Source organism: Enoplosus armatus, chromosome 6 (assembly GCF_043641665.1).
Source record: "Enoplosus armatus isolate fEnoArm2 chromosome 6, fEnoArm2.hap1, whole genome shotgun sequence".
NCBI classification, from domain to species: domain Eukaryota; kingdom Metazoa; phylum Chordata; class Actinopteri; order Centrarchiformes; family Enoplosidae; genus Enoplosus; species Enoplosus armatus.
The window spans coordinates 12785797-13030119 of record NC_092185.1 but is presented as its reverse complement, the minus strand read 5'-3'; the positions used below and the strand labels follow the sequence as shown (position 1 = coordinate 13030119).

The 244323-nt window shown below is 40.5% G+C and overlaps 18 protein-coding genes and 1 pseudogene across 26 annotated transcripts; 9 read left to right on the top strand and 10 right to left on the bottom strand.

The window, feature by feature from the left end:
* Positions 1-4688: 4688 nt before the first annotated feature.
* LOC139286701 (neuroplastin-like) lies at positions 4689-16759 on the bottom strand. Its single transcript, XM_070907595.1, has 7 exons — positions 16669-16759; positions 9021-9189; positions 8810-8904; positions 7692-7825; positions 7228-7501; positions 5501-5522; positions 4689-4749 (listed from the first exon to the last, which is right to left on the bottom strand). Exons 1-7 carry the CDS (start codon positions 16757-16759, stop codon positions 4689-4691), a joined length of 846 nt encoding a protein of 281 aa, XP_070763696.1.
* A 5829-nt stretch (positions 16760-22588) lies between these two features.
* On the bottom strand, positions 22589-24181 carry LOC139286037 (UDP-glucuronosyltransferase 2A1 pseudogene; annotated as a pseudogene).
* Positions 24182-27741: 3560 nt separating this feature from the next.
* Positions 27742-36708, top strand: LOC139286038 (ubiquitin-conjugating enzyme E2 Q2-like). Of its 4 annotated transcripts, none has more exons than XM_070906695.1 (13): positions 27742-27915; positions 30334-30438; positions 30570-30670; positions 30776-30836; positions 30945-31094; positions 32285-32369; positions 32467-32527; positions 32630-32720; positions 32808-32866; positions 33636-33684; positions 33772-33867; positions 34047-34113; positions 34202-36708. In XM_070906695.1, exons 1-13 carry the CDS (start codon positions 27757-27759, stop codon positions 34231-34233), a joined length of 1116 nt encoding a protein of 371 aa, XP_070762796.1. In that variant the 5' UTR covers positions 27742-27756; the 3' UTR covers positions 34234-36708. The 4 variants fall into 4 exon arrangements, with proteins under 4 accessions (XP_070762796.1, XP_070762795.1, XP_070762794.1 ...); XM_070906694.1 differs by having other exon boundaries at positions 30570-30692; positions 30780-30836; XM_070906693.1 differs by having other exon boundaries at positions 30570-30692; positions 30780-30836; positions 30942-31094.
* Positions 36709-40748: 4040 nt separating this feature from the next.
* On the bottom strand, positions 40749-44980 carry scamp5a (secretory carrier membrane protein 5a). Its single transcript, XM_070907820.1, has 6 exons — positions 44924-44980; positions 44612-44731; positions 43386-43542; positions 43190-43291; positions 42073-42190; positions 40749-40937 (listed from the first exon to the last, which is right to left on the bottom strand). Exons 1-6 carry the CDS (start codon positions 44928-44930, stop codon positions 40749-40751), a joined length of 693 nt encoding a protein of 230 aa, XP_070763921.1. The 5' UTR covers positions 44931-44980.
* Positions 44981-47114: 2134 nt separating this feature from the next.
* Positions 47115-51833, top strand: parp16 (poly (ADP-ribose) polymerase family, member 16). The gene is made up of 7 exons (XM_070907802.1): positions 47115-47131; positions 48032-48228; positions 49018-49155; positions 49246-49452; positions 49590-49761; positions 49875-50019; positions 50817-51833. Exons 2-7 carry the CDS (start codon positions 48040-48042, stop codon positions 50950-50952), a joined length of 987 nt encoding a protein of 328 aa, XP_070763903.1. The 5' UTR covers positions 47115-47131; positions 48032-48039; the 3' UTR covers positions 50953-51833.
* Positions 51834-53974: 2141 nt separating this feature from the next.
* Positions 53975-55519, bottom strand: LOC139286030 (cysteine-rich motor neuron 1 protein). The gene is made up of 4 exons (XM_070906686.1): positions 55192-55519; positions 54419-54506; positions 54134-54329; positions 53975-54034 (listed from the first exon to the last, which is right to left on the bottom strand). Exons 1-4 carry the CDS (start codon positions 55517-55519, stop codon positions 53975-53977), a joined length of 672 nt encoding a protein of 223 aa, XP_070762787.1.
* A 1239-nt stretch (positions 55520-56758) lies between these two features.
* On the bottom strand, positions 56759-65299 carry ctdspl2a (CTD (carboxy-terminal domain, RNA polymerase II, polypeptide A) small phosphatase like 2a). 2 transcript variants are annotated; one of them, XM_070907547.1, is made up of 13 exons: positions 65144-65299; positions 63166-63401; positions 61984-62119; positions 61703-61849; positions 61378-61605; positions 60959-61052; positions 60340-60451; positions 60159-60245; positions 60007-60069; positions 59826-59905; positions 59003-59129; positions 58808-58903; positions 56759-57648 (listed from the first exon to the last, which is right to left on the bottom strand). In XM_070907547.1, exons 2-13 carry the CDS (start codon positions 63376-63378, stop codon positions 57583-57585), a joined length of 1449 nt encoding a protein of 482 aa, XP_070763648.1. In that variant the 5' UTR covers positions 63379-63401; positions 65144-65299; the 3' UTR covers positions 56759-57582. The 2 variants fall into 2 exon arrangements, with proteins under 2 accessions (XP_070763648.1, XP_070763649.1); XM_070907548.1 differs by having other exon boundaries at positions 63190-63401.
* A 1570-nt stretch (positions 65300-66869) lies between these two features.
* sqor (sulfide quinone oxidoreductase) lies at positions 66870-71826 on the bottom strand. Its single transcript, XM_070907649.1, has 10 exons — positions 71676-71826; positions 70788-70992; positions 70429-70599; positions 70201-70254; positions 69905-70099; positions 69592-69801; positions 69131-69314; positions 67884-67951; positions 67595-67773; positions 66870-67489 (listed from the first exon to the last, which is right to left on the bottom strand). The coding sequence occupies exons 2-10, from the start codon at positions 70983-70985 to the stop codon at positions 67432-67434; spliced, it is 1317 nt and encodes a 438-aa protein (XP_070763750.1). The 5' UTR covers positions 70986-70992; positions 71676-71826; the 3' UTR covers positions 66870-67431.
* Positions 71827-76763: 4937 nt separating this feature from the next.
* Positions 76764-88901, top strand: atp8b4 (ATPase phospholipid transporting 8B4). Its single transcript, XM_070907553.1, has 27 exons — positions 76764-76794; positions 78708-78766; positions 78860-78973; positions 79064-79162; positions 79247-79308; positions 79407-79479; positions 80064-80134; positions 80251-80330; positions 80422-80580; positions 80663-80751; positions 81110-81306; positions 81417-81625; positions 82087-82130; positions 82212-82377; positions 82472-82660; positions 82995-83110; positions 83282-83446; positions 83533-83644; positions 83721-83826; positions 84078-84219; positions 84639-84822; positions 85418-85641; positions 85741-85824; positions 86270-86515; positions 86613-86751; positions 86833-86963; positions 88596-88901. The coding sequence occupies exons 1-27, from the start codon at positions 76764-76766 to the stop codon at positions 88899-88901; spliced, it is 3597 nt and encodes a 1198-aa protein (XP_070763654.1).
* Positions 88902-90407: 1506 nt separating this feature from the next.
* galk2 (galactokinase 2) lies at positions 90408-95153 on the bottom strand. The gene is made up of 10 exons (XM_070907778.1): positions 95045-95153; positions 94844-94932; positions 94257-94380; positions 94040-94133; positions 93768-93914; positions 93463-93561; positions 93106-93258; positions 92214-92424; positions 91593-91794; positions 90408-90838 (listed from the first exon to the last, which is right to left on the bottom strand). Exons 1-10 carry the CDS (start codon positions 95092-95094, stop codon positions 90631-90633), a joined length of 1377 nt encoding a protein of 458 aa, XP_070763879.1. The 5' UTR covers positions 95095-95153; the 3' UTR covers positions 90408-90630.
* A 1792-nt stretch (positions 95154-96945) lies between these two features.
* Positions 96946-109105, top strand: cep152 (centrosomal protein 152). The gene is made up of 27 exons (XM_070907836.1): positions 96946-97032; positions 98611-98717; positions 98841-98901; positions 99001-99319; positions 99680-99844; positions 100674-100814; positions 101385-101524; positions 101673-101873; positions 102008-102155; positions 102317-102408; positions 102523-102686; positions 102847-103048; positions 103423-103527; positions 103611-103741; positions 103826-103954; positions 104034-104169; positions 104491-104676; positions 104763-105017; positions 105253-105384; positions 105483-106121; positions 106571-106646; positions 106751-106918; positions 107044-107128; positions 107572-107654; positions 107840-107996; positions 108084-108187; positions 108279-109105. The coding sequence occupies exons 1-27, from the start codon at positions 96946-96948 to the stop codon at positions 109103-109105; spliced, it is 5040 nt and encodes a 1679-aa protein (XP_070763937.1).
* A 1628-nt stretch (positions 109106-110733) lies between these two features.
* On the top strand, positions 110734-117553 carry LOC139286090 (long-chain fatty acid transport protein 2-like). Its single transcript, XM_070906766.1, has 10 exons — positions 110734-111193; positions 112736-112945; positions 113035-113190; positions 114398-114522; positions 114640-114834; positions 114934-115024; positions 115524-115722; positions 115788-115885; positions 117130-117260; positions 117377-117553. Exons 1-10 carry the CDS (start codon positions 110734-110736, stop codon positions 117551-117553), a joined length of 1842 nt encoding a protein of 613 aa, XP_070762867.1.
* Positions 117554-119828: 2275 nt separating this feature from the next.
* LOC139286027 (long-chain fatty acid transport protein 2) lies at positions 119829-126875 on the top strand. 2 transcript variants are annotated; one of them, XM_070906682.1, is made up of 10 exons: positions 119829-120342; positions 122161-122370; positions 123086-123244; positions 123329-123453; positions 123549-123743; positions 124391-124481; positions 124715-124913; positions 125430-125527; positions 125642-125772; positions 126451-126875. In XM_070906682.1, exons 1-10 carry the CDS (start codon positions 119865-119867, stop codon positions 126625-126627), a joined length of 1863 nt encoding a protein of 620 aa, XP_070762783.1. In that variant the 5' UTR covers positions 119829-119864; the 3' UTR covers positions 126628-126875. The 2 variants fall into 2 exon arrangements, with proteins under 2 accessions (XP_070762783.1, XP_070762784.1); XM_070906683.1 differs by lacking the exon at positions 123086-123244.
* A 1238-nt stretch (positions 126876-128113) lies between these two features.
* On the bottom strand, positions 128114-190496 carry tjp1b (tight junction protein 1b). The gene is made up of 31 exons (XM_070908152.1): positions 190061-190496; positions 189350-189461; positions 173750-173891; positions 147676-147732; positions 147031-147155; positions 146813-146915; positions 146266-146581; positions 145809-145915; positions 144952-145120; positions 144693-144837; positions 143436-143447; positions 141863-141996; positions 141136-141241; positions 140393-140543; positions 139626-139734; positions 139313-139532; positions 138866-139050; positions 138679-138774; positions 138495-138577; positions 138179-138389; positions 137969-138069; positions 137513-137863; positions 136937-137167; positions 134997-135854; positions 134455-134546; positions 133798-134013; positions 133548-133684; positions 132533-133004; positions 132135-132352; positions 131395-131538; positions 128114-129861 (listed from the first exon to the last, which is right to left on the bottom strand). Exons 1-31 carry the CDS (start codon positions 190494-190496, stop codon positions 129767-129769), a joined length of 5934 nt encoding a protein of 1977 aa, XP_070764253.1. The 3' UTR covers positions 128114-129766.
* A 6578-nt stretch (positions 190497-197074) lies between these two features.
* duox (dual oxidase) lies at positions 197075-209252 on the bottom strand. Of its 2 annotated transcripts, none has more exons than XM_070907615.1 (33): positions 209114-209252; positions 208935-209018; positions 208673-208837; positions 208268-208455; positions 207868-208069; positions 206580-206746; positions 206166-206229; positions 205749-205845; positions 205491-205581; positions 204682-204784; positions 204263-204435; positions 203999-204174; positions 203733-203851; positions 203484-203621; positions 203271-203384; positions 202675-202877; positions 202187-202372; positions 201710-201935; positions 201242-201335; positions 200976-201151; positions 200820-200889; positions 200637-200678; positions 200225-200403; positions 199838-200068; positions 199608-199707; positions 199466-199515; positions 199240-199367; positions 198986-199139; positions 198578-198810; positions 198319-198477; positions 198072-198227; positions 197281-197409; positions 197075-197197 (listed from the first exon to the last, which is right to left on the bottom strand). In XM_070907615.1, exons 1-33 carry the CDS (start codon positions 209178-209180, stop codon positions 197075-197077), a joined length of 4587 nt encoding a protein of 1528 aa, XP_070763716.1. In that variant the 5' UTR covers positions 209181-209252. The 2 variants fall into 2 exon arrangements, with proteins under 2 accessions (XP_070763716.1, XP_070763715.1); XM_070907614.1 differs by having other exon boundaries at positions 200637-200675; positions 209114-209180.
* Positions 209253-210218: 966 nt separating this feature from the next.
* Positions 210219-212297, top strand: duox2 (dual oxidase 2). The gene is made up of 7 exons (XM_070907026.1): positions 210219-210365; positions 210553-210610; positions 210703-210837; positions 211111-211318; positions 211429-211643; positions 211739-211929; positions 212286-212297. The coding sequence occupies exons 1-7, from the start codon at positions 210219-210221 to the stop codon at positions 212295-212297; spliced, it is 966 nt and encodes a 321-aa protein (XP_070763127.1).
* A 1351-nt stretch (positions 212298-213648) lies between these two features.
* On the bottom strand, positions 213649-219909 carry apba2a (amyloid beta (A4) precursor protein-binding, family A, member 2a). 2 transcript variants are annotated; one of them, XM_070907463.1, is made up of 11 exons: positions 218698-219909; positions 218368-218472; positions 218099-218138; positions 217854-217999; positions 217204-217290; positions 216932-217120; positions 216574-216753; positions 216224-216436; positions 215299-215418; positions 214998-215138; positions 213649-213720 (listed from the first exon to the last, which is right to left on the bottom strand). In XM_070907463.1, the coding sequence occupies exons 1-11, from the start codon at positions 219907-219909 to the stop codon at positions 213649-213651; spliced, it is 2505 nt and encodes an 834-aa protein (XP_070763564.1). The 2 variants fall into 2 exon arrangements, with proteins under 2 accessions (XP_070763564.1, XP_070763565.1); XM_070907464.1 differs by having other exon boundaries at positions 218368-218463; positions 218698-219708.
* Positions 219910-223152: 3243 nt separating this feature from the next.
* Positions 223153-228342, top strand: fan1 (FANCD2 and FANCI associated nuclease 1). The gene is made up of 13 exons (XM_070908030.1): positions 223153-224365; positions 224442-224582; positions 225298-225499; positions 225583-225816; positions 225896-226027; positions 226116-226224; positions 226324-226443; positions 226579-226743; positions 226832-226994; positions 227079-227182; positions 227263-227457; positions 227957-228085; positions 228205-228342. The coding sequence occupies exons 1-13, from the start codon at positions 223153-223155 to the stop codon at positions 228340-228342; spliced, it is 3045 nt and encodes a 1014-aa protein (XP_070764131.1).
* A 1314-nt stretch (positions 228343-229656) lies between these two features.
* On the top strand, positions 229657-241896 carry LOC139286659 (disintegrin and metalloproteinase domain-containing protein 10-like). 2 transcript variants are annotated; one of them, XM_070907545.1, is made up of 17 exons: positions 229657-229723; positions 231965-232115; positions 233853-233971; positions 234108-234266; positions 234806-234906; positions 235877-236026; positions 236988-237080; positions 237169-237352; positions 238028-238191; positions 238307-238490; positions 239221-239371; positions 239482-239665; positions 239775-239883; positions 240005-240225; positions 240325-240451; positions 241388-241412; positions 241509-241896. In XM_070907545.1, exons 1-17 carry the CDS (start codon positions 229657-229659, stop codon positions 241588-241590), a joined length of 2271 nt encoding a protein of 756 aa, XP_070763646.1. In that variant the 3' UTR covers positions 241591-241896. The 2 variants fall into 2 exon arrangements, with proteins under 2 accessions (XP_070763646.1, XP_070763645.1); XM_070907544.1 differs by having other exon boundaries at positions 234806-234939; positions 235892-236026.
* The last annotated feature ends 2427 nt before the right edge of the window (positions 241897-244323 follow it).

Below are 244323 nucleotides of genomic sequence, written 5' to 3'. Positions count from 1 at the left end.
AGGCAATATTCATTGAGACACCATAAAGACTATATCTTTCGGAGTATGTGTTACAATAACCCAGCTTTGTGTAAGAAAATACATGCATACAAGATAGAAATGTTGATGCATTCTCTTTTTTCTATTGTTCAGTGATTGTGATGGAGGTGCATCCTTGTAACTGACTGTGGATTATCACCAGGCGTGGGAAGTATATACTATATAAAGCTGTATCTGACACTTGTGTGGAAATTGCCTTGAGAAAGACCAAGTGTGGTCGCAACGTTGGTGATAAAATCCTTGCTGTTTAGTGTGGGGCCTCGTCTTTGGTGTGCGTTCACCAGGCAAAACTTTGGCTGAATTACACACAACGTGACATCCAGGGCAACTATTTCTGATCTTTAACAATATGTCTCAACACAACTAAATTTGGAAGAAGTAATGTGTGCTTAGCAACATGTAGAAAAAGGAATTATATCCAAACCAAATGTGATCATAGGTGGAGACAAAGAAAAAAAAAACGTAGAACACATCTGCACGCTCTGTACTTTACCCTAAAAATGATTTACATGATTGTTTGCAGTTTGATACCAGATTTGAAGACAGGCAGCTACTGATTCATGTTCACTGCAGCCAAGTGACATAACTTTGCCTCCTCATATCATATGGCTGATTTACACTCAATTGCCAGTTTGTTAGATACACATATACAACTAAAACCAATGCAGTCTAATACAACATTCAGTTTTTGGTGAAACTGTTGTAGAGAAGAGTTGATTCAACTGTATTGCACTAATATTTTGTCCGCCCCTTCAATGAGGCAGACTAAATATTAGTTTTAGCTAAGGGTACCAAATAAACTGGCAACTGAGTGTACATGTTACATGTTATGTTACACGTTATGCTAATTACTAGTTATTTTCCAATTTTCGTGCTGTCATGAAATGTTTTTTAACACCCTCATGGGACAATTCACATCATATCAAATGGGAAACTTACACTACAGCAGTTAAATGTGTAAAACGATCTTTTAAAGTAGACTCTGGTCACTGGTCATTTATGACTTTATGACTCAGATGACAACTTGAAACAGGAGGTAAGAAGTAGAACACGTCAAGGAAGACTACTGTGTGAATTCATTAAAAATAAAACCATAAACCTCTCCCACAAAGTTTAAATCTACAAACTAAATTATTAAATACAATCCACTGGCATGTTTAAGAACTAGTCCATCAGATTTATTTATACTTCACCTGACTGAGAGATTAATCCACACAGACAGAAGTACAAATCATTTTTGTCAAAAGATGTGTTCCGGTTTTGCTTTTTTTTTTCTCTCTCTCTCAGGGTTCACGGAGTCACAGATGTCTCTTTGCTCTAGAAATGGACTGTTTTTATTACTGTTTGAATCCCACTGACATATTAATCCAGGACACAGGATTACATCGTGGGAATCAGGTCCAGACAATTAAAGGACCAGTTTAAAAAAGGTAAGAAAAAACATGACAGTATTTCATTACTCTCCAGCTGGTAATAGTTATGGAAATGTTTCTGAAAGCCCAACAATGAGACGTGTCCACTGGTGCTGCCAGCCAGCACACACAATAAAATAGCGCCCCCCTTTGATGTGCTGCTGCAATTTCCCACATAATGTGTTGAATGTGCTGCCCACTACTGTTTGAGAATAACGCAGGAGAAAAATACACTCAGCTCCCAGTTTATTAGGTACACCTAGCTCAAACTACTACTTTGTTTAATGCAATACAATTTAACAGCAGCATAAAGTGCAGCCTCCAAACTAACCATCAAATGAAATCACCACCTCTCTAAATCAGTTTCAACAAAAATTTATAACCTTCACAAAGGTTGGGTTTATTGCAGGACTCTTGTATTAGACGTCAACACTATATGCAGTGCAGAGTCTTTGTAATACACCATAAAATGGCAAAACTGCACACAATCAGTAAGGAAAAATACTGTCACTGCTTGGAACAAAGGTTTAAAAATATTCTGACTTGCTCGTGGATCAGTTGTCATCAATAAATTGGGCTCATGTGCAGATAATACCTGCAGTAAAATCACACAAGATAGCTGTTTATTGTGTTGATGATTTGTAGATTTGCTCATCACTCCAGGATTTTAGAAATACTGAGGCCAAGAGTCCCAAGTCCCCCAGTGCAACAGCCTCACCCCCCCAATGAAACTTTGACTCACCACCAAAAACTCTTCTTTTTCCACATTTTGCATCTTCATTCTTGCATAATTATTAAAATGGTAATTCAAAATACATAATGTTCACATTTTATTTCCATACACAACTGTCCAAATGTCCACACAATACCAAGAACATGATTTTGGTGGAGAATCATGAAATCCATTTATTTTATATTCAGAATTTCTTAGGAAAATCCCTTGAGTTTGGTTCACAGTTATGAACAGCCACTGCGAGCATCCGGTCAGGGATGAAGGACACACTTGTAATCCTTTCAAATCTTTATTTCTCTATAAATAAATCACAGGAACTGAGTGTGGTCTATAATTAAAAGAAGCTCAGCAACATCACAGCGTAGTTTATCCTAAAACCCCACAGAGGACACTATGACCACAAACGGCCGTCATAACACTTTACTAATTACAAAATGGGGATGTCCATGCATTGCGATCCCCTTCTTTTGGTAATATAAAATGCTCTGAGAAGTTAAAGATTAAAGATAAGATTTAGCTTAACATGCATGGTGCACAGCTAGTGCCCTAACTATTTACATTTGGACAAACTTAAATTGCAATCAACAAATAAGGTAAATCTTCAAACTTATAATTATGCAAGGGCATTTTCAACATTTCACATTTTTGGTGTAAAACAGTCACATTTAAGAATTGGATTCTGAAAAAGTATCTCAATCAGGCTTAAAAACTCCCCACATGTAATTTGTCTGCAATTGTAAATTATTAACTCCTCCGAAGGTTTTTTTTTTTTTTTTTTTTTTTACTTTCCTATTAACAATCCTAACCAGAATTTAACCCTGGCGGCATGCTTTTCACATTTAATCTGGAGTTTTTACATCAAAAACATTGGAAAGAAAAAATGTGGACCGCATTGGCAGAGTAAAAATATGCTTAAATATAGTGCTATTCTCAAACTGATGGGCCTGGTTTTAGTGTATTTAGAGTATTTTGATATTTTATTTCATTAGTGTATTTGAGACAATTCTCATTGATCAAGAGAAGAAACCACAAAAATTCCTGCAACAAAACAATATTGTTTACAGAAGTCTTGTGTCTTAACTGATGCTTTTTCGTTGGTCAGACAGTTCTGGGATTTTTGTGCACCAAGTGAGGATTGTTTAAATCAAAGTTTGTTGGTTCTTGTTCCTCTGATGCAAAATTCATCATCATGTTGAACGTTTGTGCCGTGAGTCTCTCAAAACCTCACTAGATGGTGCTGTCCTCCACATGCTTGTATTTTTCTGCATTTGCATCATTAAATGGTTCAACCGAATGTTTAGTGTTCGGACAAAGAAACCACCTCTACAAACACACTTTACTTTTTGAGATATTTATTCTTAAAAATGAGTCGGGATCTTGCAATTGCTTCACACGTGTCAGTCATGTCTGACGTGGGCTTGTTTCTCCGCCTCCCATGTCAGCTGTAGAGAACTCATGCAGCTGTGTAGTATGCCATCAACGCTCTACGGTGATCCTACTAGTTTAAAGCTTTGTCACAGAGAAATCAAAAGCTGCAATGATTTTTCAATATATTGATATGGATAATAATTGCATAGGATAATAGCCATGCTGTACAATACACATAATTATAAAACAATATGTTAGAATGATTAGTACAGATCTCCTCCTAAAGTAGGTTTATACAAGGTTTTCATTATTCTCAACATTTAAGTGCATCATATAGTATGAATAGTCTTTATATTAATGGTGATCTGATACATAGTTATAGTGATTTAATACATACAGTGCATACATACAGTAAAGTCAACCTTAACCAAATTTAGAGGGACATTGCAAAGCCCTTAAAATGTAATAATAGATACTGTCTGATAAAATGGTAAACTTAGAAAATGGTATGCAGCTGAATGATAAAACTATACACAACTGTCATACTGGATTATGGTGGCATTTTCTTTTACATTGCAGAGTTTTGTTTTTCCTCTAGAACACACAGTATAGATTATCTACAAGAAGCCACTCTCAGAGAAAAGAACAACAAAAAAATGTGCCTTCACACAGAAGGTCAACATCTTGCATGCATTATTTTAGAAGTAGTAAAAATGTAAAATTAGCGGATTAAGAGGGGAAAAAAATCATAAACGTCAACAACTGCATGCAGCAACAATGGTTATAATGTTAACAATTCCCTAAAGGTTTGAGTGCCTCCTGACCTAAACCATAAAATCATAAGGCATGCCTCATTTAACTCCTCCACAAACATACTTTTAATGGCAGATAAATCCTATTAACAACTGGTATGTATTCCCTTCTTGTTTACCTTCATCTGGTCAATACATGTGTAATGAAACCTGCAAATGGAGAGAAATTTCAACTTGTTAGCCCAGTCTGAGAGTAGCCATATTTGGGCTGACAAGAGCTTTCAGTGATTGTTTCATATGTAATTTGTGACCACAGGCTTGTACTACATATTTATCATCAGGGACCTTCTTAATAATTGAATACTTACTCAGCAGACAGGCTGCTCAGTTTGTGTTCCTCTGGCGGAGGTTCTTCTCTTTGTGGTTGTTGGTTGAATTAGTTTTCCTTCAGCAAGAAGTGAAAAACGCAATCAGTTCACACCTCAAATGAAAGATGTGTATACTAGTGCTGAAACAAATGATTAGTTGATTGACAAAATGTACTTGATTCTAATTCTAATACCTATTAAATCATTGTAGACATTTATCAAATAAAAACAGTTTCCTTTTCTATTTCACGTCATAATAAATTACATACTTTTTGGTTGCCAATCAGAATAATTTCAAGTCTTCTTTTTGGGCTCTGCCAACTTGTGATAGAAATTTAGCATACATTTCTGACATTGTATAGACTAAATACTAATTCAATTTAACAAACAAAACAAGACAGCAGATTAAACAGGGCACTCTACTGATCTTCCACACAGTCCTTCTCAGCCTGTGAAAACAGTTGTGTAAAATGTCTTCTGTGGCTCTGAAGGGATCTTTCTAGAGTCTGACAATGACATGATATCATCTGGGTTATTGGCCTTTTTAAGTCTTAGAGCATCATATGCAAGGCTCCCCAAATCAGGACAGTTCAAATGGTCCTTAAAATGTCCTTACTTGACTTGAAAATATTTCCTTGTGATTTATATGAATGCAGCAAAGCACCATTACATGATGCTCCAAGTTATTTGTGACCCAGATTTGGGGGTGTACTGTGGACTGAGCTCTAAAAACAGTCAGGAGTGGAGACACCATGATATGCGACAACAAAACATACATCACCAAGCTAAACGAAGATAAGGTATTGAAGGTTAAAGGTTTATACTTACACTGGTCCAGCTGGGTCGTCATCTGAGGCAACAAGGGAAAATATGGAGAAATGAAGACCAAAAAATAAAATAAATCTCAAAGATGTGAAGTGTGGGGTTTGTTTCAGAAAGCATAAAGAATGGCAACATGTAACAGTAGCTGTGACTGACACATGGTGCACTTGGTCCTGAGGTTTTTTTTGAGAATTTCTACGTTTCAACTGTACAGTGATGTGATGTGATGTGATGTGTGCAGACCCTGTTATGGGATGAAGAAGTTGCCCAGTTGAAGTGACAGAATAGTAAACAACAGGCTGTCATGCTGCAGTAAAACCACCTCGAGACGTCACTCACAAACACCCAGAATGCAGTTCAATCCAGCATCACATTTGAAAACACATGAGCAAGTGAGCACAATTACATACAGGCAAATTTCAATCAAAAAAAAAGCAATACTGTTGTCATGCACAGACAGGCAGCGCTCACAAAGAGCAGCTGTTCACTCAAAGAGATTAGAGAGAAGCAGCTCCATCAAAACCAGGCCTCTACTGAAGTCATCGAAGCAGCGACAGTAGAAATCATTCATAAAAATATTTTCAATTCTTTACAGTGACTTGCATGCCATTTCACCGCTGCAGTAATTATGAGTTTGGTGCAAACAAAATAAAATCTTAAAAACGGAACATTTTGAACTGCACTTGACACTAATGAGGAAGCTCAACAGAACTGTGTACTGTGCTGTGAGCTGGAAGAAGATGAGGCTGAATGCTTATTGAAATTCATGAAGCATGCAAAGTCTCACACTTACCACAAACATGGTTTAGGTTATGCAATTTGGGAAAAGGAGGGGGGGCGGGAGACATTACAACAATCTGTTAAAATATTCAACATCCAAAGCCTGACCTAATTTAAAAGAAATGCAAGTTAAATATGAATTATTAACATTGTCATGCAAGAATTTGCTGCATGACTCACGCAATCTACATCCATTTTGTTAGACTGTGAGGATTCTCAAGGTGACTCAAACACTCCCGAATCCTGCAGCAGTCCATTTCTGACCATGTAACGTAATGACAATATGTTCCTGTTACTTTGTCACTGAGAGTGACTGACGGCTCTGAGCTCTGCATGTTGCATCTAATCAGCATGTGACCACATCAAAATTCAGTTTGAGGGGAAAAGGTCACCAAAATACCATTAATGCATAATTTATGATATAGCTAGTCTCTTGAAAATGAAGCACTCAGTAGTATTAGACAATCCCAGGATGGTATAGCTAAATGATGTGTCTCGTGGTTAAGCTTGCAGCAGCTTGGGGACGGCACAAGGTCCCTGGAAAGCCATTAATAATTGAAACTGTCCACATCTGAAACACTGCAGTATCATATTGCTCATGAATATTAAATGCATGAAATTGTCCTGACAAGGTGCGACCTGCTGCAACAGTGTCTGCCCATTGGGTCAACCTCACCAGACTGAATTATTGAATGCGGGCACAGCACAGGGTCAGGTGACTCTGTCTGAGTCTCTGGTGAAGGAATGACTCAAGCAGACACCAAAAAGAAAGTGTGCCTCCTTTCACAGTCGCCTCATTGCACAACACCACACTGACAGGGTTTTTGGATGCAAAAAAGACTTCACAGGAGAGATCGATGTCACAGCTGAACAATAAAACCAGTTTCTCTTCAGATATATTAAAAAACCGTAGGATAATAAAACAGTGCTAAGCACCACCGCTGGTGACTCACCGTCTTGTAAATCCTCTGGCTTCTTGCGCTTCTCATAAACAACGATGATGACGATCAGGATGATGATCTCGGCCAAAACCCCCAGGAGAGGCCATAAGGGGGCCAAGTGGCTGCGAACCCTCAGCACAGACTTCTCCTCACGGCTGCCGATCATGTTGGTGGCATTGCACTGGTACTCTCCTGGATCTAAACCGATGTCCAGGTTGACGATGTGGAGCTCGGTGTAGTTGTCTCTGCTGATGATGAAGAAGCGTCCGGTCGTGTTGTCAATTTCCTGTCGAGGGAGAAGAAAGAAATGTATTAAATAATGTTGATGGTTTGACAGTGTGACAGTGTCAACAAAAACGTAACATTATAACCTTCCTAAATGTAAAATTGTTGGTAGATCTGTTGTATTGGATTGCATTAGATTGTACAGGTGTGCCTAATAATGTGGCCAGGTAGTGTATATTCATATCACATACCCTATAAATGCCATTGTCGAACTTGCGCCAGGTCCAGACAGGGTGAGGATAGCCCACAGACTTGCAATAGAGTACAGCAAGCTGACCCTCATTCTTATTCTCACTACGCTTGTGGCCTGTAATCTCAGGAGCAGCTAAAACAAAATACAAACATAACAAAGATCAACTGTTATAATACATTCAAGAAATGAACAAACAAAGTGCTAACAGTGTTATACTGTAGGTGCAGTCATTAATAAATGTAGGTACAGTCGAGTGAGTTGCATGAAAAAAAAAGTTAATAATTTGTGCTTTTCATCTTTTGATTTTCAAGTAGAAAATTATAATAAACACTATTCCTTTTATTGTATATATCCTTTTAACATTAGTTAAGTAAGCAATGCTTATGGAAAACAGCTACATAAAAGAAGATGCTGCTTTACAGTGTTCAGATCATACAAATAATAAAAATCCCCATTATTTACTACTTTTCAAGCATGATGCATAAAGAACTTTCCAGAGCTAGGAAGATAAAGGAAAATGTAATTTCTGTTAAAACAGCTGCAGAGGGTAAATAATGCAGAAGTAGAGAAAGTAGAGAAATATAAAAGAAGGAAACTCACAATAAAAGAATAAAACTCAGATACAATGTTGTTGCTCAACTCATCCACAAAATGAAGGCAATCATATTTAATCATATAAGTTTTTTCGCCATGATCAGGGAGTACAACATTAAATCAAGTCTGGCTAACCTCTAATATGGCTCTAAATCTTTGTTCTGTCTGGATGAATAGAAATGCCCCATAAAATAAAAGCAAACATCCCAAAATCCAATTTGCCTCCATAGCGATGCGTGTGACAGCAGAAAAGGCTGACCAGATTTTACCGTTGAGACATAATCCCTCGCCATCAGACAAACAAGACACCATCTGCTGCCACTGAGCTGGGCATTGGTTGGATGGAGGTGTCAAGGGCGCCGGCTGCCCGTGAGCAGCCAGCAGAGCCGTTTGAAATCACAGGTCCTCACATGACAGGGCTGCGAGTGCTGAAGGCCACTCGGGCCATTTTTATTGGTGACATCTCTAATGTGGCCTTGAAAAGCCGACGGAGATGCCTGCAGCTCACAAATCAACACCTACATTTAACTTCAATTGTGGCATTGGCTGGAGGGGCCATCTCAAAGGTGTAGACACACATGTACACTCCGGCATCATCTCCTCTTGGTTTGTTCCGCCTGCGGAGCAGAAACACGCGTTACGTGAACCCACATCAGACTGCTAAACTCAATGTTTAACAGTCTCTGTCTCATACACACACAAAAGTTGCATAAGGTTTTGCCGTGACTCCCACCTGTACTCAGTGTTCCTATTTAGGGTGCGTGTTTCCGGGATCTCCTCCCCGTTCTTCATCCAGTAGCTCTCCTGGTGGACACTGTGGGCGCTGGTCAGGTTGCACTGCAGTGTGAAAGTGTCGCCTTCCACAGGAAGTGTGGTGTGTTCAGAGGCGATGATTGACGGCTCTGTAAGAGAAACAGAGATCAGCCACGACAGAAGTGATGCTTGCTAGGACTCGTGGGTGAGGGTGTGTTGGAAGATGTAAACAACAACGCACATAAGGTTCAGACAGACGCCTCAGCCAACCACACTTTATACAATACAGCACAGGAATAGTTACAAAGTGGGAGGAATTATTTCTGGCATTTAGGGGTTCCTTAAGTAGAAGATTTTCTGCACTGTTACAGTAGCTGAACGTGGAAGTGGGAGCACTTCCAAGGGCACGGCTGGACACGAAACCCTCTCGGCTGAATTCTCAGTACAAAAGATGACATACTGCATTAGAAGATATCTGTCTCTTTGATAAAAAGTTAAAGTTAGGAAGCCTGTGTACATAGAAATGTAAGTAGAGAAGTCAACTACAACACAAAATCCTCGCTTGGATTAGGCTTTTAAACAATGAAGACCTTAATTGGAGTGTCGTATTCTGCTTAATCCTGATTATATACATCTTGTTTGTACGTGTGGACACCGGTGATCCTCTCAATCTGAGTAGTCACAAACTGAAACAGTCATTTTGGCTAGCACATATTTACAGTACAGCGAGCATCGACCCAATACCTGAGATTTGGTACTGATTCCAAAACTTATTTTCTGGAACTATCTAATCAAAGAATTAAACAAGATTACTAATATGACCAGACATTTGATTCCAGCTTTTGGTACTTTTTGATACTACTTTATGCAACCAAAACATTTCAGTCAGCAACAAAAATTTGGCTTCAACACCTAAGTTCAGTACCTAAATTTTGGTTTCCATCAAGGTTCTGTGCATTTTAGATTCTGATACAGGATAGTTACGGGGGAAAAATGCATCTGTATCAAAAGAATTATACTTAGACTATACTTCATATAGCATAACACACTGATTGCTTGCTGCTGGTGGGCAAACAACAAACAAATTTAATCATTAATAAGAGTCAGAAATAACTGTTGTAATAAAACACATGGTTATGATCAAGGTCACACCATATATTGAACAACTTTGTGTGTGTAAGCATAATCATTCTGTAATATTTGACAGTTTAAAACAGAAATAAAACAGTCAATGACAGTGAGATTAATCAAAAGAAAAAATGAAATTGAATATGATGACATTCAGTTCAGGGAAATGAAGATGAGAGCTAAAGGGAGAGAAAAAAAGCAGAGAGGAAATGGAGACTGGGAGGATTGGCTCTACAGGGTATAGGCTGAAGGATGCAATGAAACGAGGGACGAGCACAATGTAAAATACTACTCAACTCTGCTGGTAAAAAAACATAAAGACTAGTTGGTGTTTTCCTTCATTTTCCAGGTCTGCAGGGGAGGATGGCACCTACGGAGGAAGCTAGCGGTCCTCTGGAGAGGTTCGAGGGAGGCTGAATCACACAGGGGCTGTTAAATTTGATCGCTAGCGGGGGGGTGGGGGGGGGTTTCCTCTACACTGACCACTCACTCTGCAGCACCGTTATAGTGGCCTGAGCACGGATCCAGGTAGTGGCTGGATTTTGGTGCAGGTCGTTGCGTCTTGGGTCATTACTGGCTCTGCACTCGTAGGTCCCAGCATCATCCAGCGTGAGACGAGAGACACCCAACACACTCACACCGTTGGCGCCGTAGGCTGTGCTGATGGACACTCGCCGCTTACGGGCACCGTCCCACAGCTGCCTGAAGGAGTCTGCTCGGTTGATCTCAGAGTACCACCACTGGATTTCTGGGGTGGGGTTTCCCACCACATCACAGTACAACTCAAAGGCGTCGCCCGTGAGCTTAGTCTCAGAAAGAGGTGATTTCACAAAGCCCGCTGGTGGTGGTGGTGGTGGTGGAGGTGAACGTTTATGGGGGCAGCCGGAGATAACCCCCAAAACAAGGAAAATAGGTGCAGGATGGAAAGGCAAGAAAATAACAGGGAACCAGAAAAGGAAAGACAAAAAGAAAACAAAGAAAATGTGAAATCATCAAAAAGACACTGACAGATAAATTATCTTAAAATGAAACAAAGGCTGGTTTAAGTAATAAAGGAAATAAAGAAATCAATTAATTGATTAATTGTTTGGTTGATAAAATGTCTGAAAATAATGCAAAATGTCCATCGCAATTTTCCAGAGCCCAAGTTGACATACTCACATTGCTTTATTTTGGCTGACCAACCGTCCAAAACCCAATGATATTCAATTTACTATCATAGAACAGGCAAATATTACAAAATGAAAAGGTGGAGACATAACATTTGGGGCATTTTTTGCTTTAAAAAAAAAATGATTATCAGATTATCAAAATAGCTTTTTTTCTGTCGATCAAGTTTCAGGTCCAATATACAACATAAAACCCCCAAACACAAAACCGTCTGTCAGGAACGATCACATACACATTTTTGGTAAGAGAGAGCGAGAGAGAGAGGCGACCTCAGATCTGCCTAAACCATTATTGCTGCTATTCCTGGGAAGCTTTAATTCAATTCGGCTGGGACATCCTTGCAGGGCTGCTCTCACTTGGTTTTGTCCAATTAATGATATCATATAAATTTGTGGCTGGCTCACACAGCGCTCACATCCAAAAGTCCTCTAAGTGACCTTGTCGTTTTCAGCACATCCTGTCTGTGTTCTTCTTCTGAAGCTACTAATGATGTTTTCATTATACCGACACTGGGCAAACTGGATTGTTAATTTCACGGAATTGAAATGTCTCCCTCTCTGAACTGAATACAATTGTGAAACCATTGATCATGGCTGCACAGAGAGGAGGAGGAGGAGGAGGAGGAGGAGGAGGACGGGGGGGCTGTAGTCATAAGCATAGTCTATAGGCACTGTGGAGAGCACATGAGATTGAGAGGAGATTTATAGAAGCTGTAGCTCTGGGTCTCTGGGGAGCGTGTGGGCGCATGGCGATAGACCCCCTCCGTTTCCATAGAAGCACTCTACGGCAACAAAGTAGGAAGAGGAAGAGGCAGCCAACCAGACCAGGCAAATCATCACAAGATAGATGATCGCGTGTTGCTGACATCATAACCCTGCTGTACCAGCACATTTACTGGAGGCACATATAGATTCCAACAAACACTCAGTTGCCAGTTTATTATTAGGTACATGTAGCTAAAACTAATGCAGTCTAATACAACAGCCCATCAAGCAGGAAATCATCATGAAGGTTATAATGTCCAGTTGTTTTAGAGAGATGTTGATTCAACAGTATGATCACTTTGGGAGGGTGGAGGCTGTTTGTTTGCTAGGTAACTGTTACAGGTGTCTACTATTTTGTCCACCCCATTTATATCAGCGAGGTTTGGCTAAAAACAGAACCGTCAGTTAGTATAATGCAATACAGTTCCACACAAGCACAAGCCACCTCTCAGAAACAGTTTCAACAAAGACTGAACATTACAACCGTCATGAAGGGAGGATTCACTGCAGCACTGTTGTATTACACTGCATTAGTGTTAGCTAGGTGGACCTAATAAAGTGGCAACTGAGTGTACACAAGTATAGTAAATAACGTGACTGGGGCTGAAAACTAAAACCGACATGCTCAGCTCTTAACATAGAACTGCAGAGAGACAGATTCTGCCACCTCGGGTCGTCTAGATGTGTCACAAGTGCTGACGTCACTCATGTCAAGTTGATGTTAGTTTAGTTTTGGCATGTGGTTATGTGCTCATGTGTGTGTGGGTGGGGGGGTATCTCAGAGCTAGAAAACGCTGCATTGTACTTTTTCAGTTTTGTTTCATGATCCCTTGAGATCATCTTGATTAATCTAAAGTGATCAACATATTTTTAACCTTTGAATGTGTCCGGCTGCAACCAACTAATTATTTTCATTATCAATTAATCTAACAGTTATTTTTTTTGATGGTCTAAAAATGTCAGAAAATTACTTACTTACACAATTACTTAAAGCCCAAGGTGCCCAAAATGTTTTGTCCCAGCCAAAATATATTTAATTTAGGGCCGCAACTAACGATTCTTTTTTTTGCTTTATGTCTTTATTTAAATTTTTTACAGCAGTATTGCCATCATTTATTCATCATTTATTTTTGTCTGCATTTGTTTCCAATTCCTTTTAAAGATTAAATGTTTGTAAAGCACTTGTTTATCTTGTTTGTTTTGTGCTTCTGTGTCCATGTTTTACATTGGATTGAATCGGTGTGCTTTTGTTTGTTTGTTTTCTTGTTTGAATAAATGTGTTATGTGTATATGAAAGAATAAAACCAAACAACTGTAAAACTGCCTCGTGTATGAATTGTGCTATATAAATACATTTGTCTGTGCCTTTTTACCTATAATCTATTACTCGAAAATAATGAAAAATGCCCATGACAGTTTCCCCATGGAGATATCTACAAATGTCTTGTTTTGTCCAGCCAACAGTCCAAAACTGAAAGAATATTCAATTTACGATGATATAAAAAACAGACAAAAGCAGTAAATCTTCACATTGTAAAAGCTAGAACCAGAGAATAGTTGGAGTTTGAGCTGATTAATTAATTTTCAGCTGATCTGCTAATCAATTAGTCACCTGATTGTTTCAGCTCTAAATGTGACTTTATGGTGTAGTGTAGCCTTACAGTCACATACTGTATTTAGCAAGATAGAGAGCTCTATCTGGAGAAAATCATCATTTATAAAAGGTGGTATAGTACTTCTCTCCAATCAGACACTGAGGACCAATCAAAATCTGCCTTTCAGCCACATCCTGTCAGTGACTGTAAACTAAGAAGATGTATTTAAACCAGAAAAAGGAAATAAAATCGTATGTTAATACCCTTATCACTCCATTTTTCATTATTACTGGAGGCTGACTTCAGTTTAAATTGATGCTAATTTGTGGTCCATTATTCAAACTGCAGATGTAACAGCTCTAACAGGCCATTAACAGTCATGAGTGTTTCCTTGCAGATGTTTTCTCTGTATCTTCCCATGAATCCATTCAAACCAGTGTAATATGAAGTCATTCTGGCCACTGTCCCAGTTAATGTACCAAACCTGTTGCAACACATATTGAGTAGCTAATTAATATTCTATCAGAACAGAAGTGAGTCCTGATGAACAGAGACAACGAGAGATTAGGGCAGAAAGCTTATATTGCATATATTTACATGCTGAATAGTATAACTAGAATATAATTACATATTGAAAATGGTTTTAACATTCTAATAATCAAAAGTTAATGATTTTCTGTGCTGATGTATCCAGAAAATAAAAGTGATTGTTTAAATGAGTATAAACATGATTTTAATCTAAAATACTAAGATTAATATACTGTGATGCCATCTAGTTTTAATGACTTCATATCTTGAATTAAAAAGCTCTACTGCTCTACAGAAACTGCATTTCTAACCGTTCTGGGATTTTGTTATTTTGCTTCCAGGGTATCAGGAAGCTGAGAGAGCTGAGCTATAAAGAAAGTCACTAACACTCCCCAGTTAGGACGCCTTTGATGTTAAATATGACAGAAATGCAAATTAGAAATGAAACAATTAGTCGATGAATTCTTTTAACAGAAAAATAATCAGCACCAATTTTGATAATTTTTATTAAGAAAAATGCCAAATATTCCCTGGTTCCAGCTTCTTGAATTGAGGAAAGAATCATCTGATATTGTATATATTTATGATGTATTATCATCTTTTAAATACTCCACTGACAGTATATGTCAAAACCTTCATTATTTGTATATTCACAATTTGCTGACAAATCTACAGTTTGTGCTAATAAGAGCCAAATCTGCAACTGAATTCAAAATATATTCTCATTCTCTGGATGGAATAACATACAAGTTTAATCTTTACATTGACAAATGGAACTAACCACAACTCCACACCTCACTGTCTGCGAATGTAAGGGGAATCATTTGTCTGCCAGGTTATTTGTCAGGATAACTGCACTCTGGCCTGTGTACTGATGAACAGCTCGACATCGCTGCTTCTACGCTAATATGAACCCACTCATTAATCGAGACCTTCGTTATCGGCAGTTTTTGTAGGAGAAATTACCAATAAAGTTGTTTGAATGATACTATTAAATAGCCTCTTTGGTAAAAGCCACTCTACTTTAGATGAAACACACATCCTCAGGGAACCTTACCAGGAATAGCTTTACATGTGCAACAGCCATTAGCGGATACAAATTAGCTCCTGTGATGGGGTTGGCTGCTGTGCGCGTTAATATCTTGCATTAACAAACTCAGCTGGACAAAGTATTAAGGAACCAATGGTATAATACATGCTAATAATATTTGGCATCTACAGTATGAACCATCCAGCCTCTCTGAAAATATCACACATTCTAGCAATCTGTCAGGTAAAAAGCCATTACATTTAACCAGCTTCATCCGCTGGAGAGCTGAGTGAAGGAGAGATGTTAGTTATGAGTGGGTGTTCGGCATAGGAGGAGATGTGTAATGCATTCCTACACATTGGGTAACTCCAGGGAAGAACAAGGCTGAATAAATTCTCACACATCGCTTGCAAAAGGGATACAAGCCACACTGCACACTTACAATACACACCCAGCTGAGACGGGTTTACACTGCTCTAAACTGATTTATGAGCAGAGGATCACTTGGACAAGTAGGAAACCGCGCTGAGAAATCAATGCCATTCTGCAGTGCAGTACATCTCAGCAAAGAGTTAACAGATTCACTGTTGCAAGAGGACATTAAAGCCATGGTTCCCAGTGCAGCATCTCTGCTCTAAAAATAGAAGCATGCAGCAAAATGGACTGATGCTATTTACAGAGCCTCACTTCTAAAAAGGTCCCACATCTAATTACATACATGTTGTGCTCTGTTACAAGGAGCTGGGCTGGTGCAGAGAATCACCTCACCCAGCAGGAGCTAGTGATACACTGCTGGATGCTAAATGCTGGATTCCTGAGCCATATCCTGACATACCTGAGCAGACCCAAGCGTGACAGCATGTTGATTGTCAGTGTGTGTGTGTGTGTGTGTGTGTGTGTGTGTGTGTGTGCTCATCTCTAAAGGAAAGCAGAGCAGATTTTAAACTTCAGTGTGACACCATTTCCCTATCCACCAAATGTCCAATGTAAAAAAAAGCAGAACTTGTCCTTGCTTGATTGAACGACTCATCTTTCGACTTTGTATTCAGCTCCACACTTCAAAGGACATTTTAGGGACGTCGCACAGGCCTCCGTGTGGCCCACTTCAGCCCAACGAATACAGACTGTAGCCTATAAATGATTTATTGACCCTTCGTTTCAGCCAAAAGCAGTGCTTCATTCGACTGAAATCGGTGTCTTTCAGTGTAACGTTAACGGATTATCTAATTAGACTCGGCTGCTGGAGAGATGTCCGTGATGGACAGCGTTCTTAAGAACAGAGACGTCTTGTAATGATTCATTGAAAATGCCCCAATGCAGAAATGCAGGCGACATCCCTCCCTAAAACCCGCATTTTCGCCATGATGAGAGATTACCGTCATGTATGTTCTGCTAGGAGAGCTCATTTCCTACCGTTCTGGGACGAGACGGACTGCAGCATCAGTGCTCCGAATATCGCCACCGAGAAGGACATGACTGCAGCTCTTCGTTTGCCAGGTATCATCTTCGGAGTCGGGAGATGGAAAATGCCGGTAGGCTCGCGCTAAGGTGACCTGAGCGGGGTATGATGATGCGGGGTGGATTCGCCGAGGCACCTCCAGACACTCCAACCGTGTCACGCACAGAGGGAAGTGTCGCTAGGTAGACTAGCGGGAGCCTTCAGCTCTACTGCTGGCTACCTGTGCAGCTCTCTGCTGTCAACCCGGTGCAGCAAGGGAACCACCTTTTTTAAACCACCCGTTTAATCTTACATCCCGCGAGATCTTGGAGGAGGAGCGCAGAGACAAGCGGACACATCTCACAACGTCCCGCCACAAAGTGGAGCAGAAATCAATTACATGAAAACAAAAGACAAAATGGACGCTATTATTTTCTTAGCCAGGTTTTTACCATAGACATTTAACAACGAAAACCACTTGTGAAAAATGTTACTAGCCAGATTTACCAGTGTTTAAGATAATGTTTCCTTAACGTCAATGTAGCTAAATACTGTTACTATGGTTACCTGCAATTTAATAGATCAATGATTTAGAACGGTGGTTAAACTTTAAACCCTTTTTAACGGACATCTGACCAGTGGCAACTAGGGTTTAAAGTGTGCCATGGGTCAAGCAGTTTTTCAAGCTGACTAAGCCCTGACCTCAACAGAACCTGGGGCTTTAAGTAGACTTTTAATCCTATTTCTCTTTGAACTAATATAGGGCAATGGCAGCCTCACACTTACAACATAGTGTAACCTTGTTCCTAAACTAAACGGAGCTAATAAAGGTAAATTAACAAGCTAGTTAGATAGCATAGGCTACGCATCCTGCTGTTCAAGTGGTGGAAGAAGTACTCAGAACTTTTACTTAAGTAAAAGTAGCAACACCACAGTGTAATAATACTCTGTTATTAGTCCTGCATTCAAAATCTTAATTAAGTAAAAGTATTGGCCTGAAAATATAATAAAAATAGGCCTACCAAAAGTGAAAGTACTCATTATGCAGAATGGTCCATTTCAGAATATGTAATGTATTGATCAATTATTAGTGCTGCATTAATGTGTACATCAATAATGTTGCAGCTGGTAAAGGCAAAACGAATTTCAGCTTCTTTACATAGGCCCCCTGCGGGTAGCCATAATAATACATGATAATTTATTAGATGATTAATTCATTAATTATCAGATTAATAATCTGAATCTGCAAAGTAACTAGTAATTAAAGTTGTCAAACAAATGTAGTGGAGTAAAAAGTACAATATTTACCTTGGCAATGTTTTGGAGTAAAAGTATAAAGTAGCATGAAATGAAAATACTCAAGTAAAGTACAAGTACCTCAAAATTGTACTTAAGTACAGTACTTGAGTAAATGTACTTAGTTACATTCCACCACTGCTTATATGTGTATATATGCTTATACTACTGCCTATGTAGATACTGTACTGGTCAGGCAATTTGTCACTGTTGACTGTCTCAGGTGGGGAACAATATGATGTCTCTAAAAGGTATTTGATATGCATCTGTCAGGATCTTTGGAAACACTGGAGCTTCCCACACATTTGGCAGTTTAACGATGTTGATGAACAGCTCTGTTCCACAAGTGGTTCCTGTCATTGAAATTGTTCATGTCGGACTCATCTGTGTGGGACTCGCAGGCTAGGAATTCAAAAAAAGGGAGACTAACTAACTAACTAACTAACTAACTAACCAAATCTCGGATAAAGCTTAAAATAGCATTTGATTGGCATTATCACATAGCACAACAGGGAGAAATAGGCCTCTGGCTTTTTCCTGTAGTCTCTTCTGGAGATTAGAACATTTAAGAAGTAAGTAAATCAAGTCTAACTTAAATCTTTCCAGTCAGACTCAAGGGAAAGAAATAATTGATAAGTCATTAATTTGTCGGTTTGGTATCTATGCAAGAACAAATGTGTGTTATGAAGAACTAAGTAAATGTTCAGCATATGCTTAAAGTCAAAATGAGAGATATACATTATTTTTCATTTAAAACGTGTCAAACCCTTTGACATGTAGTTGTAAGATACTTTTTAGAACAAAATTGCCAGAATTACTTTTTCACCTAACACACGTCGTAAGTCAACACAAAGCTTCCTGAAACCATTCTCAGTAAAATGTAGCAAGGCAGGATGGGGAACAGGACCTAAATGCAGACTAAGGCAGAACTGATGCAGGTAAAAGGTTTAATAAACAAAACCAGGGAGACAAAGACTTATAGAATACCAGGCAAGGGTCAAACATGGAATCTAATTAATTCAATCCATCAGTGTCCAAAATCAAATAATCCCATCATGTTTATAAATGAGAGATGCTTCACTTTATAAGAAACACTGAAGTTGTGTTTGGGCTCTATCAAAAACCCTCCTCATAAATATTTTCCTGATAGATGTTTTCTCTCGCTTTACACCTGCACATTTCTCTGTGTGTAGAATTCATCATGGCATCTCAAAGGATGATCTCAAGACTCAGGGATGAGCTTGGACATAGCCCTGCTGTGTCAAATGTGGTGTTTGCCTTCGTCCTGGCTGTTGTGGAGAAGATAGTGGAGGTGGAATTTGTTTGCCCTTGCAGTCCTGGATGGAACACCCTGTTTGCAGTCGCATTTTTTCTCATTCCTGCCTGCCTTCATAGCTTTTCTGCTGATGCTGTTGATCCATGGATACCCAGCAACCGGATGCCAGTCTATAAATGATCTTCCAAGATGCGTTTTACAGCTTTTTCCCTCCGTTGGTATCGCAGGTTCTCCTGTTCTTTGATGGCCAATACTTTGTCTGTGCGATGACATACTGGCCAGGCACATTTGTCTCTGTTGACAAAACATATCTGAAGTGGTGTACACCAACCAACATTCACACACACTGTTTATTTGGTCTCAGGTGAGAAAAGTATATTCTGTTTTGGCACAATGTCAGAAATTGATTTGTAGACCAGTTTCACTGTCATGTAAGCCATTGTGTTAATGATGATCTTGGTTCTGTGTCTAACTAAATTGACATGACGAGATGCCAAAGACGTGACGGAGAAGCACAGGAAAGGGCTATTCATTCTGAAATGATTGAACTTAATTAAATATTTGAATAATAAACATGCCTTGTTATGCATACAGAGACAGGAAGAGCATCTTCAAAAACACACATTATCAGAAAAACATGTTACTACATATTCATCTGTTAATTCTTCAATCTTCAGTCCAAATTTTCTCCCTAATTTGGTATTGCCAGCTGTTATATGCCACAGTTTCAACATCAAACAGCAGGCAGACAAGTGTCGTGGCTGGCAGGTGAATTGAGTTGGAGACCAAAACAGACATAGAAAGGGAGTAAATATTGGACAGGAGGCAAGAATCACAACTCCAATGGGATGATACTAATGTTGCTCTGTGTCTGTTGGATGTATAAGAAGGCAAGTGTTTGCTAACATGTTAACCATGACAAAGTGTATCTGTTGGCTGGCTTATTTTGGAGTTCTTCTGTCCTCTAGTGGCCAAACAATCAGCAGAAATACTGTTGTAAACATTCTGTCTTTAAACATCTCAGTTTTTCCCAATATGATTGCGACACATGCATGATTTAAATATCTATGCAATTGTTGTGTACATTGTTAAACAAATATAATGTTCAGTGTTTGTCAGTCTGCTTAAAAATAATTGAAGAATATGTTTCTTAAAAGCATTTATAGATTTTGTTATGTATTTTTTTATTATATGGTATGCTGGCTGCTTTTTACAACAAAACATGCAGAGTCACCATAAATATAAATTGTGAAAGTAATGCTTGCTCTGGCAACCTGTCTCATTGCAACACAAAATGTCAAGATAAAACTTCTTGTATTTCTATCTGGAATAAAACTAAATCCTTTCAACCTGCTTGTCTGTCATCATCTATGATAACTTTTTGTTAAAAGCAAACTTGACTACCATATTTATTTTTGCCACATAACCCTACAAGGTGGATTAACTTTTGCTTATATACCACAAGATGTCTTCATACAAAAACAAAAGGCAACACAGATTGAAAACACTGACCAGTTGACCACATGGTTTACTTGAAGGAACCAGTCTTCAAGAAAAATATTGTTCTGTTTCAACCTCAAGGTTGGTACAACTTACTTTTACTTTTATTCTTCTTGCACAAATAGCTGATTTATTCCAGGGTGTGTTTAATCTATAGTTTTATATTGTGCACTCTTTTGCCCCTGTGATACATATGGGTGATACATGTTGGGCCATTTTGTTTTGCTATGTGAATATTAGGTATGCTTCAATGTACAAGCAGGTCTGGTAGTGAAAGTCAGTGCAGTGCTTTTGTAATAAGCATATGCTTAAAGACAAAACAAGAGATACTTGTTTTTTCATTTGAGCCTGTCAGACTTTCTTCTTGTAACCAGTCTCAGTAAATGTTTTGGGCTGCATTGTTTTATAGGCCTGTTGCACATATTGGTCTTTTTGTCATTATTCTATATGCACGCTTCTCATATCTAAACATAAAATCTGGAGTAAAGTTTAATCATGTTAAACTGCTTGTCTGTTATATCCACTTTTTAAAAAGCTTATGCTGTTCACTTTTACTTTTGCAGTCTCCAAGCATGCTATGTTGATGTCGGGGTAAACAGAGGCTACAGGAAATGTCTTACCACAAACCCTGCAAGACACAGACATGATGTTGTAGTTTGTGCATTTGTCAGTGTGCATTTATCTAGTAGGACTATATCTCGTCACTATCTATAGTGCGCTCAAATGCCAGAATCAGATGCCTTTTTTGTAATTTAGTAGAGTAAAATACAATATGTTTTATTTAAAATGGTGAATCCCTGTTGGCTGAGTAAACTAGTGCAGCTCCCTGACAGCAGGTCAAGACTGATGGACCTGACTGTGATGTTTTTTTTCATCTTCAGTGTAAAATATACTAAACAATCAAGGCTGAAGAAGAATTTTCCAAATTCCATGTCGTGGTTGAAGTGTCTGGTCACAAGAATTTGAAATTGAGTAGATACCACCCCCCAGTTGTTTCTATGTTTCAGCTGCCAAAAGCATAATTTATAACCATTCATTCATAACCCAGTTAGACTGTTATACTCCTTAATTTCAGTTTTAATCCCCATGTAGCTTCATTTTAATACTCAGTTACTCATCTTGCATGCATGTTTTCAATGTCAAATTACTTTTCAGATTCCTGTGTTCAACTGGTTTGGCCCTATTGGATTGGGATGATATAAACAAGAAGACATAACAACTTGATGAGGACAAAAGTGTCAGAGGTTAACAAAAGGTAACGAAAGGAAACTTCCACCGTAGAAACAGGCGTGCAAAACAAGTACAAAAGAGAGAATATTTGAAAGAGTTTAATTTCCACAAAAGCAGTTCTTGTTTAGCCTGTACATAGATGATCTACTTATTGCAATATTTAGAAAAGGCACAATTTACTAATCTGGGAAAACATGGTTAAATACAGTAGACTGTTTTGTTTTCAAGGTATTCCATACAATTAATGTTTTGCTATTAAGTGAAATTAAATGAGAGAGGCATCATTATACAATCTGGCTTCAATTCATCACCTCACCATCTTTTTTCCCTGCCTTTTTATAGATCACGATTTTACGTACGCCTCTTTCAAGCTTTGTGCGTACGCAGTGGTTATAAATGAGACCCCAGGTGAGCGGCATCTCCCCATCGACCTGACTCCGCCCACCAGGCTCCTGGAGGGAGAGGCCTGCTCAGAGGGTCGTCACAAAATTTATTTTAAATCATCAACAGTATTGTGTTAGGTGACAAATACTTATTGCGCTTGAATATTTCCTAAACACACTCACTTTTCATTCTTCATTCATTCATTCAAGTCATTCATGTTTAACTTTTTTCCCAAGTCTCCACAGTAACCTTACAATTGAAATGCAGGTGAATGTCATTAGCAAAACAACTGTCAGCAAAGCAGCAATGACATCGACAGAGTTGTAAACAAACCAGGACATTTTGTTGGACTGTGTCTGCAGATGACGGGCTCCTTTATGTCTCATGACATATTCTATCCAAAACACTGCCTGGTCCAGTGGTTTCATTTGCTGATCTCTGTGCAGCCTTGAGAGCGTCTGCATGTTTTCCCTGTAAGAGGAGTTGTAAAGAGCTGTCATCAGGGCATCTGCAAAAATGTGTCTATCAAGCACGGCAATATCCACAATTACAGCTCCTCCCTTTGCTCTGATTCTGGAGAGGTTATCAGGCTGATCAAAGAATAAGGGAAGTCCAACTATAGGAACTCCATGGTAAATTGCTTCCTGAACCCCATTAGTGCCTCCGTGGGTCACAAAAACTCTAGTTTTGGGATGTCCTAAGAGGTCTTTCTGTGGCAGCCAGTTGACCATTAATGTGTTGTTGCCCAGGTTGGCTGGCCTTTGTCCCATATACCTCCATACAACCTTTTGAGGCAGCTGGGCAAAGGCTGCAGCAATCTCCTCAGCAATATCTTGAGGAAGCTTCCCGACTAAAGTTCCTAAGGTCATCATAATGACCCCATGATCTCCAGAACTCTGGACAAACTCCTCCAAGTCGGCAGGGAGCGGCTTTGGGAGCTTGCACTGAAATCCACCCATGTAGACAATATTTGGCATTGTAGGACGTGGAAATTCAAAAACAAAATCATTCCTCATGAGCCATATATCAGCATCCAGGAAAAACGTAGAGTAATCCACACCAGGACCAAAGTACTTCTTAATTACTGGTTTGTAATGAGGTTCTGTGATGTATGATAGTGTGTACATCCCAAGGATATAACTCAAAACATTCTTTACTCTTTGAGGAAAAGTCATCTTATCTGTCAACTCTGTTGCAGTGAAGGGAATGTATGACAACGGTGAGGGAGCAATAAGAAAATGAGCTTCGCCTTGAATGGTCCATCTTACATTGAAAACAATAGGAACTTGGAGCCGACGTGCCAGTATTGCTCCTCCGCCGATGCCAGGGTCAGTCAAAACCACGTCATATTTGGCTTCATGGAAAGTTCGCATCAGGTTTTCATCTTCAAACATCTGAACGACCATTTCACTCATTCCCTTATGGAACTGAGAGAACTGGTCTACAACCACCAGCTCCATCTGAATGCGATTCCAGATGCGAGACCACAAAGATGTGTGCTTACCCTGAAGCCGGACCTCCAGCTGTCGAGATAAAAAAATTTCAAAGTTTTCCTCAAATCCATTAGGGCTGGGAAGAGTGACAGAGGTGTAGAGAGGAGACTTTTCACTGATGTACCAGCTATCAGATGCCCGAACCACAGTGACCTTGTGGCCTTTGGCATGCAGTTCCTCTATAAGTATTTTCATGTTTACCCAATGGCTTCCATCCAATGGGAACACCAGGATTTTCCCCCCGGATGCACTGGATAGTTGACTCAACAGTAAAGCAAATGTGATCAGAGAGATATGAAGCACCTTCATGCTGACGTCCCTCAGAGACCTTGAAAATACACAAAACAAATCAATAAGAGATTACTGCCCGTATGGGTTGCATATGTTTTTGTGTTTACAGTACGAAGTGCACTTTTTACACCATTACATTATTTGACAGTGATAGTTACTGTTTACTTCAAATTTTACATAAAAATATATGTTACACTGGTAAAGTACAATGTATTGTTAAAGATTAACCCCCCTTGACACGTTTCAGATGTCCATGAGTTGTTATCAGTACCAGGTAAAACTCTCCAATATTTCACAAAAAGGCAAAGGTTAAAATAAAAAACATGAATACATATTTGCATGGCAGAACTTTTTTCTTCTTTCCTGCAACATCATCTCACGACCCCTCAGATTTATCTTGTGACCCTTTGGAGGGGCCCCAACCCCAAGGTTGGGAACCACTGGACTAAACAACCTAACTGTATTCAAAGTAGTTAAACAGTACAGTGCACTAAATAGTAAAACAAAACTGTAAAATACTACTTAAACATTGATGTATCAGAATTAACAATCTAATAATGTAATATTTCAGTCATAGTCATACATTTTATTGCAGAACAAGTACTTTTACTTTTGAAACTGTTGCACATTTTGCTAATAATACTTAAGATTTGGAATTAAGGACTTTTACTTGTAATGTAGTATTTTATTTTTAAATACTTTGTTTTATTGGTACTTAAGTAAAGGATATGAATACTTCATTCACTACTGTTGAGATGACACTGGACTGTAAACCTTACATTGGATCAGTAATCCAAATGAAAACAAAAGAGTCGCCCAAACACCAAAATTAAAAGCAGATTGAAATGTTTTTCACTGTAATTGTTTTAGACCATGTTTCAACAAAACACACATTCCATGGCTGTTTTGACTAACAGAGCTTTCTTTATTAACACTTACCCAGATCCACTGGTACAGGAAAGGTAATCCAACTTCAAAGTGTCACTTCAACTAAAGTATTAGGTATTCGATATTTTGTGGAAAGAAAGAGTGGTGAATGCACCTCCTAATCTGTCCTTCTCATGACTAGCCGCCATGTAGTTACATGTTTGTACAGCTCTGTTGTGTAATAAGGTGTGTTCTGCAGATAAGGGCCCTGTTGTAAAATGTGTGTACTGCTTGTGGTACTGCTGCGACTAGAGTTCGTGTTTAGTTGTAAGCAGAACATATTTATGTGTTGTGCCATCTAGTGTCAAGTCAGTGTATTTAACTTTAAAATGCTCCTGATTGTTTACCTGAACAGAGCAGTGATATTAACTAGCTGCTGCAGTGATGTCCTGAAATAATACTCAATTTTCCAAAAAGCACAGAGCCACACACTGCAAATAACATTATCCTATTTAGAAACCATCATATACATAACCTGCCAAATACTCATTACATAAAGATGGGAGAAAAAAACCCTAACCCACAGCACTCTAAAGGTTGCTGATTAATCAGAAGCTATCATCATTTTCATAGCAAACTCAAAGCATTTTGCATATTGCTGCTTTCAAAAGATACTCTAATCTGGTGTTTCCCAACCTTTTTGACTTGAAACCCCTTCAAACAAGATAAACATAATTTTGTGGGGTACAAATATATCATTTTGTGCTTTAATGTCCTGTTAATCATCTCATGACCCCTCAGATTTATCTTGGGACTTTGTTGGGGGGTCCTGAACACCAGGTTGAAAACCACTGCTCCAATCCAATCCTACTGTATATAAATGATGCAAACAAACTTTACAGTACTGTATCAATAAACACTGAGTTGAGTATTCACCATTGGCAGGTCAATTATACGCTTATATTCACTTTTAGATTCTGATGTGTTTAAACAAATATGTAAATATATTAGTGTTTGCACCTTGTGGAGTATATGCTAATTTTGTTCAGTTGTAATGACTTGAGTTTAGTATACTGTATAACATGGGACACCTGTGTTTTATAAAGAGGCCTGGGGGGGGGGGGGGGGGGGGGTAAAGGGGAACTTAAGGGGGTCTGCTATTGTTCGGGTTATTGTGTTCAAAGAATCAGCTTCCGCATAAGAAATAAATCAATAAATGTAAAGGTAAATTGAGACCTTATTAATAATGTTCCGTATAGGTTAGTTTTTTTTTTACTTAGTTTAGTTTATTTGTCATTGTAAAAGGAGGGCATTGAATCACACACAACTACAAAAGATGCTAAGGATGACACAATTAAGTCCAAGACTTATTTCCATCATGGTCCTTGATGCAAAGTGAACAAAGATGCAGGAGTTCAGGTTACCAGACGGCATACCCAACATAATAAATACCTATATCATCACCATGAAAATCACTGCAAGTCAAACAGCCAAACAATTGTGAAGATTTGCATACATACTTATATAACTAGATACTGCATTACACTGTGCAGCTGTGCAGTTGTTAATATCAAATCTGAAAGCTAAAAGAGCTTTAATTCTTACAAATGGAAAAACTTGCCTGGTAGTCAAACCATTTTATAAAGTAGCATTTAAGAAAGGCTTTTGATTATGCCTACTTTTTTATTTCACATGGCTGGATTAACCTGTTTAGACTTAGACTTAGACTTTTATTAATCCCACAGCGGGGAAATTTACACGTCACAGCAGCAAAGACAGAAAGGTGCAGAAACACACAGCAGACAGCACTGTGTCAATAAGAATTAGAAGTATTTTTTTTAAAAAGCAAAAACAATATACAAATAATAAATACAGATATAAAAAATATGGGAGACAAAAATAAATATATACACGGAAAAATATAATGGGGACCTTAGGGCAAATATTTGATGTTGGGCCCCTGTTGCCTGCAAGCACACTGCACCCAGAAACCAACAGGCAGTCCTATACTGGAGTACCACCCCCAGGTTTCTTTGTATGTCTGTTAGTATGTGGTAATTTGATGATACACTTTTATTTAGCCATAAAACAAAAAACCCTGTGACCACACTATAAAATCAAAGTTTAAAAGGTTTTAAAACTGGAGTTTGACACAAGGACCTCAAGGTTATGTATTAATGCAAGACCCAGTTGATATTGTACTGTTGTGCCGGAAATTCCCAAACTAATTTTCAATTCATCAAAATAACACAGTGAACGTGGGGCTTTTGGGCTCCCCAAAAGTCTGGGGATTGGTAGCCTTGCTTTTTTTTTCTCAAGGTTTTGTTTTGCTTGTATATGTTATATGTTTATTAAATACATATATCCTACGTTATTTAAAATGTTTTCATCTTGGGTGTGCAGAATGGGTGGGTGTATGTTTGTGAGCACAACTATGAAATTAGAGCCAAATAAAATCATGTCATAATAATAACAAAATAATGCAACAAAAATAGAATAAAATACAATTAAATACAATAAAGTAAAAATGTAAATGTAGGTAAAGTTGTGTAGTGTCATAGCTGTCAAATACTCCTGACAGTGAACATCATAAACCTCACCCTCCAGCCCTTTGTTGTTGTTCTCACGCTATCATGCGAGATCCGTAGACCCGACTCTACTGCGCGGTCACATCCCGCCCCGACTTCCCCTCTGCCAGCGGCCTGGTGGTTTGAGATGAGTAGAAGATGTCGGTTTCGGGGCTGAAGGCCGAATTGAAGTTTTTGGAGTCAATTTTTGACCCAAACCACGAACGATTCAGAATATTAGACTGGAAACCCGATGAACTCAGTTGCCAATTCAACGTAACAGGAGAGAAGCTGCTGATCATTCACTGCAACATCACGGTGAGTCCAGGCCAGCTCTGCGCACAAGCTAACCCAGCCACTGACTATCAACTGAAAGCGAATCATTCCGCGGAAGGTTTCGTGTTTACAAATTAATTAAGAATAAAGTGCCCGCTTTAATGTTCATGATGAGTTTAGCCATCAAGATACAAGTTGATTTAATAAAACAACATAGCACGAGTGTTAAATTCACTTTGAAAAAGTAAACGGGTAAACGTCGATTAGTAACGACGCTGCGGTAGCCTTCGCTAGCCTGTTAACTGAAAGTAACGTTGACGCTAGCTCGTCTTGTTAGCCAAAATAACTGCGTTACTGTTTGCAGTACTACCGTTGCTAACTTTGTAACTACTGAGCCTACGTATCTACTTTAATCTTAACGTTATTTATCTTAAACATAGGGCATATTTCGCAACACCACGTCTGTTTTTAATTATATTTCAAAGAATAGGTTTATCTGAACAGGCATAGCGCTGAATGTCCCTTTCACATCTTTAACGTTAAATAGAGGCGGTTTAATGGAATGTTGTTCCACTGTGTTTTCTGCCGTTTCAGTAAATAGACCGATCCCTCTGACGAACTTACTGGCATATATTAAAGCTGTGACGTTATTGGTCCCTTTAGCAGGACACTAAAATATGTAGACAGCGATATAATGTAGATATGAAGGAGTCTGTGCTGTAGTTTGTGTAACCAACTAATAATGTCAGTTTAGCTGTATATGTTTTTTAACGTAGATAACGTCAGATGGGCCTTTTTTATGCATTTCAACACCAACTCCTTGAAGCGGTGAATATACATTATCAGTTATGTAAATTATCTTTAAACTCGTGCAAAACACGTGATGTTATCACAAAGCGTAGGTGATGTCAACTGATAACTGAGGCTCACTCTTGTCATGGCGCGTATATTCGATGATTTCAGGTGGTACAGACCATCCTAACATCCTGACCTCATCCTCCTCTCTAAGCAACAAAATCCACACACACACACACAGTTCCACCTATGCTCGTTTTTGGGGAGACGGATCAGGCTTGTTAAAATGTTTTGATAGCCATGTCATGTTGAGATTCAGTCCGACTGCATCAATCTCAAAGAAACCAGAGTACATTTAGCATCACAAATTTTCCACTAGAACATGAGAAGTGGGTGAGGCAAAGGTGGTCCCACCTCTTAGTTTAGTCAATCCTGCCCCTGGTACCCCAAGCTGATTAGCTGTATTGTGTGTTCATCAGTGTTTCATTGGCTAAATCAGGTGGGTTCAGCCAATCAGTTAAAGGAAGATGTATGTTGAGATGGTAAATGCTAACACTGCCCTAGTTGTCTGTGGTGATGCACAGATTTGTTTCATTATGGCATGTACTTGTAAAGAACTAACAACCAGGTTGTATGGGACATGATCCAATGCAAGTATATTTTGAATTTGGCTTTATGATGGTTAGTGCTAGATTCCAGGAATGTATGGAGGTTGCAGGTATGTTGAATGGCAGCTGTTTGAATGTAAATGTCAGAGGCCTATGACTTGTTCATGCAATCATTGGGACGCGCACACACGTCCACATAATTTTGCATGTGCTAGGCAACAACAATCTGCACTAAAATGTTTTCTTATGCCTTGTTTATATCAGGATTACTGTAATGTAACAGTTTCTTGTAAAAAGCGGTGATTTTTCTGAAAGCTCCCCTATATATCTTACTTGGCGCTTAATAACACAGAAGTGTCTGAAAGCCAAACAAACATTCGCCTCACATCATTCCAGGTAATTAAACTCAAATTTAATGGATGTAGAGGTATATTGTCAATGTACAGTACTTTAAACCCTCACATGACTAACACCACAATCATACGACCATCTTGAGTTGTCCAATGACTTCTTTTGACCATGACCATTGCTGTATAAATATTTGTGGTACTTTCCTTTCTGGAAATTGGACATGGGATCCTTACCACTGAAAATTATTACCAATACATTACATACTGTACATGACTGTGCTATATCTTTTCCCCCCACTATACCATAATCTCCTGGGATGAAGAATTGGCCCTTTATAATTCAGAATGAGCTTTTGCATCTGCTGTCATGTAAACTGAAGTTCACACATGATTTAGCAAATGTATTATGGTCTAATTGAAGGTTCAGTGCAGCCACTTGTCGTCCAGTGCTGGAGATACTCTTGCTCTACAGCTAGTAACAGAAATATCATGTTGTTCAGTGGGTGGCTGTGTGGGCTAAGACATTTGGTCTGAAATCATTTATAGCTTCTGAATAAACTAACATTTTATATAGATGAAACTGCCCTGGGCAACATTTTGGTTCCATAAAAGCAGTGGTGTTCTCTGTTAAGTGTTAATATACAATCTGTAGACAATGAAGCCATTAACATACAAGCATGACTAAATTTCCATGTCTTCTGTTTCAGGAATCCTATCCCTCAACACCCCCTATATGGTTTGTTGACTCGGATGATCCTAGTCTGGCTGAAGTGTTGGAGCGCTTAGAGGATGTAAGAAAAGGCAGCACATTGGTAAGTTGGCTAATGTGGATCCAGCTTCACAGAGGCTTGTTTAAAATGATAATATCACAAAGGTTTAGTGTTGTTACAGTGGAAACTTGGTAGTGCTTATTGATATTTTATCTTGCTGATTTCACCTGCAGCTTCTCCAGCAGTTGAAACGCCTCATTTGTGATCTCTGTCGGCTTTACAACCTGCCACAACATCCAGATGTAGAAATGCTCGACCAGCCTCTACCTGCTGGCCCAATTACCCAAGAGCGAAAGGTACTCACCTAAAATAAAAGTCAAATTCAGTGTCTTTTTGTTGCGCTTGAAAACTCTGTCAGCTCACACTGTTTAACCACACTACAGCATGGGCCACCAGATGAGGTGACATCTGAGGAGGAAGAGGAGGAAGAAATGGGAGAGGTACCTGTGTGTATTCCAGACAGTGCAGCTGATTCATATTATTTATAGCTTAATGGTCCATTTCGTTTTACATCCTGTTTCTAAACATAATTAATACACTGGCAGCAGGACATTGACCTGGACCAAGACCTGGACCATTACGACATGAAAGAAGAGGAGCCAGCAGATGGAAAGAAGTCAGAAGATGATGGGATAGAAAAAGAAAATCTGGCTATCTTGGAGAAGATTCGTAAAAACCAGAGACAAGATCACTTGAATGTAAGTGCTCATTCACTTCATTTTTTTCTTTATTGAGTTTTGGCGACTATAATATGACTGATACTATACAGCTTTTCCCTGTAAATACTCTTTTGAATGTTAACAGCATTTCATTAAATGTGAATCCAGTATTGAATACACTCATTGAATCCAAATCCTTTCAAATACCTTATCAAATCTAATTAGATTTTACATTTGTATGTAACTGAAGTCATAGATAACTAAAACTCAAAGGCTCAATTTAGATCTGTGATCATGTTTTGTTTGCTGAGGAGGCTGAAACACGGTACTGTTTTAGCTTTAGATATGAAATGTAAATAAAATTCCTGCTTCATGGATCAAATGTTTTCAACATTGTTCTTTACCAATAAAAAGGGTGAGGGGAGACAAAAGGTTTGATAAGAGATTTGTTAGCTTTGGAGTTTAGTGAGTCTGGATATATTTTACTAACCAGGAGCCATTTGGCAAAATTGTGTATAGGAACCCAACCTTACTGCTGGATAGTTTCACAGCACTATAGGATTATACTATAGCCACTGGACATAAATTCTTCTGACAAATTACATTTTTTCAGTCAGTTGAGTTTCAGCCATGTTCAGATCAACAGCAGCACAGCGTCCAAAACGCAGACTCATCGTTCCTTTCACTGCTGACACAGTGTGGCTGCTGGTGCAGAGGGCTCCGGCAGAAATAAAAATGCTCGGGTGTCCAGCAGAAAGTTTAGTTGGCTCTCAACGTCCGCAGCGCAGTCCAACAGTATCAGGCAACACAGTGACTTCATCGGTGATGGAGATTATGCTAGCTGAGCTCTGAACATGTCATTTCTGCAACCACGAACAAAAACAGCCTGTAGTTGGTGAAATGATCCAAACTTAATGCAAACCTGAATTGATTCAAATTACTGAACATATAAAAAGCTATGTTTAGAGGCCTCTTAAAACATCTGGTATCGTCACTGCATGGGCCAACTTTATGATCAAAGGTTTGGAAAAGTTTAGTAATCCACTCAAGCAGAGCTGGTTGTCCTTTAAAGTGTTGAAAATGCTCAAATGTAGCTTGAAATGAACAGGACTTAACCTCAGGATCTGGATCTGGATCAGGATCACCTCTATAGTGTACTGACTGTATCTTCTTATTTGTCCTGGTGTCCTGCCATCTGTGTAATTCACCTTCTGTGATTTATGTTGCAGGGTGCAGTGTCAGGCTCTGTGCAAGCCTCAGACCGCCTAATGAAGGAACTCAGGGAGATCTACAGATCACAGAGTTACAAGACGGGTAATAACACATTTCCCTACAGTGGTGACTTTTATGGTTTTACCATCTCATCAGCAGACTGAAGCAAAGCTCTGTGTTTGTGTCACTTATTTCACAGGTATTTATTCAGTCGAACTAGTCGGTGACAGCCTTTATGAATGGCATGTCAAGTTAAGGACGTAAGTTCTCACATTCAGTTGCTTTTTGAACATTTCCAGGTTTGCAAATATTGTGTTATATTGTGTTTTCTGTTAGAGTTGACTTGTTCTTCTTTATTACAGGGTAGACCCAGATAGTCCGTTACATAGTGATTTGCAGGTCTTAAAAGAAAAGGAAGGAGTGGACTACATTCTGCTCAATTTCTCTTATAAAGTGAGTCCTGTGATAAGATTTGTAAATTGGTTTTGGGGGGGAAGAGTTTTCTCGAGACTCAAGTTTTTTTTTTCTTTCATATGACAGGATAATTTTCCTTTTGACCCACCTTTTGTACGGGTTGTCTCACCTGTGCTCTCCGGAGGGTGAGTGTGTAGTGATCTCCCCCTGCCCAGTTTGCATATGAAATGCCCTGAAGAAAGCATTCACTCACTGGGACTTGGTCCACATTTGTTGTGCGCACAGTTTTGAGATGGATTTTGAACTTTGTTGGGAGAGATTTACTCACAATATTAATTTGTCTCATCGTGGATGAAAATTGAAAAACACAAATGTGAAGTACTTCAAATGTTTCACATCATGTTGTGCTTGCAGCTGTTGCAGATGTGTTGATACTGTGATTTGCTTGCTTACAAAGCTGATCCTTTGATGAATCACTTTATGCTTTTAGGTGCAGGGTGGACTTTATTTTATGCTATGTTACTGCTGCGTAGTGTAGGCTATGTGGTTTGCTTATGACTGGCTGCAAATTATTGCCGAAAAGTAAACGAAACATCGCCATAAACCAGTGCAAATATGACTTTTTGGCATTTAATTAAATGCTTCAACACTGTGATACAATTCCATCATGCATCTCAAACCATACAGATTCTTTAAGGGTTCTGATTATTAAGAATAGGCATAAACAAATTTGCCTGGAAATTACTGTTTGAATTTCTTGGTACATACAAAAGTTGCATTCATAACACTCTAGATTCAAATTGCCTCTTTGTGAAAATCCAAATCTCTCCCACAAGGCAAATAAAGACGTGAAATCAATTTGAAGCACAACAAATTTGCAAAAAGTCAAGTGATATAATATTAAATATATAATATTTACTACTCATCCTTAATACTTTTATTTTTTCATTTCAGTTATGTTCTAGGAGGAGGAGCCTTGTGCATGGAACTTCTCACAAAACAGGCATGTAATGAGTATATTACATGTGACATAATGTTGCTCAACTTTAACAACAAAATTAATGTTGTGTGTTTTTTGTTTTTTTCTCAGGGCTGGAGCAGTGCCTATTCCATAGAGTCTGTCATTATGCAGATAAATGCAACTCTGGTGAAAGGAAAAGCCAGGGTGCAGTTTGGAGCCAATAAGGTAACTGATGTCTTTAGTCAGCATGTCGTTGGAGCACGTCTGAAGGCAAAACTGTTGCTAGCTGTTTTGAATGGCCACACTCGAGGGAGGGGTGCAAAGCCTGCTGTCAGAGGACAGGTATTGTTTATATCATTCCTACTGCATAGTGAGAAATTTCTGTGCATCTCTTTGTTTTGCAGAACCAGTACAATCTTGCCAGAGCACAGCAGTCGTACAAATCACTTGTGCAGATTCATGAAAAGAATGGTACGTAAATATTTGTAAATGGCTGGTGCGCAGTAGACACAGTGGTATGGATCCATTGGCAAAGGGGTTTCTCTTTCTGTTTTTACAGGCTGGTACACACCACCTAAAGAGGATGGATAAGGAGCTACTACCACTATGCACTGAGAACATGTCTTTGGGTCAAAGTATCTTGTTTTCTTTGGAATCTTTTCCCCCCTCTGACTTCACTGGGGATATATCATCTTTCTCGCGGAAACCATCTCGTTGGCTCATCTGACAAGTATTCCTTCGCCCCGCTCCAGGAGAGACTTTATTCTGATATCACTTGTCTTCTCCCCTCAATCTTTTAGTGAGGAGGATGATGTGAGGGTATCACTACTCCTGTTTTCTAAATATGCTCATTTGTCTTGAAAAAAAAACAAAAAACTTTTCTCCCTTTTAAATGTGGGGGAATGCTTTTTCTTTAGCTGCTTTGACAAAGTGGGCTTCACAAACAGTCAGTTGCCCCTCCTTTAAATGGGAATTTTAAAAGAAGATTGATACTGAAGCTCTAGAAGTGGCACCTCAGTGCACCGGTTTTTATTGACCGCAGTTTTTTTTTTGTTTCCCCTTCTTTTTCTTTTTGGAAATTAACTGGTACATAAATGCAAATATTGTTTTTAGAAATATTATTTGCAAATGTTTTTATTATTTGAGCATCCTAGACAATAAATGAGCCAATTTTCATATTTTGGAAGCTTATCTTTAAGTTGAGATGACCCACCACTCTGTATCTTTTAGCTCTTTTTAAAATGTGTGAAGAATATTGGGCCAAGCTGAATCAAAGTGCTACGATCTTGTTGAACTAACTGTCGGTGAACAAATCCACCAGTGGTTAATAATAAAACATGAAACATCTCAGAATCTGCATATTGCTAATCTTGGGATATATTTTCACCAGACAGTGATAAGATGAGCAGTATGGCATCACTTAACAGATTTAACGTTGAAGCTCTTTTTGCCTTAGTTCTGTTAACACATCGGCCCCGCAAGTGCTCAGTTTGGCTATTGGTCTTTCTATTGATTATAGCTGTAGAGGTTGATGGCTGGTTTGATGCAGAAAATGAAGCCCTGTGTGTGCAAAATGAACAGCATGTTGCACAGGAGCCTCGTCTTAACCGCTGTTATTGTTGTTACCACTTTGTTAAGCAGAGCAGTGCTGTGCTGTGCTGGGCTTTACAGAGGGATTGCATTAAGGGTGTCTGGATGTTTGTTTTTTTTCCCCATCCCTCTGCTCAGTTTGCAGCAAATTTGTATGTCACATCTTTCTGACTACAATGCATTGATTGTAGTGGTTTGCCCCTGCCCAGTTTAGATTTGAAACTGCTCCCCTGTTACATGACGTCACATGCAGCTGGATTCATCCCCTCTTTGAACATCCATCACTTGCAGGGCTTCCTTTGCCACAACAATATACCACAGACGTGTTTCTGTGTCGCTTTTGGTGTGCAACAAGAAGGATCATTTGTATTGATACGAACTGACCTGAGACTCTGTACCTTTTAACTTTGAGCATGCAATATACTGTAGTACGTCATCAGTACTGCTGTTCCCCGTACTACAGGACACACACTGTATCTATCAATCTGTTGGCTCTTTTGCAGTTTATTTGTTAACACTGTCTGCAAAAGTATGTTTGAATGGCAACTCAGGTAACAAACAATACTTAGGAGGGGAATCTGTACATGTTGGGTTTTTGGGTTATTTTCTTGGATTAATTAACGCTCTGTACCGCTGATGTTTAGGCTTAACTCACCCTGATCTGATGTCAAAAACAGAAAATGTAACGAGCTTCACGATAATGTGGCCCACATGTTTCTTTTAATTCACGCGATGTAAGAGGAGGGACATACAGAAAGATGCCATTTTAACAGGACTGCAGTAGCATGATGACCACCACATGTAATGGCTCATCAATACCCGCTGTTTTCCTCCCAAGTACTGAAGTAGATTTGATTTCAGTGTTTGATCTTTAAATATTCCTGATATAAGTATTTGCACAACTGGCAAAAAGGTGCCTGGAGAGGTCAAGTATAACAACAAACACGTTCTGAGCTAAATATTTTAAAATCAGGAAAAATGTTTTTGTCTCTCAGCACATTGCTCCACATCCTGTTGTTACATGTTTGATATAGCTGAGGGAGGAGGAGTTATCGGGTATCATTATCAAGAAGAACCTCTAAAGGGCCTGTGTTATCTGGCAAAAAAGTTGGACCATAAACTTTTTGAAGTTTTAAGTACAACCTCTGTCGCTACACAGCCGTTATCCACCTGTGTGATCGCCTCCCTCCAAAATGCCAAAACTCTGGTCAGAGGGGATATTGAGAGACGATTGAAGTTCGACACTCATGCCGTGGTGAATAGACTTGCACGCTTCTCTAACTGGACTGTGTGTTGAAAAGATTCATTTATCTCAGTCTATTCATTTACTGGCACCAACAAACAGATGATCAAGTCTGGCACCGTTGGCTCGCTTTGGTTTTATTTTATTTTTCATTTTCCATTTGAAGAAATTTTGACCATGTACAGTAATTTGTAAACTTGCATCAAGTTTATGAATAAAGAATTTTAAGATTATTGCTGTTTTACTGGTTTCCCTGTGTATTATTTGAGTGACTAGACTGCAAATATAGAGTTTTCACTGTAACTTAATGTATTGCAGATGTATTGGGCTGATATTGATATTTTATTAAATTAATAAAATGACTCACGGCTGGTAACTTTGTTAATTATAAAAGTGTTCTTCATGTAAAGTGAACATACAGCTGAATGGGCGATCAAAGACTTTCATTTAGTGTCTAATTTAAATGTTTCAGAGCCACAATGAAAATATGGGGAAGTGCTGAACGCTTAATAATATTTTAGCATGAAAGTTGGTGAATAGGAACTAGTTGCAGCTTAATTTTATTCATCACTTCATAAGATGTATGACACGATGGATGACGAAGCAAAAAACTTAATTGCCACAACAATGTAGATGAATTCTGTTACATTTACATCCTGCATTCAAAATCTTAAGTAAAACTTTGTGTATCAGCAAATTGTACATAATGTAATAAAAGTATGCATTATGATGAATGGTTCTTTTCCTTTCCAAAGATTCATGTGTGAGCAGCATTTGTGTTATAGATGGTCAACCCTTATTCCTATAAAGACAGTTCTAACAAGAAGGAATAGAGCAGGTTGTGGCAGCGCCTCAGAACTGTGCTTAAGTACAGAGCTTTTACTTCATTACATCTCACCACTGACAACAGTGAGGAGCATCAGCCCAAACCAGTCCTGAATCTGTTGAAGCAGAATTAGGAATACTTCACCAAATGTCCCCATTTTAGCGCTATGTCTGTCTCCAGCTCATGTAAAATAATTGAACTGGACACACAAAACCTCCTGCTGGGCTGATACATCAGAGGAAGAGTCTTAACTACAACATGCACAAATTTTATCACCTCTTATTTTCAAAAACGCAGATCATTCTGTCCTCACAATATTCAAGTGTTAAGAGTAGGAGTCACTGGTCAGAGTAGCTCACAAATTAATCATTAGAATTTGGTTGATGAAGCTTTTTAGGATAGACGGGTGAACAGGCTAGCTGTGTGTCGCTGTTCATGAAGACTGAGTATCTCCAAAATGTCAATTTCATGAAATAATAAATAAAATATAATCATGCTTTCTAATTTAAAAATAACATAATATTAAGATTCATGGTCGGAGGAATTCGGACTGGCGTGTGCATGCAAACTCATCAAATAACGAAACAGGATGCAACAAGAACTGTTTAATATCTATAAGGGTAAGACCAAATAATACAAAAGTAATACACAAAAATGTATTCCTCAATAACTTCACTCATGGAGACACAGCCTCCTCGAACACTTCACTCGCCTAGTTAGAGCATGTTTCTACTGAATGTGTTTATCCATGGCAAATATTTACCTCACTTCAAGTAATTATATATTTATATCTAGTTATGATATAGTACATGATAATACATATCAAACAACATACAGTACATGTGGGAACACGGGGGGGAGTTCATGGCAAATGGCTTTCAGAAGCTTTGATACAGCGACATAAAATGCAGAGTGTTAGCCGTCCAGTGCACCACAGTTCCTGCTACACGATAAACTATACAGCTGGAATTTCCATACTCACATTAACTGTGCTGTATGTACATATGGCGAAAAGTTTGGACGGATCCAAAATTCACCAGAGACCTTGATGACGCACGTTCATCTTTGTGCATACTTTACACTTAATTCATGGAACCGATCAGCTAAACTTTGTGCATTTGCTAAAGGATGAGCATGTGAATGGTACGATTTACAGGGTTATACTTCATAACTACTGTATGTGCATCTGCTGGTGAGAATGTTATGCAATTGTTAAATTTTACTAGTGGTGTCCAGCTTGAAAACAGGCCCATTTTTCAATTCATAACAGATTTATGTTATGTTTCATGACTATTCTTGTCTATTTTGGAAGCCTGCACATCAGGACCCCACTTGATCCTAATAATTCTACTGTTTAATATATTTATGTTAGTATTGCTCCACTGTGATTCACTGTGAACTTGAGTTTGCTCTGATGTCTACAGGTAACCTAGCGCAAACATTACTTAAGAAATAATTATAATTTAAAAAAAAACTCAAAATCTGTTACCCACAGCCATGGAAAGACACAACAAACATGTGCTTCAACCTCATCCATACATCATCCAAAACCGACAAAAACAAACACAGGGTGGTACAAAAAAAAACAACAACTGAAAAGCAAAACAACAAACAGCCTATTGAATACCACATCATCACAATCAGACAAGACGACTCACAGGTTTTTGAAATAACGAGCATTCAGATACGTATCTTCACATCTGTTTGGAGTCTAATACTGTGTTACTGTAATAACCATCTACTGAATCTTGAAGAAGTTTTTCAACGAAGACTTGAGTGACACGAGGCAAAGATCTTTTCACTGAAATCAACATGACACTGTCAGGCCTCACGAGGGCTACACACAAATACTCTCTCTTTCACCTCATAAAGAAATAAATGGCTTGAGTTTTCTTTTATATAAATATCATATTACACCTACTCATGGAATAACACCAATAGCCACGAAATGACACACTAAGGCCTGAAATCCAGAGCTTCAGAAACAAGTAAGTCATTTAAGCATTTACATGTAGGGGGGGTATGTGGGAGAATTTGCCAAAGGGGGGAAACATCCATCACTTCATACAATGCTATCACCACCTACAACAATGATTATTAATATTTACTGTTTGTCCAAACTGCAAGTGTTTTGGTTTTCTTTCACTTTTAACCTGTACAACGTTGACTTGGAATGTTTTATCCAATGAACTGCAATCCTAAATACTGCATGTGCTTCAGTTTAATATGTAATAATAATTCATTTCACTGAAATCAACCCGCTAAACACAGAACCAGTGTGTAATGACGAAGCCAAACACAACGAACGGTTGAATAATGGAGATTAAAAGGAGACAAAAGCCAGATACGTTGACACTCAAAGGGCTTTACAGGTAGAATTTAAAACCAGCTGTCACACCTTTCCTGAGAATGTGAAACAAATGTTGAATTAAAACTGAAGCAGAGCAACTTCATCAGTAAATAAAACAATCAGGTCACCAAAACATGAACTGTAAAAGGTTTTAAGGGATTTAAAAATTCTGATTTGTCCTCTAATTTTTACTACGTTAGAAACAAACCATTTGATTTTGATTAGATTTTTCAATGTTTTGAAATACTGATTCTCTTGTTGAGATTGTTGTTGTCTTTTTCAACAAAAAAGTACCAAAGTTTACATACAGAGTAAGAAAAAGACGTAGAATTTTTTGGCCAATATTAAAAGGATATTATGCTCCCAAATAAATTAGGTTTAATTATACCCTAAACGTAAAGGAGTAGTTTGACATTGTTTGCTTTCTTGTTGGAAATAGATGATTTCACGGCAGGAAAGCACATAAGCATATTTCCCAAAATTGTCAAACCATTCACTTACGTTTTTGGGACACTTTGTGTGTAACTGTGTGACTTGTCAGCCGAGAAGCAAACAACTGCAGTACATCAACGGAGGGCAAACATTTGGTGACCTTCAAGGCTAATGAAAGTAAACACTGTTAACAATGTAGCTACTACAGTACATTAAAAAACACATTAAAGGTCATTAAAAGATGATTTTAAAGTGTCACACTGGCAGAGGCAGAGAAGTCACTCTGTGCTGACCACAGGTGAACCTACCTGAATAAACCGATGAAGCTCAGGGTATTGGTTTTAGCTATATTATGTGTCTCTGCTGGAAAGCAACACACACATTGACCAGCTAAAATTGAGCAGCAAAGAGATTTAAAAAAAAAACAACAAACAACAGCTCTTTAATAACTGGCTGTTGATTTAAATGTGAACCGACTTAAATGATTAACTCCCACGTGTGTCAGAATTCAATAAACCTCCACCAAAAACATGACTTTTCTCTACATTGTTCTGTTTGAATTCAGCTTGTACAGTGTTATAATGAAGGGCACCTAATTCTGAATTGTGTTCTTAATTGATCCCTTTTTATCTCTCCCACACGGCAGCCTGGCCCCCTCCTCTGTCCTACATCGGGTCGTCGTAGTTGTAGGTGGGGGCCGCTGAGTACTGGTTCTGCTGCACGGCTCCCTGCGCGGCTCCCATGGCCGCCTGCTGAGCCGCCTGCTGGACGTGAGGGTTCTTCCAGGCCCCGGTGGCCCACTCCTCTTGGGCCTTACCCAGGCTGCCCCCACTGCCACGGTAGAAGTTATGGACCTGCAAAGTAATTCAAGATTAGCAAGTAATTAGCATTGTTACTGTGAATTAAAGAATTAAAGTCGAACTGAAATGAAAATATTTTTTTGCAAAGAAGAATAAACATTTTTGTTGGTGGCATGATTTTTTTGTGATGTGATTGATGCAGCATCTGTGTGGGCAGCCACTAAAAATAGTCCATTATATCACTTCAACTCCAACAGCCATATTGGCATGCATTGTTAACCATTGCTTAGTCCCATCTGTGATTTGAGCTCTCTAAACTTAGCTTGGTGATGCCATACATTATGCCTTGTTCATGTCATGGGAAAGATGGGAAAGATTCCCACGCTGAAGACTTCTGAGCATTCACATCATCAAGACGAGTTGGTCGTGTGAGTCTTTGGCTGATGTGAGGCCTCCATATTGGTTTGGTTTTCAGGCACCTCTGCATTATTAAGTGCCAAGTCAGATATATCAGAGCTTTCTGGAAAATCAGACTTACTAGCTACTAGCTGTAAGTTTTAACAGTCAGTTGGACCCATGAAAGAGAGGTAACGCTAACGCTAGCTAGATCCCCTCCTTTGTACAATGTGGTACAAGACGTGTGTGTGGGAGCTGCCAGTGACTCAGCAGGTGTTAAAATAACAAGAACAAAAAGTAAGTTAGCACTGATGCTCTTCTCATGGGAATCATTAGCAAGCTAGGTTAATTAGCTTTTACTTTCTGAGTTGAAGCTAGGTAGCCTAGTTTGCTGGCTTCCACTTTTCGAGTGAAATACACTTAACAGCACGATGCCTCTATAGCCACTGCTATGTGGACTTGTTGAAAGGAGGGGATAAATGTTTTGCATCAGGGTACGTAGGCTACAAGGTTACGACGTACTCCAGTCAGTAGCACGCGGCTCCTAGCAACACCGAACCTAAAATTTCAGTCGACCTCTTATCCTCTTCTGAAAAATGGAAAATAATGCAAAATAGTAGTGTAATAGTATGATAATACTATTGGTATCATTATAGTTTATATTTCCTTACACAAAAAGACTTTAAAGAGCCTTTTTTAACAAATTAAAACACACAAAAGGCTCATTTCTGCTTCTGGAGAAGAAGCTAAAACATGTCAGAGTTACTGGAAGAAGTAGAAATGTAAAGGTCACCTTCGTAAGGGCGATGAATGAGAGTACAGCCACTGCAGTAAACATGATGGTGGGAATCAGCATGACCACAGCTGAGCCAATGTTGGTGCTGAAGAAGGTGATGGTAGCCAGCCAGCCACTGATGGGAACAACAAAAGATTTAGTAACATCTCACACGTATAAGACAATGCGTCATGGTCATTATCCAGCAGCCCCATATTCACACATTCAAATTGTTTGAAAATATGTGTAATCATTAGTTTAAGGCAGAAGTTTTCCAACTGTGCGGCGTGCTTGCTGGTGCAATTAAGGTGCTTTAAAACCCCTCGGGCTCAATTACTGCACTTTGTGTCAAACAATCTAACTCCTCCACAGAGTCTGAACACTCAGATATGATAGAGAGATTCAGTGTGACTTACACCTCCAGAGGATTATCTCCAAATAACTCAGTATCAAAGTAATGTGATAGTTGTCTGTACATCCATGGGTACATTGCAGATAGAAACTGCTAATAGATAATTTGGCAAACTTTTAATGGTGCCAGTTTGCCAAAATGTGAACAAATACAGGCTTTGAGGGCGCACAGTTATCTCAGTATTGTCTTCAGGGGGGCCACAGTGTCAGACTTTGAAAACCCCTAGTTTAAGGTATTAAGGGACACTATTTGAGGGCTTTTCTAAAGGTAAAAGTCTGATAACTGTATATATTTATGTAGAGGTATGTAGAGGTTTTGTCTACATCCTATGTGAACCAGACTGACCTGGCAGACATCAGTAACCCTGTAGACTAACCTATTCTCACCTTTGCTGTGTGTAAATTGTAAAAGAAAACCTTCTGTTCTGTGCTGGATATGGTACAGTACACCGAGGTGAAGATAGATTATCAATATTTGTGATTCAAACACGTCATTTTCGGTACACATGGGTGACAAATTAAAGGAAAAAACACAAGGGGCCACTGGAGAACTGCTTTTATCCCTCCAATAGAGTTCCAGAGACTTGAAGAATCAATGCCGAGGAGCACTGACGCTCTTATGGTGGCTTGCTAAACAACTTTATGTTCATTTGTCACCCATCTGTATTTACGCTTCATATTAAACATTAGATATCTTTGATAGTAAACCGTTCAAAATCCTTACCACACTCCCCAACCTGGAATGCCTACAGTCTGGATAATACTGATCACCACCTGGGCCATGAAGACGAAGAAGAAAGCCATAAAGTTGAAAGAGCTGTCGGTCCTGCATGGAGAGGATAATAAGCGTCAGAAATGATGTAGCTTTCACTTTCTGCAGGTACAAATGTTGAGTATGTTTAGGAGGGGAACCAGCTCACTTGAAGGCCTTGTAGATGGGCCTGAACCAGCACACATAGGAGCAGGGGGTGAAGAGGATGAGCCACAGGAAGGCCATGCCGAAGTTGGTCGCTCCGCCACCTCCACACATCCACGCCAGACAGCCAATCAGATTAACAGCCAGTGTGGCACTATTCACTGTCAACATCACAGAGAAGCAGCAAGGATGACCAAAACATGATAGACTGAAGACAAAAACCTCTGTGGCAAATATCCCACAGGCTGCATTACTCATAATTCAGCTGGATTGAATCACTATGAATCACAGCACCAAATTTTCAGTTCTATATTAAAGCTACTTTAATGTAGACTGGAGCTACAGTTTATCCAACACACACAGCACTCAGTTTCTACTCTAAGTACCAAACATGAAGTGTGAACTAATCTACTCTGTCACCAGACTTACATTCTTGTTTTCAAATGGCAGAACCTACATGTGATAATGAAAAAGATACTCTGATGCTCATGTGAATGTTACAATTTGACACATTACTATTATGTACTATTATCATTGAGGGCTGCAACTAATGATTCTTCTCTTAATTGATTAATCTGCCAATTCTTTTCTTAATGAGCAGATGAGTCGTTTGGTCAATGTGTTGAGAAAAAATAGTGAAAAAAAGCTCATCACAGTTTCCCAGAGTCCGAGACGTCCTCAAATATTTTGTTTTGTCTAACCAGCAGACCAAAAGTCAAAGATATTCAATCTTCAATGATATGCAACAAAGAAAAGAAGAAAATCCTCCATTTTGCTTGAAAAATACCTGAAACAATTAATTGATAATCATTTTCGGCAGATCAACTTGATCAAAATCAATCCGATTTTAGATTTGTGAAGATTTTGTTACTCAAAACACAGAGCAAAATGCAAATTGTGTCAAACAAACTTAGACCCAATGTTTCAAATTTTTCATAAAAATGCACCAGAAAACGGAAAAACTATAAACTGGCTCTGTGCCAGACAGTGAAACCAGTCAATCTGGTCTCACAGCTACACTGGAGTCTCTATGATGTTTGACTTTCATAATATTTTGGGTAAAACAAAGTGACACAGCATGAAAAAACAGAGGTGGGGGACAAGTTAGCAGCTTACACCATGGTGCAAGCAACACACACACGCTGAGACTTGAGTTGTAGTAAAAGACATAATAATACTGTGGTGGAAGCCAACAGTCAACACACAAACGTTTACTGCGGACACACTCACAGATCCATAGGTAGTAGAGCCTCTTGCACATGGTGCGACGCTGGTCTGGGATCTCATTGAAGTCTTGGTAAAAGCATGGCTTGAGGGGGATGAATCGAGGCAGAGGAGGGAAGTTGTTTTCTAGGACACAAAGACACAGTTCAACGCAGCTGCCCACACACCCAATTCATAACGAAATCAAGTCAAGACAGCTGCATGCAGAACTACAATTTAGCCTTTATGAATGGTTTGATTTTGTATTTACAGCCAGCTTTGTGTATAGTCTCTAAAATCACATACATGCTGTGTAGTAGAAAAGAAAGGAAAGCTTACCTGCCATGATGACCGTTCAGTGTTTTCCTCCACTTGCAAAACAGGCACAGACTTCAATCTCAGCTGCCTTGAAAACCAAAACTGCAGAGAAAGAAACAGAGCTGTTTTATGAAGTGCAACATCACTCTCTCACACTGCTCTCCTTGAAGGCAACAGGCCACAATCCTCCATAGGCCTTCCTGTGGATGCATGTACACACTTCATTGGAATAAAAGACGTTAACCCCCCATATGGTTTGATAAGAGGTGACACCCAGCCCTTCCAGTGTATCCACCCATATCGGTGCATCATTGTCAGAGATAAACATGTTTTCTTGACCACATATTTCAGCTGTGTAATGCGCGCAGTGGGAAAGAGTGTGGCCTTGTCGCGATTCCTAAAATATATTCATAACCTATGGGCGCTATGTAAGCGTGTTACAGGCCTGTACAGAGTTTACAGATTGGACTAGATATAGTAGAGCTGTTTATTTAGCTCTTTAACCTGCCAATAGGCTATAATCAACCACCTTCCACATTATTTGACTGTGTCTGTAAACCACATTTCAATGCATGATGGTGGTGGATGTGGAGTACAGCTGTGAAGGGCACAAGATAAAGCAATCTCTGCCACAGACCGATCCGGGTTGATTTTATGCATCATGATCCTAAAACTGTCTTATAAATGTATTTCTTTCGGCGGATGGCAGTGATGCTGCAGCAGGGCACAGTGCATCGTGATCACAGGCGATGGAGAAGCGTCCTTCAGCCTGTGCGACACGGTGCATCGGTGCTTCTCCGAGCAGGTCAAGCCCAAAACTCCTCACGATAAACCAGCCAGGCTACAGATGTCGAGGTTTTACGGAAGCCAGAATCCGGTTTATTTTAATACATTAATTTCCCTCCTGCCCTAGATGGAGCGCAATGAATGAAAATGCCGCGATTAAAACGCCTTACCTCCCGTTTAGTCCGAGAATGTCGCTAGAATCCCTCCGTTCGTTTAAATAGCATCCTATGGATTAAAAGGCATTAAAACATATTGGAGGAAACAGTCGGATCTGGCGCTGTTCACAGAAATATGTTACGTTATTCCTCAAATGATGGGTTTGGGAGTAAGGGGTGGTCACGTGACGTAAGGTCTTTTCTTTACGCACATGCCCCCACTTTCCTCCTCTTCCTCCTCCCCCGCTGGTTTTACCCGCCCGGGCAGGACCAGGGCCGGGACAACAAAAAAAAGCGTGATTTGTTGCTGTCCTGAACCGACCAATCAGAAAGCTGAAATATTCCAACAAGCCCCGCCCCTCCCTGATGCTGTCCACAGTGCTGAAAATCAGAGGAGGCCTTACACCATATGATCTGATTGGCTGCCTGATAGCATATTAAATATACTACTATACAAATATCACAGCAAAAAAAATAAAAAGATGTATGACAGTCTAAGAATATCACAGCCCAGATGACAATTTTAAGGCAAGGCAAGTTTATTTGTGTAGCACATTTCATACACAAAGTTTTGGATTAAAAAAACAAAACAGAAAATACAGCAGAAATCATTGAAACACAAGCTAAAAGGATAAAAACAGAATTTATAAAAATGTAAGAGCAAGGTGGATAATGATTAGTGCTCAGTTCAAAAAGCAGTGAATAACATGAAAGTTTTAAATTATTAGTATTGTTATTGATAACAACTTTTGGGTGGCCAGATTGTGGGAACATCTCTCTCATTGGACTTGATGGCTTATTAGAAAGTGAAATTTGTGAGCATTTACTAATTTCCTGACTACCAAACACAACCTGGCAACCCAGAAGTTGCTCTTATTAATTGCGTGTATCTGATCTATAAAGTATTAGTAAATATCAATCTAATCTGTGCTGTTTTGTTTCTGCTGTAAAACTTAAATGGCCCTCTGGACATCATTCAAGTGTGATAAATGCGGCTTTCACTGTTCCTCGTGAATGTAAATACTTTGGTACTTCTAGTACATAATAGAGTGACGATGAAAAATGCATTGACGTTTTTGCCAAAGATAGTTGTGTGCTCTGCCTCTGTATTAATTTACTGACCCGGCTTTTGGGTATATACATTTCGGTCATGCGCGAAAATGTGGATAAGAAGAAGAGGAAAATGTTAATGATCCTAATTCCGTTATTTTTACAGAACTTGAACGCAGCAGTTCATCTAGCTAACGTTAGCTCTTCCTGCAGTGCTATGAGTTGAGCGAGACTAAAGGTAACGGCAAATAATGATATAAAACTAGTGTCTGTCAAGTGAAATATGTCTATGCGCCGCAGGGATTTTTCCTGATACATCCAGGATACCACAGTAGTCCGACAAGGATGTATTGGTCACCAGTAACGTTATTCGGCGATAGATATATTAGCAGCCCTTCACTTGTTGTAGCTCAGCTAATATTAGCTAACGTAGCTCTCTCGTACCCTCAGCTAATATTAGCTAACGTAGCTCTCTCGTACCCTCAGCTAATATTAGCTAACGTAGCTCTCTCGTACCCTCCTATGCTAGTTAAGAGGAACAACATTATGCTGCTAGCTAACCTAACACAGAAACTAAACAGTGACGTGAGTTATTTCCAGCAAAGTTGTCACATTAAAAGGCAGTACATGAGACTTTTGTCAGTGTCAGTTTTTGTTTTGATGTTGACTATAAAAGTTACACTATTGATAACAGTAACGTAGATTAGTGCCTAACCTGGCAGTAGCTTAAGTGTGTAACTGTTTGCTAAATTAGTAACGTTAGATGAGCTAGTCTAAGCCAGTTCCCTGACCTTAGGTGTAATGTAAAATGTCAAACAATGTCCTCCCTTCCAAGGAAGAGTAGATGAGAAGGGAGAAGACTTCATGCTGCCAAAATAGACATCCCACTCCTTCTCAAATTTTGGGCAATGATTAATATTTTTAATTCCAAAGACCAAGCGATGGATCAATTAACTGAGCAAATTATCAGCAGATTAATTAATAATGAAAACAGAAACATTTTCTGATGGGTGTACACAGTTTGGCACCACACATAGCATTTCTGTTAGCTGTCATAGGACTTGTTATGAGGTGTTTGCTGTGCTGTTAACGTTTGGCTTTGCTCACTTGTGTGCTGTCTTATCGCCTCTGTCTGCAGTGCTGGGAATGCAGCCACCGCTCCCACCTGAGGCGGTCAGAGAGCTGGTGTGCTCCTGTCTGCACAGAGACCCAGTCGCAGCAGACCTCCGCTGCAGCCTGTTTGTTGCTGCTGCACAGAACTACAAGAGGGACTCTTTGCTCAGACCTTTCCCTCCCAGATACATAAGCAGTGACAATAAGAACTTTGAGGAGCTGGTAATATACATAGAGACAGCCAAAAGCTTTTGAACACCCTCTATTGTAGCATTTATGCTTACATGTTAAGCACGTTTTTACTTTTGTTTAGAAAGAATGCAGTTCCACTCAGTAAGCATGGTGGTGGCATGATACACACACACTTGGTGGCAGTAATGTGCTGGTAGAGGTAGCAGTGTGTCAGTAAAAAAGGCGAAGAACAAGACTGCAAAACAATGATGCAGATCCAAAACATTAACATGACTTTGCAAATAGTTTAAAAGGTTTCAAATGTATAAACAGTACATTTTGGTGAGAAACATTAAAAGTACATTAAACAAAACTGGTTAGGAATCATATTAAGATTTAAAATCTTTGCAGTTTAGAACATACTTAAAACCAAAGATGTTTTTGGTGACTCATCAGTGTCAGACTCATCAGAAGTAATGAAAGACTGAATCTGCAGAATTTGAGGGTATTTGAAATGAGCATGTCTCTAACCTTTGATCAAAAATGCCACAACTAAAGGTGTTCAGAACATTTTGATTGCTAGTGAACATATACTGTATATTAGTGATTCATTTCTTGGTATCTGTGCGAGTGGTCATAAGACAGAATCACTTACATGGCCAAATGCAGTACAGAAATGTGTGGTGACCTTGATGCAGTGGCATAGATGCAGAGGTGATAAACACAGCCTCACACACAGTGAAAAAGAAGTATGTAGTATACATAGTGTACATACTATGGACAGGAGTGACTTTTCCTGTTGTGGCAATATGATCAAAAGAAGTTTGTTTTCCTCTCTAGTTGGCAGATGTGAACTCTTTGCCTGGTGTGAGAGAGTTGGTGAGACTACGACCCCGAGAGGGAAATCATCATCTGGCTCTCACACACTGGATCCTCTCCTCTAAGAGCTTTGCTGTGAAGACACTACAGAAAGATGAGGTACATCACTACAAGTATAAATACATAAACCACAGCGTCTTTTACTACTTACTTTTTTTGTTTACTGTGTGTTTCTTTGCTCTCTACCAGTATGCCAAACTTTGTAACCTGACAGAAAATGAAGGGGTTTCTGCACCTGTGCCGGATTTCCTGTTTGAGCTGGACTACTGCGACCAGATGAACGCCAGGTTTGAAAAGACGAGGGCAGGCAGAGACGTCTTCTATGCATTCCATGGGAGCCGCCTGGAGAACTTTCACTCTATCATTCACAACGGGCTGCACTGTCACCTCAACAAGGTTAGTTGTTAGTTATGTAATGTGATATATAAGACTTCATAGTGTTGTAGAGATTACTAAAGGATGAAGAGTAGAGTTTGAGATGAAGTCTGCCTGACACAAAAACTCCATCGGGTTTGTTTATTCGTTGTGTGCAGAACTCTGTGTTTGGAGAGGGGACCTACCTCACCAGTGACCTCAGCATGGCGGTCCTCTACAGTCCCCACAGCAGCGGCTGGCGAGAAAGTCTCCTGGGTCCACTGCTCAGCTGCGTTGCCTTGTGTGAAGTCATTGATCACCCAGACGTTAAGTGCCAGGTGAAGAAAAAAGGTGTGTGAACCGTGTGACATACTGGACGCACAGAATAACGCAAATTTCAAGTCCTGCGACACTGATGTTTAAATCGCTTCATATTAAAACCAGCCACTCATTTCCCTTTTCAGATTCTGAAATCATTGACCGTCAGCGCTCAAGAGCAAAGAACAGCGAAGGAGGCGAAGTACCGCAGAAGTACTTTGTAGTCACCAACAATCAGCTTTTGAGGGTCAAGTACCTGCTTGTTTACTCTCAGAGGAGGCACCTGTCCAGGTAGGAATCTCCTGGGTCAAAAGTATTTATTTACACACAAAATGTTTGTTTATGTGCTGTGACAACGTCCATGACACCTTTTCATATATACAAACCTCACTGGAGACGTGACAGGATGCCATTTTTTATGAACTGTACCTTGAAAAACATGCTCGTGCTGCCCACCAATACTAAAAGACTTAAAAGGCACCCAGTGACACAATGTGGGAAGGTTGTGAGAAATTTTATGCCAATGTCCTCTAAGCGTACAGGAGTGGTAGCCTTCTGACAACCAGTCAACAAACAAAACATAGGAAAGCTTATCGTAGTAGTATTGTAGTCGTATCGTAGTATCGTGGTCAGTGGTGACAGTGATATTTCCCTATGATATCATTTAAGAGAGCTACCGGGAATTGAATAAGAAAAAAGATGCATGAAAACACATCGTTCAGGAAATTAACTGCTTTGTCATGTGCCAGTATATTGGCAAGATGGAGAAATAACTGCCCAGTTGCAACTGAGTGTGTAAAGTACATAAAATGACAGGAATCAAAATGTCTGCCATATTTGTTGCTTTGCCTCTCTACAAATGAACAAATCTCAAAAAGGAATATAGAAGAGAAATAATTTCTCAGAAGCAAACCGAAATAGATGAATAAGTTAAATAACACAATATAATTATATAATTCTATAAGTCTGAAAGTCTTATTATATTTTATCTATACAAAACCCATCTTGTTTTTTCTGGGGGAATGAGATGAGTAAATTTAGGTGGTATTGGTTAACAAAAAGGTAATTTTTGTGCTTTTCTTCTTCAGACATTCCCGCAGCACCTCCTGGCTCCTCAGACACCATTTTGCCATCATGATGAGTCTCTATATTCTGCTGCTCATATTCATCGGTGCCTTTAACTCCTCCACCTTCGTTTCCTTTTGGAACAGACTGTTCAGGTGACAAGACAACGGGACAGACGGCCTGGATGTTTATTATCCACAGTGCCTTCCTGATCAGAGACTGACTGGAGGTCCGAGCAAAAATAAAGTTTTATGCACCTTTTTATACAATTTTCTCTCTACAATCATTCTTCTCTTCATTTATTCAAATAACCATAATTACTGTTATTGCAAAATAACATATCTCTTCAAATAGCAGCTATTGGGATCCTATTATGTATTAATTTAGTTTAAATTACCAATAAGACCATTCTGCATTTTAAAAATGTTATGCAATGTTTCATCTGTAATTTGTTTAGTAAACATCCTGTTTTGTAGATAAGCTCTGCTCTGTGTGGTTTTAAGTCTTACTAAGCAAAGGTTTCAAAGAAAACAAGTAGACGTTGACAAATCATTTTGTTTAGATAACACAGCGTGGAGTCGAGCATTGGGATGTCTTTTGTGTTCTGTTAGGTCTGAAAGGACTTCTAGCACATTAACTGATTGTATTGACTTGTTAGTGTCTGTGACGCCTGATTGGCCATCTGTTGAGCAGGCACTAATGACAATGTTCCCATTTAAATGCTTACTTTTTCATGGTATGACTTTGCATCACTCAGCTTTTAGGAAATGAATGTGTAGGGACGTTTTATAACTCATGATTTACTTTAAGGTATTGATTATAATGGTCAATGAAGGAAACAATATATGTGGCTGTTTTTGTTGTGCTGAAATACTGTATTTATTATTTAAATCACAGTAAGGCCACTGATAACCTCATTCATAATCATTTCGGACATGCTTTTATATCCTTATAGCAGTAAAGGAAGAAAGCTGTATATCCTCTCTACAGGGTCTTTGAATTTGTTACAATCTTTGACACTAATAAAATTGTACTTTTGATATTTGATTCAGATTGTTTCAAGGCTTTGAGTGAGGTTAGTTTGTTCTAAAGTTGACCTACAAATCTTAAAAAGTGTAGTGGTTGGCTTTAAGTGATTGTCAGGCTTGTTTAAGATCCTTACACATTATTCAGACATGCTGAGAATAATCATGTCAAAATCTCTACAGCTGCCTCCCAAACATCAGAATCTACTTGAAGGTCACTCCTTCATAATAATCTCTTGTACTTTTCTATTGTTCCTGTGTTTTGCATCGTATTCAAACTTTAACATGGGTTTCCTCTGACAGGGGCACATTTATTACAGCTGGCACGCAGACAGTCCTTTGTTATCCATTGTTTTTATCAGTAAAAAAAAAAAAAAGTGAGATGGCTATATGGGATTGATAACAGAGGCGGCCCGCTTTGGTGACGGATCCTGTCGTTCTAATAGACACCCGATATGCTGATGTGTTAGAGAAGCACAAGAAATGTACAAAAGGAAGAGAGATTGTATAGTTTTTTGTGGTTTGTCATACAACTTTGTAAGAGGATGAATGATTAACTGACATGATGGAGGTCTATATTTACACATTGTTGTAATTTCACATACAGGAAAGTTTGTGAAGGTTTAGCATTAGATATTATATATATTTTCTGGGAGGTCGATTATAGCCAGATTTTGAAACAATTGGAGCACATTGTATTGATGATTTCATAAATTTAAAATAGTGACAGCACAGGCACTGTTTCTTATTTGCTCATGTTTCCGCCGGCTCCTATTTGTCTCTAAGGGAGCTGCACAGTCCTCTCTCCTGTCTGATTAAACATCGGATATTATTTAGATACCACACTACTTTAGTGATGCAACTGACTGACAAGTTTAAAGAAGATGAAAGAAAATGCAGGCCTTTGCTTTGGTATAACAACCATTTCCTTCTTGCGAAATCCTTCAGATAAACTGCTGCTCCTCTTCAGAAACGGCTCACATTCGAAGGACACAGAACAAACTGTCCATTGTTGGTCCACACTTTATTCCCTTTCTGTACAAGCTTCATTATTGCTGCCTCATAAACCGTCTGTTATTCAATAACCATCAGCTGTCAGGGGGGCAGCGATGGCTGAGGGGAGTCAAGGCGCTTCACTTCTCCTGTGAACCAGAAAAACTCCCAAAATGGGAACAAGTCAAGCAGAAGAGACACGCTACTGGACTGATATGAGCTTTCATTTACTACATTGTTGTTCTCGTAGTGTTCCTCTTCATTTCCCTGCCTCCAGGTTTTCCTCTTAAAATCTTGTTTCTACATATTCTAGGTGTTCCAGGTGAGCTAAATGCTAACACATCCATGCAAACGTGCTCACACAGGATGTTAACATGCTGATGTTTCGCAGGTATAATGTTTACCTTATTCACCATTTTAGTTTAGTGTGTTAGCATACAAACACAAAGTACAGCTGAGGATGATGGGAATGTCATTAGCTTTGAATGTCTGCACTAAATTTCATGGTAATCCATCCAAGTTGTTGAGATATTTCAGTCTGGACTAAAAGTGATCAACTGATTGACCAGTATTGCCATCTCTGGAGCTGCTAGCATGGCTAAAAACTGTATCTGTGACTGTAACACTGCAGGTCATGTGCAGAGCATCATGTTCATTAATTACCATCATCTGTTCACTGCTGTTTGTGGGGCATTGTGGGATTATTTGAATCCTAATACATAGAGGGCAATAATTTTCAATACAGAATTCAAACATCTCTAGTGAAGAATAACAAATCATTTCAAGTGTTTTTATTGTTTACCCACAGGTAAACATAAGATACACAAAACATACAATAAACTATGTGAAAATAAATGCTAAAACCCACCACACAAGCTCACTGATAACAATGTACATCAAGCGACAGCATCTTATAAAACCTGGAATAGATCCGGCTGTTTGCTGCCAACCCGATCATCAATGGTTAAACATTGTTCCCACCAAATGAATAAAATCAAACAAAGCACAGTTTGACATGGAATTTTATTTCTCACAGTTTAAAATACATACAATTGTTACACAGGTTTGGTTTACATTGCATACAAGAGTTTATAGATAGCTGCCTTTTTGCATTTTGCTACATGAGCTAGTTTCCTCTGGGTTCCCTCTCTTCACAAAAAAGATTACTTCGATGTGTTTGGACAGGCCGGGACCAAACACAGAAAATGCCCCTCCGGATTTCTCTATAGAGAAAAAAAGAAAGACACTCGTTGGATTCATGTGTGAAGTGTTTTGAAGGAGTACAGTATAATGAAGCCTTCCGGCGCTTTTCTCCCACCTACCTGTAGGTTGGTGTGGCACACAGGACTGTGAGTCGCTGTCAGGTGATTGTGCACACACTTCCCAAAGTGGTGTAGACAGGAAGAATCAGAGGGGGTGCAGGTCTGAGGGCAGGACGGGGGCGTCAGCAGCAGACAGCTTGAACAGGAGGTGTGTTGGCAGGAGCCCTGGCACGCTGTCTTCTCCAGAGACACAAACCTACAGGGCAGGAAATTCAGATTTCTGTTAGAAATGCAGCACAAGAGGATATTAAGGGAAAAAAACATCTTTTTATTTCTTTCAGTCACCTGGCGGAGCAGATTTCAGAGGGGTTGGCCTGACAGTACTCCTTGGTGCACTCTGGGTGACAGCTCTCTGATTCCAAGGATTCAATCACTGCACAAGACATAAAACGTATCAAATTTAATGTTTACATATTTTCCCAAGTAGCAACAACGCATGAACATCTCTAATCTCGCACTACGCCTGATACCGTATCAATAACGGTGACAACTCTTTTCACCATGAGGAGATAAGAGGTGTAATTATGGCTTAACTGTTAGCAGAAACCTTTGAATCAAAGGAAGCCTTGAGCACATTTATTCTACTTTATACTTCTACTCCACCACATTTCAGGGGTAAACCTTGAACTGTGTACATTCATTTCACGGCTATAATTATTAGCTACTTTACAGATAAACTTTCACAAAACATGCGATCAGTTTTCAAAATATGATGCATTGCTATAACAACCAAACTGTGTATATAATAGTCAAAAGTAGATCCTTCTCGATCAGCTACAACTTCAAAATGCAGCTTATATTTGAATGAATCTGTACTAATAATACAATAAAAGATATAAATATAACACCGACAGGAGCAATTCTACTGCATGATGGGTACTTATTTTTAATACTTTAAGTGCATTTTACTTGTAATGGAGTATTAGTATGTTGTTTTTGACATTTCTTTAAAATTGGTGATTAATGTGTCAAGGAATTTGGCTCACTGTGGCCTATTATACTAATCAATGATAAAAGGTCATCCAGGGAACATTACCTGCTATAAATTATAATCTCACCTGCTTCACAGACCCCTCTGCGCTCTGCATCTGGTTTGTCAGCAGCTGCGTCCTGGTAAACGCACACCAGCCCCTCATCACACTTGCCCAGGTAGTCCCACATCCCTCCACAGGCCTCCCCCTCTGCTTTAGCACAGACTGGGCAGCAGCCGCACACACCTGTCGTGACGCCGCCTTTACACTGGAGCTTCAGCGCCCGCCGGGAGGAGCAGTGTATCTGCTCGCAGGGAGGGCAGTGAAGAGCCTGAAGCTGCTGAGCTGCTCCAGAGGCCACTTCCTCTGACCCCAACGCCCCCAACAAGGCACTCAGAAAGAAGAGCATCCACATCCTTGATCGTCCTAATGTCATCCTGAGGTGAGAACACCTGTCAGCACCTTTATATATACCTCGGCCTCGGGGATAACACAGCAGCAGGGCTTCATAGTTTATGAGCCATAACCTCCACCCCCTACCAACAGCCAATAGATGAGGGCAGGGGGGTTTCACTGGGTGGATTTAGTATAAATACACAGTTAATTATCCCCACGTCTTATCTTCACACTATCAACAGCGTGATTTTGTTTTGAAATAAGTCTTCACTCTGAACACACGTTAGATAAGTCTGATGAAGACTGGCCCCCTTTGTATTTGGAGTCACATGACCTCTGGAAGGGGTAATTCAGTGCACACCTACAATCAGGTAATGACCTATTTCTTGAAAGAACAAAAGGACTAAAACATCAGCGGGTTATCTGATCAGGACATTTCTGAATAAAAGCTCAAACAGCAGAGAAGGGGTTTCTGGCACAAGTTCGCCTACTTCCAAGGTGTCTGAAGTCTGGAGAGGTCAAAACTCTAGTTTGGGCTTGTGGCCTTCATCAGGGTCGTCATAAAAACACATTGCAAGGAACATTTAAATAAGGATGGTATGAAGCAGAAAAAAAACTTTTAAAAAGGTAAAATATATATATAAAACAACCTTTTTTTACCTTTTCTTTTGCTTCATACCTACCGACCTCTTCAGCCTTCGTTAGTTATCAATCCCACGTGCTTTTTTTTTTGCTTTTAGTGCTAAAAAGGTAAGAAGCATTTATGATATAGGTGGAACCCCTCAGAGAGATCCCCTGACAGAGTAGTTTTCTACCAGTAGCCAAAATTACCATATTTTCATCACCAAAAATGAAATAAATAAATATACCCATGATTATGTATTTAAATTATTAGTAGGAGGCTCTGAGTCGTATAAAAATGTATTTATTTTCAAGGAAACCATTAAGTAACACTGAATACAACAGGAGTGATCATTCAATAGTCAATAAAACTTGTGACTCCCACGTCATAAAGATCCCACATACAAGACATCTTGGAAAACAAGATTTCAAAGCAAAAATGTTGGCAATTTGCTGGTGCTACAATTTCTTTTTTTACCCCCACATAACAAATTGAGGTGATACACACCTGTGTAGAAAAGTGACAACATTTTACATCAACTTACAAAGGGCTGGATGTCAAAGTGCAAGATGCCTGAAACCCCCCACCCCCTCTCACCCCACCCCATCCCAAACCACCCCTCCTTAAAGAGGTCGACCGAGGTGCCAAAATCAGAAATGGACTCTCAAATACAAATCTCCAAAATTTTAATTAAGCCATTATGGCTTTGTATTCAGTTGAGACTCTATTCTAAGCTTACGTTACATAACTTTAAAACATCGTTTCAGAAACATTTTCCTCCCAAAGATACATTTTTAAAACTGCACCTTGTTACAGACAACTGCATGTAATGGAGTAAAGCATCACAGGAAACTGCAGGCATACAACAGAAAAGCAGCCGTTTATCAACAACTTCAAACAAAACACACTAACATTTTGTTGGTTTATAAAAGCAACCGAATCAAGAGTACATACTAAAATCTGAAGTGAAAATAAAATGACTTAAAAACCTTGAAGAAAAAAAATTATGTACATATATTTACAAGTAAATAGGTCGAATATTATACAGGTTTGACTGGCCGATCAAGGTCAGGCTGAAGCCACCAAAGGTCCATTTCATCCAACACTGCATGACATTCAGTTTTGTCAATCCAAAACAGTTCTTAAAAGACAAAATACCTTCCAGGAGGCCGTCTTCAAAGTCCCACTAAAAACGAAGAGAGCAAAAAGGGAAAAGTCTGCCGCAGCGAGCTGTTGTTCCGAGTCTGGTTGTATAAAAACATCCAGGGATTTTTGACTCAAATATAGCTTTCAATTTTTTTTTTGTTGCAAGATTTCAAAAATAATAATAATAATAATAATAATAATATTAATAATAATGGCAATGTTGTGTTTGCGAAGAGAAATCCATTGAATATTTCCTTCTGGGAGTCCCTTTGTTACGTTGATACCATCGTGAACTGAAAGAGAGCGCGAGGTCCTCAGTCTGGAGGAAGGAGGTCGTGCAAACGAAACTGTTGGCGGATGTGCGGTCTGACATCTTCATTCTGTGATAAAAGAGAGAGAACAGATGGAGTCGTTTCAAAAACTACTAGAAACTTCTAAATTCAGTGTTGATGATTAAGGCCTGTAGTCTCACAGCGATGGAACAGCGGCGTGGGTTATCCCAACAGTGACAGAGCTACTGATATCATCAATCATGAACTTTATCTGTAAAATTTCAGTTCACTGAGATTCATCTGTCTCCAGACAAACTGTTTGAGAGAGATCGTGATTCAATTTTATGGTCATTTTGGAGGCTGTAGTTTGCAGTGCTGTTGAATTGTAATGTGTTATGTTGAATCAGCACCTCTCTGAAACAGTTTCAACAAAGACTGAACATTATAACCTTCATGAAGGGAGGACTCGTTACAGGACTGTTTATTAGGACTGTATTAGTTAGGTGGATCTAATAAACTGGCAACTGAGTGTATTTACCTTCAGCTCCAGGCAGAAGATAATGTGTTTTATTAACCCTTTATCCGGCAAGGAACCATATATGGTAACTTCATTGATCTTGATTTTCAACATAAAAATTGAATATTTTTAAAAATGTCACAAAAGTAAAAAAGTCTTGTTGTGTCCTGCAATGACACTCTAGGGTTGAAATTTTGCATTTTGACACTCTAGGGTTGAAATTTTGTGTTGTAAGTATTTCAATGAGTGCCTGATAAAGGGTTAATCAGCAGGACTGCATAAGAAAATCAAAGCATGCAGCTGAGAAATGCCATGAACAAATACTGAAACATTTAAAAAACAAAACAATCTGGAGCCTCAGTTCACTTACTTACTTTATCATTTCAGGGCCTGTATAATATTACTATAATAGCCGTACAGCTACTTTACTACATTTCTGATAGGGTTCAGAAAGTCACAATGAGCTTCACGTACTTCTTTCTTGTGAGAGATGTTTTAAAAATGTTCCTATGATCTCCGTCATCAGTACTAAATATATACCTCGTGACTTTATCCACATTAATCTTTTAATTTATCATTGAGTAACATAAGTTCTGTTGCAGCTGCTCAACGCTGATCTGACCAATCAGCGACCAATCTTGAGACTCTCCACGAGGAAGAGTAGGTGGAATATACGTAACACACCACCAGCGGCGTTCGGCTGTTACTGGCAGTCCAACTAGACAGAGGCCAAAATGTCAAAATACATACCAGCTCCACAAGCTTCTCGAGGAAAGGAACCAGCTTTAGAAGCTCGTTGTCATTTCTATCCACAAACCAGCTCTCAATAGGGATCCCATTGGAAAGCTGAAAAAGACACAAAATCTATGCTCCAGTGTCTCTGTGACACAAACATTTAATTTTTTTAAGTGGTTTACTACTTTAGTTAGTGTAAAAAGGTTTTACCTGATAGGCAAAGGCTTGGGGTGAGTTGTCGATTATTATCGTCTTGGAAAGATCTCGTCCGAGAATGTTTAGGTCTTTAATGTAATTTCCTTGAACACACACACAGTGCTCACGAAACAGCCTGTGCCTAAAAACAACACACATAAAAGAATATTCCTCAGTTAAAATGTGCAATAATACAGCTTTTTAACAAGTACTAGGAACTGAAAACATAATCCTCCGCGGAGTGAAGCACAGATTGTCTAAAAACAGTGAGTATTAAATGTGGTGATAATCCTCATTCATTTGAAAAATAGCAGAATGAAATTTAGCAGAGGTTTTATGTGACAAGAAATTGTAATGACAGGGAAAACAAGACTTGTTCACCACTACATGCAGCCGACACGAGCATTAACCAGCTATGTGAATAGTGAATGTCAACTTTTTATTAGCATAACATGTTCTTCCTCTTCATTTGTTCCTTTGACAGAAGGAAGAGGAAGTTGTGTCTAACCAGACTATTGTACATATCGTATTTATGGCTGAAGATCTTGACACAATAAAGAAGTAGGAGGTGTGGAGGTCCAGATCACAAGGAGGATTAAACAACGACATCAATACATATGTTGATGCTTATGTAACTGTTGCTACGACAAGCAAACTTAATTAACTTGAAAACAGCACTATGGAGAAAAACTCCATTAGAAAACACACCAAGAGGAAGTAAAAACATCCTCATCACTACAGCTAGCTCAAGACACACATATCATAAAACAGGCAGAGTGTAAATCAAAACTACACTATTATTATGAAAGCAGCTTCAGAGTCTTGTGTTGCCACTGACCTGACCAACTGTTTTTTTGGATCCAGGATGTTGAGCAACTTGTCGGCGTAGACTTTCTTTGAAGCCGTGAAGAGAATAATCTGAAATTTTAATGGACAGCAATAAATGAGTAATATGTAAACATAGAGCGGTTCAAATTAAACAAATACTGGAGTCACTTGGACAGCAAAGGGTATCTCACCTCATACATTTGAGACATGCGCTCAAGAAACTCGCGGAAAAAGGGCCTCAACCGAACATACACCTTCAAATTAAAAATGAACAAACAGAAGAAATTCAAATCACAGCAGCAAAAGACCTTTCGATTAGGGAATGACACTTAACAGTTAGTACCTGGTATATTACATCTTGAAAGAGCACAGGGAATGTCAGGGCTGCATCTTCTAGCTCATTCAAACTACAGTGGACTAGAGTTTCGTCCTGAGAACAGAAAAAAAAAATCAGTTGGAAAAACCCATTAAAGTCAGTTTACTTTTAATATGAGATAAAGCACAAGAAGCCCTTCGCTGCTTACCAGATCCAAGACGAGAGAAAACTCTGGTGTGCTGCGTGTTTTCAAAGGTAACGCTGGTTTACGTGTTAACTGCTCTTCTGTCAGCGGAGGCACATGCTTGATGAAGAAGTACCTTAAAGCAGAGAAACCATAAAAAAGACCATCATTTAACAAAGCAAACAAGGGTTGGCTGAAGTGTGAATAGTCAGGAGTTTGCGTGTCTTTTCACCACTTAATAAAACAAAATGTCTTCTTCAATTTCTCCAAAAATACAATGTCACCTTCACGCTGTAAGTTCTGGCAGTTGAGAGAATGAATCAACTGAACTCTTATAAAATCTTTAGTCTAATGAAGCACCGCTGTGGTGTAAACACGGTGTCATCACAGAGGACTCAAACACAGGTGGATTGTCCTGTTTTTGCTGCCATCTAGTGGTCTAAAGTCTCACATTGCATCAAGCTCTGTCCACCCACCAACATGCAATGTCACCTTGGATGTGATTTCAAGACCAGAGCAACAATAGCCATTTATTTAAGTCTCCATTGACAGTTTGATATTTTAACTAACAGCTCTTTTTTTTAATGATCTTTTCATACATAAATAACTATGATTGTTAAAGTACTTATTTCGATCTACTTACGGATCAAAAACTTCCCAGTCCTCATCATATGAGGTTTCTGCAGGAGCTGGAGGTAACGCGTGTGGGTAACCACCGTCTGGCATACAACCAGGAACTGATGAAGACAGAGATGGCAAAGGAGTTTGAATGTTACTTCCTTGAGTAATAGAGAGCCGAAGTCATGACATCCACTAGCTTCTATTACTCAATGCAATTCAACATCTTCGTTGTCTGTCTTTCTGAAAAAAATCTATTACAGCCCCTGGTATTAGAAGCTGAAACCTTTGTGAATTTAAACAACGATTAATCTTTTAGCATGCGTTTACCCACAATGGTTGAAATATTGTCTGTCACATAAGGTATCCTCGATTATGTTTATGTTAAAAAAGTGTCCCACATAAAAAGCACGAGGCTGAGGCATAATATGAGAGTGGTCGTACCTGTTAACGGTGGCATGTCAGTTTCAGTGACAATTTCTCCTTCTTCTATGGTTGTATCAGAGGCAATCTGAAGCCTCTGTGGTAATATCGGGGCAGTGTGACACGGAGTGATGCCCTCTGTGGATGTGAGAGTGCTGCTTGGCATTTCTTCTGCCTGCTCGATGTCCAGCTGCTTCATGATTTCCTCTGCTTCCATCGCTTGACCGGGAGAGTCCGAACCAGGAGTGGCTGAATACATGCGACAAGAGCGGTCAGCAACTTTTATAATCAATCCTAAATATGACATATGTTTACACATAAATATCTATGGATTCTTTTGTTTTACCAGTTTTAGTTGCTGGTGAGAAAAAGTTGAAGACTGGAGAGAAGATGGTTCCGAGCAGGGTGGTGCGTGGTGGGCTGCTCGCTGCCTCGACGGGGGCCTCGAGTTTACCGTTTGGTTTCATGGGTTTACTGTTGCAGGTCATCGTGTCTAAAACAATACGACAACTCTTTAATAACAACCCAAAAACTATAGAATTCTGTATATCTGTATATGGTTTCTTTGTACCAATATGTAACTTGGAGAAGGCATATGATCAACATTTGTTACTGCATCTGTTGTACCTTTATTTGGACTTTTCCGGCAAACTCTGGAGACTGATTTGTTGGAAAGGCCTCTAGTCTGTGGCATTGAAGTAATTAGGTCGCTATCAGAATTACAATCGATACGACTCCTCTTGACGGGGATATCCTGCTCCACCTGAGAAAAATAAAAGCAAGGATAGAGAACCAGTCGTGGTTACAAATTGTTCACATTTCAACTTTTCTGTCAGTATAACAAATCTCCAATTTATAATAATAATAATAATAAGAAGAAGAAGAAGAAGAAGAAGAAGAAGAAGAAGAAATACAATTATTAGCATTGTAAAATAAGTTATGGCACCTTTTTTTAATAGCAGCAATTAAATCATGTTACCATTGTGTCTCAATCCACGTCTAAAAAGACATACATATTTTAGAAATTACGCATTTTTCTTCATTTTGTGTAAATACAAACATGGAAGTTGATGGTTGTGATTCGAACACTTGTTACAAAGAATTCCAATTTATACAAACTACTAATTGTGCTTGGTAATATGTACTGACAAAGCTAAATAAGTGATGATGACTGTAATGGTCATTAAGCTGTCATTGTATCACTACACTAAATAAAAACAGATTTAATTTTCCTCTGATAATAATTTAGTGAGTTTATAGAGTGCAGGCAAACAAGACATGTATTTAATTTGCTACACCCTTCACAATGTGACAGTAAGTGATGGTTTTTAATTGAGACTTCTGCCATGTTGAGATACATAAATGTTACTAGGTCTGACCTAATAAGATTGCCGTCAACACTTTTACATAAAGTGATTCAGGTGCTTAGTCAGACATGGGGCTGATAGATTAAATTGCTGATGAATAATGAGTTTTGTTTTTGACCTGCTCTACTTTTTTTCTGTTAAAAAAATAAATAAAATTCAGTCTGTGGTTTTACAGTTGGCAATTAACTGACCACTTACAGCAACTGCCAGAATGAAAATAGAGGAAGTTCACAGAAATGTATAAAAAGCTAGTAGGAAACAATGTTTGTTGTGTTGAGACTTTCTGTTAAGTATCTAAAAACACTCCTAGCTATTTATGTGTGAGTCACTGTTTCACATCATCAGCACAAAATGAAGCTGAGACACTGTTTCTGCATTAAGTAAGAGTGTGTTCAGTGTATTATTATGTTACAGCAGAAAAAAGAAAATTATAAAAGAGCACCTGTGAATCCTGATGTAAGCCCACCTTGACAGCATTTCCACGGATGAACTTCTTTATAGTGGAGAACAGGCCAGTTTCATTCTTCTGCATTTTGCCTCGACCTCTCGCGGGGGATGGCTCCACTTCACAGTGTTTCCGTTTGGCCTGGGACGGGTGGGTTCGACGGCCTAAATTCGGCTGCTGAGGAGCTTTACGCACTCTCAGCCTCATCATGCTCCAACGTCACATAGAAAAGTCTGACATGGGGGAAAAGAGTTAAGAAACATTGCTTTAATAATGAAAACAACACCTTACTTAGAGAAATATAAATATGGTTTTCTACAAAATCCTTGATTTCACTGAACAAAAAGACAAAAAAGAAGTTGTTACAACAGGTTGTCCAACTACCTTGCCTGAATAAAATAGTCTAAAACCTAAAAAAAAGGAATGATATGATCAAATAATAAGTAAACAATATTATTCATATGAACAAATATTTGATGCCAACTTACAGTAGTTGCCAGTTTTTGATACTTGCCACAGACAAATTTCAGTCAGTATCAAAAAGGTACTGATACACTTCCATATACATTTGTAATGCAGTGACTCACTGACAGCATAATGTAACTTGTAATAAATTCATTTTTCAAATACATGATGTGAGATTTGTACACTGCTATATTATTCACTATTGAAAATTGATGGTTTGAGACATTTTTTGCTTAATCACACTAGATAAAATAATTCTGGCAGCTAAATTACGGATAAGCTAATAAACAGCCATTCACTCTTAAATTATGAGCAGACTTTGAATACAGATCTGATGTTGTCTTATATTTTTATTTCCACCTCGGGACTCGTCTCCTGCAGAAGATGACCAAAGTGATCATCAACTATTTCTACTTCTCTTGACAACAAATACAACTACTACTACTACTACTACTAATAATAATAATAATAATAAATGATGTCAACTACTTTATAGTCAAAGATCAATTGTTTACCCAGTATATCTGGACATGTGAAATTATTATTGCAATGTATCATTTAGGGATTTTTAAATCTGGTGTAATACTCCTTTAAATATCATGTCAGTGAAAATCAATTTATATTCCCCCCTTTGGCGTCACTTGTCATTTTACAAGATTATAACCAAATGTCACAAGCTATAACTACCAAATGAGCGTCAGTCAGACCGTCCAGTAGAGTGGGCGGTGTACGTGATAAACATTACTGGTAATCGGAAATGCGAGGCCTATAATATGTTCAAATTCAGCTGGTGTTTAGTACAGACCCTTTCTGCATGTATATGTGGTCAATTATGCAGCCGCTGTATTATCTAAGTGTTGCTCAATCTGATCTGGTAGCATAACAGCATCGCTGACTATCGTTATGTAACATCGGACAGGCTGTATTAACACCAACGACGTCAGCTATCGCTAACGTTAGCCAGCTGCTGGTATTTAGCGTCAAAAGCCCCGCGTACAACCACCACTGGTTAGACGCTGGTGTCCCACATGTGGTAGGACAACACTATGAGTTTGTGTGGCCACAGCTGGCACCTGTCCGCTTAATATATTTGCTATAAATTGGAATGTATCCTAACGTAACTTAAACCAGATGCTGCCGATGGGTTCCGTGGCTATTTAACACAAGCGGCTACAGTTAGCTTTCAGGCTAACAAAATGCCAATGGCAGCGAAAGCAAGGCCATGACATTATTCACTCCAGCTCCCACAGCACGTCTCACAAGTATCCCTGTAAACATGTATGGGTTAAACGTGCAAACGATCAATAAATTCCTCGGTAAAAACAAAGCTATATGACAGCTAGCTACGCTCTGGCTAACGCGTCATTTTGTTCGCTTCCATGACTTCCAGCCATTAGACTACGCCCCCTTCGCAGGCTAACGTTAGCTGCTAGCTAGCAACAGTCAGGCTATCGGAGGGGGGGGGGGGGCAAACCTTTTTGTTTACATGTTGACGTTGTTTGTTACTTACTGATAATCTAGGGAGCGCTCCAAAATTTGCCGCAGCGTTGTCAGCTCTCGGCCGCGACCGTGGCGGCCTCCGGTAGAGGTCGGGCCGTGGTTGTTGCTGCCAGCTGTGTCTGTCGCTCGGTAGCTAGTCACTGATCAACCATGTCTGCGGACGCCATTTCCCGCCTCATCACAAACATAACGTTGGCTGTGCGCAGGAGAATGCGGCACACACACGTAGGGGAACCAACGTGGCGGAGAGCGGAATCAACAGGAAAATGGCTATGGTGTGAGCGCGCAGCTGGACTGAGGCTCACTAACACACTTTATCCCTGCTGGTATTGTTGTGTGACTACAAGAAAGCTACAAAGAATGTGCAAACTGGTGCATGTACAGTTATTTGTTAAACTGTGTGCCTTATCTGTTATCAGCCATCGTTTCAACATTACAGTGTTAAATGCAGCTTGCAGATAAGTTGAGAATGACAATGCATCGCAATACAATTTCTCTTCAGCTCAGTTTTTACTTCAACTGCAGCTCAAAAAGTTTTGGAAAAGTGGAAAGTTCTCAATTAGAGATTTAAGTCAATTGGTGAGCAGCATTGTGAAAATCAAACAGGGAATACAAACAAGCAAATATAGACGATGTGACTGGTAATGAGAACTTTTTGCTGGGGAAAGCTTGGGCTCTAGTTCTGGCTGTCCAAACTTGCCACAAGCATTGAAGAGAAACACTGTAGATTCAGCTACATTACCAAGAAAACTTTAACACTCATTCATTAAAATAAATTCTCAAGCAAGGTCCAAGCTCTCAGACCGCAGTAACTATGGGGAAACTATGGGGATTTTTCAGTAGTGGAAAGTAAAAGATTTGTGCAGTTAATGAGCCAGAACATGCAAAAACATGTAATTAATTTCCCAATAACTCTTTTCCCTACAGCCTCGTGGTAAAGTAAACATGGTCCACATTTACAGCAAATTTAGTAGGTTACACATTTCACATTTTAATGTGCACCATGTGGACTTTTGACTGATATGCATAAAGGGCACTGTCCACCTATTGCAGATTGAGCCCCACAGTGATAATATTAATCAGGGACCTCAGAAAAGTAATCAATGCTATACAAAAGTCACAGCAAAACTTAACATTCAATATTCCAGTAACACTATTGGATGTAAAATACCATACAGTGCAACAAGGTTGAAACTATACTGAGTATATATTTATGATTTTTCATCAACAATTTCAGTTTTTACTTCAATACCATAATTACAGCAGGTTTACTTGACAGTACATAGTCATTTTAATGATTAAAGAGTAATTAATCTTTTTAATACAATAATGAAGTTAGCACCAACTATATAAGATGTTTATAAGTCAGTTAAACTCTGACAGAAAAATAATCACCATGTCCAATACTCTATTTTGGACATTGGTTGTTAAATGTAAGAAAAGCACTTGTGATTAAGCATTCCCAAAGACAACCACTCATACAAAATGTTTGGTAGAACACATGATTACCAGACTACTGTGGAATAAAATACATTTTCAGACTGGATGGTTCAGCATTTAAGTACACACATAATATCTGACTTCCACCAACACACACACTAAAGAATATATTGTATACTGTGCTTAGTGACTACTGTCTACACAACACTCTTAATGACTGGTAGACAATGATTATAGCTGTAGACGTAGGCATCCCTCCAATATCCTGCAAAAGCAAATCATGTAATTGTACCAAAGCAATTTAAATCAGTTTATTGGATGTACGTGGGCAACATGGACTATATACTCTGCAGCAAGAAGCTGAATAAACTTTGGAAGAGCCTGGCTAACTTCAGTGAAACCCACTGGCTTATAAAAGTACACTGGTACACCTGGGGCTGCAAATCAAAGTTCTCCGCTCCTATGAAAAGCTCATTGCTGGTATAATGGGATTGATGAAAGCAGCAAGATCTTACATTCAATGTGCCACCAAAAGAACCAAAAGACTGATCTATACTCAGCTAAAACCTACATACAACTGCAGAGTTGAGTGTTAATTAGCGTTTTCTACACTGCAAATGACTCTCATTACAGGGAGTCATTTTATTCCATGGTAATATAAATGCACCACTTACAACTAAACCTATATGTTTAAATTTTAACAATAACTTGACCAAACTTGTTGTGATTAGTCTTGATGTCCAGGCCACATCTTATGTGTCCACTGCTTTGAGAATGATGGCTTTAATATGCCGCTTCTTTCCCTAAAAGTATGTGAAACAGAATGTAACTATTAACTTGCAAACTGACGGTGAGGTTTCATTTCATCCCAAGATGAAGGAGTTTCCTGTACGGTCCTGGTCCACCCCACAGGCCCCTGACGTAAGAAAAATAAAGAACATTAATAAAATGTGGTGAAAGATGTGGCGCGATTCCTCACTACCAACTACTAACGTGTTCTTCATTAACTATATATACATACTTTAGAAGCCCATGCCAATAGAGGTGAGGCATCACATCAGCTTTCATGTGGTACATGAGTCTTCTTTCTTTGGCTTGGTTGATGGGGAATGTTTCCAGTGGTTGTCCATTGTAGTCAAACTCTGCCAGAATTACTGTGTTGTAACTTGTAACCAACGGACATGAGGTGTAGCCATCATACTGTAAACAAGGAGATTACTGATGATGTATTTGCATATTTTTCAACAGAGGTACTTCGAACAGAGAAGTTATGATATTCCACAAATTATTGATGTTTATGTGCCACTTACCTTCTTATCTGGCTTCTCATTTTTCAGTATTTTGCTGATGGTTCTGTTCAAAATAGCCGACTGTGCAGCTGAGAATGAGAAAACAAATGGCAAACTAAGAATTAAGAAAACTAAAGCTGTGTCCCAAATCCATACTACACACTAATATATACAGTGTGTACTACACACTGATTGTCATTAAGTATGTACATGTAGTGGACTGTTTTAGTGTTTAGTATACCAAAAAAATCAAGAGGGTAACACAAAAATCTTGGAGCCGTACATATGCCACCTCAGTGGGCCTTCTTCCCCTTTTAACTGATCAACTGTCACGCTTGTACAGAAAGTCCACAGTCAGCCATTGCTCACCACTGAACCACCATGCTGCCTGCCTTGCTGTCACCTGATCCAAAGTTTATGCTCTTCATTGTAGCTACGATGTTGTCAGACTTGGGGTGCAGTCAGTTCCATGTTGACTTCCCTTGAATCGAGGGGAGATGCCCGGACCAAAATAAATAAAGTGAATTTGGTCTACATTCTGCCTAAATGCATTTTTTATATTAGGATACGTTTGTTATGGCAACATGTCTTTTTATTGGATGAGATAACTGTTTTATTTTATGTTTAACTGATGTATATAAGAAGTCTCATCACTAGGTGGCTCACTGAAGGAGAGCATCAAGGGAAGAAAAATGCACCATTGGCTCAACTTCCATCACTCCAAGCTCTACTTGGTCAATCTCAGCTGAAATGAAAATCACTGAGATACTTCCCTCTGCATCAAAGCAGATCTAAGGACAGACAGACGGATTGACTGACATTGTCAAACCTACAGCCACTCATGTGGCAAAAAACACCAACACCACCCACATTTAGCATTTAGCATGACATACCTTGCATGAATACACTAAATGTAAACATGATGGCATGATAAGGCTAAATTCTTTACTGCAGTCAGACTGCAGTTGTGCAGGAAGTGATGAATACTGGTTTATAATAAGAATGTCATCATCAATGATGCCAAGTTGCCAGGAACTTAAACACAAGGGTAAACTGAGATACTGATACAATGCGTCAGATACTACTGAGAAGTGTCCCTAAATAACAAGCTTCTTATAGTCTTGTTATGGTGCAATATACTTACTGACAAAGGTGCCTTTCAAATTACAAAAAGAGCAAGAAGTTAACAAGAGATAAAACTGTATGAATTGAGTGCTCTCCAGTATTGCGCTGATGCAATGTTCAAACTAATGACGCAATAAACTTACCGACAGCAGCGCCCGTTTTGGCTGTGGGCAGGCTCGTACAGTCTCCAATCCCAAACACATTTGGATACCTATTATGTTGGAGGTTTTCTTTGTTGACATCCAACCAGCCGGCCTCATCTGCCAGTGGACTGCCTTTAATCACCAAATTGGGTCCCATTGGAGGCGTGACATGAAGCATTTCATACTAATACAGAAAAACAGTAACGTTTAAGAGTTATTCACTGGAGTCTCTTTTCCTAATTTGACATATATTTAGATGCAAAGGGAGAAAAATGTCATAGTGTATTAGGTTGTTAACATACATAACATACAGGCACAACAAAAAAAACAACATAATTTTTTGAGGATTAAAAGAGGAAGAAAATATGTAGCACATGGTGGAAAGGGTTGTCCATTGTACAAAGCAGTCAAAACTATATTACTATGTAAAAGTTACTGTTGAGGTACAGTAACTCAGTTACCTCAAACACTTTGGTTTCGCCTGGTTTGTCAAGATTTTCAAACACTGCTTCTTGCTTGTCTGCTCGCACTTCAATCAGGTTGTGCCTCAGGTTCACTTGTAGGTCACGTTGTTTCACAATGTCCCACAACGACTCAGCATATTTCTTGATCCCAAAGAGCACAGGTAGCGATGTGTTGTATATTACGTTTGCCTTTGCCCTTTTTCCTGTCTTGGACAGAAACATACAAATATTTAATTTGGAAAACCACACTTGACAGTTTGCATATGTACTACATTAATAGTAGTTACATTAAACTCCAAAATTGAAGTACCTTTCTAAGAAAGGCATCTGATAGGTACATGATCTTCTGCGGAGCTCCAGCACATTTCACAGGAGTATTTGGGAAAGTGAACACAGCGTTGCCCTCTTTGAAATTCTGCAGTGCTTTCCAAGTTTTCTCCACAGTTTCGACAGAGTAGTTTGACCCAATCTTTGGATGTTCAAATCCTTCTGGCAGTCCTTTGATCTACATATAAGAAGAGTTTCCTGGGATGTAACTGAATGTATATACAACGACAAAAGTTTACTAGGTATAGGTAGAGTTGAATGAACAAAGCATTAATTCACCTTCTCATAATGGAGTTGTAAACCAAGAGCCACAATCAAGTACTCATAGGTGATCTGTAATGTGAAAGAAAGTCTAAGTCGGGCTAGATGCACAGAGATGGTCATAAAAATAATCTGCTTCATTTATAAACACTCAATGCTTGATGCCAAGTAGATGACACATTATTAAGCAATTTTATAACTTCAATATACACACTGTTAGATAACAGTTTCCTAAAGCAAACATACTTCAGCCCCATCGTCTGTGCGCACTGTATTTGAGTCTGGGTTTATTTCCTGAACTTTTGATTTCACCCACTTCACTCCAGATGGCATAACACTCGCTGTGGAACGACCTGATGAGGCTACAGTTTTTGCACCAGCACCAACCAGGGTCCATATTGGCTGATAGTAGTGCATCTGGAAAAATAGAAAAATTGTTAGACACCAGCTTCACATGACAGTGGAAAACAGAAAACAAGCACATATAAATTCACAGTTGAATGAATGAAAGACACCATTTTCCATCATTTGTAGTTTGCACTGTGTTCTAGTGATACACAAAGAGAAGTATTGCAAATAATAATCATAATCTACTGGGTCCTTGCCTCACTGGGCTCCACGACAGCCACATTCTCAGCTCCCACCATCCTCTTCATTCGTGCACTCATTGTAATGCCTCCACTTCCTCCTCCAAGCACAAGCATTTTGTAATGCTGTTTGGCAGAGACACGGCTGCTCGTGTGAAGATGAGAGATAAAAATGCCCGTGGCCTGACACTGCCTCAGACGACGCAGTGCAGCCATTCTGTGTCTGAACAATAAGGACAAGGCATTTTGGTTAGCAACAATTCAGTTACGCTGTCTGGGACTCAAAATCTGTCAACAACTATGCACTTTCCATTTTGCTGCTCCACATTTACATTTTGACCATCAAGAGGTAGAAAGTAAGCAGTGTTGCCTTTTACAGTAACTACTACTGTAACCTAAGTTCACTTATCTGAGTAGGTTTTAAACATCTTCATTTTTTTTAGCGAGAACAAAAAGATCATGGATTTGATTGTGGCTTTTCCTCCCACAGCTAGGGACCACCCCAGATTAATCGACCTGACAAAACACACACACACACACACACACACACTAGAATATTTGCAGGAGCGGTTTAACAGTTCTTTAAGGTGACTTGACGAGTTGTAGAGTAAAATTCAGTCTAAGGTCTTTAACTTGAGTGAGAGATTCTGACATTGTTTTCTGTCTATGCTCTAGTTTGACCGAAGTCAGCAGACAGCAGTAGCACAAATAACTAACACGTCATGATATAGCTGGGGTACTTTTATTTGAGGTGCTACTAATCGGAGCTGAACCGTCGCTGCTGCATGCTGCGTAATGAACGCACGGAGCCTCCATAACAATCATTCCTGTACATACGTAGACCTGATAAGAGATATACAGTTTAGCATTGTAACGTCGAAAAAGACAGACTTGTAAGTTTCTTACCTTGACCAGCACTACCGTTAACCTCCCGTTTTGCAGTCGATCTAGACACAATCCTTAGATGACCCAGGAGAATTCAGTCCGACCTGTTTTCACTCGCCAAGAAATGTAGGACCTGCGGAGCCTGCGTGAAGCGTTAACCCGATGTGAACCTGCAGTTGCCACCCATTAAGAGACGGATTGAACTACTCGTCCCGCCTCCTCCACCGCTCGGCCAATCAAACGCGATCTTTATTAACTGCCAGTTTAGCCTTCTAGCTTTAGCTTAAACTTCATATTAGCTAAACTTTATGTAATAACAGAGCTGATTCCGATAATCTTCGCAACGACGTCGGAAATTGATGTCCCCTAAGTGTTTTTGTCGTGTAAGGTCGTTGAAAAGTTATTATACTGTTCTGCTTTTCAAAAACAAGTTTGGATATGTCCGGACTTTAGGGTGGGCGTGTTTGGATGTAAATGGCCCCTTTCTGCAGCGCTGTCAGACGGCACGTAGTCATCCTGGAATAACATGTAAAGTATGTATACAAAATAAGTTTGAATTTGTTGTTGCTTCCCTTTGTCTCCAAGCTTAGCTAGTGGCGAAACGAACGGACACTGCAACTGCAAGTAGGAATATCCGATTTTGTTTTTTTACTTGAATGCAGCACTTTCTGTAAACAATGTACAACGTTATTTCCATAGAAACCATCGTGATTCCAGCATAAATAGAAAACTGCAAGATATTATGTCTGTGATTGTGATCATCAATCCACGAGGAAAAGTCTGCTCCCTAAATCATCAACTAATTACTACAGATCTTTATCATGGAAATGGTGACATATTCTAAAAACTTGTTGCAGGTATGAGATACATATGCCAATAAGTGCATATTATACCCATTCAGTATCTAGAAAACTAGAAAACATCTTCATCAGCATGACTTTGCTTGACTGTACTAATCAAACTGGTTTTACTGGTTCAGATGCTGTTTTTTTTCATATAGCCCAGTGTCCTGATAAACCTATAGAAATAGGTCCACAATGTAAAAAAAAAACTTGTGTTACAATTTCCCCACACATGATGCAGCATTATTGGAGAATGAGCCGCAGTGCCATAAAGAATAAACAGCCTTGTCCTTTGGAGCAGTTTAATCCCTTTGTAATGAGAACATCAGGTGGTTTGATATTCCCTACAGGCTCGGCCTCACCCTCTGCACACCTGTACTACCCAGTCAAGAAACACAAGTTCTGTTTTGAGCAGAACATTTACAAGTTATATTCTACATTGGTGCTGAAAAATAAAGATACATTATTTTCAGTATAAGGGGGTTAGGGGACCTATTATGCTAATTTCCAGCTCTATATCTGTGATTCCACTAGAGTAGCTTTGCATGATTCACAGTTCAAAAAAGTCCTGATTTATATAAACATAAACATAAACGTCTCCTCTGTGCCTGGAGCAGAGATACACACATCAGATAGACACAGCGGTTGGAAAAAGTTGGAAACGGAGCATTCAGAGAAGTCTGAAGCCTGAGCTTTTGGCTTTTGGCAATTCAGTTTACAACTTTTTAATGTATTACCTGGTGTAAATATGAGTGGAGTCTGGTTCTGCATGCCTGTTTTATAGAAGGACCACAACCATGGCACTGCTAATGGTGTGGCTGCAGGAAGCATAAACTGCCCAACCCTGTCTCCAAGGAATTATGTATATATTATTATAGGCTCCATGAAGGAAATTAAGACAGACTGGTATAATTGACTGTGTTGGTGTTTTCTAGAAACAAAATCACTGGTTATTAACCAACAGTCTACATTACCCATCTATTTACTTTACATAGATCATACATACATCCGAAATAACAGACAATAAAAAGCTTGTAGATACAAACCAAATCCAACAATAGTAATACAACAATGTGTTTACTGGGAAATTGAGGTGACAGAGATTATAGGTTGGCTAGGAGTTGAGCACTGAAAGTGTTGTGTTGTGTACTGCATTGACCTTTGTCCTTTCCCCTATTTTAAATGTGGAATTCACCAAGTGGATACCAGGGATCAGCTTACAAAGTTTATATCCACAACAGCATGTACATGTTCAGATAGAGACAAAGGGCATATCACAGTATGGTTCTGGGTAAAGTGTGAATACTAGATGATTAGATTTGCATTAACAACATTTTTATAATATATTGGATTGTATAAGTGTGCATTTCTGAATAAAATATACATTCAGCACATTTTCATCTGTAGATGAAATTTGCTGAATATAAAAGCCTGTGGTTGGCCTTTGATAGTCATGTAATAGTCACTGACCATCGATCATCTCTGGTTATTGCACATTATTCTCTCATTATGGAGCTGTTAATCACAAGCTAACATCAGATACCGATATGATATCCAGACATGGAGAGAGATATATCTATTTATTATTTGATTATTGCTAACAAAGTATATCTACCAGTTTATTAGGTACACCAAACTAAAACCAATGCAGTAAATTGCCATGGTGAGTTTTTCGTGAAACATTTGTTTCAACTTTATAGTCTTCTTTGGATGCTGTAGTTTGTGTTGCTGTTTAATTTTATTGCATACGAAGAGGTGTTTCTATGTTTCTAATATTTTGTCCACCCATTTTATGCCAACGAGGGCAGACTAAATGTTAGTTTTATCGAGGTGTACCTAATAAACTGGCAACCGAGTGTTTGTGCTGCCCTTATGTTCGATGTTTAATTATGATGATAAATACTTTATTATAAAAGCCTTAATAGCAATTAAGGCAACACTATATAAAGTGGCATCCTAGCTTATACTATCATCAGTCAATAATAGTGATCATTGATAAGTCCAATATTGGAATTTATTTCATTTTAGTCTTAAAAGGTGTGTGTTTGCTGTGAAATTTGTGTTTTTTTCTTTAAGAACAAGCCTGTATTTGTACTTTTTGTTCATTTTACCCTCATTTTACAGCTATGATGACAATACAAATGTCACATTATCAGATAAGTGAACAAAAATGAGCATGAAAAGATGACCTGCAAATTGTGACACTGACTATGTAATGACCAGGCACTACTACATGTTTACAATCTCAATAGTAATACAGGTAATATAAATATTAAATATCTCCAGCAAACTTGTCTGTTTGGGTTTTTTCACCTGCTTCCCTCCAGACTTCAGCTGCAACACAAACAGACCAACAGCACCAACCAGTCAGAAATACTGATAGCAAAGAATTAGATCAGTTTAAAGGCACCAGTTCATCTCTGCAGTGAGCCCCGGCTTTTAAAAGGACACCAACTGGGGGCGCTATAGTTTCAACTACAGTTTCAACTCAGATGGTGTGTTGTGTGGCATTGGAATTGAGAAAATAATATATGCAAAAAAAACAAAAAAATATATACGAAGAAACAATAAAAAGAAAAATATTTACCAATAATGTAACAACTTACACCAAAGGCCTGTGAAAAGACACAGTTTCCTCATTGTTTTTAATAACGTAACTGAATCAGAGACAGCAGGTCCGTGGTGCATCTGTGCACTGTGTTTTTGGGTCATTAGGGGGGCGATAAAGCAACAATACAGCTATGATACACCTGAGCCAGGAAACACACGGTCACAGCAATTATTTAGACCATGCTTTCAGAGTCCTAATTTAGTTATTATTATTATTATCATTATTTGTACATTTGACCTGTATTCCATCCCTTCAGTAGTCTATGGTTAAAGTGCTCCTCAGTAAAGCGTCATTAGAGCCAATTCACATCATCAACTGTCTGATTGTGTTTAAATGTAAAAAAAAAAATTCACACGGAGAGAGCACACGCGCATCTCTCTCTCTCTCTCTCTCTCTCTCTCTCTCTCTCTCTCTCTCTCTCTCTCTCACACACACACACACACACACACACACTCCCGCATCTCCCCGATGAAGGCTGCAGCTTCACCTCTATGCCGTCGCTCTCGGTGTGTGATCATCAGTTAGTTGGTTACTGTTTCTCCTCACATTTCTCTCTGAATAGCGTGATTGCCTATTGTTGCCTGCCTGCTCCATTTTAACAGCCTGCACCGTCTGCAGTCTTCTCCTTCTCCTTCTTCTTACTCACCGCAGCTGAGCAGGCTTTGGTGTTCATTTACATGAGTCCATCCATGTCTGGTGATTTTGTTTCATCCAGGAGGAGGATAATACTTATATTATTGAGATATATGATATTTACTGCGGATACATCTGCGGAATGTGGTCCTTGAAAATAAACTGAATAACAGGATACATGGAGACAACACAAGACTGCGCCTGTGACAAACTTGTGCAAGGTAAGAGACCACCATTTAGACTTTACACCAACATAAAGAAAGCCTCACATACACTGTAGTTCTTTGGAGAATTAAGAACTACATCAGCTTTGTGTTGCTCACCTGGGTTGTTATGCTAAGGAGACAGAGTTCACTGGGGATTTACCTGCTGCTGTTTACGCCTATAGTTTAATTAAAGTTGCTTCTCTGAACAGAAAAGAAACAAGACACCACTTTGCTTTGTGTGTTGCCTCAGATGTAACACTGAGGTACATTTATTGCACACACTTCACTCCCTGCGCTGCACTACCTACTGTCCCTCTGCACAATGCTCATCCCTGCACTTTTTAGTGTAGATGCTTCATGTTGGTTTCTTCCTGTGGTGGAGGAAGTATTCAGATCCTTAAATAAAAGTTACTATTAAAGGTATGTAAGTATTATCAGCAAAATGTACTTAAAAATCAAAAGTAAAAGTATAAAGAAGAATGGCTATTATTATTGATGCATTCATGTGTAAGTAGCATTTTGTTGTTGTACCTCATTTATCAGTTTTATTATATACAGTTGGATGTCTTAACAAAGCATCACATTTTATAGGTTCATCATGCAGCATGTTTTGTATGACTGGTAACTAAAACTATCAAATATATGTAGTGAATTAAAAAGTACAGTATTTCCCTCTGAATTGTGGTGGAGCGGAAGTATAGCATGGGAAAGTGAATTGTATTTTAAGTACAGTACTTGAGTAAACGTATTTATTACATTTCACCTCTGATTTCTTCACATTACTTTTAGGGCAACCCTCGGGACGTCCCCGGAGAAGATGGCATTCTGGAGGAGAAACACTCACATTGGTGGGATTTCTTTCTTCTTTCTTTTCTTTTTTCAAGATCTAGTTAACAATAGGAGAAAAGTTATTTTGTTGTGGAGGGTAACTGGTTGCAGGTTTGAGGTGTGTAAAGGAGACGTCCCGTGTTTAAGTATCTTCGTTTCTCTCAGGCAGCTATACAGGAGCTCCTCATCCTGTCCTGGTGCAGTGCACTGTTTTCGAGAGATAGAAATGAAACAGGAGCCTCTCTCTCTCTGAGCATGTGTGTTTTTCATGTGTGTGGTGTGCGTTTTTTGTGGCATCCTGTAATCAGTATCTGCCTCACACACAGAGGGAGGTGACCTTGTGCCCTGCAGGGACAGACTCAGATATTTCCATGTTTTTGAATGAGATTCAAGTGCATTTAAATTCCTTAACAATATATGTTTTAAACTTCTTGTACAGTTGTTGTGTTGTCATCTTTTTCTGAAGAAACATTTCCTCTAGCTCCTGAAAGTGATTATCTAAAAGCTTCCTGTATCGATGTTGGACCCAGGAGGAATATGGGATGAATAGAATAGAAAAAAAAATCTCCTTCAGAAATCATACAGAGATAATTTTGTGCTGTATTAGAAAAACATTTGCTTTTACACGTCTTCTAATGAAATGTTTAAGCAGACCAACGCCTTTGAACAAGAAAAGCCTTTCTTAATAATTAATTGTCGCGGTAACTGATAGCGGGACGAGGCCAGTCTGTTTGTGTGAGAAGGTCTATTCAGTTGCAGCTCTGTGAGTGTGTGTTATGCATAATTCACCACTGATTTAACCTCGTTTGGCAGCGTGCTCCTCCGGGTATCACTCTGTCTTTGATGAATGGTTTCATCGTCTTGCAGGTGACTGGTATTTATTATGTTGTTTGTTTCCTGCCGAGACCGAGCATGATAATCAACCTTAATGCATCACCTCCTTGACGTATATGAGCCATGAGATGAATGCCAAAGTTGTAAAGTCTTCAGTTCTTGGGTGTAAAAGGGGCAAGCTCAAACAGAGTCCACTGAAGTAGACTCACTCAAATCTTTTGAGGTTAGATCAACCATGTTTAGGTGACAGTCACAGTAGATTCATGTGCATTCATGTCCTATAAACAAAGGCTCAACCCCCATAATCACGTTGTAAGATAGGACAAGGTGACTGATACTGTGTGAAAGAAAGGTAGGGCAACAAAAGAGTAGAAGTGAGGATTTAGGAGGCAGAGAGGATCTAATGAAAGACACTATCAAGTTGCATGAGGGAAATGTAAAATCAAACGTTTTTGGAGTTTGACCCCGACTGTCCTAGGGGCAGGCAACCAAAATCAAAAGGGCAAAGCAGGCAGGCAAGAAGTCAGAAAAGGCAGGCAACGTCAGGCTGGACCAAGAAGACAAAAGGCTGGCACGATAGACGGTCAGCAACAAGAAAACAAAAGGGGAGGTGCAGCCGATATACTTAGGAGCTAATGAGGTAATTGGGAGTAGGTGTGCAGGTGGGTGTGGAGGTCAGGTGACAGTAAAATGTGGGAACATACTGAGGGCTCCTGCAGGACAGGAAAGGAATAGGTGGCACAAATCACTCTCTATTTACTATATAGTGCGCTATATTTACTGTCAGACATTTTTTTATGTCTGAATTATTAGCTTGAAATGTATGCACACTATAGTGCCATCAAAAATCCCACGATCCCACTTCTTTCTGCTAACAATCCCACAATGCAATACCCAATTTTACAGATGCGAAAATGACTGTTGTGTGACTCAACACACTATTGAGAGTCTTTTATGGAGGGAGTAGCAAATGAGTGATCAGGGGGGTGATTTTGGACACCACCTCTCTTACAGTCTATAATCAATAAATGATTGTTTTATTTATGTGTCATTTTATTAACTTGTCTCTGGATAACAAACTCGTGTTCTCTGTTTGTAGAGAAGGAACGCCATGTGAAAGCCAATGCGCAGGACTACAATGACAAGTTCTCATACACTGTAAGTAGACCTCAAAATGACATTAAGTTTGCTTTACTCATGAGCGTGGGCTGTATTATTTCAATTCGGTTTTCTACATGTTTGTTTCTTCAGGACAATCACATCAAAACCTCAAAGTACAACGTCTTCACCTTCCTGCCCATCAACTTGTTTGAGCAGTTCCAGAGGGTCGCTAATGCTTACTTCTTAGTGCTGTTGATACTGCAGGTAGAAGAAACTGTGAAGAAATGTCTGCTTTTATGAATGTAGATATTTGTTTGAAACTGAGCGAGCTAACCCACTTTTCTTTTCACATAGTTAATTCCACAGATTTCCTCTCTGTCCTGGTTCACAACCATCGTGCCTTTGGTGTTGGTGCTGGTAATCACGGCTGTCAAGGACGCCACAGATGACTATGTGAGTTCAACTTTTTACAGCTCTTCTGAACGCTCCTCTTTAGTCTTGCATGGTAAAATTGGTCCCCGTTTTTTTAAATTTCAGTTCCGACATAAGAGCGACCAGCAAGTCAACAACCGCCAGTCTCAGGTTCTCATCAGGGGGAGGTACTCACTTTCCTCTGTCTTTCTTATTTAGATAAGTACACATGGTATGTTCAAGGACATTTATGTGGTTTAACTATGTCTTGTTTGTAATTTCCAAGTTTGCAGAATGAGAAATGGATGAACGTTCGAGTGGGCGATATCATCAAACTAGAGAATGATCAGTTTGTTGCTGTGAGTAAACTGTGTTGTGAAGTATTCTGTAAATTGGATGGCTTTTTTTTGCTTCTTTCATTTTGTTGCAGCTTTTATTCAATGATGACTTTCATGTTTACATATAAGAGCGGTTAAGGTTAAAGGAAGAATGAGTATTTGTCGGTTTCGCCTTGCAATATTTGTGCTTTTTTGGCACTGTGTCCACCATTTTCGTAGCTTCCTCTTGGATGCGTGCTCACGATCTGGCACCTGGTCGCTATGTTTTTATAGTCCCGCCCTGTGAGCTGTTATTGGCTGGGGGCTACACACCCAGTGCCCAAAGGTTGACGCCCAGAAACGTCCCAAACACAGCAAAATAAGAAAATACAGGCAGAGGGAAGGGTCTCTGCAGATACAGACATAGTGGGTCATAAGTGATGATTGAGAGGGATTATTACATTGTTGTTTTTTTTTTGAGAATCCTACTCATTCTGCCTTTAACAATCAAAGGTTTCTTCTGGAAGATTCAGAGGCCGCCGAGTGCTCTTGCAGGTTCAGTGGTGCAGAGATTGATCTATTGCCTTTTCTCACCAGTGAGCGTTTCATATTGGTTTCACACACAGGCAGACATCCTCCTTCTCTGTAGTAGCGAGCCTTATGGACTGTGCTATATTGAGACTGCAGAGCTCGATGGGTAAGTGCCGCACTAGTTATGTAAAGTAAAACTAAAGAAATCTAAACCTGCGATCGAACACAGTAAATTGTGAGATTATGAAGACAGGTTAGTGTTTTCAATTTCTCCCCAACCAGAGAGACCAATCTGAAAGTCCGCCAGGCTTTGACCGTCACCTCAGATTTGGGAGATATTGCAAAACTGATGGACTTTGATGGTGAGATCATGCTTGACATATTTGTTTGTTTTTTACATTCCCCTGCAGTGATGACTGATGTTGGTGAGACTGCATTTGCTTTGATCCTCAGGAGAAGTCATTTGTGAGCCACCAAACAACAAGCTGGATAAATTCACAGGAACTTTATGCTGGAGAGACAATAAATACCCTCTGGATAATGAGAAAATGCTGCTGCGAGGTTGTGTACTCAGAAACACTGAGTGGTGCTTTGGAATGGTCATCTTTGCTGGTATGATTTCATTCTGCAGTCTGTATTTTTCTTTCTGTCTTCATCTCTGACCTGCTCATTGTTTTTCTCATCCCTCCAACAGGGTCGCAAACTAAACTGATGCAGAACTGTGGACGGACTACATTTAAGAGGACAAGTATTGACAAACTGATGAACACTTTGGTTTTGTGGGTAAGCTGTTAGTTGCTTTTACATGGTTACTGACATGTGCACTTCATATTTTACATTCCAGCAAAAGCTTTGATTAATAAACCAAAACAGTTTTGTGGGTGAGTCTCGTGCCTGCAAAATGTTTTTATTCATTCTGCTCATTGGGTGGAGCTGTGCTGTGACATCATAAGATAATCAGTAAGAATGAGGTGACCCGTCCTGTCCCGTTAGGTCCCATCCTAACGGGTGCAGTGTAGTCTGTATACACCCACACACACCTGTGTACCATCTTTAAATGACAGATGCTTGAAAACATAATATAGTTATGATATGATGGTATGGTATGATGAGATCTTTAAACTGATTATCTATATTTCAGATCTTTGCCTTCCTCGTTTGTATGGGAGTTATTTTGGCCATTGGAAACACTGTTTGGGAGAGCTGCATTGGCAAAAACTTCCAGGTATTCTTGCCGTGGGATGGGTTTCAGAGCAGTGCTGTTTTCTCTGGCTTCCTCACCTTCTGGTCCTACATCATCATCCTCAACACTGTTGTGCCCATCTCACTGTATGTCAGGTAAGGACCAAGCTACGGAGCTATTTCACTCTGAAAGTCATTCTTTCAATTTAGCAAATGATTTCCTGTTAAAAGTGATATTGCACAATAAAATGCAAACTTTCCTTCAGTGTGGAGGTTCTGCGGCTCGGTCACAGTTACTTCATTAACTGGGACCGGAGGATGTACCACAGTCAGACGGACACAGCGGCAGAAGCTCGCACCACCACCCTGACCGAGGAGCTGGGCCAGGTGGAGTTCATCTTCTCCGACAAGACAGGCACCCTCACCCAGAACATCATGGTCTTCAGCAAGTGCTCCATTAACGGACAGACGTATGGTATAGAGCTTTTTGAAACTCTGGCGAGACATACCCAATCATAGAAGATGAGTAATTGCTGTGACCTTATCTTTAAGTGCTGCAAACCCAAACAAAACAAGTGTGTGTAAGTGTGTTTGATCAGTTTTAGTGGACTGTTTTATGATAGCTAGATAATTCTCTGATCATTAAAATGCAGTTTTAGTGGTTTATTCATCATACCATGACATTCTATGATTATAACTCTGTGGGAAACACTTAATTCCTATAATCATGTTTTTTCACTTTGAAAATGGTCTGAAATATAGATTTCAGGGCAAAACATTTATTATCAGCAGTTTCACTCTACAAAATGGTGATAGTTTGAACATCCAAACACCCATATTGATCCCCAGCATAGAACTAATAACTTGTCACAGTGGCAGAGCCATATTTCTATAATGTTTCACAAGATATTTAAGTCATTACTTTTTCTCTCTCAGGTGACGTCGATAATGAATTTGACCAGAAGGTGGAAATTACTGAAGTAAGTGAGGCTAAACAAGCAGGAATTCAAACAGTACTAATATTAACATAATAACTATGTTGGTGGTCCGTGTGCCCTCAGAAATCAGCCTGTGTGGACTTTTCCTTCAACCCTCTCTGTGACCGAAGGTTTAAGTTTTACGATGGCAGCCTGGTTGAAGCCATCAAACTGGAGGATCCTGCAGTGCAGGAGTTCTTCAGACTGCTGGCTCTGTGCCACACTGTCATGCCGGAGGAGAAGAGTGAAGGTGAACTGTGCACACTTTCCAGTAGCACCAGTAATAACAGAAATAAATGGAATATATTGAAGTGGTTCTGACTGATGGTTCTGTTAACATGAAGGAAACTTGGTGTACCAGGCCCAGTCACCTGACGAGGGAGCGCTAGTCACTGCAGCGCGAAACTTTGGGTTTGTCTTCCGCGCCCGAACCCCCGAGACCATCACGCTGTGTGAGATGGGACAAGCTGTCACCTACCAGCTGCTGGCCATCCTGGACTTCAACAACGTGCGCAAGAGAATGAGTGTCATTGGTTAGGGCTTCACTTATAAAAGCAATGCTCCCTTTAGCTTACAAGTAGTCAACATGACATTATGTGCACATTAATATTGTAGAAAATGTCTACTTGAATCAAAATCAAAAGCAAGTCTGTTTCTCTACTGACTTCCTATTTAACATTTTTTATTAATACCTGTGACAACAAGTATTAAATCTTTATTTTCTAAGAATAGCATGAAATGAACAGTCTCTATGTACCTGCTTCTGTTTGCATTCTGTAGTCCATGTATTTGTTATATTTATGCAAGAAGGATTTGATCAAAAAAGTCCTGTTGTGTTCTCTTGCTGTGTTTTGTTGTGTTTTATAGTGAGAAATCCACAGGGCCAGATTAAACTATACTCCAAAGGAGCTGACACTATTATCTTTGACCGTCTGGAGCCATCCAACGAAGACCTCATGTACACTACCTCAGAACATCTCAGTGTAAGTGTTGGATAGCATTACTTGAAGAAGTGCACTATACACTTAAGTGCATTATGCATCTGTATTTATAGTCTCATAAAAATCAATAACCCAGACAAAGTTACCAAAAACTTCACCGTGCTTGTTGCTGTACTGTTATAAGTGTTTGTTTTTCAATAATTTTCTCTGCAGGAATTTGCCGGAGAAGGGCTTCGAACATTAGCTCTGGCCTACAAAGACCTCGATGAAGATTATTTTGAAGTCTGGACGAAGAAGCTTCTGTTCGCCAGCACTGTAATTGAGAACCGCGAGGATCAGCTGGGGGTTCTCTATGAGGAGATCGAGCAGGGCTTGAAGGTAACACTGACATTGCCTTTTGTTTACACCCTTGAGATGATCAAACTCATTCAGCCTCTGCAGACTGACTGCTGTCCTGGTTGAAGCTTTTAGGAGCCACAGCAATTGAGGACAAACTTCAGGAAGGAGTCCCAGAAACTATCGCCTGTTTAAATCTAGCTGACATCAAGATCTGGGTCCTCACAGGAGACAAACTAGGTAGCATAATTTACCCAAATGAAAAAACAAATATTGTGAAATGCTACAGAGCTGTAAACTGTGTAAAACATTTCAGAGACGGCGATGAACATCGGCTACTCCTGCAACATGCTGCGAGACGACATGAATGAGGTGTTTGTTATATCTGGCCACACACTGCTGGAGGTGCAGCAGCAGCTCAGGTGACACACTGTACATTTCCCTTTCACCTCCACTCACACAGCAGGTTGATATTCTCACAACAACTGTAAGTCCTAGAGGAAATCTGCTACGATACTGTGTTTATGGGCACATTTGTGGAAAATCTCGGTGTATAAAATCTTAAAGATTCAGTAATATTTCACCCAGTTTATGAACACATTTCTATCATTTAATACAAAGATTTTAGACACATACAGAAAATGTTTGTTTACTGGATTTCTTCTCTCCTCAGGAGTGCTAAAGAGCGCATTCTCGGCCTGAGTCGAGTTAGCAGCGCAGGAGATGTTGAGAAGACAGATATGTTTGCAGATGACTTGGTGTTTGAAGAAACCATTATTGCAGAGTATGCCTTAGTCATCAATGGACACAGTTTGGTAAGATACTTGGCCTTTACCTTTGTTGGAATGATAATTCCTTCCTCTGATGCACTGACGCCTGCAGGTTATATCTTGTTAAACGGTGGTTGTGTTTCTGTTTGCTGAGTCTGGCATCTCTGTACCTGCTGCTGACTGTGCCGAGTGTGTAATGAGCTGCTGTGCTGCTGAGGGCCTTCGGCTCTATTACAGGTTTTCATTAACATCCATTTCTTCACAGAGGAGCTGCTCCCTGGCCGTGCCTTGAGCGGTGTGCAGGACGCACAACAGCTCGTGGAAATGTTACATTGAGCAGTTGCTTGGTGTTGCCTCTGTGGGGGGTTGATGTTATAGGATGGTAATGATGAGGTTTAACAGGTGTGATGTGTGTGTGTGTGTGTGTGTGTGTGTGTGTGTGTGTGTGTGTGTTCTCCCTGCAGGCTCAAGCTCTGGAGCCACAGCTGGAGCACGTCTTGCTGGACCTGGCCTGTTTGTGTAAAACAGTCATCTGCTGCCGGGTCACTCCGATGCAGAAAGCCCAGGTGGTGGAGCTGGTGAAGAGGCACAAGAGGGCCGTCACCCTGGCCATTGGAGATGGAGCCAATGATGTCAGCATGATCAAGAGTAAGTCTTTTTCAAAGATCACCAGGTATTTCTTTTGTAGGAAAATCAGATACTTAGCTTACTGCTAAGCTCTGTCACTTGAATGTAATGGTAATACATACTTGTGTCGTCAGGCTTTGCTGTTGTTGTGACGGCAGCCAGGAATAGGACCCAAATTCAGACAAGCAAGGTGGATTTCAGTGAGTTATTGAATATAGAACACTTACAGGCAGGTACAGGTACGGGGTCAAGTTCTGGTTCTGGCTTTGGATGGATGGAAAATGTTAATTACAGGGAATAGGGAATGTGGCTGGAGAGTGACCGACTATGACAGTTGTGTCCTTTAGCAAGACACTAAAACCTCGATGAAGTGTTTTTCATTTTTCCACTAATATTCTGTTGTTGTCAACAGTCGTCTGTCTATTTCATGGTTTATGTCATGGAGTCTCTGTCAGGGTCAGATATGCTCCTCTGTAGCTAAACCCGGCCTTTCTGTGCAAGCAATAAGACAATTCCCAATCTATCAACCAATTTCAAAGTGACATTTGGATCACCGGTTGTGCCTTTTAATATTTATATTCAAAGGGCAGTGATCCACACTGTGTTTCTTCTGCAGCTGCTCACATCGGTGTTGGCATCAGCGGTCAGGAGGGGATGCAGGCTGTTCTGGCGTCAGATTACTCCTTCGCTCAGTTTCGGTACCTACAGCGGCTCTTGCTGGTGCACGGACGCTGGTCCTACTTCCGCATGTGTAATTTCCTGTGCTATTTCTTCTACAAGAACTTTGCCTTCACGCTGGTACACTTCTGGTACGGTTTCTTCTGTGGTTTCTCAGCTCAGGTAAGAAAACTGTAATATAGGCCTATTGTAAGGCCTGTATAGTTTATGCTTTTTGAGTTGGATTAATAATCTATGTATATAACTGTCCTCTTTCCACAGACTGTGTATGACCAGTGGTTCATTACCCTCTTCAATATAGTCTATACGTCTTTACCGGTCCTGGCAATGGGACTTTTTGATCAGGTAACACTGTTAAATATGTGGTGATAATAACTGAATCTTTTTAAAGAAACTCTTTATTTCTAAATTTGGACTAAAGTCCATTTACTTTTCCAGCAGTCTCCAATGGCAACCTCCTGAGCCATCTTATATTTTCCTTTTTGTTTTTCATTTCAAGATACTGTCAAGTCATACAGGTGAATATCTTATTACTGTAGACCTCTTTTACTGTGTCATGATTAATGTACTTCCCAAAGGTAGCTACAAAGCTAACCCTGCAGTAGGTACTACACTAGAACTAGACTAGAACCCCCTAACCTGATCGCCCCATATCAACATATGATACTGTATATTGTTCATCTATCATCAAACAACCATCAAACACTTCTCAATATGTCTCCCTATCCCTGCCATTATATATAATACTTAACTTATCATGTCGGACTCATGATATCTTTGTTTCCTGAAGGATGTCAATGACCAGAACAGCCTTCGCTACCCGAGTCTGTACAAACCCGGCCAGCAAAACCTCCTCTTCAACAAACGCCAGTTTTTCCTGTGCACGCTGCAGGGGATGTGCACATCATTCCTGCTCTTCTTCATTCCCTATGGAGCCTTCTCTGTCGTGGTGAAAGAGGACGGCTCCGACTTTTCCGACCAACAAGCATTTGCTGTCACCATAGCAACATCCTTGGTCATTGTCGTAAGTGTTCAGGTGAGAGTATAAGCAGAACAAAACAAACAAAAATAGCCCTGTAGACTAGAAAGATTAACACTATACTTATGTTTATGATACTTGTATGTGTTCCTAGATTGGACTTGACAAACACTACTGGACGGCTGTCCATCACCTCTTCATATGGGGCAGCCTCACAGTGTACTTTGCCATATTGTTTGCAATGCAAAGTGATGGCATGTTTGGCATCTTTCCAAGTAATTTCCCATTCATAGGTAAGTTTGGATGCATGTGAAAAAAAAATACTGATGCATGGAAATTAAGTACGAATAAATTTCGATTTTGTGTGTCCTCAGGCACGGCACGCAACTGCCTATCAGAGACGAGTGTGTGGTTGGTCATTCTGCTCACCACTGTGGTGTGTGTTATGCCCGGCTTAGCAGTCAGCTTCCTGAGAGCAGACCTCCTCCCAACTCTAACAGATAAGGTACAATAGCTGTGATGCATTTGCAGTGTTTGTGGAAGTGATGAACACTTCATTAACGTGTCTCCCATGGTTGTATTTCAGTGGTGGAAAGAAACTAAGTACATTCAGTCAAGTACAAGTTTGAGGTAGTTGTACTTTACTTGAGTGTTTCCATTTTATGCTACTTTATACTTCTACTCCACCACATTTCAGGAGGAAATATTGCTTGTTTTACTCCATATTTTACCTGAAAAAAGGTGATCATTTTATAATATCCTCCTGAGAACCAAGGGAAAAAAGTGTCTTACAATTTCTGTTTTTGTGTGATTTCCTATCTATTTGGGCCTAAAAAAAAAACAAAACATTTTTTTAATATATTTTTTATTTTAATAATAATCTAACATGATCATAAAATGTAATACATTAGCCTGAAACTAAATAAAACATACAAGTTAGTCGTGGCCCACAGAGCACGACGACTTTGCTGCTCCCTCTCTGCCTCTGACTCTCATCAGATTCTCCTGCATCTTCTTCCTCTCCTTCTTCATCATCATCTTCACCTATCACAGGCTGATACTCATCCTCCTCATCCTTTTCCTCATCTGAAAGCTCCAAATCTGAATCTCCCTCTACTATCCGGTATAGAATCCTCTCTGCTTCACTTCTTTCTCCTACAACAATGTGCAGTCATTAAATACATTAAAATGGTCCTGGTGTCCACTACAGTTGACATTCATTAAATGCCTGTTATTTCAAAACAGAAATAATGAAACTGTTTTCAGATGTAAAAATATTGTTCTTAACATGTTTATGAACAAGAATATATATAATTATCATGGTAAAAATAGCAATAGATAAAGAATATTTGACTTGCCTCTCCTCTTTCCATAAAATGTGGTTGTTGGTATGGCAACCATCTTGATAGAGGAAAAAAGTAAAGTTCCCAGCATGCAAACCCATCACATGACACATCACTGGAAAGCCCAGGATGTCCCCTACAGAATACTATAGGGCTTGGAAGGGTAACTCCAAATACTTAAGAAAGATACAGGTGAACAAAATGTCCATTATAAAGGACATAAATGAATGGGCCGGGTCTCAGGAGGATATACAATTTATAAAAAAAACACATTGTTAAAGATTAAACCAGCGGGTCCCAGTCCAAGACGCAAAGAGGTAAAACATTTCACAAATAAAGTAAAGATTAGAGAAAAGTCAAAATAGTGAATACAGATCTGTGTAGCAGAACATTATTTGTCCATGCCCCATTTATCATCTCATGACTCCTCAGATTTATCTTGAGACCCTTTGGAGGGGCCTGGGCCCTGGACTAAAACACCTAACTCTTTATAAAGTAGTTAAAACTAGCTCCACCTCGACCAGCTACAACAGTAAAATGCTATTTACACATTGAGGTTTCAGTATTAACAATCTAATAATGTCACATATAATAATATATCAGTCACAGGGGCAACTTTAAGCAGAACGAGTACTTTTACTTTTGATACTTTAAATACATTTTGCTGATAATACTTATAAATGCAAAACATTCACCTGTAATGGAGTATTCTTACATTGTGTTATTGGTGCTTTTACTAAGTAAAGTAAGTAAAGGATCTAAGTACTTCTTCCACCACTGCTGTATTTTAACAGGTTCGTCATCTGCAACAGTCCAGAAGGAGGGAAGGACCTCAGGAGCAGAACCTGAGGCGAGTACGCAGGACGAGTTCCCGCCGCTCCGCTTATGCCTTCTCCCACCAACAGGGCTACGGAGAGCTGATCACCTCAGGCAAAAACATGAGGACGAGCACGGTGTCTTCTGCTCGCTCCCCCGGAAGAACACCACACAGCTCCTCCTGGATAGAAAATATGTTGAGGAGAAAGAATGAAGTTTCTTGCGTCTCTGATGAAAGTGACAACAGAGCAAAACAGACTCCAGAACAACAGCACAAAGACTGAACTTGACCTCATATAAACTAAAAAAGACCATATGCATGGATACTACGGACCAAGCACAAGGAATGAGTGTCCTTCATTTGGGTGAATTTATGCTCAAATACAACAACACAGTCGTACCTCATTTTTTATTGTGAATCATATGGTGAATGTTAAAGGCCAATCAAACCATGATTATCTAGAGGAGCCATTTCCAAAAAAAGCCAACCGATTGAAAACAGATAGTGGAAAACGTTTTAATCTTTATCATGCAAGACAATTGTTTAATGTGCAAACTCAGCCTGGCAACAGCAGGTAGACAATATTATGAGTTGCCAAAGTTAAAGAAATATTTGAAGACCTGTGTTAACTGATACAATTTAAATTTAGATGGTTGGTGCATTTATTCGATGTTATTTTAATGGCATGTCCTTTTCTAGTTAAGAAAGGTTGGCACATTTCATAAATAAAAGTAGCACCCAGCACCAGTACAAAACGTTTATTAATAGACTTCCATCTGTAAAGCCTATGCACCAAAACTCTCCTCTCAACCTACTGTCCAAAGTGCTAAAATGTAATATGTGAATATAAATAAGTGTTTCTGTGAACACTGACGTAAAGCTGCTGAATATGACGACGAACACAACTTATTTTCTGATTTAAATACAGTTTACTGACTCCATATTTTGCCATATGGAACTTGTAAGATAATCCAACTTTTTATTTGATATTCAAAAGTTATTTGGCTTCAGTTTATTCAAAGAAATGTGTGAAACAGGAATGCAGGGCTTGAATCTGCTATCCTCAAAGAAAATCCTGGTTTATCTCTCACTTTAAACATTGTACAGCTGCTGTACAACATTTGAATGATTATTATCAAACTTCAAACATGATGTATGTTCCCAGTTGGTTCTTAGGTTGCGTCCCAAAATAAAAAGATGAATAAAACATAAAATACAGTGGAAATTAGACTTAAAAACATCAAGTATTTTAGCCAACAACAATTATATCCTCTCTGTCATCAACCATGTTTGTAGATATTTGACGAGAAAAGGAAAACAGGCTGGGTGAGGTATGATGAACAGATTTAAATGCAGAATGCTGCAGTTACATTCAGTGCAGTACAGTAGCATGTGCCTTAGACCACCAAGCCTCAACATCACTGCTCTCTAATGAAGTGAAAATTGATCCTGTGCGGCTCAATCCCCATGTGTGATCTTATAATCAGGACTTCCTCCCCTGGTTTCCCCGACTCACTGTAACAGCAACAAACACGTCTCAGTGTTGCTGTTCCAATCCTGAGTACTTACATGCACATATTCAATTCTTCTTCTTTAAAATCAGACTTTTTGCCCTTGTTAACTACATTATGTTCATGTATATAAAGAAAAGGATGGATGGATTTTGTACAACAGCACAAATTAAACCTGATTGTTATTTTATTTGTCATCTTTTCTTTTCAGAGGTGAACAATGAGACAGTGAATTAGCTTTACCAAATCATCATTTATTACAAAAACCTTCATGATCACAAAAACAAACATGTTTTAACTCAAAAAGAATATTCCCTTTGTCAGAAATAATTCACAACTTTTGACAATGTTTGGCCCCTTTTTTCCATAGAATCAATTATCATTATTCATTTGCAAGTGCCTTCTGCTTCAAGTGTAAGTGTAAAAAAATGAATTTATTTCCCTGCAGTAGTGTAATTGAAATTTAATGACAGCTGTATAAACAGACATGGATGATGCATTTCACTCCTCGAGAACAACCGCAGCCCCCCCCCCTGGCTTTGACACAAACAAACTCTGTTTTTCCATCGCTGCTCTGCGTGGATCAGGGAGGTAGTACTCCTCCTTCACTGCCTGTAAGAAAGACTCCACTTTCTCAGTGGGAACCATGGAGACAGCACAGCCGCCCCAACCTGCTCCCGTCAGCCGGGAGCCCACAGCCCCCGACTTCCTGTAACCAAGAGAAACAAGAAAGTCGGTATTTCAATACAATGTTCCAACACCAGCCTTCAACAGCCTCAATCATGTGATCAAACATTCAGGAAGAACGTGAACGTGTTGAAAACATGGAACAGATAAAAAAATGTGATCTTATCATGGTAACAATATTTCTGAATCCACTGTACACAGAACACAGCAGGGCTATATTTATTACTGCTAATGAATACACATATGTGTAATTTCAATCAATAAAGTATTTCTGATTCTGATAAATATATATCTATATATATCTATATATATATATATAACTAATTTTATACTAAACACTAAAAAAAACTTTATTTGTGAATGTGCTGTTGATGTACACTATTCTCCCATAATGCAATGCACAAAGGAAATTGAGTAAAAATGTACATTTAAACAGATTTCTCTTTGTTCAGTTTAATTGTGGCATTTTTAAAGTAGAGTATATGATTTCCTGTTGGTATAAAATGGTCTAGTATGTTGATTTATTGTATACCAACAGCAAAACATAGTATACTCTAAGCTGAGCATATAGTATTTACTCGGTTTCGGTTAGTATGCAGTATGGATGTGGGACACAACAAGTGAGCCAGCGTGCACGATACCAGGACCCTGAGACTGAAGCAGCTGAATGGAATTCAGCCAGAGAACTTGCCTGAAGTTGGTTGCTCTAAAAGATCCACTTTTGTATTGGTCAGATCTCTAAAACTGCATTGGCTGATATCTAATTGTATACTCACAGACAGATGTCCACCAGCTGATCCAGTTCAGGGCAGCTGCACTCATACAGGTCTCTGCAGCTTGCATGGCTCTGATTCATCAGGTCCCCAAGCAGCCGTATGGATTCGGCAGGTTCAGAGTCACACACGCTCTTAAAGTGCAGCACCCGCGCAGCCTCACCATACACATGCTTGGCTCGCTGATGCAACTTGAAATGCGTCACTGAGAGAGAGGAGAAGAGGCAGATGAGCCGTTTGTTAAGTCGTTCCTCTGGTCCTGCCAGACTTTCTGTGTGGTTGTGATGAGGTCCACATGGACCTGGGTTATACTAAACTATTTAAATATTATGCTGTTGTTGAACAAATGCCTTCATATCAGTATAATGCAAGTAATTTGTTGTTCTTCAGAGGTTTTTGAGAAAGAAAAGCATCAGTAATGGCTGGTTACTGTTCAATTTTCTCAGCCATAGCAGATGAATATGATTAATAAGTAAAAAAGTAGATAGATAGATAAATAGATAGATAGATAGAGCAACTAATCAATTATAAAATTCAATCTACTAATCAACTACTACAACTACTTGTTTCCACATGATGACACATGATAAAAACACGCAGATGTTGCTGTGTGCTGCTGCTCACCGTGCTGAGTGTTAGCGCTCAGCAGCTCTGTGGAAAACTGCTCGGAGGTGATGCCCAGCGCCTTGCAGATCTCCTCTTGGCTGTACGGCTCAGGATGCAACACCTCATCCACCAGAGCCAGCATCTCCTCTAGGGAGGCCTTCAGCTCCGTCTGAACGTGGACCAGCTTCATCAACCTGTTCGAGTCCAGACCCCGCTCCCGGGCCAGCATCTGAGTTCACACCCGCCGTATTTACAATGAAATACCCTCTCGTCACTCTATTGATATTTACATTTTTGCACAAGATCAAGGATTGTCAGCAAGGAAACAACACACTCTCCTGTTTCTAAGTGCGTTGCTTTCCTATGTGCTAAATCCTCAAAATAAATAGTAATTGTAATATTCAAAAAATTACAAAAATGCTTTAAGGCAGTGTTCTACTGAGCGTATTGACAAACGTGCTGCGACCCAACACAGACGAAGGTTATTTACTTAATTAAGTCCAATACTACGACAAGGGAAACAAGATATAATCTCAGTAAGCCTATGAGAAATATTCATTCATGCCAGATGGTGCCATGATACTCTATCTTATAACATTTCTGTCGCAGTATTCAGTTTTTGTGGTTCCTGCAGATCACTGGTTCTAAGCCTTTTTGGCTTGAGACCCCTTAAAACAAAGTGATGCCTACACAAGACTCCCATCATAGGATGTACATGCAAAATGAAGTGTATCTGTTCAGTTTGTCTGATTTGATTGATTATAAGAGGAGTGTTCAAGATATTGAGCATTTCACAACAGCAAACAAATCTAAATACAGAGGCATGGTAATGAACTTGTATCATAATAATGTTTTTTGTAAATTTTAAATACTTTGTCTGTTCCATAAATCACCCTTTGGATCAGCGAACCTTTGTGGCGATTCGACACTCCACCACACGGATGTTGAAGTGAGAAGAAGCAGCTTTGTTCATCTCCACACAGCAGTTGGAGATCACAAACACGGCCCCATCCGGCAGCTTGACATCAGTGGCTCGCAGAGGCTGGAACTCTATCAGCTTTGCCTGACAGACAATTCAAAAAATAAAACTCATAAAACAAGTGACAACTGTTGACTACATAGAAATTATGAAATAAACTATTACTCAAGCCACTACTTATACATTAAAGACATAAATTTATTCTTGCATTCTTCATGCAGAACAAATGACCCTGATCCACTCGTACCACTTGTTTGACTTTAATGTACTGAAGGGAAAGCTACATACAGTTCCTCTCTCTGCCAGGAATGAGATGGACTGGTCCATGCCCCCTCCCTCTGTGCCAATGTAGCGCTCACATTTGGCACATATCTCAGCCAGCGCCACCTAGAGGATACATACAGAGTATATGAGAAAATGACCAAATAGACCATTATAAAATGACAAATAATACAAATATTAACTACTGGCATTAAGGTGAAGCACATTATGGGTTAATTTTGAAGTCGGGACTCAGAAACAGAAAAATGTATATATGATTTTTTCCTCTGCGAATATGTATTGTATTTTGAAATGACAGTAAAGCATTTTACCTTGGAGAGGGACTTTTGATTTGCCTCCATTGTTACGAGCCCGGCACAACAAACTAAGGCACTAGAACTGGACAGACCCGAGCTCGGAGGAATGGTTCCATCTATGACGCATGACATCCCGGCTAAATGAGCAATCCCAAACTTCTCCTGTAATAAATGAACACAACAGGGAGGTTAAAAGGTTAAGTCCATAAATGTAACTAACATTATGTGGGGAAAGTATCACTTTCACTACAGTATTGCACACTAAACTAAAAAACCAAACATCTTACCTGAATACCTTTCACTCCACAGAGAAAATAATAATGCCACTTTGGATTCTCTCTGTCTATGGCAATGTCCTCTGAACACGACACAGTGAAATCCCTGCAAAGTGACAAGCTTTCTGAAAACAGATGATGATACTGCACATGCGTTTTAAGCTCCTGAATTCATTACACAAGCACAATGTAAGGATTCAACAATGATCATGGCGTGTTCAAGTCTTACTTGTACTGAGGATTTGTGTTGGCCAGTGTGATTGTCCCTGAAGTGTTCACCGAGACGGCTGCGAGGATATTCGGTTCAATAGCCATCGGAAGAACAGAATAGCCACAGTAATCGATGTGCTCTCCTGTTAAATGTGAGAGAATTGACAAAAAAAAGACATGTGATGAGACTAAATGATATAACTGACATGGGTTTAGCACTAGCATCATTATTTGTGGACTAAAGCTACAAATACCTGATATTCAATATCCTTAAGTTAGATTACTTTCCTTCTATTAAATTACACTTCTCACATTTTCTTTTCTTCTTAGGGGGGTGGTAAGTGCCTTGACTCACTTTCTAAACAGTACAGACATTAAAGAGGACTCTTTTATTAGCAGAAGCCATTCATTACTATCAGTACAAACATTTTTGAGCATTGACCAAATAATGAAAATGTGCAGATTTGAGGAACCTAACATTTGTTTTCATAATGTAACTTTGTTCTTTGAGGTCCATTATATCTAAGTAATAGAAGGATACATCAGCCCAGTATGCTATATTTGACAGTCCACTGATTAAGTCACTACTACATAAAATTAAATTACCTATTAGATTTACCCTTCCAGGTGCATATGCATAGAAGAGAGGGGATTCTCCATACTTTGATTCAAAAGTATTTTTCAAGTTTTGCAGCCTGAAAAAGATAGCAAATGAAGAAAAGAAGTGAGTGTCAGACAGAGTAGGCTACACATTTGTTTTTTCTTCCCTGTCTCACTGACAATCAGCATAATCTCACTGCTACTCACCTGTCATTGGCAGTGATCGCAGTCTTTAACTTGGGTGGGTTTGTGGCCATTTCTGCCTGCTGCAAATAAACTATGCGTGTACGTCTTGTTGTCAGACAGGAGAGCTGAAAGCTTTTGCAAAGCCTGGCCGCGATCAGCTGATTGTCACATGCGGATCCCGGATGCGAATCCGCTGAACTGGGGTCAGTTCTAAAATATGAGTCCAGCCCCGTTTGGAAATGGGAAGTTACTGTTTGCAACAAATGACCTGACTCTGAAACAGTTGAGGCTGCAGTGGTAAAAACACGGAAGTGTCTGTAGGACAGGAGGCGTGGTTCAACACGGTCCAACGTACGCAGCGGCGCGAAGGGCGTGATGGCGTCACAATAGACCTTTTCAATTTATAATTCAGGGTAGATATCAAATACATTATTTGATATTGAAGTCAAGAAGTGTTCCTGATGGATAATGGCGCAATCATACTTCACGGCAGGACGCTGCTGCCATGTCACTATTTTACCACAAGATGGAAACATAATATTAGATTTTTTTTAGTAACCCAGGTGTTGTTTCCAAGACAAGAGTAGTGTACAACATATATCTATATCACTTTTAGATACTTTAAAAAACCAAAGCAATGCAATATATGTCCCTCTTCTTAGATAGCACACAGAGGGTAATGCTTCTCTGATGACTTTTAAGGTTTAACCCATTAAGGGAGCATGGCCTATTTCATTCCACTTATTGGCTTGAGAAACACACAAAATGTTATATTTTTAACTGTAATTGTCAAACTACCGTGTGTGTACATCTGAAAATTGTATGGTCACAAATAAGGATTGTACAAAGTCTATGAGTGTATGTGATCAAGATCAATGCAGCAAAGGTTTTCTATAATAATATCAAAGACTTTTGGTAATAACCAGTTAAGGGCATGCTTGCACATTTCTTATTAATCGTTCTTTAAAGCAGTAGATCTCCTTTTATTTTGGTCGGTGGAAGTATGATTCATATCACTCGACGTGTTCTTTGAGGCTTGATCGTCTCTGCCTCGTTGCAAAAGAAACACGGCGACTACACTTCCCATAAGTCTAGAGAAGCTGTTACCATGGGAGCGTGGTTAGCTTCTCAGTTCCGGGGTTGGCAGCAAGAACAATGATATTTATGAAATATCCTCTATCGTGCATGTTTTGCTACAGAGAATGGTTATTAAACTACTATATGCGTCTGTTAGTGACATATTGTTAGTTATAGGGATATAAGATTCATGTGTAGTCAGTGTGTTTGTGTTCTGCCTATAAGACCCGCAGTGGTTTGGCGCTGCTAATGCGCGCGACTTTTCAAAGTGGGCGAGTCTGCGGCTCTTAAAGAGGACGTCCAGCCGGCTAGCCAGAGTTAGCTTTGTTCCTCGCAAAGTTTACTGCTTGACCAAATTACACGCAAACTGGCGTTAAACTTTTTTACGAATCTCCATCTTTGATCAGACGTCCTTGTCGTAGGTTTCTCCAAGCATGGCCAGGTCATTTTTGTCGCACTCGTTGTTGCTAAGGCAAGCTAACATGGCCAGGTTGCCTCTAGTTAGCTAGCGTCACTGCTTTGTAATGTAAACAGTAACTTAAAGTGGCCAGCAGTTAATAACGCCACCCAACTAAGCAAAGGAATAAGCAAACCACCAAAAGAAACGTCTGTCCCATTTATGCCAACAGGTAAGCTAACGTCAGTTTTGACTGGTTCATATCACTGCGGCAGTACACTTTTAGCTAACGTGTAACGTTGAAGTTAGCTAAGTTAACTTTGGCCATCCTATATTTAACACCAACATCCACCACAACAAGAACATTTCCTGGTTGTTTGTGATTTCTTCTCTTAAGTTTGTTTTTGCACCTATCCACAGAGCACCCTACACCAGCAGGCTCTGCATCATGTCTATTGATTTTGACAGTGCTGCTCTTCAAACCCAGCATGATGAAGAAGAATACGACCAGGAGGACTATGCAAGAGAGCAAGAGGTATAAGACACATCGCTAACTTACAGCAACGTTTCTTAATTGTACACATTTTCAAATATCAGTTAACGTGATCCAACATATCAGATGGCAGAATATACCCAAGGTATGGTTCAATTATGAAACATTAACCTGTGTTATGTATAGTGCTCTAGGCAGTAGTTGTCTCTACTAAAGTGGTAACACAGTTATTATCACCTTTTGCCCATTCATTATGAATATTGTCATGTTGATGTTTGAGCATTACATTTGTCGGGTGCCTATTTATTTTTCTGAGTTAGTGTTGTTGCTGTTTGGGGAAGCATTTGAGGTAGGCACTCTTTAAATTTCACAAGCACTGCCTGTTTCACAGTTAGACAGGCATGCTGTGTTATTACACACGCCTACGATCTGTTGCGCTATTAACCTGAGCTATTATTGGCTCAAGGAAAAGGCCTCCTTCCAGGTGTGTCACACTGAAACTAGCTCTGCCCTGTGGTTCTCCTACTTTCTTTTTATTTAGGTTATCTTGATTCTGTGCTTGAACCCACTTGTACTGAATAGAGCAAGGAGTATGTTTTTCCATTGGCCTGCAACACTCAGAAGAATTGGACATTAGAAGAATATTTATTTTGAGCATGTATTTTTTCTTTGGTATAGCTTGTGTATTATACGCAAGTTAGTCAAGTGGAAAAATGTTTGACACCAGTAATTGGAATGTTTCTGCTCCAGTTAACCTTGCTATATGTTTTGTCTAAACAATGGAGTTCTTTGGGAGCAAAACACGGCAATACCGCAGGGAGTCGACAACATGCCAGGCACATTTTGGATGTTTCAAACAGAAAGTCTTTCTTTGCAGAAAGATTAGGCTAGGAGGTTATCATGTGGCTTCATAGCTAAAGCAGAAGTGCCTCTTTTGTTAAATGTGTAAGTGGGATAATATGGGTCCTTCGGTTGTGGACACAGTGGAGGATTTGAGGAATATTCAGCGGTCCTTGTGGGAAGTAAGTCCAGCTGGCTGTGCTTGTTCTATCACATATGGCTGGTTGTAAAGTAAGCCTGGCCAATCTGTTACTGACACAGAGGAGGATTTACCTCGTCGTCATTAAGAGCTAAGATGTTTTGACAGAAAATGACTTTGTTGTTTGTGTGTTTTGTTTCTCAGTTTGATTTGTCTTGACCAAAAGAATAATTCTATTCTGTAAGTCTATTCTGTACAAATAGAGCTTTATTTTAATTATTGCAATTACCTTCATTACTGATTAATCTAAAAACCTAAAAGTTGAGTATCTTCACATTTAAGAAGCGTAAACCAGAGAATGTTTGGAAATTTTGCTCGATAAATGACTTAAATGATAATACAGGCTTAAAATGACTCATACAAGAACAAAGTGATTTATCAGCTACATTGATTCTTATTCCTCTCAAGACAATAGAAGTTTGGTTAACCCATTTTCAAAACTACAAACATACCTCCTGACACATTCCTCTCTCAGGCTGTCAGTGGTTGTTTCTCTGTTCTGTTTTTTCCTATCTGTGTTATTTTACAACTCTGTTGCGGAGCAACCTTGGTGACTCATTTACATGTGGTATTTTTCTCAGCTGCAGAAACTGCTCACAGACCTGCCCGATGACATGTTGGAGGACAGCAGAGACTCCTCCCTCGAGATGGAGTACTCTACCTGCAGCAATAAAAACACTGGCAACAGGTAAAACAGATATTGCAGTTGCCACATTAATAATCTCAGATTTGGAGAACTCTGGGTTTGATACAATCAGACATACCTAATTGCATTGTAATGTAATTATGCTTTTTTGCCCTCTTCACTCAGCCCACAGTCCACGTGGACCCAGCAATGGTCAGTTCGTCCAAGGCCGACCTCTCATGAACAGGTGGGTTGTTAGTTTGTTTTCACTGTTAGATTTTTGTCTTCTGAACTTCTAAAGGGAAAAAAATCATCAATCACTATTACTGTCAATGTCTCTCTGAAGAACTATGAAGTTGAATATGATCAACACTCTCATGATGAGTACGCTTATGAGGAAGAAACTGTTCAGATCAATGGACATCGGAGTCACCCACAAAGTCAACCTCTGCCTCACACCTGGAACCAGCAGTCACAGGATCACCAGTTAACCCAGGGTGATTATAAATACACCAGCGTAGGCACAGAGAAATCTACGGAGACCAATGATGAGTATCAGTCTAAACCATACCCTCAAGGAACTAATAACGCTGCAGTGTATAATGGAGGAGGAGGACGAAGAGACAACCAAAACTCCCGGGACCACAACAACGACAGAAACCATTTGCCATTTTCCAAACCAGTGAGTGGAGTTTTATCTTTGGTCTATTTTGTCTTTGCAGACTACCAAAATGTCCCAGCCCAGTTATTGATCATTCATTGCAGTGATTGTTGCTCTTGTCTCATAAAGGATCTCAGAGCTTATTAAATAGGCCTGCTATTTTATTTCAAATGCATTTCCTTGTGAATAATTTGAAATGAACATCTTGTTATCAGGCAGTCCACCAATTTACAGCATGTTGTACAATTTTATTGTGTGTTTGAGAAACAGATTGTAGTTTAATTGTGCAACTTGGTTTATTCTTCAGTTATTAAACACAATAATATTTTTCTTCCAAACATACAATGTTCCTTGTTTCTCGATCTTCAGGATTTAAAGTCTGGAGTCGGGGACAGAGTTGTGGACCAGTTCAAGGCAAGCTACAATCCTCACCATCCTGCCCATCAGCCAAAGATGTTTAACTCGCAGGTCGCTCACCAAGAAGGTCAACTTGACCATCTGCAAAGAGAATTCCTTGACTCGACACAACGTGAGTCTTACAGTCTTGATTCGATGCAGGATTAATAGCACAGGAACACAGTGACGTGTAAACCACAGTACTGTAATAGCTGAAAAGTGATTAGTCAATTTAGGAATCTCCTGAACTAGCTGAACAAATTTATCCACATGAATAATCTGAATCTGAAGTATTGATTTGTTGTTTACAAGAGCTGCTTTCAAAGTGCCATTGAGTAATACACTTAACTCTCATTCTGTGGACAATAGCACAAAAATGTGGTTATTTTGACTGAGAAAGGGGGATTAATTAAAAATAATGAGCTACATAGGTCCATGTGCCAGCTATATAAACTACAGATATCATAAGCCTCATTACATTGTTATTTCAGATCAGCAAAGTTTCAATTTATCATTGAGATTTAGCCTACAGACAACTAAATTATAATATGAAAGAAATTTACCTGAGCTAATAATCTGACAGGAAACATTAGTATTTTGTTTCTAAGGTAAGGTATTAAAACTTAAAATCTTTGTGTAGAAGTGACAACAATTAGCTTATTATGCCTATTATTATATGTCTGTGTCATGCACAGATGTATTCAACCAGACTGCAGGAAAATTGGAATTTTAATTGCCATTGGTATGTAGCTGTAATGGCCTTAATGCTCAATCTTTTTTGAATTATATCATCCATCAAAATGTAAAGACGGGGAGCCCTTGCTTTACCTAAAGTGGTCTAAAGTTATTGTATCACGTTCACCCTCTCAAATGACATTGCTGAAAATGAAAATGTCCTCACACTGTTTAAATAAGGTATAAGTGATTGATGTGTTAAAGATAAATTTTGTGCTGTGTTTCAGAAACTGCTGATAGGGAGCAGCTCGCCCAGCTGCAGATTTTAAACAAGGCTCAGCAGAGGCAAATAGAAGACTTGGAGCGAAAAATGGAGGATTCAAGGCGTAATATGAGATACCTCGAGCATCAGTTTGCAATTGTCAAAGGTATGTTTCACAGTTTTTGCTTTCAAAATGAGTGGTGGGAATTGCTGTTCACGTTATTGCAGTAATGTAAACTAATGGGATAAGACGGATTTTGTGATACTTAAAGGGTTGAAATGTAATTTTGTTGCATGTTATGATTTATTGTTCTCTTTTCTTACATATATTTAAAATCTAAAATTTAAGCTGTTGTGGAAACAAATCACTTGAACTTGGAATGAATAAATCACTAATTCTCGGCCACCTTGAAGAGTTATGAGGGATTCTTTCTTTTAAAGAATAGTTAGTCATTATGTCTGACCATTCTGTTTGAAACTTTCCAAATATGTTTTGCCGATTAAAAGCTGAACGGCTGGTTGTCTATCAATCTGAGCATTGATTGAGATTGATAGAAGGAAATAAAATAGGATATGTCTTCACTTACTTGTATATATGCCCCCTTGTGGCTGTTAAAATAGCTTGCACTATCTACAAAAACAGTGGGTCCTGTGCTTGCCTGGTGTGTCCTTGTTCTCTTGCTCGATGTGCTGCTCATGGGACAAAAATATATATATATTTTTTTATCATCAATAGATGAAAAGGATGGCCTAGCAGTAAGTCTGAAAGAATCGAGTCGATTGGTTGAAGAGGCCAAGGAGAGAGAGGTTCAAATGCACAACAAATTAAAGGCTATGGAGCAGCAAGTACAGGTCCTTACTGAGAGAGACCAGGAAGTAAGTTCTGTACTGACACACACCGCCGTGTGCCTCGCTGAAATGTTGTGTTTTTTGTTCTCAAACAGACCAACAGATCTTCATTGAAACCTTTGATATTAGATGGATTGTATTTTTAGTGTATACAGACATTTTATTTTGTTTGCAGAACAAGAAGAAGCAAAGGGTGGCAGAGGCTGCAGTGGACAGCATGAAGCAGCAGATGTTGGAGCTTTGTCGCTCCGACACGCTGTCCAGAACGCGGGAGCAGCATGACAGAGACCTTACCATCATGAAGGAGCAGCATGAGGCTGCACTGTTGACACTACAGCAGAAGCTAGACTCTACCTCCCAGGCTCTGAGTGAACAGGTCTGTAGTGTTACTGTAATGTTAATGTAACAACAAGCTATCCACAACACCTACTTTTGAATTCAATTGTTATGGTCAGTTGAAGTCCCTTGCAGACATGGTAAACTCCTGTGTTGTTGTTTTGTTGCTTCCAGATTGATGTTGATCAGAGGTTACGAGAGCAGGTGAAGCAGCTGGAGCGCCAGAGAGAAGAAGAGCAACTGGAGAGAGCCAGAGTCGTCAACGGCCTCACTCAGCGTCTGGAGGAGAGTCAGCAACAATGTGCCAAGCTGCTGCAGACAAGTGAGTGAGGGGGAGAAGGTGGACTGCAACCACGATTTTTATGTACTTGCTAAAAACTGAATTGAGAAGAAATCACAAAACATTAATGAGCAACTTTTTATTTTTGATTCGCTCAATTCCAAATCATCTTTTCTTCTCCGTTGCGGTTCTATTTTCTTCAGGTTCAGTGCAGGAGACAACTCAGATGCAAATCAAACTACAACAGGCTCAATCAGCCAAGGCACTGAGTGAAAACATGAACAAAGTCTTACAGGTTTGCCCTCTGATTCTTCTGCACCAGAATGGAACCTCTCTCAAAACGCTGTTACTCAAAAAAAAAAGATGCTTAAACTTGGCTGATTAAACTTTTTATCTTTTTATCCTAAAGGAGGATCTGGCTGACTTGAAAGAGCAGATCACTCTGTATGAATCTGCTGTGAAACATGGTGTTATTGCATTAGACCTGAGCAGTGACTGGGAGAACCAGCTGTCTGAATCCTGTGTGGATTTAGGATTAAAGAAAACCAACAGAAAAAATGGCATGCTTCACAGGTACACCATGATTCAGAGTCATTGTCATCATTACAATGAGTCTGCATTGTCAGTGTCCTTTTGCCTTTGTGCAAGTATATATTGTCAAACATTGCAATACTTCTACTTTATTATCACCACAATTCACATCAAAATCTAACTTTTCCTACTGTTTGGTCAGTACTGCCATGGCTCACCTGTCGGACTCCAAGCTGCCCAAAGATGAAGCTTTGCGGCTGCTGCGAGTGGAGATGCAGCGCTGCCTCAGTAGTCTGAAGGGGAAGCGGGGAAAGATCAGTCAGCTGCAGGAGGAGCTGCAGCTCTGTCAGGGTCGAGTGAACGAGCTGCAGACCCAGTTAGGTGAAGCCAAGCTCAGCTCTTCGGTGAGGACTCCCCCCTACGTGACCAGACGCTTTAATGTTGCACTGCAGAGCAAAGCATTTAACGCTGTACTGGTATACACTGTTTGATCGCTATTCAGATTTAGGTAGATTGACCAATTTGATTTCTAGCTGCTAAAAAGGGAAAACATGCAAATGGTTTAGCTAAGATAACAAACGTATTAAAATATATGGACCTGAAAGGATTAAAGTGTTATATTGTTGCATGTTTCTTGCCAACACTGTTCACTTGTGGTGGCATAAAGAGAAACAAATGACATCAAAGCTCTCATAAATGGATAAAACAATGCATAAATAAAAGGTAAGAGATTAAATGGCTCTAATGCAAACAGTGATCACTGCATCTGTGTTCACAGGTCAGAGAGACGAGCCAGATGAATCATCTCGACGTAACTGGAGAGTCTCAGAAAGAGTTGACGAGACTACAGGAAGACAAACGACACTTGCAGGAACAAGTGGAGGTTTGTTGTAGTTCATCGTCAAAATAATTGGGTTTTTAGATGATGAGATTAATGATAGAAGATGTGTTCTACCCAAACTCTAGGTGTTAGAAAAGAAGAATAAGGAGCTGAAACAGAGTGAGGAGAAAGTAAAGTCTGCCAACTTGGAGCTGTGCACCAAGATGAGAGAGATGATCCAGGAACTGGACCAAGAGAAGCAGGAGGCTGCAGAGAGGTATGGTATATTTAATGTTTTCTTTACCTTAAATTAATCATAGTGTGTGTATTCATATATACACGTTTCTGTTTCTTCATGGAGATCTGAGCGGATTCATCAGCAGTATAGGGACGATGTGGTAAACCGGATCAGAACAGAGCTCATGCTGGAGCACGATGGTCAGGTTGAACAGCTGACTGCACAGCACCAGCAGCAGGTCCAACAGTTACAGTAAGTTCTCTGCACCTGTCACAGAAGATTGCAGTTGTCCACCTACCTTTGCAGCTCATTTACAGTACTTACTTCACAGGACCCAGCTGTCTGAGGCAAATGACAAGATGTTGGCCGTGCAAGAGTGTTACATATCTGTCTGCAAGGAGAAGGACATGCTTGAAGAAAGCATACGCAACAGGGAGAAAGAGGAGGCTTTGATTAGAGACAAAGAGGTATACAAGATCCTAAAATGTATTTACAATATCAGAAATGGAAACATGGTTCTGGAGAAATTCACATAATTTAAAAGATCAAAATACATTATTGTAAGATAAATTATTTGGAATTTTTCTGTGTTTGTCAATATTAGTAAGTTAGCACTGACTGTGAATGTGTTGAATCATCTGGGATGCAAAGCATTTACAATTTATCTTTGACAATGTTTACTGTATTGCTACACGCTGTATTTCACAAATCTGTTTCTCAGTGATGAAGTATCCAACATAGAATACCAGTGCACTGAGAATGATGTATGACTTGGTCCTCGTTCCCAGCAAAACATGAGAGAGGAGAGTGGTACAGCTGTAGAGAAGCTGAGGGCTGAGCTTGAGGCTCAGCATCAGGCCTCAATAAATCAGCTCAAAGCTCTCTGGTCCAAAGAAAAGGAGACGGAGATCCAGCTGCAGGTGAACTCTCATGAAGCCTTGGCCAAGGCTGCTTGGAAGGAAGAACTACAAAAGGTAATCACCTTTTCCTGTAATCACTGCCCAACTCCTGAATGCCAATATGTTTGTCAGACCTGAATGTTTTCACTGCTTCTGTGCAGATGGAGGAGACCTGGGTTCAGAAGCTGGAGGAGGCTAGGAGAGAGAAACACATAGAGACTGCTGAGGCAACCTGTCAGGCAGATGAGACCAGGAGGGTGACTGTTACCGTTGAGGAGCTGAACTCCCAGCTCAGTGCCCAGAAACAGCAGCTGCAACTGGAAGCTGACAAAGTCAAACGCAAAGCTGTAGAGGAAGCCAGGAAACAAACCCAGAGAGAGCTACACGAGAAACACTTGGAGGACATGGCCAAACAGGTCAGCGGGGTTTTTTATGTAATACTTGTGCTAATTAGCCAAAGTGCTTGACTGAGTGGCACCAATTACAACCAATCCAATGCCACTAGATGTGCTATTAGCACACATTTTAGTAGCGCTCCATCTAAATTAAATGCCACACAACTCTTCTCCAACATACCATGATATCGGCTGTCTTGCCTTCATCGGGGGTTGACTAGATTTAGTAGTGGACATAACTGTTTTGGTGTTTCAGGTTGAAGGTTCAGTAACAAGGGCCTACAATCGCTGGATCGAGGATTTGACGTCATTACCAGAATACCAAGCCTCTCTCCAAACAGAGAGGGAGAAATGGGAAGAAGTACAAGAAAAACGGGCAGAACAACAGGTATGACAGGGTTTTATCTTTGTGAGATAACAAGTGCTGTCAACTGGCTTTTCTTTTCTGATGTAATATACATATATTCCTCAATTTAAATGTGTCAGGTGTCCCAGGCCCTGAGGGAGGCTGAGGAGCAGTGGCATAAGAAGCACAAGAACCAGCTGGAGGAGCAGAGGGTGGAGGAGCTCCAAGAGGAGGTGGCAGCCCTCCAGACTCAGCTGGAGCAAGTGAGGAGAGAGCAAGCTGCCCTGCTGAAGGCTGAGCTGGCAGGAGCTAGAGCAGCCTGGAACCGAGACAAACAACAGGAGATCTCTGTCACCCAGGTCCGCAGTGAGCAGGTGTACCAAACCAAGCTGCAAGAGCAGCGCAAAAAGCTGGAGCAGGCTTTGCAGCAGGCCAGAGAGGATGCAGACCTCCAGAAGAAGCAGCTGCTCCTGCAGATGGAGGTGAAGCTACAACAGAGCCTGAGGGCCCGAGAAGAGGAGTGGAGATGTCGGCATGAGGAGAAGGAACAGGCCCAGAGACAGCAGATGAGAGGTGAATTACTGGCAGAGCTTCAGACTGGTCTGGCAGAGGTCCAGGCACAACTTCTCAGGGATCCCAAACCAGATGAACAGGGCACTGAAGACACCAGGAGGACCAGCGGGGCCTCGTCAGAGGGTGCAATAACACATATCATCCAAACGTCCTGCAAAGAAATCGTCAACAGAGCAGTATCTCAAGCCAAGAAACAATGGAAGAAAGTGAGTTGTGATTGTATTATCTGTTATCTAAAGATGAAGGGATTTAATCTGTTTGTCATGTAGGAGGACTGTCAGTACACTATACTCTGAGATTAATTTACTGAGTCTGCAGAAGACAAAGGTTAGAGTGTTACACAAGAAGTACTCAAAGCAAAAAAAGGGAGGGGTAGTGTTTATAGCTGGGTACAGACACAGGGCAACAAATGGCAACAAAGGAAAAGGGGAAGCTGTCCTCACACTGAAATTAGCTTTTTACTAATGCAAGTGTGGCTCAGTGTGCAGCCAGCCTCTCCTTTTCCTTTATCACAAGAAGTACCGCCATGATTAAATGTTGTAGCTTTCAATTATGATTTGTCTGAATGTGCTGTTTTTATTATATTGTGTCTTTTATGTGGGACAATGTTTGTTTTGCTTTTCCCTTTTTTATGGTTTCCTTTGTTCCTCCACAGATAAGTGAGGAGAGACTGAGCCGTGTCTTAAAAGAAACACAGCTACAGCATGAAAGAGAAATTGACAAAATGCAAAGTATGTAATGTGCCCTTATCATCTCTTCGCTAAGCAGTGCCAAGTTATTATTATTAGAGTCTAGTCTAACAAGTTTACGTGACAATATTGTCCACCGTTTCCAGGCTCTTTGTCCCAGAGGAAGGAGCAGGCTTGTTGCAGGAAGGAGTGTACTGAGACTGTAAGTAAGCTGCAGAAGAAGAACCAGGAGCTGCAGAGACACTTGGAGAAAGCCTGTCGTCAACTTCAGCACAGCGTTCGAGAGCACAAAACTGCCATGCAGCATCTGAAAGGTATTTAATTAAATTTAAATGTTAAACATGTGCATTAAAATGTTGCTTTAAATGTCATTTAAACAGATTTATTCAACCTACTCCGTGTCTGTGCGTCTGTGTTGATGGTCTACTGTTTGTTGTAGCTGAGCATGAAAGCAGCTTACAAAAGGCAAAGGAGGAACATCTGCAGCAGCTAGAGGAAGTGAAGGGCGCCAAAGGATCCTCAGGGTTTGTGTCCAATTCAATGAAATATTGTTTCACTGGCTGTATTGTTGTTGTTATCAAATTCCCTCCCTTCTCTCTCCCATTCAAGTGTCAAAGATTTTGCTTAAGCGTCTTGCATTTGGGGCCTATTTCATTTTTCCATCCAATTACATTTTTTTGGGGACAAACGACTTCTCCCATTATCTTAAATATGCCAGTTTATCATCATCATTATGATGAAGCTCGAGCAGGACTTTAATTTTAAACTAAACACTCAGTTTGATAAAACGGTTATTTATAAGTAACAGACAGATTTTAACTCATAATGAGTGAATAAAACTGAAAAAGAATCTTCAATATCCAAATATTTGTATGGTATGGAAAATTATATCATAGTGATAACAGTAGTTAATGAATAATGACTTTCCATAAAATGATACCAACAAATTAATTATTCTTGCTTGCAGGAGTTCTGATCACCAACAACATCTTCAGCAAGGCCTCGAGGAGATGAAGCAGCAGTACCTGATGACTGTAGAAAAGATCAGAGGTTTGTAACGGTGCTGCTTTTTGATATACCTGTGGTCAGCCGGGCAGGAGCGACTGAGTTGCTGTCGGAGCCGTCCGTCTGCAGACGTGAATAAAACCACAAGAACTACTCCCTTGTTGCCAGTCTTCTGTTTTCCTGAAATTCCCACGACAAAAGCACAGATCACAAGTGTGTTTTTATGGCAGGAGACATGCTGCGTTACCTGCAGGAGAGTCGGGAGCGAGCAGCAGAGATGATCCGCATGGAGGTGCAGAGGGAGAGGCAGGACACTGCCAGAAAGATGCGGCGCTATTATCTGACCTGTCTGCAGGAGTTACTGGAGGACGGAGGAAAGACTACAGGGCAAGACGCCATAATTGTCCTAAACTTGTTTGCTTGCTTCATCATGGCTCCTCAGGCTAATTGTATTGATCTTCTTGTCTTCTGCAGTGCTGAAAAGAAAATAATGAATGCTGCAAGCAAGCTGGCGGCCATGGCTAAAGTGCTGGAGACGCCCATCAAAAGTAAATCTGGAAAGAACTACAGTTTACAAAGTGAGTCCTCTTGTACAGAACTGCTTTACTGTAGATTTTCTTTCTGTTTCAAAATATCAATGTTGTGTGAATTGGTGATTTTTATTGACAGCTTGTTTGATGGATGTGTCCACAGTTGACTGCCCTCCAGTTAGACATGCAGGTTTCATTAAGAACCCGTCGACACTAACTGAGCTTCCTGACATCCGACCAGAGGAGAGATCCCACAGGGAAATGATGTCTCCTGACTCAGAGCAGAGACCAACCGCTGCAGCAAGGACTAAACTTTTGAGTCACCAGGACATTTCTGCATCTGGGAAGGAGGAAGCCTCCGTAGATGCAGGGCCGAAACCCCAAACTGCTGCTCACACACACCTCCGCTCTTACAAACCTCCTCAACAGATGGCTTCTCCATCCCAGGCGGATGTTGCCAGCGTGTCTGTGAGGAGTAAAAGCAGGGAGCTGTACCTGCAGGGAGTTGACTCCAGCAAAGCAGGCAACCGCCTCCACTCAGAGCGCCAGAGCAAACCCTTCCTCATCCAGGAGGCTCCTGTCAGAGATGAGAAACGGACCGACTGGAGCATGACCAGTAGTGACTCTGACACGGGCTTCCAGGTTTGCACACTCTCCTCCTCAGGAAGGAAAGTAGAACCAGTGAAGCCGTTTTCTGTCTCTGCTGCATCAGCCAGTGACTTAGGAGAATTTGGTGGCCTCACTCCAGATGTTTCTGATGTCACTGTCTATAATGAAATTGCCAAGAAGACACCTCACACCCAGACCTTGAACTTCCACCATGCAAAGATGAGTACACACAGAGAGCCCACCCCTGGCTCTGAGGCCGAGAAGCAGCATGGAGTTTGTTCCAGGCTTCTGTTCTCTGAGCTGAGACAGCGTCAGCAGGACAGCGGCTTCGACAGTCCGTTCTACCAACAAAAGTGACAAAGTGAAGTAAGGGGACGAGCTCGACGATTCCAGTCAGCTTATCAAATAGTGCCTTTAACACAGCGTATAATGTTTACAAGATGTAGAACCTTTGCCTTCATAGTCGCTTGCAGTATGTTTGTGTGTTGCGTTAAAATTGTTAAAGCAATAGTGGGAATAAGATCGATACCACTGACGTCCTCATATCTGTACGGCAAGTATGAAGCTACAGCCAGCAGCCAGATAGCTTAGCATAAAGACAGAAAACACCTAGTCTGGCTCTGTCCAAAGGTAATAAAATCTACTTGTAAGCAGCACCTCTAAAGCTCACTACTTAAGACAGTATGTCTTGATTGCTTAATCCATACAAAAACTGAAGTGTAAAAACGACAAATAGTGGGTTTATGGGGGAGTTATGTGCTCAACTATTTCTAGGAGTATTGTTCACTTGTGGAGACGTCGATCACTGCTCCCAGACCAGACATAGTAAACAAACGAGATGTGACATTTGTTTACAGTTTTTTGGCCAGGAGATTATTTGAGAAGATTTAAACAAACGAGATATAACTTGTTGGGTCAGTGAGCTTCAGAGTTGCTGATAGGCGGATTGTGTTACCTTTGAACAGAGCCAGGCTAGCTGTTTCCCCCTGTTTCCAGTCTGTTTGCTAAATCGGCTGCTGGTGGGATATTTACCACATAGATATGAGAGTGGTATCAGTCTTTTCATTTAACTCTCGACTACAAAGCAGGTGAGCATATTTCCCCAAATTATCCAGAAAGAATTATATTTTTTAATGCATAGTTTGTTCCAGTGTAAAAGAAACACTGGTTACATTTTGCAACTCTCTGTCCTGGTCTAGATGGTCTCTCACCTCAGGCATAACTCTTGCTGAAACAGCAAGACGTTCAGAGTAAATATTTGCTTGTCTCTTCACATTTCAGTTTAGCTTTAAAAATGTAGCTGCCGGTCTTGGTTCTAACTCTCAGTGAGGCATGCAGCAGTATGATCTGGGTTGAAATAAGGACACCACTGCTTACTTATTTAAGTGATAATTACATCAAGGATAAGTGCAGTTCTGCCCTTTTTAACTGACTAACTAAGTGTGCTGGTAGTAAAGCTGCTGGTATCTGAGTACTAGATAAACTGCAGGCTGATACAAGCTCCTGTCACTCTCTGTTCTCTCTGATCAGTAGGATTCAGAGTCCGGTGTGTCTGTGTGTTGTACATTTTACATCACGGTAATGAGATATGCTGTGCAAAGATTATACATGTGTTTTTATATATTCATTTTTAATAAATCTTATCTTATTTACAAACTAAGAAGGAATAATTTGTTTGTTGTCTCTTCAGCAAAACATGGTGAAGCAAAATCTGAAAAAGTATCAGATTACTTTTAGTCGTGTCTAATGGCATGAGTGCAATCCTAGTTTCTTCTTCAACCCAACGTGTGAACAGTTTATATCCTGTAAATCATTTGGTTCTCTCTGACTGAGTTTGAAAACAGTTTCTAACCTTTGATATGTGTCTGCGCTCCTCCTCCTCACACGGGGACATGTTTTAGCCCCCACCTCTTTCTCATCAGCAGTCTATCTCGAGTTGACGCAGACTTTTACACGCTGGTGATTGATGTTCCTCACAGATAAACATGCTCGTCTGGATACTGTTTGCCGCTGCGACTTTTCTTGCACTTTTATTCCTCCACCCTCACTTTTTCCAGGATGTCCAACACATTCGCACTAAATTAAAATTAAGACGCCGTGTCCTAAAATACGCGCAGACTAATTACTCCATCGTGGACTGGTTCTCAGAGGCGGTGAAGGCGCAGCCGCACAAGCAGTTCATCCTTTATGAAGATGAGACTTTCAGCTACCAGGACGCCGATGACCTCAGTAACAAAGCTGCACGAGTTTTCCTGCAGAGTGGACGCGTTAAAGAAGGCGACACGGTCGCGCTGTTCCTCGGAAATGAGCCCATGTTCGTGTGGCTGTGGTTGGGTTTGGTGAAGATCGGATGTTCCGCTGCTTTTCTCAACTACAACATCAGATCCAAGTCTCTGCTGCACTGCTTCAGCTGCTGCGGAGCCACAGCTCTGGTCGCAGCTGAAGGTGAGCGCTCCAAGTGTTCACATCAGTCACTGCGCAATAACACCGTCACAAGGAGAAGTCTGGCTTTGGAAACTTTATACACTGCTCCAAAAAAATTAAAGGAACACTTTTTAGTCAGAGTATAGCATCAAGTTAATTAAACTTCTGGGATGTTGATCTGGTCAGGTACACTCCTGAACAAAATCTTAAGACCGGGGGGAAAATTACAAGAATTCGCATTTCGCACTGGTGGATCGTCAGCAGGTTGTAAGTAGAGCTTCAAAATGCAAAAAGAATTAACAGGAGCACGAGACAAAAAATAGAGAGTAGGCAATTTATTGAAAACTGCATTTAAACTCAAACAGGCCTCTACAGGCTAGACAACACCTCTGGGACATTATGTCACGGTCCATCCGACGCCGCCAGGTTGCACCTCAGTCTGTCCAGGAGCTCAGTGATGCTCTGGTCCAGATGTGGGAGAAGATACGTTGTCAGGCATGCTTACAAGCACGTGGGGGCAATACACAGTACTGAGTACCATTTTGAGTTGCTGCAATGGAATTTCAGCTAAACGGACTGGCCTGCCGCATCATTTTTTCACTTTGATTTTCGGGGTGTCTTTGAATTCAGCCCTCTGTAGGTTGATAATTTTAATTTACATCAAACGATGTGGCATCCTTTGGTTCCTAACACATTACACAGTCCATATCGGTGTAGATATCCAGCATGACTTTTTTCCCATTGAGATCTGATGTGTTTTCAAAGTGTTCCTTTAATGTTTTTGAGCAGTGGACAAAGAACAAATGGTACTGAAGTCTCGCAACTCAGTAACCACCGTTTACTCAAGCACTGTACTTTGTACCCCACTGCAGTATTTATTATAGTTTGCTAGCTACTTTTCAAATTAATATTTGATATGTAAGCTAAAACAAAAAATATGATTCATGGGTACTAGTGAAACTACCCAACAGTGTATAAAGTTGTTAAAATACTGCTTGTCAGTAATATTATCCAATATCGGACAAATGCAGCACTCTGAATATGACCATTTTGCATTACTGTACTTTTAGTGACATTTTGAATGCAGGAACTTGTTATGGAGTACTTTTACACTTCAGTAAATACCTCCATATCATTATGTGATTATTGTTACTAATTAAATTTAAAAAAACGAGCAGCATTTTAATGCTACAGCTGGTTGAGGTGGAACTGATTGAAGCCCAGTTATGTCGTGTTGGTAGTTTATAAGCTCGTCGTGTGTTTTCCGTGTAAAATCTAAGTCTGTAAAGTAAATTCTGCCCGTCAAATTAAAACAGCGGATTGAAAAGTTTCCCTCTGAAAGGACGAGTATGATAGAAAAACATTTACTGTTCTTAAATACCTTTTTGAGATGCTTTACTTGAGTATTTCCATATTTATGCTACGCTATACTAAATATTGTACTTTTTTTTCAATCAATTCAAATCATCAGTTACTGCCGTAGATAAGGATTAAAGTTTTCATTCTTAACCCTGTGAAGTCTTTCAGTTGTAGAGAACATTCATTTGTTTTTTTTATTCCCAGAGTTGCAGGATGCTGTGGAGGAGGTGCTGCCCAGTCTGTTGCAGCAGCAGGTCTCTGTTTTCTACCTGGCTGACAGATGCAGAACTGCAGATGTGGAGAGCTTCAAAGACAAAATGAGCCAGGCCTCCGCTGAGCCCATACCCAAGGACTTAAGGTCACATTTAACCTTGCAGAGTCCAGCGGTCTACATATACACATCAGGAACAACAGGTAAGCTGCTTCAGGTGTTCAAATGTTCATGATTGAACAGTAAAAGAAACACACTGTCATTACATGAACCTCTGGCTTCTCTTCAACAGGTCTCCCTAAAGCAGCATTGGTCACTCACTCCAAACTGTGGAACATCTGTCTGCTTCTGTGTCTATCAGGAGTGAACTCCACAGATGTGATTTATGTTAGCCTGCCTCTCTACCACAGCGCTGGCTTCCTTGGTGTCGTCGGAGCCATTGAAAGGGGTACGCGTGTGTTTATATTAGATAAACTGAGAGGCAAAAGTTTTAACAGCATCAGTGATTTTGTTAAGGGATGAGGCTGCTGTTATTCTGTAACCAAAAAAATGCATTTTATACGTCTGTCTCTCAATACTTTCCAGGCTCATTAATTTCTATAGAAAACATAATCTGTATAAAAGAAAAAACAAAAAAGCAAAAATGCACTTTTGTCCAAGTAATTTCCTTTAACAGCTGGACATTATAGTGTTTAGCAAAAAACACTCAATCAAAAAAGTAAATTATGCATTTCTTAGGGACTATTTTCATCTGTGGATTAATACACATTTGGTTCTCTGGCGCACTGATTTCCAACCAGGGATACTTTGCCATTTGCCAGAGGGTACTTGTAGGATTTCCACACTGCACTTAGCCCCAGGCTAAGGGAGCTGTTAGCCCCACACATTCCAAGTGGGCTAACCCCGACTTTAGTTTAGGGCTTGCTGGCCCTGCTCCAGAGCAGGGTTAGCCCCAAGTTTGCGGGGGTTATCCCCTGATTGGCTAACAGTATAAAGAATATGAGTGAGGCTGATCTTAAGTATATATATTGTAACAATAACAAATAAACCACCGGAAACCACAGGCTGACAGCACAGGACACGCCTCCACCAACCCGAGTGAGTGAAAACTAGTTAGCCAAACGTGATGGACAAATGGTTGAAACATGCAGCTTCAGGCCCTCCAGGTGGAAACAGTACGATTGCAAACTTGACCAAACCCACCAAAAAAACGGACCTTTCCAGGATCAGTGTGTCACTTTTATATGATTAATAGTGTTAAATAACATCCAGTTTATCTGTTCAGATTAAAGATTTGGAACATGATGAGTGTTGATGAAGAGAATGAAGGGGTACTTGAGCTCATTTCATAGGACTGTGGGTGGATGGAAGACATTAAAAGGTTGGAAACAACTGCTCTATCTATAGCACCATAGGATGGTGCAAGTGGCTCTTGTTTGTCGTAATGAAGGAACGTGTCAATCGGAGCAACAGTGTGTTTTCAGGAAACAATGGAGCTCTATGACACAGAGGAATATGGCTACACAGGCAATTTCTGTTAGTAGGATCAATTCATTGTTGGTTTTGGTCGTTTCGTGGATTTGTTTACAAAATATTGATTATCATCAACCTAATCCTTTAACATTGTTGTTTGTCATCTTGTTATCTTGTTGTAGGTATCACAGTGGCTTTGAGAAGGAAGTTTTCTGCATCTCAGTTCTGGGACGACTGCAGAAAATATAACGTCACAGTCATACAGTACATAGGTGAAATCATGCGTTACCTCTGCAACACACCAAAGGTATGTAACAGCATGTCACAGCACTAACATTAATGGTGCTATCACATTAAAGGTCACCAGAAATACAAAAACAACACAACAAAAGCGTATGTTTCTTCCGGTTTTCTTCCCCGTCAGAAACTGAATGACCAAAGCCACAAAGTGAGACTTGCGATAGGTAACGGGATCAGGGAAGACGTTTGGAGTGACTTCATAAGCAGGTTTGGAAATGTTCAGATCACAGAGTTTTATGGAGCAACAGAAGGGAATTTTTCTCTGGTGAATTACAGCGGCAAGATCGGAGCTGTTGGGCGAGACACCTTCATGTACAAGGTAACTGTTTCATTCCACATTATGAATGAAATTAAATGTAAATGCTGTAGAGCAATAAGCAATGTTCTGTCTGGCTTTTTTTTTTTTTTAATCTTGCAGTGGTATTTTCCCTATGCTGTGATCAAATACAGCGTAGATAAAGGACAGCCTTTGAGGGATTCTTCTGGTTTCTGCATAGAGGCTGCCAAAGGTGCGTTAGTACCAGGGCTGTGGGTACCATCACATCCTCTTTTTGTTTTTTTTCTGAAGTGCAGTTTACATTTTATAATTTAAACTTTTATAGACTCGCTGCCCTTTTAAATTTGGCAATTTATAGGCCAAAAAAATGATGAGAAATACATGGATAAATAAAACAAAATGAACAATTAACAGAATGTATCCCTGATGCAGAAAAGAATAATCTGAGAAGCTATCTTTAGATCACCATGTTGGAAACTCTGGGACACACAACCTGTTATTAAATTAATAAAGTTTTTTTGATCCAGGAGTGAAGGGGTTGCTTGGACTAATGGCATTAGTGTTTCTAAAATCCGTTTGTAGTTTTAGCGAAGTGTTTGATGATTCTGTGCATCACTTTAGTTTTCAAGACGCCGTGTGGTTGAACACACTGGTGCCAGAGTGAGGACAGGATCACCTTATCACCTCAAATACCCACAAAAATGACGTCTCCTGTATTTAACTTTCCGCAGGTGAGCCCGGACTCATGGTATGTGAAATATCAAGGAGTGCTCCGTTCTTTGGTTACTCAACCGACCTGCAGCAAACTGAGAAGAAGAAGCTGCACAATGTCTTCAAGAGAGGAGACGTGTACTTCAACACCGGCGACCTGCTACGCATCGATGAAGATCATTTCATCTACTTTCAGGATCGAGTCGGAGACACTTTCAGGTGAGTTCATCTGTTGTTTCAGCCAGCTAATTCAAAGTGAAGCATTTTTTTTAAATTGTTAATAGATGGAAAGGAGAGAACGTGGCTACAACTGAGGTGGCTGACGTCCTCACGCAGGTTGACTTCATTAAAGAAGCCAACGTGTATGGAGTTGAAGTGCCAGGTAATTTTCACTGTATATCTTCTCTTTGTTCTTCTTTTTTTGTCACAACTGGTAGACTAGGGCTGCAACCAACAGTTGCATTATTGAGTAATCTGCCAATTATTTTCCCGATTAAACATTTAATCTAAAGGTATAAAATGTCAGAATGTAAAATGCTGTCACAATGTCCTCAAGGCCAGTGTATTTTTGTCCAACATCCAAAGATATTCACTTAACAATAACATAAAAAGAAGCATATTCTCACATTTGAGAGGCTGGAAATAGGGAATGTTTTTTTGTTTTTTTTCAAAAATCAGTTGACAAATTGATTCAGAATCAGAAATACTTTATTGATCCCTGGGGGGAAATTCTACTACCAATTAATCGATTAATCAATTAATTGTTTCAGCTTTAAGATAAAACTTTGCTTTGGCCAGCTTTCAATATTTCAATAAAATACAGTCCTTGTTAGAAATACTTTAAATGTTGGCTTTAATTAATTCCTCTCACAGTATATTTGTCTTATAGCCTCAAATGGAAGAAGCTTGATTTTACATTACTTTTTCTCTGAGGCCCAGAGAAAGTAAACAAAAGGCCTAGTACAAGGTGCTAATACAAGGTGCAAATAATGTAAGTCTGGCATGAACTAAACAGCTTGCTCATGATTGTAGTCTGGATATGTTGCAAATCAAAGGTCATTACAGGGAAATAAAAGTTTAGATGGATACATTTACCATTAACCAGACACAGTGTTTGCCAGTAGTCCACCATGAGTTGAAGTACAACACAAATCGTACGATAAACAAAGGTGTCATGGAACTTGCCCCAGTTTCCCAGTTTTATTTGCATTTCGTCGGCCAGTTGAGATCATTGTCCGGGTCATAAACTTTGGCCGAAATATTCAACTTCACGAGTAGACGAGGCGTTCGTTCCCTGTGAGTCCAGACTGGGGCTGAGGGAGAGACATGTAGTTAATATTGTTGTTCGTCCCGATGATTTGACCTGTTAATTGCCTCCATGAACTATGTCACAGCAACTGCTGACCGTGTTAATGAAGATCCGAGCTAATTCGGCATACTTTTAATTTGCCAAATGTTAACAAACACACCCCCCAGCATAACTCACTGAATCCATGGCAACATTATACTCTCTGTTTACACCCCCCAAAGCCCGAACACATTTATTTGATCTATAATGTGTCACATCAGTAAACTGTCTTTTGATTCTGATCATTTGTGATTCAACTGTTCTTCAACTTTTTCCAGGTCAGGAGGGCAGAGCTGGAATGGCTGCCGTTACTTTAAGTGAAGGACAGAGATTTGACTCCGCATGTGTTTTTAAACACGTCAAAAGCTTCCTGCCGACCTACGCCAGGCCCCGTTTTATGAGGATTCAGGTACGTTTAACCCAGTGATCTTGTAGTTATCAAAAATTATCCTATTAAAAATGACTAAATATTAAAAATATAAGGCCCCCCCGCCTAATAATTAATTGTACTGTGATTGGTTACAGAGTTCCTTGGACGTTACAGGCACGTTCAAGCATTTGAAGGTGAAGCTGGTGGAGGAGGGCTTCGACCCAAATCAAATAACAGACCCACTCTACTTTCTGGATGAAAAGGACAAGAATTACGTCCCACTTACGCTGGACATATTCAATTCAGTCACATCTGGGAAGACCAAAATCTAAAGCGGCTTTAGATTAAAGTTAAAGTAAAAACTGTAACGCGTCACCCACCTGCGATGTTCAGCTCATTTGAGGGGTTGTTTTGTGATCAAGAGTTGTGATTTTACCCCTTTTACCTTTGTACATCTACTTCAGCAGTAATTTAATACAACACTCCCTAAATGGCTTTAATCCTCCTCCAGACAACATGTTGCACTGAGCTGTGAGATACAGTGGTCATATACTACTGTATCTCAGCACAAGTGCACTACACTTAGAGCAAGAAAGCTTTCAAGTTTTTCCAGTTGAGGAAACTGACAGCGACTTCTCGCTGAGTGTCACCCTATTGAGGCTTTTGTCAGCGTAGGAGCAGGAATCTCTGCCCTGTAAACAAAAGATTTCTTCTTGTACGGTTGTTGAATGGTTGTTGTTACGCCCCTCCCTCTCTTTAGAGCTGAAAATAACTTTTTCTATGATTTCTTCCTGATCAATATTGCGATTTAAATTGCTCTTATTTTCTATAAAGTAAACACTTTATTATTTTGCTTGTGTGTGATTTAGACTTTAGGGATGTGGTGACAGTCAATCCATCGCTTCAGTCCAGAATGAAATATCTCATCAACTATCGGATGGATTGGCAATTCTTTTTGTACAGACATTTATGATCCCCCGACTTTTCATCTAGCACCACCGACAGGTTAACATTTACTTCAGGGCGCGAGGTCAAGGAGGGCAAGGACATCTGCATGAGAAAGATGATTCATGAGGAGCATCACTAGCTGAATCTGTTTTTTAACAGATTTCCACACATGGGCCTCCTCCCACCACACTTCTCAACTAAAACCCTGCAACCATCCTCTGCTCCTAGTCACAAACACTTTATTACATTATGTAATGTGGCCAGAGGAAACATCTCAAAAACACTCATGAGTTAGTTATTTTATCACAATTTTGGTCATCAATTAATCAGTCAAGTCTTGTCTAAACAAGTCCTTGAGGGCAAGTGTCTTGAAATGTTGACCATTAAGGTGACATGGCCTTTTTGAACATTTTAATTTCAAATCAATGTCAATAATGTTTTTATCTAGCTGAGACCAAAGAAGTGGGCCTAATAAATAAATAGTCATGGTGTGTTGCTGTGCAACGCTAACCTGTTGCTGTGGTATCTCTTCAGTTCAGGGGTTTTACCAGGTCATAACTCCAGACAAATCAAGTCTCTGGGTATTTTTGTAAGTCTGACTTGTGTCCATCAATCCAAAGTACAGTCTGGGATTTGCCAATTTACTCTGTTTTATATAGTTTATATAGTTTTGAATTTAATATTTTTGGATTTAGGACCGCTGGTTGGACAAAACAAGCAAAGACATCGCGGTGGATTCTGTGAAACTGTTATGAGCATTTTTCACAATCTTCTGACATTTTGTAGACTTAACATTTAATTGATTTGCTTTTTTCAATTTCAAAAATGTACCTTTATATTTTTACATGTCTGTCAGATTATATGTTAAATCACCATCAAACCACGGCAAATTCCTTGTAATGTATGTTACTTGGGAATAAACAGTTTCTGATTCTGAAACTATTTCATTAACAATGACCACACAGTTAGACCAATAACTTCTCTGACAAAAACAAAAGCAAAATGTGCTTCAACATGGAAATATAAGATGTTTGTTATTTCTGACCAGAATAGTGTGTGTGTGTGTGTGTGTGTGTGTGTGTGTGTGTGTGTCACTTGTAGCTATGCCCCTCCCCATAAATCAGCAGACAAATACAGCTCAGTTTAGGGAGTGCACGCCCACCACTTGCTCAGATTGCAGATTTATGATGAGGGTTGCCATTTGCAGAGTTTCTGTAGCGGTTTATGACTTTTGGTATCAGTGCACATCAGTGGATTTCACTCTTCTTGTTGCTGTTGGCGCTTTATGTCTTTTTAAAAAGAACATTTAGCAGGAAACTAACTGCAGTGAAGCGTCACAACCTGGAGGTGTAGCAGGTTTAAATCAGTCCTTCTCCCTTCATGTTGTTTGTTTAATCACTTCTTCTCACAGTTGAAGATCTTGCGCAATGTGATCAGGTTGTGCAGCTCAACATGAGAGCAGCACAACGCGAGACTGACAGAAATGAGTGATAAAGTCAGTTCAGAGTGGATGTGGACATACCGGATCTGGCAACTCGAAAACATTCCGGAGGGAAGGAGGGGTCGGCGGGTCGGATCCGAGGCCCGCCCCGTGCTGTGGGGGTGAACTTTGTCACAAATATCAGAGAGGTTCGTTATTTCTACCTCCGCTGACTCCCAGTGGCAGATGCCGCCGGCGTAGTGCGCTCTGCAGAAATGTACATCTGGTTCACTGTTGTAGCCGGACTGGCGGCTCTGTCCGTTTTATTCCTCAGGACACCTTTCCCTCACTTGAGCGAGGACTGCACGTACATCCTGAGGAGCATTAAACTTGGCGTCAGGCTGCTCAGATACAAGAAACGCAAACCTTTTTACAGCATCCTGGACTGCTTCTTGGATGCGGCGAAGAGGCACCCCGGCAAGACCTTTCTGCACTTTGAAGGGCGAGAATATTCTTATGGCCAAGTGGATAAACAGAGCAACAAAGTGGCCAGAGCTCTGCAGGCTGAAGTCCGGCTCAAGGAGGGGGACGCGGTCGCCCTGTTTCTGGCCAACGAGCCCAGTTTCGTGTGGACTTGGCTCGGTTTGGCCAAGCTGGGCTGTCCGGCCGCCCTGCTCAACTTCAACATCAGGTCCAAGTCTCTGCTGCACTGTTTCTCCTGCTGCGGGGCCAAAGTCATCATCGCCTCTCCGGGTACAGTGGGTCCAGGTCCAGTGGGTTGTTAATAAGAGTAGAGGGTCTTCGGCTCTCTGGCCTGTTTGTCCTCCACCATTAAGTCAGTCCCAGACCACGCTTGTTGCTCAGTCAAGCGCAAAGTTCAAAATACAGTAATGAGGTTCTGGTACTTTTAGGATTTCCTTTTTGTGCAACTTCTAGTGGTGGAAAGTACGTTTACTCAAATAGTGTACCCATTTTGAGGTGCTTTACGTGAGTATTTCTATTTTATATTGTTTTATTCTTCTACTTCACCAGTTTCAGAGGGAAATATTGCACTAGTCAAATTGAGATTTTGCATAAACAACACATAGTTATAGATGAAACCAGTTGTTCCCGAACCATCAAAGAGACATTTAGTTAAAACAATCGATCAGCTGCAACATTAAAATGCTGCTTATTAACAATCTATTAATGTCACAGATAATAATCTATCAGTCACAGGGGCCAATTTTCTTTTAATTTCAATACATTAAGTAAATTTTGCTGATATTACTTCTGTACTTTTGCTTCAGTAGAATATCAAATAAGGACGTTTGACCTGAATGGGGGTATTTTACATTGTTTTATTGGTATTTTACTTAAGTTAAGGATGTGAATATGTATTCCACCACTGGATATGCTTTTGTTACTTCAATACATTCAGCTGACAGGTGTATTTACATTACAGGTAATGATTCTTTAGATATATAGGATTTACACACAAAGCATTTGATAAGCTAAGAACACATCAGGGCAGGAGTGACCCTGCTGGGGGGGGGGGCAGCAACCTGAACTTTTGCCCCAAATGTCACCCCGTTCCTCCCACCCTCTGTACATCTCTGTGTCACCTTCAGGTGGTCAGGTCAGCATACATTAGGAATATTCACCATGTTTACACAGCATGAACACAAATAATAAAGTGTTTGCAAGTAGATTTTGCCTCAGCCTGGACTCCAGGGCAGTTGCCTACTTTTGCCTGTTTGGTAATCCAGCCCTGGTTGTGGTAGATTAAACTTCCTAAGAGTATTAAAAGTAATTACTTAAATCATTAAAATGTTGCTGATAGGTTAATGCACCAATAATTAAACACTCTGAACAGGACTTTTCTTCATAATGACTCCTGATGTCCATGAAGAACTACTGTGGAGCTGCTACTGATCTTCCACCACGAGGTTACAACATAAACAAACAGAGCTACATGTTCATTTTCAGATCAATTATCAGGCCACGTGATGCTGGTAATTACAGGTTTGTGGAGTTAACAACTCTGACTTAATGAATAACTTTTGCAGCTGATTAAAGGCTGTTAATGATTAGTTTGTTTTAGTCTCCACTAGAAGTGAGTCGTATGGACAAGATCAACAGGATAGAAACTGAAATACATGTTTACTGCATTGATTGGACTTTTATGTTTATATGTAATATTGAATCACCACCCGCTCCTAATCTCCACAGGAGGAACCGAGACAGTGTGATTTTAAAGTAGTGAACATTTATATGAATATAGAACAGGAAATACAACCTCAGCAAATGTTATCAGGAACAAAGGTTTAATCCTTTTTTCTCTCTCACATGGTCTCAGTCTGTCCTGATGACTGAGTTAATTTGAGGCAGCATTACACTGTGAAAACTTGTGTTCTCTCGTTACGGTGCCAGAGTTTCACTGAGAAAAGCATACATTTGGTCTGACCTGCCTGCACCATGTGCTCATATCCCAGTGGGATCTGAGCTAACATGAGGCTTACGTGTGCTGCGTTGCGCAACAGAGCGCTCGGACATACTGTGTAGAGCTGAATGCTTCTCTGTATCTTGCAGAGCTGCAGGACGCTGTGGAGGAGGTTTTACCGACGCTGAGAGAGCAGGGTATCAGCGTGTACCTCCTGTCGGAGGCCTGCAGCGTCCAGGGCATCAACACTTTGTCTGACAAGATCTCCCAGGCCTCAGATCAGCCGCTGTCCCGGGACCTCAGAGCCAACGTCAACATCAGGAGCACGGCTCTGTACATCTACACGTCAGGCACCACAGGTACACCAGGAAGTCTGCACCGACAGCCATGGAAAGCACACTCCGCTGTTTATTAAGTGCACCAAGCTAAAACGAATACAACAGTCCTTCATGAAGGTTGAGTTTTTGTTGAAACAGTTTTAGAAAGGTTTTGACTCAACTTTATGATCATTTCTGAGGCTGCAGTTTGTGGTGCTGTTGAGTTGTATTGTGTTACAGTGAGATATGTTTCCTCTGCGTTTATACCAGTGAGGAAATCTGCTTAAAAGACTCATAGCTCTGTGAAGTGTTCATATATGTGAGATTTTCAGAGATGTTTTAACTGGCTTCTCTATTGTTGGACATTTGTACTGTGATAAATACCAGAGGAGAGGAGAGCAATATCTTTCCACAGACAAAGTTTGTATTTTGCTCTTTTCTGAGTTTTTCTGAGTTTTTCTGCTGTTGTGTTTTGAAACGGTGTAGATGAGGTGAAGGTGAGAGTGAGTCAAAAACAGTGAAGCTGCAGGGCGTAAAAAACACAACAATGAGCTGAATGACACTTAAAGCTGAGGGGGAACTGCGTAGTCGTGTGATAATTCCGTGTGGGACGTCCTACAAGCGACCCCCTTTCATATTACACATAATAATTTGATCCATTTTTCGTATAAAAGTTTCGATTAGAGCAGCTTTAAAGAAAATATGCAGAGAAAACTGGACCTGTTGTTTTCAAGATTTATTACTCTTTGACCTTAAGGTTTGCCTAAAGCAGCCGTTGTAACCCACGAGAGGGTTTGGGCCGCCTCCTTCATCCAGTCGATATGTGGAGTCACATCAGAGGACATCTTCTACGTCAATCTGCCTCTTTATCACAGCGCGGGCTTCCTCATCGGGATGGCTGGAGCCATCGAGAGAGGTAATAATCCTCTTCATTCTCTTAAGAAGGTGGTGTATAAGTTTACAGTAATATAAAGGCTGTCTTGTATGATGTTAAATGCAGGTATTACCATTTTTCTGAGGAGAAAGTTCTCTGCCTCTCAGTTCTGGGACGACTGCAGGAAGTACAATGTGACGGTGATGCAGTACATTGGTGAAACAATGCGCTACCTCTGCAACACGCCCAAGGTAAAAGGAACCCTGATCACCTTCTTGTTGTATTAATAAAGTTTTGTTCTGACAGAATGCGCATGTCTCTGTTTTGCCGATCTCACTCTTTGCAGAAAGACAATGAGAAGAACCACAGAGTGAGGATCGCCATCGGCAACGGGGTCCGAACAGACATTTGGTCGGAGTTTCTGGATCGCTTCGGGGACATTAAAGTCAGAGAGTTGTACGCTGCCACAGAGGGAAACATCGGCTTCATCAATTACACGTCCAAGATCGGTGCAGTGGGGCGAGTCAATGTAGTCCACAGGGTGAGTAGAGCAGCACTCCTCTAGGGAGGGCAAAGGTCAGTCTGTCAGCCCACCACTTTGGTCCAGACTGAAATATCTTTATCTAACTATTGGATGGATTGTCATGAAATTTGCTTCAGGCGTTCTTGGTTTCCAGAGGATGAATCCTAATGACTTTGGTGATCCTCTGACTTTTCCTGTTGTGCCACCATGAGGTTGACCTTTTTGCTTTTGAGTGAAATGTCTCAACAACCACTGGACGGATCACCATGACATTTGGTTCAGATATTCACGTTCCCTTCAAGATGAAAATATAATTATGTTGGTGATTCTTTAACTTTTTTTCTTGAGCGCCACCATCAGGTCCAAATATAAATTTGTCCAAATGCCCTCAAAACTAACTAACCATCAGCCTCAGCTGTACTTTGTGCTTTGTACTATCTAGCAAATGTTAACATGCTAATACAATCAACTAAGCTGGTGAACAATGCTAAACATCAGCTTGTTAGCACTGACATTGTGAGCATGTTAGCATGCTGGTGTCGGCATTTAGCTAAAAGCAGTGCTGAGTACAGCTCAGTCTCAGTCTTGTTAAACCAGCAAAGCTAAACTTAATTTACTTACAAATATATCTTTGAACTGATAATCTTTTCCTTTCTTCTCTCTAGTTTTTCTTCCCCTACACTTTGATCAAGTTTGACATTGAGAAGGAGGAGCCTGTCAGGAACTCTGAGGGTCTGTGCATCGAGGCAGCCAGAGGTGAGTCAGTATTACAGCTGTGCAACACCTGCATTTTCTTTTTCTCTTTCTGTGACGCAGCAGCAGTACTTCATCCGTTGTCTTTAGTGCTGAAACTATTAATCGACAACAGTGTTGAGAATCGCTTAATTGTTTGTCTTTTATAAATCATCTGTTTTATTTGTTGTACATTTTATATGATTGGGTTTTGGACTGTTGGTCGGACAAAACAAGCAACTCGTTTTTTTTGTCAGGTGAGACGGGACTTTTGGTGGGCAGGATTACTCAGAGGTCTCCCTTTGTCGGGTACGCCGGCAACAAGCAACAGACTGAGAAGAAGAGGCTTAGCGACGTGTTGAAAAAAGGCGACCTGTACTTCAACACTGGAGATTTGCTTCGGTTCGATGAAAACAACTTTGTGTACTTTCAGGATCGAGTTGGCGACACTTTCAGGCAAGTTGTCTCTCATTTTGTGTTGATCTGTCAGTTTTGTTGTTTCATTTAATGACTGAATCAATATTTTACACCTGTCATCAGAAACAGAAGAATATGTAAATGAGAACAACTAGTTTTACAATAGCGAGTTCAGCTTCATCACAAGGGTTCAGAGGTTCAACCCGCTGAGACTCTGATGCACAATTTTATCCTTTGCTTACCGTGAGAGAACTAAGACGAGTGTTTCAGCATGTATGGATCAGATTTAGATGGCAGACATACTCTAAATATTCATGGATGATGTATTGTAGCTGTGTAAAATGTAAAGCGTCAATTAATCTTATTGTTTTCACATTATAAAAGAGTTAAACGTCATAGTTTGTAACTTTAAATGGCTCTTAATCTATAAATCAGAAGCTCCGTTCTTTCCAAACACATCAACATATCGTCTCAGTTTTCTGTCTAAATGTGGTGCCGGTCAGTATGTTGTGATGGATGACATGTTTGTGTTTCTTTGCTTGTTTGTTGTAACAGATGGAAAGGTGAAAACGTTGCCACGTCGGAGGTTGCCGATATTCTCACGACGGCTCAGTGTATCTTGGAGGCAAACGTCTACGGTGTTCAAGTTGAAGGTAAAAACACTGATGTCAGAAATGTTAAACCACATTTGACAGATCTTATAGTCATGAAAAAATTGTATTCTTTTTAATATTTTCTACCTGTATTCAATTGAATTGTGTGATCAGGTCATGAGGGGCGGATCGGCATGGCAGCTGTCATTTTGAAAGAAGGAGAGGATTTTGACTGTTCAGACACCTACAAGCAGGTCGTCAACTACCTCCCAGCTTACGCAAGACCTCGATTTATCAGGATTCAGGTGAAAATAAATGATTATTGCTCCGCACTTCTGTGTTACTTCATGCACCTGCAGCCTTGTGGCACTTGTGGAACCAGTGTGCTCAGTTCAGATTTAATTCTAAACTCTGATCGTCATTTAATGCACTATTTTTAGAAAGATGGTCCTGTGTTGCAGGAATGCACCGATCCAGCATCTCGATACCAAAAGGTGTAGTTTGCACTGGGGATAACTTCAGTTATCACCGGGCACTCACAGCATTTAAGCTTTACAAGCAGTAGCAAGTGATTTATAGCATTTTTTTCGCCCTGCATTTTGTCTTTCAGGCAACACACACTCTGCCCTACCTTCTTGGTGCAGGTTGTTGGGGCTGTATGAGGCTTGTGAGGGAAACTACAGACACAGAAGCTATTTTCTAGTAGAGATAGAAATAAAATGTTATTTATTGAGTTTAAAAGTTCTCACTTTTTGTTATGCCTATTTATTTTTTGCCCCACTTCTGAAACCAAACCTACGGCCATGTTGATACAGACTCAGATTAAGTCAGGATGTCTGCTGACACTGATTACTGATCCGGTATCAGTCAACATGAGGCCATGAAGGATTGAGTCAGGTGCCTGCAAGTGACATTGGTGAAGAAACAAATGTGGAAAACGTGGCCAAAAATGATTTCTAAAATTCACAATCTGTGTTTTGCAGCCCTGCCTGGAGATGACGGGGACATTCAAGATGAAGAAAGTGAAGTTGGTGGAGGAGGGATTCGACCCAGCTCACATCAAAGATCCTTTATACTTTTTAGATCCTGAGAAAAAGATGTACGTCCCCCTGACGGAGGAGATCTACAGAGCAGTCGCTTCTAGGGAAATCAAACTCTAACACAGAAACTTACAGTATTCCACGTTGAACCAGATGACACGTTTGTTTACAAAGTAACAGCTCATTCATGGGCAGTTTTTAACAGTCAACTAATCTCAGGGACAGACTCTTTAAATTAACACAACTACTGTGCATCTCTACAGGTTTTATGAATGGATTCCACAATGCTGACAGTATGTGATATGCAGGTATGTCTTACTACCACTGTTGTACTTCTAACAATTAAACTCTGGTTACCCCCCCCCCCCCCCTCCCCCCCGACTCTCCTAATTTGTGATTGGCCAGATGAATGGTACCTTTTAAGTTTTTAAGCCAAAATGGACTTTAATCTTGATCTTTCTTTTGCATTTGACTGAAGTCACATATTATACTATCTGTTGGGTTCATCAGTGAACTTTTGCACACATGGTTTGTACAGCCAGTCTTATCAGCTCGTGTGTACTAAGAGCACAAACTCTGAGACGACAGCTTTAGCATAAGTGAGGGAGTGTTTGGGTGCCCTGTTTTTTTTATCTAGAAGCGTCCATAATGTGCTCCTGTAACAGCAGCTTTCTGCCTGCTGGGGTGAATGACACAACACAACCTCTGACATAAAATGATACTCATGTCACAAGCTCAGTCACGTGACAAACATGGCAAAAAAAAAAATCAGGGAAAACAGCTGATTTCACGAAAGTAAAGACATTTCTTGATGTGTGTGCAGAATTTGACAACAGAGGGCTGTTTTCACTTTGCTCATCTTAAATCTCAGTTAAATGAGCGTGAGTTTGTGAGGTCCAACGTGTAACTTGGGTGCGTGATGTGGAAACATATACTGAGAATTTACTTTCTGGTGAAGTAAGAGACATCTTGTATCCAGTTAAAACTTTCTAAATATTTATTATTATTATTATTATTAAATATTTTCATGTCCATAGGTTTTAAATGTGGAAGGAGAGGGCGTAGGATTTGATTTTAAGTAACTGAACTTTTTTTTTTGAAGTAGGATTGTTGTATTGTACACTGCATTACTTTTAGCTAGTTGTACCAAATAAACTGGCAACTGAGTGTGTGTCTTAAAGAATGTCTGGAGGGGATCTTTTAGAAAAAGGAACTTATTTATGATTTAATGAAGCCAGTGAAACTAGAGGTCAGATTAAGAAAAACAACATCAGAGTGCAGTTGTGGTTAGAAAACACTAACTCTGTTCATCTTTAGATGAAGACCGTCTACACTTGACTTACATTTAATTTGCAGAATAATCCACCCGACAGGTCCGTTCACCGATTTTACATGTGGAATAAGTTGTGAAGCAGCTGTGGCAGAAAACTTAAATCAGGCATTACGTCATACTGACAGTACAATCGGAAACTTCTCAACCCTCAAAGGAATCGCTGTTGGGGTGTGTCGATATGTAAAACATCTGGAAGTTCAGATCAACACAACACACCAATCCAAGGAGCAGTTACTTTAAAAATGAATTTATTTATTAATACAGTGGTATACTTAGAAATGTGTCGCAAAGGAATAAACAAAAGTTGAACGGAAGAAAAATCAAAATAAATAAAAAGAATGTCAGCCACACGGGAAAATAAACTAGTGTTGGGTTGAAGCAGTGTTATCATATCAAAAGAAAATAGTACTGATGTGCCATAATAAATTGTCTATTAGTACAAAAATACATTTCAGGGCACACAATACAGCATCCAGTATCACAAATAAAGGAAGGGACCACTCTTCACAGCAGACCCCCTCAAGTACATCTTTTAAAATCATTTAAACCAAGCACTTCTCTATTTTGTAAATAAGAATAAAAAGTTTTCTGACTGTTAAAAATGCCTTAAGTAGTGTTTGTATATGTTGGTAGAAAAGTCGGACTTATTACTGCTTATGTCAGTTCCAAGGCTCAGGGGTATAACCAGAATACAAACATAACCAATGTAACCGCTTTCTCTTTTTTAAACAAACGTTTTCTCTTTTATACAAAATAACAAAGATGTACAAAAGTTCATTTACAGAGAACCAAGGCCATATACTAGCAATATGTACAGCCACAATTTAAACATCTTCTAGCTTTTTGTATTTCCTCAGACTTCATATGCATAGCAGTAAAAGAAAGCATACCTTTTCATCAGCCTCAATTATTCTCGTGTGCTAAATCCAAGTTCACTGTTTATGAGAAAATGCAGAGACAACTTTTTCTTCCGTAGTGATCGCTATAACTGAAGGATCCGATGTTTTAAAGTTTCACTGAAAAGTTAATATGCAGATAAGGCATCACTGCTTGCAGTGTACGATGGGATTTTCATGTGTTGAACTTAGTAGTAGCAGGCTTCTGGACCTGAGTCATAGCACATGCATAGATCTCTAGACAGCAGGAGTTTGTAAAATCAAGTCAGTATATTTATCTACGGTAAAACATTGCTACAAAACATCAGTTTTAAAGAGAGAGCGCGCCCCGCCAGAACAAACGGGCGTCTCATACTAATACTTAACCGTCATTCTTCTTCATATTTTTTCATCTTTATGATGTCTACGTCTTCCTTCATGAGTCAGGCTCAGCATTTCTCAAGTCCTCAGAGATCCTTCATGAGTGAAACGCATGACCACAGAACTCACAAACAAAAGTTTTGCATATACCAACTTTGCTGTTTGTGAGTGGGGTTTTTTCCTTTTTTTCTTCTTTTTCTTTTTTTTTTCTTTTTTTTTTTACAGTAGGCAAAAAATCCCATTGCAATATTAAACGAGTTTCCAAAATTCTCCTTTTTCTTGCACAGCTCTGACCTTTTACAAAATTTGCTAAAAATGTCAAAATGAGATTATTCAGTCTGTGGCACTGGTCATGCATTCCAACTTCAGTTCCTTTGTTTAAATAACTTGTTTAATCTTTATTTTTTGCAAGCCTTGAAAGCACCGAAAAAAAAAATGAAGGAAAAAACAAGAGTACAGCCTTGGGGATGCTGGACTCCTCAGACTCTCCTTGTGTTTGTGTTTTTTTTTTCTTCTTTTTTTTCAAATTTTGGGCACAGTAAACAACGTGAGAGTATCAAGTACATACTTCATCAAGCATTGTGCACCCCGCCACGGTGGAGGGAGCACGGCAGGGGCAACTGAGGTCCCCCGTTTATCACATTCAGTAACAGGCCAGCTGTCGCCCTCTTCAGAAGTGGTCAATGAGCACAGACACACAGTTTGCACCCACCAGGTAGTTCGGGTCTCCGGGGAGAGATTTGTTCTGCCAGGTTTTGGGATCACCTGCAGGAAATAGAGACATGACGTCAGCTGCTGTAGCACATCCCTTCCTCTTTAAAATACAGAAAAACAAACAGTCGATCCTCAAAACAAAAACAGAGAAGTATCACAGATAAAATCAGTTTCAATAAGAACATGTACGCATGATGATTTAATGTGTAAATTAATTCCTGTTGCTCTCCACGACTTTATGTGATTAGTTAATGCTTAATGGGTCAGTAATTTAATGAATGTTTACTCCGTTACTTCATACATAAATGTATATGCCGCCAAATTAGCTAGTTACATAGAAAAGGACATTTCAGAGATGCATCTCATCTTTTTGGAAGCACAAAATATCAGTTCTCATAGAAACACGTCGTCGTTTTTGGTGGTCTGACGCAAACTCTTGATCTACACGTTGCTACATGACACAACAAACTTTGTTTGTGTTTATGAGGCTACATTAGCTGCTACTAGCATAACCACATGAATCTTTGACTAGACTGTGAGTGCTCGAGTTGCATTGTGGGTAAGGTTTCAGCAATATATCTCTGGTTCTGCTGCATCGATTTTGATCCTCTTTTTTTAAACAGTGTTATAGGAGCTCTATGAATATTGAGTATAATAAATAAGACAGATGATGTGTTTATCATTACTTCACACAAGATCACCACTACAGTATGTACGAGTTCTCTGGTCGACTTGTGTCCCCTCAAATAAAGTCATGTCATGATAATAATTTGCAAACGATGACTTACTTTTAGTGAATGGACACGTAAGTAATAAGTAAGTATAAACAGGTTCTGAATAGTTTCCAGCTCATTTGGTGGCATATAAATGAATGTATGAAGTAACTGTGAGTTTGTTAATATTCATTAATAGTGACATGATCATCATACATCATGTATTTGTTATGCATTATCTAAGCATGTGTTTTAGTATAAAATGCTACCTGATTATCTTGCCTCTTGACTTAATTCATAAAGACAATTGAACTCGTAACTGAGTGAAAATAAACTGCATGGCTTCTATAACACTATACTGTTCCAAATACTTTAAACAATCAGAATACATGTAAAAAGGTATTTAAGGCTACAACTAATGATTATTCTCATTTAAGATTAATCTGCTGATTATTGTCTCAATTAAGCTTTTGGGCTATAGAAGGTCAGAAAATACTGAAAAAATATGTTCCTTGGCCAAATGTGACGTCTTAAAAATGCTGTTTTAGTTCGATCAACAGTAAAAAAGAAAAGTAGCAACAATCGAGGGTTAGGTTATGTTACTAGATAACGTTTGGTATTTCTGCAAGAAAAGTGTTTTTCTTGGAGTGTTTTTTCATTATAAAGATTTGAATAAACAAGGCTCCGCAGTTCATATTAAGCATGAAAATAAGAAAACATAAATCTCCAAACAGCACATGCGTGAAGAAGAAGTGAGGGGAATATGGGAAACAGATGAGGTGATTGAAATGAGTCTGACACCAAGAAACTCTCCTCTCTAATCACCAAAGCCAGCCCACAGACCCCAAAGGACAGAGAGAGGACAGCGTACCCGACGAGGAGTCGGAGGATTTTAGAGCAAAAGACCAACCATCAGGGGTCATAGACGCACAGTGAGGTAAGCGCAGCTCCACCGGCTTCAGGAACTTGAGTCCATGAGGGCCACACATCACCAGCGGACTTAGCAGCGTTTCTCCTGCACAGATACACAACGAGATTTAAATTCCACAAATTGAACATGCAGGAATTAATTAGCACACAGGATTATCTATTACCCAATCAAGAGAGAGACTAAATGGAGTCTGTTGCCAGGCCTTAAATGTTAACTGACTTCCAAGATTAATTAAATTACCGCACTCCCCTGGTGCTAAATGTTAATTTAAAACAAATCCTCTAAATATAACTGCTGGCATGGATATTATTTTATTTTTAGATCAGATTTGATGTAATTTGTAACCGTCTTGTTCTAGCTTTTATATCCCTGGTTCATAAAGATATGTAGAGTGCTTTGCTTTTCTTTCATTGTGCAGCAACACCAATGTGAAGTTTAAACTGTAGTTAGTCATAAATGTATAAAATCTTAGATAATGTAGGCATCAAATATACAATAATCCAATAAAAGTTCAGCTTTGTAGCAATTAATTTATAAAATACACATATGCAGTTAAATTCCACATTAGCTCTACAACAAAAAAGTCACACTTGTTTACTGTGGCTAACTTCTTCTCTCTCTCAGATGTAGTGACTGTTTGTTCCTTGACATATTCAGGATGTAGAGAAACTCGGGCTGACCTTTCTCCTTGTCGAGGGGGGGCAGGATGCTGTTGTCCCGGCACACCTTGAAGTAAATCTCCTGCTCCACACTCTCGGGGATGGCACCCTGGGGGATGATGATGCTGACGCCCGTCTCAATGGAGCTCAGGACCCCTCCGTTACAGTTGAAGATCCCCCGGGCAGTGGCCACCACAGTGTGTCCTTCGTCCTCGTCGTCATCGTCCAGCGTGCTGGGGCTGAGGGACGGAAGCACAGAAGTCAATATCATCAGTCAAAACAGTGTCGGCAGAGAATAATGCACAGCAGAGGACACGAGAACAAACCCCCTGTGAACAAACAATTCTCTGTCTGTCTCACAGCAGCTCAGTAATTACCCTCAGAGAACTGCTGTTGGATGTGAAAATTTATGATCTTACCTTACAGGGATGGCCTTGGGGATGGCGTTGATGTTATTGTGCTGGTATTTGGGCCTGTTGTCCATAGTGCGTGTGAAGGTGTCCAGGCCACTGTCGTGATCCAGGGGCTGAGGTGACAGCTGAGGCTTCCCACCGCTGTTGCTCACCACACCGGGCTTACTGAGGAGGTCCGTCTTCACCTGTGTGTCGTTGGGCAGCAGGTTATGGTTGAACTTGGGGCTCTCAAACTTGCGCTCAAAGGGCCGGGCGGAGCTGGTGTACGGCTTGGGGACGTAGCGGTTATAGCTAGTTGGAGTGGGAGCGCCCAGCGTCTTTGGGGGTGCCGCATCGGTGCCGTTGACCGGGGATTTGTCGGGGAGGCCCCTCGGGGGCAGATAGCCACCTGGTGTAGGTTCATCCCTGCTGGCCGGCCTGAGAGCTGCCAGCTCGGGTTTAGGATTGGGGGAGCTCAATGGCTCGGGTATGGAGTTGGCTGGAAACATAAGTCGGATACAATCACTTAAAAACAGTCTTTGTCAAACTATTAAATCCTCACACTAAGTTTGGATAAGGCTTTTATTTTATTTACAATAAGCATAATAAAACAGTATCGTTAGACTGACAACATTATAGAAATTATGGTTGCAACTAACAATTATTTGCATTTTCAACAATTATTTTCTCAATTAATCGATTAATCATTTGGACTATAAAACATCATAAAATTGTACAAAATGTCCAATATCCTAAGATGACAAAACAAATGATTGTTTTGTCCGACTAACAGTCCCAAATGATATTCAGTTCAAAGTGATATAAAACAGAGAAAAGCAGCAAATCCTCACATTGAAGAAGCTGCTGGAAAAACTAAATGATTCATTAATTATCATATAATATACTTGTTCCAGCTTGTTAACTGTGAGAATTTGTGGCATTTATTTATTTTATATGATAGTAATAGTAGTAGTTTTGTGTTGACATAAGAAGCGACTTAAAGGCGTCACATTGGGCTTTAGAAAATTGACTGAGAGCTTACCGTCAATGGGGCTGAGCTTGGGCAGTGTGTTGGGTGGGATGGCCGACGCAGGGGGCCCATACTGTGAGGATGGGCTGATTTGGGGCAGGGGTTCATATCTTTTCTCCACTGGACTCACCTTCTCTACAGACTCAACTCTGCAGTAGGAAGACACAAACAATACAGTTCATAAAATACAGTTGCTGCGACTAAAGAGCTCAGGAATTTTGTACATCAGCCAACGGTGCTGGCATGAGGTGTGCTGTTATACCTGTTGTATGGGTAGGACAGCTGAGCTGGTTTGGGCAGATCATGGAAGCGGTTGATGCCAGGACTGGGTTGGCCCATGGCCTTGCTGTCGAAGCTACGGCGATCAAAGTAGGATAACTGCTTCCTGTAGTACTCCTCATCCTCATCTGGGTCATAGTGGTTGGAGCGCATTACATCGTCCAGGGGTTTAGTGTGGGGCTTCTGTGGCTCAGGAGCCCTGCAGAGAAAGCAAAAGGAAACAAGTAAAACAACAGCAGGGATTCAAACAGAAGAGACAGACAGTGGGATTGGCCCAAAGCCCGCAGGAAAACATTTGATGGAAGACATCTCATATATCCTGATTCTCATTTCAGTCTTGATGTTAGACACGCTAACATTTGAAGACGAGTCGATGACATGAAAACAATCTGGATGTCCAAGACAGGGTGAGGAGCTCAGGGCAGCACAGAGACGGGTGCTGACCTGCCGAACTGGTAGTTCTGGTTGACACTTTTGCGTGCCTTTTGTGGCTTTGCACACCACACCCGAGTCTGGCTTGCTGCGGAGCGGCTTGTGTCCACTAGGTGGAGCTCAAACAACAAATTAATTCCAAGACGCCTTTGCAAGGATCTCACCCACCTACTCTGCAGCCTACGGCGCTGTAATGAGGACTACGTACCTATAGGTGGACTTCTCCTGCTCCAGGTTGCTGAGAGAATTGGCTTTGAGGACTGGACCAGGTGCACTCGCAGGTTTAGGAACATCTGCAGGCTGAAAAGCAAAGCGAGGCCATCTCTTTAATGCTTCTTGCATCTGATCCAGATTTTCATTCACGTGAATGGATTGCATGCACACAGATACTGTGTCTAGTACTGTGCCTGACATTTCACAGGCCAGACGATTACAAAACAGACCATTTCACGAAAAACAAGCTTACAGTTTCGCAATTTCTTACCAGGCACTATCATTGTATATGCGAGTATGGTCCTAGTTAGTTTTAGTTCAGCTCATGTTTTTAATTATTTCATTTTCTTTTCTAGTATCTAGTTTGTGACTTGGCTGCAATTTCCCATTTGGAAAGTACTCTAACTACAGTATCTTTCTTTGTTGTGTTCAATGTTTATAACTGTGATGAAGTTATTTTAGAGTGTAAGATGTAGAGTTACGAGGTGCTTACGTTATTTTGTCTACCACCGCTGTACACCTCTGTGAGGAACTTACCCTGAGTGCAGACGACTCTCCTTCTTTAGCCCTGTCCATAGAAACAGACCGTTTATTCTCAAACATCTTGACTCTGTTAAGCACCGACTGCGGTTTCATGGCCGGGTCCTCATCCAGGTCTTCCCGGGGCGGGGGAGGAAGGGGTTTGGAGCCTGGAGTGATCGCTGGCTCACCTGGGGAGGATAGGGTCTCTGGTTTAGGAGGGGGAATTGTGGGTTCAGAGTTCACCATAGGCTCGTGTATTCCTGGCTTATAGCCCCGGTTTGGAGGCCCAGGAATGTAGGTGGGCCTCAGACCAGAGTCACTGTAATACTGCTTTGGGGCCTCCGGTGATCGAGGTGAATTAATGGGGAAGCCGTGAGGTTCTGCCTCATAAGGAGAGCGGGCATCATAGCCTGCTGGGGGCGGGGGTGGGGGCTCATCGTAACGAATGGGCCCAGGTTTACTGTGGCGGGGTCTGCCATCGTAGCCCAATGGTGGGGCCTCATCGTAGCGTGGCTGAGGGGGGCTGTAGTCCCTCCCTGGTGCATCCTCGTAGGGGGACCGGGGGCTATAGCCCATGGGTTGCTGGTGGCCTGGCTGGTACCCTGCGGGCTGGGAGGACGAGGTCTGCTGGTCATAGGGGGGCCACTGTTCGTTGTAATGAGGCACACGGTTGTCGTAGTGCAGGTGAGAGTCAGTGTTGTGAGGCTTTGGTTCTGTGTAGCCGCCTCCATCGTATCCGTAAGGCGGGTGGTCGTATTCGCGGTATGGCTGTTTGTCCTGATACGGCGGCTGGTGACTGTAGCTCATAGACTGCTTCAGGCCATGGTTGATTCGCACAGGGTCCTCCATATTGTACAGATCTTTCTTGTACATCTGTGAAGAAACAAGACTAAATGAATACTTCCATCACACAGTCATCATTTTGAGCTTTTAACAACCACCATGTTGAAGGACAGAAAGCAGTCGGGGAAAAAATGCTTTCCCAACACCAGATTAAGAATGACTTCAAGATTAAATTCAATACTGGGAAATAAACTGAAACCTTGAGGAATTGAACATGTCTATCATTAACCAAATCACTAAAAAATAAATCTGTTTAACCATTTAATTAAACAAACGTCAATTCAAAGTGCAATTACACAAGCAAACCTTTGTCCATTATCCAAAAACTGTTCTGAATGCCTGTTTGACAAGATGCCTCTCAAGAATGATAATTCATATGAACATAACTGGGTTTTACACATTAACACATTTTTATGAATAGTGAACTAACAGCAGCAATTTGCACATTTCTGAAAGGCCTCATTTCAAACATATGATGTGTAGCCTGTAGACAGCAAGTCTAGTTACAGTACTTCCTATGGAAGAAGGTTGATTTGTTGGCATCTACTCAGGACAAAACTACTGAACAGAAGACACAATGCAGTGTGCTGATGTAAGTTTGTTTTTCCATAGGGAGAATTGCTTGATGGAAATCATTACCAAGAGTACTGTCTGCAGGTTAGCTTTCATCATGCAACCAACATTCAGTTTGCGTCTAATGCAGCGTCAAACTACTGGCACTACAACAGACGACACATCTACCACTACGATGCCACTGAAAGTGCTACTATCGTTCATCTACAGAAGAGAGTTAAAGCTGAAAGGAACCCAAAAAACATTAGGAGCCATGCAAAGGAAGTAAGAGGCAACAGTTAGGGCTGGTTGTGGATGTCTTCACCCTGGTCAAAGACTCAGATGTACCAGTCCTGGTCTCCCAGCCCACTGTGGTACATGTGGACTAGTCTGTCGCACATTGTCTCTGGGAGCCAGAGGCACACAGTGGGCTCAGTGAGTCACACAGTGTGGGCATGTCATGCAGAGAGCGAGTGGAAAGCATGTGCGAGAAGACAGGCAGTTAAAACAGCAGGCTGGGGCCCAGGCCCGGTCCGAGTGGCTGGTGAAACAGCGGGTACCTTTGGTTCTGGACCAGGCGGTCCAGACGGGTGGGGTTCATGTGGTGGTGGTGGGGGCTGAATAAGCTCAGGGGCAGGGCTGGGGCTGCTAAGTGAGTCAGCCTGAGGAGCTGCGGCTGCAGCAGGCGGCTCCTCTAGGTGCATACCCTCTAGCTGTACAGGCTGCTCAACAGCAGGGGGCGCTACCACCGTCGGAGGCAACGAGGGCATGGGCAGAGCAGCCTCATCTTGCTGTGAAGTATTGTTAAGAGACATTTATAACACAGCCTGCCAAGGGCACACAAAGTACAGCTCACCCCAACACCATGATCTTCTTCCTTACACTGAATCAGTTTTACACCAGCCAGAGAATGCACTTGCAAAAATGTGGTTAGAATAGATAACATACCAGTAGCTTCTAAAACATATTTTTTACTGAGCAAAGGACATTTAATCTTAACAAAGGTCAGGCCAGGTCAACACTGAACACAAAGGAGCTATTCCTCTGCTCTGCAGTCATACGCTTTTAGCCATACATCCATCTTTGCCGGGCACAGCCTGAAGTAGCCTGCCTGCAAAGCTAGGTATGAACTTTACCTGTTGTGGAGCGGCCATCTTGAATCCAGCAGGGTCTATGCGACTGGCTGGGTCGGGCTGCACAGGGTGCTGGTATCCAGGGTAACCAGGGGTGTCCTGAATTACAGGTGGGTCTTCTCGCACAGGTTCGGAAGAGCGGGTGATGGCAGGCTCCGTGGGCAGACCCACCTCGTCGTTCAAAGTCTCGTCTAGTTCCTGGTCTGTGTACGCTCCACCCTCCGTGTCTGTGTCCTCATAATCAGAAGTGTGGCGGCTGTCCGTGCTATACATGGAGTATTCACTACCTGGCGCTGACAGGTAGGACAGACGGTCGTCGTGGATATCCAAGTCATCCTCTGTAGTGCCGTCCGCCTGAGCAGAGCAGAGATGTTATCATCTCAAGTGTCACTCAATCAGACTAACAGGACGCAAAAGATATGAAATGTAAAGACAAAACCTCACAGGCTCGTCTCTCACCTTGCCCTCTGACACCCACACCAACTGGTTCTGCTGTTGCTGGATTGTTTCTTTCAGAGCTCCGTACCAGCCGTCATTCATATTATTCAAGTTGATGGTGGCTAAGAGAGGATATTTCTGAGTCACAATCACTTGAACAAGAATAAAACATGTAAAAGAGACAATATACATTTTAAATGTACTGTGTTTTAACACTCTCTGCCCACTCACTGGTGAACAGGTGGTGATTATTCTTCCTCAGTTTGATGGCTCTCTCATAGAGCTTCCTGGCGCTCTTCCTGGACTCTGGACACAGTCTGGTCCTCATGTTCTTCACACCCTGCTTATTGTCGGGATTTAGGAAGACTACAATTGGATACCACTGAGCATAGTTCAGCCTGTCCACAGCGTTTGGGGTGATGTCCAGCACAGCATGTTTGTCCTTCATGGAGATAAAGAAAGGAGATATTAGGGATGAAAAATATATGTGACAAAATAATCTAAAAACCTACAGTTCATTTTATATGATAAAAGGAGGCATAATCACTCTGTCAATGATCTGCTTGATGGTGTGAAGACGAATGATTCCTGAACTACGCTGGTCTGTTCCTGCATCTCTCGGTTCACTCTCTGGAAAAGAAAAATGTAGAAAATATTTTTGTGTACTAACAGGTTTACTGTCAGTTGATGTTATCTTTAATATATGTGCCGTATAATGCAAACAAACATACTTGCAAGCTCAAAAAGATCTGGCTCTTCTCTGGCAAGTTTCTCTCGAGCAACGTCAGCAATGGGCCCGAATATTACCACAGGTCTCAGGAAACCAGCTGAACAAAAAATAAAAGCATTATCAGAGTCACAATGCAGCTTTAGTCACACATTGACATATAGGTTAGCAGACATGGTCAGATTCCTCACCCTCTCTCAGAACAACTCTTTCATAAGCTGGGAACTTTGTCTGGACTGGCTGGGAGGAGAGGTCCTCTCTGCTCTTCCTCAGGTTCCTCTTTGAGCTGCGAAGACCACGAAACCTCCAGAAGTCAGCCCTGTCGCCCCCTGCTGTTTTGGGGAGAGTGTATTGCACGCTGGAGAGCTGCTCCGCTCTGTTGACAAATGGCAGAAAGAAAGACAGTTCTTAATGTAACACAAGCTAATGGATGTGTCATAAACTTGGCACAGCTAACCTCAACACTGCCAATACCTAAGGACATTACATGGCAATGATAATCATAACAAATTTAATACAAATAGGGGACCTGACTGTCTACTGTTGTGACAAACATTTATCCAGCATGTCACTCTTTGGCATGAATGGTACATCAGTTTTCTCTAAGCAGTCACATATGTCCGTCAGGGTGCCGTCACCTGTTTTTGTTGGGAATGATGCCCCTCTCCACCTCTTGGTGGTTCTTGCCGATGCGAATAGCCAGCCAGGAACCCAGCTTGCCGTTGTAGAGGGTGTCCACCACACGGAACACCTCGCCCTTGTTAAAGCTCAACCCATACGGAGACTCCTTCTCATACTCAAAGTGTGTCCGGATGTAGAAGGAGTCACCAACATCCGACTCCACGATCCGCCGATACACTGAACAGGAAAAAGCAGAGAGTCAAAAACAACGGGCCAATACGATGAATAGAAATGAATCTCCTGTCTCATCTCCTTACTCACTTCACTTACCATCTTTCTTCTTCTGGGCCAGAATTGTGACCTCTTCACCCTTAGGAAGGTCCAGGAGAAACAGCACCGCCTCCTCTCGGATTATGTTTGCAAAATCTACATTATTTACCTGGAATTTGGGGAATACAGAGGTTATTGATCTATGCTTTCCACACAATAACTTCACTGTAGTCCAGGACTTTTCAGTTCAAGTTAAGGAGTAGGCTTCATTGGCCATAGTGTGCGTGACAGAAAGTGTATATCTCTATTTAAAATAAGGTTTACATAGCTCTTCCTGTTCTCAGTTTTGCCTGGGTAACTGCTTGTTTTACTGCATTGCAAGAGCTCAAGCCATTCCTCATTATACTTGGAGAAAGGCAGAGGAGGTACAAACAGAGAGATATATGGCTTTGAGGAAATGGGACAAACACAAACGAGAGGAAACACTGTTTTTTGTGTGTGCTCCCTCGGGGCCATTGCTAAGAGACCAGCCTGGAGGTACAGGAATTTTGGAGCAGCCGGTGTGTAGAACCATGAATAAAAAAAGGGAAAAGCTTTGAGGACGCATACCCCATAAAACATGGCTGTTTACAGACGCTATCAGGTACCCATTGTTAAAACAAGGAGAAGAAAAAAACGATCCTTTGTAACACAGAATAAGAGCTCCAGGTTTTGGACATATAACTTTTTGCAATCTCATTTTTACAACAACTTTTCAATCCAAAAACAGCCACTTGATTTCAGCTGTCAGGTTACACACTTGCTGTGTTAAAAATTAAGTATCTCACCCTGAGAATTTGGTCGCCCTCCTCCAGGCCCTCCTTAGCAGCTGGGCTATCCTCCAGCACTCCGGCTACGAAGATGCCCACGTCATTCCCCCCAGCCAGCCGCAGCCCCACGCTCTCCCCCTTCTTGAACTTCACCAGCTTCATGCTTGGCCTGATGACGGGGAATAAAAACAATAGTTGAGCAGATTTTCTTTGACATGACACCATTTGATGGCATTTCCCTCTTTCCAATGCAAACTTCACTTTATGAATAGTTCAGTGACTCTTGGATGCCAGCCAGGTTTCTCTTTTGTGAGGTTACAAACTGTTCTGTGGAAAAAGAAAGATACAGTCTAACAGAACATTTGAATACATTTCAATAATTTTGCTATAGATAAAAACAACCACAGTAAACTTTGTCTCACACACTAATAGTTGTGCATCCCATCATATTCAAAGCTGCTCATTCAACTTGCCAGCAAACCAGTACTTGCCATGAAATACACTTTTCTTAACAGCATTTACATTTTTTCCTTGTGGCAGCAAAAATGACCTGCTTTGTATAAATAACTGAGGGCAGGGTGAGCACAGGAGCATTTTGTAAACTGTTGACTGCTGTTCCAAGATGTGCTGTTGTTCTCTTTTTTATAAAATTATCTGAGAACTGTATGTATGTAGTAGTGAAAAGTCACATAGTAGTTTTTGTTATGTAGATTTTAAGATGACTTAATATTTGATGGTATGACATATACTCTTAATATTACCGTAGGATGCTATCGTCATGGGCAGCGCTTGGCACAGGGGCATCAGAGGGACTGACTGGCAGGTCTACATCTGGCTGTCCTGGCTGAGCATACACCGGCTTGGGCTCTGAACAAAAACACAAACAAACTCACGTTATTATTGCAGACAGAATGATGAACATGTAAAACGGTGTTGGACATTGTTTCAAAACAAAAGGAATACTGCCTCAAACACTGTCACAACTTAACAATACCACAGATACATATATGTTAAACTGTGAACAATTACACTAATGAAAAAACATAACTGTTCAAAACCACATACAGGCAAAGTATTATCACACACACACAAACTCAAGGCACACAGTGTCCTGAGCAGGGAGGTCAAACAGAAAGGCAGCACAGTGCTGCAGGCTGGGGAGGAACGTCAGACTCAATCAACTCATACAGTTTATTTTCACTTGGCTCCAGGCAAACTCAGCCAGGCTCAGCAGGCGTCTGGATCTAACTTTTGGTAGTTGTGCTTTTAAAAAGGGCAAAAATGACTGGTTCAAACAAGATTTCATTTAATGTTGTACCGCTTACGATGGACAGGGAAACCCATGCTAACATGTTGTATTAACTCATGGGTTACAAGACATACAAGACACAACTAATATGTCTATATGTTAAATTCTGATTTATAAATAATTTGTCTTGCACGTACACACAGAGATCTGGTTTAATGGCAGATTGTTAGATCACTTACCTGGGAGTGGTGGGAGCTGCTTCTCCTCTCTAGCAATAGCTGACTCCTTCGGTTTAGGCAGAGGAACCTCTTCGGCTAGCTTCGCTGGCGTTGAAGCCGGCTTCGAGATGCGTTCGTCATCACGACTTCTGTGACTGCAGATAAAAATAGATGTTTTTGAACATTTATCTTTAGAAAGGGAATACATGAGATTATAAATAGAGTATTCTGGAGATGTATAGCTTGGAGGCAACCAGAGAGCTTTAAGGCTACAACATCTTGACTACACGCAACAATACCAAGGCCATACACCGCTCAATACAAAAACCTAGACTGTAGGAAATTTCCTTCTGACTGCAGTGGACATGTACTGGCTGAGAAAAGAAAAACAGGTGAAAAGAGCTGCTCGAGTCTGAGAATGCATCTTAGTCTTGAAGGTCACCACTTTGTCTTTCCTCTCTTTTGTGCTCTATTTTTAGAGCAGCTTATCTAAGGTGTCAGAGTGGATTCTGTCCTCTAGGTGAATTTCACTGTGTGGCTCTGGCTTTAGACCAGCAAAGGTTTGACTTCGATGCCAGTTTTAAAAACAGTAAGGCTGTGTCAACTGATACACAGTGACCCTGACCAATTACGAGTCAGATAATTGTAAGTGATGACAGAATTTCCCTGTGTTTAGATAAATGCTGACATTCCCAATGTGTTTCAAATGAGAAATCAGAAGGGAAGGGAACAGAAGTAAGCAGAGCAGTCTGTCCAGGGGCACGGCTCTTGGTCACATGGCTGCTCACTGGCACAACTTTACTGGCAAAATACTGCTTTATTCACAGGCTGAGTGACAAAAGGACCCTGTTTGAACTGGCTGCAGAGGAACAAACTTCTTTTTCAACCCATCCTGGAGGAGGCCCCACTTTTAACTGCCAACTTCCTGAACTGAGAAAAAAAGGTCACAGGTCACAGATCAGGTTCAGATAAACAATAACATCCTGTCCCAGCATCTCCTTCCTGTTAATTAAAATACTTCAATATATTGATTACTTAAGCCTTGCCTCGATGTGTTATAAGTACATTATTACATATTTTTGCTTTTGGACTCTTAAAAAGTGTGAATATTAAAAACACATTCAACAAAAATAAGAGCGCAAAATCACGCCAGACATCCACAGATATAAAGAGAGAAAGATCTGAGCGCAGCCACATGTAAAGGATTGTTGGTGAAGACCTTTTGTTCCTTTGTTGTCTGAGCCTTATTGTCCTCGTGCCAAACATGCAGTTTGCCCACCGAAACATTCAAGAGACACAGAGATCCTGTGACACTTTCACAGGACTGTGTCATCAAAACAAGACGTGTCACTGAATAATTGATGTTGTATAACGTCACTTGAGCATATTCCATTAGCTAATAATTTGCTGTTACGCAAAACACAGATTTTCCTGACAAAGTTCTCTATTGCAAAGATGACTGTGAGTGTGGAGTTATTAAGAGTCCTAACACCTAAAACTAGACCTACTTGTCTATTAATCTACATTAAATCTATTCATGATTTACTACCACTACTATCAGTAACTATTTACACTGGGTAATGGTCAAACTTACGGTATTCTCCAGCTGTTGAAGTATAAAGGGAATAAAAAAGGGCAGACAGATCTCATTAAAAGTGATACTCATAAGCATTGTTGCTTTTTGCTAATGCAGTTTTCCTGTGTTTGGCATACATCATTATGTTTAAGACCTTTTCTAGTTGCCACATTATATAATTTTGCAGTTTTTGAAACTGATGTATCAAAAATGCTTTGTTCAAAATGGCACACAGGACACACAGTAATTTAGGTTGACCACTGAACCTTTACAAAAACCAGAGCAGAGTTATGGCCCCTAATTTTGACACAGATTCGCTCTTTTGCAGCTTAACAGTTGACTTTTATTTTCCTCGGGTCAATAAGCAGAGTGAATGGGGAACAACTCTGGTGCTCTATTGAGTTTGAATGAAAAATTAATGAGGTACTTTCCAACAAGATTACAGTCAAAGAAGTGCTGAATTGGCTGATGGCTGGTATTAACCCAAACATAAAATCAAAAGGCCTTCACAACCAAACAAAACAAAACAAGCCTGTCTTTGACAGATAAAAACATAGACCTTATGACAAGATCAGTCTCATAACAGCTGTTTACACTGTTGTATTAATATGGGATTGCAACTAACGGTTAATTTAACTATTGATCACGATTATTTTTCAAATTCATTGTTTAGTCTAAAAAAAAACATCTGAAGATAGTAAATGGTGCCCATCACAATTTCTAGTTTACTATCGAATAAGACAACGAAAAGCAGTAAAACCTCACAATTGAGAAGCTGGAACTAGTGGATGTATTGCATCCATGCTTAAAAAAATTACTTAAACAATTAGTCAATTATTGAAACAGATGCCGATTATTTTTCTGTTGACTGAGTGATTGATTATTGTTTCAGCTCTTCGTTCATAACATGAAAAATAGTTCCCTTTCAATCACAAACATTAAGTGCTGGTAATCTGTAATAGTCTGGCCTTGTTGATATTGGTAACATCTTTGGTGGCAAGTGGTCACTGCTGGTGTTTCTGATCAGTTTGCAGTCAAACAACGTGGCCTCTCATAAGACGTCTATTTTCTCTTGGATTTATTTTTGTTGAAATCTGAATTATTGCAGGTACTGGATTGCTACCGTTTTATATCAACTGGAGAGAAAAAGCAGCAGGACTGAATTAATCTATATGAAAATGACACAGATTATAATTTTACAGGTATCCCCCTGGTGCACTTCTTTCATGACAGCTAAAAGCCTTTAACATAAATTTGTGAATGAACAGTCTTTACCTGCCATTGCTGATTTGTGGGGGTGAGTGTCTGGAGTGGTCTGAGGGTTCAGAGCGTCTGTCTGGAGAGCGGGAGCGGCTGCTACGATGTCTGTCATGCGATCGATTGGAATGGTCGGATGCCAGAGAATGGATATCTGAAATGTCTGATCAAACAAGAGCCACTGTTCAACGACTGCAGTCTGAAATACACACCGACAAGTCTGGCTTTTAAGCTGCGCCCCATTTTAGCTGGATCCAACACTTAACACCACCCTCACCGTCTCTGTCAGAGGCGTTGGCTGAAGCAATGCTGTCATCGAGGTCAGGGATGTTCAGCAGGGTCGCCCTGTCGTCCCTCTGAACAACCATTTTTAGCTTGCCCTTTGACCTTTCTATCAGCTTCTTGGCGTCTATCAAGGAGAGGTTCTCTGTCACTGTGCCATTGATCTGAGAGGATCAGAAAGAAAAAAGAAGCTATTAACGATGATATGGCAAAGAACAGCCAGAGAATTTCAATTAAAAATAAGAGAAATCAAATAAAGATGTCTTTGTGTCTCATTTTCATGCAATAAAATGGTCATATGAGAACTTAAGTTTAGGCTACAAATGCATTATCTTGAAAGGCACAAGATCAGATGCCAATTAACTGCAACACTGATTATGTGAAATCAATTTGTAAAGCTATGAGCGCTATGCACATCATTTTGACAATTCTTTCCTATGATCATTTGATTAACCTTTCATTTCTTAAGTGCTGGCATTCAAAGAAAGTAGGTGTGAGAAACAATTGATTCAGAATAGTCATAACAGTTCAAAAAGCACCTCTTCTGCAGATGGAGCTACTTTATATGTTCTTCCAAATGTGACAGAACTGAGCTACAAGCAGATGAACAGCTGTAAGTGCTGTTATGCATCGTTAGATAGTAGAAATATAGAGAGAAAACAAAGGGGTTAGTACAGCAGTACACAGAGTATAAATCAGTTCCTTCAATTCTTCTCTCCATCTCCATCAATATAAAAATGGAAAAAGAAAACAATGTTAGATTTACAATGGTTTCTTTCATGTTTAATATTGTATGATATTTACATATGAAATATTCACCAGGGTTCTTGCCTCCCTCTCCCTCACCCTCACCTTCAGTACAACATCCCCTTCCTGGATGTTGCCGTCCCTGGCTGCCAGGCTCTCAGGGGAAATGTCCTTAACAAAGATGTGGCTGGCCAGGCGCAGGCCATATTCTGCTTACAAAGTGAACGACAGCAACAAAAACGATGTTAGCACAGAGTTCACGTGACCACACCACACTTTGCTGTCAAGCCGTTGCTCCCGCTGGGATTAACAGTACTGATTAAAGAAGATTAATTGCTCTTTTACTTAGATTTACTTGAGTTAACTTGGATTTTGCTGTGGCTGGCAAGTTTTGTTTACTCTGGCAGTTGACCAATGCTGATTTGGAGGTCTTATTCTCTTCTAAAAGTCTGGCTGTCTGGTAGTAGCTGGGTAAATAAAATGGCAGGTGATTTCCTGGAAAACTACAGAAAGAAATTTTCTTTCTGCCCTCCTTTTTTATCCCCGACTTTGTGAGCCTCACCTTCATTTTTGCGGGATTTCACAAGTGTGACCTTGGCAGGACGTGGGGGCAGGTTGTGCGAGCGGTGGTCTGAGCGAGGGGAGAGACTCCTCTCCCGCGAGCCGCTGCGTTCACGTTCCCTGTCTCTTCGCCCACTGCTCCGCCCACTGCGCCTGCCCATGGCCCCGCCCACACCGCTGTAAGCGCCGCTGCGTCCGCTACGCGTCTCATATATCTCTTCATCATAGCTGTCCTCCTCCTCATCATGCTCCGACATAGTTTCCCTCTCCCCTAGGCGGCCCATGGGGACATGGACCTTCCTCTTCCGTCTGATTGTCTGGCCAAAGGAAATAAGATATTAGATCAGCCGGACAACCAATCAATCAGTTACAGTAAGATGAATCAATCAGTCCAATGTTCAGGTACATTTCTCCTACTAGTCAATTATGATACAAGAAGAAGAAATATCCAAATGCCATACATGCTTGTATACATATGACAACACATTGTACTACACAAAATACTCAAAATTTTCTGCAGGAATTCATAATGAGATGTTGACACTCACAATTTTGGCAATTTTCCCACTTTTACGAAGCTGCTGGACTGCGTACGCGTGCTCCACATTGTCCATGGAGACAGCATTGACCATAACGACTCTGTCATTTTCCCTAGAGAGGAGACAGAGATAACAGACATGCTGGAGTCTTTCTGTGGCAGGCAGGGGAATTCAGTACTAATAACCAGAAATCTGACCGGTCTGCCAATAATGGAACAAAATCTTACTGCAGTAGGCCTTCCGCTGGGCCTCCTTTCAGCACATCCGAGATGACAATGGAGGTCTCGCCGCTCTGAAAATGAGGGTTATCCCGACCTCCTGATATGGCTATCCCGAAGCCAAACCCTGGTGCCTGCACACAGAGACACATAGGGAACATAGAAACATTAGGATGTTGATTTAGCTGTCTGTGTGGACCAAAATATTCAACATAATATAAAAAGTGTGGATACATTTTTTAGGCTGCTTGTAAACCAAATCTACATTATTACAAACATATATTAGCCATTCATTGTTGCTTCTACTATCTATAAAATTAGTATTTTATCCACTGTCAGCAAGCACATAGACTAAAAGCTGTGGTGAGTTGGCTTCTTCATGCACAAACTGCAGGTTTTGTGTAGGTTATTTGGGCTCTGTCATGCAGAGGCAAAGCTCTGTGATGTTTAGTTTGTTCCACCTGAGACTGTGTACAGAGTGAGCACACACACCTACATGATGGGATCCTGAAAATAGGAGGGAAGAAAAATGCAGAGACGGGGGATGGAAGAAAAGACAGAAAAAACAGGCAGGGTAGAGAGATACAGGGACCAAGACAAGTTTCAACATAGAGAGATGTAAAGAGCATCTGAGGGAGGATAACAGATACCTACCCTGTGTAGTGTTACTGTGTGCTGTTCCCAAATGACAGTTTCCTCCATTGCTGCGCTCTGGAAGAGAGAGATACAGAACAGTGTGATTAACACAAGTTAATACAACAAGAGATCTAACAGAGTTCAGATCCAAAGAGGCAGAATAAGGCAGCAGGACATACAGTTTGGTCTCATGACAAAAAGGGACACAAATAGATTCAGTCAACAAGAAAGTCATGTGTCTTGCCAAAGTTTCCTTGGGTAAAACACCAAACCAAAGCCCTTGTTCAGAGTCATTTAACATCTTCGCTGCAGCTGCAGATACATTAATTTAACAGTTATCTGAAGCACAAATAAATATTTCTGCTGTCAAGAAAACTACAAAAAAATGCAAAAATAATTATTTAAATTGATAAAAGGTGAAAGTGTAAAATTGTCAGTGTTTAAGCCAATTTGCTCCTGAAACAGATACACAGCAAGTTTCCACCGGAAACTGTGAATTTAACCTTTATCTAAGTCTGCAGGACAGTCCATCACCATCTTTTTCAAGTAAATAATGTGGACGTTATCGGCACAGTCTAATTGCCTCTATAATGTATACAGTTGTGCTTCAAGGCACATCCGTACAACCAATGCTTCTGCAGTATACTTAACATTATCTTGAGTTGAGAAAATTGAGAAATTATTAATTAAACATTAGCCACCTGAGGGATTTTGGTTTTATTTTATGTACTGCAAATAAAGTATGTAAGGAATATACTAAAGCCTGCACAGTCAAACGCAGTAAACAAACTACTAAGAACAAAAGCATACACTGAAAACATTAAGTAAAAATGATAAACAGTGAACAGTGTGAAACCATACACATTTTGAAAAACAATAATAGTATTTAACTGAAGTCCATTTCCACTTCATCCCCTCTACTAAGAGTTTCTATTAAAAGAGGGAAGCAGTCCCAGTGTTTCTGGGCTCTTCACAGGCGAAATTTAATAAGAATGGAAGCTGTCACAGCCACTATACACATGGAGGGCTTCACCCAGCAGGTTATTGAGTTTGTTTCAAGTTTTACACTGTTGCCCATTTACAGTGACACAGATAGCACCGTGTTGTGCTTGGTTTTATTTGCAGTAGCCTTGCCAAACAGACCACACACACACACTATCAACATATTCTCCTTTATAGTAGATCCAAAGTATGAGGTCCCATGTTTATAGTGCGTTGAATTCAATTATATGATACAATGATTAAAAACCCTGCTAGATACACTGACGCCACACTGACAGTAAGTCTTTGAAATTAAAGCACACTCTCTGTCACATTAACAACCAGAGAGGATAAGATGAAGGTCGACTCCTTCAGCTGTTAGGTCAGCACTGTCCTCTACGCACCACTGCTCATTTCTTATCTTATCTCTCCTTCTATATCATTTCACCTCCGCCACAATCTCACGACACATTAGACATCCACAATCTCACGACACATTAGACATTCAATGAGTGCCTATAAAATACTATTAGGTCCATCCCTTTGGGGCAAATTACAACCCACATCACAGCACCTAATGCAATAAGCCCCATTTGTCATGTAAATTGATCCTAGCTGTGCGACCTTAATAGGTGAGACTATCACACATTTCCCTCCTGCTTTCCTTGTAATTTCTTTGACACCTCAAACACTTACAGTACGGCCACCTCTGCAGAGAACTCATTGAGAAGAGTGATCTCATGTTGCGGCACATTAAAGTGTGATGACAGATGGGAGGGAGATGAATCTTAGATTAAAAGCAGTATCAGTTCCAGTGCCTGGACCCTCAGCTGACATCATTGCCACCTTGTTGGCAGCTTCAAACCCAAAACACCTAGGAAGTGTCAGTCCGGCTTCATGTTTAAGATTAATATGCACCACATCAGCATGACAAGCTGCTAATGGTACGGCTATCAAGTACCCACGACTGATAATGACGCTTAAATCTTGGATGAGCCCCAGGCAAGATATTTAAAAATTACAATTTGAAAAGATATCTTTTAAGTTTTAAGGACACAATGTCTGTTTGTTGTGTTGTGTTGTTTTTATATGACAGAAAAACTGAGGTAATAATATAACAGACTGTCTGCTGCTGCTGTTTATTGTTTTACCACCCAGGCTTCCTTCAACACATCGTCCTTATGTCTGTCGTGACCTGTCGGCCAAGTGCCAAACGTTAGCTAGTGTCTGGGAATACAGGCAGCTGAATAAATCGCCACAAGTGGCCCCAGACTTTCTCGGCTTGGCAGCAACAGTCACAATCTCCTCAAGCTGCTTATGGTGGGACGCACACAAGGAGGGTGAACAAAAGTTTGAGCAGGGGAACTCCCCCTGGCCTTTTACATTGAATACACTGCACTTGAGAGAGGAAAAAAAAGACATCTGAATATTAACAAGACTGCTGAAAACAGGAGGCATGGATTCTCACTGGAAAGTTTGCTCTTTGGAGAGGAGGATTTATGCCGGTGTCTTCTTGATCAGCACTGTGGAAACGCTGATGCAAAGAACTCTGACATTTCGTCTAAATTTATAGATGGTTTGCCACTAAACTGCAAAGTTATAGGAGGTACTTGTTTCCAGTTGACATTCCTACTTTGAGAAATTCTTTATAGGCATTCACGCAGCACAACACAAACATGCACACACACAAGCGTATAATGTTTAGGCCCCGTGTTGCAGCGGGGTTGTGAGAAATGTGATTTTGTTGTCTGGAAAATATGATTAGAGAAAGCTTCCTATGTCTGATCCAATAAAATAAATCACCATAAAATTAATGGAATGTAAAATCCAAAATGGTGCAAAACAGGAGGAATCTAAAATGGAGCAAAAACTAAAAAGAGTTTAGGAGGGAAAAACAGATTTAGTAGGGTCCTGCAGTGTGCATCTCTCCCTCTCCCACCCTCCCTCTTTCCCCTCACACACACACACCTTTCACTTTGAAGGGATGTAATTTTGCTTTCTCCTCCTGCAGAGCTTGTTGCTCTGGTAACAGAGGGGGAACAGTGTGGTGTTGTTCAAGTGGCCTGACATTTTCAGGCCATGTCTGAAGGTTCCCCTCAACTGTGGGAGGTTTAATACAGACACAGCTAAATTAATTTAGAAACAAAAGTCTTTTTTACATTTTAAATTAGCACTATTTATTTGTTTCTACATGTATTGTATCTAAACACAGCCTGCACTAATGGTCTGACATTTCTCAAAAACAAACAAGTCACCTCAAAAGTGCCGTTCTTTGTAGGAATTAACTTTTAAGTAATAAGTTTGCAGAACAACAACAAAATACTATATGCACATAGCATTGTGTATTTAGTCTCACAACCAAACATCTCAGTGCCCTATTCAGAGCCAAAGACACTAATCTCAAAAGTCAAGTAAACATAAAAGAAAGAAAAGGGACCAGTGTCCCATCGCTTGAGTCGACTCTGCGCTGCTCCTGTACAGTTTGTACTAAAGTCGCATCAGCATCCAGTGACTGATGAGTTTTTGTGGCACTGTTGTGCACGCCCTTTATGGCCACAAACAACTGGTGCCAACAGAAGCTTCATGCCACAAGCCAGAGCCAGGGTTGGCAGCCGCTCCACAGCGGAGACACAACATGTCGGCTGGGTCATGCTTGGGGGATTACAACCAGGCAACTTGGGAGCCAGCACTATAACACAGATGGACTACAACACAGATGGATCACACAGCTGAGTGGAGAAAGGAGAGGAAGGCTGTGATCAAAATGGACCGTGTGGAGTCAATACACATTCACATATTCAATAAGCCCACTGTGTGTTTTATTCCCCTGCAGGATAAAGTATTAAAGCATGTCTCTCAAAGAAATACTCTACCATCAACCTTTCAAGCTAATAACTTCCATATGTAAATCAATTTAGGGATGCAACTAATGATTATCTTCTATTATTGTAGAGTAGAAGTGAGTACTCGATTAATCAATTAGTCGATTTAAATCGTTAAGTATTTTGATAATCGATTAATCATTTACTGCAAGAACTCACTGGTTCCACCCCAGTCCTGGTTGACCTCATCTAATGTATTGTTTTGTCCAACCAACAGTCCAAAACCCAAAGATATTCAGCTTACAATTATATAAAAACAATGAAAACCAGCAAATACTCACATTGGAAAACTGTAACCAGATCATTTTTGGTATCGTTGCCTAAAAAAACGGCTTAAACGATTATCAAAATAGTTGCAGATTGATTTTCTGTCAACTGACTAATCAAATAATTGACTAATTGTTGCAGCTCTAATTTTAAGACATGTCAGTGGGCTCTGAGAACTTGTAATTGGTCTTTACTTTTCTATTTACTTACATTCTATCGACCAAACAATTAATCGAGAAAATAATCGGTAGATTAATCAATAATAAATAATCATTAGGTGCACCCCTACATTACCCCCCTACATAAAATATCCTTCAAAATTTTCCAGAGCCCAAGTTTACATACTTGAATATCTTCTCCAACCAACAGTCCAAAAGCTAGTTGATTGACGATTAATCCTTTCAGCTCTAAATATTTGCAAGTTCAGTGACAAATATAGCCAACATTACTAGTATTTGAGGCAGACATTTGTAGCTAATAATAAAAAGCTATCTATAAGCCAGTGAAATAAAATGGTCAAAAACAAGTACTTGTGTGACCTGGCAGCACCATCTGAATCTATCAAAACTGAATATTAGCACATTTTGGCTACTGTTGGCAAGTCTAGCAGCCATTTTGGCAGAGTATCTGTCTTTCGACAGTTCTTTTCAATTCCAAATATCAATTTGGCTGGTGAAATAGTAAAAGGAGCTGATCTTTGGGGTTGCTTTGCAAAAGCCACGCCTCACATCTCTGCCCTCTTTCTTCCTGTTCCAGATTCTGTACTGTAGCTTCCACGAAACTAGAAAACCCGCTAACCTAACCCTCCTGAAATGTGAATTTCTTAACTGGTGTCGCCGACATGGAGCCAATATAGCAACTGCTTTGCTATATTAAAAGTAGTGATGCAGGCTCTATTAATCCATACATGGTGCAAAGTAAAAATCTGAACCTAAAAAAGTAGAAGAATATCTCTGTTTCAACTTGAAGACAAAAATCCTTAATATACAATGAGTCATCATGATACTAACCTTACACGACCCATGAAGAGGGAAGCTAAGACTGTGTTTCATTTAGTATTCACTTTGGAGTATCATTAAAATTAAAGAGTGCTGGCTCCCCAACTCTGTATTCAGCAGAAAAACACAATCATATTTCTTCCAAAGAAGGAACTGAGGCAATATGGTGGGGTGTTCAATTCTCTGACTAAGAGAATAGATTTTGTGCTGTAGTATGGTTTAGGGGTGAGGCAGAATCTTATTCAATTTTGACCGCTGTGGGACAAGAGTAGCTAAAAATAACTCTCATTAATTCTGCCGTTGTGATGCTGCAACATAGTGTTTTAAGGGAAACTTGCAGCATGAACACTGGAGAGCGTTTAATAACCTCTTGTTATATTAAATGCCACGAATTGACTGAAACAAATGATGCAATACAGCATAGAAAGTACATTCACTTTGTCTCTAGTGCCCATTTGTTGGATTTGTCTGTAAGGCCTGAGGAAAACAAAGAGAGGGAGATCATATTCACAAAGCCCTTACAGTGCCAGTGCAGTGAAAATGTGGCTATTTAAACAAGCATTACAATAAAGGATGCTTAATGTTGATGGTGGGATACTATGGATACTACTACTTTTGCTGATAATTTTGCTGATTAGCTGAAATAAAACCAACTAATTTACTTTTGTAAGAGTATCCTTATTTGGGACCTAAACAAGCTTCCACAGTCCAACTACAGATGGGTCTCCACATAATGAGAGCAGCAATAAAGATAAATTAGGCATGAGGGGAAACATCTCTCATTTTCCTTGCAGCCATTAAATCAAACCAGGATCGACACTGACACAAAGACTAGTATGCCAGCAATGAACAAATTGCTAAGTCCAAACAAGGATACTTTCAGAGCGCTGTGCAAGTTGCACTGCGGCCAAAGACAGAAAACAACAACAGGATCGCACTCCACTGTGGCTGCTGGCAGTGAAGCAGCAAACAAGTAGAATAAGATGATTGATCACTTCAGAAATTGAAACCGATGTGCTGGGGAGTGCTGACAACTGCTAAAACTCCCCTGCCTCCGAGAACATATTCAAATGCTAATGAGGGCCCATGCCATAGCACCAGTCAGGGGGTCCCATGAGAGATAAGTGACACTCTGCACATACAACATGGTTAGACACTGCACTGTGGCTCTCTAATGGGGGGAGATAGCGGCAGAGACGCAGCAATGCACAAGTGATAAGAAGGTCAAGAGATGAAAGCTATTAACTCTGATATCAAACTTAATTACCAACCATTACAGCCACGAAAGACACACACACCTGCATTATTTAAAGGCTACAGTAAAACAGACTTACACCTCATTTCCTTTGGTTTGTTGCTCAAGTATTCAGATACAACTGAATGCATAGAAGATCAGAGCTACTTACATCAGTTCATCCTGGTCTCTACAGAGGACACAGATAAAAAAGCATCTCCAACCTCCAGCTACTCCTCAGTAAATCCAGCAGGAGATTCCTGCAGACGCACATCAGCAGCCTCAGTGCATAACCGCACCAGTCAGTGCTGGGAGGGACTTACCCCCACCTTCCTTTCCTTTCTCTGTTCTTAGCTCTGGAAAAACTGAAATTACGACCACAGGTGAGGGGTTATGAAACACACCCTGCAGCTACACCCTAATGCTTCCTCTGCCCCGTACGGGTCTGTGTCCTCTCCCAACATCTTTCTTCAAAATGTATCCCGCCCTCCAAAGCTCTCCTTAGACGCTCGTGGGATCGAAGCAAATCCCCTCTGGCTTGGCAGCGATCTGTGTGGGATCTGCAGTTCCGCTACAGCATGGGACTCCTCTGTACTAGCGAAACATCCATCCGCAGTGTAAACTGCTGTATCGGACTTAACCCCTGAGGTGCCGTGCTGAACCAGAGCAGAATCCATCAATGCTCTTTGCATGTGGGACATTATTACGCCCTTCCTCCCCAGGTGTGCAGCATCGCATGCATACATTATGCTCATCCTATCAGTGACATCCCACAGAGGATTACTGACAATCAAACTGACAGTTAATCGCATGACATTATAATTTTATACTGCAGATAGAGACAACACAAACACAATCACCATTAAATCTCACCTCTGACATAAACTTTTGCTCAAATGAACATTGCTAATTAAGCAGATAAAAATAAAACCAAACAGAGGCTTGGAGACTTGCTGAGAGGAAAACAAACATCCCACATATAACAAGGAAGGACGCTTAGGAAATTCTGACATTTGAACAGATGCATAGTCAACACGATATGTTTAACAGACATCAGACAGATTTCATGATTCAATTTTAACTTTGCTAGACAGCTAAAATGTTACTAGCCTGTTATTTCATTTGCACATCTTTCAAAGTCGTTCAATAAGATCTATAAGACTATTTTATGGAAAAATTAACTCATAGCCTGAATTTAATATCCCCTCCAGGAAATAACCATAATTATACAGACTACAGCCCCCCATTATAATGGTGTTTTCAATGTGTGAACATGTAGGTCTATTAGATCATTAATAACAACTAAAATAGCATTATTCAGGAAGTCAAGACAGACAAACAAAACCAAGGACATTGTTTTATCCTGTGGAAAACATCTTAGTAGTTTGTATCCAATCAAGCAGCATTTAGAGGACACGGTAAGACAACCGGTCAGAACTGTTTATATTTGTTTTAGTGGAGGAATTGTTTTACCCCATTACTGTTAAGACTTATGTGTTTTCTACAGAGTAGCATCCTGCATGCATGGTTGCACAAACATGTCAATTCATCCTCAGGCAACTTCGAGCATCTGCAGTATGTGCCAACCACATCCACTGAGAAATTCCTTGTTGTCTATGAAAGACTGCAGAGTTGTTATTAAAGACTGAGGCTTCTCTTTACAGTGCAACTTTTGTTCCAGGTCACGACAAGGAGACAGGTGAGAGCACGGCGACAGAAACTACTGTACTCTACTATACTTCTACAATCAGACAAACGTAGCAACATTTCACTGTGCAGGCTACTTCATCCTATTGCATGGCATGATGGGAAGGTTACCTCAGGGTGCCTTAGTTTAACATTAAACTATAAACCATCTACTCAACCTCATGCACTTAAACATCCTTTACTGCCTGCAACAGACTGATTGTTCCTGACATTTATGAGATTGTTACTGCTCCAGATACTGCTTTATGCAAGGGCATCATTTGCATATTCTGTCTTTGTCCTGTTCTCTTTGAGCAGGTTAACCAGCAGTGACCACTAACATGGACGCACTGTGCATCCAGATAAAGTGGGTGACTCAGCTGAGAGTGGATTTACATGCCTTGTTACGGATTTGTTTGTGACTGTGAAAGACAAAATGCATCACACTGAAAATATACAACAAAATGCAATGAAGGGAAGGAAAAATTACACCAAAACCAGAAACAAACCATCCAGGTTTGCCAGCCTGTGACACGGTGAAATCACATTCTGACAAAAAGCATTCAAGGCTGAACAGAATACACAAGAATAGTTGCACATATACACAAATATTTAGCCCAGATTTGTCATCACAGTAGAATATGGATCTAACACCAAACCAAGGCCATGTGGGTCATGACATCCCACTTATCAGTCAGGATAATGATCGAGTTGGACAGGCTTGACAGACACTCAGTCACTGCTGGCAAAGGGGACAAGTTAAATTTACATCCCACAGAGCAGAGCCAGAGAGTGGTGACAGATTCCTCACATAGTTTGCTCTCTCCACTACCTTCTGCCTACCAGCCTCCAAATTAATTATTTCTACATCCACCAAAAGAGGCATGTAAAGAACTTGAGTTGCTAATTGCTACAAGTCAGCAGTTCAGCCACTACGTCTTCACTAAGACATAATACTACAGAACCCAGAGGTGTGATTACACTCTGCAAAATAAATAGTCATTCCTCCTTCTCTTTTCTTTTCCCTACACATTTTCTCACTTGACCACTTCAATTATCAAGCATATCTTCAGATAACTGGACTTACTATTCAAGCTTTAAAGCTAATTCTACAGTTGCACGCATTTTAATGTTTATCATGTAACGGTTTAATGTTTGGCAGCACTTAGCGGAGTAATGGCGCTGAAAAAACGTGGGCTAAAAGTTTCTCATACAAATAAACCACAGTTCTATGTCCAATAACTTGAAGTCTAAGGGGGGGGGGGGCTGATGTTTACAGCGCGATACAGCTGCAAAAAGACACTACAGATATTCTTTGATACGTTTTACCGGAAATTATATCTATACATTTGACTTATTTATATGTTTACGTTTCTTTAGTCTACATAAATATCTTATTTATAAAACATTTAGAAGTAAAACAATCAAAAAAGATGGAAAAAGACTAGACATGAAGTTACTGGAATGACAAAACATTCTGTGCAAGATGAGTCTCAAAGGCAGTCCATGTGACCAATGGACATAAAACACTGAATAAAATGTCTCTGTGAGGGCTTGAACACACAGGCACCTAACGAAACCTGTCAATGCTGCTGTACTTTTAACCACCTATGATTGGGTTTCAGCTCCCAAAATGGAGGAAGCCAGCAGGCAAACCTTACTTGATGTGCCAAACATTGAGGCTGACTGTCAACACTGTATTTAACAAGTGTTCAGATTAGATTTGAGTTTAGACAGTATGATAATTAGCTGTTATTACAACATTAGGTGTCATAATACTGATGCTGACATGAGTTGTGTACTTTCTGCCCAACAGTGTAGATTTGGAGACAGACACATCTTGCTTTGTCAAGGGCCCATATTGTATTGCTGGTTAATTTTCCTTTTGTCATAAGACATTACACAATCCAAGTCATGTTGTCTCTTTTAGCTCTGATTTTGGTCTCCACCCATTCCTGAAGAAAATGTTGATCATAGACATTTTAAGTAAAAATGTCTAATTCCTTGTTATTTCTTAAGAAAAGTATAAATTATACCGTAACATTTAAAATAACTCTAATTCAAACCTTTGATACTCGCTCTCAGTGCGTCTATTTTGGTGATCATAACCCGAGCCTGAGTGTGTTCTGAACACATGGACCAGGAAATCAGCTCCTGACCTCAATCATCCCAGTGGAAGTTATCAGTGCCCCACACAGAGCACACAAGAGGGCAGGAATGTGCTGATAAGCTGAGCCACTGACCTGCACCCCGCCTCCTCTCCGTCACAGTGATTGAAATGAGAACAGCAGAGCCAATGAAAAACAGTAATGATAAGGGACAGGTCTGGACTATAACAAAAAGGAGGTTCATGCTGAAATGTGATTGATGAGAGATTTTGCAAGCCTTTTCATCCTGATAATTTCACACCCCTTTCAAATAAGGATTTATGATGGACTTGATTTATAAAAGCAAGCTTCAGTATAACTGGAGCTATAATCATAATGTAAACGTGCCATTTGTTAACACAGAGACTTACTGTACAATGGGAACATGGACTTTAATGTCATATTTCTAAGACGTGTTTGCTAGAAAGTCTTAGCTTGGCCATGTATCAGAGCAATGACCTTTCAATGTCCACAGCACCCATCAATTGACTTTACAACTCATATTATCTCCAAAAAGTAGCCTAAAATTTAGGTAATATAAAATATGTAAAGGAGCAAAAGAAGATAGTTCATCAACTATTTAACGAACGTCTAACCCACAAAATGTAAATGATGATGTCCCTCGGTATGTTTAGTACAATCTACTTTTGAATTATATTTTGTCCATGGATACAGTTGGTTGTGAAGACATTATTACAGTATATGATCTCTATGAGGTTTATGTTAATATTTAAAATAACTCTCTTACAGAACCAGTTGCTTTATAATTCATCTTGTGCAAAAAGAGCCAAACTAAAGACCATGCAGAGTAGCAGAGTAGACATATAAAGGGAGGAGAGATTAAACTGGACTCCAAGGCAGAACAGAAAACCCTCCTAAATTGTAAAAAAAGGATTAGATCAATTAGCTCAAGAAGGGTGAAACCAGGAGTGTCAAAAGTCCATCTCAGTTTGAAGTCACACCTCTCAGTGGATGAAAATATCCCAATGATACTAATTATACAAAATAATCCATGGTGTAAGATATAGTACTTAAGGATAGTGCAGACTATCTCATTAAATAATTTTCCTTTTTAGTCTAGTGGCACCTCTAGGCTACCACTAACACTGAAACACGTGCTATCTTCACAGTCTCCCACCATTTTTTCGGCATTGTTTTCCAGCACCCTCTCTGTACACAGTTAGACCATTAATATCTCCAAAGAGAAACCTGAGGCCATCTACTTTGATCTCTTTTATAAAAATTAAATAAGCCATTTTGTTGGGCATTACCACATATGCAAACCTAAGGTTTAAAAATATAGAAAGTTCAGTTTCTCCAAGGTGCACCATGTATCAACACATCCTGTTAACAATATTACAGTAGGTATGTTATAACCAGCAACTTGATTAGCCCCCTACTCCAGAGTGTTTCTACAAATAAACACAACTACAAAACTGCAGTCAAATTTAACTTAAGTAGGCAAAATATCAGCTACATTTGTCCTTCTAAACCACGATGGCTCAGATGACTGCCGTTCCCATGACAGCTTAAGGGCACCATGATTTACAGGCCAACATGTATGGCTGCCCTTGAGCAGCTGGATGTTATCTTCGTCTCAGGCGACATGCTTGCCAGAAACATCCCCTGCACAACACTGCCATGTGAATTATTTAAAAAAACAGTGCAATGAAACATCAACGGCTGCCACAAATATCATCTGTATTGTGCCTCCTCCACTTCATTTGACAAATCTGTTGCCCGGCCCAGCTGCCATTTCATATAACATTACTAATCATGATGACATATTTAAGTCATAGACCCAAGCTCTTAGGGAGTCTGATACTGAGATATGCAGTAACAAAACATCGTACTTCTGCTGAAAGATATACCAATTATACATGTTATAGAAATGGAATCTTACTGTGTGCTTCAAGTAGACTTTTGGGATCTTCCTTTAAATTTAAAGCCTGTTAGCCATCATAGAAACGGAACAAATCAGAAAAAACTAAACTCTATGACAGGACAAACAAATCTACTTCATAATATTCCCAAAATAAGGGAATACAACCTTAATGTAGAGCTGGGTGATAGTGACAACATTAAGAACATATTTAATTAATTACCTGAAATTTTGGCCATTATTAGTGACGTGTACATACAATGTGTAATCTAAACCAAGAGATATGTTGGCCAACCAGTCTAAGGCCTTCTTTCTTTATTTCCCAATACTATCTACTTTTAAGTCTCTTTTAATATTTCTTATTTCCCAGCTCAAAACACTAATATTACACACCAGATAAACGACAGTGTAGTGTACTATGTTCAAACAAGATAACGTCATCTGTCCATTTACTATCTGTAGTTGTGACTAGTTTATAACAAATGTACACTGACAAAACAAATGATGACAATCTACAAAACGATACGGTACAACGTTTTCAATATTCAACAGGTGATGACTGGTGCTTTCAGTTCACGTTAGCAGCAGTTCATCCGTTGGTATGGAAATAACAATAGTGAGATAGTTGGCTTAGATGAGCTAAGCCAAACACCGACAGTAACCTAGACCACAGCAAGGCCCCCCCGCACAGTTGACATAACATTATTATGACACCTGGTTAAAATGTACAAACACCGGGACAGGCAAGCCGGTATTCCAGTGTCACCAAACTAAAGCCAGCTAACAAGCTAAAGTTAGCCAACTGCTACCTAGCTTCACCCAAGACCTAGCTACTTGGGTTTAACAAGCGGACCATCAAAACAAGATGAGCCACCGCATGACCTTCCCTTTAACTTAGAAAGCCAATGTCATATTTCTAGCTGCCGACCTCACGATACCACTCCTTCCTTGCCTCATGCAGTCTGACACTTAATGAATCTCGTGCCCCCTTTATACCCCTTGGTCAAATCAACCCCTAGCTGGCCGACATTTTGTTCCAGCAGCTAGGCTAGCTCATCCCAGCTAACGTTACCTGGACACTCCGCGCACTTGACATGGGAATAACCCGTCTGCTTGATGACAGCTCGACCGCAAGGCACTTTGTGACTCAATGTTATCGGTTATGCAAGCTCCACAAAAATGAGGGCAACTGACATCGTTATTCATGCTTTCAATTAGAAGATAACGTTAGCATGTTGGGCAACTAGCTACCCACTTAGCATAGCGCGTAGATGCAGTTTGCTAGCAGTGAGGTAAGTTACCTCGGCTTGCACCGTTATCGCTCGCTTGTACCCGCAGAGGGACACACATCCAGTCAGCTCCTGCGGCTAGAGCGAAACATACTCTCCCAAATAACGTACTCACTGATAAATCAAAAAACCCATTCACCTTCGCAATAGCAATGGTCCTCACGGAGTGCTTGTGAAAATCTTACAGAAAAGGAGTGGAAAGATCTTCCTGGTGTGGCTCCAGAGCAGCAGCCGCCGCACTGCAATGGCAGGCTGTGGATGAAGCCTTCCTTCTCCCCCCCTCTGCTCTCACACTTCGGCTGCCGTCACCGCCGCGGTGACAGTGACAGGTTCGCCTGGAAGAAACCATTCCGGTTTGTCCGCGGGGGGTGGGGGGGGAAGGATGCAGAGAGGCTGTCCACAGCAGCCGCAGCAGCAGCAGGAGCTATCCAGCAGCTATCCAGCAGCATTAAGCGCCATTCCAGCGTGAGAACAAACGGTCGTTGACGATGGTGAAAATACACCGATTAAGCTTCATCAGCTCCTGGTGAACAAAGCAGTGGCCACTATAAATGGAGGGATGGATGCGACTATTTTCAACCTGTCATCTATTTAAACCAAAAAATACTAATCCTTAAAAAATATCCAGAAGTCTTACTGCATTGTTATCCCAGAAAAGTCCCGATACATTAATATCATCCACAATGATGGCGCTCTAACTGCGGAATATCACCATTTTCAATATTAGACCATAACATTGTTATAGGAATATTACAACACTAGTAATTATATGATACTATTAGCTTTGACAAAATAATTCGACCCATCTAATTTCAATTTATGGATTGATGTCTGGAATCATATTGTAAAGAAGAAATAGATGTCTGTGGTGTGTTTGGCTACAATAAGGGAGTTTTCATTTGCCCATTTTTACCTCCACAAAAACACTTACAGGCAACTGCTTTTTTGTTGGTGTTGACTGGTGGATGAAAAAAGAATTCATTTAAGTCTAACAATATTCATATACAGTATTTGTCCATAAAAACTTAACAGAATAAAACTATTTGAGATAGCCTGGTACTGCAGCAAGGCAATGTGGCAAACACAACACTATAGTAAATAACTTCCTTTTCCAGGTAAGATGATTTCCCTATTGCGCCAACGGCGCAGTAGACTTCTACAGATAGACTGCAGTAGGCCTAGCAGACTTTTGTGCACACAAAGCATTGTAAGCTTAGCCTTTGCTGCATGTGACGTAAGGAGTTACATTTTATCTTTAAAGAGCTTTTAACAAGCATCCTGATCAAACAGAGAGCTAATAAATCAATGTGAGGATGAGAGCGCTATTGAGAGCTATGTTTGCAGTGAAAGTGAAGCTATCTGGCCCTCATGCAACTAAAGAGAGGGGTGTTTAAAAATGCTCTTTATATTATAATTCTAGCTTTATTTGTTGATGTAAATAGACTGTTTGCACAATACATTTCAACTTTTTAGTGTATGTAAATATTCAATAGAAATCTACAGTAGATATCCATATATATATATATATATCCAGATATACAGTAATTACCTATACACTCAGAACTTCACATCCAGATGCATATTATCTATATACCAATGTAAAAGAAAAAATGTGAGACAAGAACTTTCTCGTGTTAAGTAGGCCGTAATACTGATTTGACAGATTGTATTTTTTTTTTTTTAAATAGTGGCTTGATTGATTAGGCATCCTTTGAAACAAAAGGACTGGACAAGGACAAGATTGTTTAACCCTGATGCCGTTGTGTGTTTGTATCTGTGTGTATGTGCATAATCAGGAAAAACTGCAATTTATTTCAAAATGCAAAATGTGCTTTCGAGGATGAAAGCAGACCCTTAATGTGGAAGACATTCTACACTGATGTTATGTTGCTTTGAATGCAAAAGACGGTATGAAAAAAATCTAATTGGATATCACTTTTAACTACAGCAAACAGGGAAAGCTGAGGTAGGCTACTTAAGTAGTAATGACATGCTGCATAAAGCCATTTAAAATGCAGAGGATAGAACTAAAATCCACCCTACAGTCACGATGCTCAATACTCCTTCCCATGGGGTATACAGATTTAATCAATATACAGTAGAATGTAAATTGTGCACTGCACCAAACTCCACTCTTAAGACTCTATCGCATGCACTTTAGTTTTTGTGCTGGTTTTTCCATGAGTACCTAATTCTCTGCAGCACCTTCTGTTGTGCATTTTATCTCTTTGAGATTGTGTGACCGCTCTCGTCACCTCTACCTCTGGCACTAATGAGCGCAGGAGAAGATAGGGGCTGAATGTAATGCTGGAGGAGCACAGAGGTCCTGCAATGTTGCTGACGTAAGGAGACTTGCCGCAGATTCCATTGGAGGATTGAAAGGAGGAGGAGGGGGGAGGGCATCTTGAATGGAAGAATGCAAGTTGGACAAGGTCATAAGAATTAAATAAACAAGGGCAGTCATATGTATCCTGTGGAAAAACAAATTATGATGAATAGCAGTCGCAAATGAAGGAATAAGGAAACTCAGTAAATATATCTGTGACCTGCACGTCTACAGTTTCATTGAGTGTCCATTGATAGCTAAAACAGGCAAACCTTTGGTGATATATCAGGATAGTATGTCACTGAGCATGAACAATGGTTAAATGATGGCAGATGTCATCATTGGTTATCATCATGCATTACAGTATTAGCTAAAGTATTGAAGCAGAATAATTTAATCAAGCTATCAAACCCCTCTGGAAATGCATGAATGTAAACTTTTTTTTTTTACAGTGTGCATTTGATTAAATTGACTTTGATGTGAGCTTATGCTGCTCAATGCATCTCTGTTGAAGCCCTTGAAATACCCTCTGCTAATGCTACAACAGTGTTTGCATCACTGGTTCAAACAGCACAGAGGGAGCTTCACATGCCGTGCAACAGAATTATGCAGCCCCTCTCTCCCATCAGCACATTCAGACACACGGACGGGATCCAAACCAAGAGTATGACTGCAGGAACAAATCACGAGTGGAGAAGCAAATTAGAAATTCACAGCAGGTTGGCTTTTAGAGTGCACTGCCCCTGACGGTGAGTGAGTCACCTCTCAGCTGTACAGGTCAGGAAAACAGCCTACTAAGCAAAGGTTGGCGTGGCTATCTATGAGCTTTAATGACTGCAGCTATCAAATGACATGACAGACAGTTAAACATAGCACTGCAGCAGCGGAGGGAAATAAAAGCATTTTGCCCAATAGCAGTGTGAGAGAAAATGTGATATTATGTGACACCATGTTGCCAAAGCTGCAAGATGATACTCAAAACTTCTTATCTTGTTATCCAGTCTTTGGTTTTACAAATTGGAGTACATCAGTGTAATCTCGTAATGGAGTGAGCTGGCTATTGTACAGAGGCTTGTATTTCTGTGATTTCTGTGTTGTCCTCTGTCGGTATCACTGACCTCTATGAGAGAGCAGCACGCCGACTTGACAGCCAACCTCTTAATTCAGGACAGAAATTCCTTACACAAGGTTTCATAATGCCTCGCTATTATGTGGTGCAGCACATTCAGAGGTGAAGAAAGAGACAGGGGTCCATGATGTAGCAAGCATGCGATATCTTGTAAAGTCAGCAGTTAAAAAAGACACTTCTGAGAAGGTGCTTTATAGAAGACTGGAAGTGTGACCTCTGTGAAGCAGAGATGGAGATAAAGCAGTAAAATGCAGCTGAAACATGCAAGAGAGCTGCAGCCTCCTGATCTCCGTCCAGCTTATTAGCAGCTGATTTTACAGTATGTGATTGCACCACCTGTCCCACAAAAGAAGAAATGTCTCATATTTCATCTGGAGTATAACATTTAGACTCTGCATTAGAATACAGATATCAATTTTGATGATAATGCTGTGGCCGGCTTTGCTCTATGGTCTTTTGTTTACTCAGCTTTTATGTAACTGAAGCAATTAAACAACAGATTTTGCAGATGACTCATTTTGTTTTCTTTGCTTCCTTGTAGTACAAATAAAATAAAAAGTTTATATAATTTAATAACTGGCTGCCAGGAGGTGCATATTTGATGATTTTTGTGTTGCGCTGGCTGCAGTGGAAATGCTGCAATGAAATAACAAAATCACTATAAATGATCGAATTCAAAAATATCAGTCACTGAAAGGTGTTCACAGCATCCAAATCATTTTAGTCTCATAACTATGTGTGCTCACAATATACAGTATATTTGGAAAAATTGCAGTCAGTGCATGCATTCATGTACATTATTGCATTGTGTCCAAAATGTAATCCCAGTAAATACTCTATTGCACAAGAGTCTTATTTTTTAAAACACTCCCGCTGTAGAGGTAGGTATTCCATGAAAGCTCCAGGGAGTAAAATAAAAAAAAAGGAGGCAAACACCATCTGACACTGTGAACATACAGAATGTGATTGACAAAGCACAAATCTGGATTTACTGATTCATACATTTCAAAGCTAAAATCAGAATCCATGTACAGGGAGGAAATACATATTTTTTAAGATCCCCCAAATGAACCTCTAATCTCCATCTCATTTTTCCCACCAACAGCTGAGAGCTCAGACATATCAGGTGACATGAGATGACCTCACATCCCCGGCCCTGCGGATCATGTGACAACAGGCCACCAACATCCAAAATCCTCTCTGGATCAAACTGCAGCAACTACGGCATCATGTTCAGTTGCAAAGAAGCAATCGCCTAAAGTATGTTTATCCCAGGAGGGGAGCACTAATGCTAATAAAGATGAACAATTCCAATCAGTTAATGTGGATGCGTGTCTGACAGAGAGGTCTTCAGCAGCAAAATGGTGAGTTGAATTATTTTGCGTTTAAACACCAGTTCACAGATTACAGTGCTAACCATGAAGCTGAACTCCTTGGGGGGAATAAAAGCTTTTAAAGCTGAAGGATCCTGATCAATCCAATTGTGATTTCACGGACAGCTGGAAATGGACGATGGCAGATTAATTATCTATGTTAATTAACCAGAAATACTCTCGCCCAGGGAGACTCATTTATCTAATACCTACAATGTTCAAAAACACATCATATAAAATACTATTACAATCAGAGTGGAATCACCTTACACACAGTGTGTCCTGATGTGAACTACCAGTTAAATTATTAATGAAGTGGATGCTTTTTTTTATTACTATTTTCCATCAACCAAACCTTTAAATTAGTTTGGATTCATAAGAGTTTTTTTATTCATGGCTTTTTCCCAAGAGAGCAACCTCGTTCAGGATGGGAGTAAAGCAATTAGAGGCCTTGGTGGTGTGGGATCAGGTGCTCCCTTTGGACCAGACTGAAGGGGTATTGTGGAGGGCAGGTGATGGGGGCAACAGAGACAGGCGAGAAAAAGGGAGAAAAATCACCCAGGGGTAATTTACCGCACTGCGGAAAGAAACCAGACAATACTATAAATCTCCACCGCCTCTCAATTCAACTGGAAATTAATTTTATCACAACTACAGGTTGACTCATTGATAAATCCAATAAGGGAACAATATCAAACCACAATTACTTTCTTTTAACAGAGGACACACTGCAAGGTTTCCCCCTGTGCAATACATCAGATGTTGAACTGCACGTTTGCCTTCTTGACTTTACCGACCACATGAGCATCAATAGCCCTCACACTAACAACACTTCCCATTCCAGTGGCTGCACTGCCCGCTGTTTTTAATAATAAAATGTATTTTAGCAACGACTACAACATTTTCTGTCACCATATACAAAAGCAAAACATTCATCCAAACCCAACACCCCAACTGTACATCCAACCCCTCCTTTCTCTATTGCGTCAGCTATGCAAACATGGATGTTTCACTGTGTTCCTGTACATTTAGGTAGTAAAACTCTGCCCTCTGCAGGACTTCAGCTGAACACTACCTATCTGCTTCCAGCATGACTGTCTCGTGCCTTGCAAGAGGAAATCTATATGGAGAATTATTTATCGTGGCGTGAAAACAAGCGTGTGGAGAGTGAATCTGCGTGATTTCAACCCCTGCTGGCTGATGATGCACGCGTGAACTGATGGAGGGAGACACAAGAAGGAGCCGGGGTTGTTCACCCACGGGTCCGCCGTGATGGGATGCTCCTGAGTCTAAACAGCATATGGTGCCTCCCTGGGCATCAACACACATCCTACATGTCCAGCAACACAACAGGCTGCCTGATACACACACACACGCACTTCTAAATACACAAAATGTACACACACTTCTTCCCTTCATTCATTCTCAAACACAGCGTAGACATTTTGTCTTTATGTAGGACATGAGAATAAAATAAGCTTTTTATCTAAATGGTGCTCCGTTGTGTTGTAATCTGTTCAATCTCACAAGATTTTAACCAGTATTGTGTGATTTGACACTAATAGGCTTTCATTCATCCCAGTGCATGTTGCCTGATTTCAACTCTGTCACTGAATTATGGCATTATTGTTGCTGATAAGTCAATTAATCCATTAGTCAATCGACAGAGAATTAATCAGCTATTTTGTTGCAGAGAGACACTTTTCAAGCAAAAAAAGGCAAACATTTACCGGTGCCAGCTTCTTAAATGTGAGTATTTCCTGCTTTTCTTAGTTTTGTACCATTGTAATATGAATAACGTTTTGTCTTGAACTGTAATAATATAATCTGCTTTTTCTGTTACAATTCTTTTTTTTTTTTGATTAACTTTTCAAAGATTAAGATTAATGATAGATGAAACAATTCATTGAGAAAGTAATCACCAGATTAATGGATAATGGAAATAAGTTACAGCCCTAATAAATAATTCATAATTATTGAACCACACAGCTCTTCAACGATTCTCAGAGCATAAACAAGGATGTTTTCATGTTATGTTATATTAGAATTCAGATTCGAGGCATTAGACAGCGGCAGATAAACACAGTAAATCCCATATTTGCTGCCTGTAAAATCTAATTTTAGTTGCATCAGATAAATACAAAATATCTCCCCCAGAAAAACAGCATGTGTTCATCTCATGATAATCAATCAGCAGACAATGTAATCTACAGAGCGTCCGCAACCGTGAACATCAAACGCCGTGATTGATTAAGTTGTCTCAGGACAACCTTCCCAGTGTTTCATTCTTAATGCTTGGCTTCCCCACCAGAGCCACCATCTTGATTCCTACAAACATTACATCATCCTGCTGGTTGTCCTTCAGCTGACCCCACGCTCAAGTGCTCAAATGGGGGGAATAACATGAACATCAAGCCCTCCTTGAAAACAAGCCAAAATTATAATGGAAGCTTATTATTGTGGTATTAATAGATCCAGACTGTATTTTTGGAATGGAAAATATTGTATGTTTAGTGCTACATTTTCACTCATCGTCCGCTGCTGATGGTGCTTACTGTCCAGGTCTCTCCTCCTGTGATAAATCACGCAGGAAAGTCAATAGAGTTGTTGGGATTTATGTGGGTTTGAGTCTTCTCTCTTGAAATGATTTGTCGTAGATGAGGGACACGAGCCCGACCATAAAAACAATTCAGAAGCACGAGTCGTTTTCTTCAAATCTTCCACTGACAACCAAGGTCTCTGCTGTTTATAATCTTCACCCAGCATCCTTTAAGGATTGAACAAGACTGTTTTTTGATCCAATTGTGTTGCTGCGAAGTACAGGAAATCCACTTTAGGGCATCTTGGCTTATGGATATAAAATAAAACAGCTATCATGAAAGACATTTAATAATCACACATTATATAATTAATAAATGCATAATTGACGTAGTAATTATCCAGTTTTAAATCTTTTTTTGTTAAAATGCTTCAAAAACAAGCAGCGAAGGTGTTACAAATCACTGCTGCAGAGGCTGTAAAGTCAACATATTGCTACAAGATGTGTGACATGATGGTACTAGATACACACAGTGCCTACAGTGACCTGCCATATGTCCCATCAGAGGACACATAGGCAGACCTTGCTCCTGAGTCACAGCCTCCAGAAACACACTCAACATCTGCCATCCCCTCCATACAGGCTGTGGAATCACACATGCAACCTTCGCACGCATCGCACATGACCAGCTCCGCCTCAGTGTCACATACAAACTCCCTCCATCGCCTGCAACCATCCCCCAGTGCTTATCACCTATAGAACAAGAAAAATTCATCCATTCCACTCTGTTCTTACATAACAGACCTGTCTCACCTAGAGAAAATCAGCTGCTGACCCAATCACAGTGCCTCCCCTCATCCCCCCTCTCCTCCTTCCAATAATGCCTCCTACAGTGTTAGTCGTGATAAATCTCCTGCGCCCACCCCCCACTGCTCCTCCCTCCTTCCCTCCCTCTGTCTCTCTCCACAGCCCTTGTGGTGCATCTCACTCAGGTCCAGCTCCCTGCTCCCACCCTCGTGCACCTCCAAGCCTTCATCACACGGGAACAATCTCCCTCTAACAGGCCCTGAATATGCAGATTGGTTAATTCAGCTGCAGTTGCTCTCTCCGTAAATGCATCTGCAGCACTTTCCGAAGACTGAGCAGCGAATAAATGCTTACGCTGGGGCTTTTTTTTTTGGTGGTGGTTGAGGTGGGGGGGGGGGGGGGGGGGGGTGCCTCTGTCCACGGCAGACTGCAGCCAAGGATGGGATTTTAGAAGTGGGATGGGGCATGCAGAACTAATAAGAGATTAAGACTTTGACCAAGGCAGAGCTCAAGGCCCAGTTGGTGACTGATCCTGATCTGTTAAGGAGTAGCCTAATTAATTTAATTGCGCTTTTCATCTTGGCTTAGCTGCATCTGCTCCCGCTGATACACCCTCTGCAACTCACCTGGTTATAGCCTCTGCAGCAAACATTCCTTTAACATTTTCCAAAACCGCTGAGAGGGCAGGAAAAATACTGCATTAAAAACAACATCTTTTCCCAAAATCAAGGCACATGAAACACAAACAGCAACCTCAGTTTAGCATCCACGCTGCACCGGGGATACAGTGCAGGTGTTGTCGTGTGTAAAAGATGATTTTCCCATTGTCATGATGAAATATGATGCACATAAGAATAAGCTGCATATTCAGAATCATCTCAACATTGATCCATATAAAACGCACAAAGTAAAGACGACACATGCCCTGGAAAAGGTGCGAGTTTACTATTTCTTATCATTAATCCCTGAGGTTGTCTCTTTTAGAACAACAAATACAAGTCACTCGTGGTTGGACGCAAGAGATTAGGGGTATAAATAATAAAGAGAATAAGACTGTGTGTAATACTTGAACAGATGGACTAATGCTTCTCCCTAAAGCATTAAGAAAGACTGTAAATGCTGCCGCTTTGAAATGGGACGAGGTGTTGTTGATGAAGGCAGAAAAATAACTCCAGCTATACACAAAGGCATCGGTGCACAAAAGACTGTAGTTCCCCCCCTCTCCATCTCTGTTGTGCTTTCTGCAGCCTTAGCACTAAAATCTGATTCAAGCTTTCTGTGAACAAGTGCGATGCTTGCCAACACAAATGACAGCGAGAGTGGGCCAGGGGCCAAAGTCCTCCCCTGACTATCAAGAGAGAAAAGCAATCAAAAGAAGCAATCGATATAAACAAAGTCTTAACTACTATTGATTATTTAGCTCTACGCTGATGGGCAATGATAGTTATGGACCTAAATTCATACACTCAGTTGATTAATATCCTCAGTTTTCTGTTGAAACAGCCAATCAGGCGAGATTATTTGTCAGGAAACGACTGCAGATCATCCAACGGCTCGGAGGCAGCGTTGTGTCTGTTGTGACATTTTAGTAGGATGCAATGGAAACTGCTCCTCAGCTCAGCATCCTGCAGTCTCATCACTCACTGTAAGGCGGGCCGTTACTTCCATCAGCTGCATTTGAGTTTGGGCAAGTCAGCAAGTTTTCCTCTAGTACACACACAGCCTGTACAAAAGAAATATACCGTGGAAAGGCCTGGAGCCCCAAGCTGAGCTCTCAGTCTCTGGTGAGATAGTGGCCTCTTGAGCCGTTTGAAGCGTCCTCTGAGTGGCAGGCCATAAAGACAAACGACAGCAATGTGGTAAGTCACTCTCTATGACTTACAGAGCAGGAGAGGATGTGAGAATACAGCGACATCACACTGCCTTTTCCATTCAGATGAAAGCTTATGATTGCTGTGTTTGGCTTAAAATCAAGGCCACCACTAATCTGTCAATTACAGCCTAAAAGCATCCACCTCCAGCATATCACTGGCCAGGTTCACTAGATGGGACCTGAGCAGTGATTTTGTAATTACTTTTAAAAATGTAGGTCTTTTGTTCAATCAATCATGACAATTCATTTTTTGTAGTATAAGTAAGTATTGCCCAAATTCATGGCTTTAGGGACAGAAACGTCAGTCAGCAAGTTCACCACTTTGGATCAGACTGAAAGAAATGAGTCTGGTGATCCCCTGACTTCACCAGGGACCTCACCACCAGCAGGTCAACGTTTTTTGCCTTTTAGTGAAATACTGTATCTCAACAACTAGCAGATGTGTTGCCATGAAATTTGATAGAAGTATTTGATACTTTGTTGATTCCTTAACGTTTCTGCTAGTGCCACCATGAGGTTGCTTTTGAGTGAAATGTCTCAACAACCATTGGACAGATTGTTATGAAATTATATTCAGACAGTGATGCCACCCTCAGGATGAGTTATAATAACTTTGTCGATCTTCTGACTTTTTATCTAGAGCCATCATCAAGTCAAAAATTGCTGTCTTGTTGTCATTGTGAGCATGTCAGCGTGCAGCCTCACAGAGCCCCAAGCATGTCTGTAAACTCTTAGTCTCGTTAATAAATCAGCATGTCAGTGGCTTAAAGCCCTGCGACTGGGACACACAGCACCGCTAAGCTGAGAGGCGTTACTTACACAGGAGTTCAAGATAAATGTAACACATGTATCTTAGAGGAATTCAAAACTCTCACGTTCTCAAAAAAAAAATGCTGACCAAGACTTCAACCAGCTCGGTGGTTTTGTGATTTAATGAGATGGAGCGTTTGAGCTGAATTCACAGTCAGGTCATAGCTGAGCTGTCAACAGATATAATTCCCCTGAGGCTGAGGCCCTCTGGCAGTCTACTGTCTGGAAACAACACAGTACATGTGTGTATTACAGTTGTGTCTGCTTTGATTTATGCACATCAGAGCTCTGACTTAAAACACCGCTTTATGAATTAATATGCCTTTTACTTAAAAAAGGGTATTTGATGATAATTTAGTGTGACTATAAATAAAAGAAAGAGTTTCATCCTCAGCTTTGTGGAACATTTTGATGCATTTAAGGATTGAGACACCTGTTTTCTGAATATGAATGAAATGTGTGTGTGTGTGTGTGTGTGTGTGCGTGTGCGTGTGTCTATGAATGAAACAGCAACCTTGATGCTCAAACCACATTTCTTTTTAGAAATCAATGTAGTGAATCTTGAATCTGAACAGTTATCATTTTAATACATATGACTGATACTATTATCAAGTGTGGAAATGGCAGTTGTTACTCATGGCGGCTGATGAATGCAAAACTTCATCAGCCTCTTTACCTTTTTTCAATTAAAAACAGATTAGGAGATTAAATATCGAACTTTGATCAATGTGTTATCAGGAGTTAAATGTGGAAGTAAACACATTAATAAATGCATTAAAGGAATATTTTTTCACTTTATTGCTGAGCGTTATATGAGAAGATCGATACCACTGTCGTGTTTGCGTGGTCAATATGAAGCTACAGTCAGCAGCTGATTAGCATATCTTAGCACAAAGATGAGCACATTATATCTCATTTGCTTAAACCAAAGTGCAAAAACGACATGTTGTGGTTTTATGGGAGTTTTACATTTTTGGTTTTTGTGTATGGAATAAACAAATCAGCTGCGTCTTCATATTTAGTGCACAGACATGAGAGTGACAAGCATATTTGCCAAAATGTAGAACATTTCCTTTATCAAGGAAACATATTGACATGATACAGGAACAACTAGCAATGCAGACACCATGTTCATATGATCCAAATGTAGACCATATTTATGGAGTGTGGAGCAACAAAACCATTTGTCGAACTTCTTCAAAAACGTTGACAGCAACAGGAAGATGAATATAAACTGTAAATGTGAATTTGGGATCTGTTTCACCAAGTTTGGAACATGCAAACAGCAATTTGCAACATTATTTTCCTATGCCTTAAATTTTGACAAATGTCCCTAATCAAAGCAAACTCCATACTTGCAGCCCTGTAGGACTTTATTGGGACTAAAATATCTGCAATTTGTGCAATGTGACACCATTTGCGATCTGTGTGTCAGCAGTTCTCGCAAATCATTTGCTGCCAGTCCCAAACATGTTGCATCTCTTCCATAAGTGCTCTTTAATGGTTGTATTTTGTCATTGTGTGTTTTTTTCTCTCTCACTGCGTTGATGTTTTTTACCCAAGACAAATAGATCCTGATTTGCTTGGTGCAACCTTTTTTTGGCGTTCGTTGTGATGTAAGTTTTTTTTCACACACTGATCAAATACAGAGACAGAGACAGACTATTCATTGTCCTGCACAAAACCTGCGTAATTCCTACAAGACTCCTTCACAACTGAAACATATTCCTGAGGGACTTTTTTGAATCTGTCAGCACTATGGTCTGTCAGTCATAACCAAATCCATCTAATTGTTCATTGTTCATTTTGGTGTCTGTGGTTAGGTGATACATTAATGCATTGTGTTTGCCTTTGAGTCAGTGTACTTACATTGGAGTCAAGGAGATCAATGCTGTCCAGACTCTTGCTCCTGTGAATGCGGCCCTTGATGCGGCGGAGTGATGGTTTGCCCTGAATGGTGCTCACTGAGGAGGCTGCTGTGATGGAGCCAGCGGTCGGGCTGGGGTGTATCCTGAGGGTCAGCACGGAGTGAGCGGGAGGAGGAGGAGGAGGACAAAGAAAAACAACAGCACTACATCAGGGCAAGTAAGTACACATACAGCATGTTTGTATCACAGCAGGACCACAGTGCCACAGGCAGGACCGAAGAGGAGGAGGAAGAAGAACACAGTGGTCACGTTTCAGCTTTTCAAAAGGCCACAGTCCCCCGCTGGATGAAATGGCATTTAAAGAAATCTATAATTGGATTTAATGTCACAGGGGCCCTGTAGGGGAGCTGGTTCGAGCTCAGGAAGCACTGCAGCTTCAAACACAGAGGGCCTGTGCAGCTCTGTGGGCCACAGCAGCCAAACTGTAGCTGGGTCATGGTGAGATGTGGGTAGGAGGCACACTTGGCTGACCTATCACCAATACTCCCAGGAAATATTTTACCCTTCACAAATGACATACTTAAGCAGCGCTGTTGGAACCCTGCTGACCACATTGAAACCCTCCACCTCTCATTCCCTTTGTGTTTCCCATGTTCGTTGCTTAATTGCTGTGTAATGTGCTGTGTTTGCCACAAAATTAATTGTCCCCGTAGAGAAGAATAAAGCTGAACTGAACTGAGAATTTAGTTTATCAGTCCATTAGAGCAGAGTTACCTCTCCAGACCGCACATCTATCTACTATATAACTCTTTCTAATAAGGCACCCTTTATAAAGAGTTTACAGGTTTTAATTAACAGGTTTTAATTATCAATGGGTAAAAAATCAATTACTAATGTTTTGTAGATCAGTTATAAGCCATTCATAAGAGCGACTTTGGGGTTGCCAGGTTGTGAAAAATCTCTAAAAAATCTCTATCTTTTTATTTGGCAATAATGCAGCGATTAATGTTGTTAATCTACTAATTATTAATTAATTAATTTCTAATGAAGTACAGTTATAAATGTTAATAAGTTAATAAATTGATTTTGGCCGGGAGGTAAGTCGTCCTTTAGCTGATTAACTACAGAACTGTTTAGAAAGATAAAATAAGTTTCTTGTTGGAGGATGAGAAACCCCAGCTGGCAATCCAAGCATTATTCTTATTAATAGCTTATAACTGATGTATTAATACATGAGTTATTAACCAACAATAAAGCCATTAGTTACAACTTATAAGCCTTTTTATAAAGGGTGCCCTATCAGAAAGTGGTACCATTATGTCTTTTACATTACTAATTTGTAAAGCTGAAACAATTAATGGATTAATCAATTAGGCAATGGACAGAAAATGAATCGACTATTTTGATAATCGTAATTAATTAATCGTCATTTTTTCTAGCAAAAAGGCCAAAAATGTTTTGATTCTTGCTTTTCAGTTGATAAGGATTGTCTGTGTTTCTGAATTTGATATCATTGTAAACTGAATCTGAATCTTGAACTGAACAAAAAACAAAATAAGCGATATGACACCTTGGGCTTTGGAAAATTGTGACAAGCATTTTTCACTATATTCTGACATTTTGCTGTTACCCACTTCCTTGTTGCTTACAGAAAAAGGTGTTTTGTACAGTGCTCATACAGCACAGTGCAGCTCAAATTGGCGCTTTTGTCGCTGCTTCCTTCTCTTCTCTTCTCTCCAGTCCTTTCTCTCAGTGTCATGTAGGACAGTTGCTCTTAATGAGGATTTACCTAACACAATATTCAATGAGGAAAAATCCAGTCTACACAGTGTGGCTCAGGGACAGTAGATATCCATTAGCGTGCTCAGCAGCAGGCCCCGAGGAGCTCCCGAGGTTTGGAGAGTCAGCGAGGGAAATTACGAGAGAAAGGAACAAGAAATGATGGGGAAAGAAAACATCACCTTCCACTTTCTCTCTAGTTGCCCGAAGCAGTGTAAGGTGCTTACTGGCTGGAAAGGTAAAAGCATTCTGCAATACGTGCAGTCAATTACAAGCAACCTCAGATTGTCCTCATAAAGAATACAGCAAACATGACTAATGGGAAAAGCTGCTTGGATTGAATCACAGGGCCGGTGCAGTCCTGCGCATTCAGAGGCTCATTTCTTGGATGTTGATTCTGACATGGATTTCAGCCAAAACACTTCAGGCCACAAAGGCAGAATGTAACATAGTGCCAGCAACTGTGCCGACTCAGATATTATGTGCGGTGAATTTCACAACGCTTGTGTGATGAATTCTTCTTCTCCATCAAATATGCAGGTATAATGTGTTTCACTTGAGGTTTGAGTGAATATGTAAAACTGTGAGGCTGAATGTTAAGCTCTCCTTTTCACTTTATCATGGTTATAGGTACATTTTAAACTACATGGATGAACGGCATTTGGCACGTGACCCCTAATAATATTGCCAAAGTTATGGAAAGTCAAAAGGCCATTTACTGTTGTACTTTTTATGACACAATCTCATGAAGTAGGATATAATAATTTTAAAGAAATAGTAAAGACATTTTGGGAAATATGCTTTTTCAGCTTTCTTGCTGAGAGTTAGATTAGCAGATGGAAACCACTTTCATGTCTGTATGATAAATATGAAGCTGCCTTCATATTTAGCATACAGCCATGAAAGGTACAATTAGATTAGATTAGAAACAGGGAAACAGCTAGCCTGGCTATGAAAGGGCCCAACAGCACCTCTAAAGATCACTATCAGCATGTTGAATCTTATTTGTTTAATTCGTAAAAAAAACCCTAATCTAATTTGGTTTGACACGGGGTTATGTGCTGGACTATTTCTTGGCCTGGTACAGTGACATCTGAGAACTGAGAATACACTATTTTGATCAATAATGGGCTAAATAGACGCCTCAATCCTTTATTTGTTGTTTTACTAACACTTTAGCTAACAGGTCAGGTGCTTGATGTGTTGCAAGTTCACAGTACAATAAGTGTCTGCTTGACCCTGATATGGTGACTGCACTGGAGTCTTGGACCATTTGCAGTCTCTGTGAACAAAGAAAAATCCACTTGAAAAGAAAATGGAATAAGATCAATGCCAAAGAGCCTCGATGGCCCGCCCCGTCCACTACAGAGTGTGATATTGTAGCTCACAGATAAGGTAAGGTCAGGCAGATGCCTCATGCTACAATGAAAGAACGAGGGACACACACACATTAATCAGTTGCAGGACTTCATGCCATCCCTCAGTTCCCCCTCTCTCAGTCTGGCTGGAGGAGCCATCAGGTACGATTAGTTCGAGCAATAATAGTTACTGCTTAATCAGCAGGTCAATAGGCAATGTTACGCTTCATTCCTCCCATCTTGGCCACTGCTAATATAACACTTAACAAGGAGAGCAATCCTGAATGCAGTGTCTGATACACACACACACACACACACACACACACACACACACACACACACACACAGACACAATAAAACACATAAAGACACACACACACTGTAAAAAACACACAATCTAATTCAACATCAGTCCTAGACTACAAGAGTTATCTCTGCACTGTAATCACACTATCTGCCTGCTTCTGTTTGCTTTTTTGGAGAAAAGTTACAGGTTAAAAATAAGTGGAAACATTACATAAACACAATAGACTTGTTGTATTATCCCTGCAGGCCTGCAACAGAGTGTAAAGTTCATTAAGCCAGGTTAATGCTAATCTTTGGCTGTGTGCATATGGGAATGGGTTTTTAAGACTGCAGGCAAGAGGAACATCTGTTTGCAAAGACTAATCCTAATTTAGAGAGCCGCTGCTGCTGCTATTCAGCGGGGCTGTGCCTCCTCTAATTTTGGGAGGATGTGATGCACATGGCACACACACAGCCTCTGCTCGGTGGATGGTGTTAAGTGTTCAGGCAGAGCGGTGTGTAATCTCACCGCCACACGCTGTGAGATCAGCAGAACAGGAAGCAGCTCTGACCATTTGACCAGAAATGGGACAGAATTAGCGCTGCAATTATGTAAAGAGGAACCTTAAAAACAGGATACTTCAATGCCTGTATTCAAATGCAATGAAGCCTTTTCTTCAATGTGTCTTTCAGTAATGTCACATCCTGTGTGTGTGTGTAGAGCTGGCACATACGACATCATAATCTTCTTTATGGAGGCAACTCATTTGTCATTTTTTAATTAGTCTATGGCTTCGTTTATTGATCAATTTATTGTTTATTTCAGGAAGTAAAAAATAATGAGAAATGGTCATCACAAGTTACCAGAGAGATTTCTTCAAATTTAACACAATTTACAATGAAGAGAACATTTTGGAAGCTTTAACCCGAAAATGTTTGGTGTTTCTACTTCATAAGGATTAATCAATTATATCAACCATAACTGCCATTAATGAATTTTCAAGTAATAGTTTCAGCTCCAGTGGTGTGTATCTGGAGTATTTTATTTTTTTACATTTCCGAGTATGGATGCACAGTGTTAATGAGAATAGAGCAGTATTGATCTAAAAGGTCACTTTAATCAAGATATCAATATCATTGTGGAAAAAGGTTAAACCAATAGACCAACAAAATCCTGGCAAAGATGGGGGACAGTTTTTTTTCTCAGCACCAGGTGTAATGTAAGAATTACAACTCAAATGTAACTGTGTGAACTAGACAACCCGAGGCTTAGTTACACCACACGTTTATTATCATAAAAATCCTATTTTGTGCTTCATCTCTGATAACTATAAATAAACGTGATGTTTGCGTTTTAGATTTTAGAAAACTTCATGCAGATTCATCGACCTGAAACTCACTCATTTTGATGACAACGTTTTTCGTTGATAATGTCACTATGCTGCGTTTCAGTCAGGTGAGGATGCTGCACACTACACAACATTATACTGTATTTCATCAGATTCATTCGGTGACTCATAGGACAAAAAGATCTGCTCACACTTCTTGTTCTTCTTGTATTTTGTCACGTTTTCTCATATAATATAGCGTTGAGAAGAATGAGAAAGAAGCTGAATAACTATAAATCAAATTTACACACATTCTCTAAATGGTGTGTAGTAAATGTGGCAGCTTCAGCCACAAGGAAGGCAGTTTAATAGTACTACCACTAGTACTGTTACGGTTACTACTATTATTATATCACTAGAAACTACAGCTGTTGTTTTTACCACCACTACTGCTTTTACTGACGACATGAATTACAATAATGAAGATGAGAATGACAATAAGGATAAAGTGTACCATGAATATCAATTCCAGATACTGTATTTCATGTATCTTTAAGTATCAGCACGTATAGATACAGATAATATCGAGTTAATAATATATCAAACAAACTGTAGCGGTTCCAAGCCTCTATGTTGTTTTTCACTTTTATTTCTCAGTTCTCTTTTCCCGTTCTACCGATATAGAATGGATGCTCCAATTATTACAGGACAACACCTGTACTCGTGTACTGTTTACTGTCTTGAATTAGCCTTTATGATGTAGAGTTTAGAATGCATTTTTATATTACAGCCAGACATTCAGATGTTTTAGGTATTTTCCCTCCTTTCCTGGCAACCTTTGGTTTTCATTCATTATGGTTTCCATATATTACAGAATTAGTGATTTAGCACAAATACAAATTAGCGGACCCTTGAAATTTGGAATCACAGTGACTGTCAAGTCTGCAGTTTTTTTTTATGTCAAAGATTAATTAGAAAGAATAATTAAAAGTATGTGCAGTAAATGGAGAGAAAACAACCAGTAAACAGATGCAACCTGTGAACAGGGGTCACGAGCAGACATTGCACCGTTTTACAAGCCAAAAAGGTTGGGAACCACTGCTTTAAATCACATATAATGATACAAAAAAATACAAATTACGAGTCAGTCTGTGTTTACTGTGTACTGCTTTTCACTGGAAATGTAAGCTGTAAAAAATATTCAGTTGAACAAGGTCAGAGCTTGCTCTAGGAGTTACATAACTAGTTTAGCTTTTTGTAGCAGTGCACTGCTGTAGATGAGACAAGAAGATGCCTTCCAAAATTTACTTAAACATGGAGATGTAATTATCAAAACAACAAAGACAACAGAAGAAACATGAAAGGAATCCGTTGTCTCAATGAAATCCCTTATCTTCTCCGAGGAGGGCAATTAGGCTAATAAGAGGATGACTAAGGAATATGATTAGCCAAAGAGACCAAGAGATAAAAAAGCTGCACGTGATAAGCGTCTGACCCCGGATGAGGTTTCAGCAGCACTTTGACTTCGGTGACAAGAGATGGCAGTCATGTTCTTGTAAATGTTTGAATTAAAATAAAGTAAAAAGATCTGAGAACAGCTTATTACACCACATTACACCACGCTCAGAGATTTTCAGCATCAGTGTTTTGTCCTTGCTTCAGTCACAGAAATGGTTAAGGAAATGGTTCAGGTTGGCTTTAAGGAGGTGATGATAATAGTTAAGCCTGTCCCACACTGGAGCCACGCCAATGTAACTGCATTATGTGGGTAAATGATCCACACCGTACTATACATTTTGAAACACTCGCTATCAGAGTGCCATTGAGCCTATTGACTGCTAATTAACCAGCTTTGCTTTCAAACAAGATGGTAATCCGGCTGTAATTAGGGATACTATGTCACACACGTTGCAGCCTCGGCAGCAGGTCTGCTTACAGCGAGGAAAAGGAATGAAAGAGGAAAGACTTGTCTTAAAGTAAACAAATGAACAAGGCCGCAGGAGGAGAAAGAGAGAGAGAGAGAGAGTGAGAGGTGGTCACTGCAATATACTGTAGCATACAGGCACACAGAGTAATGAGGACACTGGATAGGTGGAGAGACAAGACACAAACACACATGCAGAGAGCAGAGTATGGGTGGAAAATGTTTAATAGACATGGCAATGAGAGCTGTACAGAGGCCTGGCTGCAGCACAGGAAATAAAATCAGGAGAGGGTCATGTTTCATGCTTCACATTTTATTAATTGGTCATGACACAGAAGTGGGGGTTTGAGGAGGAAGGGAGATGGTTTACCACATGGTTAGCTCGATGATGACATTTCCAGTGACAACAGCAGTGCAGTGAAGGCCACACGAGTACGTTAAAGCACATGAAGTTGGAGGCAAAGAAACAATGATGAGGCTATGACATCATCCCTACGCATTCAACTTTACAAACTGATGGGAGAGGAAGGACATAGCTGTAGAGCCACTGGACTTGGTGTCACACGCGCGCGCGCGCGCACGCACAAAGGCACGCACGCACGCACGCAAACTCCCAGCATGCGGAGTAGTTGCCTTACCTACTGTGTATCGACCACAGTGGGGTTTGTGATGATTGCAACATGGTGCAGACTGGCTGCAGTGGCTGAAAGCAATATTATGTCCTTTCGGAGAGTGAGCGGGCTCACGGTGGCTCCGTGACCCGCTCATCATTTGACGGGATGTGGGAGGCGACAGCTCGCGCTCATCGCAGCCTCCCTTTTTTTTTTTTTTTTCTCCCAACCTGCATCATCATCATCATCATCACCCTCATCATCATCATCATCATCATCCGCACCAAGATTCATACTCACCACATACGCTTCCTGGGTGGAAGACAATGTTCTTTGTTGGAGGCGGTCACCCCCAGAGCCAGCTGCATTACAGTAATGTATTTCTGGTAATTCACCATGGTACTGTCCACCGCTACTAAAAATCCAACCCAAAGAAAAGCACAGGTGATCATATATTTCTTTATTCCCTGGCATCCGCCTCCGCTGCGTCTTCCATGCTCAGCATCACAACGCCATTTCCAGCGCTGAAGGACTGACAGTGAAAACACTCCCCAAGGAGCTGAGCGAAAGGTGCCGTACCGCTGCGACCCATGTCTGCAATGACACTCTGACCGTGTTTTAGAGCTCGCACACAGATCGCCGATCCATTCGATTTGTAGTTTTTAGTTTGTGTGTGTGTTTTTCTTTTTTAAAATACGGTCAGGAATCGGACATCATCTCCTTCCTCCTGCCTCCTCCCTCCTATCCGGGGCTGGAAACACTCTCTTAAAAACGCTGCAGCGTCCAGGCGTCCGTGTGTGTGAGGTAGGGGAGAGAGTGTGTGTACAGTGTAGTCAGAGGGGAGCGACTGCGAGGGAGGGGAGGAGGGAGAGCAGAGGGAGGAGGGGGGAGGAGGGGGAGGAGGAGGAGGGGAGGGAGGCAAGGGACCATTCATTTGGAGGAGCTCAGTTGTAGCATCTGTTTAGGAAGTCTACAGTTTGTCTTTAATTACTTGTTAACAGTGGCTTATTTAGAAAGTCGAGTATCTTTGTGTTGCACAATATTTCTTGGGAGCAGTAACGACCCCCACCCAAATAACCACCACCTCCAAAAAAAGGAGTGAGGTGGTGGTTATTTTAGTGGGCACATCCTGTTCTACAATAGACCCGGCATGTAACACAGTGTAAGCGCAGGTGTAAACAATAAAAGGGATGATGGTTGAATTCCAATTAGCTGCTTCAGTTTGTAAAGCAGATTTTAACAAAAAATCCAGAAAGGAAGTGCTCCACTCCATTTCTCGTCTCTTCAGTGGAGCAGAAGCTTCAGTGGACGTTCAACGGCACAATCAAATGGGATCGTGTGTACGAGAAATGTCCATATGAACGGCGCCCTCTTGTGGTATTCGCGACCTCGTGAGTGGAAATTTTCTGAAAGCTCGCGTTCACGAGGCAGATGGTAAGTTATTGTAATTCTAGTCGTATAGAGCTTTTCTTCATCATTTTATAATATGTCTGAGGAAAATGCTGATATTCCAAACGGCCTCATGTTTTCATTATGCCTTTGCATTTCCTGCATTACGTTACCCGCTCGCTAGCTTGCTAAATCGTTCGGCTCGGTGGATGAGGAATCTTTTGGCGTCCATGTTGCTGTTGCCTAGCAGCGGTTACCATTTGAACCACAAGCTCACGAGTTCATGCGCTTCACGTGGGCTACGTCACGATTTATTTGCTAAGTCTGTTTCATTTATATATAAATATACAGTGAAAGTATTCTCTGTTGGATGTGCGAGCAAGGATGAAAATGATGCCGACATCACCAGTTTCACGTGTGCCCCTTTGCTTGGCTTGTGCTGGGAACTGTTGATTTTGTGATCCTAAAATACGAATTTAGAGTTGATTATGAAGTTTTATTGGTGATGCTGAACATATTTCACCCTATGTCAGAGAGAACAAAACAGTAGTTTATCTAGAGATAATTATTTAAATGTTTTGTATAGATCTTATATCTTTAGACAGTATTTATGACTTCAGTCTATGAGTAATTTAAAGTGACATATTTTGATGCTTGACATAGAAATATGTCTCTCAGATTATATGCTGACTTTGTGTTTGTTAAATTCATAGAGGTGCCGTACGCAGCAGCTCTGTCTCAGTGAACTGTGCCCACACCACCTGTCATCAGCAGCAAACAGAGGCTGGCTTGGGTTGTTTTTCGGTCAATAGACTGACACACTGGTGCTGTTATAAGCTTCAGAGTAAGTCGATTAGTCTAGACTTTGAAGTCTTAGAGGGGAGAGCCGCCTTCTCACCTGAGCAGAGAAGTGCACCTCTCACTCTCTCTAGACCAGACAGACTTAAACAAAGATGTTGAGCAGCACAAAGAGGTCTGTGGAGACCAGATAAATGGGGGCTGAGGATCTTATTTTTATCTGCCATGAGCAATAGAATACTACAATAGAGAAAATGGCTGTGATAAGCATTATGTGATAAAGGGATTAGCTGGTTTGTTAATTAGGAAAAACTCGGACTGAAGCACATGCTAAAAACGAACTTGAGCAATTGTTGTGTCCTACAGAAGATTTCCACCATACAGTTAAACAGGCAGAGCACGGCTCTGACACTGCCAGTGTCAGGGGAACGAATCCCTCTGTGGCCGATGTTGCTAAAAATGTATGCACCCACGACACTGTAGTGCTCTGGATGAAAGTATCCTCCACATGGTGTGCTAACCTACAATACTGGCAGAGTGAACCTCTCTATGGCAAGTGTAAGGTAAACATATAGAAGTGCATGTTTAAACACACTACAGTGTATGTAAAATAAAACATCTGGTTAAACTGGGAAGAGTTAAATCAATGATAAGCATCCCTACTTATAAAATAAACATCTACGTTTCTATAGCTTTAGGTATTTTATATATTACAACACTTACATCAAAGCCTAATATAATACACAGAGAATGAACATCAGGCCTTTTCTGAAATTTAAAACAGCTCTTTTTGTGGTTGCCAGTTAGTTACTTCTGGATGGCTGGAAGCAGAAAACCCTTCAGGGCATTAAAGGAACCTAAATTTATCTACTGCTCATATGTCCAAAAATGCTTCCATGCTGTACCTGCTGGTTAGAAAGGCTTCTAAACTAATCTGTGTACTGAAATAAAAATACTACACATTAAATACACTTGAAACAAGCGTTAATTCTACACAGGTCTCTGGGTTTGAAGCAGAATATGTATTAAGGAATCAGTACCGTTCAAAAATCATATAATTTCATGCAATGAGGCAAGGCTGCAGCTACCATTGCTGTTTTTTTCTGGGAATTTAGGGGGATTAGCAACCTTAAGTTTACACACTATAGTTAAAAACACACATTTTGCATATTTTTAGGATGATTCCAGTACATATACATTTGATTACTTTTGGGCCAACAAAAGAAATGAATAAAAGATTCAGTGTTACACCAGAATTTTATTCAAGTTGGGAAATCAAATGGTAACACTTTATTTTACAGGTACATAATTACCTAATAATTACCTTGAGGGAACAATGTAATTTGGTACTAATTAAAGGGAAAATAGAGACAATAGTAGACTTTATTTAAGTTAATTTACTATGTTGAGTTTCTTTTGGCCACTTGGTGGTGGCCAAGAAACAAATTGCAAACAAAACATTGACATCACATTTTAAGTTGATATGTTGATATAGTTTTTGGTCTCTTCCAACTCCTGAGGGAAATATCTGAGTCTTAAGCTGCTAAGTGCTCCACTATGTTCACAAGCTAGTCGCTAACTGTGTCTGTCTGCTGTTTGGTGTTGTGCAGGTAGTGTTCAGTGGGTTTTTAAAGCTTTTTCACTGAAAACAGCATCCTGCTGCTACTGAAAACGACGCAATGAGAGCGGTGAGAATGGGAGGGGAGCTGCAGATTCCGGTGATAATTCTCTGTACGTTCATCACTAACGTTGTTTTCACATTGTCACGTTGTTTTCACATTGTCACGTTGTTTTCACATCGTCACCTGATACATTGACATTATTTATAAAAAAAAAAAGCAATTAACCCCACTTAAAAAAAACTTGCTTAAAATATAATTAAACATAACTCAATATGTAACATCTGAAAAATCCAATGAAAGTTAGAAAATTTCTTTTTGGTGTTGGAGGGATGACCTCATGACCTCATTAGTTTTAAAATCCTGGCTCTGGTCCTGGCAATAAGAGGTAATAACAATTACAGATTAAGCCTAAATCAATGTCAGATATGAAGCATTATTTTGTAAGTAAGTATTTGTATTAAATTGTTTGTAATAATAAAATTGTTGGCACTAGCAGAAAATAGTTTAGTTAGCGTAATGGTACCTCACTGTAGGTTTAGATGATTCAGTTTTCTCACACAGAAAATGTCTACAGTGAGTCTCGGCTGCATGCCGGCAGTGACGTCGCTACATCCTGTTAGTAGCGTCTTGAATCCAGTCAACGCTCAACTAATATGCCGCTAATGGACTCATGAGAGCAGAGCTGCGCTTCAACAAACCTACCAGCAACGCACTCTGTCACCTCCCATTGACTAGGACGCCATTCAGATAGCTCTCACACTACAGATCATCATTATCAGGCATGTAAGACACAGCAGTCATTAGTGGATGGGGAAAGTGCTACGGACACACACACACACACACACACACACACACACACACACACACACATAGAGCAAGCCTCCCTCTCTCCTTCTCTCTCTCTTTCATAGACACCCACACACATTACAGGGAGCATGTATGGGAACCAGTAGTAGTGTGTCAGTGGGGAAGCGTTGAGACAGCAGTGGGTCAGTGGTTGTGCTGCAGTCTGAAGCCCACTGCATACCCATGCACACTCCACTGCAGCACTTTGATTTCACATTGGCATCCCCCCCTCTGCATCTCCACAGTAATGGCTCAGAGCAGCCTGCCCCATCATTACCCTTCTCACATGAGAACCCACTGCTGACATCTTTTATTGTACGGCGCACACACGCACACACACCGACACAAGCACGCTCACACGGAGACGCACAGGCACACGTGCGCGCTAATAACACACTAAAGTACTTTTCTTTCTTTTTTTTCCAGCAAGTAAATAGGACAGACAGGGCTGCCCTTCTTTCTTGTGTCCTTAGACTCTCTTGTCCACTTTATTCCGTACAGCAAAAATCAAAGCTGGTTTGTAGGACTCAGAGGCTGCTCCCAGAGGAGACAAACCTGGACGAAAGCCCTAAGAACCACTACCGCTGTAACACTGTGATTTATTACTTTTGCACCAAACAAAGAGGAGAAGTTCACAGAGAAAGTCCTCTTCACATGAATGCACTGCAGCAAGAAGAACAAGAGTAATGAAACACACGCACGCACGCACACACACAGTCACACCTCAGAGCTGTCGCAGTGCTTCCTCTATGTGCTGTGAGGTGAGTCATCAGCACAGAGAAGCATAACCTCACAGCTACAGCTAATCTCTCCTCCTCCTCCTCCTCCTCCTCCTCCTCTTCCTCCACCTCCTTCTCAACCTGCCAGCATCTCATTTTCTCCACTTATGGATGAAGGCACGGTGACTTACATCATCGCTGCAGCCTCACATATACATATAAGGCCACAGATTCAAACACATGGCCAACGCTTCCTCACACACACATATGCACACACACACACACACACATCCTCTGTGGGAGAAAGTGATATATCCTGCACTTAAAAAAAGCCAGTTTTCCAATCAATGTTTCTGCGTAATCATGCATTTAATGCATTTTATGCAATGCAATTTATATCAGCACTTTGATCATTTGAGAGTTCAGACTGCTCTAGAGGTTTTATATGCTGGTTTAAAAAAACTACAAGAGTCCTTTGAAAGGAACAAAGAAGTCAACAGCTTCTTAAAGTGGATGCAGTCAGCTTCACATCAGTTTCCGCGCTGCTCTTACAGTGATACACAGGTCCTTTGTGCCCTTTAAGACAGCGATGTGCCCAAATGTGATTAAATGCTGCATGTTCACTCTCAGTCAGCAGGATACTGACCAGAGGCGGACACGAAAAGCCAAACTAATAAACACAGTGTCTGTTTGAACCTGCACAGCTGACAATCAATCTGCTCTTCTGCTGTGGATCAGAGAAAGTGTGCAGATCAGGAGGGTAAGAAAACAAAACAAAACACACACGACTTCGTGCAGAGGTACAGTTCACGAAGAGGAAGATATTCCCAGGTTGTTTCCCCGTATATATATAACAAGCACGGCTGCAGACATGCTTCACTCTGTCACACGGAGACACATGCTGGCACACAAATTCTGAAGCCAAGCATCCATGACTCTAGGCACTTTCTGTCCTACTTCTCCTAAGAGTGAATAAACAAAAGATTATGCCGTTTTTATCTAGATATACATGCAGTCAACGTTGCCCATCACTTCATTCGCTCACTGTATCTGAATCAGCCTGTATTGACCGGTAACACACAAGCAGGAAATCAAAGGCACATCAAAAAAACACAAGCGGCAACAAAAACATCCTCCCTGAGTGATGCCTTTCCTAACACCAACAGATATATGTGAGAGACGTAAGAATCCAATGAGCTTCATCACATACAGCTGTACTCAAGAGTCTTATGTACAAATAAAGTATTTAACTCTGAAATGACATTTCAAGAGGACTTACATTGCCTTAGCGTACATCATCTCCTGTGGAAGCTCTGTGACCATTCTGGCTGTGTGTGCTGCTATGCTATGTTGTGTGTGTTGGGCTGTTTCTGTCAGCCTGTCTGTCTGTGTGTCTGTGTGTGTGTGTGTGTGTGTGTGTGTCAGTGCCCGGGGCCAGACCACTGGGATAGCTGTCTCCATGCTGACTTAGCTGTCATACATTAAAGAGGCCTTCTTAACGGTCTAGGGAGCATATCAGCTTGTCTGTCCCGTCACTTCAGGCATCACATCCAAGCAAACCGTCGCCCACTCTACCTCTCTCTCACACTCACACACACATATATACACACTATCAACTATTCCCTGTCCCTCCCATCCCTCCCCCCGCTGTGTTAGCTGGGCCAAGGGTACTCTCCAGGGGTCCACATACACCCAGAAAGACACCATCACTCAGTCATGATGCATTCACGGGGCCTGACACACAGTGACAAAAGCTGCCTCGCAGGACTCTGCACCAGTGTACCGAACTGCTCCGGTCGCTCTCACATACAAAACTCAGCAGACATCATTTTATGCTCTGCTTTTCTGTCCTCTCATTTATGTACGCAGTTAAGAATCACCATTTTAAGACATGAATATAGTGCTGAAATCACGATCATCTTGGCACAGATTCTTCTGTGGATCCATTCATCCAACACATATTTCCTCTTTTGTCGCTGAAATACATCCTTTCATTTCTCTATGTATTTATAAGGACAAGAGACATTCACACATTAATCAGCATTTCTGTAAATGTGCCAGTGTTAGCCAGCGAGCTAATTTGGCCAGATGTTCTAAAACCAATGCAGTGACGGGATAAGAAATACAAATATAAGACAATAAGACACCAGCATGATAACAAAAGCAACGCAATCAGCATGCACAATAGACAGTGCAGAAATCATGCAGAGCAACAGGAGGCAGCAAAACATCGATGCAATGATGCAACGACAACATCCATCATTCAAGACATGCAGCCATGCAAAGCAGCATAAAGCAGCACAAATGAGCAACCCTGTTACTGACCACATTTTGCACACATTAACCATGCAAAGCAATAAGACATAGATAAACTAGAATATACATCTTTTCAAAATCTCCCCTAGGTGCTCAGTTGTTATGGTTCTCCGCACATTTATTCATGTGTTTGCTTTAATCTTTAATTTCTTTTAATGTCGTCTGTCTGTATGTTTAAAACCTAAAATGATTAAAATAAGAGAGCAGAGACGGTGAAACTGCAGGGCAGACATACTGTAGATGCTTAAATAGCTCCATTCATAAGGAGCACAATCTGGTTTTCCAGATGCAATCAACCAACGTCAGAAGAATAATTTGCTATTTCTGTCGGCCCCAGGCCTTGTGATTGTCATCATAAGGATCTAAAACATTTGTAAAGACGCTTTAAAAAAAGAGTTTTTCTAAAAATTAAAGCGTATTTGTGCTGTTGACAAATCCTCAGCTCTCCAACGTATCATCATTTTAGACTCTAAGAAGCCTTAGATTTAACATCATCACCAAGATTAAGTTTATCTAATGTGGTTTGGAAACACCTTTACGGAACATCAAGTAATCCAGAAGAAATGAAAACACTCTCAGATGTGAGGCTCTTACGTAACATCAGTGATATGTAAAGTGGCTCTCACCTGGAGTCAAACACGGGGTCGGTGTACATGGGAGGGGAGCACACAGTTTGCCCTCCTTGACAGTTTGGGGGCACAGGGAGGCCCCCTTTCGTGTCCCGTCCTAGGGCACCATCTGTGGGAACAGATTAATATATTAGCCACTTTTTATGGCTCACTTAATTTAGCCTTCTTCTCCTCTGACTGGGTGAGTAAGCAGGAGGATTCACAAGTTCTTAATTGCGGGACATTAGCCACAGATAAAGCAGACACTCTCTGAGCTGTTTCTTGAGAGTACTCAGTTTTATGTAAATGTAAGTAAAGCATAGTGATTTGGAGTAGCGCAGCACAGACAAGGCTCTGCAGACTGCAGCCACGTTGAGGCCATATGTTGTCAGAGGCTAGTTAGGAACGCTGGCGGCTCAGTAATCCCCTCAGCCATCCAGATTTAAGAAGCTATTTTTGCTGGCTCTTAGTCAGTGGCGCTGGCTTACTGCAAAGCAGTTTTCTTCCCTTTATGTTGTTTTTTTGTTTTGCAATTTCAACACAAGATAAGTGAAAATACTGGACAAATAAGTGGGAAGCAGCGACAGATCGATGAGCTGTATCTCTGTCCTGTTCTTTGAAATGCACACTGAAACGTTTTCCAAAGAGAACATTAGCACAGGAACACACAGCCTTCTATGACCTTTAATTTTTGTGTTAATGTAATAAGTGGCTAATTAATGGCTGTACCTTCTACTTCCAACAGAAAGCAGGTTAGCAGGTGGGGACACACTTCCTCCAAAACAGAGCAGAATGAGCAGAATGCAGCAGGCCCCTTTGAGGACAGATGGTCCAAGAATATCTCCGTCCGTTTCTTGCTGGACTCCTGTCCCAGTATTTCTTTGTATTCCCCCAGTGAGAAAACCTTATCATACACCAGGTAGGGAAGTACGGTGTTGACATCCAGCTCGCTCAGGATCTTTTGTCTGTGCTGTTTGAGGATCTTAGCTGCCCATATCTTCTTCTTCCTGGTGCACGGCCTCCTGCCGGACCTCTGATGCTGCCTCTTCTGCTTCTTCACAAACCACTTCTTGGTGCCGCTGCCAAACATCTTCAAGTTGAGGAGACCCACCAAAACTTCTTCCACGGCTCTGTCAACACAGTTCCCAAAGGAGGGGAGGTGCATATTTCATGCCAGTGAAGCGACCATGCCACATAGTTCCTCGAGCCTCACTTTGTTGTTGTCTGAGTTGTTTATCTGGGGCAGGAAGAGACAATCTGGACAGTAGCTGATTTCTAGCTGGGTACTTACTAACACTAAGAAGATTACTTAGACTCTTAAGTACACCAATGCAAACTGCTCACCACTGTGCAAACATCCTCAACATATTTCACATTATTTTGCCTGTCTTGTTGGAGGATCAAACATTTGAGCTACTTAAGTTGTCATTTAATCACCACATGGCCCCTTTTAATTAAAAATGTGTCTAACTAGTTTCTCCTTTCTGTTAGTTCCTTGAAGATAATTTAGAACAAGCATGTCACAGACTCCACAGTTATTCTGGGTAATGCTGACTAGCCTGAAAGTCAGCAGGGAGTTACAAAAGAAGGCTTGAGACGTTCGAGTCCACTACCCATCTTGGAAAATCTGCATGATGTGAATGAAACACACTTTTAAGCTGCAACTGAGCAATGCGCTTCACCTCCAGCTGCTCCACTCAGCAGTCCACCGTTCAGCTCTCCAACAACTCACCTCCCTGGTTATTGCTGTGAATGTGACACCTGATTAAAGTAAGATTAAAACATTTTGTCATGGGCATTGACCCATTACATTGAGATGTCAGGCTTGCATTGAGGAGAAGCATTAACATATAATAGAATGGAACAAGGGCATTTAAAGGGGAGCTTAATGCATTGTGCTGAAAATCTATATAAAAAAAAGTAATGCAGCACAAACCAGCGTGACCTTGAATCACATTTTATCCAGCTGCTGTGTAAAAGGATGGAGGATGACCTACTCTTTACCAGAAGAGGGTGCCATTTGATCAGCGAGTGTCACATAAACAGTAAATTATGTGGTGATGGTTTTATAAATGTATCAGTTTACCAGTACAAACAGTCGGCCTCAGAGCCACAGACCGGTGTGTTTAAAAAGCACCTGAAAGAAGAGTGTTGTGGACAACGGAGGGAAGAAAACAAATCTCACAGCAAAATGAGCTGCAATCAATCCCTCAACAGAGAAATCCAACTGAACTGAGCAGGAAAGACAGATAATAACCTGTTAACTATTTTAATGACATATACATATGTTTAATGTATAAAACATGAAATAAACATACAGGGCATAACATGTTCACTGTTGATAATTATATTTCTTATATACACAGTGTTTTTCTTTATCCACATTTACAAATGTATTTACATGCTAATAAAGCCAATTGAAATCTGATTATTGAATACTGAAAATGGCGCCTCCGACAGTAAAGATTGCTACTGTGTTTACTTATTTCTTCTTCTGCTGAAAGTAACTCTGTTCAAGAGCTCCAAACAGAAACATTTCAATGTATTCAACAGAAAAATGTATCCTATGCGGTCATACAGTCATTAAAGCTGAATAATTCATGTGCACGCACAGTATTTTTTACTGTGTTCCTGAACATCCTTCAGTCTACTGCACAATGACGATGGATGCAGGTCTTTAAACTGTCTTTTTAGAAACCAATGTCCTCTTAATGTTTCCCCTGATGATATTTCCTTGCTGAGCTGCAATACTAAAAGAAACCTTTGTATTAAAATATTGTAACTTTGGGAAATACCCACTTGATTTGACTAACTCAGACTGAAGCGTTACATATTTGAGTGCCGAATTTTACAATTTGCATAAAAAGAGAGACTGTGGATCCCATCTGTTACTATGGAGTTGCTTTGTGAAGGTATCATTTCAGGGCCAGTCGGGACATGAGTAATGATTACTATTTAATATTATTCATGGTACAAATACTAAATAGTCTGTAATAGTGAGGATGGAAATTTACAGCATTTATAATCCACATTGCATCAGGTAAATTTCCTAAGACCTGCTGAACACAGAAGTTGAACTTGGCTCGGACTCATTTGCGGTCGCCTCCTTTCTATCAGTGAACCGCTATTATATTCACATTAACCAAATAAAAAAATAGTGTTTGTCCTCTGTGTCGATTTCAACCAAAGCTCCTTATCTCATTGCCCAATCATTACTTAATATTGCAGAGTACATTATTAAAGTGTGATGATATAAAAGATGAAAGATATCTTTCTTCTGTGTGAGCCTGTCTGGTTCAGTGCGTCACAGAGACAATGAGCCTGAAAGCTGTTCAACAGATTTGATTTGTCATTTGCTATGTACTTGTTTAATTCAACTAATTACTGCATATTCTCTATGGCAGTAATTATGAAAAACACATGAAAACCCTGCTAATCCTTATTGATCCAATATAATACTTTCCCCTGAATCAGTGTTTTAAATAGTTTTTCTACTGAGCAGCAGCCTAGAGTGTACTTTACTCCTCTCTGAACACTGTTAAGAGATTGAGTTTCAGTGAACCCTGACAAGCAGGTCACTCTCACTCCACACTGTTTATAAGGGACTAAATACAGCAAATCTCATCAATATTCCTCTCCAACATTTACGGACTAAGCAAATCAATAATGTAGCCAAACTGAATAAGGCTGTTCTGAACGTGAGATCTTTGTCAAATAAGTCTTTTATCATAAACAACCTTATTTCAGACAATAAGCTGGTCTTCTTTTTAACTGAGATCTGGCCAGGAACAAATTTTCTTATAGAGGCCTCAAAATGTAACTTAAACTTTTCTTTACAAGAGGGCAGAAGAGGGGGTGGCACGCTACCATTACTTCCTCTTTCCTTATTAATAAAGCACTGACATTTGGTAGTTGGTTCTCCTTTAAATATCATGCTGTTGCAAAGTGCAGTCCTGTATACTTCTCAGAGCTTTTATCAACAATAAGTTGCTATAAGACACTTATCAACCCCTCTCTCTCTAGAGACAAGCTGTTTTCTGGTTTGGTTCGGCATCTTCTGAGGAAAATACCAGTCTCTCTTCAAACTTCAAGCTAAAGTCCTGAGAACTTGGTTTATTTTCATGGACTTTCCTGGCTCCAAGTTCTAAACAGTTTACATCTCTACTTCATGTTCAGAGCCCTGTCAAACTTCTAGCGTAAATAAAATTACAAGAGGAATTATTAGAGGATCTTTGTGTCATACTAATCACCACAAATTGATTCATATACATAAAATAATTACTTCATACAGTGTGTTATGCGGCCACATTGCAAGGCAAAAGTGTTTATAGCTGTTCACAAAGGTGGGATGAAAAGCTGGCCGTCATAGAGAGGGGATAATGATGCATATTTCCTGACAGTCTCTCCTGTTATGGCATTCATGGTGTTGCACTTGTTTGTACCCCCAAAAAAGTGACTGAATAATAGTGAATAATATTTTTTGGAAAAACTAAAAAAAAACAGCATGAACAATTCAAAAGAACCAGAAAAAAAGGCAAAAAACTAACTGCTACTTAACTCTGACTAGTTAAGGCTAGCTGCAGAGATAGAGCCTTTAGCTACAGCTAGTTTACCCTCCTTTTCCTGTTTAAGAATTAAACTTTCTTTGAAATTGAGTTTGTTATATATTGAGCAAAGGTTAAAGGTTTTATCTACAGTTTGTGACAATAGTTAATCAGCATAAAAAGGCATAATATCAAGGTTGCACAACTTATATATCTGCTACACAGCAAAAAGCCTTCAAACTTCAAAGCTTTTTCTCAGCATTACTGTTTCTGTAGCTGCTTCCTTCAGAGATAAAATAAAGAAAAGGCTTATCAGTCGTCAGTAATAACTTCTAATATATCATTACTTCACGGTCAAGCTTGATACTTATTGTGTAAAGGAGGGTCTCCTATTTGCTCTCCCATTATGCAGCTGACAGTAAAAGTTGATCTCTTTCTGCTCCACAGTTGTGCTCTTATCAGTTTTCTCAATAATACTGGCACAAACTGTAGGTTCAGTTTGGTTTTATTCCTTGTAAGTTGAGTCATACAGTAATGTGAGCAATTTACTGACTTCATGACTCAACTTCTGTTTGACTTGCTTTAAGCAGCATGCCAGAACATTTGTTGCAGCAAATGCAGAAGTGTTGGCATGCAAGGGAAAGTGACGTAGATAATGAAGAGTTTTTAAATGTAATTTTTGTCTTACCAAACAGCTGTACAGCCAAGATAAAGGAAGGGAGGTAGATAAAAGGAATCGTACTGTATGTTGGAACAAAGGACACTGCTGGTGCTTCCATTGAACCACCTGAGCCACCAACCTGACTGAATCTTAACCTCATCTGTTTGTTATTGCAACAATCTGTTTCCAGATAAAAAAAGGAATATTAGATTAGATTTGATTGAACTGGATTAAATGAGATTATAATGACTGTTGGAAAACTGAGTCATTGCACAAAAGGATTGCAGATAAGAATGGAAAAAATGGAACATACCGAAGATAATACAAGAAATATTATCAAGTGTAAGATAAAGACATTTTTGTATGTTCTGCATAATAATTCAGATCGCTTGTGATTTTGAGTAATGATAATTTTACAATTGTTAGATCATTCATGCAATTTACAGTAAGCATGCACATAGTAAAAGGAAGTAAATGTATAATTCTGGTCTTCCCGTATGACTTAGAGGGAAATTCTAGTATTTTTAAACCTGGACCCTATTTTTACAAATTTTGGTGCCTAAATGAGGAATAGTTACCAAAGGTTTGGGAATTGGTCCAGCAAATAAATGAATTTAATTTCCCTTTAATGTTGCAAGTTTTTTAAGGAAGATTATTATAATAAAAAAGTACTATTGCATCACATAAGGTTTTCCTTCAAAAACCCCAAAGAAAAAAATTTTTCCCTGGCTTCTGTCAGCTGCACAATAAACTCTCCTGAACCAGATTCGAAGGTCCTTTTGATCACTGATCTCAATCCCTGACTTGAAACTTGAGTCCTGTCTGCATTCAGCCCAGGTTTTCAAGAAAAGCCAGCTTCAGTGTCAAGATGTATATCTTATCCAAGCCAAAAGGACTACTACAAGTTTGAAAATGAAATCAAATCTTGGGGTGACGAGTAAGAAAAAAGTGAGATTACCAGACCTCTGTTGCCCACTCCTTATCTCTGCTTCATTCTAGCTGCTCGAGGCTATATTGCTGAGGTGATCTTGGTCAAGGCCCATAACCCCCACCTGCTCAGTGGCCACTAGAACAGACTGGTCAAACTGGGCAGCTGCCAAATGTGCAAATGGAGCAGGGTGTTTGCGCAAGAGAACATTGCTCCCAGTGAAACTACCCTGAGTAAATAAAGGTAAAGAAAAACAGCATTTTTTATCAGCTTGCAGGCTGCTTCCGGTAATTACAACCACCATGATTGTTATTGCAGTCATAGAAATTTTGTTTAAGTTTTCCTTTTTGAAAACGGAAAAATTTCATGGTGCCTCTGAAACCACCAGTGGTTCAATGTCTTGCTCAAAGACACTTCAGAAGTACAGTGGAAGTTTTTGCCAGAGAACAAACGCACTTGAATCCATGTCCTTTGGCTAAAGTGCCGTCTTCCTCTTTGTGCCACTCGGACGAAATTTAACGAAAATATACATATTCAAAAATTAAAGTACTGTGGTCGAGTATTCTTGTTGCTTTTATCCTACTCAGGAAGTTTCACTTGGCAGCCATGATGTTGAACCAGTTCATTAAATATCTGCATACACCCTTCTCATGTTATCTTAAGTGTATATGATAAGCGCACACTTGTGTTGCCCATTTCTTTGGAGCTGTGTAGTAGCATAGCATTTGTGTGGACAGCACTCACTGAAAAGTGCAGTTTGTCACAGAATAATAGCCAAGATAAATACTATTAACTGATAAATAATAATAATTCATAAATTCATGTGGCACTGAGGCTAAATTTTTCTCCCTGTAGAAAATCAACATTTTTACTTGTTATTCTTCTCGTGGGTGGAGGAGCTGTCTGGCTTATCACTCAACCAACAAATCAGATTTAGGAGTTTGGATTAATTCAAGTGTAACTTTAGTGCAAAAGCTAAAAGCACCAGAAGGAGCCAACAGCAGAATTTAGAGAACTTCCACTGCACAAAACCCCACAGGTCCTTACATAATCCAACGTCCTACAACAACATGTAAGATTTGAAGCTACTGTTATATCTATGAGCTGAGTGTGTGTGTGTGTGTGTGTGTGTGTGTGTGTGTGTGTGTGTGTGTGTGTCACCTTACTATGTTTCTGGGTTTTAGGATGTTTCCTTCTGACATGACAGTGTTACAAATCTTTTGTAAAATGTTAATTTATTTGTTCCAGATATTTCACACAAAAGCAGAAATCAATGACATAAAATTAATCATATATCATGAATTCGAAAAGTAAAATGCCTAACACTGACAACTAAATCAAGTTACATCACATCAAATAAAAGCTCACATGATGATTAAAAATTATTTTATGATATGATATGAAATACAATGTCTCATCCTTGACTAACTGAAATTCATGTAACAATAATATTCATGATTAGAGAATAAAGATGTAAGTATTTTTCACTTCAAGACGTGAAATCAAAACTTCCTACATATATATTTCTAATTAACTTCTGCAGTAACTTCTCCAGCGTGAAGTGGCTCATCGTTTCTTCTGTAACCATGTAGTCCAGTGCTGAGGACAAGTTAGAAGTTCTCATAGTGATGTATAAAATGGGCCTGATCCCTCTTGTTCATCTGTTGGCAAGCCTTCTCAACGTTCTTGGTCAGTCCAGGTGGTCCACAGCTGAATACACCGATTTTACCCACCTACAGAAAAGAATACACAGTTTAAAGTTAAAATGATTAATTCATACAAACAAGAGGAAGCTGAAGTTGGATGAAACACTGACCTCGGGGTGAACTTCCTGCAGTGAGCTGAAGAAGGACACCAAGGGCGGACGGCCGAAATGGGTGACGGACCGCAGGCCAGTGAAGAGACTGCGGTTGCACACCTTCTGAAAGTGGCGCTCACACACGTACTGTCCACACATTACAAAGACAATGGTGAGGGATCATTAGCGGTTTTCATTGTTATTTTATATTAAAGGAACAGTTTGGGGAAATATGCTACTCGCTTTCTACCTGAGAGTTAAATGAGAAGACCAATAACAGTCTCATATCTGTATGCTAAATATGAAGCTGTAGCCGTTTAGCTTAGTTTGGCATGAAGACTAGACAAAGTGTAAAAATAACAATGAAAATAGTAGTGGTTTTATGGTGGGTTATTTATGCAACTATTTCTTAGCCGGGTGCAGTGACCACTTGAAGTCCTTTTGTCACTGTGAGGTTGCCAGGCAACCAGTTTTTGTACAAATTATAAGATGTAACATGTTCATTAGTGAGCTTTAGAGGTGCTGCTAGGCGGATTTTATTTCCTTTGAACAGAACCAGGCTAGTTGTTTCCCCGTTTCCAGTCTTTATGCTAAGCTAAGCTAACCAGCTGCTGGCTGTAGCTTCATATCTACTGTACAGATATGAGAGTGGTGTCAATCTTCTCAACTGACTCCCATCAAGAAAGCGAAAAAGCATATTTACTTACTATTCCTGTAATATACAAGGCACGTACTTAGGAATCAAGTCATGTTTGTTAATTATTTAGTAGCATTTTAGTGAACTCGGAAATGGCGACTGCAGATCTCACCAGCATGGTGGTGCGGAGGTCGAACTTTTCGGCCACCTGAGTGATGTAAGTGTGGACTGAAACCAGCTCCAGGGTGTCCATCTCCTCCACCTCCCTGATGATGTCTGACACCCACTCAAACTGACGCTGTGTTCGTGTCACCCAGATGAAGTACACCTTCAAGAGATAGTTTCTAGAGTGAGCTTCTTGGACAAATAAATAATGCTTCAGAGGGGGATTCAAGACAAAATGATGATTTTAGCAGCACCTTTTTACACTGAATCTTGGACTTGATGGAGGACTTGAACACCAGGTCTTTGAGGATGGAGGCAAATGGGGTGACTCCAATTCCTCCTCCCACCAGAACAGACACCTCAAAGTCAGTCCACTCCTGATGGCCCTCACCAAACGGGCCATCCAAGTACAGCTTAGGATGAAATGAAATATGAATATCAGTGTCATGACAGGACAAAGAATGGAGAAGCAGATGAAACAATTTAAACACAGACAATAATGCTTTAACCTGCCTTTGGATAGGCTCCGAGCTCCAGCAGGCTTTCTTCGGTGTACAGCTCTCGGAGCTGGCTGGTCCAGGGCCCCACAGCTCGGATGTGCAGGCTCAAGGTCTCCTCATGAGGGGCTGACGTCAGTGTGAATGGGTGGTACTCATCTGTGCCCAACATCAGGCATGCAATGCGCACCCACTGGCCTGAACGGTACATGAAGCCCTGTGGTCGCTTGAACTCCAGATGTGTCACACCTACAGGTAGGACAGCCGAGGGAAGTGTGTGAGAGTGGGCACAAACCTTCAGTGATTTCAGTCAGCATGATGGAAAAGTGCAATTTAAATAGCAAAGGGTTAAGACTAAAGAGACTAAAAACAAGGAGAGACATAGGATACTGAGATATTTAAAATACTCCATGGTGAGTGTCACCTGAAGGCAGCAGCTCAGCTCTGACCACTGGGATCTCCAACTTCTTCCTGCTCAAGCTGATAAGTTTGTCCAGCAGGAAGAGCAGTGCAGGTGGAATTAAGTAGATGTAGAAACGGGGCTCTTGGAGCAGGGCAAAACTGCCATGAACCACTGTCTGTTGAATGACAGCAAAAGCCAACATCACACTATTCGTAAAACTGCCTCCCATGAAATCATCAGCATTTGGAGTATTTCAAAGTCAGAAAAGTACTTACTAGAATGTACACGACAACGTAGAGGTAATGTGTGATCCAAAACGCACGAAAACTGATGCGACGGAAAAAGTGTGATGCAAAAACATACATGAATGCAAAAGTAAAAAGAAGCAAGACTCCAGTCATTCCTAGGAAAAGGACAAAGCAGAGCAATACACTGAATTACATTATATTATAACAAGCAGTCCATGTACCACTGAGGGTCTAAAATCAGATCTTATGATACCTGGAACAGTTTGAAAGAACCACCACGACCACTTCTGAGGAAGTTCAGACCTAAAATGAAAACACACAGTGAATCAGCTGACGTAACTCTCTGCAAAGTGTAGAAATACCTGCTAAAATCAGGCAGATATTTCAAACATTACCCGTTGTTGGATAAGACTTTGGGGAACAGACAAGACAGGATGCTGAGGTCGCTGATGGAGAAGATGTAGATGTTGACCACATGGCCCAAACTGTGAACAACTACAGTCAGAATAGAAATAGGAGTGAGCTCACACAAATAAAATGTAAACAGGTGAAGACATCAAAATTTAACTTTCCATCATTTCTCTCTGCTATCATTTCTGTAACACTTCTCCTCCGGTCTACCGACTTGCAAGGAGGATGGCAGTCATGGCCATGAAGCGATGGAAGTCGATGGCAGAGTCAAAGGGGATGTATCGGTTGAGGAAGGTCTCTCGGCACAGCGTGATGAGGTTGCGACACACCGTGAGGAGCATGTAGGGAAACAGAAGGGAGATGGCGGCCGCTGAGCCACGGGAGACGACGATGCCCACCACTGAAGTCTCAGGGATACCTGTAGATTCTGCTTGCAAACTGTAGTCTGAAAACAAGGTTTTTAGTCAGTTCTAGAGGGTCATTTCAGAAAAGGCCCACTCTCACACCAGAAAGGTATGATGCTAAAGGTAAAGAAGGACTATAATACATTAACCTGACATAGACAGGAAGGAGAACAAGGAGAAGAATGATTTCTACTTACAGTAACATCTTTCAAGCGCCACGCCAGCTGCGATGCCGTAAACGACAATGAAGCAGACGATGTGACGGCGATAATTCTCAATGAAGCGTTTGAACTGCTGGATCTTCTGCTGGACTGGGTTCCTTATGTACTGCTCACGCTTGGGCTTCACATAGACATTTGGAGTATTGACACCTAACCTGAAAATATTCAGATCCATTGGACTTTAATCAGTGTATACTCTTCATTTAGCTGTGGAAGAGGAAGTACCGTGAGACAACAACCGGAGCTACTGATTTGTTCAACTTCTCTATGGTGAAAATAAACCACTTTACAAAAAACAAAAGTCTGATCGGATGCTGATATGAGTTTCTTCCTTATCCTTCCTTCAGAAAGTCATTACAGGAGCAGAAAAATGGAACAAGGAACAAACCTTTTCCGTCTGCGTATCTCCTGTCCGTTTGTGTTGTTGCTGCTGCAAACAAAAAATTAACAAGATTGTAAGCTGTGAAACAATGATCATTAGGGATATATAAATTAAAAGGATTAAATGAAGAAGCTACAGTGGATCATCATCTGTGGTCTGGATGAGTGATTACAGCCCCTGTTCTCTCACCTGTTTGCTGGACAGATGAAGGACACTCTCTGGTCTCGACTCAGCCGCTTCTTCCCCTGTTTCTCCATCCCTGCACATGCAGCAGACGCACTAATTCATCAGACAAGGTCAGAGAAATAAGGATAAAAAAAGATCTTGGAAAAAACTTTCTCCAACCTTTGACATTGAGTTGAGCAAACTGCAGCTCCTTCTCGTGGTCCCGCAGGAGGAAATGGAAATCCTCCCACGTGATTTTCTCCTTGTCATCAAAACCTGCGGCCTGCATCATGGCCTTGATGCCGTCCTCTGCCTGGCTCTTTGACAGAGCTCCGTTGGAGATTTCAATGAAAGACCTGCAACACATCAAAAGGGGTGAGGATGAACCATCAGACAGAATAAAAGACTTCGTGCAGTCATAAAAAAAAAAGGAAAATTGATCAAACCTGAGCATCCTGGCAAATTCTTCTTTTGATAAGAAACCAGTTCCACCAATGTCGTTCATGGAGAACATCAATTTGGATTTCTCCTCAGGAGACCCTGATTAAACACACATATCATCAATGACATAACATAGGACCAGACTAATTACTGGTTTATGACCAGATCTATGTAACATCAGTCTATGAAACCTGCAATGAAACTTTCTTTTCTTGATTTCTTTATTGATTTTTTTAAGTGATTTCATGATGTCTTCTGTAAACGTATTTTCATTTGCAGCTGGAAAGCGAATATTAGCCATTATTAGTTTCAGTAGAAATTATCCCATGATGGTCTGAATGCTGTTTCAGAGGCTGTTTTACATTTTTTCAGCTTTTTCATTTGAGCATTTTTATATGTACATGTTCTGCAGTGCTTAGCTGAGAGCACTGCCAGATACAGCTATAGTCTTTTGGAGACACTTTGCATTTTACCTTTCATAAAGATAACCATCACATCAAGAAACTCTTGGAAGGAGAGGTAACCGTTTCCATCTTTATCAGCTAGTGTGAACATGGAGTCCACGAATAAGGAGTCAGACTTGAGGCCCAGAGCATCAGCAAACTCAGACGCTGCCAGCTCACACTGGAGAACCTCTCTGGCTTTCTTGCGGGAAACACCACTCATGTCCCCAGCGTCACACTTCTCTATTTCCAAGACCTGTGCACCAGAGGGACAGCGAGGGACAGTGTCATTATAGTGTCATTAGCAATATCACTGACGTTAACTGAGGTTACTTTGTGTCCATCATGGATGAGGTCACCATCAAGACCAACAATTTGTTCTTTCGGCTGGAGGACGGACCTAATTTGACCTCAAACAAGGCTTGACGACATTTTGTGGGCGAGCTTAAAGCTGCTGCCGCTGTAACAGAGCAGAGGATGAGGTAAACATCCAGAGGCTGACAGTACCTGAGAGAAAGCATGTCGAATGAAAGTTTCCACAATCTGAGCCCTCTGCTCTCTGGTTAAAGCCTCCTTCAGCAGTTCCTCCTCTCTCATCTCCTTCACTCTAATCTCCTGCCCGATGTCTGTCACCCCCAGGTGCAGATGCTTGACAAATGCTGCACGTTTGCTCTCGTCATCAAAAAACAGCACCTGGATGTGCAAACAGGGAGCGTGGGGGGGGTTTAACAGGATTGGAGGGAGATAAAAAGTGACGTAGATCAGGTACATTTGCAGAATCATGCTTGTATCAACAATTCGGTGAGGTGATAAATAAGAGTAGAAAAAACTTCAGTGCAAAACTGGATGTGCAAACAAACATTTGGTTGTAAATGCTTACACAGATGCAGCACTAGCAACATTTTTTTCCCTACAACTTGAATCAGACTGCAGCTGCTTTTTCAGATCAAGAGCCTAAAGGTGCAAACTGTCCCGTCACGTTTCCAGCTACTCACCAGGTCATACTCTTTTGATAATTTGAGCAGCAGAGCTTTGCGGTGACGGTCGCTAGAGAGAAAGACATCTAGGTTGTCCTGGTTGCCCAGGTTGATATGGCGCTGAGCGGACCCAGATCTGTCGAAGACCTGCAGCCTCCTCTTCTCGTCGACCTCCACACTGACAGGATGCAGAGGTTGTTTATGGCCCTGCCACTCAAAAGCTGGAGAGCAAAAGCAGAATGAGGTGAGGTGACAGGATCCTGGATGATGATGAGGACAAGTGTAAAATAACTGGAAATGCCAGTAGTAGAGAAAATAGCAAAAGGATTTTGGTTTGACTATCACCTGTGATCATGTAAACATCCACCTGTCCCATATTCACGCTTAAATTCAGACAATCAGCTCAGTTTTATAGTTGGTTGGCGGTGCATACGTGACACACATAGCACCTGCTGAAGGCCAGTAAATCATAGCTGCTGATAGTCAGCTGATGTTTGTTAACAACTGACATTGAATCAATTGTAAAATTTGCGTAGAGATATTGTGTTTTTACTAATGTTGGACAAAGCAAGTTAAGTATTTGAAGAATGTTTTTAATCCCAAGGATTTCATACCAGTGATTCCCACAGCTGGCTCGTCTGTTCTGTCACCAGCTTTTCTTCTTCTCTGGAACTTCTTGTACCTGTACTTGCGGAGAAACGCCACCATACAGGCCACTAGAAAACTGACTGTGAAGGCAAAATAATCAAAACTGATTATCGGTGCTGATGAGTGATCGCAGTGTTACTGCTGTGCAAAATGAGCAGATTTATGAGTATGATACTGACCAACAGGAAAGAGGAACAGAACAACGATGAATATCCCAAAGCCAGCTTTGCTCCCATCAAAGTAATTAAGTTTGGTGGCATTAGTGCAGGGATGAAGCATTGCTGCTTTCAGCTGTGTGGGTTGAGGACAAGGGTCACCTAAGGTAACAGAGAGACCGTTTTTTTTAATCCATTCTTTAAATATCAAATCACTGATTCCAAAGAAATCCTTGTTTGTTTATGAATCAAAGATAAGAGACACATTTTTACCCTCCTTCCAGAAGAACATATTGTTTTGTATATCAGTGGCTTCTGCACTTGTCACTGCAATAAGGACGTCATGAAAGGTCACGTTGCGGATTATCTGAATCTCCTCATCTGTGAACAAACTGGAAAACACCCCAAAGTACAGAACTGTAGTAAGATGAGTGGCACACATGTGAATGGTTTTATTATCATAAACAGTAATATGAGATAAATCACACAATACTGCGACAGCTATTTCTGTTCTGAAAGTCCCTCAGAGAGCAGCTTACCCATTCTGTTTGTTCTCGAACCAGAAGCGGTCTCCATTTCTGATGCGTTCAAACTGGTCCAGGATTATGGAGGAGAAAACTGGACCTGGACCATCGAGAGACTCCAGCAGTCCTCCAGGGAAGAGCTCCAGTTTTGAGATGTCTCTGTTATACAATTCTGCAACATCGTGGAGCAACTGAACACAAGACACACTTTAATTCACTAGACTTGTTTATGCAGTTCATGTTCGCTCATTCATTTTCTTAGGAGACTCCAGGTTTTACCTGTGGGTTGGTGCTGTTGAGCTCAGGATTTATGTCTTCAAATGTCTTGACAGGAGGCAGATCCAGAGCTTTTCTGACCTCAGTGTAAGTACGAAGGCCAAAGTCTCTTCCTCTTTGGACCGTCATGGCCACCAGATCTGTCCGGGTGAACCTTAGTGGTCCATACATGAAGTCTGTCAGGGTGCGAAAAAGACCAGAGCAGCAAATATTAGCTTATAACTCGAATAAGTGTTAATGAATCATATATAGAGTGATTTTATTGTAAAATGCCTGTTTTATAATTATGATTCCTTAACTTTTGTGTTACTTTATTTTCTCTTTTGACTGTTATGCACCACAACACCAAGGCGAATTCCTTGTATGTGAAAACCCACTTGAAAACTTTTTGATACAGACAGCGTATAAGAATGACTAAACACCTCTCAGATCCTCCACAACAATATTGTCTTCTCTCTCTGCAATCTGGGAGGCCATGCCCATGATGAGGTTGTCTACGTCCTGGCTAGTCTTCACATCGACTCTCTGGAAAAAAAATGACAAAAGCATTACTATATAATACACAGATTAAAACATAATATATCTACTCTCTCTAATAGGTGGCCATTCAAAATACACAAGCATACCTTAGTCTTAAAGTAGAGGCAATCTAAAGTAATTCTTTGGAGAGGTAATTTGTAGAGAAACTATCATCATCCATCACAGCATGTATCTGTATTCTTTTTAAATGATCCCTATTTAACAGAACATATATATATATAACAAATATTCATTAGGCAAGCACTAACTATACAATGAAACTAATACTGAGAATGTATTAGTTAATTATTTAATACTTGACAGCTATAAAAACACTCCCACAAAAACTTTGCTTTTCTCCACAGAAATACATGAAAAGTGATTTGTAATCAAAACACTTGCAGGAACATTTCTATAAATGTCCCATTTGTGTTCAGAGTCACACGCTGGTTCATTTTCCTGCCTCTGAAGCCACAAAGAGCCCGGGTCAAATCCTGCCACGTCATCTCTGCTGTTCCGCTTCTGTACTTCTGTCTCCATAAATAAACAAGTGTACTAACTGTGACACCGCCCGCACTTCTCATTATACTTCTACTTACAACAAGAAAGGGAATGAAAAAGAAAGTAAGCTGCATCTGTGGTTGAGTGTGGTGGAAAACCACATCCTTCCTTGAGCTGAAATTGAAAATGCAGAAGTGTGATCATGATGTACCTGACGTTTCCAAAAGCTGTTACAGAGACGCATCGCTGGTGATAAGCTGCCATCTATGTTGACAATCTTCTGAAAATGGCAGGTTCTGTTTCTGTAAGAAGATGGAGAGACAATACAGAGGGGTTTTTTCTAATAGTTAATACACACTCTATTTTAGATGGTGTCTGACACTGTTCATAGCAGCACTTGTTAATATTACATTCAACTAAACATAATGAGCTTTGATTTTTTGGTGCAGGGAGAAAAAAAGAATAGTACCTCATGTAAACACCAGGTGGGGCCATAGTGATGCCAAAGCGAATAGCAGCAGCCTCAAACTCAGGAGAGATCCCCGGATCAACAAACTTCTGATAACCTGTACACAGATAAATCAAAATATAATACAAAACAATAGAAGGAGAACCAAATAACTAATGAATAAACTACAAGCCAAATTAGAAACAATCCTCACACATGCAGACACCTTATATCATCATCTGACCATTGTCCCTTAAACTTTCTTCAGCTGCGGGTGCTTATTCAGCAGAAGAAGGAGACTCAGGGTAATGCTTTGCTGACGGAGCACATATTTGTCAAAAACCACCAGCGATAGCTCACCTCACCACGGCTTGTGGTCACCAGTGCATTACCTGTTCCCCTCCACTTGTACGCACACGCACTCTGGCTGAGTCTTACCTGGGTAAGGAGGAAGCCTTTTGTCTCCAAGATATCCAGGCAGCCATTCGTAGAGAGCAATATTCTGTGTGGGAGGGAAAAAAATGGGAGGATAAAAGTTATATCCTGCAAGCAGATCTTTTTTTTGAATGGTTTCTATAAATAAAAAACCTGATTTTATCATTTTGGATTTGATTTATATATTAAAAGTAAAATAAAGTAATTAACATGTGCGTAATGTTGTTCAGTTCTTGTAGAGGACAGACTCGACTAATCAAACAGGTGAGAGATGATGCATCGACCTTAAACTAAAACCATCAATTTCATCCATAAAATCACGACCACCTGGTGTTGATGCAACCTCGCGCTTTCCAGAGTGCAAATTAAATGAGCACCTGTGCAGCGAGAGGATTACATGGAGACTTTTCCTTCTACCTGGAATGTGGCCACAACGGTCTTCCTGGCGTTTTGAAACAGCTTTTCGTCTGCCCACTCTGGGTGTTCCTCATGCAGTTTGGAGGCTACATAATTGTGGTAGCGAAACCAGATAATCCCCTCTGCTGCCGTGAACATGTTCTCATTGGCCCAGGCATTTCCCAACTCTGGACACAGAAGATGGCACAAATGATAAGGAATTCTGCTATTCCATCATGTGAATTAACATCACTATAGCTACAACTCAAACAGAGAATATGCTCTATATATGTAATGTTTTTTATACAGAAAACTACCAAAAAACTCACAGATATTCTGCACATTAACTGTATAGTGTCACACTCATTGAGGAGGATCTCTGACCACTAATGAAGCGATAATTTGGCTGTTTGTTTTTAAGGACGTGACAACAGAGCGGTGACAACAGGGGAAGATCCTCCACCTCCTCCCCAGATAATAACTACACACCTTTAACAACACAAGGAACAAAACACTGGTTTCGTGACACCTCAACGGCATCCTCTGTGCTATAGAGAGAGGGATTTACTGTGGTGAGTGTGACAAGCCATTTACACAATAATTAAAGAGTCATAACGCACGTCAGGCAGGGCCTCACTTGACTCAGACTCACAGGCTGCAACTCTGCCCTGGGTGACATAACATTCGTTAGAATTTCTTGTTGTTTGTTTTCAGCAGCTTGCAGTATCTATTGGGTGGGTATTGCCACACACAGATACCAGATTGTTGAAAGGTATAGTTCAGCCAAACACACACTAAAACATATTCAATCTTATCGTGAGTGAAATCTATTCATCCAGATGTTTTGTTGTACGATTTGCTGAGATCCATTATGTGCAATCGCAACTAGTTTGTGATGCTCAAATACATCTGAAAAACTCAAAAGCAACACCAGTTTCCACATATAATGATAATGATAATGATAAAACTGCTGTTTTAAGGAGAAGCTGTGGATTATTGTGAACAACTAACATTACTGTTGAGTTTTGGGGCTTTAAAGGTCATTTATTAAATGTCACTGAGCTCCACTGCTTTGGGTTGAGCCCCAGCCAACATTTGGTCAATAAATCACACTTAACTATGTGGTTGGATGTACTGCACTCCAGGTAAGGAGGAATTTATGTTTGACTTTTGAGTGAACTGTCCCTTTAATCATGTGTCACACAGTAGGAATCAATTGTTGTAACTTACAGCTTCTCCATCTATAAAAGGCCCCTGATGATATAAACACCACAGTCTGATCTGAAGTATAAAGTACAAACTGTCTCACCATAAAGGCCATGGGGTCCATGATCTCCTGTAGAGGGGTCAGCGGCGCTCCACATGAAACTGCGTCCTGTTCCCTGATTGGGCATGTTCCACTCAGAGCCTGAAGTCAAGAGCCCTCCAGAGAAGCTTCTCAGGGAGTCAGACCAGGACGTGGAGGGGCCATAGATGGAGCTGCCATCCATCCACGCTGTCACCAAGTTCACCTGCATGTGTTGTATTTGTTTTTCTCAAATGATTGCACTTCAGGAGAGGGAAATGTAGGGTGACATAAATGTAAAGTTCCCTCCAGAACTGCCTGAACTGTTACGGTTTTTAACTTACCGTTCACATTTACTGGTTGTTTTCTGGAGGCTGCAGTTTGGCTTTAACATTATCAAACATGTAACTTCATATTGACAAACCTGTGTGCGAGGGTTACTGGGACTCTGGCCGGACTCTTTGTCCCACGGTCCTCTCTGGAAGGGCAGCAGGACCTTTCCGGTGGCAGTAGGGTCAAAGATAGGGTCACCTTTTGGGACTGGGATGTTCATGAACTCAGGTGGACACCCAGGAGTTCTTGAGTCAAAAACCTCAAAGGTCACATGATAACCTGAGAAGTAAAAATAATTGAAAATCATTATTACAAAAAACATTAACCTGGATTTTATTTTTTCGCTTTAAAAGCAACATCTGACTCAATATCATCTTTCATGATAATATTAAACTCTTACACCTGTGTTGCACCTGCATCCTCACAGCAAAAGCTCAGTTTAGGTCAGTTTGTATATAAGTTTGCTTCGATGCAACAGCATGCACTATGTATTTACCAAAGAACACAGAGAGCACGGTCTGGTTGCGTGTTGACCGCAGACCGGAGGGCCCTCGGGCCAGCAGGCCGCTCAGTCTGCGGGGGTTTGGCAGCTGCGGCTCCTGGATAGGTTGGTAGACTCCGTCCCGGTAATGCGCGGGCACGAGGCGCACAAGGTGAGAACCTGCGCGTGCACAAACACAGAGGGGTGAGCAGGTGTGTTGGCAGGCTCCGCTGCTGCTGCTGCTGCTGCTGCACACTTTGGCAACTCTGTGACTTACCGACCGCTCCGCGTCGGGGATATCCCAAACTGTTGTACCAGCCGTCAAAGCGCGGGACCTCCCAGGTTATCTGACAGCGCGAATCTGTTCAAGAGTTTAAAAAGCGTTTCTTACTTTAGATTTCTGCGTTAACTGAGTTGCGTGTCTCAGAGTATGAAGTGCAGCTGCTGTCTACTTACGCTCACTGACACAGAGCACCAAGCCAACCGCTGCACAGATACTCCAAACCCGTTTACGCAAATCCATTGATGCGAGAGATGCTCCTCAGCTCAGTCCGCAGCCAAGAGGACTGAAGGACTTCTGAAAAGACAAGGTGAAGGTAACTGGCTTTTTTACGATTGTATTTCTATCATATTTCCATGTAAAATACACTTTGTGGTTTAGCAGTGATTGGAAAGAAAAGCCAGGAAGTCTTAACTCTTCAACTACTTTATCTGCTTGAATGAACACAGTTTTGACACAGTTCCTCTTTGTAATGTATGTGGACAGCATACACCCAAAGACAATGTCCTGTTTCCTTTATCACTTTGCATTTGATAGGAGAAGATGAAATAGTTGAGTCTTACCCACAGTAGAGGCTGGAATGTAGTGCAGCAGTGGAGCAGGTGAGGGATGGTGCAGCACTAAAGCCTGCATGAGTTGCACAGCTTATCACAAAGTGCATGTGACTGGTGTGGCCCGAATGGGAATGGTCATCATCTCTGGATCACACCTCTTTTCCACAGCATTCCAGTCAATACATCCTCCCCCTCGGTGACACAAAGGGGGCCGGTGGTATAAAAGAAGTGTATATCCCCTCAACAGTCACACTTCACTCCCTTCCTCCTCTTCAGTCGTCATCTTTCAACTTCCAGGTAAGAAAGATCTGTTTGGATTTTTACCTTTTCTCTCTTGGTTTTATTTGAAACTTTTCTTCTCTTAGGTTCAACTGAATGCTTTAAAATCAGGATGGAGCCAAGTCAAGAGCACCTATTTACATTACACTGACTGAAGTGGATGTATAGAGTTGCATGCCTTTGTGCATGTATACAGATGCATTTATGTCTTTGCAGTAAAGATACACAGTGCCAGGGAATGTTAGCTGGTATTACATAAGTCAGACATGGTTGTGCTTAATCATGTGCCATGTTACACGGCAGCAATAATGCCCCATCCCTTATCTACTGTGAGGAACAAGAGCTGCTATCGCTGCATCTGGAGGAAACTGAGAACCTCCGCCACTAACACTGTCTTCTCTGTTACACTCGTCTAGTCTCTGCTGTGTCTGTAAGATCCGGAGCTAAGATGACTTTCTACGATGACATTTACCCATTCTACCCTCTACAAAGGACCTCCTTCATCTTCAGTGGCAGCTTGCTCACCATTATTCTGGTCTTCCTTGTGCTAGCAGTCGGTCTTCTTCTCATTCTGCCAGGGATACGAGGGAAGTCGGTGAGTGCAGCCCACAAGATAAACTATTACTCACTGCAATCATGTCACAAAACCTCATCGTCGTTGCTTTTAAAACTGAAAAATAACGAAATCGTATTTCAATGCTTTGATTTGATTGTGCTCACCTTTTTTTTATTCATATGCGCCTGAAATAATTTGGATTCTGCTCTTTCTCTCTTTCTGTCAGAGGCTGTTCTGGATGTTTAGAATAATCATCAGCTTGTTCATAGGTGTGGTGATAGTGGGTGAGTTTTGTATTCTTATCATTGCTGGTGAATAAATGACAGATTTACCTCTTCCTGCCACCATCATTCACCTTTGTGTCCTTTCTCTGCAGCGCTCAACTTTACCAGCGACTGGGCTGAGGGCAGAATGACCACTAATGCCACCTACAAGTCTTTCAGCAACGCGGTGGTTAATGCTGAGATCGGCCTACACGTTGGACTGTACGGCATTAATGTTACACTAAGGGGTGAGTCACTGTTGCTGCTGTTATGTGTAGATTTATTGTACAATATACTCGTGTACTGGTGGCTTTAATGTTTGAAGACGTTGGTTCAATAACTTGATCAGATATTCCTGCAAGTTCTGTGATAAAAAGTAAAAACTCCAGATTGTGGGAGTTAATATGTCAGTATTCTCGCTCTGCAGTTATATAAGTAATTTTTTATCTATGTTATATATGAATTTTAGGTGTATCTGTCATAGTGCATGTACATAAATGTGCCCCTCTTTCCTCTCTTAGGGAATCCTGTTGTACAGTTCAATGAGACCATCGACTACAATGAGATGTTCAGCTGGCATGGCACTATTGAAGAAAAGTACGAGGAAGCTCTGGAGAAAGGTTTACCTAATCCCATCCTGTACATCGCTGAGAAATTCACCCTGAGCAGCACGTGTGGACTCATCTTTCAGTACAGATACTCAGGACGTTACGCCTCTGCAACCCTCTGGTAACACAATAAACAACTGCTTACAGCTTGAAGATGTATTAATACACTTATTGATTCTGCAGACAGTTGTTAAAAGTATCAGAAATTAAAAAGTCTGCACACTTTCACAGGACGGCGTTCTGCTGCTGGATGCTCACCAATATCCTCTTCTCCATGCCGGTCATTCTGTACGCCGGGTACATGATGATGGCCACCGCTGCCTTCATCTTCTTCTCCATGGCCTCCTTCTCCACCATCATGAACGTGCCACAGTGTGTTTTCTCCATAGGAACTGACTCCTTTGAAACCGAGTACAGCCATTCCTTCTGGCTGGCTCTGGCTACAGGTAAAGATAAGAAGCTGCACATTTATTTCATATGTTTTGTACTTCAAAGCCTGCTGAAGGGAGGTGATTTCCACTAACGGAGAATGAATTTCCAGGTGTGCTGTGCACCCTCATTGGGATGCTGGTGGTGATATTAAACTTTATGATACCAGAGAAGATGAAAGAGGCTTTCAGTGTTGGCGTCGACAGCTATGAAGATGAGGACGTCTCTTATGGGGAGGGCTACCTGAATTCAGTTTTCCTTGATGGAGTGACGATTTCACCACTGACATCACAAGTCAAGGCGGTAAGTTGGTGACACTGAGAGGGACGTACCTCCTTTTGACACATCTAGCAATCATCAAAGTAACATTTTGCTGCTTGTAAATGGATTAGTCATTCATTCACAAATAGCAACAGTGCCTTATTCATCGTCCTTTTATCAATTTGTTGGGAAACTTGACTTTGACACAGTTCTACTTTGGGTATGTGACTAATGCAGTAGTAATGAGGGATACATGATTATAACGAAATTAACTTAACTTCTATCATGGCCACCACAGCATACATACATCCTGAATCCTGAGTGCTGCACTTTTATGTCTATATTATTCCTGCCTTTGCTGCTCGTTGACTGTGATCATCTCGTTTTCTGTGTTTCAGGAACATATATGAAGGTTTCCCTCAGCGAGCTTTTCCAGCCAATACTTGAAGATATTTTCGCTGAATGTGTTGCAGGTGCAGGAGTGTCTCATTTCACACCTGTTTCAATTATCTATGTGAGCCTGTCAAGTGTTATGTGTTATAAATGATTTAACTGTAAATAGTTGTATTTGTAAAGTTCACTGTCATGTTGCAGTAGTTGTAAGTACAAGATATAAAGTTATATGGGATCCATACAATATGTGTATATACACTGATCAATGTGGATTATAGGTCTGTCATTGTTCAACTCTTCCTTTCATTACAAACGACAGATGACACAAAATAATTGTTTGATATTGATCACTTTGATGTTTGATAGCCTCTTCAGGATTTCTTGCGATGCATGCACGTTGCCATGGAAACAACCTGTGTTTTAATTTGTGCATAGTTTATGAGCGGTGTCATCGGTTGAAGTATCCTTCTTTCGCGACTTCTGCGATCCAAATAAATGTGAAAACACGAGAGGAAGAATGAACACCAGACTGCTTGGATTACAGTACAACTGATTCATCTCTAATGCAGGCAAATGTGCTTTGTGTCTGTTTGTACGTACTTCTTTGCAGTAACACCTTAATAAAATACAAAAACAAAACCAACAACAAGCATTCAGCAGTGAGATTGTATTCTTAGTGTGTTATAACATTACATTCATTCAGCAATGTATATTTCGATACATTCTTGTACTGTACGCTCTGGTAAAGGTAATGATCACCCATACTGTATGTCTTTGAAAAGTAGGTGTGTCTTTGGCCTTCAGCATCACCATAATACACATTGTTTAGTGCCTTTGTACAGCATATTATTATCTTCTTTTAATACTTACTGGAATAGATTATCATGTCAGATTGAGAATGAATCCCTGGTCAGTAATTCTTCATAGTAACATGCATATACTGTAGGAGTAATATGGCCTTTCCAACCAAGTCCTTGAGTAATCCAAAGTATTTACAGTAAATGTACATTTTTAAACTCCATACACATTATAAAAATGACTAAATAAAAAATAAATGTACTAATTTATCTCTTCATAAGAAAATAATCATGACCTTAAAGCTACTTCTCTTCACACACCAGAAACTCACGAACAATACTACAGACAGAGTATTCACATTGTAAGGCCATTATGACAATGTAATTCAAGATAAAACCTGAAAATGAGAACTGGATGTTCTTTACAGCATTGCAACAAGAGGCCGAAAAAAATAAAATGATAGAAAAATAAATTCTCCTCGTCCCACTGAGCCACCTGTCCATCATCTGTCCGTCACCTCCACACAGCCAGACATGCAGAACTACAGTGGGGCTGATCCATGCAGGGTCTCTATATGTAGATAGGCGTCTCCTGTCCTGTCAGCAGTCTGAACATCACAGCGGGCATCGTCTTCATGTTGATCTGGCAGAGGGGCAGAGATGAGAGCAGCGGGGACGATTACACTGTCAACTCAATCACTTGAATCTGGGCCTAATTTACGCCCTTCTGTGCCACCAGAGAGACAGAAGAGACCCTGGATCCATTACTGACAAATAATAAGGTTTAATGGAGATATATACTGGGAGAAATTGGGGAATGACACAAATACAAAATCACAGTATGTTAACAGCTGGTGAAATGCCTAAGTAATGGTTGATAGAGAAAACTTACCTGGCCATAAAGTAAGCAATTTGTACAGCAGACTATTATAAACATATTCATTTCCTTGGGCTTGAATCTACAAATTAAAGGAATAGTTTGACATTTTGAGAAATACATTTATTCACTCTCTTGCTGAGAGTTAGATGAGAGGATTGACACCACTCCCATATTTATGTGATACATATGAAGCTACAGCAGGCAGCCAGTTAGCTTAGTTTAGCATAAAGACTGGAACAGCTAGCTCGGCTCTGTCCAAAGGTAACAAAGTTCACAAATTAACACATTCTGTCTTGTTTGTTTACGCCGTACAAAAACTGAGGGGTAAAGACAACACAATGTGTTTTTTGTGGGGGTTATGTGCTGGACTATTTGCAGACCCAGCGCAATAACTTCCTCCAGGAAGTCACTGCTCCTGGCAAAAAAATTGTCCAGTACATAAACCTCTTTAAAACCACAACTTGTAACTTGTAACCTTCACACATGGCCAGGCTAGCTGTTTCCAGCTTTTATGCTAAGCTAACCAGCTGCTGGTGGTAGCTTCATATTTACCAAACAAACATGCGAGTGGTATCAATCTTCTCATCTAACCCTCAGCAAGCGTGTTTCCCAGATGTCAAACTATTCTTACACAGCGTGCATTTTTGTGTAAATAAAGATGTGCACTTCAATTTCTAGATGTGAGCTAAAACATCCTAAAGTTGACAGTGTACATTGAATGGAATTAAAAATTCCTTAATCTAGTGTTTTCTTAAACAATCATCCCGCATCTGCTGCACTATTACACTTAATTTTATCTGCTTTGGCATAAAGATTTAAATATTTAACTGTGCCCTTTTTACCAAGGACTTTAATAGATTTAATTTATTGATTAAACGTGTGCTGTTGTCCTGTGTGTATCCAATAATCTTTCCTGGAACCAATCTACGTAAAACTGATCTAATCTGTACGTATATCTTTAAAAGGCCTGCATGGTACAGTGATTTGTGTGGGGCAGTAATCAGTGAAAATTGCCGTCTTGTGGCGCAAGGAGTTCTTACCTCACCCACTGAGACAGACAGGGTTTGAACAATCTTCTCGTGTGCCATGGCAACAACACTCTGACCATTTATTTCAATGATTCTGTGTCCAACGCGAACGCCACCTCGCTCAGCTATGCCACCTCGCATCAGACTGCAGATCTGAGGATGTAAAAAAGACACTTTATATGTAACTGCAAAGTATATAGCAAAACCCTCACTCTTTAAAAACAGCGGTGCTCTTCAGAAGTTGCCAAGCATTCATTCTGAGCCTCAACCTAAAGTTTAGTGTCATGCTTCATACTAACAAGAGCTTACTCACAATGCCATTCTGCACACTGAAACCAAGCTGGAACTTGAGATCCGGTCTCTTGATGAGGACAGTGGTGACAGGAGGGCAGCTCACAATACTCAGCTTTACCTTCACCTGATTCTTCAGACCCTGGACCATGTCCAAAAAGACAGAAAAACACATTAATGTTACAGTCCTTTTAAAGGATAAGTGGTGATATTTTTTTCTTATAGTCAACAAATCCCAAGAAAAGACCAAAAGCAACAATTAATGTATCCTACTAACAAGTATTACCTGTAGCCAAAGCCTAATAGCTTATTCACAGGCGTCCAAGAAAATATAAAAAAAATGGGAGCTGCAGTTTTGTTAGATTCAATCCCATATTCATCATCCTGCTAAATACTTACTAGTCTGCAGCTTAAAATAGCAACAAATGCACTGTTTACTCCTGTTTGAGTAGCGTTTGCTAACAACAAGGACATCATTTATCATCTAGCTTTCAAAATGAAAGTATATTTTTATTTTTTTAAATGTACATCTTCAGCAGGAACCAACGGGCTTGGGGCTGAGGGCCACAGACAGGCTGGGGTTAGGGTTAGATGATTAACTCACACATTTATTCATGCATCTGTTTTGTGTATACTCTTAAACCTTTTGAGGGTCATCAGATGACCAGAAAGCAGCAGGTCAGACCTACAGGTCACCAATCCATCACAGGTCTTACAGAGACACTCAAATCAATATCTGCTATTTAATTTAGAGTCGCCAGTTCAGCTGACCAGAATGTCTTTGCAGTGAGGCCAGAAACACACAAAGAAATGGAGATAAACTTTTTTGTTGTGATAGTGCCAACCACTAAGCCATTGTGCTATTCCCTGATTCAAAACCTTATGTAAGTGAAGACTGAGTGAACACTGAATATGTGAAAACTGGCAGTGCCTGATATGCTCTGTACCTTGATGATGCCCTGGCAGGTGGCAAGTGGCAGCCCCACCAGGCTCGTGTCATTGATGGACATAATCTGGTCCCCAACGCTGAGTTTTCCAGAGCGAGCTGCAGGGCCACTGTTCAGCATACTAGCCAGGATGACGGTGGGCAGAATGGAGCCCCAACCAGACTCCACGATCACCACACCGAGGCTCTCCCCTTTCTGCTTCTCCACATACAGCTGGAACGCAGAAAAAAGCACACTTTGAATTTCAGGGTTTAGAAGAGGTGTGAGATTCCGGTACAGCCATTTATGTTAAAGGGAATCCATCAATCATCATCCACAATTCACCTGCAGCCAAATAAGAAATATCGCACCTCTTTACAGTTGTCTGAGTTTGAGAAATGGACGAGGTCGTCGTGGTACATTTCCTGGGAGTTGATGATGTCACTGTATTGTTTCTGGCTCAAGTCGGTCGGGTTGATGCCATTGGCTCGCAGGAATTCCCTGTAAGCCACGCTAAACGCCTGACCGATGGACTGTGCAATGAGCTGCGCCTGTGGGAAGGGGAGCGTTTGGGGAAAACTACTCAGCAGAAAGGCTATCCCAATTGACAACAGCAAGGAGGTGAGAAAGATCACAATGGTTTAAATGACCATGGAACAAATATCTAAAACAAAACTAAGGTATAAACTCAAAAATATATATAAAATGTGCAGTTAAAGAAACACTTACATCCTCTGACTCAAAGACATAGCAGATCATCCTGTACTGATTCTTCCCTTCGCTGGAGTCGGGAGATTCTGTCGGGGAGAAATCCTCCGATGAGGCCTGAGACATGCGCCTCCGTGCCATCAGAACCACAATACTGCCAATGTCGGCGATATAGGAGATAGTACGCAAGGCACTGTCCATCATTGTGTCCTGCGTGGAGCAAGAAAAACAACGAAATGATTAAACACTGAAGGGAAGCTGAATCAACACACAAAGATCTAACAGTCACTAACCTGCGTGTCAGCATTCAGCACTTTGACAGCTTTAGTGGAGATAAACAGGTCCACTTCTGTCATCATTTGAGAGTCTTCATCTTGGCTCTTTTAAATAAATAACATATTGTTTTAATCAGACATTTTATATTTCTGTACTTAAATGTCACAATGCAAACGTTCAGCTCATTATCAGAATACTAACATGGGCAGGGGATAAAAAAAAGGCATGCAACAGCTCCACTGTGTGGTAACAAAATGACCCTGCTGGCCCTTAAATACGTCAGCTGGCAATACATGTACATACACTTAAAATTTGAATTAATTTGTTGAAATCCAAAGTAAAAGGCACTTTGGGAGCATGAGCCTCTGCCAGTGCTAAACAAGTGCCTTGCTGTTATACCCAGACAATCAATGTCGATACTTAAACCTGCAAACACACCTTTAGGATTTCTGTATCTCTGTTAGTTTGAGGGCTAAAGCTTAAAAGACAAGTTGTCTAATTCCAGGACCAGATCACCATCAAATTCTCCTGGACACAAGGCCAATCTTTGAAATCTGTTCCAACATTTTTGAGAAACAGAAGCAGGAAGAATCTCTTGGCAGATTTGAATATTTAAAAAATCAAATCAATGGATGCTAACGACCATCTCCCTGAAGAGGCAGATTACCTTGATACGACTGACAGCTTCATGGGCCTGGGACATGCGGACTGACTTGGATGGATTTTTATCAGACAACATCTGAGTGCAGCCAAGGTAGTTAGCAGCAAAGATGATCCCATCAATAAGATCTTCTGGCTCACAGGGGCCTGGGACTGTGCAGCAAAAACAAATGGCTCTCATTGTAAAACTCTGTAATGTGCTGCAAAGAATGATAAAAACTACGAAATGTTAGAATATTATGAGATAATTACCATCCTCAAAGCTGGGGAAAGCAGCAGCTTCCTGTGTTTTCTTTAAAATAAGTAAACGTGTCAATAAGTTAGACTTCAATGGAAAACATTTTTATGGTAATATGACATTTCTTACTTAGTTTCCACTTAGTTATTTTTGAGTATTGTGGCCCATATATTACAAAAAACAAAAAATGAAATTATAAATATAGAAAAAGTTTAGTTAGCAAAATCTACATGATCATAAATTAAAAGTGGTTGGATCACATCAGACATCTGTAAGTATTCACCTTGGGTGTGTTGCTCTCCTCCGCAGGGACGAGCTCTGGACACTGAGGGCCCCTTGGCTGCTCCGGCACCTCCTCAGGTATCACAGGTGTGCTTGGCTTCTCACCCTGTTGTATACAAACATCTGCTTTAACTTCGGCAAGCCTTGTTTTAAATGTTTCTTGCTGTCCTGTGTAGATGATCACCCCATGGGGAACGAGGCAACAAAGACTATTTGCAGCAAAGCATTTAAGTAAAGTCTTGCGTAATTCACTCTGGGACACATTGTCGGTAGATCGTGCAGAAACATTGACAAACACAAGCCACAGGGGATGAGATCTGAAGATGGGTACCTGCTGAGGTTTCTCTGGCCGTCTCTGCCTCTCCTCAAGGGGCTCCCTCTGATGCTCCGGTGTGTGATGAGGAGCCAGGGACGGTTTGATAACCCTGTGTTCGCTCTCTCGGCTGTCAGCAGAGGAGGGACTGGGTCTGGGAACAGGAGGAGTCTCTCTACGAGGCTGGGGCTTCTGGGTGTCGGTAGGCGACTCAGCATGGGAGCGACGAGGTGGTGGAGGAGGATGTTGCTTACTGGAACCAGACCTAGCTTTGGTCCTCACAGCAGCTTTTTTGCAGTCCTTTGACGCTGTCTTTGGATGCTGTTCAGTGCTGTTGGTCGTCCATCCTTTGATCCCAGAGACAACATGCTGAATGTCCTCTCCTGTCCCCCTCCTCCCTCGTCCTTTACCTTGCCTCTCTCTCTCCTTTGAACCCATGTGAGACGACTCACACTTCTTACTGGCTCCTGGGATATTATGGTTTCTTGCGACTCGAGTGTCATCTTCTCTTTCCCTTTCATCACCTCCCTTTCTAATTCTCTCATTCTCATTGTCCTGATAAAGGGTTTGAACACTGTTCTCTGTCTCCTCTAAATCCTCTATAAATTTGGCCCCATCCAGGACCTCTTCTATCTCATCTCCGTCACTGAAGAAGAACCTGTTCTCCTGGCCCTTTTCCACATCCCTCTCTGCTGCATCCCCAGCAGTCGGAGCACAATGCGACCTAAAGCGACGGGTCATCTTGTGAGGCTTAGCGTCTGATTGTGATCCCTCACTTATATCTGTGCCATGATGAGGCCTGGGAGCAAACTGCTCAACAGCACTGCTGTTCTCATTAATATTATCACCTACTGCATGCTTTATATAGCCACCATCCTCAGGACAGTACTGTTTGTAGTACCTCATGTCCACAACGCCCTCTCTGTTTAAATGCAGCACCTGATCATAGTCCTGCTCGACATCAGAGCCCACGTTGTCGTACTCAGAGCAGGTGTCCTCCATGTCCTCAGGACTGGGTTCACAACTCATGTAATAGTGGTTTACAGGGACAGGAGGAGTCACCTGGTCATTGTTGTCATCCTTCAAGGTATACGGTGGTTGCTCAGATGCCTCCTTCACCAAACCTCGCTGCTCTTCTTGGCTCTGTTTAGTGAGTTCTGGACCGGGGCACGGTGGAGGGCTGGCAGCCAATATTTTGGAAATGGTTCCTGGCCTTTTTCCATGAGCCATTACTGGCCCCTGTAAGCCCACTACCCTCAACCCTGTGAACATTAATAGATAACCAAAATTAGATTTCTGAGATGCTTGCATTATACTCTGTACATTTCTACTTCATATCTTCAACAACACATTCATACTCTCTACCATCTCCTACTGCCTTTTTCATATACAACCAGAACATTCAACAAATATTACATTTTTGTATTTACATAAATCATGTCACATTTCTTCACTGGAACCGACATACTGTAGAAAGGTTAATGCCTGTCTTTCTTCCACCTCTTCTCTTGTTTACTTTGCATTGCTATTACGATGCAACCCAACAACACACTCCCAGAGCATCTCTCAAACATTTCACACTGTCCCAGATTTGAACAACATATGATCAAAGATTCTATTCCACACTTACACAAACATTTAGAATGAGATGCCCCATTATATCAGAGCAAATGTCTCTGTTTGAATAAACAAACACAGAAACAATCCCTACTTTGAGGACAAACAGTAGCCACTAGCCATCTATTACTTCTATACCATCTAACACCCACACTCGCCACCTCAGTCCTTCTTGTCAGCTGATGTTGTTATCTGTCATCTTGCTTTGTTGTCTGCTCTAATTTGGTCTTGACGACCTGCAGAACAGGACAACTGTTTTAAGTGTCAGGGACAGTCACGCCTGTAGCATGTGATGTTTTTAAAGTATACTTACAAATTCATCTTTGAAACATTTATATAATGTGGTTAGTGTGGGTGCCAGATTTATGATCCATGACTTATGTCCTCTGAGGAAACCGTTTGTGCAATAGTACATCATTCTTCAGACATATAGCAATAGCATCTCTAAATGGATGTTTGCCCTGGACATAGACCCGTTGCACAACACAACGCCCAACGTATTGGAAAATGAAGAGGTAATGCAGCAGTTTAATAAGAATGCAAACACAGCTGGTGGAAAACTAAGTTCTTTGCCCTCCTCTTTGTCTCTTTTATGATTGTTGTTGTTGTTTAAGGAGCCAAAAAAAAAAGATACCAATCACAACGCTGTTACACTAAATCAAACTATAGGTCATACATTACTATAGAGCTGAACTGATTAGTTGATTAATCAATTAGTTGATTTTATCATTTCATAAATGCCAAAATTCACTGGTTCCAGCCTCTCAAATGTGAATATTTGCCAGTTTTCTTCAACATCTTTGAGTTTTGGACTGTTGAACAAAAACAATTTAAAGTCATTACCTTGGGCTCTAGGAAAATATGATGGGCATTTTTAACTATGTTCTGACATTTTATAGACCAAATGATTAATCAAAAAAATAATTGGCAGATTGCCAGAAAATGAAACTAATAGTTAGTTGCAGCCCTCTACAGTACTACAAACATATGACACCAACATAAGGATATTATAAAGACAATGCATCCAATCAACAAAATAAACAAAAATCCTCAATTTTACATACATTGTTACATATTTAATCTCTTTTTTGATTTTAAACCCAAGAAAAGCCCGAAATGTGATACTGGTGTTCTCAGTCGGGTGATAAAGGCTTTATCACTTGATTAGCACTGAATGTATTAGAGCTACAACACTGAACACAGTGGTCTGATACCCGCCCAGTCTAAACATGTCAACACCCTCAACTGAACCATCTAAGCTTGTAGCTGAACTGGGAAAAAAACGCTTGTGGATATGATTTAGCTTCAACACACTAAACACAATAAATCCCAACCGTTCACAGTGTTGATCGGATGATATTGCGATAGAGATTACGGTATTATGAGTACAAAAACCTAATCTCCCCCCCAGATCCCCTCCCATACAGTATAACACGCGGACCTAATCATGACCTCTCCATGGTGCTGAAGTGGTAATTAAAAACAATGCGGGTCATAATGAATTGAGGTCCGGTTTTTACGATTTCACGGCCTGCCCTTGGCGTATTCCTGGTGGCATTTTATGAACCCATCACGCCGAACTTTTGCCGCAGCTGCAGGAGCGGTTGTTGTGGTTGCTCCGGTTTCCCCACAAGTGGACGCCGCATTCCCATCTGCCTAAATATCGATACGATAATCGGATATATGGTTTTCCTGCGCATATAGCACGCAGTGATGGAGCTGACTCCCCTCCCTCCACACACACACACACACACACACACACACACACACACTGCTGTTTTCACCATCTGGAAGCAATATTATCCTGCTGCTGCATTTCACATCGACCTTGATATGAAGCATCGAGACTGCACCATGCTGACATCCAGTTTATGGGCTGATGTTGTACCAGAGGAACACAATCCAGCATTGGCTTCAGCCCTGTTATCGGAAGCTAGATAGGCCTTTATGCATCTCCACAATATATATTTCTTTTACATTTGTACTTAGATAATTCCGTGTGGCACTTACCAACATCAGTCCTGCCGGCGGCCCTCCTTGTAAAATGCCCGTGTGCTGATCAGATCAGATTGCTCTCCGGAATGGTGATTTTTGAATAAAAGCCGCACAGCAGCCCAGGAACCTGTGTAGAAAATACACCCCTCATCATGTGCTCACTGCTCTGCTCCCCCAACAAATAACACAGTGAGAGGCATAATGTGTACGTAGTCAAACATAGGTCTAAATAACTGACCCATACCATTTTAATTTAAAGCACTTAAACAATAGTTATTTCTTATATTTTCAACAATGCGCCATTTAAGATGTAAAAGCGGTGATTCGTATGTTTTGCATTATATTACCATTTACTTTGACAAAAAATATATATAAAAAATATATATATAGATATATATATACAAACATAAATATTCTACATCTAGAACAAGATTTTTGATTTATTTTACCTTCGCTTTTTGCATTTAGGTAGAAAATATCGATGTAGTTGGGATCGATTACTTCACCCTAAAAGGCATGCTGCGCTCCGCTGGTTAAGCCTGAGAAGCGGGATTGTTATTATCGTGCAGCTCCTCTGTCACTGAATGAGACTGCTACCGGTATGTTAGCTTATGTTTTGAACCATAGACAGTCTTTATATTTATGTTTGTGTCGTTTTTCTAATGCATGTGTAAAGCACCAACAGCTACAAATGTGTGACAATTTAAAATGGAGTGTTTCTCTCTGAGCTAAGTTAGGATTTAAATTAGCTAAACGGAGCCATAGCATTATTTGTCCACATCGATAACTCTCCTCAGAGCATGCAACAAAGAAAAGCTTCTAAAAACGCAAAGGTTTTCATCGAGAAACACCACCTGCATCATGTCCGAGAGAGCCACCAAAGACAAACTCAAGCGAAGTTTGTCTTTGTCCAAGAGCAAGAACAAAAGCAATGTCAAAGCTGGGATTTCTGCCAGTGCTGCCACCACGACTCCAATCACCTCGTTCTTCAGCAGCCAGCCTCCACCTAAGCTGGCCTGCCCCCTGTGTGGTCAGTTGGTACCAAGATTCAAGATCAATGAGCACATTGATTTGCAATGTCAGAACTTTGAGAGAGGTGACAGCAGTGCCGCCTCAGCAAGTAATAGTGTTGTGCCATGCATCCACCTGTCACCCAGAAGGAATCCCCCAAAGTCCCCAGAGCTGGATCCAAACAAGGAAGAAGAGCTCAAAGAGACCAATACCAGCCCTTATTTCAGAAAGAATAACTTTCAGCAGGCACCACGGGAGATAAACAGTAAAAGTGTGGTCAGGACGATTGACCTGGGAAGTCTCTCCTCCAAGTTAACTCAGAAATATAAAGTAGTTGAGAGGACACAGACAGAGGATGCACCGACAGATCCTGAAAAGGAGATATATTCTTCTGAGACGCTCAGCAGCTCACAGAAAGAAAATCTTTTGATTCAGAGTTCAGAAGACAGAAAAGATTGTGTGACAGTAATTGACCTTACAGCAGCTAGTGCAGACACTCCAACAGCAGTGGTAGATCTATCATGTTCAGACAAAGGACAGAAACGTGAACACAAAGCATCTAAATCAGAGACTGTCCAAAAACGTGTTACTCCAAAGCTGCGCGCTTCTTCCTTCAATCTAGCAAAGAGAAGAAAGGAAAAGACTTCCACTGGCAGGGCGTCTGGTTTCAGTAAGAAAATAAAATATGAGGGGAGCAGCAGAGAGCCAAAGGAGGTGTTGTCTAGTGAAAGTATAGCAGAGACAACTGAGATACCTTCTTCTACTGCTACTACTACTACTACTAACAATAATAATAATGATAATACTACTAGTGACCCCCCTATGAGTTCAGAGGAAACATGTGAGAAAAGTGCTGCAGCGATCAGTAGTGATTCACTGGCAGAGTCTGGTGCTGAGAACACCACTAGTGACCAGGCTGTTGAGGGCTCTCACCCCCAACGGCTTCCCTACTACCTCCGCAACTTCCGGACCGTTCTACAGGCCGTCCTGGAGAACGAGGACGACAGGGCATTGTTCAACCAGCATGACATGTCTTTCGTACATGCATTTGAGAAGCTCTCAGGTATGCTGAAAATATCACTCAGTCATTGTTATTTAATGTAAGGCCTCATCACTCACGTGTGTTTTTCTTCTCAAAGTCATGGGGCAGAAGCTGTATGTGAGACTCTTTCAGAGGAAACTGAAGTGGCTCCAAGTAAATAAACTGGATTATGAAGAGATATGCAGTGATCTGGGACCTGTTGCTAAGGAGCTGGTTCAAGGTGGATTTCTACAGTCGGGTAAAGGATCCCTAATAATATATTTTGACGTTTTGGAGCATCTTTAGGAGAGTCAGCTAAAACCAAAACCTCTTGAATGATTGGTTAATGTGCTGTCGAAGGCTGTACATTCATGTTCTTCCTGTTATTTCTCCGTCATGACTGTTGGAGTTGCAGTTAATGAGTATTGTGTTGGTAACAGTTTTACAATTTTAGCTAAGAAACACTATCAAATGTTTAAATTAAAATCTCCATTTCCTAACACTTTTAATCCCCCTTGATTTGTAACTGCTGCTACTCATAAATAGTAGGGAGAGTGAGGAAAGATAGGAAACAGAGATCACCAATGTATGCTGGGATATGCCCCTGTCCCTCCAAAATCTTCCACTAGACAATGAATGGATTGAAGGAACTAGCAACACTGTCTTCCTTTTCAAAAGGTCTTTCTACCATTTTATGGGTAAAAATAATGAAATATAAATGCATTTCTGCATTAATTGGTCTTTATGTGCTATGCCACTTTTAACTTGTACCCATCACTTTTGCTATATTAATGTTTTTGTGTTTGTTTTTAGTTTTTAGTTGTTTTTCACTTTTTTCCAAAAGGGCTATACAAACAAAGCATATATAATAAAGTATGTATGTTAACCTGCTGAAACACCACATCACTCTAAACTTGTACGTTTTCTGCTTTTCTCTTGTTGATGCCCTCCTGTGCTGTTTTTGTATATCAAAGAGAGTGACCTCCAGGAGTTAGGAGAGGCTTTGGATCTCCTGCCTGCTCCTGAACTCAAAGCTCTGGCTAAGACTTTCCATTTGGGCAATTCTGGGACTCAGAAACAGCAGCTAGTGGACGGACTTCTCCGTCTGAGCAGGCAAAAGTCCCTCTTCTCTCTGAGTCCAGCGCAAAACAATATTGGGGCCGTCATCCTCAAAAGGTGAGTTGATCAAATACATTGTGGTCAGTCACAGTACTAGTGTTGCAGTAATGATCTCACCCCTGTTCTCTCTAACCTTAAAGGGCAAAGCAGCTTGCAGGTTTTTGTGTACGTCTATGTCGTGGTCCTCGGGCAGTCTTCTCTCGCATCCTTCTGCTCTTCTCTCTGACGGACACCATGGATGAGGAGGAGATGGCGGCTGGTGGCCAGAGCCAGCTCTTCACCATCCTGCTGGTTAACTCGGGACGTCTGGCCTTCCCAGACTACACAGTGCAGCGTACAGCCAAGGTGTTTGGGGACAGAGATGATCTTATCAGGTTAGAGTTCAGTCTACTGTATTTTCACCACACAGCAGTCGCCAGGAATAAATACTGATGATTCCATCCATCACACCAGATATGAAGCATCCATGCGAGCCTTGCAAGAGGTAGTCTCAGCTATGCAGGGAGGTCAATGGGAAGAGGCCATGGAGCTTTACACTGCTGCCAAAAGTGCCTGGCAGGAGCTGAGGAAAAGCCATGACCTCAGGTGACATAAATTTATTTATTTGCTTCTGTCTAAAGATATGGACTCCCTGGATATTGTTTAAAGTTAACGTTATCATTTTGTTGGATAGTCACCAGGAGGAGCTGCCTGTGTTCCTGCGCAGCTTCACTACAGGATGGGCTTACACTCGTATCTTATCCAGAGGGGTGGAGATTTTGCAGAGGCTGCGTCGCTATGAGGTTTTTATGACCTTATCCGCTCACACTCTCACACAAATTCAAGTATTTATGAAGTTATGTCATCGTTGAAGATGTTATGGGATTACTTTTGTGTTACAGGAAGCAGTAGAGGAGCTGCGGTCTTTACTGTTGCAGCACGTTTACTGTCCTGACAGCCGAGGACGGTGGTGGGATAGACTGGCACTAAACCTTCACCAGCACCTAAAAAAATCTGAGCAAGTGAGCACCAGTATCTGTGGTTTCATTCATGTCTTTAAAACATTTTCAACATTTATCTCTTTGTGTGACATTCAGCTCAGCAACAGCTGTAGTGTTTTCATTCGTTTGACGGTCGTCTTTTCCCATTAATCTTAGGCTATTTGTGCTATCAGAGACGGGCTGTCAGACCCTCTGGTGCGAACTGGACATAAACTCTCTCTTCATCAGAGAGCTGTTCGGATGAAAGAGTCTGCCAGCTTCAAGAAGCATCGCCTGCAACTAAAAGACCTGCCCACTATCCAAGTCCAAGACGTTGAACATGTGAGTTTAGCACAATGTGTCAGCATACAAGTGTGGCTATATGTAAAATAATACCTATATGAATTCATTTCTGTACTTTTGTTTGCAGGTGACCATCCGGGGACAGCTGTTCCCTCATGAGGGGGGCATGGGGAAATCTATGTTTCTTATACCAGCAAATGAAGAAGGGGAAGAGAGTGCTAATGCCACAGTAATATGCTCTGTGGAAGAGCTGTCTTTAGCACATTACCGCCAGCAAGGCTTTGACCAAGGTAAGCCATTGTTCTTCACCTATGAAAAATATTTTTGTATCCTTTTATCACCTTGACATCGTATTGCCATTGTTAATGTAATAGGGATCCACGGAGAGGGCTCAACATTCTCAACATTGTTTGCTCTTCTGCTATGGGACATCATTTTCATGGAGGGCATTCCAGATGTTTTCAGAAATCCATACCAGGTGAAGTCTCCACGTATATAATATTTGTGGGACATCTGTGCATCTGTACCAGTTTAACTTATCTTCCTGACTTCTCACAGACATGTCCCCTGGATCTCTACACTGACTGTTTCTACGAGAACAGAAAAGAGGCGATCGATTCTCGTGTGCAGTTAGTTAGTGAGGCATCTGTGGAGACTCTGCATGACATGTTGGAAGACGTCTGGACCTCCCAGGAGGGTAAAGTGTGTTCGCTGGTCAACTGGGAGCGTTTCTCGTCCCTTCAACAGGCACAGGTGTTTACTGTCACTCTTGTAAATATACTGTATACTCTTATAAAGGTACACCTGTAAAAGCTAATGCATTTCAATACAACAGCTCAACCATAAATTCTATTTTTACAAAGACAATGATGTTCAGTTTTAATTGAATATGTTTACTATTGAGGTTATAGGTTGCAGTGGGGTTGAACTGGACTTCAATATATTGAGAGGTGATTCTAATGTTTCGCCCACTTCATTTACAAACATGAGGCGGGACGAATATTAGAAACACATTTCATTATAATGCAACCCAGTACAAGACCACCACTAACTACAACCTCAATAATAAACATGTAGTTAATCGTTCTTTATATGTATATCACATTACACATTATATAAAATGTACAGCAATGTTTTTCTCATATTATGTCTAGTTACACTGGGAATGATAACTTGGACTAGATGTTTTGTTTATGTGTTACAGTAGGTACTAACACGGAGTAAGATATACATGTTTCTACTCTATTTGCAGTCTCTCGTGTCATGCATGGGTGGAGCCTTCTTAGGAGGGATAATAGCACGAATGTCAAAAGACTACAGACACTGCCGTGGAGGTTTGCCTGATCTAGTGGTGTGGAACACGTCAAACCACAGTTACAAGGTGAGATCACATCATGTCCTGGCTCTTTGAATTTGATATTTTCCTTTGTGTATTTTAACTCTGGGTACATGGATTATACTGCAGTGTACAGTGTGACATGGGAGGTCTTGTTGTTGTAGCTGGTGGAGGTGAAGGGGCCCAGTGACCGGCTGTCCCAGAAGCAACAGATCTGGTTGGATGAGCTGCAGAAACTTGGGGCTGATGTGGAGGTGTGTCACGTGGTGGCTACTGGAGCCAGAGGAGCTCGTCTGGAATAAACAGACACAGAAGAATTGAGTGATAAGACTTTGCTGCTAATTAATCAGAGTGTGGTCAAAATTGAAACATCAGCAGACAGAATCTCTGAAAAAAATGATCTGGGTGCTTTTTATGATTCTGGTCCTCTAGGACAGATGTTGATGTTCATCTCAAAACCTTGATTTATCTTCCATATATCACAAAGTTAATCCTATTTGAATATAGCAAAAGTCGTGTCAAGGAGGGTGCCTTGAGACATGTGGCATTATAATCAGAGAAACCACTGCCGTCAACAGGAAGAGGTGCATCATGAGAGGAGGATCATTGCTTAGAACTGCCAGGATCAGAAATAGCTTACTTACAGATAATCAGAGCTGATGCGTGACAGGAAACAACAGCCACACCAAACTGATGGTGTTTCCTTTTCTTTGGCAACACTATATTCTTAGGATCTTGGGTTGCCAAGCAACAAAAACTCACATTTAGTTGGCTGCTTGTAAATTGTGTGACAGCTCTACGAGTTTGTTATGCCAGTAATTACTGTGATAATATGCCTATAGATATGCCGTTTTGCCACAACTCTACCAGAAATCAGTTGGGTACCAATAAAGAAATAATAAAATGATAGGGCTGCAATTCATGATTATTTTCTGTATTGTTTTCTCCATTAATTGATGAATCGTTTGGTCAATAAAGTAGTGAAAATTCCTAACATGTCATCATCACATTGCTTGTTTCAGTCCAAAACCCAAATAATTCAGCTTATTACAACAAGCATCACATACAACAAAAAAGGACAGCAAATCCTCAAAATTGAGAAGCTGGAACTTGGGAATGTTTTAGCATCTTTGTTTAAAAATTACTCAAACAGTTAATTGATTAATGGGTTGCTGATTAATTGTTTCGATTAATCAGCAAAACGTTTCAGCTGTATAAAATAAAATGTAATAGTTCTTAAGAGATCTATGACTGAACTGTATTGATATGTAAAATGTAAGAGCTGTAATGGTGTGGACACTGAAATATTAAAAGACAACTTTGGTATTATTTATTTTCCTGTTTTTCTAATGTGCCTGTAATGGTGGCAAAAGACGTACACATTGCATGCATTACATTACACCCAGGCATAGTTAGTGCTGTGCCTGGGCGTATTGTAATGTATGCAGGCCTGGATCATGGATGCATTTGGGGGAAGGGATGCCAAACTGCCCTGCGTCTGACGTCACGGCGCTGGAGAGCGAGGAGGCGATGTGAGGAAGGTGCAATAAACACACAGGGCGTCTGCGCCTATCTAAGTAGGACAATAAAGTGAAAACGGTATCAATGCTCTAACAATGGATTTATCAGATATGCTTCTTCTTAAAGTTTTCCTCTTCGTGTACCTACTTAACCATACCCAAGGTGAGTGAGGCATTTTCAGAGAAAACCCTAGAAGTTGTGTTGAATCCATGAAGCAGCGGCTGAGAGGAGCAGAAAGGCTGATAGCCCGTTAGCTAGCAGAAGGGATCAGCAGGGCCTGCTTGTTATGAAGAGGACTGCACCCTTTTTGGCGTATTACTTCAAGCTTACAAATGATATATATCGTAAAAGCTGACTTGGATTCGTGCAGTTGATTAAAATAAAACGATATTGCTGAGTTATTTCTGTGTGTTGTCACCGATTTTATTGTCAGGCTTGTGTCGGTTTTGTTGTTATCGTGCGAATAGCGCCGACAGCCATTGTTATGAGAAGACGGAGATATCGACTGGGTTAACAGACCGTTAGCTTTGTGCTAGCTAACACTGTAGCCGCTAACGTCTCGATATCTGACAAAAAAAAAATACATCTAGCCACTGACATTATGTTACGTCAGCGTTCACAATATATGACACAAGTTTTCAGATTTGCCCGAATGATTTTGTTGACTGTGTTGCCCCTGGTCAGTGCTGTGTCTTATGCTATTCTCTAATTTTAAAATTTTTTAACGTAACGTTGTTAACGTTGTTAACGTTTGCGGCAATAACTCTGGATTCAGTATTTTGAAAATAATTCGTTTTTTTTGGGGGGGGTCGCCCCCCCCCTCCCATGCTGTATTTACTCGTGATGTACCTATGGCATCACACACCTGCTAATTGCCTCTACTGTGATTTTTAATCTTATACCAGTAAAACAAAATTAGCTACGTATGAGTTAAATGTACTCAGTCAGTTGTAGGGTCCATAGTTTGGCAATCGGAATATTTTTAATCTCAAAATGGATCCCTTGTCAAACTGTCAAAAGTAGCAGCCACAACTTTTTCACATAACAGGGCCGCGTGGTAAAAATAACATCAAAAGATGTATGCGGCTGTGATTCTTCACCACGTAACGTTACTTTGATCAATCTTCTGTTGTTTTGTGCAGGTTTTTGATTAATTCTGATGGTTTCGTATGAGCACAGAAATCAGGAATCTTTGTGATTGCTCAATGCTTATTGTCTATATTTGTTGTAGGCCTTGTGAAATGAAGACATTTCCGAATAGTCATGGCCTTCACTTCTCATAGTCACCTCAATGAAAAATTTAATGTTAGCACCTAAATATTTCATACTGCACATGAACAGAGAACTAGCTGAAGCCTGGTCTACTTACCCATCTTTCTTACATAGTTACATTGAATCCTGTAATTTATGGCTCACCAGTACTAGTCAGACAGTACTAATTACATACACTGTATTTACTGAAAATACTGTCTTTTGATTTTATATGTTACTGGGCAAAGATCTGATCTTCCAGATGTGTCAGTGTACAGTCTAAACATTGAAAACAAAGTAACTTTCAGAAGGGCTTAAATGGCCTAAACAAGATTACATGTTTTCTTAAAATGGAGATTGCCGACTGCTTTTGTAGCAGTTGGTGAAATGGGTGGAGGTGCTTGACAATCTTTTTTTTCCTACAAGCCCACCACCCACTCTTCTGGTGGCGAAATAATAATGCTGTGACGCTGGGGGCTATTGTTGAGCACAGCTCCAAAACTGGCATCCATTTGACTTAAATAGATTTAGTTGAATTTTAAAATGCAGGCTGTACTGGTTTGCTGTAATTTTCCATAGCTTTAAGCCTGCCTGTCAAATGTCAGCCTGATCATCCATTTTTTGGGCACCGAAATTATCCTAACATGTTCCATGTCTCAGTTTTTTAATCTAAAACGTAGCTGTTATACTCTAATGTGATTTTAAAGACTCAAGTTAGAGTATCTAATGCTTGAAACATATTGCCAAATATACAGAACAAGAGTTTCAGTTTATCTGCTAAGAATAATCGGTGGGACAGACACACTGTGGTACCAAGGCGGTTGCAAACGTATGGACTTGGATTTTAGTATCTATTTCCCAACATTTAGTCTTTTATATGCATATTTTTATGTTATGTTATGTTCATAATCTTCTTTCATTTTATTTCTGCGTAATGAGCTCTCAGGCACATCTATATGCACACATTATTTTTGGTCCAGTTACATACAGTACATACAACCTAGAATGAATGACAGAAAGATTGTATCCATACACCCGGGATGCCCGTCATGTACTTTGGTTCTGTAAGAATATGCATTTCATTAAGTTCAGAAGGCTTGCATTTTCTTTGTTTTTGCTGATAACAGGACTTCTTCTGCTTTTTTCACACAGGACACTATAGAAATCCCCTGAACAAGTACATCCGTCACTATGAAGGTCTGTCCTACGAAACAGAGCTTGTGCGCAGCAACCATCAGAGGGCCAAGAGGGCGCTCTCTCATGAAGACAAGTTCCTTCATTTAGATTTTCATGCCCATGGAAGGTTTGTCAGTTTTTTCCAGATATTAACCTGAAGGGAAATTCTGTCTGGATCTCTGCCTATTTTTATGTCTCCTCATCTATCTCTTTATTTACCAGTCTGTTTATGTGTTTTCAAACCTCATCCCATATGCCAACATTGTTTATGATTTAAAGGTGGAGGTCAGCTGCAGCACAGATTTGCGGTGTGATTGAAAGCGGTTTACATTTAATCCTGTTTTATGAAATCAAAGACCTGGTCAGGGGCAGCACATTGGCTGCGTGGTGAGGATGTGTTTTAAATCTCAGCCATGGTTCTTTCTGTGTAGTTTCTATGGTCTCCATTAGAGCTAAAATGACCAATTAATTGATCGATCAACTGGAAAGGAACTAGCAACTATCACGCAAAAATACCAGACATCCCCTAGTTCCAGCTTCTCAGTTGTGAGGATTTGCTGCTTTCCTTTGTCTTATGTGATAGTAAACTGATTTTTGGGCTTGGGACATACCTCAAAACAAGCTATTTGTAGGCATGAATAATTGTAAATTTATAATCAGGTTAATCGCTAATAGAAATGATTATTAGTCACAGCCATAGTGTGGGTTTTTTCTGATTTCCTGCCCTGTGATGGATCAGGTGTTTCCATGGTGTTTCTAGGGTGTTTCTGTACACTGAGTGGGAACCCCCTCAAGGTATAGAAGATGGATGTATGGATACATATAGTCCTTGTCATGGTTCTTCAACCAGCATTTTGAAGAGGTGATGTTGTTTGATAGAAAGTGTCTACACTCTTCATGACAAAGTCAAGACCATCTGGCTGGGAGCTTGGCAAAGGCTGTTTATCGTCCTGCCTGTAGCAGGGCCTGCTGTTCCCAGACTCTGATGCTCCTTAATAGGGAAGACGACGATAAGAGCTGTGCAAACAAACACACGGAAGGAAGATGTCTGTTCCTTCGAAAAGCGGGAACGTGTCAGCTTCTTTATCTTTGAATTCATGACAAAGTCAGAGACACAACTCAAATTCGTACATTTAATTTGCAGCACCCCATCCACCTTTCACTTGCTGGTTTTGTGTAGGAACGTGTTTTCAGATGGAATTTTAATGTACCTTACATTTTTACTCTGACATCAAGTCATAACAGAAAACAATTGTGATTCAGTAGATTTGTGTGCCATCATGTCCAGTTTGACCATATGTTCCCTGATCTACATTTTACAAAGACGTCTTTTCTTGCAGTTAATTTGACTGCTGTTCCTGGCCTACATAACAGTAACTTACACACAATACGAGTGTACAATAAGAGCACTGTGTAGGTGTGACATGAAACCCAAGGTTTACTGTAACGTCTTGGTTTCCATGCCATATGTTTGATCAAAAACAACCAGCATTGTTTCAAGATGTCCTAATTTTCTGTTCCCTCTCTTACAAGATAAAGACTGCAGTTCCCCTTCTGCGAGAGAAAACAGCAGAGATGTATTCTCTCTGCCAAACCATGCCCTTCCTTTCACCCTTTTTTCTCATTTCATTTGCATTTTCTTTTTTCTCAAATGCCGGGTGAAGATTGCTTACCTCCCAAAGTGAGGCCAAATTTGGATCCACACCCAAATCCATAGGCTCACACTCTGTAACATGAATAATATCAGCAGACATCAACTTCCTGCAATATAGATAACACTGTTGTCCCATGTTGTAACCTGTATCATCATATTCAATTGTCTATTGTTTTTCTGTCGCCTATAGTTTCTTTTCTTTGTTTCCAGGCATTTTAATTTACGAATGAAGAGGGATACCACCTTGTTTGCCCAAGATTTTAAGGTGGACGTTTCAGGAGAAGAGATTCCATTTGATACCTCTCATATCTACACTGGAGAAATCTACGGTAAGACTGCCCCTCTCATTTGAATGTACTTGTTTTAACATATCACTGCAGTAATGCGGTCCAAGGCATTTTTCAAACTGTTATATGTTTTTCTGAAACCTGATGTCAGTTATACCTCTGTTATTTGGATTCCCAGGTGAGAAAGGTACCCTGACTCATGGCTCGATTGTGGATGGTAAGTTTGAGGGCTTCATTCAGAGCTACCACGGCACCTACTACGTGGAGCCTGCTGAGAGATACCTGGGGGCCAAAGACGTGCCCTTCCACTCAGTCATCTATCACGAAGACGACATACGTGAGTCCCCAGCAACTTCAGTTACACAAATACTTTGACATTTTTCTTGTAATTATCGCGTATGTGTAATTGGATGCACACATATGTAAATGTGTGATCGGGAAAGTGCAAGGTTAGGACAGCTGAGCTGATGGAGGCAGACTGGAGTGATTCCCCTCCAGGGAGCAGAGACACCCGGGGTGCTCATTAGCTGAGTAACACGATCTTTCTCTCCGGCTACTGGCTCATTTTAGCAGTCTTTACAGTGTTGGTACTGATAGTGAACACCGAGCTTACTTCACCACACTGGCACCACCTAATTTGATATCATCTGTGTACATATAGTATGTGGCTGAAGGGCAAATTAAACAGAAATGTGAGAGGAATTGCTAATGAGAACGACAGTAACAGCTCACATAGCAAAGCTAGGCTCAAGTGGCGTGTAAGTACATCCATTAGCTGATCATGAATAGCGCCAGAAATAGAGTGACTCAGGGGGTTAAGTAGCTAACATTGTCTCCCATAATCCTAACAGTGTTGTGTCTGCCTCTCTCACTCAGACTACCCGCACAAGTACGGCCCAGAGGGAGGCTGTGCTGATAGCTCAGTGTTTGAGAGGATGAAGAGGTACCAAGCTTCTGCCGTAGAGAAGCCACCCAAGGTGAACTTCACCACACACCATAGTAACACCTCAGTAAACCCTTACAGTATCCATTAAAGGGATCGTTTGGTTTTAGGGAAACATTTACATTTTCCCCACTTAATCAGGGTCAGAGATACGCATGGATCCCCTTTTAAGTCTGTGTGCAGTTTGAGGTTATATTGACTGGTGAGAATAGCCTCTCTCAGCTCAATTAATGGATGTCGACACAATTAATTAGTAGCTCATCTCAATGGCTGGAAAAAAAGTTGTTCTTTGCTGAAAGTTTTATACTTGACTCTAAATTAGGGCTGTATGCAGTAATGCCCGGTTTCCTGTTTGAAAGAGTAATTTAACACCAAGCTGAAAATAAGTGTTTTGCTACCCTCTCTGGTTGAAAGTTTCAGGCCTGTTTCACCTCTGACTGATGATTTTCATCAGATGTTAAGTTTCTCTTTAAAACTCAGAGCCTGAAAATGCACAACAAATAGCAAATGTTCATGAAAGTATTATTCCCATGGAAATATTGCATGTGACTAAAATTAAATTAAATTAAATTACTACTCCTCAACACAGAATATTAAACAAGAAAGCCTGGATACTGTATTGTTAGCTGGAAATGACATATGTCCTTCTTCAATTTGTACCACGTGAACCAAGAATACATTTTTTATTAGTTATATGAGTTATACACATATTGATGTTTCTTTCTAATATATGTTTCCCAAACCAAAACATTGCTTTAATTGGACATTTAGTGTGCTTTTATTCTTATTATTTCTTCTTTTCTTCCCACCATATGCTTGTAAGTGACATGTACTTGTATGTTTCTCAGCAGAGTTGCAGTACATGAACATACTGCAGCTGAAAAACCACAGCCTAAAAATACCAGACATTATTTATTTAGCCACTGTTTGGTTGAAAATGCTATATATATGTTTTATTTAACCGTCTGTTTCCTACTCTCCATATCCTGTGCTGCTCACACCAGGAGCTGCACACCGAGGCGAGCTCTAATGACCTGGTGCTGCTGAGGAAGAAGAGGATGGCCCAGGTTGAGAAAAACACCTGCCAGCTTTTCATTCAGACTGACCACCTCTTCTACAAGTACTACAAGACCAGAGAGGCTGTCATTGCTCAGGTAATGCACAATCACTGACACATGCTCCTGTGGCGCTGTTAGAATTCGATTTACACAGTCAGCATGTGGGATTTTTGTCTGATGTTGGTGGAGAGGCACATTTTTAACCAACAGTAACAACTAAGAGTACACACGCTAATTAGTAGTAGAATAATAACACCTCTCATTCAGTGTAAGGGGTGAGTCATAACACTTACAATAGAAGAACAAGAAATCACTCTAAATTAGGGTTATATGCTGTAATGCCTGGTTTCCTGTTTGCAATTTAAAACGCAGAGCCTGGAAGGACACAACAAATAGCCAATACCCATGAAAGTATAATTCCCATGGAAAGATGGTACGTTTAAGGAATAGTTTGACATTTTTTGGAAATGCGGGTATTTACTTTTAACGAGAATTAGATGAGAAGATCAACACCACACTGTCAAACGAGATATAATGTGTTAGCGAGCGGGTAGGCGTATTTTGTCACCTTTGCACAGAGCCAGGCTAGCTGTTTCCCCGTGTTTCCAGTCAGATTTGTTATAGTCAGAGCTCAGCGGGTCTGTGTATTCTGCCAACTCATCACCTGTGCACCCAAGTTATTTTTCACATTCACACACAGTCATTTTCATTTGTATATACATCATACTGTAGAGAGGCCTGCTGCGGTAAAGGAGAGCAGCGCTGTAACACTAACAGGCTGAGGTAGACAAAATACAATGTAGTACATTAAAGAAAGCATCAGATTTTGATTGGCTTTATTTTAGCTGATAGTGATCCATCAATATATGCTCCTACATCCCTTTGGATCAGCTCGCGACAGTTAGCTCTAGTTACTAAATGACTTATTATTTACCTCTTTGCTCTACATGTATACTGTACTTTAAGTGTTTTGTACATTATAGTTGCACACAGTATGGATTGAGAGTCTGTTGTGACGCTCGTGGCTGAACCTTTTTGTTCTGTCTGACTCTCTCAGATCTCCAGTCATGTGAAGGCCATTGATGCTATCTATCAGGGCACAGACTTCATGGGCATTCGCAACATCAGCTTCATGGTGAAAAGGATCAGGGTAAGTCTTCTGTTGATTTTAAGTTTACGTTTTACACTTGGTCACTTCTTCCCTCTGAACTCGTCATCATCATCATCATCCTCTGTAGATAAACACCACCAGTGATGAGAGGGACCGGTCCAACCCGTTCCGCTTTGCCAACATCGGGGTGGAGAAGTTCCTGGAGCTGAACTCAGAGCAGAACCATGACGACTACTGCTTGGCTTATGTTTTCACCGACAGAGACTTTGATGACGGGGTGTTGGGTTTGGCCTGGGTGGGAGCCCCTTCAGGTACTAAAAGACAGTCAGTGTGTCATCTGTGATCAGCAAATGTAAAAAAAATATATTTTTAAAGCAAGATATGACCTGTTTAAACCATTATACAGCACATCATATTCTTTGTACTGGGCTGTAGGCACATTATCATTGGGGACACCAAATCTTGTTTGAATATGAGATTATTATAGGAAAGCATCTGTAATTTACAGTATAAGTTAGTTGAACTGAACTGCATTGTACATTGCAGCTACAAGAAGAAAAGGTGTCAGTGGTATTTGGGATTGCAAAAACCGATTGATTCAGACTGTTATGAGAACAAACGGCAGCTTCAGTATGCTGATGTGAGGATTCCCAAAGGTCTGGTTCCACTCTGTCACTGATGTGGTGAAGTGAAATAGCAACTAAGATGTTTCCTGTGCTACATTTTCAATTTGAAGTTTTAATGGGAAATATTGCATTGTTGAAATCTTTCATTTTCTGTGGGAGGTTATGTGTCTCCTGACAGCGATGACAAACTGAATTCAACATGTACTGAAAACACGTTGATAAATCAGCCTCATTATGTTTTGAAGTAAGGCTTTGTGATATGTGGACATTAATTGAAACATTGTCACAACATTAAATCAGATTCGTCTGTGGCTGTGGTTTGTAAGAAGGCTTGTTCCAACTTGTGCTTTTCATTCCCAGGGAGCTCCGGTGGCATCTGTGAAAAAAGCAAGCTATACTCAGATGGGAAAAAGAAGTCTCTCAACACTGGTATAATCACTGTACAGAACTATGCCTCCCACGTACCTCCAAAAGTCTCCCATATCACTTTTGCACATGAAGTAGGACACAACTTTGGCTCCCCGGTGAGTTACTTAGATGTGACACATTTATTCACGGTGTGAAGGAATTTATTAGGCTCGTACACTTTGTCCCTTCTTCTTTCAACCTGTGATTTTTTTCTTCCTTTCTCACTCTCAGCACGACTCTGGATCTGAGTGCACCCCTGGAGAATCCAAGAGCCAAGACAAGAAGGAGAAGGGCAATTATATCATGTATGCGAGAGCTACATCAGGAGACAAACTCAACAACAATAAGTTCTCCATCTGTAGCGTGCGCAACATCAGCCAGGTGCTGGAGAAAAAGAGAAGCAACTGTTTTGTCGGTACGTTTTACTGTTTTAAGTTTTGTACATTCAGACCACATTAGTCTGCTTTCCTTGTCGTGATGAGTGTGGGAGATTTTAACCCTATTGCCCTAATTAATGGATTCATTCAGGCAACTAGAGATGCACCAACATATTTGGCTGGTATTAGCTCTGAAAAGCAGTCTTGGCATTGGTCCAGTGTTCTTTTTACTGGCAGTATTTGACATATTATTGTATAATTTTGCTTCTTTTGCAGGTGTTAAACTTTGCAGATGTCAAATCAGTAGCATAACAAAACCATTTTTTCAAAAGTCACTCAATTACTTAGCCATATGATTAGCATGCCTAAAAAGCTTAATCTGTTTTGCACATGCTCTTTTTCGAAGTCTCATGCATATCTATCTCAGCTGATATCACTAGGAAAATATTAGATATTTGTGCAGGCTTCTTGGTACACACATTACTGCTTTACATTTTCGCCTTTCCTCAAACAAACTGAGTGTCTGTTTGCATTGGGCTCTCTCGAATGTCTGTCTCTTTTAGAACACTTTGATTTTGTTTTCCTGTTTTATTGCAGCAGCTCATTGTCTTCAGAATAGTATTTGTTTGGTTTGGTTTTGTAATGAGACCGTTTTCCTAGTAAATGTCGTATTTCTCATACACATTTATCCCTCAGCACAAGAAGTCAAAGTATGTTCCAGTTTTTGGGGACCAGACTCAATGTTTGTTTTTTTCCTTCCCCAAACAGAGTCTGGCCAGCCCATCTGTGGTAACGGCCTGGTGGAGCCAGGAGAGGAGTGTGACTGTGGCTACAGTGATCAGTGCAGGGACCTGTGCTGCTATGACGCCAACCAGGCTGACAACAAGAAGTGCAAATTAAAGCCCAACAAAGTCTGCAGGTAGCTATGGAAGGATGTTATTTTTGTTTGCCTGACCATTTTGATGTTTCATAAAGATCTTCCAGCTCATGTGTGATAACTCCTGACAGAACACTTCTGTTTCCCACCAGTCCCAGCCAGGGTCCTTGTTGTACTGCTGAGTGCTCTTACAAGGGTCGTAATGAGAAGTGCAGAGAGGAGTCAGAGTGCGCTCACCAGGGCATGTGTAACGGAGTCAGTGCCCAGTGCCCCACGTCTGAGCCCAAGGCCAACTTCACCGCCTGCCACGGAGAGACTCAAGTCTGCCTCAACGGGGTAAGAGGCTGAAGACTTCACACCTGGAAGAGCTGGTTGTTATAGCAACTTTATATTCATACCAGTCAGTGTCTCTGATCTCGCCTGTCCTCATGCTCCTCCCCCGCAGGGCTGCTCTGGCTCCATCTGTGAGAAGTATGGGCTTGAGGCGTGCACCTGTGCCAGCCAAGATGGCAAGGACGAGACTGAGCTTTGCCACGTGTGCTGCATGGAGAAGAGTGAGTCATTTACTTTTTTTAAAAATGTATTTTTTTTTTTTTTTTTTATACATAAAATGTGCTCTGAGATTTTGTCTTTTTCATTTGAATTGTGTTGACTGTCTGTGATTCATCTCTGCAGTGAATCCCAACACGTGCAGCAGCACGGGATCAGAGCGTCTGGCTCGTTTCTTCAATAAGAAAGTGACCACGCTGCCAGCCGGCTCGCCTTGCAACGACTTCAAGGGCTACTGCGACGTGTTCATGAAGTGCCGTCTGGTGGATGCAGACGGACCGCTGGCCCGGCTGAAGAAGGCCATCTTCAACCCAGAGCTCTATGAGAACATTGCAGAGTGGATTGTGGTACGTATCGGCTTCTTGATCCTGACTGGATGATTAGTTATTACTATGAGGTGTTTTTGTATTGATTGTGCTTAATTTGTGCTTCATTCTCTTTTCTAGGCCCATTGGTGGGCAGTGTTATTGATGGGTATTGCCCTCATCATGCTCATGGCTGGCTTCATTAAGATCTGTAGTGTGCACACACCGAGCAGTAACCCCAAACTTCCCCCTCCCAAACCACTTCCAGGTGAGTCCCATGGATTTACAAAGAAAGTTAAACACAACAGAGGAAATTTAACTTCCATGTATTTATGAATAGCTGTTCGGCTGACAAACCATGTGTTTGAAGTTGTGTGTTTACATTGATTTCTGTATAATTGATGTATCACCTGCCACCCCACTGCACTGAAACATGTTATTTATTTGTAGTTGCAGGGTTGTGGTTTTGAAGGTGTTTGTGATATTGTGTCCACCCCCTAACAGTGAAATGTTCTTGTTGTTGCATCAGTTAAATCACATGCATGGTTTGATTAAAGAAAGAGCAAGAGATGTTTACATGCCTCAATAAATACAAACATTAGGCAGAATTCAAGGTATGTTAACCAGGTCACCAAATACTGAAATGACAGTAACTGGTGTTTTGTCTTAATAGGTTTATGATCATTGTTTCACTGGAATGGGCTCAAATTCTTATATTTTGAATAACAAGCGATCTTTAGTCAGAATTATATGTGTTTGTGAAACTCTTTCCTGAGAGCAGTTATAGGCTTTAACTTTCAGCATTGAGCTTAATCTTTTAAATTAGGCCCAAATTATACTGTAATTTGGCATGTTTGCACAGGCTTTTATGGTCTCACTGGGTGCTTTTTTAACCCCATACCTATTCTCATACGTACTCTTTTGCTACATTTTCAAATCTTGAGAGCGGTGCAGAAGGATGACGCAAGTTGATGACGTGTGTCTGCTTGAAAGTGTGATATCATCTGACATACCTCCAAATTGATATTGTACACTCTGACACGGACTGCGACTACGATTTTACTAGTCTCTCACAGTGTGACGTGCAGTGAACAAGATTGTTGTTATCGCAGTGTAGGCACCAGCAGCAGAGAGTCACTAGGTGCAAATTAAATCCACAGTCTATCTATGCAACAAGCTCAATTAACTTCCTTTCTCCTGACAGGCACTCTGAAGAGGCGGCGAGCGCAGCAGCACGCTAACTCCCAGGTGCAGCACCAGTCTCAGCACCCGCACTCCCACCAGCACGGACACGGTGGGCACGGCGGCCAGCGGCAGCCCCAGAGGCAGCCTCAGCGGCAGGCGCAGCCCCAGAGGCACCACCGTCAGCCCAGAGAGAACTATCAGATGGGCCAGATGAGACGCTGAGACCCTGCATCCCGCCCCCCTCCCTCCAATGCCTTGGCTCCTCCTTGTGCCTACAGTGGGAAACAAAAGCGTCACTCCATCCAAAGAAAAGCCTGACATGGTTGTTAGTCATCATCATATCCTCCATCTACAGACAAAAACAGACACGTGAAAAAGAGAAAACACTATCTAGCAACTCGATTGGCTCTTTGTGGAGTGGACTCGACCATCAGCCATTTCCAATGCAGTGCGATCTAGCATCTTTTTCCATCTGTTTTTTTTTTTCTTTTCTTTTTTTAAGGAGTGCCAAGGAGTTAAGGAATCATGTGTAGCTTTAGTACATTCTGTGATGTGTTTTTTGTTCTATTGCAACGTCTTCTTGAGTGACACGCCCGTGGCTGCTGGTGAATTGTTTCGTGCTTTTCTTTTCGCCATTCTAGCCAGGATCGAGAGACACTCAAGTGGGGATTTGCGGCACTTTTGTGATTTACACATGTCGAACGGCAAAAGACACAGGCTCCGGTCTCTCGTGCAGACAGTCTTCTGCATGTGACTGTACATATTTAGTGTATCATAAGTGAAAACAAACTATTTCTTCTACTGTAAATGTGTAATTCTTCACTTTTTTTCTTTTATTTTTTCGGTTAGTGCTCTCAGGACTCTTAACACATAATTGAAAGAATGATGGTTTGTGATGAGTTCCTTGGATGTTGCTGTTGAGGATTTGACGCCATCAAGTTCTCTTCGCAGTCGTCCAATCAGGTGGATCTCTTTCACTTTCGTTAGACTGCTAGATTTTGAATTTTGAACAACAAGGTCACCATATCCCATTTTTCAGGCCTTCTTTGTTCAAGGCCCCCCTTTTCATCGTTTTTTTTTTTTTTGTTTTTTTTTGTCTTGCTAACATCATGTTCTGCTCATGTTGTGTAACAAGCTAGATGAGATGAAGAGTCATGGGAACAGAAAGGGAAGATCTCCTCGTTTGGTACACCTTTTTATTGTCTTTTGTTTTTGATAATGAAGAATGAATAACCACTAACTGAAGCTGATGATGATTCTACCTGTTCGGATATGAAGACGAGGGAAAGTGAAGGCTGCTGTGGCTTAGTTTAGAAGTGAGAGTGTATCATGTTACAGAGTTAGTTTACATGAGTGTGGAAATAAATTTAAAAATGACTCCGGTGTGGATGTACAAAAAAAAAAAACAATTGTAAGATTAAATCATTCTATTATTCTTCAGATAGCGAATCTAAGAACTTTTCAATGTGGGCATGCAGACACATTTATTAAATGTGACTATTAATTGACCAAGGTCTGTAATATTTGTATGTCACTCAACACTATTTACTTTGACAGCTATTAATGTGAGTCTTAAAACAAGTGGACGGAGCGGTGTAACGCAGCAGTATTGTCACACTATTCGCACATTCCTCAGTGTGTTCACTAGTTTCACAGGAGACAAGCGGTTGTTTTTTTATTTATTTGTATTTTTCATTTTAAACTCACTTGCAATTATATCCCGGTCAGATTCCATCACGGACTGAATCCCCTTAAGAGCTCATGAGTGCAGGCCTCAGTGTGAGTTTACATCAGCGTGCCATAACACTTTCTACAGCCGATCTTTGTGCACAGGTTTTAGAAAATACAGGAAGCACCTGTAAAGTTTCTGGAGCCACTTTTAAATGGAAGAAATGAAGGAGTTGTTATCTCAGGTGTTTTCTTCCTCCCCTCGCTGCGGCATAGCATGATGGGGGCGCTTTGGAAAATGATAACATGGTAACACTAGCCGAGAGGATGTAATAATCTGGTTATAATATGTTGTACAAAATCCCAGAGTTGATTTAACGTGCAGACATTTTACCCACTGATAGGCAAAAAGTTTGGCACATAAAAAAGCTCTGGCATTTTGCATTATATATTCAACAAAGGATGTTTTTTGTTTTTTTTTATGCTCTGACTTTATTTTTTCCTGGCATTATAATTTTCAAATGCATGCAACACTAATCGCAACTAAAATCTTACAACACTGTCCTGATGGTTGTAATAATCACACATGTGCTCTGGAGGGGACATTAAAAACAGCGTGTCTCACAGTCAACAGTTTATTTCACATGGCAGATGAATTAGGAAGGTCGGCGGTTGCTATAACTTCTCATGTCTGTACAAAAAATGGAGCTCTTTTTAAATTTCATCTTCCTGGCTGGAATCTCGCCTGTTAAGCCTGGAGAATTTACATGTAAACTTGTACAGTACTTCGAAAATTTGCATTTCATTTGAAAATGAAAATTACATTTTGATACATCCGTTTAATTTTTTGTATTCTAATTCCAGAGTAAGTTGTTCAAAGATGTTCATATGTGACAAACCTTCCTTTTCTCCTAAGTTATTTATGTTCTTTATGTGCTAGTTGAAATGGAGTTTGCTTATGATACTTTCCTCCACCATCATCAGTGGTAAAAACAGTTCAGGGTGATGGAGTCAATGTTACATTCTCATTTTTGTCTTCGTTATCCTGTGGCATGGTTTGGGTAGAAGAGCAGAAGAATAATGCCTGTAAATTTACTTTCTTTTTAATTTCGTAGTCTTGGTAAAAAAAAAAAAAGTTTTTAGATAAACGTGCACTGAAAATGTCCAAATTGAGTTGAAATGTTGTAGGTGATGTAGGCCGAAAGAACACAAGATTAAAAAGTAATACTACTGTCTGATTTTAATGTTCACTGTGTTTTATACAGTATCGGAAATTTTTGTTCACTT

Excerpts from the sequence above, each read along its gene's own strand:
- LOC139286701 (XM_070907595.1), bottom strand. The coding sequence starts at position 16,759 with ATGATACCTGGCAAACGAAGAGCTGCAGTCATGTCCTTCTCGGTGGCG. Across the intron at positions 9,190-16,668 it reads GTCCGTCTCGTCCCAGAACG|AGCCGTCAATCATCGCCTCT; the intron begins GTAGGAAATGAG and ends TTTCTCTTACAG. Across the intron at positions 5,523-7,227 it reads GCCAGAGGATTTACAAGACG|ATGACGACCCAGCTGGACCA; the intron begins GTGAGTCACCAG and ends TTGTTGCCTCAG.
- LOC139286038 (XM_070906693.1), top strand. The coding sequence starts at position 27,757 with ATGTCGGTTTCGGGGCTGAAGGCCGAATTGAAGTTTTTGGAGTCAATT. Across the intron at positions 32,867-33,635 it reads TCACCTGTGCTCTCCGGAGG|TTATGTTCTAGGAGGAGGAG; the intron begins GTGAGTGTGTAG and ends TTTTCATTTCAG. Across the intron at positions 33,868-34,046 it reads TGCAGTTTGGAGCCAATAAG|AACCAGTACAATCTTGCCAG; the intron begins GTAACTGATGTC and ends TTTGTTTTGCAG.
- scamp5a (XM_070907820.1), bottom strand. Across the intron at positions 42,191-43,189 it reads ATTCCAGGTTGGGGAGTGTG|TGGCTGGCTGGCTACCATCA; the intron begins GTAAGGATTTTG and ends TGTTCCCATCAG. Across the intron at positions 40,938-42,072 it reads CATTCATCGCCCTTACGAAG|GTCCATAACTTCTACCGTGG; the intron begins GTGACCTTTACA and ends ATTACTTTGCAG.
- parp16 (XM_070907802.1), top strand. The coding sequence starts at position 48,040 with ATGCAGCCACCGCTCCCACCTGAGGCGGTCAGAGAGCTGGTGTGCTCC. Across the intron at positions 49,156-49,245 it reads AGACACTACAGAAAGATGAG|TATGCCAAACTTTGTAACCT; the intron begins GTACATCACTAC and ends GCTCTCTACCAG. Across the intron at positions 49,762-49,874 it reads GTGCCAGGTGAAGAAAAAAG|ATTCTGAAATCATTGACCGT; the intron begins GTGTGTGAACCG and ends TTCCCTTTTCAG.
- LOC139286030 (XM_070906686.1), bottom strand. The coding sequence starts at position 55,519 with ATGTGGATGCTCTTCTTTCTGAGTGCCTTGTTGGGGGCGTTGGGGTCA. Across the intron at positions 54,507-55,191 it reads CAGAGGGGTCTGTGAAGCAG|TGATTGAATCCTTGGAATCA; the intron begins GTGAGATTATAA and ends TGTCTTGTGCAG. Across the intron at positions 54,330-54,418 it reads TCTGAAATCTGCTCCGCCAG|GTTTGTGTCTCTGGAGAAGA; the intron begins GTGACTGAAAGA and ends CCTGCCCTGTAG.
- ctdspl2a (XM_070907547.1), bottom strand. The coding sequence starts at position 63,378 with ATGATGAGGCTGAGAGTGCGTAAAGCTCCTCAGCAGCCGAATTTAGGC. Across the intron at positions 62,120-63,165 it reads GCTTACATCAGGATTCACAG|GTGGAGCAGGATATCCCCGT; the intron begins GTGCTCTTTTAT and ends TATTTTTCTCAG. Across the intron at positions 61,606-61,702 it reads CTCACCAGCAACTAAAACTG|CCACTCCTGGTTCGGACTCT; the intron begins GTAAAACAAAAG and ends GCATGTATTCAG.
- sqor (XM_070907649.1), bottom strand. The coding sequence starts at position 70,985 with ATGGCTGCACTGCGTCGTCTGAGGCAGTGTCAGGCCACGGGCATTTTT. Across the intron at positions 70,255-70,428 it reads GCACAGACGATGGGGCTGAA|ATCACCTATGAGTACTTGAT; the intron begins GTATGTTTGCTT and ends TTCACATTACAG. Across the intron at positions 67,774-67,883 it reads ATGAGAAGCCAGATAAGAAG|TATGATGGCTACACCTCATG; the intron begins GTAAGTGGCACA and ends CCTTGTTTACAG.
- atp8b4 (XM_070907553.1), top strand. The coding sequence starts at position 76,764 with ATGGCATTCTGGAGGAGAAACACTCACATTG. Across the intron at positions 79,163-79,246 it reads AGGACGCCACAGATGACTAT|TTCCGACATAAGAGCGACCA; the intron begins GTGAGTTCAACT and ends TTTAAATTTCAG. Across the intron at positions 80,331-80,421 it reads AAAACTGATGGACTTTGATG|GAGAAGTCATTTGTGAGCCA; the intron begins GTGAGATCATGC and ends TTTGATCCTCAG.
- galk2 (XM_070907778.1), bottom strand. The coding sequence starts at position 95,094 with ATGGCCACAAACCCACCCAAGTTAAAGACTGCGATCACTGCCAATGAC. Across the intron at positions 94,134-94,256 it reads AACACAAATCCTCAGTACAA|GGATTTCACTGTGTCGTGTT; the intron begins GTAAGACTTGAA and ends GTCACTTTGCAG. Across the intron at positions 92,425-93,105 it reads AGTGTCGAATCGCCACAAAG|ATGCTGGCCCGGGAGCGGGG; the intron begins GTTCGCTGATCC and ends GTGTGAACTCAG.
- cep152 (XM_070907836.1), top strand. The coding sequence starts at position 96,946 with ATGTCTATTGATTTTGACAGTGCTGCTCTTCAAACCCAGCATGATGAA. Across the intron at positions 101,874-102,007 it reads CCCAGGCTCTGAGTGAACAG|ATTGATGTTGATCAGAGGTT; the intron begins GTCTGTAGTGTT and ends TGTTGCTTCCAG. Across the intron at positions 103,955-104,033 it reads CAGCAGGTCCAACAGTTACA|GACCCAGCTGTCTGAGGCAA; the intron begins GTAAGTTCTCTG and ends CTTACTTCACAG.
- LOC139286090 (XM_070906766.1), top strand. The coding sequence starts at position 110,734 with ATGCTCGTCTGGATACTGTTTGCCGCTGCGACTTTTCTTGCACTTTTA. Across the intron at positions 115,886-117,129 it reads GTATGGAGTTGAAGTGCCAG|GTCAGGAGGGCAGAGCTGGA; the intron begins GTAATTTTCACT and ends AACTTTTTCCAG. Across the intron at positions 117,261-117,376 it reads CCCGTTTTATGAGGATTCAG|AGTTCCTTGGACGTTACAGG; the intron begins GTACGTTTAACC and ends GATTGGTTACAG.
- LOC139286027 (XM_070906682.1), top strand. The coding sequence starts at position 119,865 with ATGTACATCTGGTTCACTGTTGTAGCCGGACTGGCGGCTCTGTCCGTT. Across the intron at positions 123,454-123,548 it reads ACCTCTGCAACACGCCCAAG|AAAGACAATGAGAAGAACCA; the intron begins GTAAAAGGAACC and ends CACTCTTTGCAG. Across the intron at positions 125,528-125,641 it reads CTACGGTGTTCAAGTTGAAG|GTCATGAGGGGCGGATCGGC; the intron begins GTAAAAACACTG and ends TTGTGTGATCAG.
- tjp1b (XM_070908152.1), bottom strand. The coding sequence starts at position 190,496 with ATGCACCTCCCCTCCTTTGGGAACTGTGTTGACAGAGCCGTGGAAGAA. Across the intron at positions 139,735-140,392 it reads AGGGCGACCAAATTCTCAGG|GTAAATAATGTAGATTTTGC; the intron begins GTGAGATACTTA and ends CCCAAATTCCAG. Across the intron at positions 134,547-134,996 it reads GAGAGTCGTCTGCACTCAGG|CCTGCAGATGTTCCTAAACC; the intron begins GTAAGTTCCTCA and ends TTTGCTTTTCAG.
- duox (XM_070907615.1), bottom strand. The coding sequence starts at position 209,180 with ATGGATTTGCGTAAACGGGTTTGGAGTATCTGTGCAGCGGTTGGCTTG. Across the intron at positions 203,852-203,998 it reads TTCGAGAACAAACAGAATGG|TTTGTTCACAGATGAGGAGA; the intron begins GTAAGCTGCTCT and ends GGTGTTTTCCAG. Across the intron at positions 202,373-202,674 it reads TATCAAAAGAGTATGACCTG|GTGCTGTTTTTTGATGACGA; the intron begins GTGAGTAGCTGG and ends TTGCACATCCAG.
- duox2 (XM_070907026.1), top strand. The coding sequence starts at position 210,219 with ATGACTTTCTACGATGACATTTACCCATTCTACCCTCTACAAAGGACC. Across the intron at positions 210,611-210,702 it reads CATAGGTGTGGTGATAGTGG|CGCTCAACTTTACCAGCGAC; the intron begins GTGAGTTTTGTA and ends CTTTCTCTGCAG. Across the intron at positions 210,838-211,110 it reads CATTAATGTTACACTAAGGG|GGAATCCTGTTGTACAGTTC; the intron begins GTGAGTCACTGT and ends TTCCTCTCTTAG.
- apba2a (XM_070907463.1), bottom strand. The coding sequence starts at position 219,909 with ATGGCTCATGGAAAAAGGCCAGGAACCATTTCCAAAATATTGGCTGCC. Across the intron at positions 218,473-218,697 it reads GGCCAGAGAAACCTCAGCAG|GGTGAGAAGCCAAGCACACC; the intron begins GTACCCATCTTC and ends TGTATACAACAG. Across the intron at positions 216,437-216,573 it reads ACTCAGACAACTGTAAAGAG|CTGTATGTGGAGAAGCAGAA; the intron begins GTGCGATATTTC and ends TCTGCGTTCCAG.
- fan1 (XM_070908030.1), top strand. The coding sequence starts at position 223,153 with ATGTCCGAGAGAGCCACCAAAGACAAACTCAAGCGAAGTTTGTCTTTG. Across the intron at positions 226,225-226,323 it reads AGAGGCTGCGTCGCTATGAG|GAAGCAGTAGAGGAGCTGCG; the intron begins GTTTTTATGACC and ends TTTGTGTTACAG. Across the intron at positions 226,744-226,831 it reads AAGTCCAAGACGTTGAACAT|GTGACCATCCGGGGACAGCT; the intron begins GTGAGTTTAGCA and ends TTTTGTTTGCAG.
- LOC139286659 (XM_070907544.1), top strand. The coding sequence starts at position 229,657 with ATGGATTTATCAGATATGCTTCTTCTTAAAGTTTTCCTCTTCGTGTAC. Across the intron at positions 237,081-237,168 it reads TCATGGTGAAAAGGATCAGG|ATAAACACCACCAGTGATGA; the intron begins GTAAGTCTTCTG and ends CATCCTCTGTAG. Across the intron at positions 237,353-238,027 it reads CTGGGTGGGAGCCCCTTCAG|GGAGCTCCGGTGGCATCTGT; the intron begins GTACTAAAAGAC and ends TTTCATTCCCAG.